At 49.9% G+C, this 288,358-nt stretch overlaps 1 protein-coding gene across 1 annotated transcript; it reads right to left on the bottom strand.

Annotated features, from left to right (window-relative positions):
* Nucleotides 1–51,143: 51,143 nt before the first annotated feature.
* On the bottom strand, nucleotides 51,144–232,924 carry MED27 (mediator complex subunit 27). Its single transcript, XM_084798606.1, has 8 exons — nucleotides 232,585–232,924; nucleotides 229,908–230,052; nucleotides 164,647–164,777; nucleotides 109,281–109,374; nucleotides 78,186–78,293; nucleotides 68,205–68,246; nucleotides 53,019–53,096; nucleotides 51,144–51,522 (listed from the first exon to the last, which is right to left on the bottom strand). The coding sequence occupies exons 1-8, from the start codon at nucleotides 232,785–232,787 to the stop codon at nucleotides 51,388–51,390; spliced, it is 936 nt and encodes a 311-aa protein (XP_084654732.1). The 5' UTR covers nucleotides 232,788–232,924; the 3' UTR covers nucleotides 51,144–51,387.
* Between the last annotated feature and the right edge of the window lie 55,434 nt (nucleotides 232,925–288,358).

The following is a 288,358-nucleotide window of genomic DNA, read 5'->3' as shown; positions in this document are numbered from 1 at the left end:
CAGGCTGGGAAGCTCCAGGAGCGAGGCTGTAGGCTCCCTGGATGTGGGACTTCTAAGCTCCTTCTGTAGGTGTCTGAACTGCATTGTCCATCGCTGTCCCGGTTGCCTAACCAGCCCAGAAACATGCAGGGGTCCAATGTCATACAACCCTTCCCCTGGATTGTGTGTGAATGGACCCTCTCTGGCTTGTGTGCCATAGGAGCTAAGTACAATCCTTCCTCAACTCCTACTAGTTTTTTAAAAATGTATTTATTTATTAGGTATACAGTGTTTTGCCTGCATGTACACCTGAACACCAGAAGAGGGCACCAGATCTCACTATAGGTGATTGTGAGCCACCATGTGGTTGCTGGGAATTGAACTCAGGACCTTTGGAAGAGCAGCCAGTGCTCTTAACCGCTGAGCCATCTCTCCAGCCCATCGACCTCTGCTAGTTTTAAGCAGTGCTTGGGGTAAAACCCGGAGTTCTTCCTGCATGCTAGCACTCTACCACCTGAGCTACCCCCGGGGCCCAGGATCCCTGCCAGGAACCTCAGTCAATGTGCAATAAGCAACAAGGACACCAGCTCAGCCAGCTCCTCCCTCAGTTTCACCAGCCCCTCCAGGGACACCGCACAAGCCTGGCTTCCCAGCGCCAGCTCTTTTACCAAGCTCTGTCAGAATCAGCTCCTTCTCTTTCCTGCCTCCTTGTAGTCCCTCCCACCCCACTTCCCACATGTTTTTCTTGGTGCTGGCGACTAGCCCCAGGACCCTTGGCCCACACTTGGTCCACTCCTGCTCTGAGCTTGGTTTCGATCTCAAACAAACAGCAGTGGGTTCTGCCGGCCTATCCTACAGATGACGAAGCTGCAGTCCACGGAAGTGGAGCAATTTATCTCGGGTCGTGTGGTCTGGAAGTGGCAGAGGGAAGGGTCTTCTCCCCATCCACGTGGAACCTTCTTCTCAGAACTGCCCTTCCCTTGTGCTGAGTACCACAAAGGGTAAGAGTTGGCTGGGATGCAGGCTCTGTGTATGGGGCTGGAGCTCCCTGGGGGAGAAGGGAGGGGGCAGGCTGTGCTCCCCAGACATGGAGCACAGGGAGTCAGGGAGAACCTGCCCACTCCATCTCTGTCCCTATCATCATGTTGCCTGTCACCCATAGCTTCCGAAGATGATGAGTTCACACCTAGTACAGGACCTAGCACAGGGGGAGGGGGACGCTGCAGGGGGTGATGGGGGGGGCGCACTTTACAAAGACTTCCGGAACTACCCTTCCCTACAGTCTGAGTCTGTCTGTGATCATCTATCTGCATGAACGGCTGCCTTTGTTTTAAGGTTGGAGAGGGAGAAGCCAGGATAAGGTGAAGGTGAGGGATAGAGGCCCTTGGGAGAATGCTGCGCCTCAAAGGGGAAGGGAGAAGGAAGCAAAGTCAGCTGATGGCCATTGGAGCTGGCAGTCCTCCCCCCCCCCCCACATACCAGTCACATACCTGCTCCATAGGTAGTACTCAGAAGCCCCTGAGACGGAGGGAGTAGCCGTAGGGAGCCCCCCCCCCCCACCGCAATGCCCCCTGGTAGTTTGTGCAGGGTTGGAGATAAGAGGTTGTGGGAAAGAACTAGGGTGCAGGGGGACACTGACCAAGAAGAGCCCATATGGTGGCTCTGGTGAAAACGGCTCCAGTGCCATGGACAGTGAGGGCCTGCGATCCTGGATCCATGCCCCTCCTAGTCACTGAGGAATGGTCCTGGCTTAAGAAGCCCGTGTCCTCTGATTCTGAAGCTGCAGGAGAGACAAGGAAGGGAAGGGGCTGAGGGAAGGAGGGAGAAGCAGTCCAGTCTCTAGTCGCGAAGGTGAGCGGCCCTTCAGCTAATGAGTGGAGAGACAGCGCTCACAGGAAAGGGCAGCACGGAAAGAAAGGCTGAGATAAAACGTGTTGCAAGCGTGGAGTTAATGGAGCTACTAAGTGGTTCATATTTCCCAGCTAATGAGACCCCTCCCCGGGGGTGGGCAGGAGAGAAAGCACCGGGGCAGAATGACTGAAGGCGCTGGAGCTAATGAAGTCACCGGAGACTTGGAATTCCTTGGGCGAGTCTGACACGCTTTGTGGCGCTGCTATTTTAATTCAGTCTGGGGTTGACCAAAGGAGAGAAAGCCGAGTGTCTGTGAATGTGAGGAGCTTGGGGGACAGGAATGCTAACGAATTCGGGTTGGGGCTGTCACCTCACGCAGACCCAGGACAGAGGCAGGGACCGGGAGGAATGAGATTTCAACGATCCTGGGAGGCAGTGGGCACATTCCAGATGAGGCTCAGCGCCAGACTCCCTGCCCAAACACACGCACACCTGAACTCATCAACTAATATTTATATAACATGGTATGTGTGTGTGGGTCAAAGACCGGTAGGACTCAGCTTCCATGGGGATGAGGCCCAAGCACTCCAGGCCTAAAGCTGCATCTCATCCTGTGAGCATGAAGCTCCCCCACTGCTCACCTCTTGGGACCCATCTGGCATCACTCTCCCCATCCCTGCTGTGCCAGCCTCCTGGGCCCTTTCTTCAGGTTCTCCTTGCTTCGGAGCTTTGCACCTGTTGTCTTCTCTCTGAGAATGCTCTCAGCTGCAAACTGTGAGGCAACCTTTAGGCGTCAGGTCTTTGATCAAATGTCGCTTCCTCCAGGGGCTTCTCCCCGACTCCTCAGACCACAGCAAAGCTTTTTTGACAAAACACTATTTTCTAGGCTTACTGTAACAAATGACCATACACACTGGGTGGCTTAAAACAATAGCAATTTTAGCCGGCGTGATGGCACATGCCTGTAATCCCAGCACTCAGGAGGCCGAGGCAGGTGGATTGCTGTGAGTTCGAGGCCAGCCTGGTCTACAAAGCGAGTCCAGGACAGATGAGGCTATACAGAGAAACCTTGTCTTGAAAAACAAAAACAATAACCATTTTAGATGATTTTATTTTTGTCTATGAGCCTTTTGCCTGTGGGTACATATGTGCACCGTAGAGCATGTCAGATACTCAGAGCTGCAGTTGCACACAGCTGTGAGCTGCCATGTTGGTGCTGGGAACGAATTCCAGATCCTTGGCAAGAACAGCTGGTGCTCTTAACCACTGAACCATCTCTCAAGCCCCAAACAATAGTGATTTATTCTCTTAGTTCTGAAGGTCGAATTTCAGAATCAAATCAAGGTGTTAACAGGCCAATTCAGAGAACTTTTTACGTCCCTTTGCTGGCCTCAGGCTTCTGCAGACCCTGGATTTTGACAGCATCACTCTGTTGCCCCATTCCTCATTTCTGTGTGGCTGTTCCTCTGGTGTGTGTGTGTGTGTGTGTGTGTGTGTGTGTGTGTGTGTGTGTATGTACAAAATATACAATATTGGTCACAAATGAGAAAGGTCAGGAGACACAAGAAGAACTCAAGAAGGAGTTTAAAAAGTTCAGTTCTCCATAGACACTGATGGGCCAGATGGATGGATGGGTGGATGGGTGGATGGGTTGGTGGGTGGGTGGATGGATGGGTGGATGGGTGGATGGGTGGGTGGATGGGTGGGTGGGTGGGTGGATGGGTGGGTGGGTGGGTGGATGGGTGGATGGGTGGGTGGGTGGGTGGATGGGTGGGTGGATGGATGGGTGGATGGGTGGGTGGGTGGGTGGGTGGATGGGTGGATGGGTGGGTAGGTGGGTGGGTGGGTGGGTGGATGGGTGGGTGGGTGGGTAGATGGGTGGGTGGATGGATGGATGGGTGGGTAGATGGGTGGGTGGGTGGGTGGATGGGTGGATGTGTGGATGGGTGGATGGGTGGGTGGATGGGTGGATGGATGAGGCAGCTTTTCTTGTCTGCAGTCACAGATGCTGGCGTGTTATTAGACCCTGCATTTCCCACTCTGCTCCACTCTCCCCAGCCCCCATGTGCAGTTAGATCATTGACATTCACAGAATTCTTCCCAGCATTGATTGCTGAGACAGAGCACCCCTCCCCGAAGCCTCGTCACCTTTCCTGCCCCTCCCCACCCAGGGAGACTCCATCGAGCCTCCTGATTAATTCTCTTCCATGAATGTTCTGATGAAACTGCGTGCTCGTGCCGAGCAACCTCTGTATCTCGGATCATTTCAAAGCCGTTTTGCTCTTTGTGGCTTGTATTCATTAGCTGTTGTAGAGGTCATGAGGTCTGGGCTGGCTCGGTGGGGCCACCTCTGAGCAGGCAGTTTCCCTGGAAGAGAAGTTCTTTCTAGCCTGCTGAGGGTGGAGAAGGTCATGCTGGCCAGACCCGGTGGCTTGGAATCTGTGAGAGGGAGCAGACGCCTGGCAGGAGAAAGGGTTGGTCTCAAAGGAGCAAATATTAGACTGAGCCATATGAGATTTCTGATATGCAGCCTATTGCGCTCCCATGAGAGCGGCAGGCCAGGGGAACAGGACCATCTGAAGTAGACTATACAGAGGGGTTGGGGGAGGAAGAATAGAGCTCTAGATAGAATCCAGGTTGCTACAGGAATGGTCATTGGCTCCTGGAGGGTGATTTGAGGGTGCTTTTATTGAGGGTGGGGAAAGTCGCCAGCATTTGAAGCCTTGGAGCCCAGAAGCCTGGGCTCTAGAAGTTGTCCGGTGCTGGACTGCAGGCCTGGGTGCTTGCTGCTCACCTTTCTGAAGGGATGCAGGGTCATGGTGCTGTCCAGGGTGCTGAATCACTATTGTTGGTGAGACTCAGACACGTGACTCGGGTGCTGTGGGAGACTTACCCTCCTTCTCTCAGGTCTCGGGAGCCCAGGGAAGAAAGTGGCAGAAGACAGGGGTCAGTGTGAAAATAAGCGCTCACCCTCCCCCTAAAAGGCACAACTACTAGCTGACTTTGCTAGGAGGGTTTTAGTTTTCACTATATTGCAGTTGCTAAACTTTTTATTGCCTCTGCGGACACACACTCTTTCCTACTAAGTCTCTGATGCCATCCTAAAGGCAAAGCTCAAATCAGTCCTGGGTCTCCACACCCTGCGTCTAGACTGACTCTCCTTCCTCTGGCCTGTAAGCTCATAGCAGGCCGTGGTACCCCTTCCTTCTCCTCACCTGACCCCTCCAGCCCCTTCCTCACCACGCCCTTACAGGAAGCCTCTCCTTCCTCCGACCTCCTTCTGACCTCAGAGCTAAGTTTAGTAAGCAACAACGCCTTTCACGGCATTCTTTCTCAGCTCTCTCTTTCTCCTTACCAGCTGCATGCTCTCAGGGGACCTGGCTCTTGCTCTCTCCGTCCTTGCAGCAGAGCCAAGGCTGCTGCGTGCAGGAATATCAGTGGCAGCACCATCAGCCACCATGAGTGAGGCGACTGCTGTGCAGGCACTTTTGTGTGTGTGTGTGTGTGTGTGTGTGTGTGTGTGTGTGTGTGTGTGTGTGCTATATCTCACTGGAGATTCCCAGGGAAGGAATCTGCAAAGCTGGTCCTATTGTGTCACCATCATAATAGGAGGCCCAGAGGGATCCAGTTACCTGCCTGAACCATAGGGGCATGAGAACTAGGGTTCAGCCGAAGGTCTGTCTGGCCCCAGAGACCAGCTCTTAGTCACCAGCCACTCCATCTGAGTCATGGCAGTGACCCACAGCTGAAACCCCTTCTGCTTCTCCCGTGGGGTGAAATTGTGCCATCGAGGGACCAGGCTTAGAGAGTGGGGGCAGTCATGAGGTTTTACCAGCAGGGAGCTTTAGAGGGCAACATCATTTTCATGCCCTGAACGACATTCTCATTCCCTAGTAAAGGCACTAATGTTTACAAACACTTAGTGAGCACCACTGCATGCCCTGTACTATGAATTACGTTGAGGACTGGGTCAGGCAGCCACAAGTACAACGCACATCAGCGGGTCAGTCGGTGATGGAAACTTTAAGAGGGAGAATTAGGAAATTATGTCACAGCTAAGCTCCAAGCAGGGGCCCCACCAATAGATGGCACTAGCTTCTATGATTTCTTTTGGAAAGACCCTGGAGTGTTCTGACCACTGAATGGACTCCCTAGAGACAAAGGGACACCCAGAGCTGTGGTGGTGGAACTTTCAGGAGACAGTGAGTCTTAGACACCACTTCTCTGGGTGCTGCTTGGCTCTGGGAGGGTGTCGTCTGACATCATGTGACCCAGAGGCCAGGCTAGGCCATGCATGATTGTGTGCGCCTGTATGCATGTATGCATCAGTGTGTGTGCAAGAGTGTGTGCATGTGTCTATGTGTGAATGCACGGGTGCGTTCATGTGCTTGTATGGTGGATGAGCACACACACGTTTTTATGTGCCTGCATTTCTTTTCAATTAGAAATATATTGGCACTGACAGGGAACAGGAGCAGCAACATGGTGTAATCATAGGGCTACTGAGGCGTGGATGCCTGATGGGGAAATAAGATAAGCGGAAATCAATTCTTTCCTGGATCCGTGCGTGCAGAACTCCAGCCAGGGAGAAAGTGCTGCTTCCTCTGTGCGCCTCTGGAGCAGACTGGGCGGAACACAGCCTCCCTGGACCGCTCAGCTTTTACAGTCTGCAGACTAGGTAACAGAGAAAGCAATGTGCTTGGCAAAGTGTTCTCTCTCTCTCTCTCTCTCTCTCTCTCTCTCTCTCTCTCTCTCTCTCCCTCCCTCCCTCTCTCTCTCATAGACCACACACACACACACACACACACACACACACACACACACACACACGTCTCAGTCCCTGAGATGTGCCCCCAGGCAGTTACTTGGGCTAACCAGGCCTCACCTTAGCCTACACTAAGTAGCAGACTTCGTGTTCTGACACCCTGGCCCCAGTTCTCCAAGCCAACCCACCTTGCATCTTTCCCACAGGCACTGTCACCACATCAGAATACCCAGTAGTTTCTAAAGAACCATTCTCTGCATCCTTTGATGTTGGCCTTGTCTCCCCCAGGTCTTCCAGAGAACAAAGGAATGACTGAGTGGTAACGGGTCCCCTGACGTCTGCCCTGAGTCCAGGCTCCTGTGGCTGGGGAGAAATTTGATTGCTGGTTTACCGCTTTCTCCTCTTTCTCTCTGCAGGAAAGCCCATGCCCGTGGGCTTCCTGAGAGCAAGAAAGGTCTCTTAGTTGCTGCCACTCAAAAGCAGAATTCTTCCACCCACCCAAGCCACACTGGCAACTACTGCGCGTGGATACTATTAGAGTTGAGGGGGATCAAGCAGCCGTCAGATCTTTAAACAAAGGCTTGGCCTGAGCAGAACTCGGGATCTGATAGACCATGCCCTGATTAAAGAGACTTCAGGGCAAATCCAGGTGCTGTAATACCCTGAGCCAAGCGCTTAGCGTCGCATCATCTCCTACGTTCGGTTTTCCCGTCTTTAAGAGGGAGACAACCAGAGTGCAGTGGCCATCTAGTGCTAAAATAACACCCCATAGCAAACAGTTCCTAAATCTTGGTGGCGTGCAACAGCAAACCTTATTTCTCACACATCTGGAGTTGGCTAAGAAGAAGGGTCAGCGTTTGTGCAGCCTTGTAGACTTGTCTGGGGGCTGGCAGGCTCTTGGCAAGGCTAATTCAGGGGTTCTGGACCTACTTAGCATGTCTTTCATCCTCCATCAGACCAGCTCCGTGTGTTCATGGGCGCAAGAGGGAAAGGTCCAAATCCTTCGAGGGATTTTTGTGCTGACATTGTGTCAGCCGAAGGAAGCTTCTTGGAGGATTGCAAAGTGGGACTGGGGGAAACAGCAAAGTTACACAGGAAAGCGTGCAGCGTGCAGAGCTATGGGAAACGCCGGTTTTCTCCTGGGCCTTTCCTCTCAGGGCTGTTGAGGGCTGAGAGGAGAAGGCTGTGAAGTTCTCAGACCCACACTCAGCTCCTAATAACACTGAACAACAGGCCCCCGGTAAATAGAATGGAGATTTGACATAGGACAGGGTCCAGGGAGGTCTTGCTGTTGGATGAGTCGGGTGACTCTAAGGTGAGCTACGCTGGAGATACAGTCTCTTGGTTCTAGGCGCCATCTTATTTCACCTGATGAAGGTTAGTGGTGTCTCGGAAGACCCTGCCTAGAGTCAGTCTCTGTCCACTTTGGTGACCTTCAACTCTCCAGGACCATCATGTCCAGCAACGGCTCCAGGTAATGTGAAAACGTTCTTGCTGTCCAAATGTCACCGTTTGAATGTGAAATATCCTCCTAGGCTCATGTTTTGAGGTCTGGTTTCTCTATACTTAGGCTAGTTTGAAGGAGGTGACGTCCGAGGCTGTTGGGTTTGGCTGGTAGAAGGGTGAGGTCATGGGGCTGGCCCTTTGATGTTTTATTTAGCTTGTATCTTTTCCTTTCTGGTGGGTCATAATGAAGGGACGTCTTCCACATGGCTGTCATTGTGCCTTCACCATCATGAGGAGAACTCAGGATGAACCCAAAGCCCATGTGAACCTTTCTCCCCTTAAGTTGTTTCTGCTCAATGTTTAGTCACATAGAGGAGAAAAGGCTACACAAAGCTTTCCAGGGGTGAGGCAGGGGAGCAGGTGGCTCCTTTCTCCCGAATATAATGGATATTTCCCAGCCTCCATTGTGGCATCCTGAGTTCTGGCCAACAAGATGTAGTAGAAAGGAATTATGCCACTTCCAGGTTGGCATAGGATTGGTGCAGCCCACCCTCTGGCAGTCCCTGTTGTATAGTGTGGTCTACTAAGCAAAATAGCAGCCATCTTCCTCAGGTCTACTACCCATGCTTGCAAGAGAACATCCATAAGCGGGCAGGCTTATTGGCTGCTGACATTCCCTCATAGATGAAGGGGGTTGGGAGGGTCACTGGACTCTCACCTGAGGTTCCGTCAGCTCCTTCCAGGAATTCCTCCCTAACTGTTTATAGCTTTGGTGGTCTAGAGAGACATCTGGGCTGGGGAAGGTTACCTGAGGGGCTTTCTCTACTCTGTTACGAAGAAGCAATCATCATGTGGGCACAGACTTTCTGGTGCAGCTGCTCTGAGCCCCCCCCCATGCTCTGGCCACTAATCCCTTACCCATATTCTGCAAATAAGCCAAATAAACTCATTGGTTCTCCCCCAGGTGAATTTTAGTGGATTTGTACATTGGTTTGTCATGGAGACCTTATGAGGAGGAGTTACCTGTTGTTTAGTCTCCTCAAAGAAGGAATTCTTCCAATAATTCTTTCGTTATCTCTTGTCTGTAGGCAGAGGGTCTGGTGAACACATTCAGGGCTCTGGAGAAGTCAGGAAATTAAAACTCAACAGCTGCACTTGGGCCTCATTTTTGCTTTTGGAAATAAAACTTTATTGGAACATAGTGGTGTTCATTCTTCTTATGGTGTCTATGGCTGCTGATTTTTTCCCCCCACAGTGGTAGAAAAGAGTAGTTGCTGCTGCTACCTAGCTGGCAACGCTTATGGTGGTCCTGTCTGGTACTAATCTGGGGGGGGGGGAGGTATGGGAATTGGGAGAAACCTGGCATGCTGGCTTTCCAGTAGCAGACTCTGAGCAAGACAGACATCCTTCCTGTGTGAAGTCTTTGAGGTGTGGGCTCTGCCTGTTTTTGAGGTCAGCCAGTAGAGCACTAAAGGTCTAGTTCTATGGTGCGCGGGAACATATCAAGGTGCTACTACCAGCTGGGAAGCCAGCTCACCCGGGGATGAGACTTGCCTCCAGGCTGGGGTTCAGGCAGGAGCCAGACTGAAACTGCCTGGTCACTCAGACCCCTGACTTGCAATGCCATCTGGGTGATGCGTCTTGTACAGAGTAGAGGCCTTTATCTCCTCAGAAGATGGCAAAGCAAAAAGATCAGAGAGGAAAGGACGTCCAGGGCAGCCAGCTCTGGTGCCAGCCTGCTGAGCACCACAGCCTCCAGGCTCCTGGGCCCATCGGGCTTGGCAACTTGAGCCCAGAGGCTTGTCAATTACCGGACGGCGCCGTCTACGCGAGGCACTTAGCTCTCTCTCCCCAGCCTCAGGTTACTACCTGTGAAATATGATCAGGATTGCCCAAGTCCTACAGTTGCTGGGATTGCAGGGCCTTCAGCCCCGAGACACACCACTGCCCTCCAAAGCCCTGATGGCCTGGCCCAGCTGCTGGCACCTGGCAGCAACCTACTCGTTGCAGATGGGGATGACCCATCTTTCTCTGGCTTTCTGAAGGCTGTGGCCTAAGCAGGGTTGAGGTGGTGGGTGAGCTTCTGTGTGGAACTGGTCACCACAGCGGGTCAATTGCCAGAGGGGTATAAAGAAGAGCATAGAAAGAGGGCTGTGTCCTTAAGGAGTCTTCACGTCTCTGGGAACCGTTGGCCCAGTGGAACTTTCTGGGGCACTGTGCTGACAGCAGCAGTGAGAAGGCTAGCCACTTCCTCACCTCAGATTGGGTGTGTGTAACGCGTGACTTGCGGGGGGTGGGGACCCTGGGAGTTGGCAGTAGGGGAAGCTGAGCCTTCAGCTCACTCTTTGGGTTACTCGTCAGCCACTTTGAGCTCCATGTGGCTGTTTCTCACCTCAGGCCAGTGGGGTTTCCTTGGAAACCTGGGGCAGTAGGTCTGAGGTTAGACCAGAGGCTGCCAGGGCTGGGATTGTATGTGCCTGCATGGTCCCTGGTTTGCTGGGTGACCTTGGATAAGCTGGTTAACCTCTCTGGGTTTTAGTTGATTCAACTCGTGAGGCATAGAAAGGTCTTGGAAGGTGCTGGCATCCTGTGTGCCATGCCGTATACCACCCAAGGAGCCTAGAGATAGCAAGCAGTTTGCTTTTAATCACACAGCCAGTCGGAACAAACACAAATAAAGCTTAACTGTCAAAAACCTACTGGCTTGGCAGTTTGTAAAAGGAGGGAAGAAACTGCCAGAGAAGGTGTGAAGTCGGAGTTTAAAAAACAAAAGGCTCTGTGGAGCTGATCTCTGAGGAGGGGCGCTGGGGAGCTAGGGTACCTCAGAGTTCTGGGAGAAAACCCAGCCTCCCCAGGACCTTGTAGCCAGGGCTACTCTGGGGCTTCGAATCTTCCCTCTGTTCAGCAATTTCCTCTGAATTGAAACTTTCCCTCTAGAAGGGAAACTCCAGAAGTAAACAACAAATAAGTCCCAGGAAATCCCCGAAATTTAGAAGATGCCAAGGTCCCTCCCCTTCAAGGTTGTATAATCATTAAGGGCAGCCGAGGAAGAGGAGACTGCCTTGTTGAGTTGTGCCTGCCAGTCATGCAGAGAGCTCCAGGGTTCCAGTTCTTATGAGCTGTCTTCCATGGTGGGGTGGGCTGATGCAACTGCCTTTGAGTCATTTCTGCTTCATATGTAACCTCAGTAATTTCATTGGTTTATCAAATCGGGCTTTAGTCTATCCTGTGATCACTGGGGTTGGTTTGTTCACATCTCCCCAGGAATAAAGTCACACAGCACTTCTACCCTGAGATGCTGGCAAACTTGTATTCCTGTCCTATTTTTTGTTTATTTATTTTTTATTTTTTATTTTATTTTTGTCTTGTCTGTAACATAGTAACTAGCTTGCAGAGGCTGTGAGGGAGCATTCTTCATGCCGGTTAAAGTTGAAGCATGCACACAGTCGGTGCTAAATAAATAACCACAGCTGCTGCAGAGTTGGGCTCATCAGAGAAAGCAAGGGCCTTGTTTAGTCTTCTGTGAATATATCCTCTAAGCTTGAGGGGAACATGGGGGCGGGGTAACGAATGACCTTGGGCGGCCCTGTCCCTGAGGAGTGGCAGGTGCTCTGCTGAGAGTGAGAAGTGAGGCCTGCAGACCTCCAGTCTGTGCTTCCCCAGGAGCCACAGAGATCTTGCCTCTTGCTTGGCTGCTCCATCCTCCCTAAGCTCCGTGGAGTTGTGAGGAAGTAGAGGCGCTGGGGAGGGAGGGAGGACGGGAGAGGTCTGGCTTCTCTCTTCTTCCCAGACGTGCCCTGGGGTTCCCAAAGACTGTGAATTCATTAGCTGTTGCAGCTTTGAGAGTTGATTAAAAAGACGATCCCCTCCCCCTCCCCCTCCCCGCCCCCTCTTTTTCCTTTCTCTTTTCCCTTGGTTCTTTCAATTTGCAGCCGGTAGTCCCTGCAGGCACAACCAGTCTAGACGAGCAAGGCTGTGCCTGAGGGATAGAGACCAGAGGTCTCCTCTCTCTCTCTCTCCCTCTCTCTCTCTCTCTCTCTCTCTCTCTCTCTCTCTCTCCTCTTCCTCCTCCTCTTCTCCTTCCTTTTCTACTCCTCCTCTCTTCCCCTCCCTTTCCTTCTCTCTGCTCCCCCTCCCCTTTGCACCCCTCTCTTGCTCAGCCCCAGGCCAGGGTTGGCCACACCTGCTGTGCACAGCGGATGCCTGATTAAGGGCGGGTTTGATTGGCCTCGGCTCTCATTAGCATATAGTTAGCCGTGACCCTCTGCCTGGCCTGCTGCCTGGGCTGACTTGAATGAATCCACTGCTGGTGGGAAGACGAGAGCTCAGGTCGAGAACTCAGCTTGGAGACTGAAGGGGGCTCCTGGGGGAGGGGCCTGTGAACTGGAGAGTAGGCGCGCAGGAGGCCAAACATGCTTTTCCCTCCTTTAGAAGGGGAGCTAAACGCAATGCTTTGTGGGAGCTTGGCCACGCAGAGCAAAACCCAGAAACGCCAGGGATGGATGGAATAGATGCACCTCCCAGAGCCCTGGGGCAGAGGAAGTGTCCAGCCTGGCCACTGGGGGCTAGGAAGTCCTGAGGGTGGTGTGAGAGCCTCTGGGTGGGTCTTCCTCCTGTCTCCTGTGCAGAATGTTTGGACAGGCTGACCTTTAACCGATGGTGATGGTGATGTGTGTGCATGCATGTGTGCACGTGGGCAAGTGTGTGTGTATGTGTGTGTTTAGTTTCTTTGTAGTTGGCTTAAAAAAAAAAGATTAATATATTTATTATTACGTATATAGTATTCTGCCTGCATGTACACCTGCAGGCCAGAAGAGGGCACCAGATCTCATTATAAATGGTGGTGAGCCACCATGCGGTTGCTGGGAATTGAACTCAGGACCTCTGGATGAGCAAGCCGTGCTCTGAACCTCTGAGCCATCTCTCCAGACCTGTAGTTAGCTTTCAAAGACGTGTTTTTAAAGTTATATGTATGTGTGTGTGCACATGACTCCAGGTGCCCTGGAAGGCCAGACACATGTGATTCTCTGCGGTTAGAGTTACAAGCAGTTGAGAGGCACTGGGAACTGAACCTGGGTCTTTGGTAAGAGGAGTATGCACACTCTTAACTGCTGAGCCAACTCTCCAGGACACGGGCACATTCTCTGCAGACACGTAAAAGGGGCAGTTGTCAGCCCCACAGTCACGGGGACCTCTTCTGCTGGTCCATCCCATCACCAGGGGCACCTGTGTTTACGACGTGGACGCTGTGCCAGTGCTGGCTGAGTTAATACAGTTTAGACTCCAGATGATCTAGGGGTCTGTCTGTTTAGGGATTCTGAGCAGAGTGCCTGGCTTTTTTTTTGTGGCGCTGGCCCGGAGCTTTTAGAAGGTAACAGAGGGGAATGAACTGAAGCCCAGAGAAGCCTCTGGCAGGGAGACATTGGTGGAGAAGAGAGAGTGAGCCTGGCAAGGGGTCCTTGGTCAACAAGGAACAGATGCCCCATTGAGCTGGCCAGATTCCACATTCCAAGCCATGGTCTGGGGTCCCTGGGATGTGGAACCTCCTGGGTCATGCCTCTTCAAGCTCACACCCAGGCAGGACTGCAGAGAGGGCCTTGTGAGAGCCACTGGCTTGGTCCAGCCTGTGAGTAAGCAAACAGGAACCCTCTGGAGGTAGTGGGAATTTTGGTTTCTTCAAAAAAAAAAAAACTCACTTATGTGATGTGAGTATGTTCTTTCAGTGCCAGGTGTGGGATATGGGGCTACTTTGGATTGTCCACAGCAGCTGACTATGATTTGCCTAGTGCTCTAGGAGGGGTGTGATTTTTGCCAGCTGAAGACAGTTTACCGTTGGGATTCTGGGGACTCTGCAGAGGGGATATCAATGCCAGAACCCCAAGGGAGGCGCCAGCTGCTGCTTCTGGTCCCTGATGCCACTGTTGGCTGTTTGCTGGATTGCTGGTTGAAGATATCTTGACGACGGAGATCAGATTTGCCCCCAAGGAATTTGACGCCCCTAGTCAGCAGGAAGTAGTCTAAAGAGATCTTCACCCCCTTTCCCCTCTAACCTTCTTTCTTGCCTACCTAATGTTGGGGGTCAGGTTGGGAGGGATTGGGGTGGAGAAGGATGGTAGGCACAGGAACCCAACAAAGTAGACAAAAAGCTACCTGGGCCCCTGCAAGGCCAGACCTCAGGAACAAGGCAGGCCTGCGGGAGATCAGCTCCCATCCCCGGCCTTATGGATCCTCTGGCAAAGCTAGACAGTGCCAGTCAAGGAGGTGAGGCAGGCCCAGCTGGCGGGGCCCGAGAGGCTTCCGGTGAAGTTGCAGCCCTTTGAGACACTGACTAATAAGCTCTCCTTCTCTTTCTAAGCCGAGTGAGTCAGTCACTTCATATAGGATCCCATCTGTCTGTTCCACCCTTGCCAGTCGGTTTCTAGGCCTCTGGCCAATTAAAAAAAAAAAAAAAAACCAAAACTCAACTAGCTTTGTATGAATCTGCTGAACAGCTAGTCCCGGTGAATGTTGTTTTGCCTTTGTGGAAGGAGGCCTCTTGGCTGCCCTTGTAGATCCTGACTTGGGGGGGGGGACCTCAAGTTGTGTGGACAGAGGGGACCAGGATGGGCCCTAAATAATGAACTAAGTAAGTCCCTTCATCATCAGGGGCTGCATGGGACAGCACATGGAGATCTCACTGGATTTGGGTCTGTTTTGAGTTTTGGTACTTGGCACCCTGGAAGAGACTCTAGACTCCGTGCCTGACATAACTGGGGAGGGGAGCAGGGAGTACAGACAGGCTAGCCCATCACCGGGACTGGCCACACACGGGTTTTCAAGTCTCTTTTGTGCCTCTTTTGTGCAGTTGGCCTTGTTAACGCCCAGGGGTTGCCTGAGGCTGAACAAGCTGCTGAGGCCAAGGGCTTGGGCTGGGCACTTGAGGGCTGCTGGTGACAGGTGACACGAACAGTTTCTTTAAGGGCAGGGAGACCTGTCCATGTGGACGGCTAAGGTACAGATACTCCTGGGCAAGGACTGGGTGCTGGGTTTTATGGCAAAAGCCTCGGCTCCAGGGACTTCCACAGGCTCGACTCGGCCACCACCCCAGTACGGTGTGCCAACTAAAGAGGCTAGTGACGGTGAAAACAGAGAGAAGCTGTTTCACCAAGGCGCCCACACTGTGAAGTGCGGTCCATCTTCAGGGCGTTGACATGAGCTTAGCTCCTAATAGAATGAGAGGAAATGGGGAAAGGTGTGCCTGACCCAGCAGCTAAGAGTGCTCGCTAGGTGCTCTTGTGGGGTGGGGCGTGGGGCAGGAGTGAGGGTGGGGTCAGGGGGCGGGACTCAAGTTCAGTTCCCAGCACCCAGATGGGTGGCTCGCAACTGCTTGTAACTCCAGCTCCAGAGGATACGATGTCCTCTTTTGATTGCCGTAGACACGTGCATTCACACGGCATCCACTCAGACACAGAAATGAAGGTAACAGAAGAAATCCTGTGCCTGCCTAGTCAGTCCTGGCCAGGTGTGGGCTATCTTTGTCATTGCCTCAGGTCTGCAGGCTGCCCCCCAAGAAAGTCGTTATTAGCCGGGCAGTGGTGGCGCACGCCTTTAATCCTAGCACTCGGGAGGCAGAGGCAGGCGGGTCGCTGTGAGTTCGAGGCCAGCCTGGTCTACAAATTGAGTCCAGGGCAGACGAGGCTACTCAAAAAAGCCAAAAAAGAAGCCGGGCGGTGGTGGCGCACGCCTTTAATCCCAGCACTCGGGAGGCAGAGGCAGGCGGATCGCTGTGAGTTCGAGGCCAGCCTGGTCTACAAAGTGAGTCCAGGACAGCCAAGGCTACACAGAGAAACCCTGTCTCGAAAAACCAAAAAAAAAAAAAAAAAAAAAAAAAAAAAAAAAAAAAAGAAAAAAAGAAAAAAAGGAATTTTTATTGCCTGAGGGGACAAGTGGTTTGCAGGAGGTGGACACTCCTGTTCCAAGGTGTGTCCTCACCCCGTCGGACAATGGCTGTCATCTGGCACTAGCCTGTCCTATGAAGCTCTGCTATTTCTGGAATCCAAGGTGACTTCCCCATTAGGACAGTGGCTGAAGCCTTTGGGTACCTTATAGGTTCTGGGACAGGACGTTGAAAACTGATCGTAAGATGCCTTGAAGGAGAACGAGAAGTTAGTGGTCTCCTGGTCCTTGACAGGTACTTTGTAAGTGATGCGCAAGTCTGCAGGAATGTGACCCATGTAAGACGGACAGACAGACATGGAGTGAAGGCACAGACAGATTCATCCTGCCTTCATTTACCTGGGTCTATGTGTGGGATCAGTCTTCACAGCAGAAGTCTCTTCTAAGTGCCTTTACAAGTGTGTGGGAGCCCTGTGCCCAGTCTACCATGAGAAAAAGACCTAATGAGAGTGCCAGTTAGAGGTGTCGGGGGCAGCACAGATGAAAGTTGTCCACAGAGGAAGTGGAGACAGGAGCATGTGTCTGGGGACCACTTAGCACATGCAGGTGAACCCTTAGGGGAGCAGCCATCAGCCTGTACGTCCTGCTTTTTTTTTTCAGGCAGAGGCAGATGGATCACTGTGAGTTCGAGGCCAGCCTGGTCTACAAAGTGAGTCTAGGACAGCTGGGCTGTTACTCAGAAAAACCCTGTCTGGAAACACACACACACACACACACACACACCACAAAACCAAACCAAATCAAACCAAAACAAAACAAAAACAAAAAAACAAAACAAACAAAAACAAAACCAACCCCCCCTTTTCCCACCATTGATGTGTGTGTGTGTGTGTGTGTGTGTGTGTGTGTGTGTGTGTACACATATGTGGGGAGCTGGGGTATGAATGTGTGTGGAGGTCAGGGGACAACTTGTGGTAGTAGCTTCTCTCTTTCCACCATGTGGGGCCGGGAGTCATCAGGCTTAGCGATAACTGTCTTAACAGCCGAGCCACCTCAGTGCCCACCCACTCCTCTTCTGGTCCCCTGTGGCCACCATCCATTCCTGGGTCCAGCAGGCCTCACCACACTGCGTAAGAGCCTGGCCTGCTGCCCTACCAGCCCCACCTCAGGTTCCCTCTACCTCCAGCCGCTCTGGCCTTGTTCCCAGAATCTCCTCTGTCTCTTACCCATCACCCTAGGGCCTTTCCTTCCGTCCTTGAGCATTTTACTCCCATCTCTAGCTGCTGACCTTCCTTGTTCCTCTGGCTGGAAAAAGCTATGTGGATTCTGTCAGGCCTGTGTCATCAGCTGTATCTCAGACAGATGACAAGAGTTGTAGAAAGAGAACTCTGGCGCCGAGACCCCAGCTGTGGACTCCCACCTGGCACAGGAGCACCATGGGAAACGCCACTCAGCTCTGGCTAGGGGCTGACCTGGGGCGGGGTGAAGGATTTTCTTTGGCTTCCCCAGAACTGTCCAACGCAGCAGCTGCCCCGAGCTGGCAGGGCGGACGAAGTCCTGTGGGGACCTGGAACGCATTCAGGCCACAGGCTGCAAGGCTCGGCTGGTGGCGGGCTCTGCTCCAGGCGAGTGACCTCTCTGCCTCTGACCCCTCTGGCCATGCTGTGTCCTCAGGACCCCAAACCTTCTCTGTGCCTCCAGGGACTTGGGGCTCCCCCACATCATCTCCCTTCATCAGTATTGATTAGGCCCTTGCCTGGCATCATCAACAGGAGCTGAGTATCCGATTTGAGACCGGATGCTCAGCTTCCCCATTTGTGCGCTGTGCACAGTAGCCCTGACCAGTGGGATCATGGTACCCGGGTCTGAGTGGCCTAACAGTTAAGACATTTACTACTCTTGCAGAGGACCCCACTTCAGGCACATCAGAGAGCTTACAAGCACCTATAATTCCCGCTCCAGGTGACCTGGTGCTTTCACTCATATGCACATACTTACATGCAGAAACACACACACACACTTTACAAAGTAAGTCTTAAAAAAAAAAAGTGGTGTGCCTTTAATTCCAGCACTTGGGAGGCAGAGGCAGGCAGATCACGGTGAGTTTGAGGCCAGCCTACAGAGCAAGTTCAGGATAGCCAAAGCTAACATAGAGAAACCCTGTCTCAAAAATAAATAAATAAATAAATAAAAATAAAAAAATTAAAATTTAAAAAATTTAAAAAAAGAAAAAGAAAAAAGGAAAAAGGTGTCTGGCACTCAGCAGCTATGATGTTGTCAGCTCTCTGTCCCTATCACCTCTGCTCTGGAAGTGCACTTCTTCCTCATTGCAGAAGTGGGTTTCTAGCCCCTCTGACAAACTGATGGTTTAAGATACCCAACAGACACAACCTCTTCAGTCAGAGTGATCTCTCATAAAGAAAGTGGACAATGATGTTGCCAAGGTACTGGGGCACTGGGGGGGGGCAGCCTCTGAGTCTGGAGATGCTCTCACAGAGAGTAAAGGGCTTCAGGCGAAGAACAAGACTGCAGGAGAGAGAAGCTGGAGCAACCGGGATCCTCAAAACGTGCCACAGGAAGTCGCAGCTTCTCCACTGCCAGGCTGTGTGACATTGGCCAAGTCTCTTCACGTCTCTGTCCTTACTGATCTCTGAAGCACAGGCAATGCGTAGGTGATTCTTGTCACTAGAGCCCTTCAGCAGAACCCATCATACCCTGGGCTCATGGAACCACCTCCTCTTGTTCCTGTAAGGATGGGGTTGGTGGTCCATTCAACAAATCCACGACCCTGGAACCCGGCTCCCCAGAAGCATGGCTGAAAAGACTCAGCAGAGGCCTGGGGACAAGCAGCTCCGTCCAGAGGCCCATGGTCCGAGGCCAAGTGACAGGAACAGGCCAGGGAGGCAGAGAGCAGCAGGCAGGGAGTTCTCTGAACACCCAGCAACGCAGAACATCAGGTGGCTGGAATGTTCCAGATGCTGCCTGCAGGAGTGGCGGCGACCCTGGCCAGCCTGCCACTCAGCCAGAGACAGCTTCCGAAGGTCTCGGGAGGGGCGAGGGTACCTGGAAACAGGGGCTCTTGAGGCCAGGCTCCGCAGCTGCTCAGCTTGAGCCTTCTGGTACCCAGCAGGAGGAAGCCTGGGAGGGCAGGGCAAACAGCAGAGAGCCTCTGTCCGCGTGTCTCATATTCTCAGTGCTGTTGGGAGTGTGGAGTGTCAGAAACACTAAGTGAGGGTGGAAGAGACAATAGAGGTGAGTGGGGGGGGGGAGAAGAAAGTGAGAGAGAAGGGAGAGACTATTCATCTCAGAAGAAAAATCACAACATTTGCAGAAAAGAAATGAATAGACTTAGAATGTCTGATATGAAGGGAGGACACAATCTCAGAAAGAAAAAACACAGGTAGGCGTGTGTGTGTGCTATGTATGTGTGGTGCGGTATAGCACACAGCATGACTGCATGTGTGTGGGGGTGTGGTATAGCACACAGCATGACTGCGTGTGTGTGTGGGTGCAGTATAGCACACAGCATGACTGCATGTGTGCGTGAGTGTGGTATAGCACACAGCATGACTACATGTGTGTGTGGGTGCGGTATAGCACACAGCATGACTGCATGTGTGTGGGGGTGTGGTATAGCACACAGCATGACTGCGTGTGTGCGTGGGTGCAGTATAGCACACAGCATGACTGCATGTGTGCGTGAGTGTGGTATAGCACACAGCATGACTACATGTGTGTGTGGGTGCGGTATAGCACACAGCATGACTGCATGTGTGTGAGGGTGCGGTATAGCACACAGCATGACTGCATGTGTGCGTGGGTGCGGTATAGCACACAGCATGACTGCATGTGTGCGTGGGTGCGGTATAGCACACAGCATGACTGCATGTGTGCGTGGGTGCGGTATAGCACACAGCATGACTGCATGTGTGCGAGGGTGCGGTATAGCACACAGCATGACTGCATGTGTGTGTGGGTGCGGTACAGCACACAGCATGACTGCATGTGTGCGAGGGTGCGGTATAGCACACAGCATGACTGCATGTGTGCGTGGGTGCGGTATAGCACACAGCATGACTGCATGTGTGCGTGGGTGCGGTATAGCACACAGAAGGAGACCAAGGGAGGCTTTATACTGGGGCACGAGGAAGGACTGAGCACCAGGTGACAGACACCAGCTAGAGGGTAGAAAGCTACTCTCTTTCTAGATCTAACTCTTCACGGTTTTTTCTTTTGTTGTTGTTTTTTTGTTTTGTTTTTGTTTTTGTTTGTTTTTTTGGGGTGGTGGATAAGTGCACAAAAACATATTCGATAGTGAAAATGTAAAATCCAACGTGAAGGCCCATAGTTTCTCATTGCAAATGGCCACTCTAACTGCATTGGGTTGTGAGGTCTTTCTGTGTGATTTTTTTTTATTTTTTATTTTTGGCAACTTCTTTCCTTTCCTTCCCTTTGTTTGTTTATTAGATACTGGGTGGTGCGGAGGGAGGAAGTGTCTTCTCGATTCCTTCCCTCCATCCCTTCAATTTCAGGTCCCAGAGCTTTGAGTGTGAGCCCCTCGCTCCCACCCCCACCCCGGCTAGAGTCCCGTCCCCCCCCCCCCCCCCCCCCCCGCCATGGTTCTCAGCAGACATGGCTAATCAATCCGGGTGCTCCTTGCCTCTAAACCACCCTCCTGTGCTTTTGGCACCTTCATTAGGAAGCAGAACACAGTAGTATGCAGAGCCGTTGATGACACGATGGCTGGGATGTGGCTTGTGTCCAGACTGCCGCCTGGAAACGGATACATTCTATGAGAGATCTCAGGGAAGAGGCGAAGGGATCTGGACTTGGCTGAGGGAGAGAGGTTATACATGAGCAAGGACAAAGGCCAGGACATGGTAAGCTAGAGTCATGTCCCATCTCCCTGCCCAAGTCTTTATATAGTGTTATCTAAAAGGAACTGTGACTGGGTAAACATATACGTTTGGATCCTAAGGGGTCTCAGTGTCTGCTCCTGACATTTGGAGACCCCTGGAGTCTCTGGCCTGGGCAGACTGTCTTTGAGAATGCCTCATTGTGTGGCTGGTAGCTGGCACCCTAATGGCTTCAGGACAGGGCTGGTCCCCCGAGGAAGCACAGCCCAACACGCCATACTCTTTTTCTCTCCTGTGGCTGGTGTGTGTGTGTCCCTCTGCAGGAACCTTCCTCCTTGCCTTTCCCAGTCAGCCCTCCAGCCTTTCCACGGTGGACTTCTGCTCCCCTGTGAGGCGTGCTCTGGGATAACGCTGCCCCTGTGACAGTGGAGTTGCCCCCATTGCATTCTGGGCGGAGAATCCCTGTGTCTGGATTTGCGGCTCAGTTTATCTTCTCTTGTCTGGATCCCTCACCGACCCTGGACAGGAGTCTCACATAGCCTAGGCTGTCCTTGAACTCTCCGTGTGGGTGAGGTTGACCCCGAACTTACGATCTTATTGCTTCTGCCGCCCACATACTGGGATTACGGGAACGCACCACAAGGCAAGGCTTGACCAAAGGAAGCTTCGATGTTGTGGCTGAGAATCCTGCACCCAAGGTGACTTTCCCTCGCAAATATAGTGCTGGCATCAATTATTCAGTCTGATGAGCACTTCAGAAAGCGCTCAGGGAACGTGGGCCAGGCTCTTTGCTGTTGTTGTCCCCTTCCTGGCCATCAAACCTGCACGTGGCACAGAAACCGAGAGACGGGCATCTGGGTGGGCTGGAGAGCGGAGCACTACAGGATCTGGTGACTCCAGGACCCTTGCAGAGGGTTCTAGGCTCCTCAGAAAGAGCCGTCACTCATCACAGGGCCTTTGATTCCTCCCTGACAGTTGCTGGTGGATTGATTTGGTATTGTGCATAATTCATGAGCTTCCAGCAGCTGGGAATTCTGAGCAGATCCTTGCCACAATATGGGCGAAACTGGGCTAGAGAGGGAGGCAAGGTGTGCAAGTCCTTTGGTTATCCGTGCCCTGTCTTCTTGGTACGTCTTTAGGATGTAGTTTTCAAGAAGGTGTGGGGTGGCGCACTGCTTTAATCCTAGCACTCGGGAGGCAGAGGCAGGTGGGTCTTTGTGGGTTTGAGGCCGGCCTGGTCTACAAAGTGAGTCTAGGACAGCCAGGGGGACACTAGAGAAACCCTGTCTTTAGAAACCAAAAAGGAGGAGGAGGAGGAGGAGGAGGAGGAGGAGGAAGAAGAGGAGGAGGAGGAGAAGTAGCAGCAGCTTGGAGAATATGGCTCATTCTCAGGTGGGTGGGGACACTATCCCGTTATCTCCTTATGTCAGAGCATACCCTCTGGAGGACTGCCAAGGGACCCCTCAGGCTGCCCCAGCACACACAGCTGGCTGGGATCCCTGGAGCAGGTGGATGGCTCTGCAGCCTGCACCCCACTCTCCCCCCATAAGTACAAGGCTATGGGCTGGCCAATGGCATGGTGGGGAAAGTGCTTTCTTTGCAACATGAGGGCCCGAGTTTACATTGCATTCCCAGCACCCATGAACAAGCCAGGCTTAGGGGTAAAACTCTGTAATTCTATTGCTGGGCGTGAGGTGGGGAGGTGGCTCAATGGCCAGCTAGTGACATATCATGAAAGACTTTGTCTCAAAAACCAAAGGCTGGCAAGATGGCTTAGCTTGCCTGATGACCTGCATCCATGCCCAGGAACCAGATGGTGAAAAGAGTTGACTCCCACAAGTTGCCCTCTAACCTGTGCACATGCATTATGGCATACACCTCGCTGTCTGTCTCTGTGTCTCTCATAACATTAAAAAAAAGCCTAAAATAAGATAATCAACTAAGCAAGGTATGTCAATGTCAGCCTCTGGGCTCCTCATACCACAGGCACAGGTGCAAGTATGTGCAGTCAACATGAATGCAACACACACACATGTGTGTGTGCACACACATACATGCATGTACACACATGCACACATGCACGCACGCACATACATGTGCACACATGCACACACACACACAAACACATGTGTGTACACACACATGCGCACGTGCGCACACATGCACGCACATGCACCCACACACATACATGCATGTACACACATGCACGCACACACATATGTGCACGTACACACACATACATGCACACACACATGCACACATGCATGCACATACATACAGGCACACATGTGTACACACATACACGTGCCCGCACACACACATACACATATGTACACACACACCGTTGAGAGCCTCAGAAAAGGTGCTTCGCTTCATGTAAGATCGAGTCCTAGTTTGTCTATCAGAGGCAATAGTCATTTGGGCTGAGGGTCCCCATCTGGCTTGGCTCCCTGGGGCTGAGGGTTGTCTGTCTTGGAGTTTAGCTTTAGGCAGGGCCTTGGAACCAACTGCAGACTCTGGCTACAGCATGGAACAGGATCCATGCTAAACCAAGAAACACAAAGCACATTTGCCAGTGATGTTGTTGACAGGTGCTGCCTTGGTGCCCTGAGATCAGGCTCCCGAGCCCAGCAAACAGCAGAACCACCGAAAGGCATTGCAGCTGCCGTCCCCTCCCCTCTCTCTCCCTCCACTGCTTATTGTTTTTTGTTTGTTTGTTTGTTTTTGATTTTTTTTTACTTCTGCAGTCTTGCTATGCTGCCTAGGCTGGCCTTGAACTCTGGGGCTCAAATGAGCCTTCTGCCTCCAAAGTAACTGGCCCTGGAGGACATGGGACAGCAGCCATCCTACAGACTAAAAGAACGGTACCTGCCCCTAGTGGACACAGGCTTGGGGATCGAGGCAGAACAAAGCGGCCCAGGAGGCCACCACCTGCCTAGGGACATGTGCTGGGGTTGTGTGTGTCTGGGGCTGGGGTGGGGGTGGGGACATTGCCTCCTGAATTTCTGACTGGGTCTTAGCCAGAGGTATTTTTCAAATAATTACGTTATTCCTTTTTTCCCCCATTTCTGTTATGGTTGAGAACATTGATTTTTTTTTCTCTCACAGTATAGATTTTTTTTCAAACTGCAAAAGTAATACATACATCAATGTTTTATTGTTCTTCATACTTTTCTGTATTTAAGATTTTTTTCAATGTTAAAAAAAAGCATATGTGAGCCGGGCAGTAGTGATACACTTCTTAGTCCATCACTCAGAGACAGAGGCAGGCAGATCAGATCACTGAGTTCGAGGCCAGCGTGGTCTACAGAGCAAGTTCCAGGACAGCCAGGGCTACACAGAGAAACCTGTCTCAGAAAAAAATAAGCGTGTGTGTGTCTGTCTGTGTGTGTGTCTGTGTTTCAAGCCTCCTAAAGTGGAAAACAGAGAGGCTGAAAGTGAGGCTGGCGTGATTACCCGGTGCCTGCTGCTCTTGCAGAGGACCAGAGTTCAGCTCCCAGCACCTAAGTCAGGTGGATCACAACTGCCTGTAACTGCCGTTTCAGGAGATCTAATACCGTCTTCTGGCCTCCATGGACAACTGTATGTATATGCACCTCCCACCCCACACAAATGAAAATAAACTTTAAAAAAGGAAGAAAAAAATAGAAAAAAAAAGCCAAAAGGCTGGCATGGTTGTGCATCCCTTGAGTCCTAGCAAACAGAAGGTGGGAACAGAGAAGCAGCAAGTGGGTCTCTGAGAGTTCCAGGCCAGCCTGGGCTACATTGCAAGTTCCAGGCCAGCCTGGGCTATATTGCAAGTTCTAGGCCAGCCTGGGCTACATAGTGAGGCCCTGCCTCAAGCAAAAGAACAACAGCAAAAGACACAAACAAACAAACAAACAAACAAACAAAATCTGCCTCCCCCAGTCCCTGCATTCAAATATCAGCTCATAAGGTCTGTCTTCTAGGACCATGGCAATATGAGCAGGGACCTCCTACCTGAGTCAGCTGGGTTTTCTGTTGTGGTAAAACCATGTAACTTATTTGCTGTTGTTTGTTTGTTGTTATTGAGACAGGGTTTCTCTGTGTAGTCTTGTCTGTCCTGGACTTGATTTGTATGTAGACCAGGCTGGCCTCAAACTCCCAGAGACCTGCCCGCCTCTGCCTCCTGAGTGCTGGGATTAAAGGTGTGCACCACCACACCTGGCCTTATTTGCTTTTTTGAGATGAGAGCTCATGTGGACTAGGCTGGCCTTGAACGCCTGTTTTCCTACCTCTATACCCAAGTGCTGGGATTATAGGTATACACCATCGTACTAAGTGAGAAGCTGCATTTAAACCACATTTCCATGACATTAAGCATATGCACACCACTGTCACCACCTTGGTCTCCAGAACGTTCTCACTTTCCCGTTACTCATTAACCCCACGTCCCATGCCTCAGTCCCTTGGAGAAGCAGAGAGTGGGGTTGGAGACTCTGCAGTGTTTGGCCCTTGGGAATTAACTGAAGGTATCAGCGTGGCAACAGTTGTAAAGTGAGGTAGACAGGCGAGTCCCACAGCCAAGCTGCTCAAGTCGGGGAGAAATGAAAGGGGATTAAAACAGGAGCACACGGGGCTGGAGAGATGGCTCAGAGGTTAAGAGCACTGTTTGTTCTTCCAAAGGTCCTGAGTTCAATTCCCAGCAACCACGTTTGTTCACAACCATCTTCTGTTATGCATTTATACAGTACAAGTACTGTATAAATAATAAATAAATCTTTAAAAACAAGACGAAACAGAAGCACACCATGCTCAGGAACAGGAAGACTGCAGCCTTGTGCGAGATACTCTTCTCCCTAGTTACAATTTAAATCCGGCGCAATCACACTCAAGAGGTTTCCCCCTTTTTATTTGATAAGCTGATTCAGAAATGAAAGGAGAGCCAAAAAAGACCTCAAGGTTGCTGCCACCACACCACCACACTCAGACCTGCTGCCAGGCTAGTGTCACAAGGAAGGCGAACTGACCCACAGAACTGGTAGTAAAATCTAGACACCCTCCCGGCGACCCAGCGGACCACTGGCCCCACTGCCTATGATGGGGTGCCTTGGGGGCAGGTCATCCCTAAACATTCCTCATAGATAAATGCAGCTGACTGTGGAAGGGCTGGAGGGCGTGAAAGCCACAGAGGAAACCGATTAGAAGAAACAGCTCGGAGCAGGTGAAGGTGTCTGAGGTGAGACAGCCAGCGCTAGCCACAGTAGACAAAATGAGCGCGTTGGGGCTGCAGTGAGGATTGTCCGTCAAAAGAGCCCAGAGCACAACACGGCACGGGATGGGAGAGACTGGAGCAGAGTCTCCTGAGGGTCCACGTGGTTCCTCAGAGAGCACCCAGGAAGAAATCCGGGTGGGAGCTGGCCTGGAGAAAGGGATCAAGGAAAAGGTGCATGGCAAGAGAGGGCCCACAGAGAGAGCCACAGAGACCCCGGGGAACCATCCAGGGAGAGAGGGCCCACGGAGAGAGCCACAGAGACCCCGGGGAACCATCCAGGGAGAGAGGGCCCACGGAGAGAGCCACAGAGACCCCGGGGAACCATCTAGAGGGAGAGTGCGCATGGAGAGAGCCACAGAGACCCCGGAGAACTATCCAGGGAGAGTCAGAAAAGGGCATAAGAGTGGGCACAGGGAAGGCTAGCTCTGGGCCAGCCTTAGGGTCTGCCCTCCTGTGTCTGCCAAGACCGTCGCACCGCGAGCTTCAGAAAGCACCTGGGAGCGGTTATAGGAAGGATGGAGGGCCGGTGAAGCTGGCTGCGGTGGTGCGTGTCCGCAATCGCTTCAGCACTGGGCGCTTCTGCCTCTCCAGCAATAAACCAAAACACATCATATGAACTTCTCAACTAATGAACAAAACACTATTTTTTTTTTAGAAGTTAATAAAAGAGATTCATGGAAAGAAATGTTACAACCGGATCACAGGAAAAGCAAAGGTTTCACACGCGGAAAAACAAAACAAAACCACGGTCATAGTTACTGTTGTCAGTGTGGCAGGATCCGGACTCACCTCTGACTCCAGCCTCCAGGCACACCTGTGGGGGGCACATTTATTAGGTTAATTGAAGGAGGGAGATTCACCCTAAAGATGGGGGGGGCAACAATCCAGGACAGGTGTCCCTAGATAGCATAAAAAGGGAAACCGAGACCCCTGGGATGACTCGGTGGGTAAAAGCTGCTTGCTGCAAAGCCTGATGATCTGAGTTCGATTCCTAGGACCCACAAGCTGTCCTCTGACCCTCTACCCATGCGCTATGGAAGGCGTGGGCACGAGTGCTTGCCACTCAAACTGACGACCTGAGTTAGGTTCCCCAGGACCCACGTGGTAGAGAGAACCTACTCTCCAAAGTTGTCTTTTGATCACACACCATGACGTATGCACCCCTTGTGAGACTCCGATCCGGAGAGTCTATTCCGGGAAGCGACTGAATAAGAAACAGGCCAGTTCGATGCAAACGCAAAAGGAAGTTTTATTGGTCCTACGCGATGGGGTCCACCTGCCCCCGAGGGCGATGCAACCACGAGTAACCAGAGCGCTGAGTTCTTATACTTTTTCTTAAAGCCAGATTTGTAACAATCCTATTGACTACTTTACATGACCTTTAATTCTATTGGGTAGTTCTATAACTATGCCTCAGCCCGGAAGTGTTCAGGGTCAGAGGGCATCTTCCTGTTTTTACTGTCTCGGGTGGGGGCGAGTAGGGTAAATTCCTGTTTGTCCAGGCTAGAACTGTCAGTTCTGCAGGGTGGAATTCCTCCGGGCCTGTCCCCTTTTTGACCCTGCTTCAAGACAGAGTTAGGCTGGATCTCTCACCCTCTGCACAATATATGCACACAACTAAATAAATATTTTTTTAAAAATCGAATGCCGCCTAGAACTGGAAAGGGTGAGCAGCCAGCAGGGTCTGAAGAAGGGTTCAGGGACTTGACGCCCTAACGACAGTCCCAGTACCAGTGCAGTCCAGGAGCAGTGGCCCCCACACACATCTCAGATCGATGGCGGGATGAAAAGCGGCCCTCTCCAAGATAGAATGTCACTCACCCTGGAGAAGGAAGGACATGGTGACCTATGCTCCAACACGGGTGAGCCTGTGGACATTCCGCTAAGTGAGAAATTAAAGGTCAAACGTGGACAGATCCATCCAGGCGAGGGGCCTGAGAGAGAGGAGTTCAAACACTGAGAGCAGAGGAGGGGGTGGGGGCTGGGAGGGGGGGGGCGCTGGTGTTTGCGGGGACCGTTGGGGAGGATGGGGTGTCCTGGAGATGGAAAGCAGTGACTGGTACACAGTGATGGCGTTGTGCTTTGTGCCACCCAAACCACACCCCGAAGATGATAAATTTCACGTTATGCGTATTTTGGTATAATTTTTAAAAAAAAATCAAAGAGGTAGTGGAGAAGACTGGTAGAGAGGTCTGAGCAACAGGAGTGCTTGGCTCTGCTCAGCTCCTTAAAGGGCACTCACTGTTCTGCAAGAAGGAGCCCATGAAGGGAGGAGGCTGGCCCCGGCACCACGCTGTCCGCCAGCAGAGTGTGGAGTCCTTCACAGGAAGACAGGGAGGCCAGAGGGCCAGAGAAGTGAGGGACCCAGGCTGAGCGGTTGGAAGCAGTTTTGATGCAAGAGTGCCTTCCTAGAGGGCTTCATTGGCACACAGACTAAAGTGGCTATAATGTTGCTAGACAGCGTTGCCTTAGCGACCTCGGCACATAAACCACCTCTGATTGGTGGGGCTTGGCAGGTGGTCTGGGATTGAACAGAGACAGGCTGTGACCACAGCTATTTCCAAGAGGGCTTTGGGATAGAGTTTCAGTCTCATTCTGTGACTCAGTTTCCCTAAGCCAGAGGAAAGGGCCTCAGCCTGGGGTTTGTGCAGACAGTCACCAAGGCATCGGTGAAGAAGGGGGGGAGGGTCCATGTGTTTTAGGAATCACTGGTGTTGGCTTGGTTAGAGAGATGATTGACGGGAGACTGATGTTGCCGAGAGCCTGGAGGGAGGAGTCAGGAGGGTTCACTGTGGTTGTGGTCTCACATCTGAGGCCTTGGTGATGCTCACAGAACACCATTGCCTCCGACACGACACCCTCTCTGAGGATGTGGCACCTCACCTCTCTCAAGGAGACATAAGCGACGCGTGGCTTCTGGACATGGTGCTGCCTCCTGAGGACAGACTATCCATCACCGAACACCTCAGCCAGCCTGGCCTCCTAAAGGCCACATAATGAGAAGATGCCAATAATATATTTATATTCCTCCCAAGTATCTGCTGAATCGGACTTTACTCTTACCGCCCCTCCCCCACCCCACCCTTCCTCTTCATTAACTGTTGGATGGAGGCTTTTTGGGTCCAATTGCTAGAAGGATTTTTTTTCCCCTTCGTCTTTTAATTTTCTGTTTTGGGTTTAATTAAACCAAGGTATGCATGACCCTGTCGGATCATATCAAAACGGGCCCACTTTGCTGCATGAGGAAAAACACCAGCATAAATTATTGATTCATCTTCATTGAAATTAATCCGCCAATGACTTTCTCCAGCTGGGGCTGGGGCAGGGACCTGGGGCACCCTGAGACATACCAGCACAAACAGCATTTGAAAGTTGCATCTCAGAGTGACATGCGACTGAGTCAAAGACAGCAAGAGGTGTCAGAGACGGGCACATACCCAGATGCCACTTGTGAGGGCTCAGATGCAGCTTCTAAAGTGGCCTGCCTTAAAGTCCCTGAGTCCTGTCCTACCACACAGAGCACTGAGGTTTTAAGAGACGATGGGAGGGAGCAGGAACTTCACGCTGAGCTATTTGAACATTCATTGCAAAAGACAAAGTAACACAGACTCCAAAATTGTCACCCAAAACAGTGTATCCCAGGCTCCAGACTATGGGACAAAGAAGATAACTCCATCCAGGCCAGATCTCTCTGCTGGAACAACACAAGTCTGCACGAATCTCCGAAAATGGTCAACAGAAGGGATGGCCTCTGAGGCATTTTATGAGGCCGGGGTGGCCTTAATGTCCTGGCATGAGCGTTATGGCCAAGGAAGCAAAGGCCACTGGGGGTCCCTGTCCTCATGAAAGCAGATGAGGAGTCCTCAGAGAAGTGCTGGCCACACGCACCCAGAAAGCAGGTGGACGTGCTTCAGGATGGCGAGGCTGGCTGGATGTTCCAAAGCCAGTCAACGAAGCAGGGGAGGAGGGAGCTCACGTGGTTATTGCCACGGATGCAGAATTATCCAATACTACTGGTGAAGAAATGCTCATAGAAAACCAGACAGAGGCGTGGAGGGCGTGGGTCCAAGGGGTTTGAAAGATGAGGTCCTCAATGCATTCTGAGGAGGATTGTGTTCCAGAGCTACCAGAGCTACACAGAGAGTGGCCTGATGGGGAGGAAGCGTGTAATGTAATGTATTAGAAATACCAAAGCTGAGATCATCCAAGATGGTGTCGATCGCACACTGTGTCTGGTCTGCGGAACAGCAGTGACTACACAGCCACCAAAGGACTGTACTGAGAGCTCCAAAACACAGTGCTGGTGTTTACCAGAAAGAAAGAAATCCTGTCATGTGTATGGTCCATGCCCTCCCACCACAGGACCAGGGAACCACGCTCCAGTGAGCCCCCAGTGACCCCAGGCTGCCGCTCCCACCACTGCTTTTCAGGTGCAGGCCAAGGAGATGACGTTCGAGGAGAGGGCACTGAGGTGAGGCCCATGGTGGATAGAACACATGATGGAACCAGAGACTCAGAGGCATGAATCAACAGAGCCACAAGTTCCCCGGGACAGGAAGCTGAGCTGGGATAACATCAATGGTTTCTGTGAGCAACCCAACGAAGACTTTGAGGGGCCTCCACTTGCCACATGCTTGATGGCTCACAAGATCCAGTACACACAGGAGTAGGAGGCCATCCAGGCCTTGACGGTTGGCAACAATCTGGTGAATTGAGCAAGAGCAGGAGAGCTGGCCCTGGGGACACAAGAACAAGAGAGCTGGCCCTGATGACACGGGAGTGGGAGAGTGGGCCCTGCCCTGAGGACAAGGGAGCAGCCCATGATCCAGGTCTCTGAGTGAACCTCACCCCAACATCTACCCCATGTATGACCTGCTGGAGCACATGAAGGGGCTGGACCTGTAGATTCAAATATTAAGACTCTCCTTGACACACAGCAACAACGGGATATCCGACAGCAGTCCCAGTGAGAATCCGGTAATGATAGTGTAGGCCTCCAACCAGACTCATGACTCGTAGCAATGAACATTTGAAAATAAACATATGTGGACAAAAGGCTATACTGTATGATACACTACAGCTTCTGTGACAAGAGTTTTTATTTGTCTGTTTGTTTGATTTTACTCAGGGGAGGAGGAGAGGGATTTTGGTGCATGACATAGACATTCAATAAAAGTAAAAAATAAAATAAAATAAGAGAGAGAGAGAGAGAGAGAGAGAGAGAGAGAGAGAGAGAGAGAGAGAGAGAGAAGAAAAGCAGAGAGAAAGCCAGGAGGTGGCGCATGCCTTTGATCCCAGCACTCGGGAGGCAGAGGCAGGTGGATAGCTGTGAGTTCGAGGCCAGCCTGGTCTACAATGCAAGTCCAGGACAGCCAAGGCTACACAGAGAAACCCTGTCTTGAAAAACAAACAAACCAAAAAAAAAAAAAAAAAAAAAAGACCAGAGAGAGAAGGAGACTTCCTGCCTTGCGAATAGGATTGTGGGACAGCTCACAATGTCCTGTAGCTCCAGCTCTTGGGTGCAGTGCCCTCTTCTGCCCTCCTCTGTCACATACAAGCACAGTGCACACATGGGCATGCACACACACACACACACACACACAGTTATGTTATCTGGAGTTATGTTATGTCCTGTTATCTGGAGTTATATGTGCCTGTGAGCTGCCTGCTATGGATGCTGGAAACCAAACTCAGGTCATCTGTTGAAGCAGTGATGCTCTTAAACACTGAACCATCTCCTCAGCCCCTCCATTTAAAAACAAGCAAGCAAAACAAACAAACAAACAAACAAACAACAACAAAAAAACAAAACCCAGCATAGTTTGTACCCCAGGCTGGCCTTGAACTTGCAATGTAGCTGATGATGACCTTGAACTTCTAGTCCTACATCCACCTCCTGAGCACTGGGATGGAACTCAGGCAAGCACTCAGCTGAGACAACTGCCAGACAATCCTTTTTTTTTTTTTTTAAATGGAAGACACCCTATATGCTGGGAGGGCCTGCTGCAAAGCAGCAGCGTTCATCTAGGGTGCTGTGCTTATGAGATATTTTTATTTCTTCTTTGTGTTATTCTTTATTTCTTGCTTTTGAAAATAGTGAACATGTATTATTTATGCAATAATTTCTCAAAAGAACTTATTAAAAGAACTTTACAGCACATTTTATTGCTTGGGCATTCTCTAGGGAATACCACAGACGGTTTCCGCAACTGACGGCCTCTCATTTGTAAGCCAGGCGAATTGCTTCCAGCCGGCCTAAGCAGAAGATGAAGTCGCCAGGCAGGTGTTGGACTTCTGGGATCTTCAGAGGCCAGAGGTCCCAGCTGTGAGTGTGGAGACAGGAGGAAGGATGCACGACAGAGCTGGGTCAGTGAGGACGCTGGGCCATTGTCACTAGCACTGGTCAGAACTGCTGTCGCCCGGGGCATCATCGCAGCTGGACTTGATCATGCCCCCATGAGTAGGCCAACTGCCACTGCCCTTGCTCCTGTCCACTAGCCTCTGGTGCAGGTCTAGACCATGCTTCTGGGGGACCAGCAGGTCAGGAGTGTATGTTTGCTCTGGACGGCTGTGACAAGGAAGGGAGGCTGTGCCTACAAAGTAAGATCCTGTGTCTAGAATAAAAGCAAAATAAAATCAGAGATGGAGAGTGGTGGTGGAGACACCAGGGCACAGCCCAGTTAGACCAGCCTTTGTCTGCCGGGTCAGTTCTGTGGTCCACGCATTCTTATTGGCTGCTGCCCTGTCTCCAGGGGAAGAAGCAGACGACCCCCTCCAGCTGTCTCATTGGCATCTAAGTCCCCTTTTCTTCAATCTGTGTGTGCATGGTTCTGGTTCTGCCCAGATGACCTGGCAGACCGACCCCCTTGCACTCCTGGCTCCCCAACCTCCTGTCTCAGACTTGCTGCATGAAGTCTGGCTGGGGTGGAACAAGGCTCTTTCCTTCTCTGTGGAGCATCCTGAGAGGCTCAGCAGCCAGTGCGCGGGAAGCTGGAGAGGAGCGGCCACCTCAGGGAAGGGAGAAGGCCCTGGGTCCCTGGCTGTCCCTGCTCGTAGCCATATTTCAGCTTGTGCATGTTTGGCCATGTTCCCAGCTCAGATAGTTTGTTACTTGTTCCTTCTTTGACTTGGTGGACTTCTTTTTATCTTATCTTATCTTATTTATTTATTTATATATTTTTTGAAGACAAGTGTTTCTCTGTGTAGCCTTGGCTGTCTTGGACTCGCTTTGTAGACCAGGCTGGCCTCGAACTCATAGCGATCCGCCTGCCTCTGCCTCCCGAGTGCTGGGACTAAAGGCCTGCGCCACCACAGCCGCCCCTCCTTGGTAGACTTCTTATCCTCAGGGGCAGAGGTATGGCTACTCAGAGCTGGCTCTCACTTTCTGAAGTGGAGACAGGCCTCCTCTCTGGCCCTGAGCTAGTGGCCAGCCTCTGTCTCCCCGTTCAACCCCGCTATCGCCCTCTCCTGGGCTCCGATCACCTATTGATTTTCACACCACCGGATGCAGCAGAAGAGATGAAGGGTGACGCCTGCACCTTTTTTCCTCGCCACAGGAAAATCCACCAGAAATTCCACACAGGACTTATAGAGGAAGCTAACAGCTTCACAGAAGAGGCCCAGCTTTGGGAGGGTGGGGGTGGGGGCGGGTATTTTTAGCTGAAAACTTTTACCAGAAGAAAGGCCTCGCCAGCCCCAAGAAGGATGGGCGTCATTTGGCTGTCATCTTTCGTGCTCCAGGTTCCTCCAAAAGAGGGAGAAAGCCTGAGATGGCTTGAAAAGCCATCCTCTGCCTGCGCCCGCCCACCTGCCGCAGCAGCTCCCGAGCTGTTGGGAACGTGAGAAAGTCATGGATGCCGGCGGATCTGCAGTCTGCCTTCTGCTAGCCCCAGTGTAAAGGACATTTTGCCTCAACAGCTGTCCAGAGAGGGCCAGTGCCACCTCCCATCCCTACTCTAGTCACTTTCACAGGTGCATGGGACCTGTTGGGTCCTGCGTTTCCCTTGGGGTTTTCTTTTGCTTTGTAGCCCAGGCTGGCCTTGAACTCCGTGTCTCCCAAGCTGAACTCTGATCCTCCTGCACTTGGCCCCTGATTGAAGTGATGCAGGTCCACCCAGCTTCCCTTGCTCAGGTCCCACCTGTCCCCCACACTCATTTCAGATGGGACCCCCCCCCAAATCCCCGGGACAGGCCCTGTTTGATGGCTACAGAGCCACACGTTGTTTTTCCACACTCTATAGACTGTTAGTCCATTGGGCTGAGGGACGCATGCAGCTCTGGTGCAGGGTCTCTGTTCTCTACACCGAGGCTTGTGACCTAGGGCACTTATCCAGGGTAAACCTTGCCTTCTCTCTGAGTTAAAGGAAGGTGGTCTCATGTTGAGCATCTTGTGACGTCTGGAAGGGACGATGGCGGTCCACCACGAACAGTCCTGTCCAGCCAGGAAGAGCCAGTGCTGCCCTTTCTGCAGCCTGAGTGAGGCCATGGCCAGGGAATTGGGCCCGGCTCACCCTGGACCCTGAGAAGATCCCCTGCTCTTGGATTTAGGCATCAACCCTGTGTGATCACACAGGTGGCCTGTACCCGGCTCCCTACGGCTCTGAGACAAAGTGGCAATCCTGGGTAGCCGCAGGGGGACAGGCACTGTCCCAGGGACCTTCCCGGGCTGCTCCTGCTCTTATGCTCAGATGTTTTGTTCTTTGTCCGTTTTTGACGTGGTGAGGTTTTTATTTCTCAGGGGCCGGAGGCGAGGGGTCCTCTGCAGACGCCACAGTGTTGAGCGAAGACTGGGTCTGTCTGCTCTGCCTGTCTCTGGGCCCAGGAATAATGCCCCACCCCTCCATCCCAATTTCCCAGTCTCCAGAACCATGACAAACATGAGCTCCCACCCATGTGAACCCCCTGATTGTGTCCTGTGGTGCTGTATAGGTGTAGATACGGCAAAATCACCTGCTTCTTGGGGAGCCGGATCAGCAACCCCACTTCACTCCCCAGGCTCTCAGCACCATGGACAGTGCCTATCACTACACTGCTATTACGCATTCAGCTCAGCCTACCCAGGGGCCAGGCTGGAAGACCAGAAGATGAATTTGCAATTGCGGAAGGGGGTGAGAAACCAGAGGCCGGAGCAGCATGAGATGGGCCCCCAAGTCAGGCATCTACCTCCATGTTTAGCCTTTGGCAGCCCCTGGGACCCATCCATCCACAGCCCGAGGCATGACAGAGAGGGAGGCAGTGGCTTACAGGGGAGGTGACATCATGGTCCCACGTGAGGTTTCTGATGGTCTAACTCACTTTGGAGATATTTCTGGAGCCATTCGCTGTGAGCTGAAATGCCAGCTTCTTGCCTGGTACTCACGCTGATGTCACCATCCATCCAAGTTCATGGGTGGCAGGGTGACGACGCTGCCTGCTTCACACTCCCCCCCCCCATGTACACCCACGTGAATTGAGGCTTGGGGGTGTTGGGAGGAAGGTCAGGATGTCTTCACTATTTGATGGCAGGAAGTGAGGATGGGGAAAGGAAAGGCTAAATGCCCAGTGGGGAGAAGAGCATAAACTGAGTCACGTTCCTGAGAGCGACAGCTTGGGAGGTGACACTGGGGGGCATGGGAGGGTGACTCGTGTGACTTGGCCCTGTGTCTCATTTGACTCACCCTCTCTCCCATTCACTCAGTTGGGAGGCTCAGAAGGCACCCTGCCATGCCAGGGAAGGGGACAGCGGGCACTTTGCTGCCTTTGTCCCATGCCTGACCTGTGCTGTGAGCTGTGAAGGCACTGGCCCTTTGTTCCCAGCCGGCCAGATCCTGGACTTCCACTGATATTACCATGCTGGGTGTTTTAGCGGGCGATTGGCAGGAGGGGTGAGTATATTTTGTGTGGAGGGAGCAGGGCAAGCCATTTGGGGAGAAAAGGCCAACTGTGAGGACGTAAAGTGCGTCCACTGGTTAGCATGAGTGGTAGGCCCCTGCTCTTCCTTATCCAGGGGCTGGGAGGAGGGATTCATGGCTACTGAAGAAAGGAGGAAATTGGAGGAGCAAAGATACAACTTGCGTGCTCGACCACTGTAGCTTCCTGCCTGCTCCCTTTCAGCCCTCTACCTCTGGAGGGAGGTGACACCAAGCTGTGAGGACACTCCAGGAGCCCGGGGTGGGCGGGACAGACAACTCTCTGGTAAGAATCCCAGGCTTCCTGCCAATATCCATGTAGGTGTGTCATTTGAAAGGGGACAGGCTTGGAGTAGCCTGAGTGCTCTGGCAAGTCGTAGTGACTTCCTGAGGGACTCAGAGGCGGACCCATCAGCTCAGCTGTCTGTCCCTGACCTCCAGTGGCACGAGAAGATGTCTAGTTAAACTCCGACAAGTAACAGCTGAGCTTGAGTTCACACTGACCCTTCCAATAACAAAATTGCTAGCAGGTTAATTAAAAAGCAGTGTGGGGCTGGGCAGTGGTGTGTACGCCTTTAATCCCAGCCCTTGGGAGGCAGAGGCAGGTGGATCTCTGTGAGTTCTAGGCCAGCCTGGTCTACAGAGTGAGTTCAAAGACAGCCAAGGCTACACAGAGAAACCCTGTCTTGCCGGGTAGGGGCCGCCGTGGGGAGAAGCCTTGTGGCCTGGGGAGATGGTTCAGGCTTGCTGAGGGAGCCTGATGACCTGAAGTCAAGCCCCAGAGCCCAGGTAAGGAAGCTGGATGGAGTGACCCTGCCTGTCATCCCAGCACTTCTACAGCGAGACGGGGTGAAGGGGTGGAGATGCGAGAATCAGTCAGAAGCTTGATTATGCAGCACGGTGGCTGAAAGAAGAGAGACCCAACCTAAGAATGCCTTCCTGTGACCTCCTGGTGAACCCACAGCCACTGGAGCGAGCGCGCGCACACACACACACACACACACACACACACACACACACACACACGTGCGCGCTCAGAGACACAAACACATATACAGACATATACACACACAGAGACTCAAAGACACACACACAGAGAAACATACACAGACACAAACACACACATACACACAGAGACAAACACACACATAGAGACACACATACACAGACACACACATGCAAAGACACACATACACATACATACAGAGAGACAGAAACATACACATAGACACAGACACACACAGACACATAAAGACACACATACACATATCCATACAGAGACAGAAACATACACATAAACACAAACACACACATACATATACATATACACATACACAACCAATCAATATTCCTTCAAAGACGTGTCAAAGTTTTATTTACACGAAGTGGAGTGGCCTTGTGGGCAAGGCCTGGCTTCCCTGGGACTCATCTCCCGATTGCCAGGCTCAGGCTGCGCACAGGCCGAGATGAAGGAAGAGCCTGTGCAGACAGAACCTGTGCAAGCTGAGGAAGAGAACCCGTAGCCTGCCTGGGGCTGAAATTTAAAGCTGTTGCTCGTGGCTTGATGGCTTAATCAGTGATCGATACTTGTCACGGAGAAGGAGTTACAGGCGAGATGAGTCAAGATAAAAAATGGCACAGAGGGCCAGGGAGCCCTGGGAGGAGAGATGAGAAAGCCACTGCTCTGCTGTCCAGCGCCAGCCCTGGCACAGAACACAAACTTCAAAGCGAAGACAGGAAGCCACGGGCTGGCTGCTGCTTAAAGCACAGGATCACGAAGCCGCTTTCTCGCCATAAGGCAGAGCTATGCTAATTAATTGCCTTTCTTGACTAAAGATGGATGCAATAACCTTTAGCCGTGTGAAACAGCAGCAGCAACCAAACTAATGTGGTCTGGATCCGGGTTGGCAGAATTGAGGTGTTAGTGACTGCGGGGAGCCCCGACACAGTCCTATACCCCAGAATAGAAAGCCACCCAACCAGTAAGCAAGCAAACAAAGAAACCCCCCAGTTAGTTAGCACTCTCCTCAATCCTCCACAAGGTGACCCAGGGAAGCAGAAAGGGAGCCTAGGGTGAAGCAGTTTAGAGCTAACAGCCATTGGGTTCCCTGTGTCCTTGGGATCAAGCTGGCTGTGAGCGGCAAGAACACCAAAGCAGTGGCTTACAGGTGACATCTCAGTTCTGTTTCAAGCATGGAACTTTGGCCTCAAGGTCCAGGATGGCTGCTTAAGCACCAGTCATCACGCCTGCATTTTTGTTAGGGGGGGGGGAAAGGAGGAGAGGGAAAAAAGCTTCCCTCTGGTAACTGCCCCACTAAGGGCACCTCAAAAGTCATACCTCAGTCACTCTTTCTTTCTATAAAGGAGCTGGAATGAGGGGTTTTTATCTCAGGGGTTCTCTGAGAAAGGGAGAATGGAAGTCTGGATCCTGGGAAAGGATGTGGAGTGAGCCTACCTCATCCTATCCTGAGGTTCAAGTACCTCAGCCCAAAGTTGCTAGTTCAAAACCAGACCCTGGCTGTGAGCGTGGTCCTGCGGCAGACAGGAGGCTGACGCCAGGGAGCATGGAAAATGTAATGACACGGGATGTCGGGATGTCGAAAGAGTAAGGATTAGTCATGCAAATTTTGACATTTAAGTCTTGAGGCTGTGCTGGGTAAAGCCAGAAAACTTTTCCAGGCAGCGCAAACTTAACAATGGCTCCTTTGGCTGCCTGTGTTGCCTGCCGTCCCTGAGCTTCCAGTTTTGGGGATCTCATCTGGAGCCTGGGGTCCCAGGAAGAGCCAGCCAGACTCTGAGCAAAGCCAAAGGTCCGTGCTAAGGAAGCCAGGCAAGGGGGCCATGTTAGGGTTGGCCAGGCTGTAAGGGCAAAAAATGCAAAGCAAGGCGGGGCTTAGCTCAGGGCTCCTTAGACCGGTGGCTGGTGACCTCAGGTTGAGACTTCGTTTGGAGCTATGATAAATTTGGCAACAGTAAAAGGCTCCTAAAATAACCAGGAGCAGAAATTAACCAAACCTCAAACATGTTGTGAGTCTGAGGCTTTGCTGGCAGCACTTACCTGGGCTGCATCTCCCAGTGTCGTGTCACCACAGCTGTGGATCAGAACACGAGCGTCCGATTACACCACGCAACACCAAGGAACGCTGCCCCAGTCACCTCAGCTCAGAAGCCGATCTCTTGTATTTACAAGCTGCGCACGTCACTACACAGGCAAAGGTTGTTGCTCTTAGAGAAACATAGTCGTTTAATAAGCAAAAAAAAAAAAAAAAAAAAAAGAAGAAGACTTTCAGCATTTTCCTACCATCGCTCCGTGGCAGGTAAATATCAAATTATTAAGCATTTGAATTATATTGTACTGATGTTCAGTTTTTTTAAATTGCTGTTTGAGTTTCTGACTTCAGCTTCATTTATAAAAATTACTAACTAGGGGTCCTGGAAAGGCGGCTGAGCTGTTGTAGGCACACACTGCTCTTGCAGAGGACGAAAGTTCCAATCCCAGCCCACAGGCAGCTCACAACTGCTGTACCTCCAACTCCAGGGATTCAGTTCCTAGCCTCCTAAGGTACCTGCACCCACATGCCAAAAGCCACGCAAGACGCACACTGATGCACATAATTAGAATTAAAAACTAAAGCCAAAAATCAAGTCATTAAGCTGGGCGTGGTGGCGCATACCTTTAATCCCAGCACTCGGGAGGCAGAGGCAGGTGGATCATTGTGAGTTCGAGGCCAGCCTGGTCTACAAAGCGAGTCCGGGACAGCCAAGGCTACACAGAGAACCCCTGTCTTGAAAAAAAACCAAACCAATCAAACAAACAAACAAACAAACAAACAAACAAAAAACCCAAGTCATTAAATGAATGTTGGTTTGGGATTAGGTCGGGATTTTCAATAATTTCTGCAATGGTCCTAAACAAAGTCTTTTGTACCCTGTGTTTGTGAACAGCAGTGCTCTTAGCACCCACTGTTAAGTAACCCCAGACTTTACTTGAGCCCCACTCCCCCACCCCGCAGATGTGCATGTAAGGCAGGCGTCGTTAGGTGTCTTCCTGTTGCTCTTCCTCTCTTTCTTTGAGACAGGGTCTCTCCGTAAACCCGGAGTTCACTAACACCAGTGAGGCTCAGCCGTTCTGCCTCTGCCTCCCGAGGGCTGGGATCGTAGCTGCACATGGCTGCCCTCAGCTTTTCTATGTGGGTGCAGAGGCTCTGACCTCGTCTTCACGCTTGTGGGGTACGTTACCTATTGAGCCATCTCGAGGCCCTTCCTCCATCCTTTCTCCCTGTTTTCTGTTTGAAACGTGCACACGCAGGACACCGAGCTACTTTTGACTGCTTACCCCCTCCTGCCCGCCGGCGTCTGCTGAAGCGCGCTGTTCAGGCTGTGTCTGCAGATGGAGTCTCACTGTGTGTCTCATCCAGATTAGCCTGCGGCTAATTAGGAATCTGAGGGGGTGGGTGGGGAGGTCGGGGTGAGGTGGGGTGGGGTGGGGTGGGGTGGGGTGGGAGGGTGGGATGGGATGGGGGAGACCTACTGAGTGAGGGGCCCTCCTCACCTCCAGCAGCGGGGCTCCCGGCACCTCTGTGATGACCTGGGCCTCCGGGTGAGCAGGCATTGGCTGGTTGTCTCCATAGTGATGGCCTCAGTTCTTCCTTGCAGGTCATCACAGTCGCTGAGGCCGGGCCACACTCAGAGGGAGAAGAATTGCCACCAAACCCTGGGGTTCTACTAACCTGGTTCTTTCATGACTGAAGCAGTTTGAGGTATCTGAAAGCAGGTGTGCTGGGGCCCACAGGACCCCTGGGAACAGATTAAGGAACCGGAGGAGTCTTGCAGGAGCCACTGGGGAAGACTGAGAGGAAAGGAAACTTGCCTGTGGCTGTGGGAGCTCTGGCCATGTGGTCACCTAAGGCAGAAAAGTAGATCCACCCAGAGAGCCTCATGTTGTCCTGAGACTCTGCAGAGGCTGAGGCGTCTCCAGCTGTCCATGGAGCAGTGGGCGGAGCCTAAGGAGTCTCCAGCTGTCCGTGGAGCAGTGGGCGGAGTCTAAGGAGTCTCCAGCTGTCCATGGAGCAGTGGGCGGAGCCTAAGGAGTCTACAGCTGTCCTTGGAGCAGTGGGCGGAATCTTAGGAGTCTGTGGCTGTCTACAGGGCAGCAGGGGAGGAGGTGTGCCAGAAAGACAGATCTGTGCTTAAAGCTGAGTTAAAAGAGCTGTTAGTACAAAGAAGACATAATTTGCTCGGTTGGAAAACAAACCACTTCTTCCTTCATTCTCAGGCTCTCCAGACGTGTGTGTGTGTGTGTGTGTGTGTGTGTGTGTGTGTGTGTGTGTGTGTGTGTGTGTATGTATGTATGTATGTATGTATGTGTGTGTGTCCTACAGATTAAAAACAGGCCCTTCCACTAACTCCACATTTTATTTGTCTAGGACACAAACCCTATCTATTAAATATTCCTGGCCTTGAGACTGTCCCCTTCTCTGATATTGGGCAGAGTCATGTGGCAGACAGAGTGCTTGTGTCTTTCCAGCACTGAGTTCTGAGACTGCCAGGTAGGGGAGAGAGGTGTTGGCACCCCCTGCTTCTCTGTGGGTCTCAGGCATTCTAAGTGCACTTCATACCAAAAATGGACTCTAACAATCTATTCTTTACACTGTTGATGACATCAGGACATGTCAGGACTGTTGGCAAGAGCTGACTGGGTGCTAGGAGAGGCTGTGGGGCTAAGCTAAGTGGTCCAGGCCAATGCCCTATCTAGTTCTGTCTGAGGAGGCCCTGAGGTGGGGACACTGTTAGAGAGCAGAGGATGGTGTTACCCACCCACAGGGGGCTGAGGAAAATGTCACACCCACACAGGGGGCTGAGGACAGTGTCACCCACATACCCACAGGGGGCTGAGGACAGTGTCACCACACACCCACAGGAGGATGAGGACAGTGTCACCCACACACCCACAGGAGGATGAGGACAGTGTCACCCACACACCCACAGGAGGATGAGGACAGTATTACCCATACACCCACAGGGGGCTGAGGACAGTGTCACCCACACAGAGGGGGCTGAGGGTGGTGTCTCGCACAACGCACTCAGAGTTCTCAGGCTATGGCCAGCAGCTGGCACCGCCTCTTCAGTCAGCTCTTTTCTCTTGCACAGCCTTGCCTGGACAGTGGTTCCAGACGTTCCTAGAGCTGAGAGTGCAGCCACCTCCTGTCAGTGCCAGTGCTTTAGGTTGGACATTTTCTTGAACTTTGCTCATTTGCAAACTGATGGAAAGAAACAGGAAAAGGAGCAGCTCAACTGTGGCCTTTCGGAGTCCTTAGCTGGACCAACTACCCTTCGGAAATGAAAGGCTGGTACAGAGTCAGATATCAAAAGGCCATGGTGAAACAGAGCTGCCTCCAATCAAGGCAAGAGAAGGTGACACAGGTAGCCTAAGGGTGGTGGTGGTCATGAGGATGATGGAGGCTTCTGGAACACGCGTGCTAATGAGAGTCAGTGGCTGAGGTTAGACCGCAGCATCTGAAGAGGGTAAGCTCTGCCCTCTGTGTGACTGCCACCAGCCTCAGGAAAGGACAATGTGGCTTCACCACCTGCACAGACTGGATGTGCACGCCTTCCCTTAAACGGTGACCCGACACCTCAAAAATCATGAGAGGATCTGGCCTTGAACTTCCTCCCTCCATATTCCACGGTTATTGGCATGTGTCACTATTCCTCCTTCATCTTTTTAAGATGTTTTGTTAATTTGTCAGTGTAATTCGACAATAACGCAGGAAAGGGCATCAGAGGAATGCAGTGCTGCTGGGGTTAGTCTGCCGCGTGGTCCCTAGGCCTTCAGAACTAGTTTGTTGCGGGGGAGGAATGAGGAAGAGTTTGGAGCTGTGGCTTGAGCAGCCACCGAGGGCTGTAAGCAGAGCTCAAAGGGGGAGGAAGATGCCAGTGAGGGCTTGAAAGACCCAAATGCTGACGGATGGCGTGTGAACAGTGAAGGCCAAGTTTGTGAGCTCTCAGATGGAAATGAGTCTGCTAGGAATTAGTTTAGATCATTCAGTTACATTCCGGCAAAACACTCGTGTGCGTTTTGTGCATGCCCAGAGACTCTGTGACAGGCGGTTTAAAGATGACGGGACATTAATTTAGTGGAAGATATCCAAGGCAGTCCAACACGTAGGGGGTAATATGCTTTTGTCTTGTTTTGATTTTTTTTTTTTGACACAGGGTTTCTCTGTGTAGCTCTGGGTGTCCTGGACTCACTTTGTAGACCAGGCTGGCCTTGAACTCACAGAGAACTACTTGCCTCTGCCTCCCAAGTGCTGGGATTAAAGGCGTGCGCCACCACACCCCCCACCATGCTCGTAATATGGTTCTTGTTTGCTGCATTTAGCCAGGTTTCTAGGGAGAAGGAGAATAAAAGGCAGAGTGGAAAGGTTTGGAAAACTTGGACCTGCCTGGGAAGTAACTGTGTGTTAAAGGGGTTAAAGGGCATACGGCTACTAATGCTTTCAGGGATTAAAAGAAGCCGAGTGCTTCATAGTGGGGCAGTGGGAAAGACTCCTTCAGGACACCTCAGGGACTGGCTGGGCCATGTCCATCACTGCCATAAGCATGCAAAGGTTTTTAGTGAGATGGAAGACTTTGTTTTGAGCAGAGAGTTTTGGGGTCCCTTCCCCACACAGGGCCCCCCAGGGCCTGGAAGCTGCTTTCTCAGAAGTCACTTTACCATGTGCAGCTTCGCAAAGCACTCATGAGCAGCTGTAGCTGTGGTCCAAGGGTCCTGGGCTCCTCAGAAAGGACATCTCACACTCGGACACACACATATATACACACGCCTACCCATGTGCAGCTAACCACACGCGCACAATACCCATATGCATACACCTGAGCAGATAACACCTGTGAGATAAAGGAACAATGGGGACAGATCAGTGCGTCCCTGGGTCTATGACACAGTGAGATATCCTGACTGTGGCTCGCACACAGGATAAAACTACACCAGCAGAGCTGGCCGGTGGTGGCGCACGCCTTTAATCCCAGCACTCGGGAGGCAGAGGCAGGCGGATCATTGTGAGTTCAAGGCCAGCCTGGTCTACTATGTGAGTCCAGAACAGTCAAAGCTACACAGAGAAACCCTGTCTCGAAACCCCCCCCCTCAAAAAACAAAAAAACTATACCAGCAGACATGTAGGTGTGTGCATGCGTGTGAGCACACACATACACACAGAGTGTGGCACCCCAGGAGACTCTGAGTAGCCTGCTTGCATTGTACTGATTAGAATTTCAATGACCATGGAGAGGCTGACGTACTGCAAGACTCCAGATATCTTGGGAAACGCTGTGCCCTCTCGATAGCTGTGTGTTGCCCTCCCCCGTACCCCACCGAAGAGTGAGTGACCACTGGATAAGTCCTTCGAAATGTACAAACAGGTCTAGTTTCTAGGCAACCAGGGGGTGAGGGTGCTGCCAGGGAGCACCTGAGGCCTGGAGCAGAGGTCCCCCACCCCCGCTTTGTTGAAGTTTCCCTCCTACCTAATATCCCCACCACGGTATTTGGAAAGTGCCTTAAATCTGTGGTTTTCTTCATTCTGTTATAATAATAAAAAGTGGCATCAGACTGTTGCCACATTGGAACATGGAATTTGAGGGAACCCAAATCTGTTCCTGCGACATCACCACTCGAATTTGGCTCAGAATAAAACCCACTCCTTGTCCCCTTTAGGTGGGAGCTGTGGTTTTGTTGCCATGCCAGCCTCCTGGTAATACTGCAGCTGTTATATATATGGGGTCTCTCTGTGCATTTCTTTGCAGCTTCCTGTGACTTATAAATTACTTCAAAAAATTAAATATTTTTTCTAAATGCCATGGGAGACTCACCACACAAATCACAGTCACTAAATGGCAGAGATCCCAAGGGAAAGTGAAGCAAACACAGAGACTCAAGGAGACAGTGTCCCTGACGTCCACCCTATGGGATGGGAAAACACAGGGCTGCCCTTCCAGCTACACATGCTGTGGGGTTAACGCCTGCTATGGGCTATGAGGGGACCCCCAGTATACAAAGCCCGGCCTGGGGTTTAGGGTATCAATGTTGGAAATAAGATAGTAACAAACTCAAGAGAGTAATGTGTGTGTGTGTGCGTGTGTGTGTGTGTGTGTGTGTGTGTGTAGCAGTTTTTAACACACATGTCTTCAGAAAGTGGTACCAGCACAGTGAAATGGGACAAGATCGTTTTAAAGTTATCTGATTTTATGAGATTCCTGTCCACTTCTCATAAAGGTGTCGGGCCCTGTCTACCTTCTCAGAGGCCCCTTTCTCACTGGCTTCGGATGGAGCCTTAGCTGATGAATAAGTGACTTGGGGCTGAGGGCTGCCTGCTTATCTGGGGCTCTGACGAAGTCATACTGAAAATGTGAGTATCTCACAGGCTCTCCAAGTGTTTCTCCCTTTCTGCAGCTGGGAAGGCCTCCTGGCTCAGTTTGAACCACGCACATCAAGGAACTGTGTCCCCAAGTAACTGCCTGGTGCTGCCTGTCCACTGCTGCAGGGCTTCTTAGGGTATGTCATCTTGAGACTCCGTATTCTGACCTTTGCTGAGAGGAGCAGTGGTTTCATAGGACACAGTGTGACTTCCCTGTGTGTGATGTCACTTCCCTTCAACAGGCTTGCAGAGATGCACACCCTGGAGCTCTAGCATTCCCCAGCTAGCAGAACCGAAGGCCTGACCTTCCTTGCTTTGTTTATTCGAATTACCTAATTTCCTCCAAGGGAACATGGGGGGGAGGTCCCTTTTGTAATTAAGGGAGAGCCTCTGACTGGGATGGGCGTGCCAAAGCCCCGAGTCAGCCTGGATGCTTGGTGCAGGCTGCGGGTGCTGCTGGGTTCTCTTGATGCGTTCCCGGGCTGGCTCAACAGCATCTGCTCTCCTACACCCTCTCCTGTCCCACTCAGCCATGTCTCCATCCATCCCAGAAGAAGCAGGCCATTCATGGCTGAAGTCTGAGGCTGTTGAGATGCTCTTGTCCCTGAGCGGCACGCCTTGTCTCCTGGCTGGAGTTCCTCCTTGGCCACTGGTCACCTCAAGGTTGTTGCCAAGGGAGACCTTGGTGTGTCTGTGAACTTGAAAGTTTAGCCCGCTAAGTAATAAGAAGGCATAGAAACTGGGATCTAAATTTTTAAAATCTATTCCTTTCTTTAGCTGTGCATACGTAGCATATGAATACAAGTATGTTCACACCTGCTCATGCACCTGCTCATGCACCTGATCCTGCACTGCTCATGCACCTGCTCATGCACCTACTCATGCACCTGCTCATGCACCTGCTCATGCACCTGCTTGTGCACCTGCGGACTGAGAGGCTGACAGGGGGCGTCTTCCTCTCACTCTCTATTCTCCTCTTCTGCCTGCTCTCTCCATGTCTAAGTTTGTATTTATAACACTTTAAAAAAAAAAGATTTATTTATTTATTTATTTAGTATACAGTGCTCTGCCTGCATATATACCTACAGGCCAGAAGAGGGCATCAGATCACACTATAGATGGTTATGAGCTACCATGTGGTTGCTGGGAATTGAACTCAGGACCTCTGGAAGAGCAGCCAGTGCTCTTAACCTCTGAGCCATCTCTCCAGCCCATGTATAACATTTTACGTGCTGTGTGCTATGCTTATATGTGTGGGCACCCTAATACCACACCATTTCTCCGGAAGTCCAGGGACAGCTTTGTGGAATGACTCTCTCTCTCCATTGGTCCTGTGGGTTCTGGGGATTGAATTCATCAGTAGAGTTGGTGGTAGGAGTCTCCCTCCCACCCCGAGCAGGGTCTCTCTGTGTAGCCTTGGCTGTCCTGGACTCGCTTTGTAGACCAGGCTGGCCTCGAACTCACAGCGATCTGCCTACCTCTGCCTCCCGAGTGCTGGGATTAAAGGCGTGTGCCACCACCCAGTGGTGCCAGGAGTCTTTACTGGCACAGCTATCTCTCCAGTCCTCCTTACATTTCTTGAGATTACATCTCCACAGAATCTGGAGTATACTGCTTTGGGCAGGCTGGCCAGTGAACTCCAGGGATATGCCTGTCTCTGCCATGTTGGTTCGGGTTTAGAGGCATGTGTGTGGCTGTGCTGGTTTTCACGTGGTGTCAGGGGATTGAACTCATGTCCTCAGGCTTGCACGGTAAGCACTTTATCCACTGAGCCATACCCACAGCAAGATCTGGTTTTATTAAGACCAAGTCTCAAGCTGGAGTCCAGGCTGGCCTTGAACTTCTGGTGCTATTCCTTCCTCCACCCCTGGTGCTGGGATTAAAGGTGTGGGCCAGCATGCTTGGCTACAATTTAAGGTTCACTTGACGTATTCTTACCTTTAGTTTACGGGCTGGAGAGGGTAAGATTGTAGACCCTGGGACAGCCCACTGTGCTAGGTACTGAGGCTAATTAGCCACCAGTAGAGGACAGCTAGTGTCTGCTCATCAGGCCATGGGTGAGTGGAAGATCCCCGCTGGCTGCTGTAGCAGTGCTGGCCAAGGTGGGACACGATTGGGTCTAGTCTTTCCTGCCCAGGTTGGGCCCAGGTGAGCTCCGATCATCTTCAGAGCAGTCAGTGGAGACATGAGGCCAGGGCACAGTGGAGAAAGGCCACTTTTCCTTTTCTGTCTCTACCAGACCTGGGTGACACCTCCTGTCAGGTTTGCAGGGGGTCCAGCTCTTGTGAGAATTCTTTCAGCTGAAGATGTCCTTCCTCCACCCAACGGGGTGACCTTAAAAAGGCTCTCAATTTAGCATCAGGCCCACTCTCTGACACTCCAAATGTAACGGCGGCTTCGCGCATTAACACTGAAAGATCACCATTTTGTGGTGTCCATGGTGTTAAGTGTAAAAACATCACTCGATACCAAAAGGCCAATTCCCAATTTAGTTCAGGAGAAAAAAAAATCTGGACAACCTTTTGCAGGCCCGCTTGCTCCACTCTGTCAGTTGCTAATGGATGCCATAACAACTGGGCAGCATGGGGCGAAGGCCTGGTTACCTAGAGGCGGTAACTACCGGCAGGTGGGCTGGACCCCGAGGGGAGGAGGCTCAGACATTATCTGGGCCTTTCGTGTCCCTCACATGTCAGTGTGGGACCCTCCGCTAGGTTCCTCCTCTGTAAAGTGGGGACTCCACACACCTGCCTGGGATAACGGAGCTTGAAAGCATATACAAAAACACTCTGTACAGAAGAGATGTGGAATTAGAAGGTGACAATGCAATCCCAGAAAATAAGTGCCTTGCAAGTCTGGCCAGAGGTCACCCACATGTGAAGGTTCTCATGTGGCCCAGGCTGGCCTCGAACTTATGATCCCCCTGCCTTTACCTCCTGAGTGCTGAGATTATACGTGTGCCACCACACCACCCGGGTCTATGAGGTGCTGGTGCTTCGTGTTATGTTGGGCAAGCACCCCACCAGCTGAGCCGCATCCACAGTCTCAAATCCCATGACACTGAATGTAGCACTCAGGGCAGCATCGTACGCTGGGAACTGACTTCTACCCAACTCAAGGTTGTATGTCAACTTCAGGTTAGTGTTTCTTCTATTTCGACAGCTGACACCCACCCCTTCACACTGATCTCGATGCACCAAGCATGCCAAGATTTCCCCCACTGTGAACTGCATCAAAGGCATCACCTCTCACACTCACAGCCTTCTCAGGACTGAAGGGTGAGAGTCCAGGGATGGGAGCGGCCCACAGGCCCAACTTTGCGGACTCCACTCCTTCTCCCGTAATTAAGGAATGTCAAAAACCAGAACATCAGGTTTGAGATGGTTCAGAGGGCAACGGCGCCTGACCATCGGAGTTTGTTTCCTTAGAACTCAGGCAGCAGGAGCGAACCGATTCCTACAAGCTGTCTTCTGGCCTCATTTGTGGAGCGGCACATGTGCCCCCTACACACATATGTACACACGCACACACAATAAATAAAGTGTGTGAAGAAGGAGAAAAGATAATCAGAATAGCAGGCGCGGCCTGGGGTCCTGCTGTCCAGCCTGTCATGGCCGCGTCATGGCCGCGTCATGGAAGCCACTTACCCATTGTCATAACACCAGCAGAAAGCTGCAGCCCAGGTCCTGGGCCATCTGTTCATGACCTTGTGTGGCCAGCTGACCCTGCTCCTTGGTCACCCTCAGCTTGTGGTATTCTTTAAGGAATACCTCTCTTTAGTGGCCATGGGCGAACCTGCGGAGATGGATTCCTGTCATTTGTCTTAAGGAACGTGTGCCTGAAGATCACAGAGGACACAAGAACACCACTTGGTTCTGCTCAAGGTCGGATACAGGCTCTGCGTGCGAGGTCACCGTTGGAAGCAGGGTGGAGAGGTACAGATCGGATGGGATGGGGGCCAGAGGCAAATGGTTCGAAACCCAAATAGCTTTCTCGCAACGTGTTTCGCTCTCATTGAAATCTTGTCAGTCCTTGGGGATGTTTCCACATTTGCACATCTCTGAAGGTGCTGTCTGCCAGCTGGCAGTCACGAGGCACCCGTCACTCTGCACATGCCCCAACTTGGTCATAGCCAGCTCGCTGCCATCATAGCCTGGCACCTCGGCACGGCACCAGGGACACTTGTCATTAAGTGTCTTTGGAGACGTCTGCAGTCTTGAGGCAGACTTGCTAACCCAGGGTGGCGAGGTTCTTTTAAAGCAATAAACAAGGGTCTGAGGAGACCAAGAGGGTAGGGTAAGTCCATGAAGCTGTGCCGTGGCCTGTGGTGGGCGGGGCAGTGTCTCTGGTAGCGATCTAGCATAGGTGGAACAGTCAGACTGAAGGCAGAAGAAACGGCATCTTTGATCTTTGGTGACCTATGACCCCTTTAGCACACCCTGATTGGCAAGCATGCCTCCCACACCTCCCAAATGTGCAGTGTTTCCCAGAGTAGAGGCCCCCAGAGGCCCATGTCACTGTCACTGGGGCGGCTGGAGAGCAGAGCACTGCTCATCCTGGGAACATGGAGGTAGCAGGGGTGGCCTGAAGGTCTACCAGCTCCCACTTGGCACTGCTGCTGGGTGTGCCCCGTGTGGCATGGCACTGTGGTCATAACCCTCACTCAATGATGGCGCCGAGGCAAGAGTGCTGCCATCTCTTCCAGACAACACAGTTCAGTTCTCAGGAGCCACATGGCAACTCACAACTGTAATTCCAGTCCCAAGGTACATGTGGTGCACAGACATACACTTACGCAAACCACTCACATATATAAGCAAACAAAAACACTGATAAAAGAGAAAGCCTCCCGACTTGTTCCTTCCAATCTGATGGCAGCGGAAAGGGCTGAGTGCTCCAGGACCAGTCAGGAACCGGCCACCCTGCTGCAATGGAAGTCTGAGGTTTTCTGTTCTGTGTGGTGGTGCATGCCTGTAATGCCAGCACTTGGGCAAAGCTGCTTAAGTTTAAAGCCAGCCTGGGCTACCTAGCAAGATGACTCTGCTTCAAAACACAAAACCCAAAGACAACAAGCATAGCACGAGGGAGAGAGGGAGGGGGAGGAAAGGAGAGAGGGAAGGGAGGAAGGAGGAGAGAGGGAGGGGGAGAAGGGAAAGAGGGAGGGGGAGGAGGGAAAGAGGGAGGGGGAGGAAGGGGAGGAGGAAGAAGGGGGAAAGGGAGGGGGAGGAAGGGGAGAGGGAGGGGGAGGAGGGGGAAGAATGGGGAAAGGGAGTGGAAGGAAGGAAGAAAAGGCGTGGATTTCCTTTAGGCAGGGCAGTGTAGTGCAGGGCAGGGCAGGGCAGGGCGAGACCTTCACGAGGAGCACCTTTCACCAAGGCAGGGCTGGGGGTGGCTTTGTTAGGATGGCTGGAGAGGTCCAACCAGCCTGCGCTGGTGAGCACCAACGGGGAAGGGCCTCTCTAGATACCTGTGGTGCTGACTTGGGAGGACCATCCACAGTGCTTCCCTCAGAAGGAGCCCTTCATCTGCCAGAACTGACACAGGACACAGCACTGCCAGCTCTGCTCCCTCCCCAGCTTGCACATCCCCCTGGAAGAAACAGACAGCCAACGCTTTTTTTCCCTCCCTTTTTGAGACTGGCTCAGGCTGGTCTCTCTCAGTGCAGCTGAAGACGACCTTAAACTCCTGATCCCTGTCTTCTCCCAGCCAGGAGTCTAGGCGTGCACCACCATGTGGTACTGGAGCTTCAGGACATATGCTGCTAGCGTGCCCAGCCCAAGGACAACACAAACTGAGACAGGCAGACATCCTGGAAGAAGCAGGACACAGAGCCTTGTCCAGGGTACAAAAGGTTTATTGTTTACAAAAATAACTTACAAAAACCAATCACATAACCAACGCAAGAATAAGGGGCTCATTCCAGCCACAGCTCATGGGGCAGCACCCAGGAGGGGCAGGCCACCCTCCATGACAACGCTGACATGCCGCCGACGGCTGACTGGCCCAGGGAGGCTGGCGACAGACACCTGTGTGGAGAGTGGATCAGGCTGGTGCTGCAGGCTGGCCCCGGGCAGGGCTGGGGTCACTGGCGGCAGGTGTCATGGAAAGCTTCCAGGGTTCGGAAGTCCCTCCATGTTGGGGGAAGGCCGTCTTGCAGAAACTTCCCGCAGCGCTGGCACGGGGCCTGGAACAGCTTTATGTAGCTTCTCAACCAGGTCTGAAAAGAGATAAGACAGGAAGGAGAGAGAGGGACCAGGGAGCCTCCTCAACTGTCCTTCTGAGAAGCCTAGTGGCCCAAGGACAGAGCTTAAGCAGGCTTGGACCCTGGAAGACCCCGGGGCTCTATAGAAAGTTGTCTGACCCCCAAACCTGTCTCCCTGTGACTCAGTCCTGATGTCCCCTGTTCTTCCTGATGGAAATCCCTGCTTCCCAGAGCTGGAGTGTTCCCCAAGGCTAGCTGGCGCCATCGCTGAGTTCCCTGGACGCTGCCTCAATCCTCTGTCCTCTGCTCTGAGCAGCAAGCGCAGGCACAGTTGAGGAGGCAGTGCTGTGAGATTCTGTACCAGGGCAGTGTGCTCTGAGCTAATCTCATTCCAGAGGCTGTCCCTCTCCGTCATGGTGGGGCCTGACACAGCTGGAGCAGCCCCAGTGTCACCAGGTAACATAATAAGTGACAGTCACCCACCCTCGAGGTTGAGAGCCGAGGGCTCCCAGATGTCATGCATAAGGATGAGGCTCAGGTAACTCAATTCTCCATCTCAAGGAGACTCACGGGCACAAAGGCCCAGGAAGCAGAGCCCACAGACACAGGCAGGCAGCCCGAGAGCCAGGCAAGTTACTGGAGGTGTCAGCCAGAGGACGCTTCTCTGAAGAGGCCATTGATACAAGCAGTTCCCGCGGGGCCGACCTGGCCCGTCCACAGCTGGTGTGAGGGTTTGGAGATAGAACAGGAAGGTGGTGGGTAATGGCCTATTCATTTCAAGAGCAAAGGGAACCCTGGCATCAGGCCATGGCAGGTGGAGAGCTGTGCACCACTGAAGATTGTAACTTGCTCACCCCTCATGAGGAAGGACTCTCTGGACTTTGCGGCTGAGCACCCAGCGTCACCCCCACACCATGCAGTTGGTTCTCCTGTGAGGAGAGCCTGCCGATCCTAAGAAGCTGAGCTATGGAGCTCACGTGACAGTGAGCTCCCAAAAAATACCCCTCGCTGTCACTGCTGCTCAGAGCAGCAGGGAGGAAACGTGGCAGCTATGGCAGTGTGGAGATGGAAGGAGTCCCTGGGCAGTGACTTCCAGGAACACCGCCCTCCGAGGTGAGCTAGCTGCAGGGTCATGGAGGCTGTGGCTGGTTTTGTGACCAGCCCTGATGGATGCCCTGATGTCTACACATCTGTTCTCTTGGTGGCTGAAGACCCAGCTCGCCGTGCTGCCCTGGGCCTGCTCTCTCCTGAGCTCTGGCTCTGAGAACTGCAGGAAGACACGGCTAGGGAAGCGCAGAGCTATCCCAGTCACTGCTCCCTGCTCACATCCAGCCACAGGGCTTGGTGAATAGGAGCAGGACAAAATCACCACTCATCAGTGCTGGAAGCTTCTGGAACACCACTTGTGTGGTCACTGCTTGTTCAACCCTGATGGAAGTCCCAGGGCCAACCTGAGCCTGGCTCCTCAGATCTCCCCCTAGCTGGAAGGCTGGAGCCCTGAAGCCACTTACCATGAAGGACCTGACCACAACGTCTGGCATCTGGGGGAGCTGGTAGTGGAGTAGGGCAGTGGTGGCGTGGTCTGTCACCTGAGAGGGAGGACAATTACCATTAGCCAGAAGTGCTGGCTTCACAAGCAACAGCACTGCTTGGGTCCCCTTTGCCCCCGCCTCCCCACATCTAAAATAAAGCTCAAATAGGAAAATTAGTGGAGTCTGGACAGGGGGAGGCATTATAGGCAAGAGGACACAGGCCTGGAGACAAGTAGAGCGTGGAACATTCTGGCAACTAAAAATCTGGATGGGAAGAAGCATGGGAGAGGATGAGCTCAGGTCGGTGGGGAGGGCGGCAGGGTGTGACTGTTGGTCTGATAGTGACTGACAATAAAGGTGCAATGGTCTCATCCGTTTCCATGCACCCCACCCAGGCTCTGCCCTGCGGGCTCTCCTGCAGGTCTGCCCCCACGCCCCGACCTCCTCCCTATCCGGCTTCCTGGCCTTCGCAGCTCTCCTGTGGACGCCCCAGGTCTCCCGACTTCGCAGAAGGGCAGTAGCAAGGCCAGGGGCCAGAGCCTGAGGTGCACAGGAGGCACCAGAGGCACCAGAGGCAAGCATTGTCTCCAGGCCTCGCTCTAGTTACTCACCTTGGGCCTCAATATCTCATAGTCAAACAAAGGGTCAAAGAGCTCGCTGCACATCAGCAGTTGACTAATGCGAGGGTTATGATAAAATTAATGGCTTGACTGTCTTTTTTAGAAACTCTTTTCAAAATGTAAATAAATTTTCTTATTTATGTATGTGGTGTGTGTGTGTGTGTGGTGTGTGTGTGTGTGCTCTTGTGTGTATGTATGTATGTATGTGGTGTGTGTGTGTGTATGTATGTGGTGTGTGTGTTTGTTTGTGTGTATGTGTGTGTGTGTGTGTGGTGTAAGAGCATGTGCCAAAGAGTGGGGGTCAGAGAACAGCCTCTAGGAGCCAGGTCTCTTGTCCCGCCATGGGGCCCTGGAGGCCACACTCAGGCGGTCAGGCTTGGCAGCAGGCGCCTTTACCTGCTGAGCCATCTCGCTGGCAGTGGACATTCTTGTCAATACAGATATAGTTAAGAAACAAAAGAGAACATGCCAGATCAAATCATTAACTTTGAGAACAAGAATCAACACAGGCCCAACGCGCACAGACTTGTCCGTCCGCAGCCTCAGCGGGACGCTGTGACACACTATTGGGCTGCAGGCCCCAAGCAGCAGCGAAGCAAACCATCTGGGGGGCAGCTGGGAGGCCAGGTTTAGATGGGGGGGGGCAGTGAGACCAGCCTCAAGTTTGTAGCACAGCATGAGGCTGCTCTGTAGCCACAAAAGCTGGCCCATGCCCCGGCTTCCAGAGTTTAGGCCCAGATGGAGGAGGTAAAGGAGGCTGTGGCTTCACATGGCAGGAGAGAGGACAGGCTTGCCAGCCAGGTTGCTCCTCCCCGTCCTGCTTCATGTCTCCCTGCCCTTGCTCTCTCCCTGCAGCCTTCCTATCCCCAGGCCTAGAACCACAAGGCACACAGCAGGTGCCAACACAGATCTTAACTAAAGAGAGGAATGTGGAAATGCCCACTCCAGGGACAGGGCACTGTTCTCCCAGAGACATCCATGGTGCCTGTATTGCACATGCCCAAGGAATTCTTTCCCCGGGTGACTTTCAAGATAAACGTTACCCCCTCTCCCCCAGTGCCAGGCCTGCTTTTATTTTAAGCATCCTGACAGACAGCTTTCTAAAATGAGCAGGGCTTTTTTTCCCAAGCAGTAGTAATAACTGTGACATGACGTGGTGACTGCTGTGGAGACAAACGGGCTGTCTTTTTACTTAAAATGCCCACCGGAGCGCTGTTGTCCTCCAGTTTCTCGCGTGACAACTTTCTGGAGATGGGCGCTGTCCACAGCACTGACTCTAGGGGGTCCTTGGGAGAGATCAGACCTGTCTGTTCAGCTGCTGGAGCTGGCCTGATCTGAGGCCTGCCTCAGACTGGTGACCCAAAGGTGACGTGTCCAAGACAGGGTTGCTTGTTTGATACAGTTTTTGTGTTTCTTTCTTCTCAGTTAATACAAATGGCACCATATGAAATTCTGGAAGCCCCAGAAGCAGGGGCATCTTTACAGGTAACCATGTAAGAGGATATGTACCTTACCCCTTATCTCCACAAGCATGTGAGCCTGACCTCCCCACCCCACACATACAGGTGTTGGCCATCAATGGGAGCAGAGAAAGGTGTCTCTGGATGCTCCTATAGCTGGCCTGAGTGACCCATGGTTTCACATTTCCTACTTGGCTCCTGTAGCAGTTGGAATTTGGGACCTCCATTCAAATCTGACAGAACGATCTCTACAAATGGCCTATGCCTCAAACCCAGCCCTTCCTCCCCATGCCTGGTCTGGCTTCCTGAGCTTTACTTGAGCACCTGTTTCTGGGCATGAAGGACTTGGTCCAGGCCTGAAAGCTGATCTTGCAAGTGAGATGTGCGAGAGGCCTGTATACGTCGCTGAGGTGTACAGGCTGGCCAAGAGGAAGGGCCGAGTTAACAGGAAATGACCATCTCCAGATATAGGGGAGCTAGGCACTCTCTGACTCACAGGCAGGGCACCCAATTAGTCTGTCCATCTCTGGCCTGCCAGCTGGCCAGATCTAGCCTTCTTTTCAGAGGGTCCAGTTTAAAGGACTCTCTTTAACCATCAAGTGGTGGCAGGGTTGGCTCTGGCACTTATGTGATCACTCAGGCTTTCATTAGCCCACCGCCAATTTCAGCAACACTTTAAGAGCAGACACAAACCCAGGCGACTTCTGATTCTCCCCACCTCTTGCCCAGCTCCACTCTCAGTTTTCTGAATTCCATGGCTGAACTCCAGCAAGGGGCAAAAGTGGCAGTGAGACACTGGCACGCTCCACCCACGCTTTCTTCCTGGTCTCGACAGTATTCCACTTTCAATGACTTGTTGCTGTTGTTTTACACTCTCAACAACAAGCTGTGTTTTGTTCAGCACTGAAGATGTGGAAAAAATATGCCAGTGCAACAAAAGATGGCTATTAACTAATTTTGTGAGGAGCCAGGTCTGGGCCCATTGTACTGGAAGCTAATGGTGTTTCCCCTGGAGATAAAAGCGGCCCCTCAGAGCAGGAGGCCAGGGAAGAGCACTAATGCTCCTGAGAGAGTGAGGCTCAGCAAGACCGTGCCTGCAGGCTGAAACAAAGCTTGTAAAAAGATCAAAGTGGTTGGGACCTAGGGAAAGGAGGAAGTGAAGTGAAGTGACACAACCTAACAGACAGGGACTAGGCAGGGACCAGGGATGGAGGGAGGGAGGGAGGGAGGGGTACTGGGGGGGTGGAGAGTGACTCACGCCAGACTCAAGATCCAGATACCTCACTGCAGGGAACTAGAGGCCTGGTTGGCTCCGCTGGGTCCCCATCTGGAGAGCCAAGGCAGCAGGCTGGGTTGATGGAAGTTCCCTCTGCCTCAGCTCAAGGCTGTGGAAGTCTTTGAGCACCCAGATGGAGGAGGACCGAGCAGAGGGAGGGAAGAGGCACTTCTCACGAGACCCTGAAGCAGCTGCCAGTCAACACTCTGGAGAGGGGCTGCCAGTCAAAGCAGTCTCCCCAAGTTCCTCTGCCATACTGTGGTACCAAGGGCCCCGAGCGTCCCTCCCAGGCTGGCACTGTTTTAGCCACAGAGAAAGCGGTGCTGTGGTGGCAGGGGCAGTGCGTGTGAGGATCCCCCAGTGCTGCGGGCTCCCTGCTCTGTATGTGGGTCCTGCCCTTCCTGGGAGGATGATCTTGGGCATGGACCCCAAGGGTCAGGAAAGGGACAGCATCTGACCTCACTCAACCCTCACAGCAGTGACAGTAGAGGGATCGTTCCAAGTGCCATTTGCAAGTCAAGGAACCAAGTTACTGGGAACTTGAGGGACTTGCTCAGGTTAAGTGGCTACTGTGCAGCAGGGGAGGGCTTGTCCAGGCCACATCACCTTGAACTGAGAGTCAGGCTCTGACCTACACCCAGCAGGCTCCCACTGCAGGGCTTCTGAGGGGTGCCCAATCCCAGGCCCTCTCCTCTCCTAGGGGGCGCTGGGACAGGCACCCAAACCCTTCATTCCTTGCTGGAGCCTCAGCCAGTTTAGCTGCGAAGCTGGAGGAGCCCCTCCCCCACTGCCCTGGTCAGAGGGACAACTGAACTCACCCCTGCCCATGTCACACAGAGGAGCGGGGTGAGCAGGGCCGCAGGCACATAGTACCCCAGAGAAATACAAAGAATAGAAGGTTGGGGGCCTTGGGGCTGGTGCAGAGGCCAACTGTTCTACTGGGACACACCCCTCCCCCCAGACCAGCTGTCATGGTGACCAGACAATCAAAGAAAAACAAACAATTGCCACAGTGGTGACACAGGAAAGATTTGGAAAAGAGGGGAGGGGGGAAGCTCTGCGGCCATGCACATCCAGTATGTTCCCCTGAAAGGGAAGGGTCTGGAAGGCGAGCAGATGATGAGGGCAATGAGCAGCCAGGGTTAGCAGCAGCCACCTGGCTCGCAGCAGGTGCCCTCGGCCGGCCAGAGCGTGGCTGTGCGCATTCCTCCTGACTTGCCTCTTTTCCACACAGCCCTAGCTTGGGGTGCTTGCTTTCCTCTTCTAGAACAAGAGGCCCTTGAATGTCTGTGACCTTGGGATTGTCCTCTGGGGCTCAGGGACCTCTCAGATTGGAGGCATCACTTGCCAGAACAGCCCCAGCCTTTAGAAGGCATGTTGAGGGGTGCTGCTCAAGAGCTCAGGATGTTAGGGGGCCAGGCCATCAGGGGGCAGGACAGCAGCCCAAGGTGAGCCGGTGTCAGCTTCCAGCAACCTTCCATCCAATGTTCTTTCTACAGCCAGGGCTGCCGGACAGTTTCATTTATCCACAGAGCCAAATGTCCAAGGCCTGTCACTGCCAAGCCAAGGAGCTGGGGCTGTTATGAAAGTATTGCCCCACAAGGTTCCTTAACAGGAAAGGCTAAGTAGCCAAGTAACCACAAGCTGTTTATGAGAAGTCAGTGGGACTAAGACTGTAAGTTGAAGCATGCATCAACTTCCACATGCATGCTGGAAAGGTGGACAGCAATGTGACTTGGGGGAAGGCTGATGGCCCGATCCTACAGGTCCTCAAGTGTAGTCCCCGTCACCCACCAGGGCACTTACTCCCTGCCCTGAAGAGAACCTTTACCTCAGACCCTTCCCAGGGGGTGACTGTAAAGCCCCTTTTAAAAAGAAGGTCTTATTATGTGGCCCCAGCTGGCCTCGAACTTACTGTGTACACTATGCTGTCTTCAGACTTACAAGGATCTGCTCCCCTCGGCCTCGAGTGCCGGGGCTAACGGTGTGCACCACTATGCCAGCTAGCACTGATTTAAAAAACAAAAGACAGAGATGCGAGATGCCAAGAGAGGTGCTATGAGTCTGCCTCACTCCTGTGCCCACCTTGATGTGATGCCACCTTCACAAGGTGCATCTGCTAACTCCTTTCCCCAGCTCTAGGACTCACCAAGGCCTGGAAGTACCCCGAGCTGGCAGCAAGCTGAGTGAGTGCCAGCAATGTGCTCATGCCATCCCCTCCCCCCACAACTGTAGGGAGGGTGAAGCTGCTTTAACATTGTACAAGGGCCAGCCTGGGCAGCTGGGGCTCCCCCAAGGAGTCTAACAACAGCAATCCCAGCCTTGTGAGGAGGAGGCCCCAACAATGCTCAGGAGCAAATTATTTGTGGGCTCTGGAGCCAGATATGGGAGCTTGGCGCGTTAAGGGCTTAAAGAGATGGCAGCCCCTGCTGGCAACCCTGCACCAGCTTTAGGATGCCTACTGAAGGCAGCCTTAGAAGTCTTCACTCTCTGAAGGAGTCACCATTATCTCAAAATTGGAATTCTCTTAAGTCCTGAAAGTGGTGTTGGGGGCCATGGGAGTACTGCAGACAGAAGCTTCTAAAACAGGGATGAAGGCACGGTGGGGCGGAAGCAGGGGATTTGCCACTTATTATGCAGCCCCAGCCTCTAATCGGAGACAGGATTTGTGTGCAGAGGCTCAGCAGGCCTGGGGGCCGAAGAGGAAGTGCGGAGGCCCACAGGGACTGGGGATTACTCAGGCGAGATCGATATTCTGCTTTCTGTGAGGAGGGAGCCATCTGCATGAGCTCTGCAGAGCTTAGCACTGTCACCGGGGCCAGGTCATGCTGGTCTGGGACAAGATCAGCAGAGAGAGGTGGAGACAGACCCAGCTGCCCCATCAGCCCTCAAATCCCCTTGCACACCTTTGGGATCAAGCCCTGCGTTTGAGATGTATGGGCCTGCAGATGCAGTGCTTAACAGTTTCTGGCAGGCACAGGGTGGGGCTTCCAAAAACCAGCATCTGGGTGAGGAGGACTACAGTCACCCTAAAGGGTTTCAGACATGACAGCACTGATGCCTAGCAGAAGCTCTTAATTCCCGGGCCCAGGCACAGACTGGCTACTGCTGGCTTCCATGGTCACTGTGTGCTTATGCACCCTGGCACAGAATGCAGGGTCCTGATCCCTGCTTTGCCTCTTTTCAGCCCACAGCTGACACTGCAGTGACCTGTGAGCCTACCCAACCCATCACAGCTGTCCGCCCCTGTCCGGAATGCTCTCTAGCCTGACAGGTACCTGGTGCTGAGAGACAAGTTCCCTTGTGTCTTTCCACAGCCCTCTGGGTATTTGGGCTTGGCACTGTCCAGGCCTGTGACCAGATGGCCCTGTCTCTAGGCTGCACTCTCTGGGAATGAGGCCACCTGAGCTAAATTTTTGTCCGTGGGCCAGGCTTGCCCATTGGAGAGCAGTGTGTCTCCACACTGGGCACTGCTAACATAGTAGCACCCAGACTATAAGAGATAAGTGGGAAGGCCTCAGGAAGTGGGGGGATGGGAGGAGAGGCCAGGAGCCTGGGACATCAGGAGCAGCACAAGCCTCTTGGAGCCAGGGAACTCTCCAGGGTGCTGACCACTGTGCACTCTCACATAGCAGGGCTGAGGAGAGCCACATGGCGGGTCCTTGACATTTTTTTTTCCTTCAGGATTAAGGAATTGAAGCTCTTCATTAGATGAGAACAATTTAACACTTTCCAGGTGGCAAAATGCCAGGCTGTCGTCGGCTGCCAGCAATGTCTTGGCCTACAGACACCTGAGTTGTTCTGCTTTCCCTTGGTGCCACGTGACTTTCACAGTTGATCCAGTCAGACTACTTCTCCATCAGCAAGAGGCAGTAGCCAGTGTGAAGTCAGGGCCAGCGCATCCACTGCAGGCCACTCGAGGGTGGCATCGCTGGAGGGAGGCGTGCCCTCTTGGGACAGTAGGCACTGCCCCAGGTCCTGGCCTATCAAGCCGCTCATAGATAAAGAGGGAGGAGCGATTTTTGTGTATTTCACATGAAAACTGCCCACTCTTTGCCTGGGAAAGAGATTAACAGTGCAGAGAAGAGGAAGATGGAGCAGGCTTTGGTGGGAGCGGCTGGGCTTGCCGTGCTAGCTGGACCTGCAGCTTAGTTTACAAAATCACCTCCGCTAAAATGAGGGCGCATCCACATAGTTGTAGATCGCAGGCTCTGTGGTCCTTAGCCCCCGTGACAGCTGTGTCAGCAGCACATGCCACACACTTGCCAGGAAACTTGAGCGCCAAACGCCTCACCACTCCAGATCCTCACAATACATATCCACGAGGGAGGTGTGATCTGTTTCACCTTTTTGTAGAGGAAGGAGCTGGACTTAAGAGGACAGATGCTGGGCCTGAGGTCCATAGCACAGCAAGTGCACAGCCCACGCTCTAAACGACAAGGTCCACTGTGAAGAGGAGTCAGGGGTTCTGTGCAAGGGAAACTGGCCAATAGGGAGCAGAGGAGATGGAGGAAGAGGCCACTGGAAACTTTGGAGGCAGAGTAATAGGGACCACATGTACATGGAGATTACTTTACATGTCCTACCTATGATATCAGTTCATTACATCATGCTCTCTCCAGTACAGATGAGCAAACTGAGGAGGCGTGGCCAGGATCTGACTGCCTGCAGATGGCTCAGTGGACCAGTCACTACAGGGAGCAGCCAGGCTTGGGGAAGGGGGACTAGGAATGGGAGGAGCCAGTCTTCCCAGAAGCAGCTGTCAGATCTGATGGCCTGTCCTGTGTCAGGAAGAAGGCAACTATTGAGACCATGAATGGCTGCCCTGTGACCCCTCTAATGGCACTTCTGGGGGACTCAGTGTGCCACAGAGGCCAGTGGGCTGGCCAGGCCTTCCTGGGCCTGGCTGCATGTTAGTATGTGAGCTGTGACCACACTGCTCCCAGCGGGGAGCTTGAAGGAAAAGGGTTCGGGGGTCCACAAGAGGCAAACAAATGAGGAAGCCTGTTCTGGGAACAGACACCCGTGTGTGTGCATCAGCCCTTCTGGGTCTCTCTGGCAGCCAGTTCAGCTCAAACACCTCTTCCTCTTTCCCTTGGCTCCCAGGCCTGGGTGGATGCTCCCACTTAGCTGCCCAATCAGTCTAGACCAGCTGGGGGCTGAGGGCACAGCACCCTCTACAATGACCCTGGACCATCTGCCTCTCTCTCCCCCAACTCAACAGCCTACTCCCAGGCAAACATATCCCTTCCTCCACGTGCCACCAGCAGTAACCAACCTACCTCCATGAAGCTGCTTATCTGTCCTGGTCCTTGTGAAAGCTGTCCCCTCAGGTCTGTCCATTTGGGACACACTTACGAGGCAGCAACAGGGTGCACGGACACAGAAGGAAAACACTACGCTGCGCTCCTCACTATGCTGGCTAAGGGTCCCTCTAAGTGTGGGAGGCTCCCGGGTACAAGGGCTGGGTAGGGAGTGGCCTGGGAAGCTCACCTCACCTCTCCTGGCTTTCAGGAGGGGCGCCCTATCATGGGTCTTGGTTAACTTTTTTTCTCTGACAGACATGTGGAGGAGGTTGGCAGGGGGAACCCTGAGACTACGTAGGGAGCCTTGTGGGTGTTGTGGGGTGCTAGAGCAGGAGCCAGTGCTCAGGGCACACCCACCTCAGCCAATGGGGGAAGGAGGGCTCTTGTCTTCAGGGAGTTTCCTGTGTTGGGACGGTTGGTTACCTTCTGAGGATTTGGAGCTAGCATGGACTACTCAGTCCATGAGGGGCACTATGGGAAGGTGCGGAGTCACGCATGGCATTCGGTGAGCACAGCCTCCTTGCAGAGCTGAGGCCCCTGGGCTGACACAGCCTACCCTCCTGTGAAGTGCCTGACAGACACTCCCTGTCATCTCTGCATAGACATTCCTAGGAAAGGCCCTGTCTTTCGCATCAAAGAATAGCTGGCTGAGTGAACAAAAAGGCTACGAAGACAGTGGCACCCCACCGGGCACCCCACCTGTCCACCGTGGTGTAGGACTTGGTGGGCTGTGCACCACTCTGCTGCCCATAGAGCAATGGCCATGGCTGAGAGCCCACTTCTGAGGCCGCGTGGCTGTTTTGTTCCCTGCCCCCGGGCTCCTCAGAGGCTATCTTTTTCTACCCCACAGCTCTCCCTGTCTGGGGCCTCACCTGTGCTCCCACCTGTCTTTAGCCCCTGCAAGGACTTACTGCAGTGAGCGGCTGCAGACTGGCCCTCGCTCCTCCCAAGCTGCGGGAGGAAAACCCACACTGTTTTGAAATGAGGGGGTTAAAGATCAAAACAGTAAGTGCCCCTGCAGAGTTTAAATGTCAGGAAAATACGAACTTGCTAGAAGCCTTTGCTGGCTCTGTGGTTCTGGCCTTTCAGAGGGTCCCCTCATTCCTAAGTTTCATTCTCTGAATCCACACTGCTGGAAACTCGCTGGCTATAAAAAGCCACTTCGCCCTAGGATGAAGTGCAAGGTGCCTCTGGGGCAGTGCAGTAAATGACAGGCACCTGTTGGCAGTCGTAGCCTCACAGCAAGCTGTCCCCCAAGCAGCCACTGCCTTGCACTTGGGTACGGAGTCTAATGAGAGAGACAGGAAAAGGCTTGCTGACAGTCAGTGTCCACGGACAAAAGGCAGGATGCATTTTACTCCTCAGGACTGGTTTGCTGCAGAGCCACAGCAGCTGTGGCTCTCACGGAGGGACTTGAGCATGGGCCTCCGGACAATGTGACAGTGGCCTGCCCTCCACTGCCCTGGCTCCTGAAGAAAAAAGACCTGGGAAGCTTGCTTTGGCAGTCAGTCCCTTTCCATCCAGAGCAAAAGTGCTCAGGGGCATCTGCCTGCCTAACAGCACCCAGAACATGAGGGGCCCTGAACCAGTTCAGCAGTGCCAGGAAGGGCAGTCCTTGGTGCCATCAGAGCAGTGAGCTGCTCGCAGTGGCCTGTAAGTCTCAGCTCAGAAGTGGGTCTCTTAATGCAGTCTACCCTGAGGTCAAGCTCTTCGGGAAGTGGGTGGCTGCCAGGGCACAGAACCTCCCTGTTAGAGTGAGCCACCCTCCTGACCTGTGGGGACTACTGCTCGGGGCTGAGCTTTTCTCAATAATCTGACATGGAATCCCATGCTGGCTAGTCTATGGGGTAGGCATACTGTGTTTTTCGGACTATAAGACACACCTGACTATAAGATGCACCCAGTTTTTAGAGCAGTAAAACAAGAAAAACTGTAAAAACAGCAATCAGACCACAAGGTGCACCCTAACTCCGCCCCCCCCCCCTTTTGGGGGGAAAAGTGTGTCTTATGGTCCAAAAATATACAGTAAGCAGGCTGACAGGTGCAGAAGAGGCATCTTCACGGTCTCAGTCAGCATTCACTACTAGCAGCATCAACAGGCTCACCCCACACTTAAGTGGGGGACAGGAAACAAAAGTGGGAAAGAGTGGACCCTAAAAAGCAAAGCTCAGAAGGGTGCCAATCAGCTGCCAGCCAGCCCTGTTCTCTGGTGCTCTGAGTCTCAATTGAAGCATCACTCTGAAGGCTGGGCCAGACAGACTAACCTTGTAGGAAGTGGCCTCAGCTCTGCCATCAGCGTGTGTGTGTGTGTGTGTGTGGGGGGGGGGGGGGTACTGACTGTGGGAAGGGAATAAAGTGGAACAGCATAGCCTGCCCTTGGGACAGGAGACCGGATGCACCTTCTTCCTGTCACCAGCCCCTTCTGCAAGCTTGGAGCACAGGCTCCCTGGAGTGACATCACACCACACCCGTTCCATGGGACCTGATTAGTTGAAGCTTTCCTGAGAGGATTAAGCTGGCTTCTGTAGTACATTATTTTCTCAGACATCCCTCCATCTGACAGCATGAGCAGGCTCTGGCAGGCAGTCTTACTTGCCCCTGAGAGGAGCCAGAGACCTCACCATTACCTGCCTTTACTTCTAATGAGAACACTGACACCCTGGCAGTGGTAGTCTTTAACGCAGGGTAGGGCAGCATTGAGGTTAATCATTTCACTACAATAGGGCGAGAGAGAGAGAGGACAAAGAAACCCAAAGGTCTGAGCACACGGAGGATATACTGCTCTAGTTGGGTAAACCACCATCACGTGGATCAGGCTATTCTCACGACTTCAGACATGCCATGTTCAGAGGGAGCCTGGCACGTGCCCATACATCTCTCCAACGGCCCCAAGTCCATTTTGGACTGCCGCAGGGTGTGTCTGTGGGCTCAGACAGAGACTGCATGGCAGGCTGTTTCCAGGGAGGGGTGGGTCAAAACATGGCAGTACAATCTAAACTTGTGCTTCAGAAAATCCCCATTTCACACTCTGCTGGAGTTCCTGATACGCTTCCCACACGCATTCAAAAACAACTCCTGAGGCATGGGACGGTTTTTAAGAAAGCAGGGCACAGGTGGTGCACGCCTGTAATCCCAGCACTTGGGGAGACAGAGGCAGGCGGATCATTGTGAGTTCCAGGCCAGCCTGGAAGGAGGTCCCACTTGCAGAAAGGGTACAGTACTGAAGACTGGGTTCTGGGTTACAAGATGCCAGGCCTCAGGGCTTGAGAAATGCCAAGGGCCATTGTGGAGCCTGGAGAAGAAATTCATTACTGTGCCACATAGGGCAAAAAGGTACGGACCAGGATAAAGGAAAGACAAACACCAGTTTTAACGATGCTGACTCATTTGGCAAAACAAGACAGTGATGATGGACGTTTTCTTTCTTCTTGTCACAGTCACCACAGAGGGGAACTTGTCAAGAACAACATGGAAAATACTAGCGTTTCTAGCTGAGGTGGTGCCTGTGCCAGCTATGCCAACACCCCTAGCTTGGCAGCTTAGCAAGCACGCAGAACCTGCATGGTCCCAGCACTGAAGGCTGGTGTGGCGACTACACGTCCCTGCATTCAGTTCTGGACTGAGGAGCCAGGCTGCATTAGTCATGTTTCTAGGGACAGTGGAGTGAGGGAGCGCTAGCAGCCCCGAGACAATGGTGTTCTCAGTTAACCGATGTCCTTATTTTTGGAATATTTTGAGCTTTATGTGAGACTTGCAAAGGTGGCCCAGACAGGAACAGCCTTGGCCTGGTATAGGCCTGTTATGTGACCAAATACCCAGCAAAGTGGAGAAGGGACTCCTCTGGGACAGTTAGATGGGGTAGTTCCACACGGGGGACAAAGTATGGCAGCAGGGGCTCTCCGGCTGCAGGGGTGTACAGCTGGGACCCCGCACCTCCGCACATCTCCCCAGAATAGAACCATAAACCTCAAGGCTTACCCCTAAGCAGTCCACTTCCACCAGTTAGGCCTGACCTCCCAAGTTTTACAACTTCTGGACAGTTCAAACATAGAACCTTATGGGAAACCATTTACATTCAAACCATAATAATTGGTGACCATATTTAAGTCACCACATTGGGGTACACACTTTGCTTGCTCGCCTAATTCCACCTTAAATGCCAGCGGCTCTTAGACCATTGCTGACATCTTCCAAAGCCCTGGTACCTGTGATGGTTCATTTCCATCAACCTAGCTGGATTTAGAGTTACCATGGAAACATACCCATGTGTGTGCCTGAGGGTTTCCCAAGGTTGACCTGAAAAAGGAGGGTCCACCCTGGATGTGGGCAGTGCCATTCCATCTACTGGGTCGCACACTGAATACAAAGGAGGAAGAGAGCCGGCAACCGGCAACCGGCAACCAGCATCCATCCCTCTGCTTCCTGGATTCTGTCTCCCCGTGATACTTACTCCAGCAGCTCCGGCTGTCCAGGCTGCTGGCTCTTCTACTGTAGCCTCCTTGGTTCAGGGCAGTACACTTCATTCAGGTGAGACAAGGCCATGGCTCCTGAATGCTCCCTAACTCCCTAACAGTGTGCTGCTCAGCCTCAGGCTGTGCTTACAACAGCAAATGGGACTGCTCAGGGTGATGGGGGGCTACCCACCATGCCCTCTGCTGACTTCATCCTGGGCAGGGGCTCCCCTCAGAGAGGTGAAACGTTGGTGAACTAGACAGAGAAGGCTGGCAGACATGTGAAGGCACCAAACTCCAAGGACCTGTTCACTTTTAAATGGCTCACTTTATATTATGCAAAATCTATTTTAATTAAAAAGAAAAAAAAAAAGCCCCTATGCCTCCTGGCACACCTTGGGGACAATTTACTCATAGAAAGAACTTGGGCCACTTCCAGCTCTGAGTGGCTCCTGAGGTATTTCTTACTGAACAGACAACTATATCCAAACTGAGACACTTGCCTGGCCAGGGCTCTTTGTTTGAGATTCCCCACGCACTCCTCTGAGCACTTGCTCTGGAGGCCGTTCCTTCTCTGGGCCCCTGGCACAGCCTCCAACAGCCTGTCTGTCTGTGCTATCTCCCTGCTACTCTTGGGCCCAGCACAGTGCTTGGCAATAAGAAAGGGCACTGAGGAGAATCACTGCTGCCGGCCAGAGCAGAGCACAGGGGACAGGACTGCTGCCTGTCGGGGAGCTGGCCCGAGTGCCCCGGGGTGCAGCCTGAACCTGTATACACCACGGGGGTATGCCACGCCAGAGGCTTCACCCTCTCAGAGCTGCAGAGTTGAATTCTCACATAATTTCTCACTTACATTTCTAAAAATTTATTTATTTATTTATTTTTTACATGTATGAGGGGTTTGCTTGCATGTATGTGTGTGCAGTGCCCTCTGCCCTCAGAGACCAGAAAAAGGGCACCTGACCACCCTGGAACTGGAGTCTCAGATGGTTGTAAGCTGCTATACGGGTGCTGGGAATCGAACTCAAGTCCTCTGGGAGAGCAACAAGCATTCTTAATCGCTGAGCCACCTCTCCAGCCCCGCTTCTCACGATTCTTAGCAGTCCTTTACGTTTCCGCAGGAAGCAGTCACGAGGGCAGGAGGTGGGGTGGAGCAGGTCGGGTTGTGTGCTCTGCTTCTCCATGCACTTGGGCAAGCACACGGGCTGAGAAACTGCATCTCAAGACCAGACAGAGCTTGGAACCACTGGGAAGTGTCTGTGTCAATACAGTCTACACTACAGACAGCAAGTCACCTGTGCGAGTGCACAGTCCTCAGTACAGTCTACACTACAGACGGCAAGTCACCTGTGCGAGTGCACAGTCCTCAGTACAGTCTACACTACAGACGGCAAGTCACCTGTGCGAGTGCACAGTCCTCAGTACAGTCTACACTACAGACGGCAAGTCACCTGTGCGAGTGCACAGTCCTCAGTACAGTCTACACTACAGACGGCAAGTCACCTGTGCGAGTGCACAGTCCTCAGTACAGTCTACACTATAGACGGCAAGTCACCCGTGTGAGTAAACAGTCTTTTGGCCTCTAATACCATCACCACCGTTATCACCTCAGAAACAAAGTGTGTCCACCACTTCAGTGTGTCCTCTGCTATCCCTTTGAGGCCACTCCCCTGCTCCACCCACAGGCAACCACTAAGCTGACTGACATCCCCAGGCTGACTGCTTCCCTATGTCACAGCGAGAAGCTTTGCATGTCACCTGTTTTTCCCACTCCTGTAGCTCCGGGAACAGCAGTAGAGGGTGACCTCGGACTTGTGACCCTTCTGCTTTCCCCTTCCAGGTGCTGGGATGACAGATGTGCCACCATATCCGAGTATGTGGTGCAGGGATGAACCCAGGGCTCTGTACAGGTCTCTATCTAGACCGAGCCATAGCCCCAACCGTTCATTTCCGCTCACTTTCTAAAAAAGCCTCCGAGTTGGGAAAGTCTATACCCAAAGCATTCGTGATTTGCCCACGCGTCCTGAGTGAGAGACAGAGAGGACAGCTTACCTTCTGGAATACTTGATAGTTGGATTTGGACCATATGTCAAGCTGTTGGGGGAGAGAGAGGAGTCAGCATCAGTTTCAGTCAACCCAAAAAAATCAAACAGTGACAGAGCGGGACCGGGCGGCAAAGGCCTGCTATGACCTTCCTAAGCGTCTTCTTTCCCAGCTTCCAGGTGACTTAAGGAATGAAGTCAAGCAATACGGGGGTCATCAACGGCTAGGCTCACAGGAGGAGGCCCCTGCCCACTTTAGAACTGGATTCTTCCTGAGGCTCTAGCATCCTCTGAAGTCTCAAGTCACCCTTATGCTTTTGCCTGGATTGTCCTTCACACAGCCTGCACGTGGCTCCTCTTGGACTTCCTTCAGGCTCAGCGCCACTATCGTTGGGAAGGCCTTCCCTGGTTACCTAGCACGATACAATTCCCAACATCCACTTGCATTACGTGTTGGAAAGTTAAAGCTTCTCTCACACTAAGACTGCCTGGAGCATGTGATGTCTTTGTCTGCTCCAGCCTTGGCCCATCAGCGGGCAGAAGTACGGGGCCTGGCACATCGTGGGCAGCAGTAGGCCACTGCTGGGGAAGAAGAGCCAGCAGACTGTAGCTGAGGGCACTACTCCATGCTAGGCGGTACACCAGACCCTCCAGGCAGTCTCCACAATGACCTTGGCTTTCCAGATAAGAGGGAGTTCAGAGCCATCCCTGACAAGTAAAACTGGAGAAGCCGTCACAGAAGGCAGCCGGCATCACCTGGCTGCTCCAACCCGGCTGGCACTGGCAGCCTCTGGGGAGGTTTCTTTTAAATTTCTTCTTCTCTCATAATTACATCCCTACCATAGTTTTCCCTCCCTCCACTCCTCCCAGTTCCCCACCTCCATCTCCCCTCTCCCCCAGATCCACTCCTCCTGTTTCCCTTCAGAACAGAGTAGGTGTTCCAGAGATAGCAACTGAACGGCGTGTAACAAGTTGCAATAAGGGCTAGAGAGATGGCTCAGAGGCTAAGAGCACTTGCTACTCTTCCAGAGGTCCTGAGTTCAATTTCCAGCAACCACATGGTGGCTCACAATCATCTATAATGTGATCTGATGCCCTTTTCTGGCATGAAGACACAACACTATATACATAATAAGTAAACAAATCTTAAAACAAAAAAACAAAAAAAAAAACCAAACTAGTTGTAATAAGACTAGGCACAAACCCTCATGCCAGGCTGGGTGAGGGAGCCCAGTAGGAGGAAAAGGGTCCCAAGAGCAGCCAACACCACTGTCATGGAGTCTTGCTTTTTAATTTACAAATTCATTGTTCTCCTTCTGGAGTGGGTGGGCCAGCTCCTTGTATTGTTTTTTTTTTCCCCCAGCAGCATTCCTAGTGGGCTCTGGAACTGGCTGGGTTAGGAGGCCCTGAGCTAAGGAGACTAGATTGCAGGAAGGAGGAAGTGTGAGGTTCCCAAATGAGATGTGGGCAGAGCTCAGGGGAGCCAGCCCAGTGCCCCCTACACTGGGGACTCAGCACCTCATACTAACTGAAACCATTTTTGGTTTCCACAGCTTGCACAGTAGCCCATGCCCTCTCACTGTTTCAAGACTTGAGAACAAATTACCCCAAGACAGAGACCGCAGGAGCTGGGCTGCCACTCATGGGTAATGACAGGCGAGGAAGCCCTCTGTGAGTCCCAGAGGTGCTGGGCAGGTGACTTTAATCTAATGAGGTCAGGAGCTGAACAAATCGAAACACCCAGCGAATGGGTCTCCTGGCCCTGCCTGTGGGGTTGACTGGTGGTCAAGGTGGAAGTCTGATCTGCGGCAGCTCAGGCCTGTGTGCTGTCACACTGACCTGCAGCACTAGGGTGCAGGAGAGGTGGCTGCAAGGGGACATGCCTCTGAGCCACAGGAAGTGAGGGCTGCACTTGACCCAGGCACTTCAGAGAGTTCCTGCTGTTCTGAGGAAACATCAAAACATGGCTTCCTGAAAAGCCCTTGGAAATTAGAAGTTGGGTTGCATCAGACATGCGCCCCTTTCTCCCAGCTCCTTCTCACTAGTTTCCTGTTCCGTGTCCGATGCCTGACACTTTCACGTACTGAAGGGCACAGTGAGTGTGCGGGCTGCCTGTGGGTGGCTGGGCTCTGGTTGGGGAGGCCAGAGGGGCCATTCCAGCTCCAGAGCTGGTAGGTAACGTGCACCTTTGGTCACATACTCATTTATGTCACTGGGAAAATGTACCCAGCACCCATGCTATGCACTTCCCGGCTCCCCATGGCCTCCTAACAGCATTGCCCCAGTGCCAAGCTGCCCCTAAGAGGCAACATTAAATTTCAGCTTCTGTCTCCTTTAGACCAATGGATGGGAAGAAGAATGCTTTCTTTTTCCTTGTTTTTCGAGACAGGGTTTCTCTGTGTAGCCTTGGCTGTCCTGGATTCGCTTTGTAGAACAGGCTGGCCTCGAACTCACAGATTTGCCTGCCTCTGCCTCCCGAGTGCTGGGATTACAGGTATGTGCCACTGCACCTGGCTGAATTTGAAATTTCTTCAGATATTAGAGGTTAACAGTATGCAGGGGCACAGTGACAAGAGTAACTCTGACCAAAATAGTTGGCTCTGTGGGAAAAGGTGCCTGCTGCTAAGCCTGATGACCTGAGTTCAACCCCCAGGACCCACATGGCAGAAGGAGAGAGTGGCTCCTGCAATTGCCCTCTGACCTCTGAATGTACATGCACATATGTAAAATAAATACATGTAAGAGAACACTGGCTGTACATTCCCCCACACTGCCTGTTCTGACGGGTGGCAGCGTGGTGTGGGAGAAGTCAGGCTCAGGTGACTTCAGGGCAGCAGTTCAGCCCAGGGTTTAACAAATGCCACCCTTAACGACTGCAGGGAGCACGGGGCGAACGGGCATGACTTTGCATTTCTTCGTTCTCCCTAAACCACGATGCCAGGGATTTGGAATCGATGTTTCAGGAAGAGCAGCATCCGTGTTGGAACTTGGAAGCAACTTCTCTCCCCTCTCATTTCCAGCCGGCAGCTCCCACTGTCGACGCCTGGTGCCTGTTCACACCACACATACCACACTGCAACAAGGATACCAGCCACAAAGACATGGAAGCTGCACACGCTCCAAGCTACAGACTTTACTCAAACAATTATCTTAGGAGACCTCCAATATCTACAAAATCTAAAAAACAAAACAAAATCTTAGAGAGCAAAGATCAGAGGCTTAAGAAGGAGCCTGGCTCCGCAGTCTAATTGTGGGTTCTCGAAACCGGCCCCGCCTATTCATTCACCATGCCTCCTTTAGGGAAAGTTTTAAAGACATCATTCAGAACGCTAGAGGACGATTCTACCACTGGGGACAGCAAAGCCTTGGACACTACCTGGAGCACATGGCTGAGAAGGCAACACTGGGCCCCCTTTTGCTGGGAGCCTGAGGCAGGTGGCTCAGACTTGATCTTCTGCTAGGTTTATGCCAGAGAAAGCTGCTTAAATGCAAGTTCTGGAGTCAATGCCCTGTCTCTCCTTAGGGCCAGGAAGAGCTCAGAAATTCATTTCTGGAAGCCAAGACTGAGCCCAGTGAATATTTATTAGCTCACGCTCATTCGCTGCAAAGGCAAGCATTGTTAACATCTTTGTTTTTGTTTTTGTTTTTTGTTTTTTTGCTAGTGGCAATATTAAAAAAGGGAACCTGGAAGCGGTAAACTTTCAGCTTGGTGAACGAGACAGTACTCTGAACTGGGGTGTCAGGATGAAGGTGAAAGTCCCCTCAGAACACTGGACAATGCTGGGAGGATTTGAAACGGCTGAGTCAGCTCTTTGTGGAGCCAGGTGGATAAAGCTGCAGCACAGAGGCAGCTCAGGGTCCAGGCTGCAGTGTGTTCTGGTGGGAGCAGGGCCTATTTTCAGGGGAGTGAAATGCAGCCCTGCAGATGAGTGGGTGCTCGTGTCTGTTCTCAGGATAAACATCAAGATGTCAAAAATCCTCTAAAAGCATGATCTGATGCCAAAGGGAAGGTCACGCCGTCCTTGCTGATGTCTTCCTTCTGCTGCGGTCAGACTCCTCCCGCCCCAAGCACTGACACCCAAGAATCGCTTCCAATCCCAGATGAGGAAACTGAGGCCCAGAGAGCACCACAGCCAAGCAGTGGGGAGGTTAGGAGCCTGTCTGTGTCCGGAGGCCCAATGGCCTCTCAGCTTGACTTCAGAGGGGGTGCTCCTCAGGGGCCCCCTACAATGTCACTGGCCCAGCTCTCTGGGGGTGCCCCTGCAGAGTTCAGCCTCACAAATCCATGCCAGGCTCTGCTGTGCCAGTCATTGCCGCTAACATTCATTTAGCAGGATGCGAAAGCGCTGGCAGCTTATCAGAAAGTTATCAATTCTTTATTTCATTTCAAAAGGCAGCGTACACACAGAATTTGAAATGATCTACAATGGACACTTCCAAATGAAGCTCCTACGCCTCAGAGGGCCTCAGCCTTTAAAGGGATCGCTGTCTTGCAAGACCCATGGGTGACAGACGTGTCAGTCTGGGTGAAGGATACAACAGGGCCCCAGCAAAGGATTTCTCTGCAGCTGGGCGAGTTTTCAGAGACGTGGAAAACTTCTGTGTGGTCATGTTCTTAAGTCTGCCCACCCTCCCGGAGGAAGGGCGGAAACACGGCTCACCAGGAGTGCACTGCTACAGCTCTATTATTCTTCAACTTTTCACTTCCAATCAGGACATACATTTGTTACTAAAAAATTGCTGAAAGCACAACTTGGGGGCACCCTCTGCATCGGAACCCAGCTGGATCCCCCCCTCCCCTTTCCCAGCTCTCACCCTTCTCCCCAGAAGTAACAAGAGGCCATTTTTCTGAAGGTCGTCTGAACAGTTTCAAAGGCTATAGCAAATCAAAATGTTCCCTGCATCTAATATCAAACGGGGCTGATGCCAACACTTATTAGAGAAATCAGACTCAAGCTTCCCCAGCCCCCTCGACCCAAACACACACACACATCCAACTTTGAAGTGGGAAGAATGCAGGATCAGAAATTACCCTGGAGACAGCTCTGGCTGTCTTTGAAGGCTCCCTTTGATACCGCCATTTCTTCTCCTCTCTTCCGCTCGGAGGCTAAAAGCTGCCTTTTTTATTGATATGGGGTAATTAATGAAGCTATAGCATTAACATAACCTAAATCCCCTAATAAGATAAATTCAACGGAGACACTTCTATTCTTTCCATCTGTTGGCTCAGTCTGACTGATATAAAATCAGGACAATGGCCAGGTGTTCCCACACCCTGCCTGCTAACATGCTGAGTCACGGCCTCACTCCCTGATTACAGTGAAGAGCGGCGGGTAAGTCTGAATGCAGCTTTATTCTTAGACGAGCAAGGCTACTGGCGCTTGATATTAAAAAAAAATAAGCATCATGGGTAAAGAGACAGGGTATCAGGGCAGCGGTTGTTACAGCAAAGAGCAAGGTGACAGTGTGTGGGGATGACAGGATAAACTGGCTGGAAATTGGGGTGGGGTGGGGTGTGTCTGGCCACTGCCACAGCACTGAAGACACTGTGCCGCACCAGCACATGGGGGACCACCACACAGGGGCAAGAGGTTCAGGCCATGGGGGGATTTGAGCCCATCCAGTGCACCCCAGGCTGAGCTCCAGATGACCACAGCAAAATGAGCCCCGAGCCCAGGTGCCAGTTGGGCAAATGCTGGACTGCAGCTTCCCCACAGCAGAACTGCCAGGGACTCTTTCTAGCAGAGTAGGCCTTGAGCTCCAATGGGGTTTTCCAAATCTTCATCGTGTTTTGTGGGGGAATGTGACATAAGTGTGCCCATACCAGGCTCCGCACTCAGAGCTGGACACTTGCAGTGCCTTCTCTTTTGTACAGTACTTGAAAAGCCTGGGACTAATCAAGTGGGAGGAGCTGTTAATCTCAGGAGAGCAGGCCAGCTGATAGCTTCTCTACCAACTTAGGCTGGGCCCTGGCAGTCTTGCTTGCTTTTGCTTTGAGGTCCCTATATGCTGTATAGGCCATGTACACAGGCACAAAAGGGATCAAGAGTCTCCTGCCTGTAAGGAGCATAGTAAAAAAAAAAAATGCCTTTTACACATGTAAACTAGCTTAGTCAGGATTCCCACTACACCTAAGGCTGTACCTGATAACCAGAACCCAGCAATATCACTCACTCAAGATAACCAGGCACAGTCCTGGAACCCCATTACACCCACTGTGCTCTGCCTGCACATCTGGGAGATGTAACCTTGATCTGCCCTGAGGGTCCTGAGCCTGGAATCATTGGCTTCTGTTAGAGACGGGACCTGACCCTCAGCTAAGATACGGCGCACAGGTGAGCAGCCTTGGGGAGACAGGAATAGGATGGCAGTTAGGAATTTAGAGTGTGGCCCTTGTGTGATGACCCTAGGCATAATACAACAGAACTTTTGTTATCCTAACTACGCGTACCTTTTTGCTTGAGACAGTGCCCCACCATGCTCTGAAGCCAGCCATCCTCAAGCCCAGGCCCCTCAAAATGCCCCCTTTCTGCTGTACAGTGAAGAACCAGCATCCTTGAGGAGGGTGTGTGTGGGCTCACTGTGTCCCTTTAGCCTGATTCGTTTATGATTCGAATGCCCGCTGCTTCTTGATTCTTCACTTTCCCACTTCCGCTAAGCATTTCATCTCTCAGGTAGGCTAGCCCATCGGCCTCCCTCTCCCACACACAACAGTGCTTCCAGGCTGTTCCCGGCACTAAGGTCCACTTAGCACACAGGACTGGACTGGTTCACATAAGCAACCCCGACCCTAGGTTCCGGCTTCCCATTCAGTAACATGAGTCTGACAGCAGCTTCTAGGGCAACGCATAGCTAGAACAGGCTGAGGGTCACACCCACTAGGCCAGCTATGTTAGTAGGTGAGGATTGGCAGGAGGGAGGTAGGGAGAAAGGGAGAGGGGAGGGAAGGAGAGGGGAAGGGGGAAAAGGGGGAGAGGGAGATGCAACTCAGAGGAAATATGCAGGGCATTTTAAAGGGTGCAAGTCTGTCAGGTGGAGTAGGAGTGCAAGCACCCAGGGAAAAGCACAACAGGCAACTGTGTGTGATGGCTTGGCTGTTCCCAGTAATACCGAGATGAAGCAGAGAACCCGAGGTATGTGTGCATGGGTGTGTACGATCTGCAGGAGAGAGAGGGCAGGCCAGGCTGCGGGGGAAGGAAGGGGCCTGGATGTGAGTCAGCAAGAGCAGGAAGCAGATCAGCAAAAGCAAGAATGAGGAAGCAGAGGACTGTAGGGGAATCTTAATTCAGAACACGGCTGTTCCGTCAAGAGATCACATCCAAAGACCTTCTAGGTCTGCGTGATCCGGCTGGAATACAAACATGTCTTTAATCCAGGAGACTGAGGCAAACAGATATGAGTTCAAGGTCAGCCTGGTATAGAGCACGTATCAGGTAAAGAAAAGCTTAGGTCCAGGCGTGGTGGTACATGGTTTAATCCCAAACGAAGGTAAAGTTAGTTTGTAGAAGGAAGCACCCATGTTTAAAAGTGATGTCTAATTGAGTGGCAGAAAAAGTGACGAATCAGAGAACATTTGACAGAATAGGATACGCCCAACTCTCATGAGAAGAGAGAGGAAAGGGTAGCTACTTAAGGGGGCAATGCAGAGAGGAGGTAGTTTTACCTGGGATAGGTTGCAGAGAGAGGGAGGGAGGGAGGGAGGGAGGGAGGGTGCGAGGGAAAGAGAGAGAGAGAGAGAGAGAGAGAGAGAGAGAGAGAGAGGAACACCCAAGTGAAGACCAAATGAGCCAGAGAATAAGAAAAAACAAGAAGATTAGAGCAGATTGTTGGAGTTAGTTTGAGGCCAAGCAGAGCAATTCAGAGGCCGAGAGAAAAGCCAGACTGAATAAGTCAGCTGGGAGAGGAGTTTGAGCCAGAACAGCTGAATTGAACCACTCAGCCCAGAGCTCCGTAATAAGAGGAAAGGGTGAGCTTATTAAACAGTAAGTTTCAGAGGCTAAATATTCTAGGCCTAGGTTAGATTGTATGGAGGCTAGACGCTTCCAGGACTAGGCCTAGATTAGCAGACAGGGGCAGTAAGCCCTCTGGTCAACAACTGAAACAGGCAAATAGCTTCTTTTACAAAGAACAGACAGAGGGCTGGGGGTGGGAGGGTGGGTGGGGGGTGGGGAAAGGTAGATGATGTGAGAGGGGTGACAGCCCAGCCCTCAGGGATGGCAGGAAGGAAGGCTTAGGCAGCTGGGTGGTGGGATGGCTAACCAAGACAAGGAAGGGGCAGGAGGAGCCTGAGCTAGGGAGCTGAAGAGTTGAGGCCCAGACAGGAGGGGGTGATTCCTGTGTGGGCAAAGGGAGTAGAGAACCATGGGAAGAGATGGGAAAGAAGAAAAGATGGTGGCAGCTGCTGTGGCAGGCCACCAGAGTGTGCCCCTGGAGGGACACGGTAGAGAATTCCCTGCGTTGAGTGAAGCATAAAGCACTAACTTTCTGAGTGTCCCTGGGGGCAAAGTGTGGGTGTCCTTGCGTGTCACTGAGGACAATTTGGGTTTGGTCTGCAGAACACCACAGGCCAGCAGCACATGCAACTGGCAAAAATCTCCACTCCTGGTCTGCATTTGGAGTGTGGCTCATTTGCATCCTTACTTGGTAACTTTGCATTGTGGTGCCAGTTACAGCCTTTGTGCTCAGTCTCGTAGCCCATGTGCAAGTGAGCAAGGGGTGTTTCATACCAGGTGTGACTATAGCATCTTCAACCTGACGCCTGCAAAGACCCAAGACAAATGAACTTGTACATGCCCACCAGGGCCAGCCTTCCCGGGAGGTCAGGAACTCCCCTTGACCCAAGCAGAACTTAGAATCATATGAAGGCCACGCCCACTGGACTGTCATCCTCACTCTCCACCCTTACCCCAAGGATAGTGTGATTTTTCCAGAAAGTAAAAGGAAATCTCTCAACAATTGAGTTGCTATCAACTGGGAAAGCTCCACAAACCAGACAGAGAACTTGGTAGGACGTAGCAGTGGTCTGGGGAACGTGGGAATGCTGGGTACTTTGCTCAAATGTTAACCTTTAGCACAGCAACCAGGACACCTGTCACAGGCAAAGCCTGTCCACCACCTGCTTTCAACAACTGTCTATTCTCATTATAATGTGGCATTGAGTGGCAGTGGCTATTACCAAACATATTTAAATGTTAACATTTAAAATGAGGAGAGGGGAAGGTCCCAAGGGAGGGTGGGGGGTGTCTCAGGCTGGAGAGTGACAGAGGAGCCTGGGTGGGTCTGTGGGGCAGGTGCTCCTCACGCTTGGGAGCAGACACAAATGAAGGCTGTCAGCTCTCATTAGCGTCATCCGTTGCTTTCCACAGAGCCAGATGGAGGGTGTGCACTCAAGAAACTACAGGACCACGGGAGTGAACTTTCCAGGAAAGCGACCAGCCGGTGAAGCGCCTCCCTCCTCATGCCATCCCACATTGTGTCTGGCTGTGGAGAGTAAGCTTTCTGTGAGGCAAATCACCTGTAGGCAGAAGCTGCCTTCTTCCTGCTGAGGTATTCAGTGCGTAGCTGAGATGTGACTTCCCAAGGGCTGGCTGTGAGAGGCAAGGAAAGGGTGTCATTGGGCTGTGTCAAACTGACTTGGGTCTTCCTCACGGCTTTAAGAAAAGCAAAATGCAGAACCATGGGCTATTGATGTGCTGGTTGGCTTGAAAAAAAAAAATCTATTTCCTCAGAAGATACGTCTAATGAGGCAACTGGGGTCTAAGGTGCTCAATTAGAAATTCAAGTGAGGGCATCGGGCTTGCAGTGAGCAGCAGAGGCTTGCAACAGCAAGTGGACAGAATGGAATGGTTTTTGTCAAGCGTTCATCTTCATGCTGACTAGTCTGTGGATTGCTTCAGGGCTGGTGTGCTGGTTTTGAGTGTCACTCGCCTGGACCTCAGTGCTGGGACAGGATAGCGGAAGAGCCCCTCCCCCCAGCCTCTGGGCCACTTACCTTCCCATCCTCCGTGTACACATTCTCATTATACCCTTTCACGATCGTGCGATCGATGAACAGGCTCCTCATGACGACGATCACTTTCAGCACCTTCCCCAAGGTCACCTGTCAAAACAAGAGCACACACAGGTGAAGGCTCACGCTCACTATGCAAATCACACAGAGCTGGGCAGGGTGGTGGAGGTAGAAACAACCATCACGTATCCGGCCTGACTCCAAGTGAGGCAGCAGAAACCATGGAGGGAAGGCTCGGTCAGTGCTTAACCTTAATGTACTTGACAGGCCCACTCATGGCAGCCTCTTCTGTGACCCTGTTAGCCCACCTCATCCGTCCCCCAGCATAGCTTTGCTGTCGGATAGCTCACTATCTGCTGGATAGGGTACCTGCTCCACCCCTTTCCAGGGCTAGGGTCCTCTGGTTTTGGTTTGATGAGCTTGCTGAGCCCACTGGTGTTGATCTGTGTTCCACGGAATATGGTGCAGAGCACAGAAACAGGCACCGGCACCAGCACCCTTTGGTGGGAGCTGCCTAGTGACAGCTGGTGGAAAAGTGGAGAAACAAAGGGAACCCGAAGTGGCTATGTGTTATCCGGAGTGAAACACGCTCCTGACATGCTTTACTTTCAGAACCAAACACACCATGGGCTAAAAACAAAACAACAAAAGCAAAGCAAAACAAAACAAGCACCAAAAAAACAGAACAAAAAAACCCCCATAAAACACAAATAAAAAAAACCCCAACAAAACAAAAACATCTAAAAAGCTGGGTTTAATGGTGCACATCTTTAATTCCAGCTCCTGGGAGGCAGAGCCAGGTGGATCTCTGTGAGTTTGAGGCCAGTGGGCTATATAGCGAGACCATGTCTCAAAACCCCAACCCTGCACCCCCCCTCCCCCACACACAAAGAGAAACCATCTAAAAAGGCTTCCACAATGCCAGGGGAGAAAGACACTGCTATGTAGGGGCATCAGGCTCTTCTTCACAGGAACTGAAGTAACGCTGCCTTTCCTTAGAAGGCGGTGCCTGAGACGCATGCCTTTTCTGTTCCCGGTGAGACCTTGGAGGCAGGCCCCGGTCAGAGCCCACTGGAGGCCCGTGGTCTTGGATGTTCTGATAAGGCTGGAAATCTCAGATTTGCTCAAAGGGAGCCATGCTGGTCTAAGAAAGCCCCAGCCCACAGAGCAAGCCTGGTTCTTCCAGGCCAACCTGCTGCCAGTGTCTAGAGACACAGCTTTCAAGCCTCCCTTTCTTGTCCCCTGGTTCTCTGAAGCTGTCTGCCTCTCTGATCACTACCCCCAGCCCTACGCTGGAGAGCATCCTGACACCTGGCTCCTTTTACAGGTTCTGGGATGATGTTTGCCTCCGTTTTGTGTGCCTCGTCTGTGCAGAACATCCTGTGCTGCCTCACCTGCCTAAGGCAATCTAGAATTGTATCTGATTTATTTTAGTAAAGAGCTGATGGCCAATGGTGGGCAGAAGGGGGACAGCGGACGTTCTGGGCAGAGAGAGGGATTCCGGGAGAAGATCACAAAGTGGACATTTGCCAGCAGGACAACAGCAAGAAACAGATAGAAGTAAAAAACTAGTCATGGGCTGGAGAGATGGCTCAGTGGTTAAGAGCACTGCCTGCTCTTCCAAAGGACCTGGGTTCAATTCCCAGCACCCACATGGTGGCTCACAACCGTCTGTAACCCCAAGATCTAACACCCCCACACCAACGCACATAAACTAAAATTAAATAAAAAAAAATATATAAAAAGAACTAGTTATGTGGTGGGCCATGGGCTAGGACAGTCAGGCTAAGTTAGATGAGCTAGCTGAGTCTGCCCAAATATAGGCCTAAGCTTTGAAATATTAGTAAGTCTCATGTCTTTATTTAAACCGCCCGTGGGTCGGAGAAAGTCCTGCTACAGGTCAGCAGGGAGATGCCCTGGAGCTGGACTTACTAGCAGTTGTGTGCTGTCCAATGTGGGTGCTGGGAACAACTTCAAGTCCTTTGCAAAAGGCACTCTTAACTGTGAGCCATCTTTCCAGCCTCCCCCGCATCCCAACTTGGTTAAAACAACAACAACAACAACAACAACATTTAGTACAGTAGAGTGTGATAGTGATGGCTTAAATCTCAGTGCTCAGGCTCTGTCTAAAAAATAAAATCAAACTCAAAAAGCCCGACGAAGCCAAGCCCTGGCCACCTACCTCTACCTGGCCACCTCTACCTACTGAGAACCAAGTAACAAAAATGGTATCAGTTCTCTGTAAATATTTTAGTGTGCATCTTTAAAAGACAAATAAAACAGTCAAACTGTGGCAAGCCTCATGTCTAGAAGACAGCAGCTGTCCAACACTAGCAAACATCTGGTGTATTAGCTATCAGATTTCCAACAGTCTCCTAAATGCTACTTTGAAAAGAATAAGAACTTGCTCATGCTATGATCTAAGTGTGAGCTGTGTGTAAGTGATGGCTGATGCCAGTCATCAGCTTATGATGGGGCCCTTCTCTCTCCTGCTCTGCTGGTTGAAGTGGAAGAAGTTATTACCCACAGAGGCTCTGGTCTGTACTCTGAGATGTCCTCCAGGGAGCACTAACAGGTCTTACCCAGTACTTTCCACAGGCGGCCAGATAAGCCTGGGGTCTGGGTTTGGCACAAGCCCTCGGAGGCTGCACTCTCGCATGAGGGACAGCTGCTACTGAGTACACTGCGTTAGTTTATTTACTATTTTTCCGTTTCCACAAGGTTCTGTAAAGTCTGTCGAGGGGGCTCTGGAGTTCATCTAAGCTGGAGAGGCATGGAGTTAGCGCCATTTGCACTTTAGCTTGCTCCTGGTGATGCTCTATCTGAACTGAGTCAGGTCTTGACTCTGCTGCTGGGAAGCTGGGCCTCCTTGTACCTCTGAGTGAGGTACCTCTGTCCAGAGAGACAAGGCTGCCTCTGTTGCAGGACTGGGAGGAGCCCAGCAGACGATGCCCACGGGGACAGCACTATAAAGGGCAGGCGGATGCAGGGCCCAGTAGTGGTTATGGCTCTTCAGCCTACACCGTGTTTGGAGTTTGTTGAGGTACAATGCTTTTAGGCCAGTTAGCAGCAACGACGGAACCAGAACCGCTGCCCAGGTCAGTGAGCCACCACTTGGGGCTGTGGGGACGCTGTGGACCGTGGGTACCCTCCAGGACAAATGAAATGGTGCGTCTGATGAATGAGTGCTAGGAGACAGCACCTGGCAGCCTGCAGGCCCAGGAAGATTCGAACCTGCCCTAAGGCGGATCAGCCGGATCTCACTGACCACGGTGATGTTCTGCTGTCGTCACACAGGCAGTACAGGAAGTATGGCACAGGACAAGTCAGTCTCTCATGGCTGTCTGCTCAGAAATGGAATAAAATGTGGAGGGGCTGGCTGAAAAAAAATTTTTTTAAAGGATGCACTTTGCCATGCTCATCCTTTTGCGTGTGCCTTGGCACTAGCCATCAGTATGGGGCTGGGGTGCACATTCTACAACGTGCTTTCTAGTCCTAGCTTCACTCTGGGGAGCCAGATGCTTCTGTATGTGGAGTGTGCAAGTTTCCAGCTGATCTGGATGCACCAGGATACAGACCTGGGCTTCTGACGGACTAATACAATACACCGCAGATGGACCACGGACGTCTTTCTGCATCCAGCCAAGGCTGCCATAGTCAGAAGCAAGATGCTCACTGACAGGGGCTATGGGTTGATTTCTTGGCAATGGCTATGGGGTGCCACAGATAAAAGCTAATGCCATCTGGTAATGAAGCATGCTTGCTGTTGCCAAGGTAACATTTTCTATACTGAACAACACGGCTCCTGAGAGCTCACTTACCACTTTGTGGCAGTTGGTATGGTGAGTGGAAGTGACACACTGTAAAAACAGTCAAGAGGGATGATGCTTCCTGAGTGAGGCCCAGGGGGCGCTTGGAAAGGTACTGGGTAGCCTCCCTGCTGACCTCCTCATCTCAGGGACAGTGTTAGAGTGCTGGCACTGGCAGCCTTTGGTTGGGTCAACCATACTCCGGGTGGATGGTGCTCTCTCTCAGTGGCTACCTGTCCAAGCCACATTCTCCTGAGAGGATTCCAGCTCACCATGGTCAAGAATGTCTCAGACAGGCGAGAAAGTGTGAGGGAAGGCAAGAAGGGAGGACATACTTGGTTCAGCTCTGTCCCCAACAGACCTGGTGGCTGAAGGGTTATCCTGCTGGCGAGAAGCTCTTGGCAGTGGAGAGCGCCACACACTCAATCTTGCAGGCTGCGCAATGGCTGCGTGTAGGATTTGGGGGGGGGGGTATGCTGAGCACATGCTGAAGAGCCCAGGCCAGATGGCCCCTGACCTAGCACAGTGCACGTGTGTGCTGGAGGGAAAGGGGACAGCTCAGGATTTGCTATTCCAGCAGCTGGCTATATTTCTGAGCCCTGCTTTGGGGAGAGAGTGTCTTATTTCTAAAAAGCCAACTGTTTCTATAAAGCCACCCATGGATGCTATTTTCCCATGCAAATAAGGCTGAAGCCTTAAGGGGCCTGCTGCAACCTAAGAAATGCCGTGGGATGCAGAGGCGGAAAGGCAGGAAGGCACTCACTCACACATGTGTACACACACACACACACACACACACACACACACACACACACACACACACATACACACACACACACGCTCACACATCTTCACTACAGTCCTAAGGAACGTCCTCTGCACTAACCCTGAAGGACTAGAATGAGGTGACAGGTCCTAACAGGTTTATTTACCCTGTGAGATATGCCCCCACTGGCTCCAGACACTGGTTCAGGGACTCAAGTGCCTGCAGAGGCTCTAGTCCCCACCTTTATCACTCCTGTTTATTTATTTTAAGATTTATTTGTATTTGTGGCTGTGTATCTGTATGCCACCTATGTGTGGGTGCCTGTGAAGGCTGGGAGAAGGCATCTTATCCCTTGGAGCTGGAGTTACAGGTTGTGAGCTGCCTGATATGGGTGCTGGGCCTGACTTGGGTCAAGTTCTGTTAACTACGGAGTCATCTCTCAGAACCCCAGCTCTCTCACTGATAAAGGGACAGACTGAGTCCTAGGGAGATGGTAGGAATGGCATGCACCTCAACAGAACTGGCGGCCACCCAGGTGCTACCTGCGTGGGGCACTGATGGAGGAGCACGCTGTATTGAGGGGCCATCTGCTCCAATCAGAAAGGCTCAGGGTGGAGGTAGCTGAGCCCAGGGATGCTCCAAGGACACTCCTCCAAGGAAGGTTCTTAGGTGTGGACCAGAGAGAAGCACCCAGAGCCACCAGGCTTTGTATTGTTTCATGGGGCCTTTAAATAACACACTCACCTCTTTCCCAAGGATAAGGCATGCTTGCACGGCTGCAGTGCGCTCCTCTAATAACCTGTGAGGCAGCCTGGCAGCTGTCTGATTTCCATTTTTAACAGAAGGAAGCTGGGGATTGGAGTCCAAGGTCGCTGTTTTTCTGTGCAAGGCCAGGAGCTACCTCTTGCTGTTTCTCCATAGCTCGCCTAGCCCATGAATCCAAATGCCAGCAACAGTGACCACAGAGCCAGGAGTCACCTGAGCCTCCATCCACCCAGCAATCTTCTCTGGCATTGTACTAAGTAGCTGTAAAACCCTACTCCCTAGGACTCCGGCTTCCCTCACCAACGGCTTTGTGCATACTCCCAACCCTGTGGTAAGACGCTTATAATGTACCTGCTTAGTCTAATTTTAGTGCATTTTAAAGAGCCAGCCTTCTGGGTTCTCCACAGCTGCTGGCTATGTGCAGCCCCACTAGAGTCATGCTGGGCAGAATTGTCCTCTGAAAGGCAGCCTCGGAAGCTGCAGCAGCAAGGGGCCTGAGGATGCAGAGATGCGTGGTGCTGGCAGCTGCCTCTTTCTAGGAAACGGTGGGGCTGGCTGAAGACACGAGCTTCTGAGCCAGGCTGACTCTGAGAGGCCCAAAGCATGAAAAGATGGGGTCAAAACCACGGACTGTGTGTGGTACCTTAGGAGATAGGGGAAGGGGGAGGGGGGTATCTGTGAGGGCAGGGCAGCAAGCCCGTTTCCAAGGGAACATGGGGCTGTGACTAGGAAAGGGCCAGGGCCCACTGAAGACTAGCACAGAAAACCTGAGCCTTCCCACATTTCAGGGTAAGCACAAGAGAAGGCCTCAGAGTGTGCAGAGCCACTGGTGAGGGAAGCCAGAGTCCTAGAGAGTAGGGTCTACACGACTCTGTGCAGCACCAGAGGCCTGATGGGAGGATGACTCTGGTCACTGCTGCTGGCATTTGGATTCAAGGGCTCTACCATGCCCATCATGGTAGAGCCCATGTCATCCATAAAGGGTAAACTGAGGAAGAAAGCCTCAAACTGGGAAGAGACTCCCACCTGGAAATGAGGTTTGGTTTCTCCTCTTGACAAGGGCCACAAAACCCAGGCAGGCGAGACGAGTCTGCCTGACACTGTACACAGCGGTGTCCCCTAGACTCTAGTGCAGAGCCTGGCTCTGCCCTTCTGGCAGTGTCTGGCCAAGTTACTCTCCTTAGAAAATGGCCCCCTTCGTTAGCTGGCCGCCAGGAAGAGGGAACAAGGGTGGCTGTGTGAGTGCTAGGTCACTCCTGCCAGCCCTTTGCTGCAGGGCAAAGCCACCAGTGAACCCTGGCCTCCTCTCCAAGGCGGGGCCTCTGTGGGGACTCGTGGTTGGGGCCCTTAGCTCACTGCATGGTGGCAATTGCTATATTACTGTTGCCTTTATATAATAATTACCAAGCACCCGCCTAATAAGGTTTATTTCTCATTAGGTGGCTTAGTCCATTGATGGGTAAATTGGAGTCATTTGCTAAGGAGCCATCAATGCTAGCAATTTGGGTACTTTAAAATTTACTTAACTCTTGCCTCTCTAGAAAATCCAAAGCTGCCCTGATTGCCGGGGGATTTTATCACCGGAGACCTAGCTCCTTGGCAAATTTGACAGAAAGGTTCATGGGCAGAGTTACAAAACCATTTTCTGTTTTGTATTACAGACATAAAATTCCCCACAATCCTACTTGTCTCCCCCTCAACAACAAAAATACAAAGAAAGAAGAGGATGGGCCATGCTTCCCAGCCAGGGGCTCACTCTCCTTCAGAAGAGGATGGGCCATGCTTCCCAGCCGGGGGCTCACTCTCCTTCAGAAGAGGATGGGCCATGCTTCCCAGCCAGGGGCTCACTCTCCTTCAGGCTTCCTTTGTGGTATTAGGGATGATCAAAGTCAGAGACAGTCTCTACTTTAAGTTTTAGATACATAGATGCAGAGAGCCCTTCCAGAAGGAGTGCGGGATGGACACGGGCTGGCTGATGGAGAAGCAGCCCAATGATTCCTGGCTGTTCTGAAAGCAAGGGGCACTTCGGACAGCCTTGACAGCAATCCTCCAGGGCACATGCTGTGCATCTGAACCTAGCACAGACTATGGCTGCCAAGAAGTCCCTTCTCAAGATCTATGCGGCTGCGGAACCAGCTGGACTGAGTGTAGTCCTGGGATCAAGGGACCACACAGTGGCCTGGCAGAGAAGGATCTGCCCCCTGCACATCCTGGGTAGGCCTGCTAATGTGCCTCTGCAGCAGCTGGACAGGAAAACACGGAGTTGAGGGGAAAGGACAATACTATGAAGAGGCAGGAGAGCCAGGCAGGCAGGTGACACGGCCCACAAGCACCTTGGAATGCAAATGTCTTGCCCTTTGCGTTCCTTCCTCCAGCTACGTGTTGATATGTGTCATGTGCAGGCCAGGCTTTAGCACCTGGGACATAAATGAAGCAGACAGTTAGTGGAGCTGGTGGTCTGGTGGCAGGAAACAGACAGGGAAAAGATAAAAAGCCACTACAGTTCTGAAGGAAACCAACAGAACAGTGGCCGCTTAAAGGGCTTGTTCGGGAAAGGGTGACCCGAGTGAGGCGCTGACACACTAGCGGCTTGCTGGCTCACTCAGATGCTTACTAGGTAATGTGAACAAGGGGTGTCTGCTCCTGGGCTTGGGCATTTTTGGCGGGGAGAGGAGGTGGTGGGGCCAGCAGACAAGAAGGCTAGGGAAATGGGGTTGGCTCAGGTCTCCCTGAAGCTTCCTCAGAGCAAGGTAGCCCAGGCCACAGGCGGGGCAGAGCAAGAGAGGAGCTGGTGCAAAGACTGCAGGCTGGGGAGGCCTGGGTCAGGCAGAGTCTCCGAGGCTCTCATGGGGAGGTTATTTTTGTTCTTTTTCTTTTTCTGAGACAGGGTTTCTCTGTGTAGCCCTGGCTGTCGCGGAACTTGTTTAGTAGACCAGGCTGGCCTTGAACTCACAGAGGTCCACCTGCCTCTGCCTCCCTGAGTGCTAGGATTAAAAGTGCAGGCCACCACGCCCTGCAGGAGTTTATTTCTGAGTGACAAGGGACAGCTTGCAAGGCTAGGTAAAGGAGTGACATGTCTGCTGTGTCCTGTTAGACAACATCTGCTTCCTGGAGGATCGTGAAAACAGAGGAGGAGCCATGACCAGGGAAGACGGCAGCTTCAAACAGCATCAGTGTAGGGATGGGTTGATGGTATGGACCGACATGATTTGGGGCTTGAGCAATGGCTCAGTGGGTGGAGCACTTGCTATGCAAATGTGAGGATTGGAGGGTGCATCTCCCGCACCTTCCCTTTGTAAACACCAACCTGAAATCTCAGCATAATAGAGGGGGGTCCTTGGAGCAAGCTGTCTTGTGAGACTAGCTGACCTGGTGAGCTCGGGAGTGAAATGAGAGACCCTGTCTCCAGACATAAGGCTAAAAGTGACACCAACATTTAGCCTCCACATGTGTGTGAACAAGCACATTTGCGCGTAGACACACACAAAACAGCAACGGCAATACATAGCTGACACTCTTTGCTGTTAGCCTGAGTATGAGGGGAAAAAAGAGGAGTGAGGGGTCTTCCAGGTGCCCAGTTTGAGCCTTGGACAACTGAACGGTCTGGGCAGATGACAAAGGAGAACAAAACAAAACAAAACAAAACAAAACAGGGAAAGGATCACTTCCCCGCACAACCTTTGAGATGTCAAAGAGAAGCCATGCTGAGGGGCAGCTCTTAGCCTGGACCCATGACAAAGTGCTAGAGGCCCACACTGTTCAAAGGCCCCTAACAGGCCCTGTATCCTGGGTGGTCCTGGTGGAGCTGAGGGCTCATTCACCTTAAACCACAAGGACGCTCTTTCCTGATTTAAAGCAGGAGTAGCTGCCATGACGGTGGGGCCAGGTGATCGCGGTCTCCATGTGGACCTGCCAGCGGCGTTAGGATGGCACTACGGTGCCCTCCAGGGTAAAGCTGGTTGTGTTAAATCTCCATTTTTTTTGTGTGTGTCAAAACCATGTTAGGCAATACTTGGCTTTTTAATATTTTGTCTGTAGGATGTATGCCAACGTGACCTTGATGTAGAAAATTTTAATTCAAATCAATACATGGACAAGGTCACTTTAAAATCCAATTAATATGAATGGAAAAATATGCCTCACAGTTGTGTGAGCTGAAAATGGAACAGTTGTATGTTAACAACTACAAAAGGGACAAGAGACATGTCCTCAGCCCCACCTGGGCCCTTTGGGTTGGATAATGCAGCTATCAGTGCCCTTAAATATATGTATTATATGCAGTAATTTAAATAAAAACATTTACTTATGTTTAGGGTAGCCTGAAATTAAGCTGTTTTTTTGCTTGAAGGTAAACATAAAATGTACTGAAAACTGTGAGCTCCTGTAACCTGATTTAAAATAAATTAAACCCAGGACTTCAACTCGCCCAGGACTCCCTGGGGAAATCCAAGTTCTACTCTAGCGCTAACACTGGCACTTTGCATTTATATAGGATGCAGTTCCAGAACTGCGTGCAGTACGCTGGACGCAGGGGGAAACTGAGGCACTGCACTTTAGTTTTTGTTTATTCCTATAAACACCAGGCCATCAGGGCTCTAAGGGTCTCTGTGAGCCACGTGGATTTTAAACCTGGCTCTTGGGTTTTGTTTGTTTGCCGGTGCTGGGCATCACACCGGGTCTTCACACACGCTAGCACTCTGCCACTGAGCACATCCCCAGTCCTGAAGCCTGGGGCGTGGAAGGAGAGTACTTCCTTATTTTTGGTGTTGAGGTTTAAAGCCAGGCCCTAAAGCACAGCCCACCGCTGAGTTCTAGCCCTGGCCCAGGAGGAAACGCATACCAAGAGTTAGAGAAGTGATGGAGTGGGGACCATCACTGGGCTCTGTTGCTCCCATCTGTTCTCTCCTTTCCATTTGGAACCTCAGCTTTTCTACACTTACGTCAGGTGGGGGCAGGACGCTAGTGACTAAGCATCCACCTAAGGAAGACAGAGCTGCATTGAACTCCAAGAACAACTGAAGTTATGTAAGACTGTGAGATGTGATATTAAAGGTGCCAAGGAAACAGCATACGTTTATTTCTCACTTTACTGCACGTTTGGATTTTCTGAAAGGCTGCTAAAGGGCCCAGGGCTGTGCAATGTGAGGAAAGCCCTACCCCTTGCATGGCTTTTCCAGCCCCCGGGAACCTCTGTGGCTTGCAAGGTGGATGTCCCACAGTGCTGGCCTGGTGGTGGAGGCGGGGCACGTGTGGTGTGGGGGCAATGGGTGGCATGGCATGGCTGGCTGAGGTTGCAGCGACTGTGTGAGATGTCTGTCTCTGTCTACAGATTACATTGCTGCAACAAATGAAAAGCAGCCTGCCCTCTGCAGCAAAGGACAAGCTGCTGCCTTGCATAACGCCTGCTCTGCCCGCCCCTCCCTGGCCAGCATCACCCCGCATTCTCCTTCGTGTGAGGATCATCCCCACCAGCAGACTTTCACTGCCCCCGCATCTGCCGCTGGTGTTAATGCTCTTCACACACTCATTACTCTTTAATGATGCCTGTTTGTAAATAGCAAGACGGATGCAATTAAAGCACGGGAGGCTAAATAAACACGCACTCTAATTAGGATCTTTACAAGAGATTTTTTTTTCATGTATAGACTGGAATTTACCTTTCATTAATCTAACTTAATTGCGATAGCACACCAATAAAGAGTCAGCCCAAATTAAGTGCTCTACATGATTTCCCCATCTTAACGCTGAGCCAGGGATCCTTCCTTTGGGTAACGAGCCACAGTCTGTGGGACAGGATCTAACTGGGGAACAGGGGCACGGTGCACTGAAGGAGGGTGGCAGCGAGAAGACGCCTACCGCTACCAGAACTCGCCGCTTCAGATGCTGAGCTGAATGAAGTCTAGGCTACAGGCTCCAAGGCAGGCTTGCCCTCTGGGTACCGACCAGCTTTGCTCACTTCTGTGGTGGCCAGTCTCACTCCTAACACCTGTCAACTTCCCAAGACACAGAGTTGGAGCCACTGACCACTAACTCCTAGGACTATCTGCTTTGCGGCGGGGCTGCAGACAGCCAGGCATGAGAGGAAGCCTGCTACTCTCCTGTTTAACCCTTGACTCTAGCAGGAGTGAAAGGCCATGCACACTGGGCGGCTAACTGGAATCCCATGGTGCATCGTTAGACAGAATCATCTGGCAAAGACCTCAGAGCACACAGCAAATTATTCGTGCAGCAAATGCCAACTGTACCTTCCTAGATACAGGCACGGTGGCAGGGTCAGGAAAGCACTACAGGGAAAATGCCACCCACTCTAGACGACGTGTCATCCTTTCCATATTTTTCTACTCCTTCCCTACTCTTGGCTGGTCACTCACTATCTCCCCATCTCCCCAACCTTGTCACATACAGGAGGCATCAAGAGGCTCAGTCCTGGCTTCTCCCTCAAACTGGCAGTTAAAGAAAACAAACAAACAAAAACCAAAAAACAAAACAGTCCAGAAGAAGGGGGGTAGGGTACAGTTCTGAGCCAAGTACCTTCTGATCCAGGAGGCATTAGATGCTTGAGTTACTAATGTTAAGGCAAGTATTTAGTTAGTAATATACAGAAGCAGTATTAAAGAAGTGTCCAGGCAGAGCCCCTGCGCTAAGACTGGCCCAAGCGAAGTGCTTGCTCTGTAGTCAGAAGGGGCACACCAAGCCTTCTCCCTATGAAGAGTCACTGTGTGCAGGCCACTTCAGAAAAGGCTCTGAAAACAGCTGCAGCTAAGCGAATGGCTTGGCTTAGCTGTTTCACTGGCAAGTGCCTCAGTGTACAATATTCACATGCTGGCTTCCTGAGGAGCAATGCGCTGGGAGACCCACTCTGGGAGTCACCACGGCAGTAGCATCAGGGAAGAAGTCACTTGCCTGTTGAGTGAGTCACGGGTTGCCTGGGTCCCACCAGACTTCACTCACGCCCACCTCGTGCCTTGCCGGTAGAACAGTGTACCCCGTATCTTACTTCAGGGTTGGGGACCCATAACCTTGGCTCCTGGGTAGCTAACTAATGGAGGCTCCAAGGACAGAAGACAGTGTCCTAAGAGACTGTGGATAAAAACCTATCAACTCTCAGATGTCTACTCGCTCCCGGTTCAAGAACTTTCAGAGACTCGCTTTTAGATTCATTTTTATGAGTGCACTCTCAGCCCTGAGAACCCAGCCTTCTCACAGCACCAGCAGTAGCTCTTGCCTAATCGCTCTGGTAGATCGTATATAAAAACAAAACGGGCTAAAAAAAAAAAAAGCCCTCTATGTTAGCAAGCAGATGTCGAGCCCATTTGCAATTAATACGACCCACTTCCATACAATCAGACTGCTTAAAATTCCTGGAACTAGATGTAAAAGCTAAGATGCAAATGTTCTGATTTTAATGAGAATGAATGGAAACTATAAAACCGTCTTTCCCTTTGAGGGTAGGTACGATCTACATGTAAGTCCCAACTGAACACTAAATTTATCAACAAAACAATCACTTGATAAAGCCTGGGTGTAGGGAGAGAGCAGAACTGGGAACATCTCAAGTATTTTCAGAAAGCATTTTCCTCCAAAATTAAATTTTATCAAAACCATCATTCTTTTAAAAAGCTTTAAAAAGCGCAACTCGCTTCACCACATCCCCCTCAGTCCTCTACATGTTCTAGGAGCTTTTGTGTGTCTCTGAATCCATGTAACGTTTTAGGGATAATGGCATAGGGTGACAGAGGAGACCAGGGCTCTGAAGGTCCAAAGAGTTGGCTGCAAGTTTGGGCCACACTGGACACAGCCTTTGATCCATCCTGGAACCTCTTCACTTGACGTTTTCTCATCTGTAAAATGGCGCTGACATCTGTTGAGTGGCTGGCATTACAGGGCCAGATGGTGTTCAGGCTAGTTGATGGTAGGAGCCGTCCGAGGAGACTCCAGGGTGGGGCACACACGGCCTTCATGGGAAGGAAGGGGTGCCGAGCGTTCCCTCCACGATCCTTCAGCTTACCACTTCCTGGAGGATCTGCTATGAGGTCTCTCTGAGACTCCGTCTGCACTCTAGGGCAGTGGGCTGCTTAGAGAACCATATCCTTCACCCTAGTAGTTCTGAGGTGAAGTTGATGCTTTTAACTAGCACTATGGATGAGAGCTGTGGTCAGTGGGGGGGTACTTGCCTAGACTGTGTGAGGTCAGGGCTCTGTTCTTACACTGCATAAACTAAAGAAAACACTGAAAACAAACCAAGCAGCACCCAGGCAATCTGAAGATCCTCTCTGTAGAGCTGGGCTGTGGCCAGCCCTGAGTTCCATCTCTGGCGCTACTAAAATCTAAGTAGGACTCTCCGCACTATGGGCATGGTGCCTGGCATCAGCTGCTGCTGAACTGCACAGCGAATGACCTTTATCCTTGCAGCCCCTGTCTCCGCTGTCCACCCGGAGGCTCCCACCGGCAGCTCCTTCACAAGCAGGCACTGTTCTAAACTTGCAAGTATGACAAGAACAAGACAGAACCGGGTGCTTTCATCCTCTTCTGGGTGGGAGGGGTGATGGGCACGATCAATGTACAGCACCCATATGCCTGAAAATGTCAAAATGAAATACATTCCCGCCTACAATTAGTATCTGCTAATACAACTGAAAATAAAAATGAAGCCTCTTCTCGGGGTGGGCTTCCAGCTGGGGTGTTATGGAAGGGTGTGCTTGATCAAGGGTGAAAGCAGAAAGGCAGGGACCAAAACGCTGGCCCTCCTTGGTCTTTTGTGACCATCATGTGCCCCGTGGAAACTAACCATTCGGAATAATGACAATGAAGAACAAAACCAACATGGTAACACTTCCAAGGCACCATGAGAGGCTTGGACCTTGGTCGCAGGAGCATCAGAAAGATGAGAGCCACACAGACAGCAGGGCACATGTGTTGTCATTCGGCCTGCACTAGGCAGGAGCTCGCTGCAAGTCAGAGCAGGCCAGGCTTGTGTTTTGGGAGGTGCTGGTGTGGGATCCCTCTATAGGAGAGCATACTCTTTCACTTCAGGTACACTTGGAGGGGTACCATGCAGTGCCAGGCACGGTGTGCTGGGTGGAGCCATTGCTACCCTTGCAGAGGTTGTATTCAAGCGCGCAGATATGGACACTACGCTGAGGGACTGGCAACACAGGGAGGGGCAAATCAAGTGGGTTTGCAAGGGCTATCCCTCCTCCCCGGACAGTAGGAGGGCAGATGTCTCTGAGTGGAGAACAGTTCAAAAGTAGCACACCAGCTGCAGGGCAGAAGATTAACATGGCAGAGGCAAGAGTTCAGTAGGAATGAGACTGCAAAAGCCAGGTAAGAAATGGTGGCACTGGCACCGGGGCCATGGTTAGAAGGTGAGCACTTCCATGCAGCGTCTGGCAAGATGTATGGTTTACAAAGGAAGTGCTTCTCAACTGTGTTTAGGATCAGTGTGATGTGGTAAATATGCTCAGAAGCGAGTATGGCGTGGCAAGCTCTTCAGTAGGTACCTAGCAGTCTCCTGCCAGCCCATGCCTACTGCTCATGTTCTGGGTGCACCAGCCCGAGAGGCAGGACTGCCCTCAGCGCCATCTCAGGAAGCACTAAGGGAACACAGCCAGCAAGGAGACACCAGGTGTGTACCCAGAAGGGCCAAGCAAGCACCAGAACCCAGGTGGCCTGGCTCTCCAGTCCCTACCCTGCCCCGGCGTCATTATGATCGTGCTGTGGGTTGCTGACTGCTGACCCAACTACAGATGGCACAATTAGTACAACTACTTCTAAGTGAAGTCCCACACGATATAGCTAAGGAGGCCTCAGGCCATCCTGGTGCAAACTGGTGCTCAGCCTTTAATCCAGCTCTCAACAGCTGGACTACACAAGGCACCTAGATTGAGACCAAGTAAATGGTATCTCACTCTGTGGATCCAATGGGAAGATTAACTGGAAGAAAAGCCACATGTGTAGACTGGGATTAAGGAATAAAGTAAACTGCCAAGGTGCACGGCTTCAAAATAGGCAGAAGATTTAATACGGCCCTGGAAAGTCTCAACCGTTTACGTGCTTGCTCTATGCAGTGTGAATTTGGGCTAATGAGATTCACCCGCTGTGTATAAATCTGAACCAAGACAACCTGATCATCTAAAGATAAGAGCTGCCTGGACTCCCGTGCTAACAGCTCTCCGGCAAAGCTCCACCTTTGGAAGCTCGAGGCATTCTTGCAGCGCATTATAGACTGCAGCGGGTGCTGAGCAACAGGGCTCCATTGGCGAAATACAAACTCTGTGGGTCCAGACTACCTACCGCTCAATACTGTTGTCTTCTAACAAGACCCACAACAATACTTCAGGTTGTTTCTTTGTGGTGTGGAAGGATGTCCCATGAGAACCTTTCTTTGTAAAGGCCCTGGGTTCGGTAGCAAGGGCCATGGAGGTCTAACTACAGATACGGAACACAACAGATGCTCACAGGCAGATCTCAGCCCTTTCCCTTGAGGACCGTCATGAAGGCCGTCATGAAGGCCGTCATGAAGGCCGTGTGTAGTGGTACCTCAGGCTACAGGTACTGCTAAATGATGTTTTAAAGCAACAACTCTTTAAGATCAGCAGGTGCCTCTTTCGTACACAGCACAGTCTATCATGCAGTCTGTAGGAAGGGCTGGAAGAGCGGGGAGGAAGGAGGGGCTACCCAAGCGGAAGGTAGCAGCTCCACTGTAAAGAAAGCATGGTGGCTCTGCCAAGGGCGACGGCGGGGATAGGAGGCCACAGGCAGAGGGTACAGCAGGCACAGAGCACAGAAGCAGGCAGCTACGGAGTTGGCCAAGGAGGAATGCTGGTTGCTGCAATAAATGTGGGAAGCTGGAGTAAAGGATGCTGAAGTGAAGACACTGGCCTGCTTCATGCCAGGAAGAATTGTATCATTCAAGATGGTAATGAGCAACCTCAGAGAACTCTGAGCATGGCTAGGCGGGAGGGAAAAGGGGAGGATGTGAGCTTGACCGCAGTCTGAGGCCAAGCTATCACAGCCACACCTGTATCTCTAAGGAGGCTTTCTCTTGCACCCCACTGGTTCTAGGAGGACAGAGGAGACTGGCCTTAGTCGAAGATGGAGAGCAGTGTCTAGAGAAAGAGACCAGGGGACTAAGGACAAGGCAGAGGCAAGAGACCTGGGGACAGAATCAAACACAGGCAAGACAAGCAGACTGCAGAGGAGATGTCCGAGGAGGCAGAGACAGCTCCTGGGGAGCAGCGCATGCGAGGCACCTGGCTGGTGACAGTTGCTGGAGAGGAGGGGCTGGGCTACCCTTCAGCGCCTGATCAATAAACATTTGTCACAGGACAAGGGGACACACTGGAACAGAATAAGGCCAAATTGGGGGCAGAGTGTAAGATAAGTTATCTGGCTTGAAAACTGGCCCAACATTTACTACAGAATAAATCAAACTAGACAGCCTGAGACAAACACACACACACAGTTAAGGCCGCGAGGGCACTTTTCTGAATGGTCAATGTACAGCTTCACCTTGCTTCAAAAAGACCAGCGCCAGCTGTTTCTGTCACACATCAATCTCACATGCTAGCCACAAACATTTAGAAAGTAATGGCCACCACTATTTCCTTGGTATTGAAATTGCCTTCTCCAATGTTTAAATTCACTGCTCCAGATGCCAGCCCAGGGAGGCAGGCCTGTGGGGAGGTGAGAGCAGCTGTGGGGTGTAAAGGGCATCGTTGGGAATACCCAGGCTGCTGCACAGGCCAGTCTCTGGGGCAAAGGAGACAGTCCAGGCTGCCTACTAGGCCGCCATCAGTTTAGAGGCAGTCTTGAGGGGGTTTAGGATGCACTCAGTTCCCGCTAATCTGCAAATGGATGATACAGGTCCGCAGCACTTCTGTGAAGGGCTCTCTATTACTAAAGAAGTGAGAGATGCAATGGATACTTAGTGAGCAGTTTCGGGGGAAATCAAGAAAAGGCAAAAAGTACTCAAAGAGATTAGAAAACAAAATAGAACAAGAACCACCTATATCTCCGTCTGAATGTCTTTATGCTGCTGGCACCAGCAATGAGACAGAGCCAACATCCTCCACTCACCAGCCCTCACTGCATCTTCCACATGGCTACCAAGTGTGAGCCAGCACCTCACACCACCTGACCCGAAAGCCAAAGCAAGTCACCTAAAGGAAGCGCGAATGTTCAAAGAAATGAACAGGGGGGAGGTGTGTGTGTGTGGGGGAAACAGGAGCTGTTTGAGGAGGCACCAGAATCTCTGGAGAGGTCTTGGCTCCAGAACGTTCCCAAGGAATGAACTACCCTTTCTAAAGAAAGTCCTGTGTTCTCCTGAAAGCCTCACAGGACACAGGTGAAGTCAAGTGAGGGCACTGAGGTCACAACAGCGCTTTCAGAGCAGAAGGGGGGCAGGCAATGCCATGGAACACTTGCACAGAGCATCATTATCCACACAGAAAAGACCCAAAGCCATCGGCTCTAAAACAGTTAAATACAGTATGGTATGGGGCAGCATGGGACCGATTTTAGCTGAGAGACTTCAGAACTACAGAGCCTCCTGAGGCCCCGGTCTCGCAGCTTCACAGATGAGGATGTACTCTGTCCTTGCATGCCTTTTCTTCTTCTTCTTCTTCTTCTTCTTCTTCTTCTTCTTCTTCTTCTTCTTCTTCTTCTTCTTCTTCTTCTTCTTCTTCTTCCTTTCTTTTTCGAGACAGGGTTTCTCTGTGTAGCCTTAACTCTCCTGGACTCGCTTTGCAGACCAGGCTGGCCTTGAACTCACAGTGATCCATCTACCTCTGCCTCCCAAGTGCTGGGATTAAAGGCCTGAGCCACCACACTCGGCCTTGCATGCCTTTCTAACGTTACTTCCCAAATGTTCATGGATAGTATGTGAAATTGACGTGTGGTGGGAACAGCTGGCCTTGGCCTTTCTGAGGCAAGGTGAATGCATGAAGTCATTGTTTTGGAACTTTGCAGTCCCAGGTGTGGCTGGCGAGAGCCTCTTCACCCAATCCCCCTCACCGTTCTCTGGGTATTTCCCTACTTTCTGGCATAGAGGGATAGCCCAGGTTCATCTAGTACTGTCCTCAGCTGCTTACTCAAAGGATTCCTGCTAGTGAGACTGGGGTTTAGAGACCCAGATGTGGCTGAGAAGGGTGCCCCCTGTCCTGAGCAGACAGGGCCAGGGCACTCCTGCGTGCGCTCATGGACACACCAGCACTTCTACTGCTACTGATATTTCTAGTTGCTATGCAACATCAAGCGTTTACTGTGGCCTTTTCTCCACACTGGCAGCTTCCCTCTCTCTCTCTCTCTCTTTATTATTATTATTATTATTATTATTATTATTATTATTATTATTATTATTATTACTATCATTATTATTTTAGCTTCCCTCTCTATAGCAGCTTGGCTCCTATGGTCTCCTATCTCTGTGTGTGCTCCATCCTCCCTACACGGAGCTTCAGACACCCCAATCTCTACCTCTGTGAAGCCAACCACCACCAACACTGTACTATGTATTTAGTTCACAGCTATTATAGCACTCAACCGAAAGTTTGGGTCAAAAGCCCCACATTCAAAGGCTCTAGGGTTACTTTCCTGCCCTTCAGGGAGTGAACACATAATTGGGCTGAAATATTCTTAGTTTTCTTTAATTCCAATTGCATTGTTTTTGGTTAAACACAAGCAAAGAAGATAAACACTGTAGTCAGGATGTGATTCCAGAACCTCCAGAGTCATTGCCTGACACGCATCTGTCTCACTCATGTGCAGCCCTCACACTTGACGCACCTCTCTCAACCACCTCCTAAGCAGACTGCCTCCTGCGTTTCAGGTCTAACCCTCCACATGTATTTCCCCTTAAAACAGACAGGTAATGGATGTCCCTCCTCTCCTTACACAGAGGGGCCGTATGGAAAAAAGCATTTGCTTTTCTTTTTAAATAATGGTACACTCTGGAAGTCACTTTACGCAGGTCAAGGGTCTTTCTCTCATCTTCCAAAGATGAAAACAGAAGTACTGGGGCTCTATTGTGTGGCTGTTTCATGATCTACTCAGCCGTCCTCTGAGTATGCAGGTTATCCTAAGAGTCTACAGCCACAAATACGCTGTAGTGAACAGCTGCACTCCCCTGCTTCCATATTGTTGGAAGGAGCCTTCAGGGTCACCTCTTAGTATGAGCCCTGCTGCTCAAAGGCAAACGCAAACACAGTTTCGCAGACACAGCAGACACTGTGAAGGTCCTTCCTCTAAGTGGCCCACATCACCATCAGCCTCGACAAGAGGCCCGTCCCTTGCCTCGGCAGTGAAATGTAGAAGTGGTGTTTTCAGTTCTACTCTCTGGTAGACAGGAGACAGCCCTCAGTGTAGCTTTAATCTGCATCTCTCTGAGGATGAGGCTGGACACCTTTTCATCTATTTAAATATACTGTGCATGTGTTTAGTGCTTTCCTCATTCTAGATGCCATTTTTAAACTTAGCAAAATGATTTAAGAGACACAGCTCTGCTCCTAGGATGCTTACTACGTATGCACATCCCCCAGCTTGCCAGTGGCTTGCTTTGCTAGGATTCTGTAGCTGTTGCTGATGAAGGTGCTCTCCTTTCTGTGGCTGCAGCCCTGCTGACTAGAGAGCTCACCTGTACCGTTTGCTTGATTTCCACACTAGCTCTCCTGGTTTTTTTTTTTTTTGTGTGTGTGTGTGTTTCAAGACAGGGTCTCTCTGTGTAGCCTTGGCTGTCCTAGACTCATTTTATAGACCAGGCTGGCCTTGACCTCACAGTGATCCGCCTGCCTCTGCCTCCCGAGTGCTGGGATTAGCTCTGGTCGATTTTAATCTTCTAGTCTGGTTGTTTACCCACAGGCCAGGGCCAGATAGTTTGACTCCTAGAGACTTCTCGCTGTGCTTTAAGAACCACAGGCTTTACTCTCCAGGGATCATCCCCTTTCAGTTGTTCCTATTTTACGCACACTTCTTTCTCCCCATGGGCTTCAGTGGCTTCTCTGAAAGTCTGCTAGCATGTGTATTACTCACAGTTATTGACGTGACTGATATGCGTGTTCTCGATTTGATTCCATGGTTAAATATATCACATGCTTAGTGTTTCTGGGTATTCTGCCCAAGTTCCCCCTCTTTTCGCACTCTCATTCCTGTGTGTGGATGCTTTGTGACAATGTACTGTAGACAGTGTGACGACCAGACTGACCTCACCTCTGCAGTCCCTTGCTTCGTCCTGAAAGCTAGGGTTGCATGGACGTGCCATGCCTACTTTCTTTTCTTCACTGCTGGTGATGCTAGGCAAATGCCCTTCCACTAAGCTACACCCCAGCCCGCTGCTTTCTGATTAGGCCTGCAGCTCTCATGCTTGCCTTTGTAGCTCTACATGCTAAAGCCTCCAGAGCCCATCTTCTCAGACATCACTGTAGCCTCTTCCTAACATCTAACCGTAGCCTTGAGTCCCACCGACTGCATACACAAAAGTCAGTACACTCATCTCACCTGCATTTTTATGGACCTCTCACTGTGCTACTGAACTCAACGCTCATGGCTCCCCACTTTCTCATGGCTAGAAAAGCTCAACTTCCAACGGATGCTGCAGGAAGGCTCACGGGTACAAAATCCTGGCGTGCTTAAGTGCGCTCTCTCTCCGGCCTCAATACTTGAAAGGACACATATGTGTCCTTTGAAATTTGTCTTCTTGGCAAATGGCTGTCTTGCTGGTATGTTTTGAATTTTACATGTATGAATGTTTATTTGCACATGTGTATGTGCACCACATGCATACAGGTGCCTGGGGGAGGTCAGAAGAGAGCGCTGGAACTGGAGTTCTGGGCGGGTGCAAGCTGCCCGAGTTAGGTCCAGAGAACTGAACTCAAGTCTTCACAAGAGCAGCCAGCATTCTTAACTGCTGACTCATTCCTTGTGCATATGTGTCTGTGTGAGTACATGCGCTGTGTGTGTGCGTGTGTGTGTGTGTGTGTGTGTGTGTGTGTGTGTGTGTGTGTGTGTGTATGCGCGCACCATGTACAGGTGCTGCAGAGCCGAGAGGTATCCGATCCCCTATAAGAACAGTACATGTTCTTAATTGCTGAGCTACCCCCTCCAGCGCCGTTTGCTGTTTTGAGCCTTGCAGTGTCAGTCTGATGAATTTGGGCTTTTAAGCTGAGTTCTTGCTGGAAGCCCTGAGATGCTGTTTTGTCTTTGAGACACGATGTCTTCTAAACTCTAGATCAGACTCAGTAGCTCTTATTAACTGCTGAGTCCCCAGGGCCTCTGGTCAGTGCTTAGACTCAGGCCGAGGCTTTACTCAGTCTCACATGCTGGTCCATCCCACTGTGCTCTCCCCAGAACTCTGACATGCACATGTGTGACGGCTCATACAGTTTCTTAGCCCGCGCTCCTTCCCAATAATTTTACATGAATATGGTTTTATTTGCACCTCAAGTTCAAACCTAAATTTTCTGTGATAACGATCTCATTTTCCTGAGTATAACCAGTGTTCAGTTCTTTTAAATTTATAACTAAAGGGTTTAAAAAAATTTTTCCCCATCTTATTGAATGCTAGCTGAGGATATGAAAGCCAGTCTGGAGTGTGGCATTCTAGTCGTTTGCTCTGTGGTATCTGTTTTCTTAGAGGCTGGGGAAGGTTTACCCCATCAGTATTTTAGTAAGAAAAATGTAAACATCAAAAAAGTTGAAAGAAGTGCAGAGCAGACATCCCTGTACCTATGAGCAAGGCACTGTCGGGCTTTTATCATGCACACCCACCCATCTGTCAGGACCTGCTGCTCTAACGTGTGCCTTTGATACAGCTGAAAGCTGCATACCCAGCACACACCCTCCCTAGGCTCTTGGGAAGCCCAGCTAAGTAGAATTCAAAAGGTCTTTAAAAACCATTCGGACAAAATTTGTCCATAACTGAAATATGCACTATCATTCTCCATTGTGAAGTGTTCCTCATCCTTCCCCGCCAATGCGCGCCTCTTCCCTCCTGTCAGTAAACACTGCTCTAGAACTTCCCCCAGGTGCAGCACACTGCTTCAGCGGGAGGGCCAGTTGTCACTCTGATGGCATAAACAATGGCTCCCCAGAATTGTATGCCCCCCACTTTTCCTACCAAGAAGCATCTGAGTGCAAGTCCTCTGGCTCCACTTGGGTATGGTTTGTGACTTCACATGCTCATGGTGTCTATACTGTATGGCGGATATGTGAGGAGGCCTGAGTGTGCACAGTCACTTCTAATATTTCTTGTAGACAGCATTTTTTAAGAGTAAAGGAAGAGAGATTGTTTCAAAACAAAATGATTATGATTTTGCTAGCCCATTCTAACAATCTTTCCATTTTTTTTGGTGGCTGATGGGGCATGTTAAAGCAAACTTCATATATCATAACATTTCTGATGTGCATATTTCAGCATCCACTTGTAATGAGACTCTGCCCACACCTAGCAAAGCACCTGACACAACTCTGTGTGGCTGAGTCAGAACTCAGGCAAGGGTTGATCTTTGGCCAGCGGGCTTCAGCCACGCCCCCTCCCGCATTCTACATTCCCCACTCATGTCCTGGCTACAGGATTAACTGGTTGAAGAAACAGTTAATCATCTGGTAGAATGTCCCAAATTCTTGTGTTTTTATTTCACATCAAGGGTTTTAGTCACTGATGAATTTCCAATCATGAGTTCCATTATAACAAACATTTTAGAGTGTCTTTTTTTTGGGGGGGGGTTGTTTCTCTGTTGTAGCCCTGGCTGTCCTGGACTCGCTTTGTACATCAGGCTGGCCTCAAACTTGCAGATCTGCCTGCCTTTGCTTCTTAAAAAAAAGAAGAAGAAGAAAAAAAGGTTTTCCCATATCCTTGGGCTGCAGCCTCATGGTGAGTGCACACACCACAGCACTCAGCTGTTGTGATGTCTGTAATACTTGAACACATTTCTTCTCAAAATAGTGGTTTTCGTCATTTTGGTCTTAGGACCTCTTTCCACTGAAAATGGCTGAGGATCTGTAGAGCTGTTGCATCTATGGGATGGAGCCACCAGAACTTAATGCACCAGGAATGAGAACGGACTCCAGCAGAGGACTCCTCAGGCTGGAGAGCTCAGCATACAGCGACCCCCAGCGTTCAGGAACTTGAAGACCTCCACTGTGGACACATGACTCAGTGAACTGGGAGAGGAGAGGGAGGCCTCGCACCTGCCTCAAAGCAGTTTGATCTCTTGGGTCCTGGGGAGGATGGTTTCTGCAACTTCTTGTCCTCAGATCACAATCTGGGAACTGCTGCCTTAGAAGAATGAAGAGTTTTTGAAACAAACATATTTTTTTTTGGTATCCTTTAAATTTTTTTTATTTTATTAATTTATTCAGATTACATCTAAACTGTTATCCCATCACTTGTATCCTCCGGTTCCTTCCTCCCTCACGCTTTCACCCTATTCCCTTCCCCTAGGTCTAAGACCGAGGGGAGCTCCTCCTCCACTATATGGTCATAGCCTATCAAATTTCCTCTTGGTAGCCTGCTTATTCTTTCTCTGAGTGCCACCAGGCCTCCCCACCAAGGGAAATGGTCAAATATGGGACACCAGAGATCATGTCAGAGTCAGTCCCTGCTCTCTGAATCGTTTAAATGGTCTTTCTGTGGCATAATGTGCAGAGTGCTTGCTATGCAACCAGCGCCTACAGCTCGGTGCAGCAACGTGCGCCTGTAGTCCCAGCACTGGATTCTGAGGGCTTCCTGGCTAGGAATGCTAACTGAAATGGTGAACTCCAGATTCACTGAGAGAATCTGTTTCAAAAAAGAAGGTAGAAGCTGGGCATGGTACTGTGCTCCTTTAATCCCAGCACTTGGGAGGCAGAGGCAGGTAGAGCTCTGTGAGTTCGAGGCCAGCCTGTGCTCCATAGTGGGTTCCAGGCCAGCCAGGGTTGCATAGTAAGACCGTATCTCAGTAATAGAGGAAGACACTCAATGTTACCCCTTATCTCCACAATTGCACACACGTGCATTTCCCACACATTCGGAATATACAGACTCATAAGAGTGGAGAAATAGGAAGCCCACGTTTTCTTATAAGGTTTGTAAAATGGGATCCTAGTGATAGAAGCACTGACAAAGAATTCCCACATCACCTAAGCAGTAACAAAAGGGCTTGACTCAGGTTTTTATCGCTCCAGTAAGCACTGCCGGTGCAGCACAGACTCACAGTGTGAGGTGGCCTCAGGAATGCCTGATGGACAGGTAAAATAAGGCCTAAGCCCAAAGACCTCTAAATCCAGTATTCAGAGTAGCTGATGGGTATAAACTAGTGCAACTGTCTGGCAACCACCTGGGCAACATGGGAAGGTGAGCACCTGTATGCCTGTATGCCTGAGCCAGCCTTCCCAAGCGTCGCCTTGTGAGCACCTGTGTGCCTGAGCCAGCCTTCCCAAGCGTCGCCTTGTGAGCACCTGTGTGCCTGAGCCAGCTTTCCCAAGCGTCGCCTTGTGAGCACCTGTGTGCCTGAGCCAGCCTTCCCAAGCGTCGCCTTGTGGCTGCTCTGGCTTACTACATGAGAGCAGGTGCAACGGTCTCTGGTCTCCACCCACACAGAAGCCTACATAACAGTGTCTTAATACCACCAGGCGTTGCCACACACCTTCTGGGAGGCAGTAATCAGGGCAAGAAACACTGACATAATACACATACAAATAACATTAAACAGTTGAAGCAAAGTTGTCTTTATATATTTAGGAACTGGCCGTGCATGCATGCGCGTAAGTGTCCACGCATGGCTGCGCACATACCACAATGCCACAACAATTAAAGAAGCCATGAATTTGAAAATGAGCAAAGGGTGGGTGATATATTGGAGAGTTTGGAGGGAGGAAGGGAAAGCAGAAATAATGTAATCATATTATAATCTCAAAAACTATTAGAAACAAAACAAGTATATAACCAAACAAATAAATAGTGCCCTAAACCAAGCAAGTTCATGGTGAGAAGTAGGGCAAAGCCAAGAGAGAATGACACTAGGTGGGAGGAAAACAAGGTAACCGTTAGCCCATCAGGATCAAAAACAAGGTAAACTGTTAGCCTATCAGGACCAAAAACAAGGGCCAAGGATGCTTTGAGCACAACGGCTTATAATATAAAAATCCAGAAACAAATCAAATGACCAGTGTTAGATAACATGTAATATCTTCCAAATACACTGACTTAAAAAATGGAGAAATAAAAAACTATAGTTAGCAATATAAAGCCCCTCTCTAGGGGTGATGAGCAAAGGGAGGGGGCAGTTTCCTGTGTGGGATGGGAGAGAGAGTACACTGCTCTGCACACTGTGGGTAGTGTACTTGCACTTAGCTGAGACAGGTTCTATGTTACTAAAGAGTTAAAAACACTAAAATATTATGTATGTGTGTGTGTCTGTGTACCTGAGTGTAGATGCCAGAGGAGACCAGAAGATGGCATTGTAAACCTTAGAGCTGGAGCTAGCAGCTTGTGAGCTCCCCAACGTGGGTGCTAAGGCATGGGACTCTCATTCTTTAAAGAACAGCAAGCACTAAGCATGAAGCAATCTCTCCAGCCCTTTGATATTATTCAATAGGTATTAAGAATCATGCCAAGATCAGCGACAGCACATGCCATCAACTAAAGATTAGGATAAAACCAAATTACAAAACCTTCACAACCTTCCGAGCCCCACCCCAGCCTTGGAGCCAAGCCTGACCCCTGCACCCCAGCTCTCCCCTGCTTCTCTACCCTTCCTGAGGGTCTTGGTTCCCAGCACACTGGCCTCTACCCACAGCACCCCTCCTCTTTCCCACATTCCCAGCGTGCTTCTGCCTCTTAACCTTGTCACTAACCTAGTTCAGGCCCAGTGGCTGGTCTCTGCCTTTCTTGTCAGGTGCTTTAGAGAGAATCTACTGAAGGGCAGGATGGGCTTCTCCAGCAGAGCTTATGTGTCAGTTTGACACCAGGGCAGGGCCATGCCAAACGGCTGGGCTTCCAGGGAATGTTCCTGGTTGTCTGATTTGCTCCCATGTTTCTGTATCACAGGCAATCCTGGAAAGGCTTCTCTTAGACCCACTTGTAGCAGTAGGACTGTGCATCCGGGCAGGCTGTCATCTCCTCAGGAGTTGACATGCTCCTCAAAATGTCCCCCACAGCTCCAGCTACTCTTGGGGCAGGTACATGGGACCTGGTGATGCAGGGCTCTGCCTAGAGCCACCAACTCAAAATTTCTGTGCTGCCTGCAAGGAATGTGCCGTTGTGGGAACTTCCCTGGGAGCAGAGGACCACGCAGGTACTGGAACTCTTGAACGCAGGGAGACCATCAAAGTGGCAGCAGGGGAGCAGTTTAGGTCTTAGTGTTAGAGGGTCTCCCCAGGCCTTGAATAACTAGGGCAGGGTGAGATGGAGCAATGTGCCCAAAGGCTTGAGGAAAGATGTATGGTCCAGGCAGGAGGGCTAATGTGGAGTTCTCGAGAGATGTGTATTCTAACGAGGTTTTAAAAACCAAATTAACATTTAAATAAAGATCACAAACTACCGGGGCATGCTTCAAACATCACAGTGAGAGCTCCATGTTCTCATGTTCTTGTACCTAGTTGATCAGTCAAAAACTGGAGATGATAATGTTTTAAGTGATGAGCGAAGCCAGCAGCTTGTTCCAGTCTGACTCAGTTAAGCTCTTACAATATTTTGACTGTTGGAGGAAAATTAATAATGGGATGTTAGGCGGTAGATTAGCTGAAACTAAATATCAACACAGCTCGATTTATTTTTGGACGGCTGAGCTCATCCCTTCAGAGAACAGAGGCAGCCTTCATTACACCACCAGCTCCTACCTCCCAGGGCGGGCGGCAGGACAGCTCCCAGGGAGCAGAGCTGTGAGCTGCACCCAGGAGGTGGAGAGCTTAGACGGCACAGTGGCTACAGTTTGCAGTATATCGGCCACAGGTGATGCCCTAAGCTTAGCTCACAAAGACACCAGAAGAGACTTCACGAGTCACCAGCTGGCTGGTTTCAGGTCCAAGCCAGTTCAGTCCCTCACAAGGAGCCAGTGGACCAAGGCACAAGAGTGAGATCAGGCAAGCTTTTCTGTCCTTTTGTATTCAGCGTATAGCACTGACTTGCCTCTAGCCTCGTCCTCACTTACATGCACATGCTACCATGGTGATGAAGAAGTTCCCAGTGTGTTCTCCCAGGTCAAATGTCCTGGGTGGATGGTGATGGCTCCTGTTTCTAAGGAGGCTTGAAGCCCTGGTGATTCTAGACTTACAGAGCAGCTTTGGCTTCGGATGAGCCAAACAGACCCCAACTGCTTAAGGCAGAAGCCTCAGAAAGTGTCAACTTGCCCTGTTCCCCCACGCCTTCTACTCAGTGGAGAGGCTGCCAACCAAAGCTGTGGGATCCCAAGTCTCAGACTGCTTGGCAGTGATTGCTTAGAGAGTGAGAACACCAAGATGGGTTCACCTAAAGCTGCCTTTGGTCAATGGACTGCCTGGGTCAGCGACCCTGCTGCTTCCTACGCAGACGCAGATGCCAGCCAAGAACCTTCTCACACAGTGAAGCTGGAGGCTCCTAACTGGAGCCTTAGGCTGGGGCTTAAGACTGCGTGTGTGCGTGCATGGGTGTGGGTGTCAAATAATGCAAAGCTGGAAAGAATCCCAGTGTATCAGAAATGCCATGTAAGCAGCCATGGGATGGACTGTACTGGACAACACTATACATGGTAGAAACAACACACACAGCATGGTGACAACTCTGTGACATAGAGCACACTGGTTTGTAAGGGAGAAGAAGGGCCACTCTCAGGAAGGTGACCTCAGGTGGCAAAGCAGGGTATGGGGAAGAGCACATGCGGGCCCTGCCCTGCTTCTCAATTAAGTGGTGAGCTTTATAGTTACAGATACATCACCCAGATTGTATGTACGTCATTGTATCTATCAAATTACATTTCTTCAAAGAGAAAAGTCACCAGCACAGTGCCTGGTAGTCTGTTAATGCCACCAGCGAGAGTTGCCCATCCTCAGAGAGAGGCCAGCAGCCTAGAAGCTTGGTGACAAGATGGGGACCCCAGTCAGATGGACACAGCTGGCCCACTGGGAAGACAGGAGATGAATGCTGTGCAAGCCACGGGCCCTGTTCTCACTGCTGCTCATTTATCAAGTGCAGGGTTGCTTTCTCAGCCCCTTAGGGAATTGCTTTCTCTCTACTCCTCACATTTGTATAGGGCATCTAAGTCCCAATTTTCACCCCCAACAAGGGTGGGGAGCAACTTCAGGTCAGGCCACCAGGAAGCTCCTTCCAGGCTGACAAGGGTGGGAGGCCGGATGACAGATCCAGGGTACCAGAAGGACACTGTTCCAGTCCATGTTTGGGGCTTCATGGAGCCCCGGTGCTTGTTCTGCTGGGTGGCTCAGCTGCATGTCTGCTTTGTGAGCATCCTGCATCATAGAACAGCCTTGTCTGCCTAAGTGAGTTGGGCAGCCTCTGCCGCCTGCTTTGGGATGAAATGTTGCTTCACTGCCAAAGCTCAGATGTAGTGCAGGCTCTGGCAAGGGAGGAGGACTGCTGGCCTGTCCTATTCCAAGTCCCCAGCTGCCCCTTCCTATCAGTCCTGAGTGCTGTCCAGCATCCTAGAGTCACCTCCACAAAGCCTTTCTCCTCGTGACCCATGCCTCCTGTGGAGGCGCACTGCACACCTTCAAGCTTCCTGCTGAAGTCAGGGAGTGGGTGACTAGCAAAGGTGGTGAGGAGGTAGCAGTAGTTGGTCCTGACCTCCTCACCCCTAAGGTGACAGTCGCCTCCCTCCATCCAGAAGATGGCGTGCTGCACCATCCTCTCAGAGCACTGCAGCCTAAGTTAATGCCATTGCTTAAAAGGAGAAGCCGAACAAAGTAGACGTGGCCAGAGTATAGTCACCCACCTCTACGATAAACAAGCACCACTGACTGCAGCTCTGTGTGCCGCAGTCAGCCGGAGGCATGCAGACCCGAACAGTGCTTGTTGGTTGGGCATGGTATGTGTAATGTGGGTCTTTCCCTTGCATGGAGCCCCAAACTCTTTCATCAGCCTATCGGAACAGAAGTTCCATGAGTAGGTGACTGAGGCCCAAGTTGCCCACTTTGTCAGATGAGAGGAACTCAAGTGTCAGGCCTGCCTCTAATCCTGCTCCACGCCAAGATCTTATCCTCTTCATGAAATGGAAGCTCAATGACCTGGAAATAATGTGAACAAACCTATTTCTCTGAGGAGGCTTTGTTTTTATCTTTATCAACTCTTTGGTCTCTGTCAAGTCTGCCAACAGGGTGTGCGCACTGCTGTGAGGTCTGAGGGAGGCAGGAAATACCTTTCATATAAAGAAAACCACTTTCTTTTCCTTGCAAAAGAACACTGTACTATAACATTTTCTTTCTATTTTAGCCCAAAGATTTTTATAGACAAGGAGAAAAACTACTCAAATGGATTTCAGATATGTGTGTGTGTGTGTGTGTGTGTGTGTGTGTGTGTGTGTGTATGGATGAATATATATGAAACATTGCAACCTTAGGAAGTTCACATCCTTTCCATTCATGGTCAAAGTAAACATGCACAAACAATGAAGGGGCTGGGTGAAGAACGGTCCACCGGGGTGCCTGGTGACCCATAAGGTTATAGGCAGAAAATGCCACAGCAGCGAGAGTTCATGGGCCCAAGGCAGCAAGGCTCCAAGCAGAGCCTTGCTTTCCCGATGCCCACCAGAGGCCATCCCTTGTACAACACACTGCCATAAAACACGTGTCCCAGGAGGGGCTCTTTAGGTGCCGATCACCACAAAGATCGTCGGAAACCTTCTCACAGACACCACATGTACCCAGGCCATAGCACTGGCCAATTTATGAAAGCAAAAACACCCGTGGACTGAAAGGCCAGAACACTCAGCTCAGACAATAGAGTAGGAAGTCATTGGTGACAAAGGTTCAGATGCTTTTGCCTAAAATGTGAGGGTGGTAAATGATTTCACGGCCCACGTAGTCCTAAGGCAACAGCATGTTCGTTCTCTTTAGCAGGGTACCATAGCTAAAAATCACTCAGCACAATCTCTTGGGGGAAATATAAAATGTACCCCAATGGTGGTAGGGAGGCTGTCACAGGACCTGACTTGAGGTCAAAGAGCTTAAGGTGCCTTCTCTCTTGGTAATTCTCACTCAGGGCCGTGACTTGCTCAAAAGCAAGGTTTCAGAATACAGTTTATCTATCCTAAAGCACTGCTTCTCAACCTGTGACCCCTTTGGGGGCGGACCTACCCTTTTACAGGAGCCGCCTAAGACCATCAGGAAACACAGAGATTTACATTTCGATTCATAACAGTAGCAAAACTACAGCTGTGAAGCAGTAACTTATCAAGTAGTAATTTTTTGGTTGGGGGGGGGGGTGGCCACAATATGAGGAACCATTGGGTAGCTGAGTGTGTGCATGTGGGGGCCAGAGGTAGAAGTCAGGTGTCACTTTCCACCTCACTTTTTGGATAAGGTCTGTTGTCGGACCTGGGGCTCACCAACTGAGTCTGGCCACCATACCAGCGTGCTGCAGGACCCCGCTGCCTCTGTCCTCCAAGCACGAGGTTTACAGTCCATGTCACCATATACTCTCAGCTTCGTACAGGGGCCCAGGATTCAGACTCAGGCACTTTACTGATACAGTCATCTCCTCAGCCTCCACAGGCAGCTGAGCTACAAGACAGGCTTTTCCTCCACAGGTCCCCACACACAGGCAGGCAGACTTACCAGAAGCATTGCTGAAGTCCCATTGGGTCTGGATAGGTGAATGGACATTTCTGGAAACATCCTGTCAATGCGGCTGATCACATCATCAACATATCTAGGGGTGGAAGAAGTACATAAGTGTGAACTGGAGTCCTGTCGGAGGCTGGAAATCCATAGGGATGAAGACGTCATCTCATACTTAATACCCAACTTTTAATCAGTGTGATATCTTTTGAAGAAGGCATGATTACAAAACCCCTCCGGAAAATATCTTTTTTTTCCCCATAATCCTTTGCACAAGGTGTGTGTATGTATATATATATGTGTACACACACACACACACACACACACATTGTTTTTATTGTTTTGTTTTGAGGCAGGGTTTCTCTGTGTAGCCTTGGCTGTCCTGGAACTCATTTTGTAGACCAGGCTGGCCTTGAACTCACAAAGATCCACCTACCTGTGCCTCCCCAAGTGCTGGAATTACAGGCGTGCATCACCGTGCTCAGGTTATTTTTATATTTTAAATAAAGGGCCCTGAATTCACTTTAACTTTCAACTGGACTCCACTTAAGCACAGGCCTGTGCTTCAACCATGCCTTCTTTCGTCAGACCTAACAGTTGTGCTTTCAGTTTCCTTAGCTTTCTGTTGGCTTTTATTTGCTCAGCTTTCTATGTTCCTATTACCACTTTATTCCTAAAACCTTTCTTAGTATAGTCAAATACATCAGGTGAGCTAGCAGCCCCATTTCCATCCCTCCACTGGCATGGTGAAGCCTGCATCTCCCAGGGTTTAGTACTCACTGAGACCACTGGCACTAAGCATTTGGTGTGGTGCCGGGTACTTATTAAGCATTCACAGATGACAAGAGCGCTGGCAGTCGGTCCCAAGAGCCCTCCTGCCTCGCAGTGGAGGCTCACTGGGAACATGCCGGCCCACAGCATACACAGAGTTAGCTCTGCTCCCTACACAGGAACCATGGCAGCTCACTATCTAGACATGGCATCATAAAAGGTACCTTCGACTCAGTAGCCAAGACCCAAAACTACCTCTTAAGGGCAGCAAATTAAATTACATGCCCATTACATCAGGGACATGTTAAGGCAAATTTCCTGGGGGAAAGCGGAGACCAGCTCCTTGATCACATGATATAAAATCTCAGTCAGACACCTGGGGCTCACGAGAGGCAGCACGCAGAGGAGCGCCATCTGTTAAAATGAACAGGAGCAGCTCTCAGGACCATCCTGTGGGCTCTCATGCTGAAGGAGGGCAGGAGGAGCTGCAGAAGGCCTGGTAACTATCAACGAGGGCAGTGGGCATGTAGGTGTGAGAAGAGGTTGGTGCTGCTGGGGCGCTCCTGGGGAAGGTGGCCTGATGGTCCTCAAGTAGCCCAGACTCCATGGTGCCACAGCAGCAGCCACCTTCCCCTCTCGAGGACCACCAAGGGGAGCTGAACTTGCTCCAGTCATTTCTTGAAGGTAAGGCCTCACTCTATTAAGCTGTGAGAGCTTTGGAAACCTGGGTGACTATGGGGGGGGTCTTTTGCGATCCCATCGACTCAGCCTCATAGTACCTGACTTCTAAGCACAAACGCTACTGCAGAGGTGAATGGAAGAGAGGAAGGCACTGCCTAGCGTCTACCAGTGGAAGGTGCGTGATAGAGCCATGCCCACTTGGGTGCTGGCAATGCCCATCTTCAGATACTTTTCTTAATCTCTATGGGTGGTTTCAACCCATTTCTTCAGACTCAGCAGAAGCAAACAGCCTCTGTCCTGGGTGAAGGGAGGTCACTGCTAAGTCTATGCTAATGTGAGGGGGCAGCAGCGTCTTTCTGCACAGCCCTCAATCAATAGTCATCATAGCTCTGGAAGAGAGTGCAATGAATATGCACGAGTTCAGCCCAAAGACCATCACAACCTGCTCTACCTGGGACCTTTCACCTTGAAACCTGCAACGCAACCTGCAGATCAGACCCCTTAGCAGGCAGGAAGCCCCACAGCGGGGCTATGTGCCCATCCTGGGCCAACCTCACTCCTGCTTTCCTAGAGTTCCAAACCAGCCACCCGGTCCACATTTCGTTTACAGCATCCAGAGTGAGCAAATAGCAAGCGCCCCTGGTCATTTCTGAACTCTTATCAATAAATAGGGACTTTTATTTGGAAGGGAAGGTGGCGGCAGGAGATAGTTCCTAGGAAAGGCATCTATGGCTGGCACAGGAGAGTTAAGAGGCCCAGGGTGGGTTTTCTGTGGTTTCCTCCCAGCCCACCCGCCTTCCTGTGATCTTAGATAAGGCTCAGCAAATGAAAATTCCATTGAGCAGAAATGAATTCTAAGGAGACTGTTTTTCTTTGCCAGCCTAACATAAAGAAGATGCAGATTCCTTTGTTACAGGTGACATTATGCATTTGCCAAAAAGACACCAAAGAAAGTCAGCTGTACCTTTAGCTAAGGAAAACAGTGTCTAGATTTTAGATGCAGAAATCAAAACACTTCATTGCTAAATAGACCCAGCCTTAGCGATCCAAATGAGCCACTAGGAATTTGACAGAAACCAGGGAGGCTTGCCATGCCAGATTAAAAGTCTGGAGACAAAAATGGCTTTCTTTCTGCGGAGAGTGGGGGCTGGTGGCTGGGGGTGGTCTTTCGCAACGCTTCTAGAATGCTGCCTGCTTTCCAAGGCAGCGGGTGCTGCTCACGTCTGCACGTAGCTCACAAGTGCACCGGCACCCCGCTTCTAGAACAGGGCTAAGGACAGGTAGGAACGGCTTGCTCTCCTCCCACACTGCCACCATATGTCACACTCTGCTTCGTGGCAGAATCAAATTACTTTAATTTTTACCTTTGGAGTGCAGGCAAACAAGCAGCACACCGCAGCGGTGACGAGTTTACACTTGAGCAGACGCGGCCCGCACAGAAAGACATTAATTTGGAGCCAAATTGAGCAGTGAGTCACAATTTGCACATATCTGTCAACCTGTTAACAGGGTAATAACTTGGAAGGATTGCTGTTCCTATTTACACTATAGGAGCCTTTCAAAACTGGAGAAGCTGCTGGGCTCTCCTTGACTCCAACGCGCAGCTCAGTGGCCTAAGAACTCAGCCTGGGAACACAGGCTTCCAGAAGCCACAGGCTTAGATCAAGGTGAGTCTTCACTTCAGTGTTTTCAGGCAGAAAGTTAACTTTTAAGCAACTAGTGTGTCCTGTTTCCTGCCCCATCCCTAACGAAGACCAGGCACTCAGTGGTTTAGGATGTTAGCCTGTGTAGAGTAAAGCAGCAACCCTTTCCAAACCCTCCCCAGGCCTCAGGCGGCTTCCTGGGGTGGGACTGCAAACTCCTGCTCAGTGTCTCTGTGGCAGCAGAAACTGCCCTCCCTACCTCCACTCCTAGACCCAACAACACTCACACCTGGGCCTTGACGTCTTGTTTCTTTAAATGGCCTTCAAAGGAGAACTGAAGAACACTGGGGCTCCAGAAGTCCCCTCACTCAGTGACCCATTGACAGTATCTCCAAGTTAAGTCCATCTTGCAAGACAGTTCTTTTTGTTTGTTTATTTGTTTGTTTGTTTTTTGAGACAGGGTTTCACTGTGTAGCCTTGGCTGTCCTGGACTCACTTTGTAGACCAGGCTGGCCTTGAACTCATAGTGATCCACCTGCCTCTGCCTCCCAAGCGCAAGACAGTTCTTGTCCTATAGGCTGGCCAGTGTCTCCATGCAACCACGCCATGTCAGCTTGGCAGAACACTACTCAGATATTTCTCGCAAACGTCAAAGGCTTTTTGTAAATATTGCTGGGTCTTCCAAATTCCTTCACTGGTGACTTTTAGTTTTCCTTAGGTCACAGAACCCCAGAGAAGGTGCTGAAAACTAAAGCTGATGCCTATATAATACTCTGCAGTTGACGCTCTTACGGTCTATTTGTGTGCCCTGATCTAAGAAGCCCTGTCTAGACCCTTTCAGAATGAAGGGCTCTGGTTTTCTTTGTTACCTTCTGAATGGTATTTTTTTTTCAGGGGGTAGGCCTGCTGCCTGCCTGTGTGTATCTTTGCGTCAGTCACTCGCTCACACAGCCTTGAGATAAGCACAGTTACAGCAGTGTGTGCATCATCTAACAGTTGTGTGGGTCTTAGAATCAGACTTCTACAATGGAGCTGTTAGGGGAGCTTATTTACTTTCTGACACACTAAAAATTGCGCGTATCTACCTTCCAATGTGTTCTGGAACACACACACATTATAAAATGGCAAATACCAAGCTAATGAACATATGCTTTACCTCACATACCACGTTTTCTGTCAGCAGTTTTCAAGAATGTGATAACCTATCATTATAACATTTTTTCAACTTATTCCTGAGACACGCGTCCTTTAGACAACATTTCTCCAAGTTGCTCCCCCATCCAAGCCCTCGGTAACCACCATTTTCCTGTCTTCCTCTATGAATTCAACTCTTTCAGGTTTGACACATGAGTGACACCTTAAACTATTTAATCTGTCTGTGCCTGGCTTATTTCATTTAATACGATGACGTCCATGTTTCTCCAGACTGACAGGGTTTCCTTCTTGTTAAAGTATCAACTGTGCCCACATCATGTTTTCTTTATGTGTTAGTATGTTGATGGGCACTTCTGATGATCCCAGATGTTGACTACTGTAGCTAAGGCTGCAGGGAACATGCGGGTGCAGATGCTGCTTCTTACTGTCTGTGAACAGACACCCAGAAGTGGAACTGCTAAGTCACATGGTGCTTCTGTTTTTAACCTTTGGAGGAAATTCCATATTAGCACGATCCCTCCACCAGTATGCAAGCATCCGTCTCCTCACGCCTCTCAGCACCGATCTCTTGTAACAGCTCCTCTCTCCCTAACCAGGTCCTGTACCTACTTACAGGATCTTAGAGGTGATCTGACTATGGGTGGCCAGCTTTGCAGGCAAAGCTGTACCCACCATGCCTTCTACGGACCTTTGCTTCTGTTTTTGGAACCACTCCTGAGGCAGGGCTCAGCAGGGACTCAAGGCTCAAGTCCTGAGAGGCCAAGGCGATCCTTCCATACAGCTGTTGCTCCCTTCAAGCCTCAGCTGCCACCTCCGTATCCCCAGATGGGCTGACCACAAAGCCCTGGCCATCTTCCTGAGGCTAACTTTCTCAGGAAAGCCTTCCCTGGCCCCATCCTTGTCCCCGTCTATCAGCCAGTCAGTGCACCCCACCTCACACAGCACTGCAGAGTCAGTCACCTCTGCACACATATAAGCATACAATCGGTGAGTGCTATTCCTTTAAAGCCCCACTTCCCTTCAGGACTCTCTAGGGTCATGTGACTGCTCTCTTCTTTGCCTCAGTGCCTGGTGCTCCTTGAGTGGGTAGACAGTGCATTAGAGACTGTCACACGGACCCAGGCGAGGCCATTATACAATGAGATGCACAAGTCTCTGCTGCAGATGAAGAGGCAAGGTGTGGCAGAGGGCACTACATTAGCCGCAGAAAGTCATGCACAATGGCAGCCAGAGCTCATTGCAAAATATACCTCAAAGAAAGGCAGAGAGCCTTTCAAGTCTTGATGCTTAATGTTTGTCCTTAGAACCCCTGCACCTGTTCTTGAGGGAGCTTCATGCCTCTTAGAAGCAAAAGCCTTCTAAAGAAGCACACTGTACCAACGCACTGGTTTTAAAATGCTACTTTTAATGAACTAATTAATTCTGCAAAAACAGTACTACAAAGATGTGCACTATCAAATCGAGACACCACCACCAAAATGATAACAACAGGGAGTGGGGAAGACGTTTCTAAAGATAACACTTCTGCAAAATATTCATTTTCTCCTCTATGTGGTAAGATACATTACAAATGGTTTATTATTAAAGACTCAAAATATTAAACTGGACAGATGGCTTAGCTCTCTAAGCCTGACCCCTCCTCAAAATGGGGAGAAAAAAAAAACCCAACCCACAAACACAACAAACCTGGCCCCAAGCCAATGCTCTCATGTTAGTGCGATGCTTAGCTGCTGCAGCCGGATTTAAATAGCATTTACCCCACACAGTGTGTAAGATCCATGCTGTTCATTTTCTCCGCCCATACACACCCTCAGAGTTAGGGATGAGTGTATTAACAAACGACTTTTCTAGAGAGGATAAGGCAGGACTGACCATGAACAGAGCCATTTGCAAGGTCTGGGAGTGAGTGAAGACTTCCCCTGACACCTGTCCTTACCCAGGAGCCTGGGTGGCCTCTGACAGTGGGTGAACAGATGGGGGCTTGTCTAACGACTCCACAGGAGTGAGGCTGGCTGAAACAACTACCAACCGTTGGTGCTGAAGGAGGAGACTAGAGGCGCAGGTCAAACCTGCTCACATCCACATTTGTAAAATGTCGGCATGGAGGCTAGGCAAGATACCTACCTGGTTGTTTTCTCAACTGTGTGCTGGAAGGCAGGAATGGGTGTACTGAGGCCAAAAACAGCCGCACCTGCTCAGGAGTCGCTGTCTCTCAACATGCTCTTCCCATCCCAACATGACAGCTACTAGCTGACCCTTTCTGAAGATGCTCACAAGCTTAACTGTCTCTTTGTGAAACTCCACACCTACATAGGAGGGTCGGCAAGTCTGAGAAGAGTGGCTTCCTAGGAATGAGAGTGGTCAGGGGAGGGTGACCTTGTTGTCCACTTTGTAGCTCATGAGTGTGCTTCCTTTCCACACTCAGGTGAACACCAGGCAAGCCAAGTACTCACTCCTTCATCTCCAAAAGCTGACCAGCACAGAGAGCCAGCGCACACTGAGGCCTGGCTGCTGTCTGCCCGGTGGCCTCTCAGGTTCCTGAACATCTCATGAGCTACACCGGGCAAATGCCCAGGAAAGGAGACTTTTTACACACTGTATTGGTTAATTTTAATGTCAACTTGACACAAGCTAGAGTCATCTGGGAAGTAAGCAGGGCAGGGCAAAACTCCTGCTTTTCAAGGAAGAAAAAGAGTAGGTCCAGGGGCTTGCCCAAGGTGAGCTTGTGGTTAAGGGGTGAGGTGAACCCAGAGCCCATGAGCAGAGAATTCTTATATACTATAGCGTGTCCCTTAGGTCTGTGAGGACCCTGTAGTAAAGTTAGAGCAACCACTTGACAATTCTGCCCTTCCTGTTCCTTCGGTAAATGTCCATCCAGTGCTAAGTGAACGCAGGGACTTGATAGTGGCCATGGCAGGAAACCGGGTGAACAGTGAGTTCATTACCTCCTCTGTGAACCCTTCGAATGTGTAAGAGAGGAAAGGGAAAGCCCACCCATACAACAAAATCATCCAGGCTCAACTCCCCCAAACACTAACTAACAGCAGCTACCAAGTCACTTGTCACTCATCGCCTTAGGTTGTGGTGAAAGGGTGGTGACTGGATGTGAGTCAGGAGAAGGCCACTCCTGGCCGACCACGGACACCTTCCCGGTTCTAGCAGTGTCCCTTCACAGCCATCACCGTTGAAGGCTGGTCACACGCGCACAGTAGCCTGCTCCGCTCTGGCTCTTTGTGAGCTGGTGGCCAGTTGTGGTGGGTCAGTTTGTTGCCTGCATACACGAGATTTCATTCCTGTGTGGTATTTTACTGCCCTGAGAGGGTGGTGCTCGCAGTGACCACCATCCCTGCACACACACTTGGTTCTGTTGGAGCAGAACCTTAAGCAAATGTGTATTGGTTGTCCCAGTGGGTCAGCACGCTCCAGCAAACTGCAGGACACTCCAGGGGTAACTGCTTTTGTGTGACAGCTTGTTTTATTTTTACTCATCAGACAACTCCTTGAGGAGAGTCCGAGGCTTCCATCTCCAGCCTCTGGGACGTGTCTACACAAAACATGCTCAATAAACACTTGGTTTTATCTAAACTGGAGAGATTTAACCAGACTGGATCAAAGCGAAAGAGATCACAAGAGTGAATCGAGCCTTCTCGTGTTACTGTTTCTTCTACAAGTCAAAGCTCTAGGCCCGAAAGTGTCACCCAACAGCAAGTGCTTCTCAGTGAGCCTGGCCCATCCTGACGGCTGTGGCATGGGCAAAGGGGTTAGGAGGAGGCGGAAGTGGGATGAAGGTGGACAGGCAGAGCCCAGGGAACCCCAACTGCTGCTCCTAAGCTACCTTCTCTGAGGCCCTCATGTGAAACTACTCACCCTTTGCAGCACTTATCACAACCTGTCGCACATCTGGGAAACTGCCTACTTATTGCTGCCTGGGCCACCAGAACAACAGAAGGCCACAGATGGCCAAGTTCACCCTGTCTCTGTTGCTGCAGTAGTCTCTCATCAGATGCTCACAAACAACAGCCTCAGGGATCAGGGGACCCAGGTGCTCAGCCTTCCTCTGGCCTCATCTCAGTCCTCTCTAGCCTTGGCTCTGTGTCTCCCAGATAAGACCATCACCTACCTCACCCAGTCGTGAGGACTGGGAAGAAAGTACCACCTAAGCTTTCAGCTCGGAATCCCAGCTAATGTCAGCAAGCGTCAGTAAGTCTCCTGCAGCCTGAGGACCCTGAAAACAGCTGGAGAGCAGGGCAGTCTTCCTAACACCTCACTCCAGTCCTGTGAGAAGGGAGAACTAAGCACAGTGCTTAGGAGAAAGGGCCGGCGGCTTGCTTAGGCACTTTAGATGCTGAAATGTGAGTTAGCACAAGGTGGGTTAGAGTAAGCAAACCAGTCTGCAGGCCAGATCAGTGCTGGCCATCTTCACTGACCCCTCTGTACTGCACTGTGCTAAGGAGGCGGGCCCACACCAACACCACAGCAACTAGACTTTTGACATCAAGGCCACAGGTCTGAGTGCTAAATCCCACCATCTAGTAGAGGCGTGGCAGCACAGCAAGGACTTAGGGACTGGGGGGCTTTGTGCCAGACTCCATGGCACAGAGGTGGCAGTAGCTGTTTCCTGTTCATTTCCTTGACAATCCCCGCCCACCCATCCTCTTCAGTGGGCTGGGCCCTGACAGTGTTGACTGCACCCACAGGCTCTGCTGCTTTCTACCTTCTGTCTGTGTTTGGCCAAAAGGAGGTACCCTGATGATGATCATGTGCGCCACCCTCCCCCTGCCTTTTGGGTCAACTTGATCCAAGCTAAAGTCACCTGGGAACAGAGAATCCCACCTAAAAAATATTTCAATCAGATTGGCCTGTAGGCAAAACTGTAGGGCATTTCTCTATTAGTGGCTGCTCTGGGGGAGGCCAGCACACTGAGCAAGCCAAGGGGAGCAAGCTAGTAAGCAGAGTTCCTCCATGGCCTCCGCCTCAGTTCCTGCCCTGAGTACCTGGCCAGACTTTCCACAGTGATGGAGTGTGACCTCAGAGCTGTAGGCTGAAAAAAAACCATTTTCTCTTCAGTTTGCTTTGGTCATGGTAAACTCTATGAAGAGGCCTGGACAGGACACGTGGACGCGGGAAAGGCGGTCAGCAGTAGTCCTACCCACCTGTTTTCACACTAGCAACCAGGGGCCAGAGCTGCCAGAAGCCTTCTTCACATAGTGCTCTGTCTGTCCCCTGGTTTCTAGCACCCAGGCCCTCCTTTCCCACAGAGGAAGGACAGCAACGCCTCTGCCCACTGAATACACACAACTCCCTCCTGCCACAAACAAGCTCGTCACCAGTCACTCCAGTCAGATTCCTTCCAGAACAGTGCAACGTTCTTCCTAAGTCAAATGCACAACAGCAAAGCAACACGGAAATCCCACAGGCTAGAGCACGAAATCCACTGACCTAGATACTGAAGGTAACTGAAGGTAACAGCAACGTGCGTGTTCTTGCCTAATAACAAGATGAAACTTTAGAGATTCTGTTCCTTAGTTAAACAACATTCCATTAGCAGGATTTCTCTGGACTATTTAGCTGAGGATGTGGCTTTGCTTAGAAACCTCCATCATTCAAACAGAAGCAGCAGGTGAGAAACAGGCACCAGGTCTGGTCAGGTCTGGTTCTTCACCTTTCTCTCCCCCTAACGCCACCCCTTCAGTACTCAAGTGAGTCTGTGGGGGCCGCCCTTACCCAAGCCCTCAGAGCCCCAACAGGCTCACATATCTGAATAACTAGTCTTCAGGAGGCAGCACTACTTGAGAGAGATTAGGAGGTGCGGCCTTGTTGAAGAAAGTGTGTCATTGGGGTGAGCTTTGGGGTTTCAGAAGTGTAAGCCCGGGTCCAACGGCTCTCTTTCTTCTTGCTGTCTGCAGACCTGGATGTAGGACTCTCTCGGCTCCTTCCCCAGCACCATGTCTGCCTGCGTACTGCACGCTCCCCACCATGATGACGACGCCCTAAGCCTCTGAGACAGTAAGTAAGCCCCAGTGAAATGCTTTCTTTTGTAAGAGCTGCTGTGGTCATGGTGTCTCTTCACAGCAACAGGCTAAGATAATCCACTACAGGAGGAAGATGGCCTCACCAAACTCATGGCTCCCTAAACTTGGAAATCTGTGGCAGTCTTTCAAATCCTTGCATGATTTCTTCTACTGCATGTCAGAAGAGTGGCCATCTATAAACCATGTCCCATGTCTCTCAGCCCTACTTGTGCCCACATTTCCATGGCATCCACTCCAAACGAAAAGAGAAGGCCATCATTTATAAGCTAGTACTTTTAACGATTGACTCAAAAAGAAGGAAAGAGTGACATAATCTAGAACCCAACTTATTTTTTCAAAGATTAGTTTTTATTATTTTAAAATATGTGTAGGTAGGTGTGAGTCTTTGCATGTGGCTGCAGGCAGCCTCAGAGGCCAGAGACACTGGATTCCCCTGGAGCTGAAAGCTCAACTCTGCTGTTCAGATGACTCCAGACCCAAACCCACCTTCTAAAATTGTGGGGTTGCAATCCACTGGCAACTCTAACGGGTTTCTAAATGAACAACAACCAAAAGTCAAGATCAAACGTGCTTGCCCACAGCACGTCACAGGACTTCACTGTGGTCTTGGTTCTGAACATTCAACATGGCACTTCACACTGCATGTGCCCTTGTACCACACACAGCACCAAACTGCCCGAAACACAGTGGGTCAAAGTCAAGACTTTGTATGTTATGAGCTGCATGGTTCACACAAAGCTTTCTGCTATGATAGAAATACATCAGTTTTCTAGTCTGCAGCCACACCACCCTGAATGCACTCAGTCTCGTCTGATCTCAAAAGCTAAGCAGGGTTGGGCCTGGTTAGTAACTGCATGGGAGAAACATAGCAGTTTTCTTACAAAAATGAAGATAGTGTTTTCCCGCTATCACTCCTCAGCGTGTATCAAAACAGCGCAAACCTTTGGACTGCTGTGTGCTAGAGCAAACACTGCTACTCAAGTCGCTGGCTTGATTTCTTAAAAAAGAAAAACAAGCATGAAATGAATTTAGGTGCAGGATCATGATGGAATTCCTAACACATTCTGAAATGGTCCTAAAGAGTCTTCTGCCATTTGTACTATGTATTTACAAGAAGAGGTGCTCTCAGCCTCTCAACATCGATGACTGTAAAACCCAAATCACTGCCCAACTCTGAACAAGGCTGAAGATGCTGTGCACCTGCCCTGGCTCAGCCTCAGTTAAGAGCTCATTCTTCATGTAAAAGAAACAAACACACCCACTGGACTGCCATGCCATTTTTCTTTCATCTCTAGTAAATAATAAAATTATATGTACACTAAAGAACTGCTTTAAAACAAACATGACTTTTTAATCAACAAATGTTTGATGTGCATGCCTATTTTATGTATCTTCTGCTGAGGGTCATGTAAAATTCTCAGGTGAAAAAGAGTCACAAAGCTTAAAAGTAGAGACAGCTTAAGAAGCTGTAATCTAGGAGACAAGACAACCCTAAGTCCTAGGAAGAGACCACAGTCCTCGCAGTGACAGGATGGATGCAGACAACCTACAGGAATCACAGCCTCTCCAAGAACACAAGGTGGACCAGAAGCCCGGTGGGCTAAAAACAAGTCTCAAATTCATGCAGAATCCATCCTTACACCAAAACTGATACTATACACGATTGGAAAAAAAAAAAAATCAGGAATTCCTTCCCAGTTTATTTGAAAATTAAACAGTAGACATCTAGAAGTCCTAGAAGCCAAAGAGAAAATCAAAAAGGAAATTACAAAATAATCTTGGACTAAATGATAATAAAATACATAAAAATGTACGGGATGCAGGTAAAGCCATGGTTAGGGGAAAATTTATAGCTTTCTGATACTTATATAAGCACTGACTAGCTAAAATTTGACTTAAAAGTCAAAAAATGGAAAGCAAGTTAATTTCAGAGAAGCAGAAGAAAATTACAATGTACATAAATCAGCATACTAGCAACCAGGTGAGAAAGAACACAGCCAGGCCCACAGATGCCACTAGCGAGAGTCATTCAGGAAGGAGACAGAATCTACCAGGAACAGGAGCAAACTGGGGACACTGTTCAGAATCCAGGATCACCAAGCATAGCGTTAAGAGGATATTGTGCAACACGTCCACGAAAGGCAGCCTTTGACAGATGGAAGTGACAGGCATGAGAAGGAGAGCAGTGCCCTCTGTCTGGGGCGGGAAGTCCACTAAAGGCCTGCAGAGCCTGTGGATGAGAGGCAAGAAGGCGGGTGGGACTGAGGGCAAGAGTCGGAAGCTGCTGGAGGGAATCGGTCTGCAGCCAGCCACAGACACAGGTGGCTTCTCATTTGCCCACAGACTGTTCCTGCAACTTCCAATGGCGATGGCTTAAAGGCAAATTGGCTATTTAAACAACCCCCCCCAATCTTCTCATGAGGTGGGGGTGAGGAACCCAGCCAGGCTGCAGTCAGTACCGCCCTCCTGAGCCATGCATGGTTTGTGAAGACGTGTAGACTCCCACACAGGCATCGCCCACAGCAGTTTCTGCAGGACAATCTCATAGGACAAACTGAGTTTGGCTTAGGTGCCCACTGACTACAAGAATGACACACACATTTGAATACAGGCAACAGTTCTGACACAGGCAGTCCTCACATTATCACTGAAACAAGATACTGTCCTCAGAAGAGCTCAGCAAAGGTGCAAGGTGGCACATGAGGCATAAAGTTGGGTGTGCAGTTGCTGGGCCTGTGCCTCAGCTCTATTGCTGAGGTAACCACTGGGCCCCAATCTTCACGGGAAGAGAACAGAAGCACAGCAGCATCTATGTCCAGAGGGTGGTTCTGAAGACTGCGTGAGCAAGCTAGAGTGCTGAGCATACACGTACACCCCTTGACACACACCCATGGAATAAGCATCTGATCACCTGGACCCTAAGCAGCAAGGTCCTTTAGTGGCCCTACCCCCATGTTCTCTTCCAGGTCACCTTAGCCTGAACACACAGGGCAGTGCATTCACAGAGAAAAGCTGAGATAAGGGGCAACATCCTGGTTCTCCATACCCACCTCAGGCAAGTCACTTGCTCCTCGTGGTGACAGTCTCCTATTGTTTGGACCAGATGATCTCTATGGCTCATTCTAGCTGTAGCCAACTCAACATGTATTCCCTAAGAGGTTACTATATACAATTACACAGCTTTCAAGAGCTGCCCATCTCTCAATGGTAATTACTGCAGAGAATTCAGTTAACCGGAACTCTCCACTCCCTGACCTTTGGGAGTAAATGGAATCTATCAGCCTTGACAGCCTAAAACCTGTCAGTATTTCTAACAGCAGCAGCATCCCAAGGACAGCTCTAGTAAAAAACACATTGCATTCTGTGATCTCGGTCCATCACTTGAAACTTCTGAAGGACCTGAGCCTACAGGGAGCCAGCAACTGCACCTGTGGGCTAAGGACGAGTGTCAAACAAGAACCCCCAAAAGCAGCTTTTCAATCAAGGGATTTACAGGAGGAGTCTGTCCCCCGAGCTCACAGACCTGCCCTCATGCAGCTGTGTGGACTGCCCTAAGGTGGCCAAGTAGGGTGCTCAGAGTGCACACCCAGCCTGTGAGGCTCTTCGAGTAGGAGGGAGAAACAACCATCCACTCAAATGGCGCCAGCTTTAGAAATGGAAGCTGGGAGAACGAGCGCCAGGTCCTGCCCTCTGAGCCCTCAGATGCCCACAGCCATAACCAGAGGCCTGCTCTGTTCACTGAGGTTATCCATCTCCCAACAGCACCACAGACATGCGAAGGGAGGCACAGGGTGTGTGTGTGTGTGTGTGTGTGTGTGTGTGTGTGTGCGCGCGCCATGGCGCTCTCAAGTCCTTGGGATTGTGAGAGCATGGACAATTACACGTGAGGGATAGTCTCCCGTGATGAAGCAGCAGTGGTGGTGATGTGACTAACAATGAAGGACGGCAACTGGGGTTGAGGAGAGCTCCACCAGTCACACTTTGGGAACACGGTGCGCAGAGCTTCCCTTCCCAGCTGGGCCAGAGAGGCAGGCAGCTCAAACATGCAAACAGGAGGCGCTGAGTGAGGACAGCTCAATGACTTGCTGTGATCTGCAAACCAGTGACAGCAGGACACTCTGAGGTTAAGCTTACGAGAAAACCCCACAGCTCTAAGTGTGGAAGGGTTGCTAGGAGCAGCGATGGGGTTCACAGTCAGCTAATCACATGGTTACTACTGCAAGGGCTGAGGGGACCAGGATGGGAATGTGCCCTGGAGAGGTTCCTTCTACATGAATGCCAGAGCAAGGAGATTAAATTCTTGTTCAATATTGCCGCTAGCCCTTGAGCTCACAGGAATTTGCCCACTACATGCCAGTCAGATGGCTGGCAGGGGATGGCAGGCTCAGATTGGCACAGTGGAGACCTTCAGAGAAGAGGGAGGCAAAAGGGCTGGGTGGTGGCTCCGAACCACACAGTTTCTGTCTGGCTTGCAATGCTCCGGTAGATTCCAGCCCTAATTCAAAGGGCTCTTTTTCTGTGGTCTTCAAAGCGGCTGGCAGATTATGTGCTGTCTAACAATGCAAAACGCTTGCTTATGATTAGTGTGGCGGACTTTTCATCAGTCCCATGAAGGCGCTAAGACCTGCTGACACGATAGCTCTGGGAAACGGCTCTTTCCACATTTCCACAGTAAATAACTGCTGGCCACTGGCCTCTGTATGTCAGGGCTAACGAAGGCAGCAGGGCACATGACAAAGCGGAGTTTTCACTGACCACTGCTGTTTCACTCTGCCGTCCGTTAACAGCAGCGACAACAGGCCAGGGTGAGGCCACTAGGAGCCCACACATGCTGGAAAGATGACAGCATGTGGCCTGTGACCTCTAGTAATTCTTCTCTTTGAAGAAGGTAGCAGGACTTGAGTGAATCACGTTTGGAAACACGCTCCAAGAGTTTGACAGATTTCAGATTATAATAATAGGCCCCAGAAGACTCGCACGAGCCTGGAGCTGGAAGGCAGATACAGCGCTTTCAACCTCAAATCTCTCCCTCTGTGGAGAAGCTGTGATGGCTGCTCTTCACTGTCAGACTGACTGGGTTTGAAATCACTTAGGCTATGTCTGGAAGGGTATTTCCAGAGAGGGTCAAATGTTGGGGGGAGGAGTCATTAGGAATGTGGGACATCATCCCGGGGCTAGGGCCCTGGACTGAATTAAAAAGAGCTGACCCCCAGCATCACTCATCTGTTTCCTGACTGCAGAAGTGATGTGACCAGCTGCCTCACACTGCCACCATGATGGACTGCCCCTTCCTCCCTGAACTTGCTTCTGTCGCATCTGATCACCGAATAAACACCTGATACAAACTGTTGACTACAACATGGGGCTAGCACGCTGGCCTTTTGAGGGAACTTCTTCTGGCAGGGCGTTAGGATGTAAGCACGGAGAAGCTCACAGAGCAGTGCTCTTTCCCAAGAGGCAGGGATTGCAGGCTCTCTCATGCATCCGGAGCGGTCCCATGGTGTCCCCCACACCAGCAGGATGCTCTTACCCGCTTTGCTTTCTCAGCAGTAAACTCTGGCCACTGGTTAAATGTCACTGAAACCATGCTAAAAGGTTTTGGAAAATGTCACTCTAATTTCTTGCACATACTTTGGGGAAACAAGGAGAGTGTTTAAAGTGTGTGCTTGGACACACTCAGGTACATCCAGGTAAGGGGCTAGCTTTAAAATCTTTCTGACAAGCTGTAATTGTGTTCAATGTCCTTTCCTTCTATGTGGGGGAAGATCTGGGTGGAATCCACGTCAAGACAACTTCATCTTGCCTGGATCTCAGGTAAGTAACACTTTTCATGTTGCAGTTATGGGTGACATTTCAGCACGATAGTAAACACAATCGATTCATCTACTTAGTTTTGTAAGAAAAAAAAAAATCCAAATAAGACTACCAAAAGCCAAACATATATTTCTGAAACCTGAGGTACAATGACCAGTAAAATATTGAGGCATAAAGTCCACTCAGCCATCTCTAAGCCATGCATGGCTCCTGTTTGGTCCTACCCAACTGTTTCAAAGTTCATTTTTACAGTGTTCAGGGACAATAGCAACCGTATCATTCACAGGAACCATAGCCGGGCCATTTCTACAGAGAGTAAATGGAATTTTCCAAATAGATTAAGTTTTAGTGTAGAGAACAAAGACCCCCTGAGGTTAGTATTTCTGAAACAAAATGGCTAGAAATTAAGTTCACATAATTTCAAGGGTTATTTTTCAAGTGTGACTGGCTCAAAATGGGAGGCCCACTATCTTAAACATGAAATTGTGTAAGGCCTCCAGAAGCAGCGAGCAGAAACAGAAGATGGGACCCATCAAGATTCCTGCATCACGGGTAAAAGTATTTACTCCGGGATGGTCGTCAGGGGCAGCACTCAATTCCAGCTGCCTCCCTCACCCACCCCTGCCAGAGACTGTGGCTCCTCATTAGCTAAGGGCTCAGACACTCCTGCCAACCAACCACGTATGGGTGTCTTTTTAAAACAAAGACTTCCGTTTATTCCTAACAAGAAAACAATTTAATTTTTGTGTTACCGTTATGAACATCAACTCAAGCTCCATGCTGTATATAGTTGTGTCGTGTGTCATTTCCCTCCCCCACCCCATTACATAAGCATGGACGCCTGGCTGTTGTGAGTATGTGTGCTACATGTTTCCAACCACGTTACCCTGACAACCTGGAGAAAACAGGAGGCTTTGTGAGAGGGGCTTTGACAGTCTGAAAGTCTGCTATCAGGGATGATGGTTAGGCCTGTCAGCATTCCTTTGGAGTGTCACTGTGCTCATCCTGGTTGTGGGTTTAAACATGGGGAGTGAATAACAAGTGCACCCGTGCAGGGTGTGGACTGCTTGTCCTGCACAAGTGCTTCTGCTCTGAGGTGAGGATGGCCGAGAAGTTGTCATAAGGATGCTGTTAGGGTTAAGAACATCAGCTCTGAGAGCTCACGCAGCTGAGTGCTCCAGCCTCAGGTTCTCATGTATAAATGAAGGCTGCAAACAGCTGTATCCAGCTCAGGAGACAGCCAGGACTCAATGGGTTGACCATCCTGAAGTGCTGACAGCAATGCAAGCCAGAGCCGCTACTCAATAAACGCCAGCCCCGGCTAGTGCTGGTGTGAGCCCCATCAGGCCTCACTCAGGGCCGTCGTGCCTGTGTCAACTCCACCAATACCAAGATGGCCACTGAGATTTCACCCAGGAGGGCAAATCACTGTGGCCACATGTCAGACAGGGCCACAAATACAAAAGTGTGCATCCTCAATGGCATGGCGTGAGGGGGTGGGGCACCTTCAATGCTGTGATGTCTGCACCTCGCCAAACTCTCATCTTAAACCTTGAAGCAAGGACGTACCTTTTTTTTTTTTTTTAACAAGATGGTGGTCTGTTTAGAAAGTGAAAAGCATGATGTTGAAGCACAGGGGATCAGACCGGTCTGCTTTGATGGAGTCCTTTCAGACGCAAGGACATACTACCCGCATTTCAAGCTTTCCCTCGGCACTATGCTAATGTACGTTCAACGGTACATCTAAAACCCCGCACCCCTCCCAGCGATTCCGTACCCGGCTCTCTCATTTTCAACTCTTGTTTACACGCCTACATCTTTCTCCACAAAGGCTTTTAGGATGCAGTGTACAGGCTTGTGCACATCTTGTCTGCATCTGACTTCCACTGGTCTGCGTCCTAGAGTTTGGTGGTATTTATTTCCACTCTAGTCAGAAGGTTTAGAAGGTGAAGAAGTTCAGATCCCTCAATATTTTCTTTTGAAAATAAATTATTCATGAAGCTCTTTCCCTTGTTCCCAAATGGTTAGGTTTAAACAATTGCTTAAAGTGCTGTTTTTAACTGAAGAACACATTATTCAAAAGCCTCCAGCCCAGGAAACACTTACTTGCTAACTGGTCATTTTCATCTGATCAATGGCTTCGCCACACTGAAACACACCATAGTGGACTGTGTTTCCAGCATGGGGCCAGTGGCCTTAAATGCCCAGTTCTCATAAACAAAGCAAGCTGGTTAATGGTCACTTTACGGTCCACATATCACCCTGAAAATCTATTACAACCTGGCCTAGTGGTCCTCATCTGAGGTAATCTGGGGTAAAGAGCACAGAGGAAATCTTCCTGTAACAGGTTAACAGATCAATTTATTTATTTCAAATTTGTTCTTTTCAAGTTGAAAAACCACTAAAGACTTTCTAAGCAATCAGCTCAATAACCACAGGGCAGACAGCCATGCTGGGCCTGCTGCTGCCGCCCTGGCCCTCTCTGTCACTGATGCTATGTAAGGCACTGCTGTTGGCTTGCTGGTGGCCCAGTGCCTTTGTCCAGGCACTGATCACAGCCTGATCACAGCCTGGGGTCATGCTTAAAGGCATTGCTTCACTTCTCTAGAAACAAACCTGAAGGTACAACACAGCTCAAACAACCAAAAACAAAGGGCTCCATTAAATGACAGCCCTCAACCACTCTCACTGTTGGTGAGTATTATTTCAAAATCTTCATGAGGATATATCACTAAGGAGTTTGGAGGATGGCTCAGCAGTTAAGAGCACTTGGGGCTCTTGCAGAGGACTTGAGCTCATAACCTCTTGTGACTCCTGCTCCAAGGCCCCTACCCACCCTGTTGGACCCCACAGGCACCTGCACTCACATATGCACATATACACACATATCCAAAACTACAGCAGGTCTTTTAAGGACACACCACCACAGCCCCTGGGTTCTTTCTACACTTTTCTATATGAGACAGCCCTGATGCATAGTTCCCATGCACAGTGGGACAGCAGGTGACCAGTGGGAGTTGGGAATCCCTAATGCCCTTGATGACCATGGTCTAGAGACGACATGCCCTTCGCAATATGCTTCTGACACCTATGACTGAGAATGCTTTTCTGCAATGGCCCCAATTCTCAGGACAGCTTTGGGGTGGCCCATGAGCTTCTGGCGACACAGGCAGCACGGCTAAAGAACTTGATGTGCTCCCTGGTGTAAAGCACCAGCTTAGAAGTCCTTTACTTGGGGCCCTTTCACACCCAACATCTGCAGAAACGGCAGAGAGCTTCAGATGCCTTCTCAGCTGCTTGGAGACCCTAGGTCTAGCAGGTAAGAACATGGGCTGCAGCCACTTGCCAAGCTCACGGCTCTTTGGTGAGAGGGTCTGAATGACCCCTGGGACTAGGGCTAAGTTGTCCACTGCCTTTGTGCCCAGCCTGCTTATCTGTAAAAGATACAACAGCAGCCCCCATGTGGGGCGTGGAGGATGAATGACGTAACAGATGCAAGGAGCTGGGAGCAGACGCAGTGCCCGGGAGACAGGGAGACAGACTGCTTGAGCACTGGCTCGCTGCAGCCATGGCCACCTCCGCTCTGTACTAGCTGCCTGGCATTGGTTAGCTTTCTTCCATCTCAGCTTTCACCTATAATATGGGAATAGGGACCACATAGCGTGGTCAAGTGCCACCGTGAGTGAAGCGCTCTAACGCACGACACGTGCTGGATGGGGTTGCTGTTGCCGTCGGCTCAGCACTTCCTCGCAGGCCTTCACTCCATGTAAGAAGCACTGTGTCTGAATAAACAATACGCTGTAAGCGTATTCAAAACACAAACCCCAGGCCATTCCAATCTGTGGGTGTTAATTCAAAATTTCCAGGAATGCCTGCTCTATTTTCAGAACTGTATTGCTCCAAGAAATCTCTCTCTCAAATGCATCCCCCATGACACCACCGCTGTGAATCAACAACGAGAAATATTCAGTGGCTACTTGCAAATGATTGTAAAATCAAACTGAAGTGTTCAGCTTTTGGCTGCTTCAGCTTGCAGAGCTTCATTTATAGCAGAGCAACAGCTCGGAAAACACTCGTTCTCTCTGTCCTGAGCTTGAGGCTTAGGACTTGTCTTCAGCTAACAGCAACTCAGCCTGGTAAGAATCTAGTGCTCAGAGCCAAGGACCCGAGCTCCCTGGTTTACAATTGGGACGCAACCGAGAGCCACTAAGTGGTAGGCCCAAGCTCAGGAGGGCAGGGAGGAGGAGCAGCCTGGCTTTGTTTCTGGCTCCACATCAACCTTCTTCCCACCTCCTCACAGGCCTCACTAATGTGAATGAACCTAGAGACCACACTATCTCAGGCACCACTCAGTACTGTCTCTAATCATAGTACGTAACAGGTGTACACACACACACACACACACACACACACACACACACACACACACACGGGCAATGTATGCTAGATTTTATCACTGAATGGTATCTGCCCTCTTTGCTGGGAGTAGGTAAGTCAAGACCTTTATGTCTGGAGATATTCACTTCAGCATATATTTTATTAATAATTTAGTATCTTAAATAGAGATTTTCCTTGCATTTTATAATTTAAGTACTTTTGAGAGAAAGATTTTTCTTTTGTTTTCTAAGCACTACAATCATAGTAAAAAGATTCAGAGCTTGTGGGGCGGGTCTCACAGTTTCTGGAATGGCAAGGTGCCCAGGCCAAGGGCTAACCCAGAAGGAGCACGGCGGTCCTGACACGTGACCTGAAGTTCTGGCCAAGAAGCAATGTGGATAATACAGGGAGCTGAAAGGGGGGTGCACACAGGAGGAAGCTACCTTTAATCTGATCAATTTAATATATCTTGGTTCTGAAAATGTCCTAAGGTTCTCCTGGGTACCAAGCAAGTAAAGCAGTGAGAGATGGTAAAGGCTCTAGCAAAGCCAGGCAAGTCCTTGCTAACACAGGACCCAGGACACACAGGGCCAACAGACCCAAAAGCCACCAGAAAATGCTTCCAAAACAGGAGGGTGGCCTCTGAGCCCAGACCCTCTACAAATGCTCCCCTCCTCTGAAGATGTGCTGGGAGCAGGACAGAGGGTCAGCCATCCAGACCAAGACAGTGCAGCAAACAGCTGCTAATGGTCAGTGCCTGAGAACTTCAGGAGTTTGGGGGGCGCTGCCCCAGGGGCCGTGCTGGAGGTGGAACTCCCACACAAGGACAAGGCTGAATCCTGAGACAAAAAAATCAAACAGGATCATAGTTTGCTCCAGTAACCACTGGCCAATAAAAACAAGAACTTCAAACTGGGACTTCAAATTGGGATAAAGGAAATTAAGGAACAACTAACCAATTAAAAAAACCAACCAAAAACCAACCAACTGCTGGGCATGGTGGTGTATGCTTGTAATCCCAGCACTCGGGAGGCAGAGATAGGCAGATGGCTGTGAGTTTCGGGCCAGCCTGGCCTACAAAGTGAGTCCAGGACAGCCGAGGCTACACAGAGAAACCCTGTGTTGAAAAATCAACAAAACAAAAACAACAACAAACCAATAACAACAACTAACCAAAACAAAACAAAACCAAGGGCACAGAGCAGAAGTCCTCAGAAATGGACAGGAGCACGGAAAATGAGAGCTGAGACTCAGAGACAGCGAGAGAAATTAGGATGAGAGAGGGGAAACAGAGAGGAAAATAGAGCCAAGAGATCACAGAAGCAGAGCTGAAGAAACAAGGATAGAGGAGCCAATCAGAGACCACATACACTGAAACACTGTCTGGACCACAGATACCTAGCAAGGAGCCTTTGCAGGAGAGTCAGATACAGCAGGGTCTGAGGAGGCAGCTGGGGAGTTGTCCTATCTTCTGTCAAGCAAGCTAATGGGAATATGATTACAAAAGCAAGCTTTCCTGTTTTGTAGAGACATGTACTCAGATGTGAAATGACAAGACACTGGGGATCTGCTTTAAAACGTGATGGCATCACTAACAAAAAAAGCAAATACGGGAAAGAAACAAAGGGCTGGGAAAAAAACATGGCCAAACAGTGCTAATCTGGGACCTGGGACACTGTCCCTATGGATTCCATTTACCAGTCGGCTTCTATGTCTGTCTAAACTCAGATGATAAAGAGAGTGAGCTAGAAATGGGAGGGAGGGAGGGAGGGAGGGAGGAATGGGAGGAATGGGAGGAAACAAGGGAGAGGATAACCACTGAGATGTAATATGAATAAATTAATAAAATTAAATTAAAAAAAAAGAAAGAGTAAGCTAGGGAAGCATTTGCCACGTGGAAACGGGAGGACACAGCAGGCACGCAGAAAGCCACACAGCATTTGGCCCAGGGAAGGACAGGCAGAGTGCTCCAGGGACAGGCAAAAGCTGGTGGCTGGGGCAAGCTGGGGGAGGGTGGGCCACTCTGGAGGTCCCAGCAGGCCAGTGCAAGGGCTTGGGCAGCTCGAGTGTGATGAAAAGCACTTGGTTGGATGGCTAGTCCCTAGGGACATGACTATGACTTGATGCTTTGGCTGATGTGCATGAGGCAGAAGAAGCTGAGGCCAGGAGGCCAGCATGCAGGGCTGCATGTAACCAGGAGGGCGATTAGGCTGGGCAGCTCAGTGGAGACAGGGAGATACCTGGGCTTCCCAAAGGTGAGGCTACACTGAGGGCCGGTGTGCAAAGGAGACACATTTATTTGGCCATGTCACAATTTAACCTGTCCTTTCCCCCAGAATTAAGAGGGGGAAACTTGGCAGCTCAATGCACTTTTGGCACTCCAAAACGACACTTCAACAGCCTCACCAGGTATAGACCATGGTCAGAGTCAGGTTTGTACCAGAAGAAAGTTTATTCAACACCTCTGTCACTTAAAACAGACAGACATCGATACTAGTTCTAGCAAAGGCATCTCCTAGTCCAGTGGTTCCCAGCCTGTGGGTTGCGACCTTTTGGGGATGCATGGCCCTTTTGTTGGGATCACATATGAGATATCCTGCATATTAGATATTTATATTATGGTTCATAACAGTAGAAAAATTATAGTTATGAAGTAGCAACAAAATAGTTTTATGGTTGGGGAAGAGAAATGGTATTAAATGGTCGCGATGTTAGGAAGGTTGAGAGCCACTGCTGTAGTTGGCTCTGGGCCCTCACACACACGCAGGCTTCAGGGAGGGCATGTTTGAACCAATGAGTATTTTAGATACTTTAGGAAGGATGAGTACTAAAATCTTCCTCCTCTCAATATGGAAGGTGAGATCCACTATTGTATTCCGTCCGATATGGGAGTAACTCAGCTTATTTTTCACAGTCAGCTGTCTGTGAATAGAGCAGGAGGGAGCATGCACATGTGCGAGCATGCACATGCATGGTGCATGTACACATTCGTGTGTGTGTGTGTGTGTGTGTGTGTGTGTGTGTGTGTGTGTAGGTGAGAGGCCCAAGAGTGTCTTCATTGATTGCTCTCTTTGTTATCTTTTAAAAAATATTATTTTTATTTTATGTACATTGGTGTTTTGCCTGCATGTATGTCTGTGTGAGGGTGTCAGATCTTGGAGTTACAGGCAGTTCTGAGCCGCCATGTGGGTGCTGGGAGTCGAACCCCAGTCCTCTAGAAGAGCAGTCTGTGCTCTTAACCACTGAGCCATCTCTTCAGCCCCATCCACTTTATCTTTTGAGGCAACGCGTCTCACTGAACCTGGAACTCTTCATTTCAATAAGGCTGGCCTGACAGCTTCTGTAACCCAAGCTCAGGGTCAGAGACCAGCTTCCATGCCTTCCTTTACATGGGTGCTGTGGCTCTCCCCAGCCCCCTCTTTCTACTGATCCAGGCCACGGCTCATCACCGGATCCGAGAGCGGGAAGAAGGCACCATTGGCATTGCTTTCTTTGCAACCTGGTAAAGACATGATAGAAAGAAGACGGCGATACAGGGAAGCGGTATGATGATGTTCCCCGTGCTAAACAGACACGTTTCATAAAGTCTGGGGAAATGTCAGCTCCCTGGCTTTCAGCCTCCTTGTTTTAAACTAAAAAGTGGCGGGGTGCAGCAGTGGCGCAACTCTATGATGAGGGGCTGGGTAAGCAAAGGCAATCAGGACACAGCCTAGCCTTCTAGTGCTTTCTCACCACAGGGAGGGACTTCTACTCATTCAACTCCTCCTAATTAAAAAGTAATGGGGGGAGTGAAGGATCCCCAAGTCAGGTGAACTGGAATGAACTGGCTTTGGTCTCACTCCAGCCATCCCTCACACACCAGCTCTAACTGCCACAAGGCTGGACTGTGTCAGTTTCTCCACAGCCTCACTATCTGACAGTAAGGGATGTTCTGAAGGTCAGAGGCCGGGACGTGAGGATTTTAAGTCATCTTATTCCTGAGTTGTGGATGGGCTAACTCCCAGGCTCCTGAGCACCAATCCCATAACCAGATGTGAAGAACCAACAATTAGTCCGCAACCCCACCTTCCCCCACACAGGCCCTGCCAGGGAACCAAAGGCAAGCCTGCTGGCAAAGACAGGTGTCTTCAAAATCTCTTTGCTTCCTTGAGAAGCAAAACTGTTGACCAATTTGTTTCCTTATTTGCTTTTAAAACCAGAATCTGTAAATATCAACTGTGTGTAGTGATTATGGAAATAGCTAGCAAAAGACACCCGACCCAGTAACAAGCAAACACGGCAGTGAACCTCCCTGGCTCCATCTTTAACCTACAGTGCTATTGTCTAATCAGAAAGGCCCCAGAACACATCATTATGCCATAAGAAGACTGCAATTAGGAAGAGAAGCCTTCCTCCTTTCTGTTCTCCCAAGCCTGATCACAACAGCCGTGCAAGATTCAGCTCACAGGAGCCGTTTAAACAGGAGACGCACTAATTGGGCTGCTAGTCACAGCTGTACCTCTTTGATGTCAGTCTCAAGGATGAACTTGACCAGATTTCTTTTCTTTTTCTTTATAGTCCTGTTATTCAGCCAGGCCTCAAGGTTAACCCTTCCCTGTTGGTCACCCTAGGACTCAAGATTAACCCTTCATTGTTGGTCATCCAGGCTTCAAGGTTAACCCTTTGGCTGCTGGAGTCTTGTTCAAGAGTTGGTTTTTCTGGAACATTTCTCATGGTATAAATTCCCTGATCACCTTCGGGCCATCCAGGACAGCCAGACAGGCTAAGTGGGGAGAGGCAGCTCTAGCTCCAAGTGCAGCAAGGTCACCCTGGCTTAGTGCCAATGACCCCATCCTTTGGGAGCCACAGAATTTAGGTGCCAGCTGCCATGTGCCATAATGATGTGGCATCAGGCCGTCTTTCTGGGCCTACTTTCCTTCTCTAGATAAGGAAGCCAGTCTGGATGCTTGGCCAAGCAGGGCCTAAACTCCTAGAAAACTAAGGTAAAAGTGGTCAGACTGACCACCCAGCCAGAGCCCCCCCCCAGCTCTGGGGGCATGTGGGCCACCTGAGGAGCTGCTGGTCCCAGAAGTCAGATGCTGGTGTGAGAGCTGTATACCAGCCCATCTCTTCGTGGGGTTTTGGAAGGCAGTGAACACATCCGCTCCCCATAGGGATCAATGCTTCTACCCTGAGTGATAACTACTTTATAACAAATCAGGGGGAAAGTGCACCAGTCATTAATGGAAGGGGCTAGAGCACCAACTCTACTTTGAAAACTGGGACCCAAAAGGCAAGCAGCAAGGACCTCTTCTGCTGTCCTGTCTGGGTGATGCCATGGGGAACCCATGCAGCTGACAAGAGAAAGCTCCTCTTCACAGGAGCAGGGCCATCACATAACTACCCACCTCTCTATGTGCAGACCCAGCTACTGCCACCAGCGAAAGGTCAAACAGCCAGCAATCTTGTGGTCCCTCACAGGGCACAATGCCACTGGAGGGGACCCTAAGAAAGCAGACAAACATGTCACTGCGACTGGCGACATGTCTAGATCTAGCCAATGGCACCACGGAAACAGAGCTAGCAAAATCCAGGTGACAGGAAACAAGCTGGTTCTTAGACAACAACATTTCACAGAAAGATGGGGGCAGGGCTGGAGGAGGGAGGGGGGAACTACACAGAGATCCAGAGGCCAGCCAGTCACAGCTGTGGATTCTATTTGGATGCGATTCAAACTATTAAAAAACCACTGATGACACCTAGAAGACAGCTGGAGACTTGGAACTGACAGGGCAGCTGTTGTGGGCTTGCAGAGCTTGGTTTTCAGCAGAATGACCGCATTACGGTTGTGCTTCATTGAGAGTCTTTGCACCTTACAGACCCTTGTACTTGTGGGCCCCGTGGTGAAACACTCAGGGCTTAGGAACCTCGGTGTTTTAGATTTGCTTCAAAATCACAGAAAAGGCTGGGTGTGGCTGGGTGCACAAGCCCATTATGCTGTCTGTCTACTTTAGTGTACATTCAAGTTTGCCATTAAGGAGGTTTAACAAAGGTAAAGTGATTGCCTTCTCCTGGGTAGTAAGGAGGCGACTTTACCTAGATACAAGACTCTGTGCCATTCTGCACAGGTCTGAGCAAGAGGAGACACAGCACTCTTCAGAAAAACACAGAAGAGGAGCCACTGTCCAGAGGTGCACGTTCTGAATGTGAAGAGCCTTTAGGACAGGAATTCTCTTGGCATCTCTGTATAACTACATCTGTCCTTCCTCCTTACTACAGAAGAGGCCACACAAAGCCCTTATAACATGACAATGAGTCACCAGCCAAGCCTCACACACATGGGGCTGTGGTGTACAGCTCCCTGGTGACTCCTCAGTGCACAAGTGAGTACCACAGAGATCGTCTGAATCACATCCTTGCCTGCATACTTTCCCTGGGCCACGCCTGGGGTTCAGGTGCTCTGTGGGCATTATCTGGCCCTGCTGACACACAGGGCTAGAAGCACTGGACACCCAGTCTAGGTCAAATACGGGATCTGACACCCTCCTCTGCCTCAATTTACAAAACACCACCAGGTCAACCAACGCATTAAAGCACATAGATGCAGGGGTACCTGAGAAATCTGTGATTTTATTTTAAACAGACCCAAGAATTTAAGTCGTACTAGGCATCTTCCTTTCTATGTGAGAAAGACACGAACACCACTATCATTTTATTTTTTCAACTAAGCTGCATCACTCACTTGTCCTTCTTTGAAAGAATCTGAATGTTTCTAGTGAAGACAGAAAACATAGGGGACCCTGGTCACACTGCATCTGCTGACACCGCTGTGCAGAGCCTGTGTACTCAGAGCCCACAGTAGGTACTCAACAAAGAGCCTACTGGATGAAGACATGAAGGGGGCTCTTCAGGGAAGACTTCTCTGCCTTGAAGTGGAGAGCCAGTGCAATATTGCTATGGAGATGTCTGCTCAGTGACAAAGGCACTTGCTGGAACATTCCTTTCCTGGCATGAGAGACGGATAAATGAGACGATGGGTATAGATACAGGCAGGATGGAATCCACCTTTAGGAATCTACAGGCTTTCTCTGGTTCTTAAAACCTTAGCTTAAGTGATTTGCGTAAACTGTCATTTTGTTTTTATTTTAAACATAATATAACCATACAGATTCCTAAGAACTACAGCCTCAAATCTTTACTGTTTCTTTAAATGACTTTTCGTCTGTGAGTTTTCCAAAGTACACACACATCACTAACAAGAACACGGCTCACACTGTGCAAGCGGCTTTTAAGGAGGGAGGTGGGTGGAGGGGAGGGAGGAGAAATTGAGGGCTGGTTGGCTAGAGCAGCAGCTCCAAGCACTGTGCTGCTCTGGAAATGACCCGGCCACCCAGTTCATTAGCTGTCAAATGCTGGGGCAGGCAAAACTGCTCCTCTCGCTCAGAGCACACCTGATTTTGACCCCAAACGGTGGACTCCTGCAATCAGCAGAGGCCTCATGATTAAGAGACTCCAGTGCTGAGGGAAGCTGAAAGGAGCCTGGCAGGCGCCTGCTCAGAGCCGTTTCATGTGCCTGCCCTTAGTCTTTTGTGAAACAAATGGGACCTCAGGGCAAAAAGGTAAGGGGCACAGAGAATCATCTCACTCTTCAGGAACCCCAGGCACAGGACCACTCTCCAATTAGTTCTTAAAAGTAAGCACACGGCAGTCAATCATCTGTGAGCTGTGCTCTCTCTCTCTCTCTCTCTCTCTCTCACACACACACACACACACACACAAAAGTCTTCAAATTTGTTTTAGCTGCTTAATGGAAAGGGGCTGGAACACATTTGCCTGCTTGGTCCCATTTTTTAAAAGGCACGTTAACCTCTTCCCTGCTGCCCAGCTTGGAAGTCAGTACCTTCTGACAGCGCTGGCACAGGCAGCCCGGTGCTCTCTAAGTCCTTGTTAGTGGAAGAAATAGCTCAATGGAGCAGACTAGAAAAAGAAACCCTAGGGGAAGAGATTCAGTCACCCACATTTTCTGACAGAATTTGCACATTTTGAAAGCAAAGATTAGACACTTAAAACAAAAAAGAGAGAGAAATCAGCATAGCTTTCTTTATCCCAACTCAATCTGGATGAGAGTATGGTGTCTCCAGGCAGCAGGGCTCCTAATTGCAAAAAAGAATGGCACCGAAATTGTTACCCAAAATATGAAAGCGACGCAGAGCTGCTGGCTGGGACTCACACTTGTGGCTACATGAGACTTAACTCACACCTTGTATAAACACTTGCTCATTCACAGCACTGTTGTAAGTTTTAAGAGAAACTATTGTTTTCTTGGCTAAATTACAATAACTCTCATCCTCTGATGCTTGTCCTGAGTGATGGCTAAAGATGCTCTCCCTCAAAACAGGCACCAGCCCTTTGGATGGCTGGAATCTGGGCCCCAGTGCCACAGTGAAATTAAAGCACAATTTCTGATAATGAAGAAGTCAAACACACATGAGGCACAGATGAGCTGCGTCCCCGCTCTGGGCTTATTTTAAAAAGCTACCATTTGTGAGCACCAATTCTCGCTGGTGCGACTGCGTTCCCAGGAGAGAACGGCTTGTTAGAGAGAGAGGCAGGGAAGGGCTAAGGATTTACAGTGTGTGTGTGTGTGTGTGTGTGTGTGTGTGTGAGAGAGAGAGAGAGAGAGAGAGAGAGAGAGAGAGAGAGAGAGAGAGAGAGAGAGTGTGCCTGCGCGCCTGTGCTCACGGCCTCCTGCCTCCACAGCAGTAGGATGATTTACCATACTAACACAACAACGACAAACCAGGACGTAAGGAAGGCAACGTGAGGAAGAACAGCAACTTACGGCCAGCTCTGCAAGCCTCAAGTCATCAGGCTGCTGCTGAAGACAGCAGAGAAAGGGAAAGGAGGGCACACTGCCAGGTAGGGGACTGGCACACTTTCTAAGGAAAACCAGGCCTCAGATTGCCAACCCAATTTAACAACTGACCCCATTTCTTTACCACTTGATTTTGAAGTGTTAGAAAAAGAGGGATTCCAATCAGGAGGAAATCACCTGAGGAAAGGCCCACTCCCAAATTCAGAACGCCCACACAAACGGCCAGCACCACAGCTTGCAGACTTCCTGTGTTCGTCCATGTGCTGCTGTCTATTGACTGATGGATCCCAGTAGGAGGTATGCTCTGGTGTCACCTCCTTCCCCTGGCTCTGACATGGTCTTGTGATACCCTGAGGAATAAAGTCTGGTGGCACTGACTTTCCTGAGCAGTGGGAAGGCTCCGCGGCATCTCTTCTGCTCTCCTCAAAGCCTCAGAGCCCCAGAATGCACCCAAGAGGCCAGGCGCTTCTGCTCCTGGGAGCAGTGAGGCCACACTGAGCAGGAAGGGAGCTGTGGCCATAGGAATAAAGAGCTAAGGTAACCAAGTGAGAGGCAAGTCCAGAGGACCAGCTGACCGGCTGGGCCAGAGCAGACTGAGAAGCTCAGTAACTAAGAAAGCTTGTCTTGAAGGACATGGTAAGTGCGTCATCCCTCGCAGTGACATCACAACCACGAGGACGCTACACTGTGTGCTATGCATTTACATAGCCAGGAAGAGAGGGGTGTGGACTTGAACCCAGAGCACATGACCAGAGCTGGTCCTTTAAGTCAAGGACCAGCACACATTCTCTTAAAGGTCTAGAGAGCAAATACTCTGAGCTTTGCTGATCACATGACCTCTGTGGCAAGAGTTGGCCCCTGCATAGTCTCTTTGGATTTACAACTGAATGGATATAGCTATGAGCAAAATGGTATTTAGGAAGCAGAGCCAGTGAGCCTTGCCTTGCCAATCATTGTACTAAGCCAAGGTTTTTCTACTTTCAATGTGTGCATGTGTAGGTCACAGGACCTGGGGGTCAGTCACTGCCTCTTACTCTGAGGCGGAGCTCTTGCTCTCCACTTTGTAAACTAGGCTGGCTGGCCTGCATGCTCTGGGAACGTCTCTGTCTCCCATCTTGCCATAGGAGCACAGGTGTTACAGATGTACAGGTAACTGCCATGCCTGGTGTTATGTGGGGCTCGGGGGATTTGAACCGAGGTTCTCACACTTGGATGACAAGGGCTTCACTTGCTGAGTCAAACCCCAAGCTCTTTCCCCGACTCTAATGTGCGTATTAACCGCCTGATGACTGCTACCATGCAGTCTCATGGGAGCGGTGCAGTGGTCAGGGGCCTGAGCTCTACTAAGTTCCCAGGAGACCTGGCTGCAGGGTTACAGACAGCGGGAGGCCTGTCACTCTGCACTCGCACTCCTATGACACAGGTTCCACTCACCACTGTGACAGAGGCAGAAAAGCATGAAACAAGTTAGCCAGGCCAAGCCAGACCTTCCCAGGAAGCAAGGCTCTTACTGGTTTCCCTTCGTGCCAGTGACTCCCTGGCTGTACTCTGATGCAACGCACTCAGTGCCCTCATCACATCTCCAGAAATTGTACAACATGGATAACAGTGGCCAACTTCAGGCAGGCTTTCCCAGCATGCTCAGCCTTCCTACAGCGGATCCTCTTGGGACAGGCCCAGTGACCCTTGAGGAGAGTCCCCTCTTCTTCCAGCAGTAGTTTCTATTTCAAAGACTGTCCCGGAGACTTGACAGGAGTGGCTGTGACTCGGGTGTGAGACAAATATGAAATACTTGATTGCTGCATTAAACCTGCCCCTTCCTCCATCATTAACAATGAGTATTTTTAGCATCTAAAAGATGTGAACCCCAGACAGATATGTAAATATTTAGCACCATCCTTTCGAAACGGTTAAGCTTTCATTTTCAATCACGCAGAGGTATGCGAATGTCTTCATTAACAGTCTAATTATATCATATATTTTCATCCCGCACAATATTTTGCTTCTATATTTGAAATAATTTAATTCATCTCTGCTAACAAATGTTCTAAATGGACTTTTTAATAATTGAGATTAGCACATATTGTTCACCTCAGAAACAATGTATAAAACAAGAACTCGTTTGCACCACCCCATGGCAGAGCTGCCTGAAAATCAGTCGTGGCTCAAGGTCATTTACAGCCCAAATTCCTCTTGCTCAGCCGATCCGGACAGTCAGTGTCAGAGTAGGGCCAATGGCAGGCTTATAGTCTCAAGAGCACGTCTGAGCTTGGGATGCAAGGCCCCAGCCTACCATAGCAATGCCCCTGTCCTTGGCGTGCCTGTCTGAACCCCTTCCCCGAGAGGCCACACGGCTAGCACCCCATCTGCACCTCCGTCACCACCTCAAGGTATTCTCCCTGGCCTGGCGCTCTGGGCCCTCTCTGCCAGCTCCACTCTCCTCCCAGCATGCTGCATGCTACCCACTGATTATGTGCTTTCTTGGACTGCTGCTGCACTCAAGAGTTCCCACAACAGCTGGTACAGAGCAGGTACCTGCGAGGATTTCTTTCTTTCTTTCTTTGATTATTTTTTTTTAATTTAATTTATTCAGATTACATCTCAATTGTTGTCCCCTCACTTGTATCTTCCTGTTCCCCCCTCCCTCCCTCTTTTAGCCTATTTCCCTTCCCTAGACCTGTGATAGAAGGGGACCTCCTCCCCCACCATACGATCATGGCCTCTCAGGTCTCATCCTGGTAGCCTGCTTCCCCTTCCTCTGAGTGCTACCAGGCCTCCCCACCAAGGGGAAGTACTCAAATAGGGGGCACCATTGTTCACGTCAGAGTCAGTCCTCGCTCTCCCCACCACCGTGGAGAAGGAGCTGTCTGTCCATTGCCTAGATCTGAATAGGGCTGCAGGGATTTCTTACGCCAGCAGTGGTGTGGCAGGCATGTTCCAGGCTCTGGGGCTACAACAGTGAGAATCTTTCAAACAGAACTTGGCCGACTGACAGGACATAAGCTAATGAGTAGGTCAGAGCAAGGAGGAGACCGGGTCTGCAGAGGGCCTTGAGAAGCCCTTCTGACCCGTAGGGATGACAGTTCTGTGGGGGTGCGGGGGAGGGGCAGCTCACTAATGATGGGGACAAGGAGATATCACATAAATCATGCACATGCTTGTTGGAGTCTCTGCCACCCTGGTCTGCCATGGGTTCCTAAAGTAAGTCTTGGTCTCTCGCTTGGCACTTCCTGCCCATCCAGTAGCTGGTAATCTGGCCCAATAGTGGATCTCACTCTCTTGCTGAAGTTTTCCTTGTTGACCACTGACACTGTGTCTGAACTTAGTGGGGTCTCTCTTGGGTCTTCTGCATCAGGAGCACAGGATCTGTCCCTACACCCATCTCCCACGTGTGGTACAAGGCAAAGTCTTATTGGGGATGTCTGCTGCTTTTTCCTTTGCTGGGAAGGAATCCTAGTGTTGTTACTTGGTATCAGACTATGGCCAGTCTTACATCAACACTTAGTGCTCCCTTTGGTTGTGGTTGTCTTGTGGGGAGTCACACTGTATTATCTTTTTAACATCGAGTTTTTTTTTTCTAATTTATACAATATGCTAAAACCTGATTTCTCACTCTGTCTCTGTGTCTCTGTCTCTCTCTGTCTGTATGAGTGTACACATGTGTGTATCTATGTAGAGATGAAGGATTGACATTAGGCCTCTACCTTGATTCCTTTGTATCTTAACTTTTGAGACAAAGTGTTTCGGTGAACTTGGAGCTCACCAATTCAGCCAGGCTGCTGACCAGCCCCTGGGAACTTCCTGTCTTCATCTCCCGACACGGTGAGTGAGTGTGAACCGCTGCACCTGACATTTTATATGGGTGCTGATCCTTGCATACTGAGCCACTCCCAGACCCTAAAGCCTTGATTTCTTGTTAGACACAATCGCTTACTGGTGAGCAAGAGAGAGCTCACTAGCCCTGAGTCTCAGTTGGACAGGCAGTGAGGATGTTCATACCCTCTAATAATGTGACACTGACCAGGATTTGGCCTTGGTTGTGCATTTTGACAGACAATGGTCTTGCTGTTCCCCGCCAGAACCATCAGCTAGAGCACTGTTATATTCCTCGGGCCTCCTGTGGAAATCCCCCTACTGCAGGCAGCCACTAAAGACTGCTCAACTGTGAAGCAGCTTGGATAAGCCCTCTGCTCACTGCACTTTGTGACTTGGTAGTTAGTCTTTTCAAGGAAAATTCATGACCCTTTCCTAGAGGCCATGTATCTCTTTTAAAAGGCACATGATAAAATTGAGCAGAGGCTATAGATGCTCGGGTTGAACTCTGTCCTAAACACTGTACTGCTGCTGGCCTGAAGAGTGTCATGGCCAGGACTCAGGTACCAATTCTATAATCCCCTGGACTACCTGCCCCGCCCTGCCCTCTTATGCCTGACTTATGTGGGTGCATCCCGGCTTTGGTCTTCTTCTTTAGTAACTGGCTGTGAGAAAGGAGAGTCTAAGGCTAGAGTAGAGCCTCCAGGGTGTCTGTGTGTTCAAAAGCTCCTCAGGGCAACATTATTACATGGCAGTGGTGAGGACTGGATGCTGGAGCAAAAGCTAACATTTCAATGAAGGTTTACGGAAATAGGGCAATAAGCTAAAGGACAGAGTGAGTGTGTGCAGAGAGCGGGGTACACCACAGTCACAAGGCTCCTGCCTGTGTCGTGTCCCCAAAGCAGGTGGGGCATCTGCTCAACTAGGAAGCCCAGCCAGGCAGGACCCAGCTCCCTGTAAGGTGGTGTCAGGTACAGGAACTTCACCCTACGCCGGTCCCGTCTTAGGGAAATTGCGGCCTCCTGCCGCTGGGGAGCCAGCCTTCGTGGTATTTCAGAGGCATTCTTATTGCCTTGCAGATGACTCAATTTTCTTCTCCCTCTTGCTTTTCCATTTATACTGTCCCAACTGTCAGGAGGACAATATTTTGACACAATAACAAACAATTAAAATGCTATGAGCCGTCATGATGAAATTGTGAGTGAAATCAGGCCTCTGCTAGACTGGATGCAAGCAGACCTCATTAATCTGGATTCCACTGAGGCAGTGGAAAAGCAGTCAAGTGGGAATTGGGGTGCCAGGGGTTACACCTGGCTACCAGGTGTCACATAGGTAACAGCTCTCCCTCCGGGCTCAGAGTTCCCAGTTATACAAGAACACACTGGAGGAGCTTGAAGAAAAAAGCTGAGATGAACAGAGCTATCCAGGAAGACCTGAGTGGGGCTTGGGATTTGGGGGTTGCAAGTTTTAAACATGAGATAGGAAGAACAGGGGGGCAGAGCAGAAGGACTGCCATGAGTCTGAGTCCAGCCTGGGCTACAAAGTGAGCTCTAGGCTATCCTGGGCCCAGAGTGAGACTCTGCCTCAAACAACAACAAGAAAAATGAGCTAGGGAAAGTATTTCTATAAACACAATAATCAAAAGGTAAAATAAAATCACTTAATGGCTCATGCTATCCCAGCACTCGGGAGGCAGAGGCAGGTGGATCTCTGAGTTCGAGGCCAGCCTGGTCTACAGAGCGAGTTCCAGGACAGCCAGGGCTACACAGAGAGGCCCTGTTTCGAAAAACTTCCAAAAAAAGAATGTTAAATACTGTCGGCCACAGTGGCATACACCCATAGTCCCAATGCACAAGGAGGCTAAGGCAGAAGTTCATGGCTATACAGTGAGTTTAAAATCAGTGTGGGCGACACAGGGAGAGCCATCTCCTAAAGGAGGGTAGGGGAAAAAAGTCAAATTACGAGCCTTTTTTTTTCTTTTATAGGGAAGCAGTCTTTGTCAGCTAAGAATAATTAATACATCAATGTCACCTATACACTAAAGAAGCCATTTACTGCACACCCCCTGAATGAATGCACTCGGAGGTGTTTTATGAACATACTCATTATCTCATTTAAAGTTCACAATGATCGCTATTGTGCGGGCGAAGGCGCCAGGGACTAGAGCTGTGCAAGTGAGGCCGGACAAGACTGAAGATGCAAATTTACAGAGGGATGAGCTCACATATGGAGACTGACTTTGTTCTTGGACGCTTCGAGGCAAAGAAAGGGGTCTGGGTTACCACTGTGCCCACCCCCTCCTTCTCGGATAACAGCAGGCCCTCCCCTGTGACCAGAGCCGTGGCAGCAGGCCCTGTTGCCAGTCAAGTAGATATTACTGGTAAGATATACGTAACAGACTTTGCCATTTTAACCATCTTTTTAAAATGCTTTAAAACACCTACATAGAACCATTACCACTTTTTAAAATGTCCCGTCCCATGGCATGAAGTCCACTCACTTTCTTGTGAGGTGAGACTTGCTATGGTTTCAGTTCTCTGCTATGGAAATGCCCAAACATTCCCACAAGGAGGGACAAGTCACAAAAGACTCCAGCCAGGCAGCGTTAGCAATTACACACACATCGTGACATCCTGCTTCCTTTCTCCTTCCCACTGCATAAATGCTCTTTAACTGAACTGCAAGGAACAGTGAAAATCTGAGACATTGTTACCAAGCCCCCATTCCCCAGTTCAGCAAGATGCAGTTGGTCCTCATAGCAGCCAATAATAGCGACATGAGCATGGCCTTGCACACTGACATGAGCAGGGCCTTGCACACACCTCTGTCGCTGTCTGTCTTCAGCTTGCCACCAAGAAATCCTGATTCAGCCCCCATAGCTGCCTCCACACCCTGGTCTCCTTACAGAACAAGCCCCGCCTCTGATCTTCCTCAGCTGTGACTCCCAGTTGCCCCCCACCCCCCACAACTCCCTCCCACACCCCTATTACAGGAAATCTGCTTCCTCCAAAATCCAGTCCACTCTTGTCTGAAAGGAGTTAGGGTCTTAACAAAATTTTCTCTGCCCATGTGGAGCCCATAGACTAGACAGTGCATCTCCAGCTCCCCAGTCATGCTGGGAAGTGAGCCCTGACGGGACCCTCCTGCAGCTGCTGAGTGGAAACCTCTCCGTGGAGGTTTTCTTTGATCTTGCCTGAGAGTTTTGGCCTGGACTCCTGAGAGCGGGAGGTCGCCTTGCTAAGTGTCCCTGATCCTTGTCACTTCACAGCACACAGCAGGTTCACCTCACAAGTTTGCTGAGCATCCTCTAAGTTTTCCCAAGGGGAGACAGAGGTCAAAGCTGCTGCCTTGTCCTCCCAGATCTATGCCCGTATCCCATAGCGCACTTGGCCATCGATCTCCCTGTCGCCTACAAGAGGGTAGTATCTCACCCTTGACCCCACGCACGGCGGCCGGAAAGCCTGCCTAGCCTAGGAAATGCACGTGCTGTCCAGGTTTAGGGTTTCCACTAATGCAGCAGAGCTGGCCGCCACCCCTCTCCCAGGACTTCCACTCACAATACTCTCACGACAGGCAGTCTATTCAAATCACCAGGAATTGATATTCTCTTACCTGCATCTGAAAACAATCTCGTCCTTCAATTGGATTATAAGTTCTCCATAGTCAAGGGCACATAACTCTATACACTAATCAGACATGGGTGGGAAATCCATAAACACTTGTGGTCAATTCATTAATCAGTGTAATTGGCATTACAGCCGCAGGGTACATTGGGAAACCTGCATGTGAGCTACAGCGGAGCAAAAAAGTCCTTCCTTGCTTTTCAGTCATAAGCCAGAACACAGCAAGAGGAGCCTGTTTTCCCTTCCAAGACAACTATTGACAGTTTCTCCTAACTGCTCCTTGTACCCAAATATCTTGGAAGCAGCCATACAAAACAACAGACGCTTGCTATGTTAAAGTACAGCTGTGCTTCAAAAATGCAGGTGCCACCAGAGACCTAAGTCTGCACCTGTTGAGGGAGACTTACCCTCAGCCATCACCATTCAGAAGTGATATTTTACAGCAGGGCTGTTCCTTGCCTATCCTCAGACCCAGCAGGAACCCCTTAGAGTCTGGGCAGATGCATGCTAATTGCACTGGCTGCTGTGGAGATTCAAAGTGGACTAATTTCTAACCGGCCGTTAGGAACAAGCAGCACACCTTTAAGCAGGCTTCCTACCACACTGCCTGAGCTAGACTCCAGGATGCCAGGTGAGTCTTCGCTTGACTCTGTAAATGATCTGTCCTTGCAACAGCTGCCTCAGGGCACTACACATAACATATGAATCAATACTTTTCAAAAATGAAGACACAACAACAGGTATTTTGAATAAAATGTATACAGTAGCACTTAATTTTCCTTTGAAGGCTCAAGAAGGTATGCGTAGATTTCTCCGTGCCCTGGTGATTCATTAATTATCAGCAACCAAGACATTTACCACACCTGTCTGTCAGGAGAGCGCTTGAAAGTTCGCCTAGGGACCACTGGAAGGCGTTACTTTTAGTTGCATTCTTTGGGAGGAAAACTGTGTGCTCTCTGTACACTGAATAAAGACGATGCAGAGAGAAGACACAGCTTGACCCAAGTGTGCTTACTGTCCACACAAGTAGCCCTTTCTACAGGTTGTGGATGTGAAAAGGATGTGGCAGGCAGATAAATGGGAACCCCAGGTGCAGACTCACAGTCTATCCAGAGGCTGTGCAGTTTGGGCTGCATTTTTGTCCACAATGTATGTACAAAAAAAAAAAAGTTCTAATAAACATTTCAATTCACACTGCACCTCTTTTGGTGCCTGCTTTGAAAGGGGACTGCACTATTCATACAAAAGAAAGCCACTAGAGCCGGATTCCACTGTGGACCCTTCCTCACAGCACCCTGCTGGAACCCCAAGACACTTAGTACCCACAAGACTCATTTGGGACACACTGCTGCCACCAGATATAATAGTTGCCATGACATATGAATAGCTAATACTTAGCGACTGCCACCTGGGACAGGATGTGAGCTGTGTTCCCATTATTGTCACCCTATTTGACAAAGGAAAAGATTAAGGTGAGTAATCGCAAAAAAGCTGGGAAGCGTGCACGCGGATAAACGGGAGCCCCAGGTGCAGACTCACAGCCAATCCAAAAGCTGCGCAGTTTGGGCCCATCTTTCTTCCATCACATAGCCTAAGTCCTAAAAACCAGAGCTGGCGCTCCCCCCCCCCCCCCCACCTCTCTCGCTCCCTTTCTCTCTTCCCAGAGTCTGACCTAAACCCACCAATAAACAGCACTTTCCTGAGTTGCTTTCTGTGGAAAGTTTTTTTCTGTTAGAAGCCCTGCCTGCCACGTTGAAAGATGGAGTTAAACAAGGCACAAACCCTTGTCCTGGGCACGGAGGGGACTGAACCCTGGTGCTCCAGCACTGGAGCAGGCAGCCAAGCATCTCATTCAAGCTCAGAGCCAGCTGCAGAGCCAACTGGAGTTAACATGGATTCCTGGAGACCTGTTGTTGAGGAAGACACATGGGTCCTTACACACCTGACAGTCTGCTCAGCAACCATACGGAAATCCTTTGAGGGGAAGGCCCAGTGGAAACCTCTGCTCTGACCAGCTGCTGCTCCACTCGCAGTCCACATTGTATCAGAGACAACACTGCACCCCAGGGCGATGCTGGGGATCAGTGTCAGCTTGAAGACTCTCAAGGATGCAAAGTGCTGCTCTTGACCTCATCTCTTTTGTTTACTACCTCTGCAGAAACCAGAAGGCTCCTGGAGGAGGCCTGGGGATCACTATGAGCCCACAGGGCAGAGGGCCTCACTGTACACTATGACAGATGAGGAGCACCTTTGTGAGTCACCCCTGAAGGTCGGCAAAACCATTTCAGAGTGAACGCATTTTCTTCCCTTATCCCAGTCAAAAATAGAATCAAGCCAAGTTCATATTCTACAGCATGTACATAGCTTAGAGTTTCTTCTTTGGGGGAGTTCTCCTGCCCTCTGCCACAGTATAAAGGCACCATGGTTGTGCCAGCCCCCTCCCAAGGCTCACACCTATGACTGAGGAGAGCAATCGACATGACCAACTGGAAGAGAAAGAAAAGGCTGAAGTCTGCTCTATAGATGGGTAAGTGAGCACTAGCCAAAACAAATGTCAGCTGGCTTACAGACCCACAGAGTTGGCTTCGAAAATCAACAACAAGGGGGAAATTGCCCTTCAGCGGAGCAGCAAGACAGAGTGTCAAAGGTTAGCTATGGACACGATACATGCTCTCATGGGCTGAGGTGGTCGCACATTTACATCAGTGAGTCGGGACAAGGGCAGAAGTAGACACATGGGGAATGGAAATGGTGGATGAGCCCATGTGTCATCACCACCCCCCAAGGAAAAGGCACTTGGCAACCAGAAGACAAGTGCCAGCCTACTGTCTATCTAGTGCATCTACCCAAGGTGGCCATGGTGACAGAAGAGGGCTGAACAGCAGGAACAGACCCTTCTTGAAGCGATCTGATTCCTGGTGCCAATAAACAACACCTGCCAGCGAGAGACACCGACGCTGAGTGGACAGGATAGGTTGTTCCTCAAGGAGGCCCACAGCTGCTTGGTGAAGCTGATGATCTGACATCGTCTATCCTAGCGGGCAAGCAGTGTACTCTCACAGGAAGGATGTCTGTGATGGCACGACATCACTATGTAAAGATGAGGTACCATGCCCCAAGACACAGAGAGCTCTGGAGGATGCTGTGCCTCTGGGGGAGGAATGCACAGGTCTCAGAGTGAAGGGGAACCAAGAGAAATGTCCTGTATACTCACTCAGAAGAGACTTGGAGCATCCCTTTCCTGGGACTCCAACCTCTGTGATGAGGACACTTGGCCCCTACAGGGGTGAAGGAGATACAGTGTGAGTTTCACTGTGCTATGGCACAGCTGCCTCCTGGGTACTCTGCAATCCCAGTCTGAGAATCAGCGGGAGCACAGGGTGTCACTGTCCTGCTCAACGCTGGCGCTGAGAAGCAGGCAGCAGAATGATGAGAAATGCAGGTGGCATCTAGGCCACCCACATGGTGTCCCTTGCAGACTCACTAATTGTGACTCTAGGCGTCCCGTTTTAGAGGGGCCTGGTGACGGGAGCTCGGGTGTGGCAGGAATGAAGCTCTGGGCCTCCCTGAGCCAGCACTGCAGCTAAGGGTGAGCAGAGCCCGGAATGATGGCCCATCAGCTGACACCGAGCAGCTGAGTGTCAGGGGTAGCAACAGCATTCACTATTGGTGGTGGGAGGTTGTGCAAGCCTGCCACTTCTGGGGGGTGGGACCAGAACTGAAGCCAATAAAGACCAGGATAGGTGAGATTCAGTCATAGAGTCCTGTCCTAGGAAGCCCCTGTGGCCAGCTGTGGGGGCAGTCAGTCAGCTCCTTCAGAGCCTACCCCAGCTACACGTGGGAGCCTCACTGCAGTGTAGCCTTCCTGGAGCCCCTGAGGCAGCCCAGAGTGAGGCAGGATACAGAGGAGCACTTCCTGCCGAGCATCAGGCAGTGACAGCTTCAGACATTTCCCAGGAGGCCAAGGCCCTTTGGATGCAGGCAAACTATTCTCCACTGCCTAGACCTGTCCCTCCCCTTCCTTTCCCAGGCACTGACCCCTAACAAACGCACCACACCCCAGCATCCATGCTTTGTACAGCTAACCAGTGTGCCTGCTGGGATCCTTACACAGAGGTCTGCATCTGGGGACTGTGGACAAAGTGTGAGCTCCAGAGTCAACACATATAGCTAAGGAGAGTGACAGCACTCCTCAGAATGACTCAGGTGCCCTATGCAGCCACATTCATTCTTCCCTCTACGGCTGACTGGCTTTGGCCAGTGAGCTGCCATCTCATTCCTTGGACTCTGCAGCTATAAATCTAGACTCATTTGTAGCACAGAAGTGTCTGTCCACCCAGGCTGATAAAGTACTGCCTCTGCCAAATGGCAGTGTGCACTGGGCAAAGCTCCAGGGCCGCCAGGCATATCTAAACATAAAGCTCTGCAACGAAGGAACCACACCCTTCCACCTGCTAAGACTCAGAAGCCACGGGCTTGAGGCTGGCTTCCCAGCACACGGGGACATGACCTCCAGGAACAGCTAAGCCAAGCCGAGGAGGGATTCAGAGGCCACACAGAAGCCTGGGGGAAAGACAGGGAAAATGTGCTCTAGAGTCTGAATGTGTCTGCCTTTCCTAATCCATCTTACCTGAGAGAACAGGGTGGGAGAAGCAGCAGCAGGGCTATCCTGAATTCTCTGCAGCTGGGGGAGTTTCCTAACCCAGGATGAGGCAGAAGAGAGATGCCCCCTGACTCTTCCAGTCTGGGTTCCATGGTATCCAAATATACTTCCTCAACAATACAGAAGTCCCTTTGGGGTGACGACAGTTCTGCATAGTGTCTACATGTCTGCTGAACAAACTGCATTGAATTAATTGGTCATAGGGGACCTCTAAATTCTAAGTGCTCCTTTGTTAAAAATAAAAATCTGCCCAAAGCCAGTTTGTGTGTGTGTGTGTGTGTGTGTGTGTGTGTGTGTGTGTGTGTGTGAAAACTCATTCCAGCCACATGTGATGTAAAAAGTCAGGTCTATGCACAGCCTGTAGGGGATAAGGCCCATTTTAAACAACAAGAGATTTGGAGGAAGGAGAAATTGTAATTGACAGCTATAGCTTACTTAATGTATTATATAATTTCATTGTTTTTTTTCCCCAACACACCCAAGTCTAAACCCCCTTTCCCACTCCAAATCAACTTCTATTTTGTCATGTGCCGACTGGAGAGAGGAACTTCCTAGAGCCACCATGCTTGGAAATCACGCTCACAGTATTGTTAAAAGTGAAGTCGGTGTCACTGTATGCCCGTGTGGGTTGCAGGGCTACTTTCTTTAGAGTACTGTTGATGCCCATGGTCTCTTCTCCTGACAAGTCCTCAGCTCTACCCAGCACACCGGGAGCTGGAGAGCAGCCATGAGGAGAGTCCTGCAGACAAGAGGTACAGCCCTTCAGAGGTGTACCAGAGCACACTGGGAAAGAGGCCTGGAGACATGTATGCCACAGAAGGAGTCTCTGCAGACTGGGTATAAAAGGAAACCTGGGGAAAAAACAGGGGAAAACCCTGTTCTATGACAAGGGTACCCTCCATAGTTCAAGAGTAAGCTGTTTTCAGTTTGATTTGAGACCCAAGTCTTGTTACAGAAGGTTAAGGGTGAGGTCACTGGGCGAAAGATGAGCCAGGGAAGGGATGAGGTGAGCAGGGGAAGTTTCTGCTTAGCTGGCCTTCGTCTGGATCACAGGGATGCTTTCTCACCTCCACTGCTTGTTTAGCATCCAGCATGGTGGGCAGCAGGTTTTATTCCTTGAATCATAAATGTGAACAAACTGGAGCTTAGTGAATGTCAATTTAAGCCAGGCACAGGGGCCCTCGTAAGCCAGCACTCGGGAGGCAGAGGCAGGAGGCTCACCACAAACGCAAGGCTAGCCTGATCTATACAGTGTGTTCTAGACTAGCCAGCGCTACACAGCAAGACAGGTCTCAATAAAGAGACAAAACTAAAGCAAACCAAAAGAATGGCAAGAATAATGTGAATTTAGACGTCAGTGGTTCAACAGTTATTAAGTAGTCTCACAAAATGAAAAGTAAACCAACAACAACAAACAAACAAACAAACAAAACAAAGCAAATGTGCTAGAAGCCTGTCACCACCGACAGCCACCGCAGACTACAGCTATCACACCCATACAGGAAGGGAGATGGCAAGACCTCAAAGCCAAGGGACAGAGAACACACAGACAAAGCCCCTTGTTGAGACCCTGCACTGTTCGGTTTCTGAAATTCCCAAGGCAGCTGAGGGGATGATGAGCACACAGTAGGCATTCAGCAAATAAGTAACCATAGATTTGCAATTAAGTGTGCTTACATGAGCCCCATGTTAGGCCTCACAGGAAATGCTCACCTACCTTTTGACCAACCCTGGCAGAAGGCCTGACCCTTGCCTGCACTTCATCAAGGAAGTTACCTGGGCTCAGTGTTCAGGGGGCATCACTAGTCACTAGGGAAATGCCTACAAGGAGACCGCACTGCACACCTGCTCACACAGCTGCTGCTATCACCAGAGCACAGGTGAGGGCGTGGAGCACCTGGACTCTCAAATCCTGCTGCTGGGGGACATGAAGCCATACAACGTCTTTGGAAGATAGTTCATCAATTTCTTAAAAAGTTAAACATACATCTCTGTGACTGAGATACTGTCACATCATACTTATATGTGTGTGTGTGTGTATATATATATCACATACAAGATGCTTAAAAGTACAGGGAAAAAACCAGAAGCACATGTTGATACAAAGATGGGTACAGGAAGGGTCAGAATGGCTTTATTCACGGCCGCCAAGCAACCCAAATGTCATTAAGACAAAGGGACAAGCTATGGACTAGTCAATGGAATACTATGAAAAAAAAAAATAGAAAGAAAAGAAAAAAGAAAGAAAGAAAAAGACCCATACATGCAACAATAAGGCTGACTCTCAATGGTTATGTCGAGTACTAAAGACATATTTTTAAAAAGAAGGTGTATGTTATATGACTTAGTCTACATAAAGTTCTAGAAAATACAAACTAATCTACAGGAGGAATGATAAAGCGCATGAGACAGTAGTCTGAGATGGGAAATGATGTTCATTTTCTTGGTTATTGCAAAGTGATACTTACACATGTTCATATATTAATTCACAATTTAAATACATATGACTTATCATAAAATATAGCTATTAAATAATGACTATAAAGAACACATGTCAGATCTAAAATAAACTACATTGTCACATGTATACAAACACACTTAAAAAATCTAAATTGTGTGCTTGTGATTTCATAAATGTCTTAATTCCCAAGTACCCACAGGGCAGCACAGCACGTCTAGTTACACAGCCTAACTACATGAATAGTATACAAGATGGCACAGAAGAATGTAAGCGGGGCCGCCAGCCTCTCTGTAGTCACAAGCTAACGTGAATGAAGAGGTGGTCAGTACTGACCCTGGACACTTCCTGGAAGTGGACTACATGGTGACGTGAGGCTCCGTGTTCTCCTCAGTTGAACCCCAGCGGGCCCCATCACTTCCTCAGTGCGTTCTACAAGCTCTCCTCACACTGAACCCAGGCTCTGACAGCCCTGGAGAACCCCTCCCGTCCCAGTGGAGGCAGCGCTCTGAATCTCAGGTACCAGCAGGAATCCTCCAGGGAGCTATTCCCACTGGACCCCAGGTCTCCCTCGAGAGGGTCGCATGGTTCCAGTGGGCAGCTGTGGTTATCTCTGGCAGGCTGAGCCTCTTTCTTTGGGAGCCAGCTCTGTACTGACCCAGCTGTCTGAGTGCCCAGCAGTGGCGACTGGTCCCTGCCCACTCCTCCCGCTTCTCCATTAACAACACATTTCCACTACCTTCACCACGCCTCCTGATTGAAGGAAAATATCCAATTCTTTCTACACTAGACCCATTTGGAGAGATTTATGTCGCAGCAAGCTAGACGTCAATATGACAGGGGCAGCAAACAGTGCGTCTGGGGTTTGCTGCTGGGAGTTCATCTACTGGCAGGGAGTGCTGGGCTAACTGGTACCTTAAGACCGGCGTCCATTGTGCCCTAAGTGACTCCAGCTGAGGCACAGCCACTGCCCCCTCAGGCCTGGATCGCAGAGCTGACACTGAGCCTGTGAGTTTCAGGACTCTTTGGCAGAAGTGAACAGAAAACCTGGCTCACTGCTTCTCTGTCGCCTATATGCTCTGCAGAGACTTCTGTGACTGCAGCCTAAAGCTTACCTAATGGCCAGTGTGGTGGAGAGAGACACACACCAGGAGGTCACGGGAATTACTCTCATCCCAGGCAGGACAGAAGCATTTCAAAGAGCCTCGCTCACACCCAGCTCTAGTCGGGAACCCTGCTATACAACAGAATTAAACAAATACCTTTTGCTTTCAATTACTTTATCCTGTCTGCTGTTTGAAAGACTGTACTAAGCAAGATTCAACATATAATAAAGCTACAGCTTTGTTTACTGTGATTCAAAATCGATGCAATGCTTTAGAATAAATGGTTTTAGAAATTAAAAAGAAAAGAAAAGAAAGAAAGAAAGTAAAGGGACCCAGGCCTATCTGATGAGCCTTGAGGAACCACCCATTCTTTTCTTCCTTTGCCCTGTAATGGCCAGTGATGTAATGGCCACAGTAGACAGCTGTCTTCCTGGATAAAACCACCTTGTAAAGGAGAAATGCAATTAGAGGGCACAATGGAAGAGCATTTTGAACTGATTCTGCAGGCTGCCCCGCTCCACTCGCGTTTAATGGCTAGGTTCTTTATTACTGTTTTCTAGTCTATGCGACTGCTCTGTGATTCAGTATCTACGGAAGCTTCTCAGTTCTCTCTGTGTCACACACAGTCTGAGACAAAAACAAGACAAGGCACCTTCGAGCAGGGCCACGACCAGAGCTAGTCCCTGAGGGCTACAGGTGCCCATGCTGTCCAGAGCTGGGCACTAAGGCTGCAGGTGTCTGTGAGGTTAGTGATGTAGGATGCGACAGAGCTGTCACTGTAACTCCGATGGTCTCCCTTGCCGTCTCTCACTTGGTTTGGGCACTCCCCTAGGAACATAGCGTTTTACCACAAAGACTTCAGATACAGTCTCCCCATCATCCATGGCTTTGCTGTCTGCTGTTTCATGTAGCAGCAGTCAACCACAGGCTGAAACATCTTCAGATAAGCCATGTGGCATCCCAGAACCCGAATTCCAAGAACCCTTATTCGACTCAGGCCAGCACCCTGGACTAGCCAAAGAGAAGCTAGAAAGGGCTCCCAGTAAGTGAAAATGCAGTTTTGAACTTAATTTAAAAAAATAAAAATATGACTAAGAGCTGTGGCAACAACAGCCTCTGCCTTGAACCTGGGAAGGAAGCACAGGGTGGGAGGGTGTGGGTTAGACTGCATCCACACGGGCTCATATGGAAGGGGCACTGTATTCGTGAGACTCGGGGCTCAGAGTGTGTCCGTTCTCTGTGAACATGTTCTGGGGATAAGGGTGTGAGCGTACACATGAGCGCAGGCGTACAGTGAGCCTGTCAGCCCAGCAGCGCGCATACAGCAAGACGGTCTCAAGACCCTACATGCTGACCACAACACTTGGCAACAGGATGCAGGTGTATTTAAAGTAAGTGTGGCCCATCCATCAAGCTGCCCGCGGCTTGTGAGCACCTCCCGCTGCGCATGCCTTGAGAGGGGGGCTTCATCTCTCCCTTGGTTTGCAAGACTTTTCTGTGCCATGATGTTCCAGGCCTGGCAGTCACACACCTCACCGGCTCTGAGTGAAAAGGACACAAGGAAAGTGGGAGGCCAGATGGGAATGGGGCTGGGGACATCAGGCGTCCTGCCACAGGCCATACCTCTGAGTGTGGGCGACCAGAACCCCCCTGAAACAGGAACAAAGTTCTGCCATTTGTCTCAAGTATTACAGTCCCAACAAGCTACAGATTTTGGTCCGTGGCTATTAGATGAACAGAGCACAGTTCTCTCAGGGGAAGAGAAGTGGCTTTTACAACATATATGCTAATGAATCGCAACGATATAGAGCATTTAAAACAAAATGTCCCTATATTTATTCTCCGCGGACAGATTTTTACATTAATATTTATGAGGGATTCCTCGTTTATTTCTCCCAGAGACTTTTCTCCTGCCCAAAGAGGGGGATAGAAGATAAGTAACATGAACCAATTATCTTTTAAACAGCTACAAAGGACCAGCTTATTCATCTGCAACCTGCCACTTGATTCATCTTCCTAATACACCATTGCCACAGACCAGGCCCTGCTCGCCGGCCCCAGGGACCTGCTCTTCCACAGTGTGCTAAGGCTGGCTTTGGGGCCCTGTCCTCTGTGAAAGGCTCCAGGCCCAACCTTCCCCCTACACCCAGCTCCGTCTGTCCACATGGCATGTGGTTCCCGCCATTTACACATCCAGCCCTTACAGTTAGGGTTCACTACGTGTCCTGGTTACCGTGAACATGTCTAAAAGGGCTTGTAAAGCCGGGCGTGGTGGCGCCCACCTTTAATCCCAGCACTTGGGAGGCAGAGGCAGGTGGATCTCTGTGAGTTTGGGGCTACCCTGGTCTACAAAGTGAGTCCAGGACAGGCAAGGCTACACAGAGAAACCCTGCCTCAAAAAAACAAACCCAACCAAAGCAAACAAACAAAAACAAAAAGGCCTTATAAGTGGTCTTGGGAGGCTAGGAGATGACTCAGTAAAGTAGTTGCCACACAAGTGCGAGGACCCGAGTTCAGTCCCCAGCACCTACAGAAAAAGCTGGGCATGGAGCTTCAAACGTATAATCACATCACTGGGGAGAAAGACACAGGAGGATGCCAAGAGCCAGTTACCCTAGGAGAATAAAGATCACCTCAGGTCCCAGGAAATGGTCCTGACTCAGAAACCAAGGTGGACAGCTCCTGATGTACAATACCAGAGGGTGAACTCTGTGCGCCTGCGCACACACACACACACACACACAGAGAGAGAGAGAGAGAGAGAGAGAGAGAGAGAGAGAGAGAGAGAGAGAGAGAGAGAGACAGAGACAGAGACAGAGACAGAGACAGAGACAGAGACAGAGACAGAGATGTTTTCATCCTTATCAGCCAGGGAAGCGGCCACATATCAGTGCTTGAGGTACTGGGGAGGACCTGGGTGGCAGGGAGAGTGCGCTAGGTGCCATGAAGAAGCCTGGGCTTGAAGCCTTCCTGAATGAGGAGGGAGGGAGCACTCTCTTCTCCACAGGAACCACGGTGCACTTGACCAACTCAGAGACTCTCCCCTCCTCTACCTGCCCAGCTCATGAGTCCTCATGAGTCATAAGCGTAACAATGATAACGGGCTTGTCTCTCCGAAGAGACGCTAAAGAGAAGGAGGCAGAAGGAAGTCTCTTCCACACCCTTTGCCTCAGATGCTTCCCGAGCCTATTTCAGAAGCAGCAGGAGACAGGCAAACAGTGGCAAAGCAGGGAGGAAACCTGCACTTGGGCTGCTGTCAGCCAGTGAGCAAGGCTGGGTGGGGGAAGGCTCTGTCGCCCTAGCCCCTCGGAGGCTGGTTGGCTAGACTGGCCTCAAGGAGCTCTGGAGGCCGGATGTGAGGTATGCAGGAGATTCCTTTCTGTTGCTGGGTTGAGGTGGCCCTTCAGCCACAGTTATAGATAGCAGATGGCTATGGCGGAGTTCTGAGCAATATCTTCACTTCTACATGCGAACTGGCTAAAACGAATAGACTAGAAATTACTCTGTTCCCAAGAGACAGTGGCGGGGCCTGCGGTCCCTGTGAAGGCCACCGTGGCGCTGCCTCAGCACTACTCTTCCCACGCAGGACATCTGACACATGCAAGGACAGGGGTTTTCTTACATGGGTGCCAGGGATCTGAACACAGTTCCTCACGCTCGTATGGCAGCCTTTTGCCCTCTGGGTGTCTCCGCAGCCCACATGAAGGTTTCTGAGGGAGGCTGGTACTCCTAGCCAGCCTTGGAGGAGAAGGGCAGAAGTCGAAGTCCTGAGTCAGAAGCTCAGACGTGACGGGTGTTAATAACTGAGCCTCAGAAGCAACAGTTATTGGAAACTGATCTCCTCCTTATTAATATGGTCCCGCAATGGAGAGAAAAGATCTCTCCATGTTCTAGAATGCAAACAATGTTTTAATCTTTAATTATATTCTCAATTTCAGCTCTTCTGGAGAACTGCAGCCACCTAGGCCTAGGATTATTTCTTTATTACACAGCCTCTCTGTGGTATTTAATGAATATTGTTACTTAATGCTCACCAATGGGGGAGAGAAGGACTTAGGAAATCTTCTGAAGACTTTCCCCAAACTCCGCCAACTTTTATCTGCATGCTGCCCTCCTCTGTGGGACACCAGCACAGGCCAAGCGCTTGCTCTGCCGCAGCCCTCACTCAGGCTGAACCCTGTGCGCTGTGCAAAGCCTCCGACAGAGGGTCTGAGCCAACTACTAGCTGTGGCTTTGCTCGGGTCAAACAGAACCCAGCTCCGAGGACACAAGAGGCAGAGTGCTATTCAAGCCCCTGTTGCCATAATGAATTTAATATAAGTGAAATGACCACATAACCACATTCTGCCCTCAACAAAATAGTCTCAGAAGTGAAAACAACAGCAGCAGCAGCAGCAACAACAACAACAAAAAACCCAAAACATCCAGAGACACCACCACAAGCATGTAAGCTCTCGGGCACCACAGACATGACTTTCCAGCACAGCTGCAAAATGCTGGACTTCATAGTTGCTAAGAGGGACGAAGATGGAAAACAAACCAAACCTCCTTTTTAAAAAAGTCTTAAAATCAGCAGAAGAGAGAGAGTGGCAAGAGGCAGCAGCCACAGGGCGGCCTCCCACACAAGCACCGCCAGTGACCCCGGAAGCCCTCGCCCATTCCTCATTCTCATGAGGACACACAAAACCACTGCCTTGCTCCCGTGACGCCTGGTGTTTGCACACTAAAGAAAAGACAACGTGAGCCTTTGGAGGACAAAGCAACCACATGGAACTGTGAGTGGGTGATCCCGGGAGCCAGACGCACGCATAGTGGTGGCAGGAGCCACGCCTCATTTGATTCAACTCCCAGAGCACTCAGTGGCCTAGAGGAGGCTGTGTGTGTGTGTGTGTGTGTGTGTGTGTGTGTGTGTGTGTGTGTGTGTGTGTGTGTTTCAGTACAGGGCTGAGTATGGTGGCATTTCTCATGCCCCGAGCTGATGGCATTTCTTTCCGAGAACTGCATCACGCATTTGCCATAGTGATGCTATTGCTCAAACACACGCGGTGTGAAGCTAGCTCCCTTGAAGGACTCAGACAATACTGAAACACGCCATGTTGAGGAAGGGTCGCCAGGAGCCTCAAAGGATATCAAGCAACAGCATTCAGCATCAAAGTGGGATGAGTCATTGCCACACACGGCTTGAGTCAATCTCTAAAGCTACACACAGAGAAAATGGGAAACAAGCACTACATCCTGTGCTCCATTTGTGTGACGTTCTAGAGGCAGCAACTGGAGGAAACAGCAGAGACCACACAGGGGTTGCACACAAATGTGGAGACAAGACGTGAGCTCTGAGAGCTGGGCTGTAAAGCAGAGGTGTGAGATGCGGGAGCTGGCAGGGCATCCTGGTTCAGACATAGGGTTCCTACAGCAGATGCTTTTGAACACGTCTACTTTGTTTACTAACAGGAACAGGTCGAGGGAAAGGAAACCCGGAGCTATAGACTGGAAAGGAAGGCAGTGGGGACCAAGTGCAGGGAGGCCCTAAAGGGATGGCACTCGGATTCAGCAGGCGGGATCATGGCATGCAAGAAAATGTGGTGGAAAGATGCTGTTAGCCCTAACTGCATGGGGATAGTGGTAGTATTTTCAAAAAGGACCTTTCAGAGAGCCTAGTTTGCCCTCCAACTGAAATGAGGCCGAGGCATGCTGAGTTAAAGCAGAGAGGGCTCTTTCTTCTCTGGCCACTGAAAGCCAGCTTGTCATTAGCTGCACAGGCCATAGTGTTGTGGACCCTTCAGCCTGACCACATAGATCCAAACTAGCATGCCACGTTAACAGAGAAGCATACCAACCCTGCTGTTGGGAGAGAGCACAACAGAGCCACGTCTGACAGATACTAAATACAGGTCTCTCAGAACATGACTCATAGAGCAATCAAATCAGACAGCCATTCCAGACACTAACCTCAATCCAATTGGGGGAGGACGTGGGTCGGGTCAAAAGTCTGGCAATGTTTCCCCAGCAACAGGGAGACAGCCTCTTTCAAAAGGAACAACATCCCCTTCTGTCAAAGCATCACTGAGGAGGACAGCTCAGGGAGGGAGGGTGCTCAGCAACACGCTATGAACACATTCCATTTTACCTCCTTACAAGCTTCTTGGGGGGAGGTTTGTGAGGGGAGGGGAGTCTTTAATCCCAGCACTCACTCATCCTATGGAACACAGGAGCAACCAAGTCTGCAGGCGACTGTTTAAGCCACTGCTTAACACACGTTGCACAACTGCCCCACATTCCTGTTTACAGTCCCTGCACAGCTCAACAAGGCTGGTACAGAGGTCTAAGAGGAAGCAACCCTGGGAAGCGCTTGGCTGCTTTCTTCACTGGTTAAAGCCCACCCCAGCCTTGGCAACGCTGGACACCTGGCAACGCTGGTAGGAGGGAAAGCTGGTGAAACTTCATGGGGTCTGTAAGCGGGTCTTCCCCAGCATCTGACATGGGGACTGTCCCATCCAGTCCAGGGATGTGTCTATAAACACCTACCCTCTCCTTACAGAGCACAAAAAAACAAAAAAACCCAAAGTCCGATTCCACCCTGGGGAACCACTGAGTCTAACAGCCTTCGGAGTATGGGTGTTGCCAAAGCAGCCATTCCACAGGATAGTCTCACCCCTGTCGGGATGATAACTTCCCTAACACAGCACAGAGGGACCCCTACTTTAGTAAACTCCTACACTCAGTCTATTCAGACACCTCCTCTTACAGTGAGGGCAAGTACAGTTAGGGCAGAATTACATGTCAGTGGCCAGGAGGTGTAGAGGAGCACCCCTAGAACCTCAGGTGAGGGGTCAGTGACCCGATTCCCTTCTTCTAGGAGGGGGTATCAAGTGCCAGCAAGCCTGGTCTTGAGAGTCTCTTGCAAGATGATGACAGTGTTGGCCACCGTGCTCAGAGGCCAGCACTCTACACCAGCACCGTGACCAGAACATGGATCTTGTCTATCGCAGGACTTGGCATATACTCTTATGATGTTCCCATCTCTAGTGTCCTGAAAGCAAAAGCACACTTCAGTCCTTTCTGAAGCTCCTGCTCCATGCATCGACTGTGACACTTGTGGGCCTGAGTAAAAGGACCTGACCGGGACTTGCTCTTATCTGGCCTTCCCTGCAGTGTCTTTCCATTGGCAACTGGGTGCTTTTAAGTCATGTGCATGTGTCCCTTGGCACTTTTCTTTCATAAGAAACAGCTTGTGCCCTCCTGATGAGCTTCATTCGGACCTCGTGACTCATTTCTAATGGGCAGAACAGTGGGCAACAGATACTTGGAGGGCAAGTTGGAAGGGACAACCTCCTTTCGGCTGCTTTTGGAGGCCAGTGCCATACCTGAGGCCACTCAAGAAGCCTGTGATGTGGGAAAGAAGCACAACTTCCTGTCACCAGCCTTCGGCCACTGGCTTCCCTGCTGCTGGACTCTCAGGATGCTTTAACAAGATGCCAACCAGGGTCCACAGTAAGAGAGCTCAGCTGGGGTCACTGCCCGAGTGCATCCTTCCTGGAACAGCTCCTGACCTCAGCTGAACCCTGATGACGACGATGGCGTTAGCCAATTAGTAGCACGTACTGAGAGACTGAGTCAGACCTGCCCAGGCAAGCCACTCTCAGAAGCCTGACCCAGGGGGACAGCACAGGAAATGCCTCGTAGTGCTAGCACTATGTCCAAGGGCGAGTTATCTGACAGCAGTAGGGAACCGTGAGGGTGTTGGGCTCGGGGAAGGGACGGGTAATTAATAGAACAACCTGGTGAACCCTGTCTCATAGGGGGCTCAGGGATTTCCTTAATGACAAGGTAAGTGATGGCGAGTGTGTGTATAATAGAACGGTGTAACTGGGGCTCTGCTGTAGGACATTAACTGTGAACAGGCTATTAACACGCATGGCTGAATGCTTTAGAGAGCACGTCACGCTGCCTCCTCTCATCAGCTACCTCCATAAACACACGAGTGCAGAGAGGAGGAGAACATCTCAATTCCATCCTTTCTGGAAAGTTTTGTTCACAAAAATGATCTCGTGTGTGTGTGTGTGTGTGTGTGTGTGTGTGTGTGTGTGTGTGTTCGCACGTGCGGTGAAAAAAAAAATCCACCAAACCTTATAGGGGCTTCTTTGGGATGGTGTAACATATTTGTTACCTTTGGTTTTTCTTTACACTACATTACACATCCATTACTTGTGGGATGGTATTCCTTTTTAACTTTTAAAAAAATGTTCATAATTCCAGTAGGAATTGTGTGTCCTCTTCCTAGTCACCATCGAACACAGTGGCGGGCTGTGCGGAGTCTGGGCATAGTTCCTGTCTAGGAAGCAGTAGTTCTAGGAAGGGATCCCGGGAGGCTGGGAGCTCTAGAGCTCAAAGGCATGAGCACAGTAGTCGATCCCCGCAGGAAACGGCTCGGTGGACAGGAAATCATTCTGAGGCTATATTCTTAGGGTGCTGCAACCACTACTCACTTTAAAGCACGTCTTTTGAGTGATCTATTATAAATGTACGGCGACAGTTGTGAATACTCCTCTCTCTTTCCCTTTGGCATCAGAACAGTGTCTGTTGATTGCCTCGGTGCTTAAAATAGCTTCTAAGTGTCCTCATAATAGCATGTCACCTGTAAACAGGTTTCAAGCCAATGCAAATTAACAAATGGTGAACAGATGGACCAAGAACTGACTTTTGTCAGGAGAGAGTTAGCAACAAACACTTTTTGGCTTCGGTCTTATGGGACCATTAGAAAGTCTTTCACTTCTTGCCAAACATCTTGCCTCAGTAGACAATCCAAGCAGGGAAAATGACAGATTACAAGGCCCATCAGACTTCGGGGAGCTGCGTGCTGAGATATGCAGAGTCACCGAGTCAACACGATGCAACAACAGAGTAGCACTCTGCAAGAAGCTTTCTGCTTCTCAAGTCAGCTTCTTTTCAACACGGCACATGTATACGCATGCAGCATGCAAACACAGCCGGGAGAGAGCTCACCTTGTCTGGCAGGTGCAGACTGTGAGAGGGCCCACAGAACGTGGAGACAGCTGTGGACAGGTGCCTGCTACTGGAGAGTGCGCAGTGACTCTCCCCAGCCCTCCTCTTTCCTCAAGTGTGTGCCTTAAGCCATCGCCAGTGAGTCCTTGCTTGACCACTTAAGCAGGCCCCTCCTCCCACACGCAATCCTATTTATTCCTAATTGTAACTGGAAACTATGCTTGTAATTCCGGCCTTATGACCTGGAACCCTGCCTGGCACAGTAAGTATTTGCTAACCAGACAAAATCAGTGAGCCTTGAGTGAAGGTGGACATGCATGTCTTCTATGCAAATGATCCTTCGAGCAGCCAACGTAAAGATGCAGCTGGTAGCTGAAGACAGGAGAGAAGAAGACAGTAGAGAAGAGAATGAGGAGGTGAGGAATGTCTGAAGCCCATACACGGTCCCCGGGGGTGTGACCCCCCTCTGAGGAGTGTGCACACTGGGAGACACCCTACCAGCAAGGCCTCTCAGCACACAGCTTGCCAGCCAAGCGGGCGAAGCAACTGAGGTAACAAATATTATAAGGAGTAGAAAAAGAAGGCATCCATGCTTCCTGTTTTTATGCTGACCTAGGGAAACAGCTCAGTGGAAAAGCATGTTCTTAGCATACACAGGCTTGGGTCCAATGCCCAGGGCACACACTTGTGTCCATGTGTGCGCACACATACACACAGAACAAGCACAATTGACAGCATAGGATTTACTTATATAATGTTCAGGAACTGGCAAAACTGTGGTTTTTCTTTTAGAGCATTTGTTTTGAGACAGGATCTTATGCTATAGCCCAAGGCAGCCTTAAACAGAGATTCCCCAAGCGGCATAAAGGCAACTTGGGTGCTAGCTGGGAGCCTGAGGGTTTTGGAATCTGTAGCTACCAGGATGTACACAGGAAAGGAAAGGCACCATGTGGCCTGTGTGCCTATTGTCCTTGCTGGTGAAAAGACCAAGGGTGCATGGGTGACTAGTGGAGCCAGCGGCCAGCCCAGCTCTGACTGAACCCAGCTTAAGCGTGTCCTCTGGGCCTGTGCTTACCAGAATGTACACAGGTCATCTCTACTGGTGTTCTGCCAGCTTCAGAACTGGACTAAGGAAACATTAAGATATGAAGGACCTAAAGCTCCCAGCTGGAAAGTTATACGCCAGGTACATAAAAACTAGGAACTACATCATACCGGTTCCAGAAAAACTTAGGTAGCCAGTCCAGCTAGAGTCTTTTAAAACAGAAAGACACTATTTGGAAGGAAAACAAAACCCTCCTACCAACTCCAAAAGAGAACAAAACAATGTTCACCCGGGTGGAAAGCCCCGCCATAAACCCTTCACTCACTGAGGCGGCAGAACCAGAGTGGTGGGCTGGGCCTTCGGTCTCCTCTTGGCAGACACACCCATCTGGTTTGCAGAGCGCTTCAAGGACTGCTGATTCAAAAGGCCAGACGCTAGACCTGCATGGTACTGCAGCTGCAGAGACAAGAGGGAGAGAACATTCCATGAGCTGGGGACAGCAGGCGTTAAACTATCAATCCCAGGCCAGACTGTCACCTCACACATTTTCTTTCAAAACTGCTGCTAACGTCCTGCTGCAAAAAAATGTATTCCTAAGGTGATAATTAAATGAAAAGAAAAAGAAGCAAAGTTGTTCCTTGCAACAGTAATGCACCAATGAAAAATGGACACAGATGAAAGGGTTAAAGTGTTAAAGGGCTTCAGAGCATCACTGCACTGATTTAGAAACAAAGCAAGACGCACTGTGAGGCACTTACAGAGGTGCTGCTCGGTGCTGTGCATTTCTGAAAACTGGCAGAACTGGGGAGGTGTGGCGGTGGAAATACACCCAGGTCTTTCAAGGGGTGGTCTGAAAGCCTGTGTTGTGTTGCGAAGATGAAGACCTGCACAGTTTCCTCCAGGGACAGAGTTAGTTCCGGGAACTCCTGCTTGTAATAAAAACTACAGAACTGATCCTGGACCGTGTAAGCCAGGACCTCAACTTGGCTGACCACACAGGCTCAAGCACACGAGCTGGAACCTTTCTCTGGAGTCACTTTTCCTATTGGTGACGGTACAAGTGTCAGGATGAGAGCCAGCTCAATCTAACACAGCCCATACAAACAGAGCGAGGCTCTAGAGGGAACGGCAGAGGTGGTGACTTCACTCCTGCTCATGTGCCGCTGACCACTGCAGCGAAGAGGAAGCTGCGTGCACGAGGTGGGCTCGGGGCCAGTACCCTCTGCTTCATTCCTGAACAAGCTGCTGAGCTTCTGAGGTTACTTACCACACACCATTTTACTCCTGGTGGTATTTTGGCTTCTGTGGAGGGGAGAAACAGCACGGCCTCGTTCTAACCCAGACAACTTGGTATAGAAACCCACCTCGCTGGGCGTGGTGGTGCATACCTTTAACCCCAACACTCAGGAGGCAAAGACAGGTGTATCTCTGTGAGTTCGAGGCCAGCCTGGTCTGCAAAGTGAGTCCAGGACAGCCAAGGCTACACAGAGAAACCCTGTCTCAAACAAAACAAAACAAAAAAAAAAGGAAACCCACCTCACTAACTTATAGTTTGTGTAAGGTGTAGTGCATACATGTTGAGTGCACCATTTGATGGTTTAGACCACTGGTTCTCCAACTGGGGGTCGCAATTCCTTTAGGGGGATGAAATGACCCTTTCACAGGGGTTGCCTAGACCATCAGAAAACACAGATATTTATATTATGATTCATAACAGTACAAAATTACAGTTATGAAGTAGCAGCTAAAATAATTTTATGGTTGGGGGTCATCACAACATGTGGAGCTGTATTAAAGGGCCTCAGAGTTTGGAAGGTTGAGAAGCCCTGGTTTAGACAAAGGCACAGAAAATTTCCCGACACTGCAGAAAGCTCCCTGGTGCCCCAACTTCTGCCAACCCAACATCTGGATTAAAAACAGTTTCCCAGTCTCACACACTGCCAAATGAAGCAGAGCTCTGTGACATGTGACAATAGCCTTCCTCTGCTTTTGTAGTTTAGATCCTAAGAATTGCCATCAATCTCTCTATAATAAAATTAGCCTTGACAGTTATCCCAACCCTGAACAGACATAAACAAAACACTCAGATGTGCAAGTGCTAAGCTGAAAATTTGGACTGAGACCGTTGCTAACAACTGACATGCTTCTTCCCCTCCTCTCCAATGAAGCAAGGTCTTTAGAATATATATTTAGAACTAACTAAACATACAAATAGTAACTCATTCTGAATCAATTTCTTCCCAATTGCTTTCCAAGGCGTGGATTTCCTTTGCCGAGTCAGCTGCATTACAGCTTGTGGTAATGAAATGGTGACCACCATATATAAAGGGCTGGGCTCAGATGCAAAGAGCAATAAAGCTCTGAAAAACAAATGGCCCCACCTAAGGCCACTGGGCTGCACACAGAGAAAAAAACAAAGATGATTAAAATGATCTGCTCCTTCCAAGTGGCTGTAAAAGAGAAGCTGGCTACCCCGTGACCCAGTAAGGCAGAAATGGCTGTGTTTGGAGCATCCACACTGCTTCCTAACAGGCAGTTGACTTACCGGGAGGACCTGCTGGGGAGCCCATGGCCACCCAACACAGGACAAAGACAGATAGCCTTCATAATAAAACAGGAGCTCTTCACAGGCTGGAGAAGGGCATGACTTGGCTCTAACAACTCATCTTAGACCAGTGAATTTTGCTCAGATTTGGTTTTCTCCTACAGATTCCTTAAATGGGAAATCAATGGGAGCAAGGGACAGCACAAGTTTGAAAGACAATGTTTCAAAATGTCAGCTGCTCAGGCTTCGATCTTCCCCACCAGAATCTGCAGTGAGAGCAATAAGCACGGGTCTTTCTGGAATGAAGGGAAGACAGCTTGGCAGGGCCCCTCCTGGCCCAAGGAACCCTCTCTGCCTTTGGCTCTCCATCTTCTTTGTCCATGCAAGCTCAGCCGATCCGGCCCTGCTGACGCTTTTCAAGGCAGAGTCCTGCTAACTATGCACAGTGGCAAGGGGATTCTGTCCACCTGGCCCCGTTTGGATCATTTGCTCGAACAAACAAAAACCAATGCAGCAGAGCTGCATGCTGACTGCTATCTGTCTTTTAGGTTCCTACGAAGCTTCCCCATCCTGGTGGCTCTCAGCATGCAGGCAGCTCCACAAGCACATACAGGTGGAGGGACTTTCCTTCACCCAAAACAAAGCCTGCCCTTGCAAGCTGACTCATAACGATTAAGTGACATTTGTTAATCATATATAAGATCCCAGTTTCCAGGAACATGGCTCCAACTGTCAAGATCTATAAGGGGCCATTAAATATTAACTGAACCACCTTTATAATGGGCAAAAAGGTCAAAGTTAATAAAACTGACAGGCAGCTCCTGTCCAACTGGATTTATACATTATTTAAACACCAAACACTTCATTCCAGGGAACACTGTTTAGATCTGAAAAGACTTTTGGAAAAAGTCTCCCCGGCCAACAGTTCGGAAGCAAAAGGAGGTTCAGACCAAATCCACGTGCAACATTAGGAACGGGTTATGCACAAAAACTCTGCTATAAATTTTCAGTTATAGGTTCTGTTATGTTTTCTATAAAAAATATATTTCAATAAACAAACTCCATTCTAATGTCTGCGGCATGGAAGCAGCTTCATCTCAGAAAAGCCACTTGTCCAAGTTCTGATGTGAGGTTTCCATGTAGGATTATTTCTCCACTAACAGGAACATGACAGAGGCAAGAAATGAAACAGCCTGGCCTCAAACCTTTCACATCCTACAACTGTGGGTAAGAAGGCTTAGGCTACACGTGGGGTCTTCCTTCACCATGGAGCTGCCATCCCCATAGACAGCAGCTAGCAGCTCGGTCTGTCCTCTGAGGTTGTGGATGCTCCAGCTAGGACTTCACCATGAGTCGATTTCAGCCTTCTACCTTCCATGAGTTACTATGCTATCTGCGCTCAACCTAAAGCCTCGTCTAATCAATCATATTCACTAATCACCTCTATACCTGGGGAAATTTCAACAACTAACAATGACATGAGAAAAGACCAATCAGAAGTAGTCAAACTTTGACGGCAGCTATTGTAAATAATGCTGAGACTCACTGTCCATGGGAGATGCTCTGAGTATTGTCAGGAGCGGCCCATGAGACTGAAAGCCTGCACAGCATCCTTTTGAGAAAGCGCCCCGGGCTTTGCTCCCAGGAAAGCCTGTGGCTGGACATCCCGCACCCTTCTTTAGAGGAGCCAGGCAAGTACCTGACTCCAGCATGAAGGTGGCAGCGCAGTACCACCTCCCCTAATGCTCACACAGTAGGTGATCTATGAGGAAACAAACACCATTGCCCCCAAAATTATGACCCCGTAGTCCAACCTAGAGAGCTAACAAGTTTATTGGGCTTACAGAGCATAGATGGGGGGTTACTTACAGGAGTGTATGTGACCCCAAAGCAGCTGCACCTTTGAAAACCCTCACTCTGGCAGGGATAATGACAGGCCTAGAGCTGTAGAGGTGGAGTCCGCCTTTCAGTTAACTTTCCGCGCTGTATCTGCGCCCTAGATCATGAGGCCATGTGCAAATAGGGCGGAATTACACACAGCGGGCTGAGATGTGCAAGAGGGAGCAGCTGGAATCCCAGGTGACAGTCCAGTGACTCCCCCCACCCTCTTTCTATTGGACAATGTCAACAGCCACTTGGCACAGTCACAGCAGCTCTGGCGAAATCAAAGACTGTTGCCCTCAGAGGACAGCACTCTTTCACTGGGCAGTCCAGGTCTTACAGAACCTGCTTGAAAGAACCTAGAGCCTGGGGTCAAAGTGCAGTTGGCTTGAGTATGCTCTGAATTGCAAATAGTAGCGCACATTGAACGAAAACCATCTTGAAGAAAATGATGGCGGCGGGATTTGATGCCAAGTTTCTGGCTGAAATTTGAGTATTTAGGAAACTCAGTGAGCCTTTAGGTTAGTCTCAGTTTGCTTGGTGTCCTCCCTACTGCCCTGATGGCTTCTACCTGCTCCAAAGTAAGGAAAATGTTTTTGCAATGGGCCAAGAATGAGAGCGGAGTTCCTTGGTCTGCTCAAGTCCAATGCACTCACTAGGCCAGGGCCCCTGGGTCCAAGGCCGAAGCGATGCTCTATACGCAGCATCTTTCTACACACACTATACGGCTGGGAGCGCACACTAAGAGAATATGCCATTCAGAAACTTCTGAAAATGTAAAGTCAGGTCAGCCATGCTTTGATTTTATTTCCTTCTTAAGGATTCACCCAATCCTTAAACAGGGAGGCCAGCTTTTGGCCTGAAGGGGGGATTTGTTCATTTCACAAATCACTTACCTGCACATTCCTAAGAAGACCACCAGACATATAGGTACTGCAGGTAACCAAGCCCTGTGGACCCAGAACAGGCTGGGACTAAGCTCTCACAGTGGAGTGGCTTAGACAAGAGGCCCCGAGGGCAGGAGGAAGAGATAGAAGAGCCGGGATCCCCACAGGCCGCTGCCCCACCTGTACTCTAGACCTTTTCCAAGCACATAACTCACCATCTTGGGATTTGGACTCAGGAAAGGCATCTCTGTGCTGTTTTTTGTCTGAGAGAACAACTCTTACCCAGGAAACTTCTCTTCAGGGGCCATGTTTGCTGTTGGTTCCTGCATACTGCCAATGCCCAGGACTACTCACTACACACAGGGGCTACTGGTGCATCTGTCAGCAGACGAGCAGAAGGGCCACTGATTGAGACCTGGCCTGGCTTGTACAGTTACTGATCTGGAGAACAGACACTGTTCTTACTGAAGACTTTGGGACCGGATGAGAAAGCAAAGAAGTCCATGCCCTACTCCATGCACATCACTGACCCAACAATATACCAGTAGACAGACAGACAGACAGGCAGGCAGGCAGACAGACAGCTCTTTCCAAGGTAACAGAGAACACACCAAAATCCAGAGGCGTACTCTAAGCACACATTTTATATATTGATACACACACACCTGAGCCAGCTGCCACCTTGCACAGCTGGGATACATGCCTGCAACATGGGTGGACAGAGATAATTTGAGATTTCCATACAGTCATATTCCCCCAAATCATTAAATTCCAAATGGAACTAAAAACCAGGACTATTTCATCACAGCTTTGAGTTGCGGAGACCTCTGGCCCTCATTACTGCAGTAGCTTAGCTTCCTGCTAATGAGACAGTACGGCATCGCTGTGAAGCTAGTCAGCTCCTTCTGAGCCCAGCTCTGGGCAAAGCAGGGAAGCCTGCCTGGCACCGTCTGTGCCAAGGAAAACAACTACAGAAAAACACCATAAATCTAATTGTTCTGCTTGGGTTTCAATATAAATATCAGACAATGGCATTAGCGTTGGTCGCCCTTTTATCTCATAGAACTCCTTTCAAATAGCCGATTATTATTTTTTTAAGCATTGAATTGAGATTTTATAGGTAAATAATCTTTTTACTTGGTCAAAACAACATCAATAAACCATAAGAAGGAGGCCTCCAATTTACTTGCCTGTTTGTTCTCCACTGGGCAGCGGGGATGCAGGCCCTCCAATTACTCTGAAAGCAAGCCCTGAAACAGGGCTGTGCTTCCTGCTCAACTGTGGCACTGCGTGGATGTGCTAACTGCCATTTGGGTTTCTTTCCGACATATTAATGCATGGACCTGCTCTGCTGGTGCTTCCTGGAGTTCACGCCTTTATTAATAGGCCGTTCTCCCCACCTGCTCCTGCGTGCGCCACAGCTGTATACACGCAACCACACTTCAAAATGCCAGTCAGCGAGGGGAGAAATCACTCATGTAGCTGAACACTCAGGAACAAAACAAACCGAACACAGCTAAAACTGAAGGCAGACTCATCGTGAGGGTTATCATTTGTACAGAAAGGAAGGAAGGAGGGAGGGAAAGAGGGAGGGAGGAAAGGAGGGAGGGAAGGAAGGAAGGTAGGCAGGCAAAAAAGGGATGATGAGCAGACCTCTAAAAAAAAAAAAAGATAGGCAAGGGGAGGTAAGATGAACTGTCGTGCTGTCTCCTAAGTGTCAGCAAGCGTCATGCCAGGCTCTCATCACAGGTGCCACACAAGGGTCACAAAGAGCAGCGTGGTTAACCAGCTGATGTTTGTGTCACACTAGTCTGCTGAAGGCCCCACTTCAGTATTTGGAAGTAACGATACTAGATGAGGAATGACATTAGATGAGGTGCCCAAAGTGAGTCCCTGTGAAAGGATGACCACTTGGATGAGAGTATACAAAGAAGGTGGCCGGTGGCACACATGGGAGACCGTCCTCACTGGGCATCCAATCTGCCAGGGCCTTCATCTTGGACTTTGCAGCCTCACTGTAAGAAACATTTGTTGTCTAGGCCACTCACTGTATTATAGTTTATGGTAGCAGCTTGAACTATAATGCCATCTCACTAGTTAAGATGCAGCCAGGAAGTATAAATGGGGCCAAAACAACATGGACAGTGCAATAGCAAGAATATTATACAAGTTTCTGAGGCAGTGACAGAGTGAGATGGTACTCTCCTAACAGCAGTGTGCTGGGCCTGTGTGCCCGTCATCCTCTTGGTGGAGCAGTGTGCTGGGCCTGTGTGCCCATCATCCTCTTGGTGGAGCAGTGTGCTGGGCCTGTGTGCCCATCATCCTCTTGGTGGAGCAGTGTGCTGGGCCTGTGTGCCCATCATCCTCTTGGAGGGGCAGTGTGCTGGGCTTGTGTGCCCGTCATCCTCTTGGTAGGGCAGTGTGCTGGGCCTGTGTGCCCGTCATCCTCTTGGTAGGGCAGTGTGCTGGGCCTGTGTGCCCGTCATCCTCTTGGAGGGGCAGTGTGCTGGGCCTGTGTGCCCGTCATCCTCTTGGAGGGGCAGTGTGCTGGGCCTGTGTGTCCATCATCCTCTTGGTGGGGCAGTGTGCTGGGCCTGTGTGTCCATCATCCTCTTGGAGGGGCAGTGTGCTGGGCCTGTGTGCCCGTCATCCTCTTGGTGGAGCAGTGTGCTGGGCCTGTGTGCCCATCATCCTCTTGGTGGGGCAGTATGCTGGGCCTGTGTGCCCATCATCCTCTTGGTGGGGCAGTGTGCTGGGCCTGTGTGCCCGTCATCCTCTTGGTGGGGCAGTATGCTGGGCCTGTGTGCCCATCATCCTCTTGGTGGGGCAGTGTGCTGGGCTTGTGTGCCCGTGGTCTCCTTGAAGGAAGAAGCCCACCCTGCTTTCCTTAGCAGCTATGCTTATACTTCCCTGAAAGAGCTCCCTATACACCTGACACGTCTGCACACACTAAACCACACCGTGCACTTCACCTTTCTTAGTTATTAACCTACAAGAGCTGCAGCAGGGGACAATGAAGCACCCAGAGTCACCTCTGTGCTGGCAGAATCCGAGAGTGCTAGTTTCTGACCAACAGCCTGCAAAGCAAGGCTAGAATTATGCCCACTGTTCCTTCAACGCGGAAACACTATGGCTATAAAGATTTCTCTGGCTGACAAGACAGTTTGGCCAGTAAAGGTGCCTCCCACGAAGCCTGATGACCTGAGTTCTATCCCTGAAGGCCACATGGTGAAAGGAGAGAAGTGACTCCTGCAACTTGTTCTCTGACTGCTGCACCTACTCACAGGCTCATATGTAAATAAGTAAATAATAAAATAATGATGATGATGATGATGGTGATGATGATGATTCCTCTACGAAAACACAATCTAAGCCTGGCTTCCTACTACAAAAATCCATGCCTGTGAATTTAAGTCCAGTGATATAGCCGTTTCACTGATCTCAAAGTCTCCAGCTAAAGCTAGTGGTAGAGGGGGCAGAGGATCCTTGTGAAGGCCATGCCTGGGTTAGCCTTGACAGGTACCCCATCTTGAACTGACAGATGAAACTTTATTTATTGTCCTCATAACATTCATGGCTGAGGCACGGAGAAGAGAGAAAGGAGGCTTTGCAATCAGGAAACGAGTAAAGTGGGAGCCCTGTGCGCCTCTGCGGCCCAGTCCCTGACACCACAGCCTCCGCACTGGCTAGCTAACAAGTTCTACACACTAGGAGACATGAGCTCAGGAGATTACCAAGCTAATGAAAACAAGAATGTGATTAAATCATTAGAAAGTTCTTCTTTTACAGGTAGTCAGGTAAGGGGCGGCTCCCTCGCAGAGATGAATGAATGCTGCACAGCTGCTGCTGTGGTTAGATTCCACCCAGGAAACTATTAAACTCTCCTTACTTCCAGGTCAGGAAACTCCTGCTTCGGAGCTAAGTTTGATCCAATGCCCCTTCCCCGTTAGCCGGTAGTCTGCTGGGGAGGCAAATGGCTGCCAGCCAGGGACTTGACCTACCTTTTCCCAGGCCCTGTTTACCAGAGGAAGGAGACGTGAAGGGGAGGGCAGGGCGGTGCACAGAAGACACGCATGGGCTCGGGTGCAGCTCGGTGGTGCAGCATGTGCTTACCATGCACGATGCCCTAGATTCAACCACAGCATATGGGGGCAGGAGGAAGAAGATGGGCAAAGGAAGGAGGCATATAACCACCGACTTGCAGGGACCTAACTCTAATGTCAGAACAAGCAGAGAGAGCAGGAGTGGAAGAGAGCTAACGGTCCCTTAGTTTGGAGGCTGCAGGACCTCCAAAGCTGGAAGCACCAAAGCATCGTTTTATTGATCCCTCTGACAAGTGGCATCGTTTCTTCAAGGTAAAGGAATCGTGAGGCACGGCAGCAGATGCACTCCTCCACACTCTGGATGGGGCAGGGAAGACAGAGCATGGCAGTGTGGCCTCATGGGCTGGAGACACAGCCCTAGACAGATGGCTAGCTCCACACTAAGGCTCCTGAGTTTCTCCTCTCCTCAAAGCCCACTGTGAACAGCAATGTTCATCCAGAAGGACCAAAAGTTGTCTTCATGTTGACTGAACCCCTCCCTAAGGTGGATGTCAGAGGGGTTTCTTATTTCAGTTCTGTGGAGAGTGGTGAGGAAGAGGCCAAGAACATCTAAGGACGAAGTCTCAGGGCCAGCAATCTGCAGGGAGCCGAGCTGCTCTCCAAGTCTGCAGAGGGGTCCACTCTTACCCTCAAGCACAGGACCTGGCATCTTTCTGCACAGAGAAAGAGACCAAAGCCATCCAAGGACTGTAGAGGGGTCTAAACTGAGAAATGCCTCATCTCGCTAGCTGATCACTTTTTAACCAAGTACTGACACCCTAACTACAACGGGTAACAAATTGGGGGAATGGAAGAAAGAAAAAGATGCACCTGTTGAGCCGGGCATGGTGGTGCACACCTTTAATCCCAGCACTCGGGAGGCAGAGGCAGGTGGATCGCTGTGAGTTCGAGGCCAGCCTGGTCTACAAAGTGAGTCCAGGATGGCCAAGGCTACACAGAGAAACCCTGTCTTGGAAAAAAAAAGATGCACCTGTTAGCTGCACAGAGAAAGAAGTCCAGCTTAGAATTCTCCTCACACTGTGGAAGGAGACAGCCTGGCGGGCAGATGCCACTTGCCTCATCTCTAGTAACCCTCTCCCTAACAAGAAGAATGCTATGTGGGGGCCTCAGAAACCCTGGAGCATAGAGTGAAAGGCACTTGAGGAGCAGTTGGGAAGGGCCTTCTAATAGACTATCGAGATTGGTTTTTTTTTTAATCTGCACTCAACCTAAATGCCTGGCATGTTAGCTCAGCCTTGATGTGTTAAGCCACCAAGCTAGGATCACAAAACTCTCAGTCGAGCAAGACCAAGGGTGTCCTTCCACACACCCCTCCCACAGGACCACTCTCTTTCTGTGTGTGTGGGACTGTCTTAGGGCTTTCACTGGCTTCAATTTTGGTTTGGTTTGGTGGTGCCAGGGACTAAAGCCAGGACCATGCACACGCTGGGCACGTGAGTACCACCACAATGCATAGTGGACCAAGGCCATGGCTGTCTGTACAGAAAGAACAAGAGGAGGCAGACAGCTGTCAGCCTAGGTGCCAGAACCTTCCCCCACAAAATCCAGGGCTGTGATATTTTTCACCCTTGGAAGCAAAAATAGTCATGGTTTGGAATGGTTTTTGTTCAAAACAAGCAACATATCATACTGAATGTCCTATTGACCAATCGCCATGATCCAGGCGGAGGACGACTTGTAGTCTGAGAATGCAGGGATGTAGTCATCTGTCTGGGTACGTGCCAGCGGCCCTCCACACCTGTGCCTTGTGAGCGCAGGTCCATCAGTCCACTCCCCAAAGCCTCGTCTCTCGGTAGGGTAGTGCTGCTTCTCAACATTGTTCAGCTGCTCTAGAAGAAACCTGGGCCTCACCCTCAGGTCTTCAGAGTCGGTGAGTGGTAAACTGACCAAGTGCTGAGCAAAAGGGCCAACAGCGAGTGTACCTCAACTATGTAAACCGTGCTTGTTCCCGACAGGCTAGGGTTGATGTACCACTACCAACAAGAACAAACCAGTGACTGGAAGGCTTGCTTTGGACACAAGACTTAGAGGACACAGATGAGTTCTGGCCCTTGGGAAGCCAAGTACACAGAACAGCGAGGCTGGGACTGAGGCCAGCCCCTGACGCAAGGGCCGCTCTCTCTCCCGTCTCCTTCCTTGTTTTCCATTTTCCCTCCATTCCCATTGCTTTATTCCTCTCTCCCCTCCACCTTCCTTCTTCTCTCCCTCCCTACTATAGACTGAGTGCAGGACTTGATGCACGCCGGGCAGGCACATACCACTGGGCCACACCCCCAGCCCAAGAGGGGCAGCTTGATGAAGAAATGGTGCTGCCTATTCAAACCAGCCAATCCAATCTGCTGTGAGGAAGCAAGCAGGAGAACCACACAGGAGCAGCAGGCAGGCTGGGAGAGGGGACCCATGAGGGAAGATGAATAACACAGTCAACTACTTTAGCTCTGTATGGAAAGGAGCTGTCCCTGGGCCAGAGCTGAGAAGGAAGAACAGGCCGGTGGAGCTGTGCTACTAGTGTCCTTTCACCCTCAACACCCAAATAGACAGCTGCCTTTCACCTGGGCAGCTTGGCCAGAGCCGGGGCTTGCTCAAACCAGCCCAAAAACCCACCTTGCCTTTCAGAAACATCCATTCTGTTACCATTGTGCATTACAGCATGGGTAACGCACCCAGGCCCCACTGTCTGTGCACAGGGGCCCATGCGGATGTGTATCAACAACATGATGAGAACGGGCTGGTGTGACAGGTGCAGAACACAGAGCTAGACGTGGCAGGGAACCACAAGAAATGTCTCTGCTTTTAGGTCAAAGTCTGCCTCTAGTGCAAACCCCTAAGCGCAGAGCTTTCCCTAGTCTGGAACAGTGGCTAGCCAGACTCTACCACCTTGAGAAGCCTGCTGCGTGAACAAGCATCAGGAGGAGAGGCCAACTGTTGGCCACGGTGAGGTGCCCTGGTGAGGCAGCTCCACATGGTGGGCCTGAAGTGAGGCAGAATGTCGGACTAGCAGGAGCGTGCTGCCTGTTACTTCAAGGCAGCAAGGAAGCCAAGTATGAGAGAGGAAGAGGCAGAGGACAAGCTATATCTTTCCCAGGGATGTCCACAATGATCTACCTCCTCTAACTAGAAGATAGATAGACAGACAGACAGACAGACAGACAGACAGACCACACACACACACACACACACACACACACACACACACCACCCCCCACCCCAGCAATGCCATCATATTATGAATACTATGCAGGATTGATCCACTGATGAATGCAATGGCCTGGTAACCACACCCCAGTACATGAGGCTTTGGGGGTGTGTCACATCCAGAGAATAACAAGGGCTCACTGTGAGCTGGGGACTCATCTAATCTGGTTAATCCAAGGGATCTGCATGGTGACCTTGTAAAGCAGGCACTGTTGTTATCTCTTTGTTGATGATGAGGAAACTGAGGCACAGGCAATGGTAGGGTGAGGTCTGGAATCTGGACAGCCTGGCTCCAGAGCACCTCTTCTGGGGCCACTACAGCCACCCTACCATCAAGACCACTGCACCCTCAGTAAGTGTGCAGCTAGGGGAGAAAGCCAGGACAGAGATGAGATGAGCTTCACGCTGTGCTGAGAACCACCCCAGGGTGTGAGTGAGGTCTTCAAGAAGGGTGGGAGTGGAGGTGGGGGCTGGACCTATTGTCTTCCGCATTACTTGGTTAGGTCAGTTCAGGTTACAAGGAGCAGTCACCCTCAGGCTGCCCAGTTAGTACGAGTTTATCATGAGGGAAGTAGAGACAGCAGGAGAGGCGCCATCCGCCAGGCCTGGAAGATGAAACCACGACTTACCATAAACTAGCACACTGTGCCTGCTGGCACTGGAGTTCAGACCCACGGGCTGCTTTGCCTTGGGCTTCTATTTGCTGTCCCAGAACTCTCCCTGCTGCTGCTGCGGGAGTGTTCTAGCTGGTGTATACACACCTTTCACCCACTCGCTGCCTTCTGCTGTCTCACACCCAGAACAGAGGACAAGAAGCTGCCAGCGCAGAGCCAGGATTCCTTCTCACAACATGAAAATGTATGAAAAGTCCTCAAAGTCAAAAGCTTTCTCATCGATGTAGGCGCAGAACTCGTGTGGCAGCAAAACCTGTCTTGAACTGATATGTCTATTTAAATCTTAATTTATCTCACTTACTGTGAAGAGGCAGGCATTTCTATAGCACAATATCTGATTACAAGGTATTATGCAGGATCCCGCTGGAGAAATTATTGTAATATAGGGCATATCAACATGCTACCTCTCCATAACATAAAATTCTAAGACTCCCAAGCTTTGGATAAGGAGCTGTGAACCTGTGGGGCACAGGTGTGCTACAACAGTACCCCTGCCAGCCCACTTCACTGGCATCAGGACCACCCACAGGGCATTGGCCCCACACACAGATTCCAGGGCCCTGGCTCAAATCTGCATTTCTACGAGAGGCCCAGGAAGTCACATCAACACCAGTGAGCCCACATGGTTCTCAGGCACACCAAAGCCTCAGAACCACCATAGAACAATCTTAGGAAATACGTATGGATTCACTGATTGGTGCAGCATCTCCCCGGAAGCCATCAACATACATGCAACTGGGCTGGGGACATGGCTCAGCTATAAAGGTACTGCTGCCAAGAAATGTGATCCTTGGAACCCGCACAGTGGAAGGAGAGACCTGACTCTCATAAGTTGTCCTCTGACCTCCATACATGTCCTGGAGTGTGCGCACACATGCATACAGCAGAATGAATAAACGCGCTAAGAATTTAGTCTGTGACAGTTTCCCTTGGGCAAATCTCAATGAGCTCTCTTGAGCTGCAGCTCTTCCGAGTCAGCACAAGGATCCAGGGATGCAGAGATGAAGTGACAGGCTTCTAGCATGAAGAGGCATCTACCCTTCTGGTCAGAATCTGCTGCTTCCATGTTGCCTCTGGAGACAAGTGGTGAGTTTTGGGAATTCTGACCCCTTACCCAGTGCTCAGCTACATGTGACTAAGCAAACAGAGTCATGCACTGCAGGAGTGTTCAAATAGTTAAATTTTCAATCTTTATAAAAAAGAAAATCCATCAGACGTGATTGATAAGTGTACTTTTTAAAACTAAAGGTAAAAAAAAAAAGTGAAGATTGGCAACATTTTTCCCCATATAATTTGCTTTCTTTGCCTTTTTCCACAGCACTGCACATAAATCAAAGAAATGTTAAGGAGGCCCATATATCACCAACTGGCATTTCAAAACTATTTACAAAGTCTTTAACAGACACAGGACAGAGTCCAGAAACCAGGACCAGGGAGGCTGAAATCAGGGAGAAAATTAGCTCAAACACTGACAGAGTTAATTAAGTTTACAAATAATTCTCCAACGAGCAAATTATGATATTTAATAAGTCCTGCCTCAGTGCAGCAGGGTTACAAAACACAGAGGGGGTGGGGAGACAGACAAGCCAGCAGGACTTTCCCAAACAAGAATAATGTATATTTGAGCAAGCTGCCTTTCTATCATTAAGCACAGAAATCTGGGAACAAGGCAGGGAAAATGATGTTTTAATAAGGCCTGTGCTAGGCTTGTGAGCTGCATTTTACTTTCCCTTGCAACAGGGGTGGAGGCCCAGCAGGAGCGAGGTGCAAACCAGGCCTCACAGGCCAGTGCCCGTGAGCTGGCCTAGGTGGGGAGAGGCAGGGGCAGAGAAAGGTGGCAGCCATGGCCACATCCCACATAGACAGCGCATCATTCCCCAAGGGCAGGTGACAGATCAAATCGGTGGTTTGAGTGCTGGTTTCCAAAGACACAGACAGGTGTGCAAAGGTCTTCCTTCTTATGGGAGACAGCAGGAGTGACTTGCACCTGCATGTGTGCACTCAAATGGGGGTGGGGGATGGGGGTGAGGGGTGTCAGATGGACACCACAGGGACAAACAGGCACAGGAGTCACACTGCCCCTAGCTCCACACAGCAGAGTGGCTCTAATATTAAGGAAGTCTGCTTTCTATGTAAAGCCCGGCTTCAATGGTGCTGCCAATACCCGCCATGTGCCTCTGTCCTCAACTACTGTAGTCCAGAAGAGTGAACTGGCGGTAGCCAAGGCAGCAGGACAGACTGCTGGGAGATAAGGCTAACCCCTGAGGAAAGGCAGAGGAGAGGGCCTTCCTCCTCTGGGTCTCCAGCTTCATCATCTCAGCTAGGGACCCAGAGACACTACTCTGCTTCATTCCAACAGGCAACGTGAAAGGCCCTGAGGCTCTGCATGAACACACGGGCACGCTGGCATGGAAGCATGCTCCTTAACACACAAAGTCAGGATGGTAAACCTGTGCACAGCACAGAGACACTGTCTCACATGGGAGGCAGCAGCCTCTTGGCCGGATGTGGTGGATAAACATGTTCAGCTGCACTCCTTCCCCAAGTCCCTGAAATAACAGCAAATGAATGAACACAGAGAGCCAATTCAAAGAGCAACAAGAACAGAAACTGAGATGACAGAAAAGTTGGTAGTCAGCTTTCTGTCTCTGTGACAAAATGCCTTATGTGGGAGCATGGTGTCATGGTCCATCACTGGCCGGCTCCATTGCTGATGGTCTGAGGTAAAGACGCAATGGCGTAGTGGTGGGAGTGAATGACAGAGGAGGCAGTTCACCTCAGGGCAGCCATGAAGGGCTGGAAAGAGTGAAAAGGGCTTCCTGGTATTGAAGCTTACACTCAGACAGCCCCGCTCCCACCTGCACACAGAGACTCAGGACTAGGCAGAGTGCTGAGAACAAGTGACAGCGGGGTGCTGAGCTCTAATGGGACATCTCTATCACCCACTTTGATGGCCCAGGGAACACTGCAGAAGAGAGGATAGAAAGACATGGCACACTCAGTGCTGCAAGTGTGAACACACAGCAGTTGTGGCTATCTGCGTGCGTGTCTCTCTCTCTCTCTCTCTCTCTCTCTCTCTCTCTCTCTCTCTCTCTCTCTCTCTCACACACACACACACACACACACACACACACACACACACACAGCGAGCACGCACATCCCTGGGAAGAAAGGGTCAGCAGGAGTGGGAAGGTGTGAGAGAGGGCAATCTGGGTGAATACAATCACAGTGGATTGTATACATGTATGAAATCTTCGAAGAACTAGAGGAGGGGTAGAAAGAGCCTGAGACAAACCAAGCCCTCGGAGGACACGCCAGCCAAGACTCACTCCCTTCATCCGGGTCCCAAATCCTGTTTCTATCATCTTGCCATCGCCTATTCAATCATAAATGTAGCAGATTAATCTGTCAATGAGGTCCAAACCTTCATGAGCTGTTCGCTTCCTAAAGACCTGCCGCTGTACATGGCTGCACTGGGGACCAAGCCATGCACAGGGAGCCCTCAGGGGACAGTCCAGCAGGCAGGAAGCAGATGCATGGCCAACACTTGGCAGAGAGAGAGAAGCTCACTGAAACCCTGCACAGCGTGGAGAGCTGGGGGGGGGGGGGGGGGTGAAAGCCGATGAGGTGAATGGCACACAGACTTCCTGAACACCGAGGTGAGGAAGGCGTCTGAAGGCCACTTCAGGAGAGGCCTACTCCTAATCCACCGTGGAGCCTATTTAACATCTGAGGTGGCCTAGGCAAATTACTCAGAGACGCACAGGCAAGAAGCAAAAGGAAGGAGCTTTTAAAAACGTTAAAAGAATTACCACTGAAAAGTGACCTGGGGAGAGTCAGGCAAGAGACCTGTGCTTCTGGGGAAAGTCTTGCAGTATTATTCTCCTTTTAAACTATGTGCACAGTCGTATTCCTTTGATAAAAACAAAAATGAGACTGGGGAAGAGGACCCAGAGCCACGAAGCAGGCCCTGAGCATGCACACCCACACACACCCCCTACAAAATGAGCTCTATCACCTGGGGACTATTAGTTTACTATAGTAACACTTAATTTTATTTCAAGCTTTACTGCCTCAGCTAAAGGGTTTTACAATAGCAGATGCCTTCCCTCCCACACATCAATTAATTTGCAAATTCACTCAGGTTGTAGAGATAATGAGGCGCTGAGAGCCTTCTCTGGGTGAGGGAGAGCTGGGTGCTCCATCAGCTGTGGGCGGGGTGGGTGCAGCACTGAGCGCCGGGTGCTCAAAGGAACTGGGCACAAGCGAACAGCTCTCCTCGGCGCCACTAGCCCCAGGCCCACCCTGGCTGCAAATAAACATGAAAAATGATGGCAAAGTTCTGGAGACACATGAGATGTCTTCTGTCCCATGGAAAAATGTCAGGTTTGTAGGCTTCTTTTTATAGGTTCATTGTTGGTGTTTATTGAGAAAGCAAACTGTTAGGAGGAAAAGAGGAAAAATGTGGTCTCAGACTTCTTCAGCTTAGGTGAAATTTGGCAAGCTGCTGATCAAGCCCACACATCTGAGGTTTTTTTCCCTTCATTCTGAAAGAGCTGAACCAAAGTAACCAATGCTGTTTCAAAACACAATAGTCACAAGTTATGCCACGTGCCCTGCCAAAGATCTGCCTTTCTTCCTTTTCACTTGGATCTTTTTTTTACCACCTAAATGAGAAGATGGACATAAGACAGGCTTTCCTGCCTCAATGTGCCCGTGCCATCTTATGACACTGCAGGCCTCCCTTTACTACCTGAGCGGTGCCTGGGCTCAGTAGGGAGCGGGCCCCAAAGCACCAGGTCCATCTCCTGGGACCCCAGCCCTTAGGAAGGAGGGCTCTCCTCGCCCTTTCTTCCTCCTGCCTCTGCTGTTCTCTGTCCTAGGACCCTGTGTCAAGCTGCCCTCTCTCCTCCTGAGCAGTGCCAGGCTCTCCACTTCCCTGCCTGCCCTTTCCTACCTGTAGAAAGTTCCTGCCTGTAAGCACTTCAGAAGGCCCCCTGCTTGGAGAATCCACCTTCCCAACAAATTAAATAGGCTCCTACAACAGCCTGCCAGCAAGCAACAACATATTTTCTTCCTCAGAACTAGTTGAGGCCAAAAGTAAAATCTCACTCAAACGTTTTTCACTCCCCACCAGCCCAAGGCTGCGTCACTCGCAGTGTGGTTTGGTCTCCAAAGCCCTGCCTGGTGAGGATGCCTGCCTCGAGCTCTGGGCCATGCAGACAACAATTTTCTTTACACAATTATGAAAGCGATCCGACGTTCCCCTGACATTTTCTGACCCAGCATTGTCTGTAAAGGGCACAGGTTAACAATGTTTAAGGAAAGATCACATACAATATATAAATCATGAAGGTCCCCAAGACACCGTGTGGTCTGGGGCTTTGCCTTCAATGCCACCCCAGCAAGGAGAGAGATGGCTCTTCTTTTCACTTGCTCTCCACACTGGACTCGCAAAGCCATTCAAATGCCAACAAAGACAGTTCGGGATCTACAATCACTTGACATTTTTTTTTCCTAAGGAAATTTAAACCCAAAAAAAGTTGAGTAAATTTAGAGTCTTGTGAAGTACCACCCGCCTCCTCTTCTCCTCCCCTAAAAAGGGCAAGAAAATTCATCATCAAAGGTCGCCCCCTGTGGAATGTCATCAGAGCGTGGTATTTCCACGCATGCATTTGTGTACACAAATCTCCAACTGTGCCAAGCTCTTAGAGGCAGAAACAGGAGCGGGAGACTGGGCAAGGGGACAGCTGCTTTCCCTCGCTGTTTTGTGGCAATTTTTCCTCCACTTTCATCAGTATAACCTAGGTTCCTGGCGTCCACGGTAAGTAACCCTCTGCCTCTACTCGGCACACAGAGAAAAGGAAGATTTTCTTTCCTTGCTCTCCCATCCTAACTCAAGAAGCCAAGGACATTCACACCTGCTGATTAAAAATGCACTATTTTTATTCCAAAAGTTAAGCCACAGCACATTTCCTCCTTTAAAATTTTTATGGCATCCACACTTTCAATTTGAGAGTTTTCATTCATGGTAGGTGAGCCTCTTATGTTCTATATTAAATGCAAGGCATGTGTGATCAGTACTATTAATAATATAACAGTGCCAATCTCAGAAGCGGCACACAGCACCAGCATGCAGCCCCACGTGAACAGACATGAAATCATGAGTGCCACGGCAATCTTTATTAAAAATATGGGAATAGAGGATGCAGCTTACTGCCCTTCCCACCCCAAACTCAAAAGAGGGAGGAATTTTTTTTCTTTCTTCTCCCAAGGTACAGTGTGTCATTAGTTCTCATAAATATAAACAGATCTGAGGCAGAAACAAGTGATTACCTTTATTAGATTCAAGGGGAAAACACAGAAGAGCTTAGGTATTCGTAGACACATCAAAATTGCAAAGTCATCAAAGCACATCGGACACAAGGATTTAAGGTCACCAAGGTTACCTGTGATGGCAGAAAAACTGCTCTTCACCTCGTAGGAACTGTTTTCCTCATAAGCCTCGCCCTTGTCTTTGATGCTACCCCAGTGTTCTTGCCCAAGGACAAAGGGCAACTGGGAAAATGGTATCTAAGATGTGTGCAGGAAGGCACGAGGCCCATCTCACTGCTGGTCGGAAAGAAAACTCAAAGTGGGCATCTGATGGGGAACTGAATCTCAGAATGACAGCTTGGGTTTTCAGACATGTTACATAAAGCCACTTAACTGTACCTCATGTGTCCCCAACAATGTCACCTACTAAACTTAGAAACAGTCCCCAGTTAGCACAGGCAGATTTAAGTAGAGACCCTGTCCGTGCATTGGCTATGGGCCTCTTCTCTCCTGCCAGGCACAAGTCAATCATCTGAAGACTCAAGGGAGGAGGTTGTAACACACAGGCTTCAGTTAGGACATCAAACATCAAATTGTCAGAGTAGGTGCAGTGAGAATTCTGGAATTTTGGTTTCTTTAAAAACACAGAACTATTATAAGAATATGTTTTTGTTTTGATTCCAGGTGTGGGGTATGGAGCAGCTTCTCACCGTCCACAGCAGCTGAGTATGGTTCTGCCAGCTGAAGATAGTTGATTGTGTGACACTTGGAATTCTGGGAACTTTTCAGAGGGTCTATAAATGCCAGAGGCACAACAGATGGGGTTGGGGGTTGGTGGCCATTCAGGGGGGTTGGTTGTAGTTTGTTAGTAGTCATGCTCAAAGAAGAAATTAGATTCAAGGATCTCTCTCTCTATCGCCCCTCTATCCTTCTTTCTCTATCTAGCGATAGGGGGTAAAACTGGGAGAATAAAGGGTGGAAAAAGAAGAACCCACAAAGCAGCAAAGATCGGCTACAGGTAGGAAGTAGGCTCAGTTTGTGCTGAGATGTCAACTATTAAAACAACCTGTGCCGGTGGCCCAGCTCATCCATAGTGTAATACAGTCCCCAGAGCATGTGCGCATGTGCACATACAGTTACACAGTCACCTCAGAGGAGAAGTATATGAACAGAAATGGTTCATGGAGACCACTGGCTTAGCACAGCAGATACCCTCAGAGGTGCAATAGTGATGCTGGCGGCCTGGGATAACCGACAGCTGTCTAATTGATGTAAGACTTGCTCAATAGGATGGAATTCATGAGTGCTACTGCAAGCCTAGCTGACTACCTATGGCCAGTGAGACCAGGGAGCACAGGAGAACCTATTCCTGCCACTTCCCTAAATCAGTATGAATTCCAACTGCATTCTAAGTACTAACACCAACAATCCATCGAAGAAGCTTGTCTTGGCAACAGATGGAGAATGTTATAGAAAGCCACGACTGGTCAAGAAGCAGAGAACAACTGGCCATGCGCGCCCAGCTCTAGCTGACACATCTACAGCGTAACACACACACCTAAAGCTCAGGAAGGACTGCGGAAGAGAAGAGAGTAGAAAGATTTTAAGAACCAGAGGACTAGGACATGTGCTGTGACTCTGTCTTCTGTAGAGGACATAGAACGTCACTGTGAAATCTTAACAATATAGTTGCCTAAACAAGACCTGCGCGATGACACTACCAATGAACATGCCAACAAGGGTGGGGGAATCTCACAAGGCCCAACCCCTATGTGAAGTGCTACAGGCAATCAATGGACTGCCAGCGGAGGGATAAACTCTCTAATTTGTATCCAATCCTAAGTGGTCAGCCCTAAAAACATACATACGAACAATACCAAATGAACTCAGTTGTATTTATATATCCATATGTGTGTGTACATGTAGCCATAATAATTAAAAGAGAATAATAGAGATCGTACATGAAAGTAAAAAGAGGACTTGGAGGTAGAGAAGAGAGAGAGAGGTAAGAGGGGATTAAAGATGACCAAACTGTATAATAGACATGTGTGAAATATCATAATGAAACCCATTGCTTTGTATAATTAATAAATGCTAATTTTTAAAAGGAAAAAAGACTACTATCTACCTAATTTGTGAATCAGTCACCCACAACTGAACTCAAGTATAATAATGCCTTCACAATGCAATCCAGGGGAAGGTGTCCCACAATCCCATTTTACCCATACAGAAGAGGCCAAGAGAAGTTGTCACTTGCTCAAAGTCACACCCCGGATACCAATCTCACAACACTTAGATCAGTAGTTCTCAATTTGTAGGTCACAATGCCCTTCAGGGTCAAATACCAGATACCCTGCAGATCAGATATTTACCTGACAATTCAAAACAGCAGCAAAATTAGAGTTATGAATAGCAACAAAATGCTTTTATGGTTGGGGGTCGTCACATATGAGGAACTGTATTAGAGGGTCACAGCATTAGGAAGGTTGAGAACCACTCATTACAGATGTGAATTGCTGCCAATTGGACTTTTCACTCATCCAGTGATGAATCAACACATACTTAATTTCACGTAAAATTCTTAGAATGTCACTTGTAAATGCATGCTTTGTGTCTAGCATCTTAACACCTGGCCCTGCTCTGAGGTCAGTGCTGAGAATAAGATCTGAAGACAAGCAGTACTCCCACGCATGGTGAGCACATTCCAGACTGGGGAAAGGACAGCCAGGAAACAAAAGGAGTAAGGAGATCATGGAGCTGGTAGCAAGGAGCACAGAGAAAATATGTCAGGGACACCAATGGGAGGGGGCACAAGGCAACCACTGCAATATGGAGGGGTTCCTGCAGGGGTGCCAGTGAGAGAAGATCAATGGAACAAGGACAGAGGGGGAGGTGCGGAGGAGATACAGGGCAATCCATCATACCTGCAACATACCTCAATGGCAAAACCTCCCCCAAACCCTGCAGTACAAACCCTCACTGGGGCATCTGCTCATTATCCCAGCCCGATGCTCTTCCTTTAGACCCTGCTGAGGTGAATGGGCCTAATGGGTCACAAGCATGGAGCTCTGCCTTTTCCAGTTCAGTTTACAAAGCCATCGGGCGACAGGAACGCCCCCTTGCACGTTTCCCACTACACACAGGCCCCTCACTGAGTTATATATAGAAGGACAATTATGTGTGCTTAGGGTCATCCATTAGCCCAAGAACCTAAGGAGCAGACTGTGAAGAGCATGGGGTGAAGAAAAACAAGCCTCTGTGGACAGGCAACATCCGAAAGGGCAAAGGGAAATGGCCACCGTACAGAAAATGCAGTGGCCCTTGGCTCAAAATCCTTCCCCTGAATGTACCTGGGTCTAGGCAACCGCTTTCATAGCAGTATCGTCAATGTGCACGTATGCAAGCATGACAAGCAGGAGCTAGCCTCAACTCCCTCCACGGAAAACTGATCGTGGTATGCCCAAGGGTGGACCCTGAGCAGCTGCTGGAACAGGAGCCAGCTGGCCTAAGGGTGTGGCCTGGCTCACTTGCCTTGTATGCCCAAGGCCTAGGACTTGATTACTAGCACAGCAAAGTGAAAGAAACCCCGCCCCCCACACTCCCCCCCACCCCCCCCCACCCCCCCACCCCCCCACCCCCGCCCTGAACAAGAATCAGTAGGGGAAGGATAGAATTCTGGCCATTCCAGAAAGCATGCTTGGTAACACAGCTGGAGATAAGAGCAGCTTTGTTCTCCAGCAGCACAGGGAACCGGAAGACAAAGGCCGCAACAGGAGGCAGAGGGGCGCAGGTGCAAGGCCACAGAGCTTCGCACGATCTGCTGCGGACATTCCCCCCCCCCCCCCCCCGCCCCCGGAAGCTGGAAACAGAACCAAAATAAGAAATGTAAGAAAAGATGGCAGGCCCTCACGAGCTCCCAGCACGCGGCAGGGCTAGCGCTGGAACTCAGCTCAGCAGGGGAGTGGCAGAGTCCCTGGGCAATGACAAGGCCAAAGCTTCAGTGACTTGAGTCAGACCAATTATTATCACTGGATCAGCCACTGAGGCAGCAAAGCCAGCTCTACTGTGGGCCCCACAACAGGCTCTCTTCCTGCCACCCTCCCAGATGCCCAGCCTAGCCTCCTTGAGCTGACATTCTAAGTGACAACTACAGATTCCTCAAAAGAACAAGACTAAGCCGCATTTATGTGGGGGATTGTTTAAAGAAGAAAAACAGACATTTTGGAAACATCAGAAAAGAGAGAGCTGAAAAACAAAAATATTCTTTGGCTAACGCTTAATAAATAGGAATGTCAAAATCTCCCTAAGCGGGTGGATACACTCAAAAGACAGATCTTTTGGATGGTGTGTGGCTGCTGGTTAAGTGTCTTGGCAATCGGGATTCTGCTAATACCAGCATGCCTGACTTTCGAAGAAAGCGCACCGTGAGAAGGTTAGCCCCCTCCTTCCACCCAGGCACTCTTAGGCAGGTAGGTACCTTTCTCGGTTCCAGCTCCTCGTGTGCACAACGGAAATCACACTGTGCAAACATCTTACAGGGCTGTCTGTGCAAAGCCACCTTTCACTCTAGATCCAGGGACTCAACGCTCAGTGCCACTGTGAACCTCATGGAGCTCCAGTCTCATTAAACAGATCGCTCCAAAACCAAAAATTGACGGCCTCTATGAGAGATGCAGCCCGGGAAAGGCACGGTGCTCGAAGTACCCGCCGTAAATCCACGGCAGACAGAGGGAGTGGCACGTGAAGGAAGAAAGGCAGCATGATGCCTGTGTGCCAGGGGAAGAGGAAGAGGGCAAAGGTGAGCCAGTGAGCTCAGGGAGACAAGAGATGGTGTGGCAGGAGCACGGCCTACATTTACTCTACCATGGAGCAGGTGGAACTGGAGCTGCACAGCAAACGAACAGGGAAATATGTGGAATCTTTATCTATGAACTTCCAGCAGCAGGATTACTACACACTGGGGCTTTCTCCAACAGCTCTGCTCTGGAGTCCCTGTTGGAGGAAGGCATGAAAGGGAACGGCAGCACGAGGTCTCAAGACACCTGGGTGCTAGTTTGTTCAGCCCCAATTACCGCCAACAATGCTCCCTAAGTAAGAAGAAGCAAAGCCTCTGCGATGGTGGTTCTAACAGTTGAAAGACTAGTTACTGGCATACAAAACAAAAAGCCACTGAAATTCTTGGAGCGGTTGGCAATTCATATTTCAAAATCTAAAGCTTGGATGGTAAAGGGAGCAGATGGCTGTGCAATATGCAAACAAATCCACAGCAACAATGGGCTCGGGCTTTGGTGGCATCCAGGAGAGTGGAGCTGCCATGCTGGCACAGGGAAATGACAACGGCATGGCAGAGTCCCCAGGAAACATCACCAAATGAAGATGGGCAAAACATGTGGGGCTTTCGGCAGTGGGACGGAAGTGGGGCGCATCTTCCGAGTGTGCTCGGGCGGACACAGCTCAAGTTCCCTTCCCAGAAACAGCACTACCATGACACCTGCCTCCTCAACACCAGCTAGATCCTGCCTGCCCCAGGAAGCCCACATCCTGGGGTGGGGGAAGGTGCTGAGTGACGCATCAACACCACTAGATGCAAAGAATCGACAGAAGTCACAGTTGGGAGGATATGACATTTCATCTAGTACAAGCTGATATTTTACTTTAAAATTCTAAAAGACCCAGAGAGAAAGTGGCTCTTTCAAGGCTATAACTCATCCATCCATCCATCCATCCATCCCACGAACGTTAATGGGCCACTTGCTACACGTGCCAGCTATTTCTCTAAACACACAGAACATAACAGTCAAAGAGACAAGGAGCATCTCCAGGAATGGAGCACAGACCCAAAGCTCCATTTTTAAGGGAGAAAAAGATGTGACACAGAAAGATGAAGCATGTTATGGCTTTCACGGCAGCGGGGGTGGGGGGATGGCAGGGAGGCATGGGGGGGGACTACAATGCTAAACTTCGTGGTGCACACTGAGAAGATGAAGGAAAAATGAGGAGCTAAACATGTGGGCTATGTGTGGAGAGAACAGTCTACCCAGAGGCCCAGGATGGCCAGGGAGCAGAGATGGATGCCAATCAGCACAGACTGATGTCAGAGCAGAGAGCACAGAGTTCAGGGGTGATCACGGAGGGCTTTGCTCAAGCAAGATGGGAGGTGCTGCAGAGTTGGAAGTAGACGGGAGACAGGAATTACTGACCTTGCTGAAGGACACTCTGCCTGCTGTCCAACAAGCACTAGAACAGGGAGAGCAGTGAGCCCGTGGCAGGGTCAGGACAAGAACACTGAGGTCAACCTGTTTAGTATAGCCTTTGAATGCAATTAAATAGCACTATTTGGGCCCTCGGCCTTCAATTTGACTTCTAAGTGACCAAGGAATGCCATTTGCCAAAACAAGTCCTGTGAGAACGTGGGGAAGAACCTTCCAGGTCTCAATGCCAAAGAGCAGAGCAAGGTCAGCACACAAATGCTCTAACTTTAGCCTCCTCTAGCCTGCCATTTTCCAGGTGAGCGCTGTGTCAGGGGCTGTGCTGAAGTGGGGAGCTTAAGGTAGCAAGGGAGGTGCTGGGGCTGAGCTGCTGTATGTTTTACATTTCCTCGTCTCTAAGTGGGGGGTGTGGAGCTAACAGAGCATGTCCTCCACACTGTCATCCTACAGAGCAGTTTCAGCCTCCACGACATAGCAAGGACTTGGTAAGTATCAGCACTATCTACTGGCTGAAGCCATGGAGCTCAGTGTCCACTCCTGCTATCCGTGCCCACACCATGCTACCTGTGCCCACCCATCCTACCTGTGTCCACACCATCCTACCTGTGTTCACTCATCCCACCCATGTCTACACCATCCTACCTGTGTCTGCACCATCCTACCCTGAGCCCACAGCATCCTACCGCACAGAGGGCAGGAAGTACCGACTGGACTATCTGGTGGCAAAGGCTTCTGTGGACCCAATACGTACTTAAGGAAAGGAGAGTTACTTCAAGCAAGTGCGCATAGAGAATGGACACGCCATGCCCCAACAAGGAGTGGACCAAAAACAGGAGGCAGATGTGCCCTGCTCACTGACCCCTCCCTGTGCAGATGCCCTGCCACGCACTGCTGGCCCTAGGAAAGGACATTCATGACTAGGTTCCTGCCTCTCTGGCCTATCACTAAAGAGGACACACCCTTCGCCTCTCTGACCCAGGGCCCTCCCTTGTAACATAGTATCTCTGTGGCTTTTTCTCTAGCTCTAAAATTGCAAGGCTCCATTTCTTGTTTGTTTTGTTTTATAAGACCATGGGAGGATGAGGAGCATCGATTTTAAAAGGCCATTTTGATAGAGAACACACACAAGGTCCCCTTCACACAACGATATAAAATCTCAACCTACCACACCTACATCACACACTTACACACTGCTTTTTGAAACGTCAGGCAGACTGATGGCCAGTGAGCCTCGTCCAGTCTGCTCAGGATCCCTCCTAGCGCAGGGGCCAAACACCAGACAAGGCCCTGGCCTCTCAAGCCACAGTGAGCTTCAAGTCTCCTCCCAGTGGTGAGGAAATGAATTATGAAAAGATGAAAACACAAATGCCTGCACTGCACTTTTGCTGTCTTTCTCTGTGAAAGAACCATTTAAACCAAACTAGATGGAGACCTGGTGGCCGGTTCCTTCTGCACAGGGGCCTGTGGAGCCACCCAGACTAAGTGGTGGGCTGGAGGAGCTTGCCCCAGAAGACAGCGCAGGAGGAGAGCCTGTCCATACAAATGTCAGGAGAAAGTTCCAGAAATAGGGCTTTGATCCAAACATCAGGCAAAGTGTGGGACAGAAAACAAATATGAAGGGAGTATATTTGCATTTGGCCGGGAGTGGACAGTGGAGCTGACACCAGGCACACCTGTCAGCCTGTCAGGCTGGAATCTGCCTCTCGGACACCACTGTCTCAATAAGAAACACTAAAGGGACAGAGTTATTACAGAGCATTACAGGCAGTCCGCTTCCCCTGCCAGCACACCCCACATGTGTGGCTCCCGCTTCCTGCCCATGCACAGACTTTCCTGGAGAGGCTGCACAACTATTTCCCTTGTCCCTTGAGCTGCTATTCTCAGGCCACAAATACTGCAGTCAAGTGGGGGCATCCATGCCTGGCTCCCAAGAGCTAAGCTACATCCCCTACAAGACTAAAAGAGGCGACAGAGGCAGGCGAAGAGAGCCTCTGCCTGGCTGCCCCCTTGGTCCTCAGAATCTGGCTGCTTGCAAAGAGAATGCAGGAGCAGCCAAAAGAAGGCAGGAGAAGGTCAGGCCAAGAGCTAGGCCCCGAGCTATTCCTGCCACGGTTTGCCTGTGCGCCCAGGGTTCACGCTTGGCCGTGAGTGTGGCGCTGCTGGAGGCTGTGGGATGGCCCTGGAGCACTGGTGGGGCTGCCTGTGGCAGCAAGCTGGGTTCCAAGAGGGAGTAATGAAAGAACAAGCCTGGTCACACCATGATCTCTCTCCTCCACACAGGCCCCTGCCACTGTGGTGCCATCAACCATCAGGAGGTGCTGTCCCTGAGGGCCCTTCCCACAGCTAGGCTCTGCTGTTGAGAAGTAACAAACCTCAGGCATTTCAGGCAGCCTAGCACATCCTTTCAGCCCAGCCCTGCAAGCACAACCCCACGCACTGTGTCCACATGAATTACCCATGCTTTACCAAAGGATGTGGGTGCAAAAGCAAGAGGTTCTTTTTAAATGTTTAAATAGTCAAATACTCAGTGTAGCTTCAAAAGTTGTTCTTTAGGACCCAAGTCCAAATGAGGGCTGTGAGGCAAACAAGGAAATGGGGGTGTCGGTGTGGCGAGTCTGAAGCAATTATAAGCAGACACAGTCGCCGGCCGGCCTGTGGTGGCAGCTGCCACTGACTTTCTTCTCCTCAAGAATGCAAATGATTAAGATGGATTAAATACCTACTTTGCTTAAATACTCTTGATAATGAGTTTCTTTCCTTCTTTTAAGGGTGTTTGATGTTGGCAGTTGATGGATCTTGAGTTAAATTGTTTTAATTCAAAACAGCACCATCTGTTGTCAGGATCTGCCGGCACTGCAGAGAACTGGGGAGGTGACAAGTACGTGATCTGGAGCTGAGGGGAGATGGGCAGGTGGCAGGGCGAAAAGAGCATGGGGAGGGGACGTCCCAGCCTGGCCACTGAGTGGTGCACATAGTCACAAGACCTGGGACTCAGTTTCTCCTTCCAAAATGAGGATGCTGACTGCAGATTGACAGCAACAGTGACAATGGCAGTTATTATTGGCAGTTATGAATACATATCGTGTACCAGGCTCTGAGATTAGGACTCTAGAGAAACATCTCATTGTCTCTTTTTGCCTTGTTGAAATGCATGATGGGAAGAAGAGCAGGGCTCAAGGAAATGTAGTCACTTGCTCTAGGTCACCTCAAACAGGATCTGTATGACTCCAGGGTGCACCCAGATGACCAAGCTCTAGACAGCCCAAGGCTCTCTGGAACTGGAGTCCTGTATCTCTGCCCCTCCGAAATCCAGTGCAGCAGCTGCAACCTACCTTCCTTGAGTCTTCACTGGAGTAGCTGCCAAGCTGAGCTCTGGGCATTTCAGGGCTGGTACCCTAGGCCAGGGTGGGCTCCTTGGCACTAGGTATTACTGGGATGGGACCTTTTTTACTGTGCTCCACTTAGAATCCATCTGTACCCCCCAAAGCTCACCTGAGTTGTAAAACTTTCCAAAACTTGTGGCAGAAGATCCACAACACTGCAGCTTGTGAGAGGCCAGCTGTCTTGGGAGACAAGATGACTCACGAGGACCCACGGCGTGGTTCGCCATGCACTCGTTATACTCATAAGTCAGGGAGGCCCACACACAGATCTTCTGTAGACCCCAGGATTTTAGCCTTCAGGAGCAATGTAAGCTTTCTGGTGACAGCCACAGAGTCAAAGGAAACCTTAGCAAAGAAAACAATGCTTCCAAAGAAGTGGCTTTCCTCTTTAGGAATGGTCACGGTCTGAATTGGGTCTGAGGGTCACGGGAAACACCTACCACCCACAGGAGGAGAAGCACCTTGAAATATGGCTGCCAATGTCGCAGTTCTCCTTATTGCCAGACTCAGGTGCCTCAGCCTTCAGCAAAAGGGACTGGGACTGAAGGGATGACTTAGGAGTTAAGAGCACTGGCTTCTTTTACAGAGGAGTGTTCACTGCCCAGCACCTATGCATGTGCAGTTCACAGCCTTCTGCAACTCCAGTTCCCGGGGATGTGAGACCCTCTTGTGGCCTCCATGGGCACCACGCAGGCATGTGGTGTGGAGATATGCATCCAGGCCAGCACTCATATACAATATCAAAACAAAAGTCAATCTTAAAAAGAATACAGATGTCCACCCTCTAGAATTAACAAGCTCAAACTCCAGACTGTGTCTGATAGAGGGAGTTGTAACAAGAAGGTTCCAGTGACAATCAGAGGCAGAAAGGGATCTTCCTCAGAAAGAAGTAGATGTGGTCACTTTGTTGACTCATATTTCTCACATATAATATAGAGTTCTCTATACAAATCTCTCATTTTAAAAAATCATTATTGGGAAACTGGCAGAACCCGGGGAGTCAGGTAACAACTAAAGGGTCCAGACCCACGCAGCAATTCACTATCCAAAAGAAACCCGAACCTAGAACCATCCGGCCCACTGGCCAAACCCATCTGGTATCCCCAGCGCCTCTAATGTGGTAACCCCTCAAACTCCCAATTTCTCCAGGAATTCCTTTGGTAACCTCAGAGATAAGGTCCAGGAGGCAGCGGAAGCCAGCCGCTCAGGGTTCAGGATGCTAGAAAGAGTTCATCAGCTGCTTAGTCATTCTCATCCGGGCCCCATATCATGTTGAGATTGGAACTAATCAAACAACGAGCTACATTTCTAACCCTAGCAGCTGTAAATGAGGCCAGCCTAAGCTCACCCCGGGGGACCCCCATGGGAAGGGTGCTTGTTTAATGTCACCAAGATAGCCCCTAGAGAATTCCCCCCAAGAAAGGTAATCCCAGGAATGGTGATTGAATTTATTTCCAGGCTCCAGAGACCACCTGGCTTGCTTAAACAAGTGTGCAACTTCTGAATTTTTACACTGGAGGTCTTACTCCTTTGCGTCCTTGTGCATGTTATAATGCAGGTGTTGCTCTCTAATGGAGAAGAGGGCAGGGCCCACTGGAGTCTAGACCCTGGGCTTCCCCATGTGTAGTGAGCCATCCCATTCTCACTCCCTTGTTGGGGGAGGGGGGGCACTGCAGGTTCTGCTGCAGTAGAAACGCCAGCCAGAGTTCTGGGAGATAAACACTTTAAGGAACTCAGTGCTCACGTACACATAGACCTGGGCCATCTAGAAAAGTCTGGCTCCATTTGGGCTCCTTAGCCGAGGTTGTTCTCCAGAATTGAAGAGGACTGGACCTTCTCTTTAGGGGACAAGGAGGTCTCTGTATGACACTGGGAGAAACTTGTTGCTTCTGTACCAAGCAGTCAGGGTTAACTAGAGAAAGTTCAGCCATGGTCAGAAATAACCTTCAGGAGGCATCAAGAATCTAAGACCAATCTTGTTCTCCTGGTCCCTTGGAGACTAATGCCTTGGCTGGGCCATTAACCCCTTTGCTCCCTGCTCCCACTATAGGACCCTGCATGTTCAACTGCCTACTTAGCTACATAAAACAGAGAACAAATTCTGTTAAAGTACTAGTGCTAAGGAGACGATATAACTCTCTGCCCCCAAATGAGTCCACGATCTGACTTATGCCCACAGAACAAGTGGGAACTATCACAGGGCCCCAGACCTGCAGAGCTGATGGCATGATGGAAGAAGTAGCACTCAGGCCTTGGCACCCGGCACATAGGCAGCAGCATTGTCCACAAGAACAAAGACCTAAGTCATCAAAGTCCATGTTCTGGGAACGTCCCTACATGCACTGCTTTTTGGTTTCTGTAGTTCTGCTTCTGGTTAACTATTCTTGCTAACTGAAGTGTGTCAACCCAGGATGTAGTATTTGTGCTTAAATGCTCACCCTGAGAAAGGCTCAGGCTGTACTCAGGCCCCTAGCACCCAGTGTAGTCATCTGCTGGCTAGTCTGAACCCACATCTGAGCGGTCTTCTTTGGTGAATACCTCACAACAAAGAAGTAAGGAAGGAAGAAACCTAGTATTGACCTCTGGCCTCCACACATACCCACACCTACAAAATAATAATAATAACAATATGCAATAGATTTTGTTTTATTACATTTATTCAGCACACAAGTGTGTGTGTGTGCTTTCATGCATGCGTGTATAGAGTTTTGTGCCATGGAGCATATGTGTGAAGATCAGTGGATTTTTGGGGGCGGGGGGTTCGAGACAGGGTTTCTCTGTGTAGCCCTGGATGTCTTAGACTCACTTTGTAGACCAGGCTGGCCTTGAACTCATGAAGATCCGCCTACCTCTGCCTCCCGAGTGCTGGGATTACAGGCGTTCACCACCATGCTGAGCAGTGGACATTTTGAGGGAGTTGGTTCATTCCTTCTCCCATGTGGGTCCCAGGGATCGAATGCAGGTCATCAGGCTCGGGAGGGAGCAAGCGCCTTTACATTCAGACACATCTTGTTGACCCAAAAATACAATCAATTTTAAAAGGAATTCCACTGGACCTTAGCACAATTTATGATTCCAGGAAAGACACCAGCCTGAAGAAGCCAACAGTCTACAACCCAGTGTGGGGTAGAGGCATGAACGTCCACAGGAATGATAATAAACCACAGATCGGAAGACAGGACAGACCCTGCGCCTGAGATGTGCAAAAGAAGCCACAAATGCCATCTTCCTCGCAGCTCGCTATGAATAAGAGCACACTGGCATGTGACACTTTGGAACATGAGTGGAACTCACCGACAATCGATCCCAGAGGCCCAATCTTTTGACCGAGACAACATTGTCATCTACAAAGTTCATGCTTAAGAACCAGACAATTGAATTTGTTTTTTTAATCTTACACACACACACACACACACACATACACACACACACGCTTGTGGTGTTTTAAGTAAGTCTATACTTTTGTACTGGGCTTCATTTAGCATCCTTGGCCTCGCATGCCTCTGGGCCACAGGTCAGGTCCACCGGGCAATGTCAAATGGCAGAATTATCCCTTCTCAGAGTTGCTATGCTCTCCAAGATGTCTGTGATGAACTTGACACTTTGATAATCAACGGGTTATTTTTACAGTGGTTTATGAAATAACTAAAAGAAGAAATTAAGAAAACAAAGGAAAGCAGGAAGAGAGGTGGGAGAGAAGCACACACGGTCAAATTTGAAGGAAACGCCACTCTTTGGTTGGAAGCAGCAGGGTCTGATGCAGGGCACTGGTCTCTTAGGTTTGGTTTCTCCTGGTCAAAGATTACAAGGCTGTCTGCATCACAGAGATGCTTTTAGCTCCTCTCTGATTGTTTGTTGGTTTATAAATGCACCACAAGCCCTTCCCGCTCTCCTTAGGCAGGGTCTTGCGTGGCCCAGACTGGCCCTAAACACACAATGTAGGCAAGGGTTGCAGTGAATGAATTTCTTCTCCTTTCTTCCACCTTACAACCACTAGGGCCACAGGAATCGGCTCCCGGCCCAGACACAAGTGCTCCTTCTAAAGCATTCTTCACTGGTCTCTCTCACACCCACTACTTTCCAGTGGTCCAGAAGCAAACAAAAGCTACCAAGGACAGGACAAGGGAAGGGGTAGACTGTTCAACAGCCTGTCCTGAGCGGCCACAGAAACAGAAGGGGAGGGTGCTGTGGGTGTGGCCTGGCCCTCCTCAGCCAGGATGGCAGGCTTTCTGCCCACTGCAGGACTCTGGGTCCACAGTTAACTTTGTTCTTATAAGCACAGCAGTTGCACCTGCTGCCCTCAAACCTGAAGGGCAACCCTGAGCTTGCTAACACAGTCAGAAACAGCGCATGCTCCCCAGCAAAGTTCATAGCTGGGAAGTTTCCTTGTGGAACCCATATCTTTTTTGCTGGTAGGTCAGTTTCATTTAATGAGAAGCTTGACATTAAGAGACAAAATTAAAATTCACTTAAGTCCATAAGAACACGGAAAAGACAAGAAGCACTCTAACCTGAAGTGCTCCCTCACACTGTACACCTAAAATGCTTCTTCGTATTTGAGAGTTCAGAGTGTGCGATCAAACCACAGGGAAAGTGGCAAGAAAGCAACTGTAAATGTCTCCTGTCTACTTCTAGGATTAAGAGAAAGAAAACAGAACGGACCGATAAACCCCACTAATAAAAACTGAAACCTCGTGGATGTTTGTGGGAAAAAGAAAATATCCCACATCTAAAGCAGTCAACAAATTATGAAGATATACAGGAAATAAGAGCCTAATATTAAGTTTTCAGGAAAACAATGACAATATTTATGCTCCGTGTGCCAAGAGATATGCTTGAGGCACCCTGCAGCAAATCTATAACAGAAAATATAGCAGGCAGCCCATCTATCAATAGCAGAAAAACAGACCTATGTGATCCATGACTGCCTATCAGATGTGAGGCATACATGTAGGCTGATGAATACATGATGTATTAGAAAATCAAAGAAGGGCTTATGGCCAGCAGGAGCCTGTACGCGTGCGTGCGTGCGTGCGTGCGTGCGTGTGTGTGTGTGTGTGTGTGTGAATTTGTTTTTTTAATTTTACACACACACACACACACACACACACACACACACACACACACACACGCTCCCTTTGAGCCTTTTCTTCTCTCTACTCTCCCATGGCCCAGCCCCAAAGCAATGGCAGCAGCAAAGGGAGCCCCAAAAAGCCCCTCAAGGAGCCGTACGTTTTGGAAGGAAGGAGCTGTGCGTGAAAGAACACCCCACCCCGAGCTCTGCCTCTGTGCTCTCTGGGTCTTTCCCACTCAACGAACAAGTCAGAAAGCCTCAAGGATGGGAAACCACAGAAAAGAAGGCCCTGGTGCAGTGACAGCTGGGAGGACTGCCACTCGTGTCTCTGAAGTCCCTGACACAGAGTAAGTAACACTCAGGGCCAGCGGGTGTGAAGTAACGAATGGAGCCGATCAAATGTGACAGACCCAGAATTGCTAACACAAGTTTTAGGAAGAGGACCACTTGTGAGGAAGTTAACTTACCAGCATCTGAGCATCTCATAAAGCCACACTAATCAGGACCTGCAGGACCTGCATGAGGTCAGGGAAGGAGCTGTACGGAAGGAGGCAGCGGACCTGGAAATGCGCTCTTACAGCCACACCCAGGGGACCCTGACAACAGTCACATCACTAAGGAAGCAATGCAGCACAGCTGGGCAGTCTCACAGCTGTGGTCTCACCCCACACAAAAAATACAACTCAAAGTAAGTCACAGATCTAAATGCTGAATACTATGAGACTTTCAGAAGAGACAGTAAGACTTTTGTGGACCAGGATACAGAGGTTCCCTGGCTAGGACACAGAAAGGAAAGGCACAGAATCCATCCAACAGACTCAAACCAAACACCCTTTAACCTGTGTATGTGTGGTCAGTGCAGAGCTATGGAAAATAAAAGGGAACCATCAGCAACCTAGACGAACTCAAAAAAGCAGCTGGCTGGACTGTCAGGTGAGGCTGCACTCACAGGCTGGATGGTCAGCTGAGGCTGCACTCACAGGCTGGATGGTCAGGTGAGGCTGCACTCACAGGCTGGATGGTCAGCTGAGGCTGCACTCACAGGCTGGATGGTCAGGTGAGGCTGCACTCACAGGCTGGATGGTCAGGTGAGGCTGCACTCACAGGCTGGACGGTCAGGTGAGGCTGCACTCACAGGCTGGACGGTCAGGTGAGGCTGCACTCACAGGCTGGATGGTCAGGTGAGGCTGCACTCACAGGCTGGATGGTCAGGTGAGGCTGCACTCACAGGCTGGATGGTCAGGTGAGGCTGCACTCACAGGCTGGATGGTCAGGTGAGGCATGGCTGCACTCATGGGACACCCTTAAACACACCGTAGTCTGAAAAACACCACAGCTTTGGGAATTACAAATGATGGATTTTTTGGAGACAGAACTCTCTGGATATTGGTGGAGTTCAGTGCATGAATCTACATGAGTCCGTATAGACATATAAAATGTAGACATATAGACAGAAAAGCCAGCTTTTTAAATGGAGTTTCCTTAAATCCTTCCCTGGGTGATGCTGTGGTGTTAGTATCAGTGATGAGGTGCCGTGAGGTGAGCATGGGTGTGCTGGCAGGTGGCAGACCTGAGTGCTCTAAATGCCTCTGTCATGACAAACACCACAATGCTTGTCGGACAGAAGGGACCGAGCCCCGTTACCATGTACTGCCTTCCCACCGCCAACCCTTCCTTTCAGAACATTCTGTGGTTTTTCTTCGTTTCACTTCTAACTGTGTCTTGTGGGGCTCTGTACATGTGAACACGGTGCCTGTGGGGGCAGCAACTGCTGTATCCCCTGGAGCTGGCGTGATAGGCAGCAGTTGTGAGCCACCTGACGCAGGTGCTGGGAATGGACCCTAGCACACACCTTTAGCCACTGAGTGGCCTCTCCAGCCCCTGTTTTGTTGCTGGTTGGTTGGTTAGTTTTGAGAAAGAGTCTCACTAGACTTTGAGAGTGACAAGAGTACCCAACAGAGGGAGGTGTGTGCAAGGCCACAGATGACAGGCAACATAGCTCACATGGGCTGGGCAAGAATGCTTGAAAATCTTAAACACCTGAGTACATGTTTGCAAACACATAACACGCACGCATACACGCACGTATGCACACACCTCTTGATCTAGCTGACAGCTTTGCAATGAGTTAGGTAGTAATCCGGGATCTTATAAAAAGCTTGTTTTAATCCTGGGAGAGAGAAAAAAACACTTGGACCAGTACTTGCTCTGGGGCTGGGTCCTTAGGCAGTCCTAAACAAGGTGCTGATCCCATCCGTCTTATAGCAGTGGCCAGTGAAATTTCCAACAGGGAAATAAAATGGGAAATCCTGGCACGTGTCCTGAATGGAGTACTGAACGATTTTTAAATGTCTAATTTTCTAATGCCATGCAACACTGTCATATACACCATGCAAAAATTTTAAAGTCCAGTAGAAAATGAGGCAAGGGCATTTTCATGGTGTATGAATAACGCACAAAACAAACTCAGCACAAATATATTTCCCTAGAAAACGGGCTGTAGAAAATCAGACAACACAAACCTTAGTTAAGTGGCAAGATTAGTGATGACCTTTTTTTCTTCTTTATACTTTTCCAGTTGGGATAATGAGCACAGACCTCTTTGAAAACTATAATCACCCACAACACACACACACACACACACAAATACTAAATTTTTTTCCTAAAGTCTTACAAACATTCTCAACATTCAATTTCAGGACATGAAATAATATTACAGATTTTTCCAGCCCAACTTTTCCCCTCAAGAACAGGGGATGCCTCTTGGGTGGACGGGGCTTGTTTTGTGGAGGAACCATGGTAGCCCTTGTTTCTGGCCCTCCAGTCAACCACCATGACAAAAAAGAAAAAAAAAAGCAAGTATTCCTGCAGCTGATGGGCAATAAATAATGTGAAATTATTCAGAACTATTCAAATCAAACCATTCCTCCTTATTAGGGAGAAGTTAATAGAACACATTTGCAATAGTGTCATTTTAACGCAGCCCGGTCACTGTGGACAGTTACGGAACGCCAGGCTGTCACACAGAACGGAGCTAATAACCAAACTGTTCTTTTGACTCCTCGGAACTTAAAGGTCCCCACCCTCCCGAACTGTCAAGGAGGCCTCTCACTCTCCATCTGTTCTACAGCACTGTGCTTAACACGAAGGGCCAGCAGTGCAGCCCTGTGCCCCTGTCAATTGCTTCATCAACTGTTTGGAGGAGCTGGCCCACACAGCGGCCGCTGTCTGTCCTTCCTCCGGCATCTGTGTCGCAGGCGTGGGGAGCAGGACTTTGACAGCCTGTTGGGATGTCAGCCCGTTTACTTTACAATTTCCACGGCCACTGTCCGTTCTTCCTTCAGCATCCCAGTCACAGGCAGCGAGCAGAGCTTTGACAGCCCGCTGGGGTATCAGCCCATTTACATTAGGATTTCCAGAAGTGAACCCTACCGCTCCTAAACCACAGCCAACTGGCTGTGACTAATTTTCAGGATAAAAATGCACACGGGGTTTTTGCCCTTTAAGCACAGGCCTACCTGCTTGGTGAATTGGAGATGTGCTGTTAAAGGCAAATATCAGCAGAGGATAGCACAAAGTCAACTGCAGAAAGAACCCAGGCACTCTGGAATCTTCTCCAGTCTGCCTGCAGGGTGATTAAGTACGACCTTTAAGAGTAATGGATCAATGCTAGTGCAGCAGCCTTGCGCGTGACGCAGGTGTGTACTGTGTAGACAGAGGAGCCTACTATGGCAGCTGTGTAGACAGAGGGCCCAACCACCTCATCATGCAGGAAAAGTTCCTGAGATTTATCTCCATTGATTTTACTTGCAAGAAAAACACATCAGCAAACTGCAGCCTCAGCAGGACACTAAAGGTCGGACTTGGCTTCTTGAGGGATGAACTTGATATCAATAGTTATTAGGACACATTCATACAAGATACACCAGAGAGACGGAGAGAAGATGCTGGTAATCCCACTTAATCCTGGCGCGGCCCTAAACCAGGCTCTGCAGACTGTGGGAAAATCAAGGAGAAGCCTTGCCACTCAGGAGATGAGATTCTGTGCGCATGTGCTTGTACGTGGGGCCAACAGGGAAGCAACGGCAGCATGGTAACCCCAAGCCCTGGAGTGGGAGGAGGTGGGGGATGGGCAACAGGCAAGGAGGGGGAAGCCTGGCATAGCCGAGGCTCACCTGCTCCCATGGGTCCAAGGGACGAGTGGGGGTCTAGGCTTAATATGTAGCCGAGTCCTGGATGGGCCCTCGCAAGACAGCATCACTGAGGGGCCAGGAACGCTTGGACCTAGGCAGGGCCTTACGAGAAGAACAGAGGGCTGAGAAGAGAATGCCTCAAAGCAAGCCCTCTGCAGCTGCATCTCTGACCCACCAGAGATGAATAAGATGCCCCTGGTACCTCACTTCATCCTGAGCACTCACTCAGTTCTCAGAAAATCCAGAAGACTGAGAGAAAACCGTGCCAAAGAGAGCTGGAAGGGACTGAAGGAAAACAAAAAGGTGAGCTCGCTTCTGAAGGGGGGAGGGGCTGTCTACATTCTAATAAAGTTACTGTTTCTTAATGCAAACGTTAGAGGAGTGAGGGAAAGGGTGGTTTTGAGTCTAAGAGGCATGATATGGCAAGAAGGACACTTGAAAATACAAACTGTGGTCCCTGGACAGAGATGAGAACATCTGAACTGGACAGGCTCCTCCGTGTGGGGTGTCAGGCAGATGGGACAATCAGAGTGCTCTTCTCAGAGGGGCAGGAAGAAGGCTCCAGCCACCAATAGCAACGAGCCACCTGGGTTTGGCTGAAAGTACCCACTGAACAAAGCCACTTTGTGGGATACAGAGTCAGGACCTAACACATTGACAGGGACAAGGACAGTGGGAGCAGGTATAAAATGGACACAACACATCTCTAACAGAAAAACACCAACAGCGATAAGCCCAGTAAAAGGGCTTAAGAAGACCCCAAAGCCAGACTTCTTGCTCTTTGCTGTCCAGACAGCTGCTAACTGGCCCCTCTGCTCCCTACCAGGCCTGTGCCCACCCCTATCTAAAGAGCCCTACCCAGTCTCTCTACTTCTAGTCTGTAGGCTTATATCCTTGAAATGCACATCACTGCTTACTGTTGGTTCTGCACCATTGTCTCCCCCAGCTGAGGGGAGCTTCAGGACACCAAGCCTTTGGCTTCCATTCCTTCCACACCACCATCTGAGCATTGAGTTGGTACTTGGGCATAAATAAAGGATGACTGTAATGCCTGGGTGGTGGCCTGAAGCTCTATTTCACCAGCCATTCCTTAGGCAAGAAACCCCAGGCTCAGCACACACCACAAACTCTCTCTCTCTCTCTCTCTCTCTCTCTCTCTCTCTCTCTCACACACACACACACACACACACACACACACACCATGCACATACAACAGGTGCTGCAGATGCTATCATCAATCTTTGCAACAGAAGTGTCAAAGCATGGTGGCTTTTGTAATCAATTATGAGGCCCTTCACAAGTAACATGTTCCCGATAACACAAGCCTGTCAATGACTTACTAATAAATTAGATCAGATTCAAGGTTACCCTAATCACAGCCCCCGCCACTCATCTGCATCTAGGTAAGCTTTGCAGAGTGGGGGAAGAAAGCAGAGAAGCACAGGTGGCTGGCAAGTGGCTCTCTGGAAGGATGACTCAGAAGCCAGCACACTTTGTTCTAGAGTGGAACCTCGCTGGCGAGAAGAGTCAGGACTCCTCCACTGGAGGGTCTGCTTTTCTTTTGCATCTTGCCACTGCAGCCTTGCAAAGGCCTGTGCCACCCTCTGCTCCCATCCAAGCTGTGGCAGCAGCGCACAGAACTCACTGAAGGGAGCTGACTTGGGTCGGATTCCCAGCTCTGGGGACAGGAGAGGGGATATGTATAGTTAAGTGAAAAGGGAGGTTAGTACTGCCTACATGGTCAAGGGGTCCTTCCAGTCTTCAGGCCTGTGTTCTCTAATTCAGCAACTACAACCTATGCATGGCTACATAAGTGAAATGGAAATTTTAGCTCCTTGGTAGCAATGGCCACATCTCAAGAGCTCCCAGGCCCCACATGAGCCACGTTGGATGATGGTCTCAGAAAACTAACTTACACTATTTGGCAGCAATGCAGTGTGTATGTTTTGAAGCCTAGACTCTACGATAAATCTGAATAAACCTTTGTAGAAGTCACATTTCAAAGGTCAAAACACACACACACACACACACACACACACACACACACACACAGAGAGAGAGAGAGAGAGAGAGAGAGAGAGAGAGGAAATGGCTCCATAATAAAGCCCAGGTAAGCACAGGTAGAGCAGCTGCTCCCGCATTCCAGGTGGGTCCAGCCCACTCTTCCTGAGCTGGTGAGCTCAGCACCTATCAGCTGAACCAAAGAAGGCAGTAGGGTGTAAAGGCACCGCTTTCTTAAAATAAGCTCCACAGAGCTAAATGTAGTATTCTAGAAGAGGCAGCCAGGCATCATGGGGGAAGTGTTTCCCTCCCAAGGCCGGGAGAGAGACCTAATAAAGGCTTACCTTATCAAACCTTCCTCGACCCTCCCTATATTTCAGTCTGGGAGATACTACATTTTACATGAGGAAACACAGAGACTGAGACGTTAAACAACAAACCCGACTCACACAGCTAGTAAACAGCAGAAGCAGGCTATGGACCCAACAGCCTAGATCCAGAGGCAGGCTTGTAGTTCCAAAGCTGCCCCCTGCCCCTCGCTGCTCTGCCTCACATGCTCTTCTCCTCCAAGGAGAAGGAGAAATGACCAAGTCTCGTTAGCTGACAAAGCGTGTGAAATACAGCAGGGTCTGCCAGACAGCTCCTGGGTGATGCCCAGACATGCTGCTTTTCACTTTAGTATATATGCATAATCTATTAGCAAATACATATACATATGTTTATATAATTAATACCTGGCAATATTTCCTTTTGAAAACAAATATAATCAGAAAGCTAATTTTAAAAGATATCAAGTAATCAAAAAGAAAGATATGGGAATAAAGCAAAAAATCAAGAAGGGAGCTCATGAATGTCCTTTCTTGGACTGTTCAGGAATCTAGTTGGGGAATGTAAGTCTTTGCTCTAAATGCCCTTCCCACTGGAACATTCTCCCATCATCTCCCCGACCCTCCACATACAGACAATCTTGGGAGGCCAGCCCTTCTCTTGTCTTCTTTTCTTTTGGGTACACACAGTATTAGCTCCCCCATAAGGCTCTACAGAGCCCTTCCATTGACTTTCAGCCCTGCAGCACTGGGCTTGCATTCCTCTCACTGTCCTGGACGTTCTATGACAGGCCTGGTTCTCCAGATTCCAGCAAGCAGCTCTGTGCACAATGGCCCAAATGACCATGCCACTGCCCCCCCCAAACATTCTTAGGGAACACTTCAGCCAAAGAATGGGAAGAAGCACAAAACAGGTATACAGATATAGATTAGATATAGATAGATATAGATACAGATAGAGATTGCTAGAGATAGATACACACACATATATATGTATATATATACACACATGCATGTGTATGTGTACATATACATATACATGTGTGTATATTCTATGTGCAAAAGCTATATACATATACATATATATATATATATATATATATATATATATATATATATTTGTGTGTGTGTGCAAATTGTGCCCACCATGTAGGCATGTAGAGGCCAGAGACTGACATGAGGGTATCTTCCTCAGTTCCTTTTCCACCTTGTTTTTAGACAGCATCATCACTCACTCAGCCCAGGACTCATCTGCTAGGGATATAAACATATGCATTTTATACAGATGCTGGCAATCTGAACCCAGGTCCTCATGTTCACAAGGCAAGCACATGGCCCACTGCGGCATCTCCCCAGACCTACCCACATAGTCCTTAAAACAAAAGACCGGAGCAGGAATCATCCACCAAGCTACAAGAACTGGGAATGCTTTTCACTTTCACGGTCGTTGGGTTTTACCGCCAGTCTACAGACCTAAATGGCGATAGTTTTCCTAAGTCCTCCACAATATGCCCAGCCTCCTGTGAGCACTTTATAAACAAAATACAGTAATTAACCTTGGGACCATTGGAAACCACATGTACAAACAGACTAAATTAATATTTACAAGATCAAACAGGATAGCAGAGACGATTAGATCAAGGATTTAGATGTGGGTCAACTCATACTGCCAACCACAAATGAAATCTGCTATTAAGATGCCTCAGACTCACTAAAGCACTGATAAGCTGCTTCCAAGACAGAGAGAGCATTAGGAAGGGGAACGCCATTTGGACTGCTATCAGCACAGGAGACGCCCACTACCATCCCCTTGCTGGAGCCAACACAGTGGCCTAAGGCCATTAAATCTGCAGATAATGCAAACCCTCCTGTTAGTCAAAGCCCAGTGCGGCCCACTCATACTGAATCATGGTGATGAAAATAGCAGTGTTTACTGAGCCCTCACTATGTTCCAAGTGCCCTCCAACAATCTCAGGAAGCCGAGGAGTGGTTAGCCCCATTTTTCAGAGAAAGAAGCAGAAAGAGGGAAGTCACGTGGACCACAACATCCAGGAAGGGACCGGCAAAGGCCGAGACTGAGCCTAACATCAGAATCCGTGTGTGGATCAAGAAACATGTCTGTGCTGTGCTCCAAATCTGTACTCTCCTCTCAGGTATGACTGACAGCGTTCCCCACAGTCCCACCACAATAATGAGGGCCTATTGTTTTCTTCACGTTTTTTGGTAAGGTGACCTCATTAGAGAGGACAAGTGCGGCAGTTTTCACACCTTGTTACTAGGTCTCTAACAGACACTGCTCAGGTTAAGATGCAAAGATAAATCTTTCTGCATCTGCATGGATCCCCGGCTGGTACTGTCCTAACAGGAAAATGGAAGACTAGAGCTCTAAAACTAAAGGTTGGCACCTGGCTAATAATTAGGTTACAGTCAATCTCCTGTTCCAACAAGGAATGACAGCGCTGCGTCAGATGACCACCGATCCTCTTAATAAAACAAGAATCCTTCACTGGGCCCATAGTGCTCAACTAAGCCAAGTTGGCCTCATAAGCACACAGCCACCTCAGTCCACCACTCTAGACAGAGACACCAACAGAGACACAGTGAAGACAAGGGACCAAGAGGGACAGGAGGCACAGGAGGCACAGGACCCACAGAGGAGGTGCCACTAGAAGGCAACTACATGGCCTGCCCTTCAGTTCCATAAGCCCAAAAAAATGTAACCTTTCCTAAAAGAACCTAGACATAAGGAAGAGCGATTTCAGCCTGCACATCTAATGTAATCTTAAGCCAGCGCAGTCACACAGGATCAAAGGGCTGGGGCAGGCCTGGGGCACGGGAGAGCAGGTACACACAGTCCAGGCCTCCTTGAAAGTACTATCTGTCTTCCCTACCCCTCTGCATCCTCATCTGGCAAACCAACAGGGACTGCCACGCCCCGGGGACTTGATGCCTAAGTCCCTAGGGAACACAGGTAAGACACAAGAGTGGGAAACTCGCCCAACTGTGAGCATTTACTTCCCTGGAAACTTGGGCACCGGAGTCACCACAAGCAAAGGTGTGAAAGTGCCAGTGAGCCTGCAGGAGGGACCATAGCTGGCACCGAGACCACACCCACGCTTGTACGGTATTCAGTCATTTTCTTACACCTGTAGTGGGCTTCCTCCTGCCTGAAATAACCAGGAGTAACTTAGATAGGTCCTCATTCAGCCTTATTTATGCTTGGATAACTATAAGCCAATGAGAAGGCTGGACTGTGTTTCCTAGAAACCAAATCAGCAAGTGGCCGGCAAATTAATGCAGGACCAGGGCTTTTCCAGCAGGTGGTCCCAAGTCCACAGACTTTCCAAGTTTCTTTCCTCAGAGACTCAAATTGTCACCTCCCCCTTTTCTCAGCTCTTCCTTGATACCAATGGAGACTGGGCTCAAGATGAGTGTGATAAGCACAGTAGAATGTGCCCTTTGAGAAAAAAGCAGTAGTGACAAACTTTTCCTCCCTCCCTCCCCCCCCCCCTTTCTCTCTCTGTGTGTCTGTGTGTGTCTGCGTGTGTCTGTGTGTATGTCTGTGTCTGTGTGTGTGTGTGTGTGTGTGTGTGTGCGCGCGCGCGCACGCGCGCGCAGAGGGTCAGAAAAGGAAGTAAGGAGTCAGATCTCCCAAGGCTGGAGTTAGCCTCTAACTCCTCTTGGTATGAGTGCTGGGAACTGAACTTGGGTCTTCTGACTAAAAACAAGTGCTCTTGAATGCCGAGCCATCTCTCAAGTCCCAACAATATTTTTTAATATCAGGAATTCAAAGTCTTATACAAAAATGTTAAAAGGAAAAACCTTCTATTAAACCAAGTGAAAACACACTGAAAATGTTCATTTCAAAGTCAGACATGAAAACATGGCAACAAGCAGTGTGGGGGGCACTGGGCTCCCTCTTCCTACCTCACAAAAGCAAGGCTTGTTGCTCCTTTTATCTGTACTCTGGGGGTTCACATGAAGGTCATTGAAGAAAAACAGCAAAAGCATCCACATCGTCACAGCTTCAGTGAAACTGCCTGAAAAGCTAAGCCTGCATAGTGAGCCCCCATCAATAAGTCACAATTCACTCTTCCTAAAGCTTGACATCGCAAGGTCTCCCGCCATCATGGGGGCTGAGGATTATCTGACAGTGCATCGCAACAGCACAGAAAAGAACACCTTACATACAATCAGCAGTAACGGTCAATAAAACAAGGCCAACTTTGTGAATGCACCCCACACACGAGCTGCTCACACCCCCTCCCCATGCTCACAAAGAACCAGGAACCTGCTCCAGCCCCATTCGGAGTATCCCACTTAACTCAAAGACCGAAGCAACAGCAGCCAGCTACAAAACCTTACTGCTGAGAGAAAATGGAACTGAACTCACAGGCAAAGATTAAAGAGCCCGTTCTCTGCCAGGGTGACTCGACAAACGGGATCAGAATCCAAACCAGTGCTTTGCCTTTCTCAAAAGCTTTTAACTCGAACTAGAGTATTCACTGCGGAGAGTCTGGGAAGTCAGGGAGGACGGCAGGCTAGGAAACACTCTCACAAAGAAGTCAGTAAAGAGCCGAGGACCAGCATGGGGCTCAGAAAGGGAAACAGCTTCCAGTTTAAACAGTAATTTGTGCATAATTATCCTTGCAGGTTGATACAAGATAGATTAAATAAATTAATCAAAGTACAAATTGTGCTGGCAAGCTCCAGTGCCCAGCGTCTCCTAAGGCCAATCTGCCAAGGGCTCCGAGGCCACTGGTGTCTCAGTCACCAAATCAGAGCTGACAACTGATAGGCCGAGGAGATGCAATACCTCCGGAATCCAAAAGGCACTCTGAGGGGCAGGCCCAGGGAGGGCTCTGTGCTGGGCTGTGACAATGGAAGCCTTAAATGTGAGATCCATTACAGCCTGCACACCCACAGCCATTTGCACATGATAGATGGGAATACATCCTTGGGACAGCAGCCGCTGACATCCATCGCCAAACCTAGCTGGGGCACCCTGCCCGCTGTACGGTGGGACACATGCCTTCCCACACTCTGCCTCCTCACTCCTACTGGGATACAACAAGTCAACGTTGCTAGCATGGACACTCAGGACCACACTAAGACCTAAGTGCTCATCTTTACCAGCGTTAGCTCCTGGAATCGTCACAAGACCCTGACACAGTCAGACCCATGACGCCCCTACTTAAAGACCTGGAAACAGCAGGCCGCACAGCCTGCCCAGGTCATGTGTTGAACTTGATGGTCTTGCCAGGCTGCCTGAGGAACTGGACAGGAAGTCCGTTTTCAAGGTAGAAAAGCATTAACAGAAGCAGTTAAAATGTTGATTTCCACTTTTTTGGACAAGAGTTGATTAGTGTTAAGTGTATTATGGTAGGAGGAGGAGGTCAGACTGCAGCAGGCAGCAGGATCTTGAGGATCATTTCCAGCTCAGGAAGGTCTTTCTCTGATACCAGCCAGGAGGACACATGGGGAAAGTCACTGCACAGTGCCTGGGGCGCTGACCCATGCCCAAGGCAATGGCCGCGCTTCTGTAGCCCCTTCAGGAGGCCATGCTTTCTGCTCCCACAGAGCCTTCACTCACTCTACCATTCGTGTACTGCTCAAGACCCCATTTCCAGCATTTTGAAGCATTCCTTCTTTTTTCCCAGAGAAAAGTGTCCTGAAATGTCACCTTTCCAGATAGCTGTTGATACCGTTGATCTTCATCAACCGCCTTTCTGACAGACAAGCCGTTCCTGTAGTGTTAAGGGGTATTTTAAAGAAAAACAAATAGTGGGTGCAAAGCAGCCTGAGTGAAGTCTGAGGGACACAGGAAGAGCCTCAAGTCTGGAAGTCAGTTCTCTAGTAGAGACAGGAAGCCAGGGCCAAAAAGACCACATCATCTCACTGCAGCTCACATCTGTTGTCCCTTAGGCTACAGCAGGGTCTCAGCCAGCCCAGTTAGAACCAGAAGGGCTGCACTGAAGGAGCAGGAAGCATGTCTACACTTACAGATTTAGTGTGTAAGAGTTTCTTTTATACTTATGCTGATAGCAGTTTGCAAATTAAGTTGATTTGTCACACTCAGTGTGTACGTCCCTATGAAAGGCAAAAGGCAACTTTGGCTGCCATTCCTCAGGTACCACTTACTTTGTTTTTTTAAGATGGGATCTCTCACTAACATGGGACTCACCAAGTACACCAGGCTGGCTGGCCAGCGATGTACCACCACTCTTGGATATTTTTCCCCCAGAGACAGGGTCTCTTTGTATAGCCCTGGCTGTCCTGATCTTGCTTTGTATACCATGTTGGCCTTGAACTCACAGAGATCCTCCTGCCTCTGCTTCCCTAACTGCTGGGATTAAAGGTGTGTGCCACCACGCCTGGCTATGCTTGGCTTTTTTTGAAAAAGGGTTCTGGGGGAATCAGGTTGAGGCCCTCATGCCTGTGGATCAACCCTTGATTGACTGACCTGGTCTATTGTAGCTCTAAGTTCCACTGATGTGGTCTGCACAGCCTGCAGTTAGAGCCTAACATGCTAAACACTGTGCAGTGTGCTCTCAGCCCCTGGCGTGTCAGCCACTCTCCATTGACCCTAACTTAATCATAAACTCTGGGACCAAAATAGCCCTGAGGTGGAGACTGTCCTGAGCCCCAGTTGTATACCAGGAGACAGGAAGTTGTCCAAGGTTACAAACCAGTGAAGAAGTAGACTGTGAACCCAGGCAGCCTGGCCCCAAGGCCAATGCTTTAGTCTCTCAGGTTTGAAAAGTTGATGAGCAGGCCCACGCTTCCCAGCTGCGCAGTGCCTGGAGGTGTTTCTCTAACTTTCACTTTATCCTTATCCTGTCCTTTTCCTGTCTGCCTCAAAAGAATCAAGACAATTTGCCTTCTATTTGTATCCCTAAACTACTTAAGATAAAATGAAAAGTAAAACTCAATATGCATTCTCCTTTAGCAAGCCTCCCCCTGAGTAGAATGCAGAAACTGAAGACAGGCCTCCTGCGCCTATGTCAGAGAACCCAACCCACCAGCTCCCCATCTCTGAATCTCAAAACTTGTGGGTATGATAATGTTACTTTCCTAGCTGGAGTTGTCCTTGTTGGTTTGTTTTCTTCTAAAGAACCTTGGTGGACACTGGAAATACAAGTGCAAACAGGATGGCCCGGTCCCCGGACCTGGTCCAGGACCTAGCGTTCAACCATGTTGAGTCATAACGACAGCATCATGGAAAGAGCGGTGACAGAAGCTTACAGGGGTTCTCTCACCCCAGCTATGGGGTCAGACTCTCCCAGTGTATGACTCCACACACACACAGAAGAGGAACCATGAGTCAAGCAAAACAGAGGTGGAGGCCAGTGAAGCAGAGCATGGGACATCAAGGTGCTTATGGGTACCTCAGGGTGACCAGATGCCAAGCTGGGCACTGCTGAGCCAGCCCCGGACTGTCAAAAACAGGAGGTCCTTAGCCAATCTTAGCAGAGCTGTGTGGCCAAACCTGTGTTCTGAAAGGCCACTCTGGTGCTGTGTGGGGCAGACAGGAAAGTCGGCGAGGCTGTACACACTGCTGGTAAGTGGCAATGGTCCACTCGGGGCAGCAATGTTTCCTGTGCCATCCGAGGCTCTCAGGAAAGCACCCTGCAGGCCACGGCAAACTGCAGGTGCTCTCAATGTTCCTCTAGGACCAAATCCAAGGGGAGATTAACCAAAGATGCTTCTGTTTCCCAGAGACACACCCAAGGCTTTGACTGTTCCTGGAAAGCAAGACACACCTACTATGGTTAAGTGACCAGGAAAGACACTTCTCAGTTTGAAGAGGTCGGAACAGGAAAGGCAACTTCTCCCACAAGACATCCAGCTAGGAAATTACTACATTCTGGCTTCATCGGCAGAGGTGTCTGAGTACAATGCTACGGCCAAGGATCCCTGGGAACCGCCAGCGGGATAATGTGGTTATGCTGTCTGAGGATGTGAAAACACATTACAGCCTCAATGTCTGAGTGCACTCGAACAAGTAGAATCAACACAGCTGCTCTGTTTAAGCAAGGACGGAGAGCGGCGGCCGCCACAACCCGCTGCGCTGGTTTGCATGTTCCCCGTAAGTCTCAGACATTTTAACAGCACCTGGTACCCAGCTGGTGGCTGTTTGAGGAGGACTAGGAGATGTGGCCTTGCTAGAAGTATGTCATGGGGGCAGGCTTTAGAGTTGCAGAAGACATTGCAAATTAGCCCTCCCGGTTTCCTGTCTGCAATTCTAGATGTGGGATCTCAGCTGCTGCTCCAGGTGCCTGCTGCCATGGACTTCACACCTCCACGCTGGACCATAATCCTTTGGAAGCCCCAAACAAACCTTTTCCTCTTTAATTTGCCTTGGTCCTGGCGTTTTATCACAACGACAGAAAAGTAACAAAGACCCCGACCTGAGCCTAAGGGTCGTCTAAGGAATATGGCACAGGAAGGGAGCTCAGGGCAGTGAAAGAAAACTAGACCTACAACGTGTCTGTCCAGTGTTAAGTGCATTCCCTCCTGAAAAAGAAGTGTCGTCAGACCTACTCTGTGTATGAAGACAGTGAAACTCTCCCAGTGGTTTGAACAAGAAAACCCACTCCCTGCTTGTCACACCAAATCCTTCCATGGTGGCCTCACTGCTTCCCGGTCTCTGGAGAGTCTGGGAGTCTAGTTCCTTTGGATGCACAGGTGCTCCCAGCTCATCACTGAAGATGTGGATGGCAGACTGGCTTGCACGGACACATTCAGGTCAGGGAAACATGAAATCATAAATGGGAAGGCAGGGCGGAGGAGATGGCTCAGTCAGTGAAGGGCTTGCCTTGCAAGCATGGGACTGTTTCACCCTAGAATTCACATTGTAAAAGCCAGGAGTGGTGGCATACTGGTAATCCCAGTGCTCGGGAGGATTCCTGGGGCTTACTGGTCAGCCAGTGGGAGAACCTGACTAAAAAAGAGGACAGTGGGGGGCTGGAGACATGGCTCAGTGGTTAAGAGCACTGGTTGCTCTTCCAGAGGTCCTAAATTCAATTCCCAGCACCCACATGGCAGCTGACAACACTACCTCCAGTCCCAGGGGATTCAGTGCCTCCTCCTAACCTCCACAAGCACCAGGCGTCCAAGTGATATAGACACATGTGCAGGCAAAACTCCCATACATATAAAGTAGTTAAAAAGTAGAGACTGCCTGAGAACAACACCCAAGGTTGTTCTCTGGCCTCCACAGAGGGGCACACGTATACACATACAAGAACACACACACACACACACAGAAATAGTGAGGCAAACAAACTTCCATGACTGGATGACTGGATGGAGAGCCAGGTGGGCAGTCAGGCAAATAGAGACCCCAGGTGGGATGCTGAAGTGGGACAGAAAGGCAATGTATGCATGAGCAAAATTACCCTTCAGGACTCCCAGCATCTGAAGGAGAACCAAACAGACGCAGATGAAAACACAGTCATCCCCACGACAGCTCAGCTTTCCACAGTCTCAGTTATCCACAGTCAGTTGTAGTCTGGAAATGTTAAATAGAAAATTCTAGAAATAAGTCCTAAGATTTAAATTGGTAAAATGGTTGTGGTGGTGTGAGTGAGAACGGTGTTTAAATATGTGGTCCCCAGTTGGTGGAACTATATGGGGAGGATTAGGAGGTGTGACCTTGCTGGAGGAGGTGTCATTGGGTGTGGGCATTGAGGTTTCCAAAGACTCCCATGATTCCCAGTGTGTTCTGTCTGCTTCCTTCCTGAAGATCACGATGTAAGCTGTCAGGTGTTTCTGCCTCTATGCCTTTGTTCTGCCATCAGTGACTTTAACCCTCTACAACCATAAGTCGAATTAAATGCGTCCTTTCATACATTGCCGAGGTCATGGTGCTTTGTTCCAGCAATAGAAACATAACCAAGACAGAACTGCAGTAAAACCTTAGCCACTCCACTCAGGATGGGAATCATCCCTTTGACCCAGTGTCCTCGTTGTCTATGCTACCTGCTGGGGAACAGCTCAGCAGCTCTCTTGACTGCAGGGTGACTGTTGTACTATTACTTGGTAACAGAGCAAAGCATAGGGTCAGTGGTGCTGACAATTCAGACCTGCCAAAGAAAAGCTGTAAAGGCTTCACGTAACAGGGCAAAAGCTCTTGGGTTAACAAGGAGAAAGAGAGAAAAAAGCATAAGCTGAAGTTTCTCAGATCTACTACAAAGAACGAATCTCCCGCCTATGACTTTACAAAGGAGCCAGAACTCCACACCAGCATGGCTATGTCACCTCCAAGTACAAGAAAGGCAGCCACAGGCAATGCGAGCACTTCCTCAGGGTGGCACGGGAATTCCACTGTAGGACTCAGTTCCACTAGGCTCTTGGAAGGCCTCCCATGCAGACGTGGGCTACTGTGCAGGGAAGGAGAAGTGCGCAGCACTGTCTGCTGTGGTGTCACCGGCCTGTGTCGTGGAAATGGGGAAAGTTATGACAAAAGCAGACCGACTGGGCCAGGCTTAAGGCTGACAGTGCACAGAAGCTGGTATGTGTGATGGTTTCCCTCACTGTCAGTTTGACCAGACTCACCTAGTATCTGTGAGGGCCTTTCTAGAGACTCATTCAGAATGTGGGGGGCAGCACCCCATAGGCTGGGGTCCTGACTGAATAAAACAGAGACAGGCTGAGCAGGATGTCCACCTCTCCCCACTTCCAGGCTGCAGCTACTTGTGAGCAACTCTCTCATCAGTGTGCTGCCCTCTCCACTGTGGTGGATTAGACCCGAACTGGGAGTCGGCTAAACTTGCCCTGCAGTTGTCTCTGTCAGGTGTTTGGTTGCAGAGATGAAAAGCCACCGTAACAGTGTCCTAAAGTTGATCGTGTGACTGTCTCTCCCTCTGGACACAGATGTAAAAGGTATATTGAGACCCGGGCGTCGTGGCGCATGCCTTTAATCCCAGCACTCGGGAGGCAGAGGCAGGCGGATCGATATGAGTTAGAGGCCATCCTGGTCTACAAAGCGAGTCCAGGACAGCCAAGGCTACACAGAGAAACCTTGTCTCAAAAAACCAAAAGAAGAAGAAGGAGAAGGAGAAGAAGATATTCAGTACTCTCTTGAAACCAATGAGAAGCCCTTAAAACAAGCACAGCTTTGGGCTGGAACAGGGTAAGGGCAAACTAGTCATATGGCAAGGGCCAATTAAGCAGCACAAGGGACGCTCGCTAGAGATCTGTGTCTATATTATGCAGGGGCAGAAGACAAATGCAGTGAGCTGTAAGAACAAGATGACAGGTAAGAGACCCAGACAGCAAGACAAAGCCACCTTTGTGCTCAACCCTGTCCGGCTTTCCTGTGAGTTATGTCCTTCTGTGACCATAGGGAACAGTGTGCAGATCCACTTAAGGCTCCTGGTAAAGAAAGGGTGTGAGGAGAGACTGGCAGTGGGGCCACACTCATGGCTAAAACCAGGGGCTTTGGGCACTGCACTCTGCTGGGCTAGAGAGCGGAGCCCCAGCAGGGAATGTATTGCCTTCACTCACCGGGTCTAGAACAGCACCTGCACGGCAGGTGCCGGCACGGTAGTGCTCAGCATGTCTGCAGTGGGCAGGTAGGGTGTGTCCTAGTAAAGAGTGTTCTGCCCTCAATTAGGAAATGAACAGGACTCAGGGCTTGCCGTGCAGCCACCTTCCCACAGACACTCAGAACACAGGCTAGCCTGCACACTCTCGCCATACCTATACTAACAGGACTGAGCTCAGAACCCTCCAGGTGGCTGGGGGTGGCAGCCACCGACAGATGAGCAATTCCTGAGAAGCCTACTGACTGAAGGAGCATGATGTCACTCTCTAACCTAGAACACACAGGCAGCTCGTCAACTCAGAATGCTGGGATTCTTGTTGAAAAGGAAGACAAGAGGGCTTGGCACAGCCAGTCACGGGTGCCCGGGTGGGGGTTGGCCTGGTTGCTGCCCAAATGAGCGGACACACGTACCCCAAAATGTTTGTAACCTTGCCCAAAAACTTATTCCTGTTTGACCAATAAAAAGCCAGCACACCTAGGCAGGGCAAATGGGATAGGGCATGCTAAGGTTCGCAGGCCTGTGTGGCAGGGCGGTTCTTGGGAAGGGAAGCAATCAGAGACCAGAAGAGGATCTTGAGAAGGGGAAAAGAGAGGAAGAGGAGAAGGAAGGAGGCTGCCATGAGTTAGGTGGAGGAGAAACACATGGCCAACGTGGATGGAGGCTTTGGCCCAAATGAAAAACTTTAGCAAGTATTTGGGATTATAGATGGGAGGAAGCTCGGTAGAAATTATTAGAAGCAGATGGCATGGGATTGGGGCAGGGAGATAAAGAGGTAGTTTAGTAGATTAATAGCTGCCCTGCCCCAAGTGAACCAAGGCTATTTTAAAATACAACAGGTGTCCGTGTTCTTATTGATTGATAGTGGGTTAGAAAATACCGCTGTAGTAATTAGCATAATAATAAGCATTTATTAGGCCATGCTTCTAAAATAACTGCAACAGTGCCCCCTCTCAGTCGGGAGGTTAGCTGAAGCACTGGACAGTCCCCTTCTCTTTCATTAGAGTACCAGCACAAAGGTCAGTTACTTGCTAAAACCCTCAACCTGCAGTATCTGCAGTCACTGCAAGAGAAGGCGTGGCTGGGGCCTGTGGCTGGCTATCAAAGGATCACACTGTCACTGTCACTGTCACTGCTGATGCCCTCCACTTCACCGTGTATCTGGACCACTGCTCCCACCTCATCAACAGGGAAAAGGTCTCAGCAGTGGAGGAACGACTCAACTCTTGAGTCTGGCGCATTCCTTTCTAGCCTCACTAAAAGGGGGCTAGCCACATGGCCAAGGCAAGTTACTCTCTGCAAGATGAGGTACAGTGACCTACCAGATTGCTGAGCCCTTGAGGTCTCATGTTCACCCGAAGAGACACAGCCTCTGAGTTTTCTTGAGAATACAGCAGGGTAAGGCTCAGTCACCAGATACTAGGTGTCCAAAGGTGACCCACAGTTCCAACCCTGGAGAAAAGGGGACACAACTGGATATTCCTTGATACAGTGTCGTCAGCGCAGCCACATGAAGGCCAAAGAACAATGACAGATAAGCCTATCTCTGCTTGGCCTTTATAAGAGGAGTGTGGTGTGTGTGTGTGTGTGTGTGTGTGTGTGTGTGTGTGTGTGTGTGTATACACATGAGCCACAGGCATCCCGGGCAGCACAGCACAGTCATGGCTCCAGCTTCCTTAGAGGGTAACAAACAATGCTGGACATCTGAGAAAGCACCTCCAGTTCACAGGGCTGGAATGACTGGCTACACAACCAAGTTTAAGGATGGGGGGGGGGGGGACAACATAAGTGATGGTTTGCCACACCCTGCTAGTCAGGCCAAGAGATCAGGAAGTTCCACAAGAAGAAGGCTAACCTAGCACTGGCCAGCAGAAACTGACCCCAGCAGCAAGCCTTCCAAGCCCTGGGAACTGCAGTGAGCTGCAGCTCCTAAACAAATGAGTGACTGCGGCAAGGGCACGCCCACATTTGGGAGAAAGGCCCATGTAAGTGCCAGAGCCAAAGGACAGTGCAGTGAGCAGGAGGTAAACCAGATGTGCTTCACCTCCCCGATCTGACAGAATCCTGGCGCCAGCCTGGAGGAGCCTACAGGAGCCCACAGAGCAGGGGATGGCCATGGGAGAGGTGCAGAGGGGCTTGCTCCCACTTCCGCACCTCCTCTAATCCTCTAATGAGCACAAGGAAGTCTGTAATAGGTCAAGGTGAGGGAAAGACGTAGTCTAAAAGGAGGTGGAGGTGGGGGGAGGCTTAAGTTGAGCTTGGTTTAAACACACAGAGATGGAGCCAACAGCAGTAGCTGCTTTGAAATGACACCATGAGCCCTGCCCTGAGGTGAAGACGCGGGAAATCTGCACAAAGGACCTGGTCCTGCGTCCACTGTGAGTGCAGTGCCCTAAGGCCCTCGGGCTTCAGGAACTGCGCAAAGCAGGACCAGGCTTTGTCTTGTGGGGCAAACAGGTGGTTAAGCCAGCAGAGTGGGGTAGAAGCTACAATGGGGACTGGAGGGGGCCATCTAACTGGATTCACAGCAGGCTGTCAGAGAAGAGGCACAGCAGGACGAGAGCCCTAAGTGACTGAGACTTTTCCACAGAAAGAAATGAGCCGGTGAGATGGAAGAACATGTGCAAATGCCCTTGGGAGACTGCAATTCATTTTATGAGATCAAATTGGCAAAAGAGGAGCAGACGAGCGGGAAGCCAGAGCTGGACACTGAAGAAAGCATACGCTAAAGGACACCATGTCTGGCCTTGCTTTAAAACACTCCACTCCTGCTGGGGGGGGGGGGGGGAGGTGCATGCGCTCAGAAGGCAAAGGCCCTGGCGGGGATGAAACAAGGCTGTAAAGTGTTCTGAATGATCAGTTAGGTATACAGAATATTCTAGTTTGCTTTTCTGCTGCTGTGCTAACCACCAACTAAAAGCAGCTTGGGAAGGGTAGAGAAACCAGAGCAAGAACTCAGGGCAGGAGCCACAGAGAAAGGCTGCTTCCCGCTTGCTCCCTCTGGCCTGCTCAACTACTTTTCTTTTTTGTTTGGTTTTTTTCAAGACGGGGTTTCTCTATGTAGCCCTGGCTGTCCTGGAACTCGCTTTGTAGACCAGGCTGGCCTCAAACTCAGAGATCCACCTGCCTCTGCCTTCCAAGCGCTGGGATTAAAGGCGTGAGCCACCTGACTAGGAATGGTACCACCCACAGTGGGCTAGGCATTCCTACATCAATTATTAATGGGGGGGAAAAAGCTCCACAGACCAATGTGATAAAGGCAACTAACTTTCTTTCTTCCTTCCTTTCTTTCTATTTTCTTTTGTGGTTTTTTGAGACAGGGTTTCTCTGTGTAGCCTTGGCTGTCCTGGACTCTTTGTAGACCAGGCTGACCTTGAACTCACAGAGATCCACCTGCCTCTGCCCCCTGCGCATTGGTATTATAGGCATGTGCCACAGTGCCCACCAGGTGGCAATTTTCAATTAAAGTTCCCTCTTCCCTTCCAGGTATGTGAAGTTGTCAACTGAAAGCTGGCAATGACAGGAGTTATGTAATTCTTATTTCTGTGTATATTTGAAGTGTCCTGTAATCAAACCTTTTGCTTTATTTCTGCAGGCTGGAGAGAAGATAGGAAGGACAGAGAAGCGTATCAGGGAAGCAGTGTGTGCCAGGCCACACCAACAGGCCCACCGGGAGACCACAAAGGAAGTCCACTCAGCCTGTGCCACACACCCAAGTCACCACCACAGCCATTTCACAGAAACTGAAGCTGGGTAAGACTCAGCTTCATGCACACTGTTGCTAGAATAGTCTGCATCCCAGTGAGGGGGCTGGACCCGTGCCCACGAGGGATGGGGGTCACTGGAAGAGTGACAGATAGCATGCCTGGAGGTCACTGGAAAGGAGACAGCCCTGACAAGGCTGGCATGACCCTGAGTAGCAGCAGCCTGAGGAGAGGGTGGACAGCAAGAGATGAAGAGGCCAAAAGAGCTGGTGGCCCTTGGAAACTTTGGCCAGCAGTCAGAGGTGACACCACGGCCTGGGCACGAGGCTAGATCCTAGATCCCGCCATGAGCAGCAGCACTGGCAGGGGGCAAGCCCTTCCATCTGGACTGCTTGTCTGTGAGACTTCTGCATGCCAAAGGACAAGTGTCTTCCTTGTGGGCACTGAAACAGACAGGCGGGATCTCAGGGGAGGGCTTGGCTGGGGACAGGTAGGTGTGGTGGGTGGGTGATGAGTGCACTGCAGAGCTAATGAGATGGCCCAGAGAGAGCCCAGCGACCAGAAGCGGCACTAATTCCATGGCCCTTCTCCAGCCTGCCCACTAGGAAGACACAAGATAACACGAGACAGCCCTCACTCCCCACAGAATGCAATGCAGGCTTCCTTCCCACCCACTGCACCCTGGCTGAGGACAAATGACAGACAGGTCTGGAAGATAATATGCCCTTTCTGAGGCTCTGGTATAATCCTCAAAAGGTTCTGGACTACACATAAGCCACACACACCTAACCCGTCCAGAAAAGGCTGGCAGAACTGGGGGTGCAACTCAGGGCAGAGTGCTTGTGCAGCATGCCTAAGGCCCCAGATTCCATCCCCAGCACTGTAAAAACAAAGGTGTGGGCTGGGGTACGTAGAAGAAAGCCCCAGGCCTGTTGCAAGGCTGCAGCTGACAAGGATAGGCCAGTTGAATCACAGAAACCAGGAGTCACAAAAGTGACTCCAGCGACAATAAGGTGACCATTTTCACAAACTACAACTAATCAGAACATTAAGATGCGGGGCTGGCCTGAAGCCTGGGGCAGGAAACCATTTACATTGTGGGGCATCACCTGATTCTTATTAGCATTTATACGGGCACTGCTGAGAGCTGCGAGCCAAGGCACCAAAAAAGCTTCAGGAGGTAATTTTCCACTGAGCCCTCAGGGCTGCCTTGCTTTGCCACAGTCAGGTGCATGGAGCATGGATGGCAGCTCCAACTGCTTCAGAAGCTTCCGAACAAGAGAAGAGCAGGAGAGACCCTCTCCGGACCCCAGGAGGCTCTTCTTCCCTACCCACAGGCAGGCATCAATAACGCCACTGGACCTTTCCAGGCCAGAGCAGGAAGGACCTTCTGAATACATCCAACCCAACCCTTTAGTCAGCCAAGGGAAGACCAACCATCAGCATCAGATCACGGAAAAGCCGTGTGACTGCTCATGGCAGCCACCATCGGTGAATTACTCTTACCCAGGTGACAGTTCTGAACCAGCAGCTGCTTAGTAGGGCATGAGACTCACCTGGTCATAAACGCCAGTGATAAACTGGGCATAACCCAATAACTCCTTCCGAATCAGCCCTTGCATTCAAACCTGTTCCTAAAACAATAGGCAGACCCGCGACATGCCCTGCAGCAGAGGACCATGGGAGCAGTTGCAATTCTAAACTCTGTGACAGACGTCTTAGTGAATCTCCAGGTGAGATGAATCCTCTATGGTTTGGACACTCGGTCTGCTGAGCTCAGTGGGCCCTCCTCTGTCACAGACCTCACTCCACCCTGTGGCTTCTTCTGAGGATGCTCTCCTTGCTGGTATGCTTCACAAGCCCCAATCCTTTGCCAAACTCCCAAGCCTTCACTCCACACCCCAGGTTTTACCAGGAAAGAACTGACCCTCATACTAACTTGCACTCATGTGTGAAGGTTTGCTATCCTTGCTAAGGCTCTTGGGAGAACTTCTGCAGACAATACCAGTGTCAACGGTGGGTGGGAGGCCTGGTGACAGAGGGGAGCACTGACAGGGAGGTCAGAGCATCCTGGGAGTCACTCCTTATCCTGTTTGTGAATGTGGTATCACCAGCCCTACTTTGCCGCTCAGGCCTCCCAGTCACCTCTCTGAAACATGCCCAACTTATCGAACTAAAGAGAGAAACAGGAAGGTTAGTCTCATGCCCTCAGGTAACGGGATGGGATTTGAGCACGCCAAAGTGCTCGGGACCTGGAGCCGTGCTGCTGCACACCACAGATGCAGGTGCACACTGCCATGTGCTGACCGCAGCCACCGCTCATTCGATGCTCACCATGTGTCAGCTAGCTAGAGACAGGTCGTGTTTTTATTTTGCCAGCTGAAGATGAAAGGCAGCGCCTTTCACATGCTGAAACAGACAATCTACTAGCGAGCTACGTCAGCAGCCAAGGAAGACATTCTACAGACAACACTTCTACTTCACCAACACTAGGGACAAACCCTAGCTCGGCCTCATTTCACTCAGGACACCCCCACTCGGGAAGAAGCTCCTCCCTTAGCCAAGGCACTGGCTGCATCTAGAAGCTGCATGTAGAACCTGAATCCAGGCCTGCAGAGGTCCAAGTCTCAGGAGAGTGGAGCACCAGCAGGCTGCTCTGCTGTCACGCTGCTCAGGAAACGGGGAGGTGCCAGGTCTGGGGCTAACAAGAGCAGTCGGTAGCAGCCACTCTGCCAACAGGTTGGCTGTGTGAGAGTAGGCACTGTGAGCACCAGGTGTGGGAGAAAGCACCTGTTAGAAGGATACCTGGCACCTGTCTCACAGCAGCAGCAGGTCCCACAGTAACAAATACTTACGTCTGTCTTTCCCGTTGTCACCTGTATGAGCTTGTGCCCTTAAACACGTGTCTAATATGCACAGAAAATGGTCAGAGCCAGGCCTGGTGGCAAGACAGACACTAGAAAAAAAATTACTGCTAGGTAGTGGTGGGAAGATGGCTCAGTCAATAAAGTGCCAGCCATTCAAGCACAGGAGCTGTTGTACCATCCCTGTCGTGGTTAACCTAAGTATCAATTGGCACAGCTTAGAGTCATCTAAACGGAGAGTCTCACCGAGGAATCCTCAGACCTGGTTTATGGGTAGGTCTGTAGGGGATTGTCTTGATTGTCAATTGATGTAGGAGTCTTGGGATCACAAAGGTTTTTGCACCCACAGATCAACAGGGAAACCAGGAATGTGAATCATTCAAGGTTGTCTCCTCAAAGGAAGAAATTTATCTGTTTTCTACCCAGAAAGCTGGGAGTGGATGTTGCTAATGACCTGATGAGCTTTGCTGTCTGTAGAGCCAGACCAGACCCAAAGCAAAGACCACACCAGATCCAAGGTCCTTGAGCCATCTTCATGGTCACATGGACTTTGAGCTGAGTTTAGATGTAATTATGCCTCCTTGTGCCCAGCCACTGTATTATACCAGGAAGCTTTTTTCATATTGTACTGTGTAAATGCGCTTACAATAAACTGCCTGGTGTCAGACTCTCTAGAAGTTTGAACCAGCATCGACTAATCAGGCTGAACCAAGTTTTCCTTCTTGCATCTTGTGGTCTGTTGGCCTTTGATGCTTGTAGCAACTGCCACATAGGAAGGCCCAGTCTACTGTGCATGGTACCAGCCCTAGGGAGGTGACCATATAAGGAAGCTGGCTGAGTACAAGCCAGGCTGAGAGCCAGCCAGCCAGCAGCATCCTCCATGCTTCCTGCCGTACTTGGCTGGCTGTGAAGTGAGTTCCTTGGTCAGAGGTACTGCTGTATGGAACAAGCAGGCCTGGCTTCAAGTTCCTGCCTCTACTTTCCTCAGGGATGGCGGTGACTGGAGTGGGAAGCAGAATACAGCCTTTCCTGCCCTTTGCTGCTTCTGGTTTGTGTTCTATCAGAGCAACAGATCCAAGCTCCAGGCTCAGTGAGAGACCCCAACTCAAAACACAAGGAGGAGAGCAACTGAATAAGACCCCTAGTGTCAGCCTCTGGCCCCCACAGTGTGTATGCGCGCGCGCACACACACACACACACACACACACACACACCACAAGAAACTATTGAGAATTCACCAAGTGGGCCCCTGGAGGCTGGTGGCATTGACCCCGTTCTTCCCAGGCAGCCTCTGCAATGCTGTCAAAGCAGCAGCTGCCACAGAAAACCTGCATCAGTTTCCACAGCTCAAACCAGCCTGATTCAGTTCCTAGGGGCTTCCACCAAACTGGCCCCTCCAAAGCACTGGCCACTAAGAAGGGCATCCTGGGTGACAACGCTCAAAGATGAAACTGCTAAGCTCAGCCTCAAAGAGCTTCCCGTCGCCTACCAACTGACCTCTGCCTGACCTTCCCAAATTAGTCTCCTGGAAGGCAGTGTGGGCCCCCACAGGCCCTAGATTGTTCTAACAATGCAACTGGACTTCTCGGAAGTGGCTGAAAGAGGGGCTGGTGACTTTCATATCAACACAAAAGGCTTTTGTTTACCCTTTCATTCCTTCAGAGGTGGTTTCGAGGTGTTTCCCGTAGGCTGTGCTAAGCAAGCACTCAACCGCAGAGCTGCACCCTGACTCCTTCACTGGGCACGTTTGTATTGCATCTTTGCTCTGCCTGTCCACCAGCCTCCTTGCAAGGTTCTGGGACAGGCTGCAAAGAACAAAATGGACATGGTGCCTCCCCTTAAAACAAGACAGAGGTCCTACAGGAAAGGCTCACTGTTGGGCTACAAAACAACCCGAGACCTGCCTGTTCCAGAAAGCAAAACCAGAAAGCACACTTTCAAAGCTGGATGTCAAGCTGGCATGGTGACCCAACGCTCAGGAGATGGAGCCAGGGTGATGGAGGCAGTAGGACCACACATTCAAGGCCAGCCTGAACTGGAGGCCACCCTGGGCCCCATGAGACCCTGTCTCAAACACGCACACACACACACAAGATGGAGGATGAGCATCTCAAAGCCATGGAGTAACTTGTGTTGGGGGAGGCAGGGATTTCTTTTATTTTATTCTTAGATAAGGTCTCACCACATATCCCCGGTTAGCCTTGAGCTCATTATATAGACCAGACATGCCTAGAACTCATAGAGACCAGCTTATCTCTGCCTCTCAAATACTGGGATTAAAGGCATGCACCACCACACAACCTAAAATTTTTCTTTTAAAAATAAAATGTTAAGCCAGGTATTGTAGCACACACCTTTAATCCCAGCACTTTGGAGGCAGAGGCTAGCCTGGTCTACAAAGTTCCAGGACAGCTAGGGCCATTACACCAAGAAACCCTGTTTGAAAAACAAAAATAAAGTTAAAGATGTTAGAAAAGTAAGAAGAGGAGAGAAGGAGGGAAAGAGGGAGGGAAGGAGGGAGGGCAGGAGAGAGAGAGAAAGGGACAGCATCTTGCTCTGCTGGCTGTGCCCACCTCAGAGTTGCAGTCTGTGTTACAGCATCACCAAGGAAAGGCAAAATCAAGGTGGGCTCTTCCAGGAAGATGCAGTAATTCTCTAGCTCTTGTCTGTGAATCTGCAAATCCAACCAAATCCTAATGGAAAATAGTCATCTTAAACTGCACACCTACAGACTCTTTTTCCTTGTCATTATGGCCTGGGCGATACAGTACAACAGCCATTCACATGGCAAACGCATCATGCTGGATATTACATCACCCAGCAATGGGTGACACACAGGGGAGAAGGTGGATGTGGTGGAACATGCTTACATCCCAGCCTCTCAGGAGGCTGAGGGAGAAGGATTAGCTGGTGGGGTGCCTGGGCAACAGCAAGATTCCATCTACAAAAGCACAGGGGGAAAGGGGGAGGAGGGGAGAAGGTGGTGCATTTTGTTATATGCAAGGAAATCATCATCTTATGGGAGGGACCTGGGCAGCTGCGGCCCTCCTAACTTCAGGCACAGGAGATCCTGGGATCAAACCCCCACTGGAACCACAGAGGGCTTTACACAAACCAGCCCTCTGCCACAAACAAGTGAAAACCATCGATTTCTGAAATTAAAAGCCTGGTGACAGGAGGCTAATTCTCAGAAAGGGACCTTTGGGGTAAGTTCAGTCTCCCTCATGTCTGAGCACAGCAAGTGACATTAAGTCTACACTGACTACTTTGCAGCAGGGACAGCGTTGATGCCAATTATTTTCTGCCCAAACTGAGAGAGCCTGTCACCCTTCTGCAGAACAATTATCTGTAGGTGCATCAGTGTTAAGAGTGCAGCTCTTTCCCCGAATCAGCATGAGGAAGTGCTGCCCACAGCGATTTGACACCATCTCATTAGCTTAGGCTTTGAATGCGTGGCTCTAACAATTATGCCAACTGCCATGTAATTAATACTCCAACTGACTTTACAAAAATTAGGAAAACTCCCCCAAAGAAAATAAGTAGTCATTAGACACGCACAAGACCTTTCAATGGCCAACAGCACAGAGCCCAGCACATAATGGGTAGTGTCAAAGTCTTTCCCCATGTCCTTCCAGTCTCAGCATGGGCGCAGAAAGCTGACAGCGGCAAGATAGCCAACTCCCCATCACACATAACTGCGTACGCTGTTTAAATTCCTTGGATAAAATGATGAATGGTGACTGTTTTAGCAATTAAAGTCTCTTTTCATTTACAGAAGCAAGAAAAACACATAATTAATGGTTGGCCTCTTGCACGTCAACAGCTGGAAATGAGAAGACTGGCGTCTTCCTTGAGGCCACTTCTTCGGTTTATTGAAGAAATCTACATAAGTACCCTCACCCTGGCTTTCATCTTCTCTTTCTGGGTTTATGGCTCTCATGATCCTGTCTTTCCCTGAGTCAAGTGTAGAAGAAATAAGTAACAGCCACATGAGACGTCAAGTCCTGCTACAGAAGTAAGATCTCCTGCACTCTGCTCTGAAGGGCCTGGCAGTAGCTGCCTAGCCACAGAACATCTGTATGATTCTGAGCCAATCCACAAACAGCCTTACCAGGGAAGAAAGCAACAGTTGATTAGTAATGTCTACCCTGGAAAGAGCAAACGTTTGAAGATCCACATACCACGTATTTGTCTTACCTGCCTTTTGATAAACCATGGGAATGCATGCAGACTGAATGGGTTAAAAATAAAAGTGTGAACAAACTGTCACATGATGTGGTTAAAGGGGAGAAATGTTTTCTAAAGTTGAAAACTTAAGCAAAACTGGGCCATCAAGTTTCAGAAAACAAATGAAACAAACGCTCAAACTGTAGTCCAGCTAGGATCTCTGAAAAGGTCAGTTCACTGGGCTCAATTTGCTTGGCTCTAACACAAGAGGCTGAATTCTTGGCTGGTGACACAGGGGACTGGTGACAGAACACTGTGGCTTTAGAAGCACGTCATCTCACGTCAGGGGCATGCCTAAAACCTCCGCAGCTCCCCAACACTGGCTATAGGACATACAAATATAATTTTTCTATGACAAACTTCCATGAGTATTTTAGCCTGTAGCATCTCTGAGATAAGAGTTCCAAACACATACTTATCTTCCTTAATACAATTTCTTTCTGTCCTTGGGACAAAGGCAAGAGCCAGGATTGTTTGTTCCAAGGCAACCAATGCTGATTTCCTTCCATTAGGAGAGTGGCTTTGTTCAACTGTGAATTCCCATCACTTCAATGTAAGGCCAGTCACTTCCCTTTACAGTCTCTGTCACCAGCCTACTAAAAAGCTCTCACCACTCAGGCTTCTTTACCCAAGTGACACAGCAACAGGACTTCCTCATCCAAACACAGGATGCTCTGGGAGTCTAGTCCAAACCGAGTCCAGCCATGCATCTGCTGACCAGCTTCCACCCACTCACCAGGCACACCCTCAGGAAAACCAGGAAACTTCCACAGGGCAGTCTAGAACGCTGGGGGCCATGGCCTCAGCAACTGCAGCAGGCACCTGCCACTGCTCTCTGCCTGGCCCCTTCTGCTCTAGTTGGGCACGTTTAAGCCCGAGTTGCTGCCTCCCACCAGGCTTCGTCCTCAGCATGACGATGATCTGTTAAGAGGTGGAACCTAATAAGAGACCCTTCGGTCAATGGGGACACGTCCTCAGAAGTGACTGGGGGACACAGACCTCTCTGACCTCCTGTCTGACCATGAGATCTGTCCCTCGTGCATGTCACCCACTGCTACAATACTACTTGCCGTGAAGTTCTCACAGTATCAAGCCAATGCAGCACCTGGGCCTGGCATCTCCAAAACCAAGTCCTAAATAAACCTCTCTTCTTTATAAAGCTGGTCTCCCTCGGGCGCTTCATTACAGTAGCAAAACAGACTAATACAGTCTTCTTCTAGGAAATGGCTTTCTCCAATACCAAGGAGAATCACTCCAGTGGGGCACCCTGAGACTCCCACACATGGATCCTGTTAGCCCTCTCCAAGGTCACCTACCACACCGGGGCTGACACAGTCATGGGAGCACTCTAGGCAAAAGGACGCACAAGCCTACAGCTGTGAGACTCTACCTCCTCCCACCAGGACAGTCTCACAGCAACAAGAGTGAACAAGCCCGAGAAGCGCCTGGCTGACAGGCACAGCATGCACACACTGACCCTCATGAGCTCAGCTGTGAACCAGGGCGCTCCCTGACCACTGTATTGGCCATCTCTAGCTCCAGGGTGGGTTTTACACCTGGCACCACAGAGTTTTGGGGAAAAGGTCCTGAAGGCCAAATCAATTTATTCAGATCCAAGCCCTTTTGGTCCCCAGGGACAACTAAAATAAGCCCACCACAGATATACAAAGGAAAAAAAATTACACACCAGAAAAACTATCAAGTCTCATCTGTCACCAAGCCCAAAGAAGGAGAGGACGAGAGGGAGAGGGCAAACGGTCTGGAGGAGCATGGCAGCGCACAATCAAAAACAAGCCTCAGGAGCCACTGAGAAAGGCTTCTAGAGCTATTCCTTAAGTACGTGCCAGTTTCCCGCCAGCAGGAAAACGCACAACACACAGTGCACAGACGAAAGGAACTCACAGGTAAACAAACTGCTTCCAGGTCTGTGTGCCCAATGCTTCCTGTTATTTTACACTATTGCTCAGCTCTCCTTTTCCAGCTTTCCTGAGGACCACGCCTTGGACTCGCCCACTCTACGACGCCATGAAAGTCACACTCTGTAGCGTGTGGGCTTAGGAGAAATTGGAGCATAATCTTATCCATAAAACTTTCCAGTTATTCTTCCACCATGACAGAGAAAGTACAACACAAGACCATAAACAGTATGTGTGGCCAAGCCTTTCCATCCCTATCTTTAACCCTGTAGGAGTCAGGACCTCCTGGTAATCTAAGGGAAGCTAGAATAGACGCGCCTTTCTCAAGCAAAACTGCACACACCATCGCACCCTGCATGTGACACGCCACACCACCCCGCACGCAATCTCCAGGGTGAGTACGCCTCATCTAGGATTTCATACCACTTACAGCCAACCCTAAAATTCCAACTCTACAGCCCATGCAGACGGAAGAGAAAGCTTGCTCTCGTGTTCTGCGTTTCTGGGAAAAACACTGGACTTCGCTCCATCACCCCGTACCTTGTTGGACCATTTGTACGCCTGCAGAAGTTGGCTGTAGAGTGGAGTTTTGTCCTGCACGGGATCCAGGCTCAGCAGTCCGCTGTTGTGAAGAGGGTGGTTCTCGGACGGCTTGCCTACCAGGTTGCTCAGACGTTCCAGTTCACTAAAAGCAAAGAGAGAAGCTGTATAAACCAGAGTCCACTTCAGTCCATCAGGCTGAAGGCTTCTGATGCTATCCGATGTCTCTTAAGAGGTTCAAACAGCTGGGTGGTGGTGGCACACGCCTTTAATCCCAGCACTCGGGAGACAGAGGCAGGTGGATCCCTGTGAGTTCCAGGCCAGCCTGGCCTACAATGCGAGTCCAGGACAGCCAAGGCTACACAGAGAAACCCTGTCTCAAAAAAACAAAAAGACTCGGGGCAAAGAAAAGAATGCCTGACTGCACGTTCTAATCTCAAACACTCCTGTCAAAACCAGGCATGGTGGCCCACACCTTTAACCCCTGCTCTGGGGAGGCAGATGCAGGTGGATCACTGTGAATCTGAGGTCTAATAGGAAATTTCATGCCAACCAGGGCTACACAGGAAGACGAATAAAACAAATATGGCTGTCTCCTACTACACCACAGGGAAAACTAACCTAAGGGCACAAAGAAGTGGTAAGTTTCCTAAGAATTAGGATTGAACAATCCAATTCATCCACAGCAGGAGGAGACGTTCTGGGATCTTGCAGCGTGCTGTAACACTGCCTCTCGTTCAGGGTTTTCAGACCCACGTGCAGATCACTCCGTTTGGCAGAGCAGCAAGTACCTGAATAAATCCTGATTATTTATCATTTCACATTGGGATAGGTTTGTGCACGGTGCTTCACAGATGGCAATGCTTTAGCAAAACAAAGAGATAAAATAAACAAATGGAATGGGGAGACACCATGGAGGGGGCTGTGTCAAACAAACACACTTCAGTCTAGCAGGAAAACCAGGGAGAAGCTTGGGGAAGTGAGGCAACAGTGAAACCACACACTCCAGGAGCAGAATCTGAGGAGCCAGACCCCAGCTGCCAACAGGACTCTATGAACCACTCCCATGATGCACTCAGTCTACCTTCTTCTTGGCATTTAATAAGTTAACATAGTATCAGCATTGCTGAGGTTTCAACAGTGAAAAAGTGCTATAACAGCCCACTAGAAAGCCAGAGAAGAGGAGCCAGGCGTGGTGGCATACACGTTTAATCCCAGCACTCGGGAAGCAGAGGCAAGCGGATCGCTGTGAGTTCGAGGCCAGCTTGGTCTACAAAGAGAATTCCCGGACTGCGATCAATACACAGAAAAACTATGTCTTGAGGGGGGGAAAGCTGGTAGGGGGTGGGGATGGGATCAGTGGAAGTTGGGGGGAGGGTGCATGTCCCCCTCAAGCTGACACTGCAACTAAAAATGTATACATGTGTAATTTAAGGAGGGCAGTGGAATCTGGAAAAGGAAGGTACACAATATTTCACTACCACCTCCTCCCCCATCCTACTAGACTAAACTGAGGGGGGGGTACCCTAACCTGTTCAGCGACTAGCTCACCAAATGCTGCTCCTGTTCAGGTCAATTTCAGAAATAAAAGGCCAAGGTTCTTAAAGTCTAACCTTCTAAGACAGGAAGAGAATACAAATTCAGGCAAACAAGAAGCCCTACTAAGCTGGGTGTGGTGGTGCACGCCTTTAATCCCAGCACTGGTGAGGCATAGACAGGGCCATCTCTGAGTTTGAGGTCGTCCTGGTCTACAAACAGAGTTCCGGGACAGACGAGAAACCCTGTCTCAAAACACAAACAAAGAAAGTGCCTTCTAGGTACCAGGCATCTGACAACCGTCCTCTCAGCTACTTCTTAAAACAGTAATGAAGTAAAAGAAGGGTTCTTGTAAGAACAAAAGGGAAATTTGTAATCCCCAGGACCACGTATTAAGAATTATTAGGGGTCAAACTGCATGTATATGCCTTACCCATTGTAGTGAACTGAGTGAGTCCTCTGAAACTGTGAACCTACATAAATCCTTCCTCTTTAAAAAAGAAAGAAAGAAAGAAAGAAAGAAAGAAAGAAAGAAAGAAGCAACAACAACGTTGGAAGATCAGCATGAGGAATTAGCCTAGCTAACAAATGTGAGATTAGGTCTCTGTTGAGAAAGAGCTGAACAAATGGTGCGGTGGTCAAGTGCAGGGTTGAACAGGTGGGTTCCAAAGGGAAACGGGAAGGCAAGAGGTAGTGTCTGAGAGTGAGGTGAGGCAGATCTGGTGAATTCCGGGCTGTGAGGACGGGAACTGGACCTCATCAGTTCGAGGGGGACGCAACTGGGCCTGGGACAGAGTTAATGGGTCGCCTGGTCAGATGTGATGGCGCCCAAGGTAAGAAAGCTGGTAAGATGGGCGAAATGGAAGTTCTTAGAACAGCCAGTTTCCTCATCAGAATACGAACACTACGACGGGACCGAGGATCACAGAAGTCAACTAAGACGAAACGGCCAACAGAACGAACGCTCGGTAACGGGACGGGGACCGGGTGTCCCTGGGGGATTGACAGGAGGGGACGAGCGAAAGTGACAGCGGACTGAGGACAGAGGAGAGCAGCCCGTGACTGGAAAGACTGGCGCGGGATCCCGGCGGGATAGGTGTCAGGAGGGTCCTCGACCCCGACCCTTTCAGCCAGTACCTACTTGAGGTCCCGGTTGACACAATGCAGGTTGTCCTGGAAGTGCGCGATGAAGGCCTTCTCGCGGCCCTCCAGCGTCTCCTTGTTGCGCATGCCATCCTTAAGGCAGTCGAACACCCTGCTCACGCTGGAGCGCAGCGCCTGGATGGCACTGATGGCCTGAGAAAAGGCCTCCAGGTTCACCCCGACGCTCAGTACGTCCGCCATGTTGCAGCCGCCACAGCCGGCTTTCGGGAGCCCGCACAGTCGGAGCGGCGAGCGGCGCTTTCTGATGGCGTCATCGTAGGTGGCCTTGGGATTTGTAGTTTCCGGCGTGGCGGGCTCTCGAGGGAGCTCCAGAACACACCTTGCAAAACAGCGCCAGTCTCACTAAATGAGAGGGCTGGACAGGAGGCGTGGTATCCATCTGGGGAAGTCCGGTTGCCCTCGCCTTTTGCTTGACGGTGAATGACAACGAAATATAAAAGTTCACTGCGCATCTCAAAAATCTGGACAGTCACACAGGAAAGAATTTCTCAGAACAACAAAAGTGTACCCCAGAGTACACGAATAAAATGAGTCCATAGTCATAAGTGAAGGGGAGGAACTCTCTTACCCAAAGTAAAATGTCAACACATAAATGAAGACGAAGTGATATCGGGAAACTTGGCAGCCTGAAGAACTTATTCAGGTATGAATCAACTGATTTTTTTTTTTAACCCAGCAAGATATTCTAGATAGTCTCAAAGTGGTTTTACCCTAAGAAACTTAATAATAAGGAGAAAACATAGTTGAGCTACATGAGACCCTGTATCCAAAAAGTAAAGTAACAACAACAATAATAATAATAGAAATAAAATAATGGCATACCCCCAAAAGAACTGAAAGCAGGGTCTAGATGAGATGTTTGTATTTCTATAGTCATAGCAACCGCATAAACAATAGTCACGTGTAGAAGAAGACAGGTGCCCACCAATGTTTAAGCAAAATGTGATTGTGTATGACAGAAATGTATATAAGTGTGAGAGCAAAGCAGGAACAATATACCTTGCAGGTTAAGAGTTCGGGTTGTAGTGAAGACATTTAAGAATATGTTCCTGTTTGTCCTGTGCAGGTTAAGATTTTTTGTTTGTAATTAAAGAATAAATTCCTGCTGGGCGTGGTGGTGCACGCCTTTAATTCCAGCACTCTGGAGGCAGAGGCAGGCAAATTGCTGTGATGTCGAGGCCAGCCTGGTCTACAAAGTGAGTTCAGGAGAGTCAAGGCTACACAGAGAGACCCTGTCTTGAAAAACCAAAAAAAAAAAAAAAAAGAATAGTTAAAGAATAATTTCCTGTTTGTTAAGTACTTGAAAGTTAAGGTTTCTATTTGTAGTTAACAATAAGTTCCTAGGGCTGCAGAGATGGCTCAGAGGTTAAGAGCGCTGACTGCTCTACCAGAGGTCCTGAGTTCAATTCCCAGCAACCACGTGGATCTCCATGAGTTCAAGGCCAGCCTGGTCTACAAAGCAAGTCAGGACAGCTAAGGCTACACAGAGAAACCCTGTCTCAAAACAAACAAACAAGAAGGAAAGAAAGAAAGAAAGAAAGAAAAGAAAAGAAAAGAGCTGGGTGCTGATAGTGCAGTCCTTTAATCCCAGCACTGGGTGTGAGTTCGAGGCCAGCCTGTTTTTTAGATCGAACGAACACTGCGAAGTATGTTTCTCAACCTACGCTAAACTTACGACCCCATTCACAGGATGAACACCCCTACCCTTGTTCCTTCCCTTTCACTGTCTCTTTCTAACAATGTGTAACAGCCCCTGGGAACATCTAATCTCTCCTGTAAAAAGGACCTCCAGGGACTACGCTCTCAAATCCCACCTTAGAGTGAGACAGCTGGCTGGCCAGTCTCAGGTGCTCGCCCCACAAAACCAGCTTGCTTTAACTGGACAATCGTGGACGCGGCCTTTTCTCCTCAAGAGTCTTGGGCTCGTTACCTTTCTGCTGAAGGAAGGAGGAAAATTTTGACACATGCTAATCAGATGATATCTGAGAAATATCCACAGCTGCATTAATCACGTTACAGGTGAGACACCTGTCATGCCAGTGCTCGAGAGGAAGTGGAGAGGCAAGGCCTTCAAAGTCCGTGTAGGCTACAGCATGAGTACTGTCCAAAAAAAAAAAAAAAGAGAGAGAGATGTTTGGGGGCTGAAAAGATGGCTTCATGGTTAAGTGCACTGGCTGCTCTTGCAGAAGGGCGTGCGTTGGGTACCCACATGCAGCTCACAGTCAGCTTTGACTCCACTCCCAAGGGATGTGTTGCCCTCCTCTGGCCTTCAAGGTCACAGCACTCATGTGGTGTGTGAACATACACGTAAGCAAAATACCTGTACATCTAAAATAATATACGGCGGGGGGGGGGGGGGGGACACATTTGGCCAGTGAAAACTTCACAGGTTAAACCAGAACAGTAAAAGCTATATGAAGTAAAATTGTCACCAAAAGACAAATATCATAAGATTCTGTTTCTGTGGAGTATGGAAGCCGTCAAAGCCACATAGAGAGAAAGTGAAACTGCAGCTTTCTGGGGCTGGTTTCCAGTGAAGCCCACACATCTTAAAAAAAAAAAAGATACCTAGCAGACACGTAGAAAGAAGAGAAAGTTTGGGGTGTAAGCATAATATTATCTAAATCTGGCACTGCAGTCTAAGGCATCTTGCTTGTTTTTCTGCCCTGCTACTATGGACAGGTTCTGTCCTGAGAGGAGCCAAGCGCGCATCACGTGGAATAGAGAAGATGGATGAGTAAGAGGAAGTTCACGATGTGGCCTTCGTTCTTTGTGTTAGTAGGGGAGAAGAGCCCTTCCGGGGTTCCTCGCGGCAACTAAAAGAACCAGTTGTAGCTGGAGGTGGAGCTCAGTGGGAGATGCCTGTTGACATAGGGGAGGCTCTGGATTCAGTCTGCAGTCCCAGAATGCAACAGCTACGGTGGGGAAGCCGGAGGGATGAGCATCTGGCCTACTGACTCGGGGACATGAAAGAAAATGGACTTGGAAACGTCTCGGTGGGTGGAGGACGGGGACGCTTATGCATCAGTGTAAATGGTTCTACAGCACTGTAAATAGACCGAATGCCACAGAAGCAGACCTGTAAGATAAAAATAAGGAAGTCAGGGGCTGGAGAGATGGCTCAGTAGCTAAGGGCACTTGTTGGTCTTGCAAAGGACCTGGCCTTGGTTCCTGGCACCCACTCAGTGGCTCACAACCTGCTGTGACTCCAGTTCCACGACATCTGATTTCCTTGAGCATCCAGCACACCGTGATGCCCACACATATATGCTAGCAAAACACACATAAAAAAATGTTTAACATAAGCCGAGTATGTCGGTACACGCCTATAGTCCCAGCACTCAGGAGGCAGAGGCAGGTGGATCTCTGTGAGTTCGAGGCCAGCTTGGTCTACAAAGAGAGTTCCAGGACAGCTAGGGTTGCTACACAGAGAAACCCTGTCTCAAAAGACCAAAAAACAAAAAAAACAAAAAAAAACCCACTAGTTAACTAGTTATCCTCTGAACTACACACACTTACATAACACACAGTAAGAATAGTGTGTTAATAATAATAATAATAATAATAATAATAATAATAATAATAATAATAATAAATATAGTTTAAATGGGGGAAAATAGGCTAGACTTCTCAGACAACAGCTTGCTGGAGGGGTCAAGATCAGCATAGCACAGAACACACTGAGTACTTCCTAGTACCATGGACTGAGGAGAGACAATGAGACGTGGGTTCTGTTCCTGCTCTCCCCAGCCCAGAACGCAGACCCGGAGAACTCAAACTGAAAGCCAACCTCAAACTGAAAGACAAGCAACAGGAAAACTGACCTGCTGGAGTTTTCAAAAGAATACTAGCTGGGTGTGGTGGCGCACACCTCTAATCCCAGCACTCAGGAGGCTGAGACAGGCAGATGGCTGTGAGTTCGAGGCCAGCCTGGATTACAAAGCGAGTCCAGGACTCGCCAAGGCTACACAGAGAAACCTTGTCTCAAAAAACCAACAACAACAACAACAAAAAAGAAAGAAAGAAAAAGAAAGAAAGATAGATACAAGTATACACACATAAAATAAAAAACAGCTTTTTTGTTTTGTTTTGGTGTTTTGGGTTTTTTTGTTTTGTTTTGTTTTGTTTTTTGTTTTCGAGACAAGGTTTCTCTGTTAGCTTTGGCTATCCTGGACTTGCTTTATAGACCAGGCTGTCCTCCAACTCACGGCAAGCCACCTGCCTCTGCCTCCCAAGTGCTCGGATTAAAGGCGTGCGCCACCACTGCCAGGCTGAAACAACTTCTTAAAAGATAAATTCTGCACAAAAATCTGGTTCCCGGTGTTACTTTGCCTGAGACAAGCAACACTGAACTGCCATTTAAATGAATTCCCAGTGCCACATGAAGGAAGAGCATTCTACTGACCTGGGTTCCTACAGTAGTTTTCGTTTCCTGGCATCAACCTCACCTCCACAGTGCTGCTAATTATAGCTTTCCTTAAGGTTGGAGAGTGAGTTGTGAGGACATCAGCTAGAGAGATGGCTCAGTGGGTAAGAGTGCTTGCCGTGCAGCCATGAGGGCCCGAGTTCGAATCCCCGGTGCCCACGTGAAAACCCAGGCACAGACACACAAGCCTCTACCCCCCAGGGCTATTAGGCTGTGGGGTTGGAGATCAGAATGACTGAGACTTGGTGGCTGCCAGCCTACCAGCAGACTCATAGGTGCACACCTGGACACATACTCATTTACATGCACCACACATATGCTTAGGCCACATACGCTTAAAAGCAGGAGGATTGTTGTGAGTTAGAAGAAGAAGAAGAAGAAGAAGAAGAAGAAGAAGAAGAAGAAGAAGAAGAAGAAGAAGAAGAAGAAGAAGAAGAAGAAGAAGAAGAAAGGCATGGTGGTGCACACCTTTAATCCCAGCACTTAGGAGGCAGAGGCAGGTGGATCACTGTGAGTTCAAGACCAGCCTGGTCTACAAAGCAAGTACAAGATAGCCAAAGCTACACAGAGAAATCCTGTCTTGAAAAACCAAAAACAAATAAATAAATAAAATAATAATAGTAATAATAATTTCAATCCATAGAGTTTTACCTCAGTTATCTCTCCTTTCTAACCTCTGATTATTTTGTGAGCTGCTTGTTGTTTGTTGGTTTGTTTGAGACACGATCTCACTATGACCCTGTCTGGCATTGAATTCACAGAGATCTGCCTGCCTCTGCCTCCCAAGTGCTGGGATTGAGTTGTTACTAGAAAACCAAGTTTTGTAAAAATAGCCATGAGCTTTAATAACTATCTATGCAGGTAAACATTTTTAGACCTGGGAAACTGAGGCAGATGGATCACCTTATGAGGCCAGCCTGGATTAGAATGCGAAACCTTGTCTCAAAAAAGAAATAACACTTGGTATATAACAAACACACTGAAAACCATATCTAGTAGGAAAAGGTGCCTGCAACTCCGTCACAGGGAGATTCTTTATAAAGAATCATGCAAGGGTTAGCAGTGGGTCTGTTTGGTCTCCAGGTTTCTAATGGCATGACTCTCTGGCTACAACATTGTCAATTAACTGTGTCCCACGATTCTCTATTTGGAGTAGATTTTTCATCAACTTTGGTATGTGGATTTTATGGTGTTTGTTCCTGTTTTACAAAAGAAAAAAGAAAGGAAAGTATCTGAGTCCCTTGGCTTGTGCGGGTTTGGCAAGAGTAAATTCTAGTTTTGTGTACTTATCTTTTTGTGGTCCCTGGAAGGTTAGAAGACATGGCGAGGCATAGTGGCTCCATCCCATAATCCCCTGGGCAGGGTGGGAGGCTCTGGCAAAAGAATTCAATGCTGGCCTGGACTATACACAGAGTTCCAGGGCCATGGAGCAAGACCAACCCTGATCAAAACACAAAGAGATAGGAGGCAGAGACGGGTTTAATCTCTGTGAGTTCAAGTCCAGCGTGGTCTAGATAGCAAATTCCAGGACAGACAGGACTACATAGAGAGACCCAGTCTCAAAACAGACAAACAAATGGACAAACAACAAAAACGGGAAGAGAAGAGGAAGGGGAGAGGAGGAGGAGAAGGTATCCCAAACTGTGCTCCTTATCCCTAGGAGGAGGGAAAAGGTACCAGGATTCCCCACCCCCCCCACCACCCGCTCTCATCCATATCCACCCATCTGTGCCATCTGCAGGGGGGTTTGTGGCCGCTAGAAAGCCTAAGCATGGTCTGCTGCTTAAAAATCTTCTGCAACCACCATTGCCAACGCCTTGGATGCAGAGGCTGAGGTCTGCACGTGCAAGCTATGAACGAAGGCAGTGCTGTATGCCTGTCTGCTGTTTTGGCTCCTCTTTCCAAATGGCTCCATGTCTCTTGTGCTTGGAGTCATCTCTTCCTCTTGTTCGGCCCTTCCCCCCCACCCCCCCCAGCTCCCCCAACACCTTCCTTTGTCTCCTTCTGTGATTCGGTAGTTTCCACCCTGATTGGAGCAATAAAGTACAAATAGACTTTGCTCCTGCTGTCATTAGTTTTCTGAATTTCTCCATGGTTCCCCCTCTTCTGGGAAAGTGAGAAATTGATCAGTGAAAATACACATTTCCCCTGAACCTAGTAAGGAGTCTTTTATCACGTCAACAGAAAACTTTTCATTTCAGAAAGAAATGGACAGGGGTTCTCTGAGGCGTTGTAAATTCTCGAGGATGTTGGCGTGTACGTGCCCGCATCTGTGTGTGTTGGCAGGATATAAATAATTTTAAAGGAGTTCATTTGGAGCAATATCATATTTTAATTATTATGATCTTCTGTTTGGGTAAAAGGCAGCACCCCACTGCTAACATCTTCCAAAATGAGCAAGCCATTAGCTGGATGCTACAAGCTCGGGAGTATGAAGAACAAGCAATCAGAATTATAGTTGTCAGTATTTAATTAAAATACGCTTGCGGCTCCCTTCATATTCTGAGAGCATGCCGTTGAAGCGTTCAGAAAAGACATCCTCATCAATTAATAATTATTAAGGACACCCTAGAAGCAACGCTATGCATGGGACATTTGGGCAGAATGTCACCAGAAAGGCTTCACTAGACCTGCCCTGGACTAACCACAATGACACGGAGCCACCTGTCGTAATCATAAAACATAGTGCTTAAGACACGTGGGTTGGGCTGAGGACTAAGTGGAGGCAGATCACAGAGTCCTGGGGACACAGTACACATTTGTGTTAGGCATTCAGCATGTATGCACACAGACTGTATGCGGCACTTTGCAGCAGCCTGGAGGTGGGGGCAATGGCCTGGGATGAGCCAACAGACAGAATAGGCATATCTGAGGTAGTTTATACATTCCTTTGTGTTTGCCTGGTTAAAGTGCTTAGCACCAGGCCTATTACAGTCCATCTAAAGTGAAGATGTGCTGCCATGCTTGGCATTACAAAGTCTTATTCTATTTTTAAGTGTGTGTGTGTGTGTGTGTGTGTGTGTGTGTGTGTGTGTGTGTGTGTGTGCAGGTAACTGGGAAGGCCAAAAGAGGACATTGGATCCCCTAGATGTCTGCTAAGCCCTCTTTTTTCCTTGACTTAATAGATCCCACCTGCTACCATATTCCATGACGTCAACTCTGGGGAAGAATTCACCTAAGGAAGTCTGTCTTTTGTGTGTGCATGTGTGTGCTTGTGTCTCTCTGTGTGGACATATGTTGTGGGTGCTCATGCAGCACCCATGTGGAGCTCCACCCATGCTCTCCTGCTTTCGGCCCACCATGACTCTGATTTGATGCTGAAGACCACAGGACAGCAAGAGCAATGATCAAACTGACACCAGCGGCAGAGAGGCCCCTGGAACTGAGCCTAGGCAGACCCTTCCACCCCTAGCCCTTCCAACCTCTGGTCTTGCTCTTTAAAAAGATTTCTTTTGTTATTTTTTTACATATGTGTATGTGTGCCCGTGTGGGTATATGCCACATGTCTATGGGCACTGGTGGGAGCCAGCTGAGGGTGGCAGATCTGCATAGACCTGGAGTTACTAGTGGGCTGTGAGTCACTGGATGTGGGGCTGGGAAACATACTTGGGTCCTCTGGCAGAGCAGTGCTCACTCTTGTCACTGCATCTCCAACCGGCAAACACGTGGTCTTGCGTCTAGAAGACAAAGAAGGAGGGGCAGGGGGATGGGTCAGTCATGAAAGCACAAGCATGAGTACCTGAGTTGAGATCCCCAGCTAGGCTGGGGTGAGTCTACACATCCACAGAACTGGTGGAGGAGGTGACAACACAGATCAGTCCCCTGGAGCTCACTGGCCAGGCAGCACAGCCAATCAGGGAGCACCAGGTTCAGTGATGGACCATGTCTCACAAACTAAGATGGAGAGCAATAAAGGAAAACAGCCTGTGTCAGTGCCTGGCTTCCACACGTCTTTAGCCCCAGCACTCAGGAGGCAGAGGCAAGTGGATCTCTGTGAGTTCAAGGTCAGCCTGGTTTACTTAGGGAGTTACAGGCCAGCCTGGGCCACCTAATGTGAAACTGTTTCAAATAAATAAAAACATCTTTTTATTTTTAAGAAGAGGAAAAATAAACACTGATCCTCTGCTGTGCTGCCAAATTTGTTCACTAACAACCACCTAAGAAAGAGGCTCAATCAGAGGGGTCAAGGACACCATGAGAATATGACCCACAGAGTCAACTAAGCAGGGCTCCCAGGGGCTCCCAGGGGCTCCCAGAGACTGAAGCAACAATCAGGGAGCCTGTTTGGGCCTAAGCAAGGACCTCTGAATACATATTATGGTTGTGTAGCTTGGAATTCTTGTGGACCTCCCAACAGTGAGAGTGGAAGTCTCTGACTCTTTTGCCTGTGTTTAAGACCCTTTTCCTCCTCCCAGCCTTGATATGGGGGTTTGTGGCTAGTTTCACTGTAACTTGATATCCCTGGGAGTCCTGCTCTTTTTTTGTTGTTGTTGTTTTATTTTGTTTGTTTGTTTGTTTGTTTTTTAAAAGGAAACAGAAGAGTCCATGGGGGAAGAGGGCAAGTAGGGTGAGAAGCTGGGAGGAGTGAGGGGGGGAACTGTGGTTGCGATGTAGTAAATGAAAGAAATTTTAGGGAGGGGAGAAAGAGAAACAAACAAATAAACAAACAAAGATGCTCAGTGAGGGTTCAAATGGAATATGCCTCCCTGTGTAGCAAGAAGTACATGAGGTGTGTATTAGGCTCTCTAGAGGAATAAAACTGATAGAATATATATTCTATATATAAATATATTTATATATGTGTTGTCTATAATATATACTGTGTATATCAGAAAATGGATAATTTATATATGGGAATTTATTAGAACTGTTTACAGGCTGTGCTCCAGTTAGTCCAACAATGGCTGTTCACCATGGAAAGTCCAAGAATCCAGCAGTTGTTCAGTCCATGAGGCTGGACGTCTCAGCGGGTCTTCAGTATACGCCAGAATCCTGAAGCAGTAGGCGCCAATGCCAGTGGGGGAATGGACTTGCCAGGGAGAGTCAGAGCAAACAGGCAAAGAGAGCCAGCTTCTTTCTTCTATAACCTTATGTAGGCTGTCAGGAGAAGGTGTGGCCCAAATTAAAGGTGTATCTCCCACATCAAAGATCTGGATTAGAAGTAGGTTTAATGGTTAATTAAGGAAAAAAAATTCCCTGCTGGGCAGTGATGGTGCACGCCTTTAATCCCAGCACTTGGGAGGCAGAGGCAGGTAGTTCAAGGCCAGCCTGGTCTACGAAGCAAGTTCCAAGACAGCCAAGGCTATACAGAGAAACCCTGACTCTGGAAAAAAAAAAACAAACAAGCAAACAAATCCCTCACAGGTGTGCCCAGCCAGTTGGGTTTTTGTTAATTCCAGCTGTAGTCAAGTGACGACCAAGAACAGCCACCACAACTGCAAGTGCAAGGTAAAACCCGTGCATATTGAATTTTAGAGTAGCTACAGAGGACAGCCAGAACACCCCAGCCATTGGAGGCTGAGCCCCATCTGATAAGATTAGGGATTTAGTAGGTGATGTGGGGAGCAGCAGGAAGGGAGGACTTGCAGACCCAAAGCAGGTCTGGGTAGCGAGAAGCTTCATGGTGTGCAGAGCTTGTACCAAAATGCCATAAAGGCCTTCGCCTGCATTTGTGTTTGTCAGGTTTTCATGGCTATGACAAAACGCCTGAGGAAACCAATTTAAGAAGAAAAAAGATGTATTTGGACTCATCATGGTTTTAGATGTTTCTATCATTGCTGCCCTAGCTCTGTTGCTTTAGGACATGGCGAGGCCACATTGAAGATGGTGTTTTAGCTACTTTTCAATTGATGTGTTAAGACACCATGACCAAGGCAACTTAGAAAGCATTAATTTGGAGACTAACTATTCCATAAGGCTAGAGTCCATGACCATCATGGCAAGGGACACGGCAGCAGGTGGGCAGGCGTGCTCCTGGAGCACCAGCTGAGAGCTTCCATCTGATCCACAGGCAAGAAGCAAAGAGCAAGAGGGCTGACTGGGAATGGTGTGGGCTTTTGAAGCCTCAAAGCCTACCCTCAGTGACACACCTCCTCCAACAAGGCCACACCTCCTAATCCTCCCCAAATAGTTCCACCAAGTGGAGGCCAAGCATTGGAATATATGAGGCTGTGAAAGCCATGCTCACCCAAAACATTATAAGTGGAGAAAGTATGATAGACCAAAGGAGGCAAAAGAGAAAGTGAGAGGCTGAGTCTGTTATCCCCTCTTGAGCACATCCTCAATGACCCAACTTCCTCCCACTAGGCTCCACCTATTAAAGGGCCCACCACCTCCCACTGGCACCACAGGCAGGGAGCCCAGCCTTTACCACATGGAGACTTTCCCCATGTAGACTAAAGCAGAACATTACAAACCAAGGTAGTGAGTGTCATACGGGCCCCGATGTCATGTAGGGGCGTGAGGTAAGCACAGTAGGTGATTTGATTTGCATTTCAGAAAGTCTCCTTGCTATAGAGCAAATAGGTTAAGGGATCCGAGTTTAGAAGCAGAGAGATCAGCGAATCTTGGAGACCCACACACAGAGTGGCCAACAGAGGACCGTGGGTGAGTAGGGCGTTCCCATCACAGGAAGCCAAGAGGCGTTTTAAATATCAGAGTAAATTATTGATCAACCATTTGGACACTCACTTAATCAATCTCTGGGCATGTTGTGAGGGGCCTCCACTCTCTCCCACATCCATCTGTAATTAAGCACAATGCATCTTAGGAACAGACCCTTTTACCAACACATTAAATCAGGTCAAAGCAGAGTAGGATGCAAGTTCTTTGCTCAGCCTATTTGAGGGTGGAACTGCTCTCTGATTCTACTACTAAGTTCTGTGGTGATCCTCTGTAACCTAGAGAGGCCATGGAACGCCCACAGCAGACACGTCTAACCCTGGAGCCCTCAGCAGAATCTGGGGTCAGAGAGCAGATGCCTGGGTCCCAGGCTTCAGGGGAGACCAAGGTACATGAAGTGATGACAGGCCTGAATCTTTTCTTTTTAAAGATTTGTGCATTTTTATTTTACGTACATGAGTGTTTTGCATGCACATATGTCTGTGCAATACATATGTAGAGTGCCCACGAAGGCCAGAGAAGGGCCTCGGATCCCTGGGAATTGGAGTTACAGACAGTCGTGAGCCACCATGTGGGTGCTGGGAGCCAAACCCGGTCCTCTGCAAGAGCAACCAGCTCTCTTAACCACTGAGCCGTGTCTCCAGTCTCAGCCCTGGGATCTCATTTCAGAAGGCCAACTCCCTTATTAGCAGCCAGACCGCCCCCACACACACTCCTGATAAGACAAGGAAAGACTGGTGAGCAGCCTTGAAGTTGGGGCACACACACCCACTTCTGCTGCTTTGTTTTTTTTTTTCCTAATTAGAAAATAAATCATTACCCTGAAATCCTGGCAACTATAGAAAATGCTTACATAAGGAGATAAAGTTGCACACAATTATACCACTGAACATTTTGGAAATTCATACATACACAGTCCGTCACGAAATGGAAACCACGGTATTTTCAAACTTCTGTTTCCCATAATATAAGTTAATACCTTTGCCTGCCATAAACACTCTTCTAGGACATAATTTTAATGGCCCCCAAAGAGTCAAATCAATGGCTTTGCGGCATAGCTTGAATGGTTGTTGGCAGCCAAGGTTTCCCCTAAACTGTACAACTGTGGACATCTGAGTGTTGCATAGACACGGCCCATGGAGTTGGTATGTCACCATTTGACCAAGCAAATGTTTTTTCCTAAATAGGGACAACGGCAAACCACAGGAGCCTGGTGCCACCAGTGTGTGCATGTGCGTGTGTGCACATGTGTGTGTGTGTGTATGTGTAGTGTGTGGTGTGAGTGTGTGCGTCTGTATAAGTGTGTGAACATGTGTGGTGTGTAAGTGTGTGGGATGTGTGTGAGTGTGTGTATGTATGTATAGTGTGAGTGTGTGTGAGTGTGTCTGCACATGTGTGTACAGTGTGTGGTATAAGTGTGTGGACATGTGTGGTGTGTGTGTGTGAGTGTGAGTGTGCACGCATATGGAGGCCAGAGGACATCTCAGATATTGTACATCAGGAATCACTCATCTTACTTTCTTTTTAATGTTTTCATTACCTGCGTTAATTTATGAGATGTGTGCCATGTGCTCAGGAGGCCAGAGGACAACTTTCAGGAGTCTGTTCTCTCCTTCTACCTTGTGGGTCCTGGGAACCAAACTCAGACAACCAGGCTTGGTGGCAAATACCCTCACCTTGTTAGTCCTCTCCTTATTTTATGAGACAGGGTCTTTCACTGGCCTGGATGGAGCACATCAAGTAGGATAAACTGGCTGGCTAGTGAGCTCCAGGAATCCTCCTGCCTCTATTTCCCCAGTCCTGGAATTACAAGAGTGTAATTCCTGTTGTTTTTTTTAATATGATATCTTTATTAGTTCTTATTTTCGACTTTATACAACCGAGAGTCACTTGAGAAGAGGGAGCCTCGACTGAAGGAATGCCCAGATCAGAATGCTCTGTGACTGTACCTGTGTGTGTGTGTGGGGGGGGGGGGGGGTGTCCGGATTGCTGAGTGCTGTAGGAGGGCCCAGCCCACTGCGGGCAGTGCCACCCCTAGGCAAGTGGTTCTGATTTGTACAGGAAAGTAAATTGAGCACAAGCCCGGGGAACAAGCCAGTAGGTAGCGTCTCTCCTTGGTTTCAGCTCCCGTTCCTGCTCAGGATCTGCCAGGGCATCCCTCAGGGATGGACTAGAAGCCGAAAGATGAAGCAAAGCCCTCTTTCCCAAGTTGCTTTCGGTCCTGATGCTTATCACAGCAACAAAAAGCAAACTGGGACATATAGGTTCCAGGGCTCAAACTCACGCTTGCCGGACAAGCATCTTACCAACCTGGACCTCTTCCCAGTTCCACCAACCCATTCCCCAGCAGCAGCACATAAGAACACAGACTTCCTGCTCAGACCCCACTCTGTCAATTGCACAGGGATTCCCAATGCAGAAATGTGCGTGGCTGCCCCCAACAGAAAGGCCACAGGTGGATAAGGGGAGGCCAGCTCACTGCTCTTCCTAAGCGGCTGAGGGTGTGTGCTAGCCACTTTGCGATTGCTGTGGTGAGGTACCGTAACCAAAGCAACTCATAGAAGAGTTCATCTGGGCTTATAGTTCGTGAGGGGTAGAGCCTGTGACGCAGGGGGAGGCAGCAGGCTGCAGACACTGTGCTGCAACCGAGCGATTGAGTGATCGGCTCGGCTCTCAAACCTCAAGCGGGAAGCAGAGGTGAATGGCTCCAAGGATTCAGACCCTCAACCCCACCCCCAGTAACATACTTCCTGCAGTGAGGACACCTCCTTAAACCTCCCCAAATGTCAGACCAAGCAATTAAGTGCCAGAGCCCGAGGGACACAGGGACACGTGCTCATTCAAACCACCACAGGGGGCATCCATCTCGAGGGACTGATGCAGTCAGTGGCCAGTCCGTCCTACCACCCTGAGCCCTCATCCTTGTTCTCATTTAAACGTCACCTTCTGTCACTTCCACGGTCACAGGATCACTGAACCTGGCCACACATTAGAAATAAAGAGGATAAAGGAGGGGCAGAGCCATCTCTGTCTACAAAGTTTTCTTTCTTCTCCGGCTTCTGAAAGTACTGCCAATAACTATAACAGAGGCACAGACATAACCTGGGCACGTCCTGATTGTCCCGTTTGGCAAGTAATGCCCCTCACACCCACCAGGATGGCTGTGTCTGTAATCCCAGCATTCGAGGAGGCAGAGGCAGGCGGATCGCTGTGAGTTCGAGGCCAGCCTGGTCTACAAAGGAGTCCAAGACAGTCAAGGCCACGCAGAGAAACCCTGTCTCAGAAAAACAAAAACAAGTAACAAATAACAACAATGATAATAACAATCAAATAAAGTCATCTGGCTGGGAAGATGGCTCAATTGGTAAAGGGCTTGCCATGCAACCACCAAAGGCCTGAGTTTGACCCCCAAAACCGACATTTAAAAAGCTATTTGGAGCTAGAAATGATGGCACGCCTTTAATTCCAGCACTCAGAAGGCAGAGGCAAAAAGATCTCTATAAGGCTAGCCAGGGCTATATAACAAGTAGTAAGCCAGCCAAGAACATTGACTGTGAGGCCCTCACACACACACACACACACACACACACACACACACACACACACGTGCTGGATAGTGATGGTGCATGCCTTTAATAATTCCAGTACTCAGGAGACAGAGGCAGGTGGATCTCTAAGTTCAAGGTCAGCTTGTTCTAATGAATGATTTCTAGGACATCCAGAGCTACACAGAGAAACCCTGTCTCACCCGACCCCCTCCCCACCCCCACTCCAAAAAAGCTATGCAGCTGATGAGATGGCTCACTGGGTAAAAGCGCTTGCTGCCTAGCCTGGTAGAAGGAGAAAAATAACTCCTACAAGTTGTCCTCTGATCTCCACATGTATTCAATGGCAGTTGTGCACCCACATACATACATACATACGTACGTACGTACGTACGTAGGTGCGTACACACACATGTGCGCATGCGCGCGGAAATCCAGCCTGAGGAGAAACTGGATTGGATGATCACGAAGAGAAAGGAAGGAAAGGCATCCTAGAACACGTGAGGGCCCTGTGAACAAGGAAACAAGACAGTCACCAAAGGCAGATTTCACGCACGTGAGGGACCTGCGGTAGCCATATCCATAGAGACGCAAAACAGAACGGAGGCTGCCAGGACTGGTTCTCAGTGAGGCCCCACTGGGAACACACGGCGCACAGGCTGTGGGACAGGAGCAGGCTTGACATTTAAACAAAACTAACGAAATACTGGCCGATTCTGGCTTCACAAAAGTTCTCAAGGCACCTAGAAGTCAGTTCTTAGTGATAGAAAGTACAGTGGGGGATTCCGGGGCCCAGAGAAGGGAGGAACGGCGTGCGAGCAGAGATTCAAGTCGGCTAGGTTAAAGGGCTCTGGAAGCGGGTGGTGGCGATGGGTACTCAATAGCGCGTATGTGCGGAATCTCAGGCTGGGGATGCTTAGTGAGAGAGGGTTTTCAGGCAGGCTCAAGGCCCTGGCTTTAGGCCTTAGCGTCACCCCTCCTCACAGAAACCAGGAAACAATTCTTTCTTCTTCTCTGGCAAGCCACCAGTGCTGCTTCGGACATCTCAGTGCACTAGAGAAGCACCTGGTTTTCCTAGCCTGGGCTAACAGAAGGTCTAAAGAATGCCCACTGACACCACCAAGTAGTCTCAAAGTAGAAAGGGATCCTGGGCTGTGAGGCGGTCGAAATGTAGAGATGGCTTCATTCATTTCGTAGGGTGAAAGAGTTAGAAGGTTGCCTGGCAGCCAGCGCTGTGATCCAGCACATTCGGGGAAACTCATTTGTCCTGCCGAAGGGCTCACCTTCCCTGACTTTAGCTGGGCCGGACGTAGATAAAAAATGTGTTTTCTTAGGTATTACTTTTTCTTACTAATACATGATTTGCTTCCGTAGGATGCCCTCTATTAAGCCTGCAGGAACACCCCTGGGGTTTCTGAGTTGTGCTTTGCGCGTGCGTGTGTGACAGCTCAGACAGCTTGTAGCATTGCTTAGCACACTGTTCTGCTGTTTCAGACACGCAGCAATGTGCATCTGTACTTTGATCCTTTTCATATCTAAAAGAAGTAAATGCATCACACATTTGTTGTCCCATACAACAATCAAGGGGCATTTAGGCTGTTTCCAATCTGGGGATGACTATCACGAAAAAGATGCTGTGATGGTTTGTGTACAGTGCTTGGGTGGATTTTTTTTTCTCATTCTTTTGGATATTTATCTCAAAGCAGGACTGCTGAGTCATATGGTAGCTCTTGAGATGGCTGAGAAATTGCCAAAGTGGTTTCCACAGTGACTGACACTCCCACCAGCAAGGATAAGGATGCTTTCTTCCTGCTTGCAACACGTCGTACTGTATGCTCCTTGATTCTAGGCATCCTAGGGACTGGGAACCAAAGTCCCTCTGCGGGCTTTGGTTTGTGTCTCTGAAGACAGGATCCTCAGTACCCCCGGAAGCTTACTGACTGTTTGGAGGCCTGTCTCTTTAAAATCCTGTGTTGCACTGACTCAGGGCAGTAAGACAATGATTGTGTGTGTGTTTGGGGGGGTGGGATTGAGTGAGAATGTCCCTCATAGGATCTGACATTTGCACACTTGGCCTTGAGGCTCGGGAGGCGTGGCCTTGCTGGAGGAAGTGTGTCACTGGGGGGTGGGGGTGGGATTGAGGTTTCAAACCCTTGTGCCACTTTCAGTTTATTCTCTGCTTCCTGCTTGAGGTTTGAGGCGCGAGTCCTCAGCTACTGCTCCAGCCACTCAGCCTGCAGCCCTTTGCTTCCACTCCACATCACGGACTCCAAACTTCTGGAACCAGGTGCCCAACTAAGCCCTTTGGATGGGAACCTGACCTTTCTAGTGTAATGGCGTGCTGGCTAGAGCTCCAGGAAGGTTGGCGATGACGCAGAGCTCACAGGATCTGGTGATCTCTAGGGCGCTAACACATCAGGTGCCATCCAGCACTCATAGAGAAGATGACAAAGCCGTGCCAGCCGGTGCCCACTTGAGTCTGCAATCCTAGCACTCAGGAGGCCAATGCAGGAGGGTGTCAAGTTCAAGGCCAGCTTGGGTGAGACCTTGCCACAGGGGGGAAAAAATCACATCCATTTGGAACTCGTAGAGGATAAGTTGCCTTGGCCATGATGTTTCATCACAGCAATAGCAAAGTAGCTAATACACACTCCAACCGCGGATGCAAGACCAACTAGATAAATAGTCTAATTAAGAAGCATGGGAGGTGAAGGCTGGAGAGATGGCTCAGCGTTTTAAGAGTGCCTCACTGGGGCTGGAGAGATGGCTCAGCGCTTAAGGGCACTGGCAGTTCTTCCAGAGGTCCTGAGTTCAATTCCCAGCAACCACATGGTGGCTCACAACCATCCATGATGTGATCTGATGCCCTCTTCTGGCCTGCAGGTGTATATACAGACAGAGCACTGTGTACATAATAATAAATAAATAAATCTTAAAAAAAAAAAAAAAAGAATGCCTCGCTGCTCTTGCAGAAGAACAGGGTTCAAGTCCCAGAACCCCGTCAGGTGGCTCACGGTAGCCTATAGTGCCAGCTCTAAGGGGTTCAACACCTTCTGGTCTCCAAGAACACACACACGCCCACATCCTCCAAAAATGAAGGAATATTTTTTTAACGGACAAAAGGCTGTATGGGATGTGTGGCTCAATCAGTAAAATGCTTTCCTTGAAGGAATGAAGACCCGAGTTTCATCCCCAAGACTCATTTAAAAAAATGGTGGTGCAGGTAGAAGATACCGTCAACTGGCATGAGAAGCTCAGAAACAGCTCATGAGAGAAACCACAATCCGACAAATGCAATCTCCTCAAGTCTGTCTGCAGCACATTCTTAGGCTGTGTAAATGGGCCCTTGAACATGCATACAATGTGCATGAAGTCATCAGATACCCAATGTCAGGCATGATGTGGGCCCAGAGGATGCATCATGCAGTAAAGTCATCTCTTCACAAAGCCCCGAGTCTCCTGAGGAAAGACAGGTCATCTGAGAATGGGTGCTTCTGTGATGTGCCCGGTAGTGAGGTGGGTTAAGGGGAGAGGAAGGCAGAAAAATGCATAGAATGACCAGGAGGGTGTGTTTTGAAATTTTTTAATGTGCATTTAAATTTGTGTTTATTTGCTACTGTTACTTGTGCGTGCACAGCCATATGCCATGGCATACGATGTGGCAGGGGGAAGACAGTTGTGCCGTCAGTTTTCTCCTTCCGTCTTTACGTGGATGCTGGTGATGGAAGCCAGCTCATCAGGCTTGGCAGCAAGAGGTTTGCCCTCTGAGGCATCACATAAACCTCCTGATCTTGTTATGCTTTGCTTTCAAGACAGGGTTTCTCTGTGTAGCCTTGGCTGTCCTGGACTCGCTTTGTAGACCAAGCAGGCCTTGAACTCACATTGATCCCTCTGCCTCCCGAGTGCTGGGATTACAGGCGTGCACCGCCATGCCCGTGCTCAGATGATCTCTTAATGACTGTTTTCATAGGTGGTTCTGGTAAGATCTTTGCGGTGTCCCTGGTGTAAAGCTATGAGGCCATTGATGAGAAGGGCATTCCAATTAGAGAGGACAGCGAGAATAAAGCCTTAAAGAACAGTGCAGAAAGCCAGTGTTGGGCTGGGCGGTGGTGGTGCACACCTGTAATCCCAGCACTTGGGAGGCAGAGGCAGGCAGATCTCTGTGAGTTCGAGGCCAGCCTGGTCTACAGAGCGAGTCTAGGACAGCCAAGACTACACAGAGAAACAGTGTCTCAAAAAAAAAAAAAAAAAAAAGAAGAAGAAGAAAAGAAAGAAAGAAAGAAAGTGTTGTGAACCCTGAAGTGAAGGCAAGAGGAAGACAAGAGCTTCGGTCCCATTACAGAGTCAGACCTCACGGAAGCTACCAGATCAGCATCTACTAGAGTGGAATAACCTTGGAACTCCACCTCCTCAACGTGTTTATGCAATCCGGTATTGCTGTCAGACCCGGGGCAAGCTGGTTTGTGGCCTTGTTTATTCCCTTGAGTGGAAGAGGAACAGCTGACTGGAGTGGGTGGGCTGAAGTTTGTCATGTGAGGTAGTGTGTAAGGCCTCCAGGGCACTCCCTCCGGGAGCCTCTCCACTAACTAGACTCCACTTTCCAGCCAAGCCTGGTCGTCGTCTTCTTCTTCTTCTTCTTCTTCTTCTTCTTCTTCTTCTTCTTCTTCTTCTTCTTCTTCTTCTTCTTCCTCTTCTTCTTCTTTTCTTCTTCTTTTTCTTCTTCTTCTTCTTCTTCTTCTTCTTTTCTTCTTCTTCTTCTTCTTCTTCTTCTTCTTTTTAACTTTTTTAAAAAATTTTATGTGTGTTGGTGGGAGGGTGTCAGATCTTGGAGTTACAGACAATTGTGAGCTGCCACGTGGGTGCTGGGAATTGAACCTGGGTCCTCTGGAAGAGCAGACAGTGCTCTTAACCACTGAGCCATCTCTCCAGCACCCCCCCCCCCAAGCCTGGTCTTCTGAGAGGGCACCCAGAGAGGAAGCATAGAAGGGTTGGGAACGAAGCCAAGTCAACAGACTACTGGATGAGTAGTCCAGCTTTATGGGGGTTCAGACAGGTCTCCTGTTGCCATAGTTGGTTTTTTAATACCATGGTTCCTACAGTGTGCCTGCCCAAGCTCTCAGAGTTCCATCCTCAGTGGGGCTGAAGACACATAGTTTGGAAGAGAGATGATGGGCTGGAAGAAAGTCAGGCTGTTGACCTCTGGCCCTCCCCACCCCCATGTCAATCAGGGAGGTGTGACCTTAGGCATCTGTTGGGAAGAAGGCCCCAGCCTGGTATTGTGAAGGACTTCCTACAGTCAGAAGGGAAGCAGGCTCCCCAGGAGTGACGTTATTCAGGAGGAGATCACAGGAACATTTATCAGGGATCCCCTGGTGGACAACCCAGGATACCCTTGGGCAGGGCTAAGTTCCCCAATTGTGTCTGCGCTGTCTTCCTTCTAGGTCAGAATCAGACCGCTCCGCTGAGAAGCTGCAGAACAAGTTGAAGGTCACTTACAGTACACCCGGAGTCTTTCCTCGAGTCTCGAGCTGCGGAGGGGTTTTAATTAAGCTTTCCCCTCTGGGTACAACCAGCTTGTTTTTGGTGAGTGCAATATGCCGTCCCAGAATATGTCAAACTTCATTTGCAAAATATCAGACTGCTGTTCCCCCCCACTCCAGAGCCAATCTGCAGAGTAATGCGTTCAATAACTTTGCTCTTTTTTGCTCCCAAAGATAGGTCTCTTTCTGGAGTCAATAGCGCAATAAATACGGAATCTGGTGCAAAAAGCCAATGGAAAGAAAAGATATTGTTATTTAAAGGCCAAATAACGGCTTAAAATTAGAGTCGCGAATGCTTTGAAAAACACCAGACTTCCCAGATGGCTTGGAGATAATTCACTTTGCACCGGGTCCACTCGCACGCTAAAAAAAAAATCCTTTTGACTCCGTTTCTCCCCAGATTGAAAGTTGGTGCCTGCGTTAAACATATGTGCTTCTCTCTTTAAATTTAGCTCTGAGTCATGTTGTATTACATTAGGAATCCAGCAGGCAGGCACTTGGAAAATGTACATCCATGCATTTATTTTTAAAATGATACAAAAATAAAAATATATATGTTTAAATATATTAGGCAGTATTTTTGCCCAATTTCAAAATGGTTGCTCTTCAGAACAGATTAGATAAAACAATAATAAGATGATGACACTCAATTCTGGACCACAGCCCATTCCCGAGAATCCTGGAGTGACTTGGCAGCTCCCATGGCTCCTAGCCCTCTGCATAGCTAAGTGCGGGTTTCGTCACTGAAGCCTCCGCCTACACTGGGGACCAGGCAGCTCCCTTAACAGCTGCAGGGTGGCCTAATTAAGATGCTCCTGCCTCCAGAGTGGCAGGTCTCTGGGCAGAAGTCAGCAAAGGGTGGGAACAGTCAGGTGGGCAGAAGCCAGAGGAAGACAGTCTGGAGGGACAATTATGGCTTAGTGGCTGTCGTAATGTTTTATGCTTCTGTATCCGAATACCCAAGGATGGGGACTTTATGAAGGACGGAGATTCATTGGTCAGAGTTCTGGAGTGGGGAGAGTGCAAGGTCAAAGGCCCAGCATATGATGAAGGGCCTCTCCCTATGACACCCTTGGTGGAAACCAGAAGTGCCAGTGTATGTGTGTGTATGTTCTTTTATGAATACAGGTGCGTGAGTGTGTGTGTGCAACTGTGCATCTGTGAGTGTGAGGGGGAAAACAGAGAGAGAGAGAGAGAGAGAGAGAGAGAGAGAGAGAGAGAGAGAGAAATAAGAGCGAGCCCAGGTAGTATGGAGCTGAGTTTGCTTCTTTTATGTGTGTATGTGTTTATGGGTGTATTAAGCCTGTGTATAGAGGTCAGAGTTCAAGACCAGGTGTCTTCTTCAGTCACCTTCCACCTTTTTTTTTTTTTTTTTTTAAAGACAGGGTCTCTCTATGTAGTGCAGCCCTGGCTGTCCTAGAACTTACTATGTAGACCAGGCTGGCCTCGAACTCAGAGATCCACCTGCCTCTGCCTGTCCCTCACTCCACCTTCCTAGTGCTGGAATTACAGGGACCTACCGCCATGCCTGTGGGATTCGAATTCAGTTCTTCACGCTTCTCCAGCAAGCACTTTACTGACCAAACCATCTCCCCAGAACCAAACTTTTATACTAATCCATTCCTTTGATAACATTACTAATCACTTCAAAGGACCACACCTCCCAACGCTGATGTACTGGGGACTGAGGTTGCACTATGCAGACTTTGAGGGACATGCTCTGGCTGTAGAGGGGATGAACATGCGGGCTTTAGGTCAGTCAAGTCAGACAACGAGGCTGTCTGGGAACTTAGAAACTGACAGGGTCGTGCTTGTGTCTCACTTCTGGGAAATGGCTGATGACTCCCATGACCTAATGTGACTACTACCCATATGCCAGACCCATATGCCAGACACCCACCACACCATGCCCTGGAGGGTGGAGACACGAAGAAATGATACAGGTCCAGTTAGTTGATAAGAATGACCACGCTGAGGGGACTGTTTGTAAAGCAGAGCCACCAGCATCCAAAGGCTCGGGACAGCCACACCCGAGACACCGAGGAGCACCAGCCACTTAGTGGGTGCTTGTTGGTTCCTGCCTGTGTTTTCAGTGGCTGCTGTCACAAATGGCTGCAAACTTAGTAACTTTAAATAACACACATTTATTATCTTCAACTTCTGGGAGTCCTGAGTCTGAAAATGAGTCTCACTGGGCTTGAATTCAGCAAGATGTTGGCAGGGCTGTGTTCCTTTTGGAGGCTCGAGGAGAGAATCTATCCCCCTGCCTCTTCCAGTTTCTATTTTGTGTGTGTATGTATGCATGTGTGGGTGTGGGTGTGGGTGTGTATGTGGGTACGGGTGTGTGCTTGTGTGTGTGTGTGCATGTGGGAATGTAGGCTTAGGTTGACATCAGCTGTCTTCATCAACTGCTTTCCACCTTATTTTCTCACTGAGCTTGGATCTTGCCCAATTTTGCTAGACTGGTTGATTACCAAGTCCTGGGGATGCTCCTGTCTCCACCTCCTCCATGCCGGGATTACAGCATGCATCGCCATGCCTCGCTTTTTATATAGGGGCTGGCCTTCCAAATTCAGGTCCTTGGACTTGCAAGTACTTGAGCAACTAAGCCGTCTCCCAGTCTCCTTTCCCAGCCTCTAAAGGCCACCTCCACTTCATGGCTTCCTCCCTCTAAGTCAGGTCTCTCAGCATCGTTGCCCTGATCTTCCAAACGTTAACACCCCTGCTCTGTGCTTAAAAGGGTCTTCATGATTCCCCTGAGGAAGAAACAATCCATGATAGTCTCTCATCTCAAGACCCTTCACACGATCTTTCCACCTAATCTATACCCAGACAAGCAACACACTCAGCAGGTCTAAGGGGCTCTGTTCACACAGCTCAGGAGTTCGGTAGCCAAAACTAGGAGCTCCCATCAAAGGGCAGACAAAAAGAGTGAAAGAAAGTACCCAAAAAGATGTACATGGCCATCCAGCCGTAGGGCATGTACCTCAGGGTTTAGAGAGCCTTCAGTGTGCCCAGGGCTGGAGCGCAGCAAAGGCTTCCAAAGAAAGGTTGGGAAAGATGACACAAAAAACACAAGGACCTGAGTTCGAGTCTCTGTACCCATGTTAAAAAAAAGTCTGTAATCTCAGAACTGCACAAGTGGAGACAAGAGGACCTCTGGGTTTCACTGGACAGCCAGCCTTGTCAAATTTAATCAATACACTCAGGGATCAGTGAGAAAAAGATGCAGAAGGATGTGTCCCCATAATACCAGCACTCAGTAGGCAGAGGCAGGCAGACAGATCCCTGTGAGTTCCAGGCCAGCCTGGTCTACACTGTGAGACCCCTTCATCAAAAGCAAAATAAAAACAATAAGCAAAAATAAGGTGGAAACTAAGGCAGATCCCCAAGGTTGACCTCTGATCTCCTACACACACACACACACACACACACACACACACAAACACACACACACACACACATGCACACAAGTACACACATGTGTATACACACACTAAAGCTTTTCAAGAAAGAACGTCACATATAAACTATCCTAGACCAGGCCTGGAGTTTCCAGCCTCATTACTGGCCACTAGACAACATGGTGAGAATCTTCATAGTTCCCACGGAAAACAGCATCTCTAGCCATTGTTGGCAATGCTTCCCAGGTGCCATTTCTGAAACCCTTGGAGGAGGCACTACATGCAAATGAGAGCGGGAATAAGAAGTGGAAAGCTGAGACTCCAGGAAGTAAACTGTAACATTACAGAAGCGAGCAGTGGCTGCCCCTCAGGTGTGTGTGTGGCAGGCCAGCCACAGCAGCCAGGCCTGCCTGGGCCGAGGTCGGAGCACACAGAGAAAAAAACACAACAGTAGCTGGGCAGTGGTGGCACACGCCTTTAATCCCAGCACTCGGGAGGCAGAGGCAGGTGGATCGCTGTGAGTTCGAGGTCAGCCTGATCTACAAAGCGAGTCCAGGACAGCCAAGGCTACACAGAGAGACCCTGTCTTGAAAAACCAAAACCAAAACCAAACCAAAACAAAACAGTAGGCTTCCTGGCTGTGTCATACCCCAGTAAGAACTTAAACTATGGCGTAACACACATCAAAAACTGAAGAACTCTGACACAAGTAAATTCTACCCAAAAATGCAGTTTCAGGCTTCCATGAGTAGAGGGGGTCACTTGTAGCTCAGTTGGTAAAATGCTGCATGAGGCCCCAAATTCAACTTCCAGAACCCACATAAAAAGCCAAGCATGGCAGCCCACTCTCGTAATCCCAGAGCTGGGGAGTAGACAGATGGATTCCTAGAGCTTATAGGCCAGCAAGGTGGAGGGAGCAGAGACGGGGCTCTGTGGTTAAGACTAGTTGCTGCTCTTCCATAGGACCCAGGTTTGATTCCCAGCACCCACCTTAGACAGCTGGCAACATCCTGGGGGCTCTAATATTTTAGCCTCTACAAACACCTGCACACATGTGATGCACATGCACACACACACACACACACACACACACACACACACAAAGATAGATATACAGTAGATAGATAGATAGATAGATAGATAGATAGGAATCTTGTTTTTAAAGTGGGTGGCTGGCTCCCGAAGGACAGAACCAAGGTTATCCCTTGACCTCCATGTGCACATACACACATGTGCACCTGCATATGTACATACACATACACATGAGCTCATGCACTAATGACACATACATAAATTATAAAGATAGCAAACATTGGCTAGTGACCTAGCTACCATCTGTGATATTGGGAGGGTTAGGAAGGGCCAAGTTAGTGTTGGGGGGGGGGGAGACCCTGCAGAAGGCCATGAATTAGGATGGCGCATAAAGCTGACAAATGGAGGAGATAAACTTGGAGAATTGCACGTGTAGCCTCTGAAAGAAGGGATCGGGTGGTGAGCAGAGTATGGCACACCCGCTCTCTAGGTCTGATTTACTCTTTTGAGGACCGTGAAAGTCCGAGTTCTGTTAGAAATGTTTAAAATTATCAGTGCAGAGTGGGGGAAGGGTGCTAGTGTCCTCCTGAGGGAGGAGGCGGGTGATGAGCAGCCCGGTGAGACAACCCCTCTGTCTGCGGGCAGGCTCTCTCTGACTTCGGCCTCATTATGTCACAAGAAGGATGTGATCTCTCTGAAGGACATCGAAACTGTGAGAGGTCCTTTGAGGCCATGCAGCCCTCCACCTGCCCCGGTGGCTGCCGCTATAAGAGCAAGCAGGGTGGCAGACAGGGCCTGGGATAGCAGCAGGCACCTGTCACTGCTCAGAGTCCTCCCAGCAGGCCTGGTGGCCCTGGTGGAGGGGTCATCACAGGAAACAAAGCTCCGGGGCAGACCCGAGTGGGAAAGGGGCGGAGACACCGCTCTGCAGGTGGGGTAGAGTGCATGATGCCCCACCAGAAATAAGGATACAGGTCGGCTTGCTGCATGAGCCTGAGATGCTCTGTCTTCTGAGGCACTTAGATCGCCACTCCAGTTGCTGACTCTGAAAAGACCTCAGGAGAAGAGGGAAGCCCCATAAATTATGACTTGGAGAACACAGGGAACATCAACAGCGAGGCACGGCACAAACTCCTGAGACGTTAACTCCCACCTCTATATCTGTACCCCGTAGACATTTCACCCCACAGGGCTTCAAGATCCCTAGAATTGGGAAGGATTTCAATAAGGTCCCCCAGGAAACTCAGGATTCATGGTCCAGACCCTCAGAGCTCATCACTTCTACAAAGAGAGGTGGTGAAGAGTTAAAACAGCAGTCACGGGCCAGGCATGGTGGCACATGCCTTCAATCCCAGCACTTGGGAGGCAGAGGCAGGTGGATCGCTGTGAGTTCGAGGCCAGCCTGGTCTACAAAGTGAATCCAGGACAGCCAAGGCTACAGAGAAACCCTGTCTGGAAAAAACCAACCAAACAAACAAAAACAACAACAACAACAACAACAAAATCAGCAGTCACTTGTGGGTCCCAGGACATAGGTCAGTAGGTAAATGTGCTTCCCTTGTGAAGCAGCCTGGGGTTCCACTACGGCATGCACTGGGTGTGATTGTGCATGTCTATAACCCCAGCACTCAGAAGGCAGGTCCAGATAGACCAAGGTCATCCTCGGTTACACAGAAAGTAAGAGACCAGCCTGGGCTGTACGGGAGAGTGTGCTAACTTCTAAACAAAGTGTCAGGTGGCCTCACACGGTCCACCCCCCATCCCTCTTTCAAAGGGTGGTGGTCGTCAAGTCATGGCTGCTCTTCTCTAGTAAAAGGCTGCCTAGAGATGAGTCAGAACACTAGGAGCTGGAGGGCAAGAGAGGACCTCTGTCCTGCGCTGTCTTCCTCCCCTGCCACTTGTTTAGAGGAGCATGTCTATCCTTGTGTGTGTGTGTGTGTGTGTGTGTGTGTGTGAGAGAGAGAGAGAGAGAGAGAGAGAGAGAGAGAGAGAGAGAGAGAGAGAGAGAGAGAGAGAGAGAGACAGCACATACGAGTCAGAGAACAGCCTTCAAGAGTTGGCTCTCTCCACCATGTGAGTCCCCGGGATTGGACTCAAGTTGTCAGGACTTGGCGATAAGTTCCTTACCCACTGAGCCTCCCTACCAGCCCAAGGAGGACAATGCTTAAAGGAAAGCCTTTGAGGGACAGACTTGAGGCCAGGAAGGAGCAGATTAGTCCCCACATTCTCAGCAGAATGAACCTAACCAATCCTGACGAAAACATGACAGATATGTGCATGCGCATGCACCTAGGTGGACTCAAGCTCATGAGCGCATGAAAGTGCATGTGTGTATCCACATGGGAAAGTGCAGATTAAACAAACAGAACAGGCATGCCCATGAGAAAACACCACCGTTCATGGGAAATGACCCAGAAGTTACACCTTTTCACAACTGCACCTGCTTTCTAGAAAGATCACATGCTCCTGGGTTCCACGGAACAAAATTTTGAAAACACCCAGCCAAGCATCAGAGTCCCTGAGGGTGTGGACATCCCCTGGACCAGAGTGCAGTGTGTTTAGTGAGACTATGAATCTTTGCTATTTCCATCCCCCAGCCTTTCACCTAACCTGCAGCCTGAAATGCTAACAGGGTGGACCCGTCCTGTCCTTTGGTCCTGCCCCAAGCGGTGCCACCAGTTGTCGGCGCCGCACTGACCAGACTTCTCGAGATCTTTACTCAGGATTAAGCTCAGTGGGAATGGCCCCGAAGAAGGGAAGGGCCAAGCTTAAGTACAACTCAAGGGCCAATCAGCTCATGCCAGGTGTCACCTCCTCATAGGTCCGCGTCAGAACAGGACTGCTCGTCATCAGATCACCAGTTACCCTTGCACAGCCTTTTGCCAGATGAGGGCTTGTTTATCTTAGAGAGCGCTTGGCGTCGGGATGGCGGAAACCTGCGCCTTGTTAAGGCGCGGCACCTCGCAGCTCTCCACAACCAGTGACTTCCAGTGTTCACTCAGTGCATCTTTGGGTTTGTTGTTGTTTAAGATGTATCTTTATTTTTAAATTTTATTTTCTGGGTGGTATTTGAACATGAACACATTGCCTTCAGAGGCCAAGGGCATGGGCCTCCTGGAGCTTGAGGTGCAGGCAGTTCTGAGCTCTTGCTGGATATGGGTGCTGGAAACCAAGCTCGGGTCTTTGCAAGAGCCGTACCCGCTCTTAGCCGCTGAGCCATCTCTCCAGCCCCCACATCTTTTTTTTTTTCAACTGATTTTCATACATGAGGAAGAATCTTGGAAAATGGGGTTTTAGGTGACCCAATTCTCCTGATTCTTTTGTGATTCCTTGGGTTTTTCTTCACTTTAAAAAAAAAAAAAGCTTGCACATTTTTATGCCTCACCATCCTGACTGAGAACCACAGTGTTCCTCAGCCTCATTCTTCAGCCATTTGTCCAGTCTAAATGATACCTGAGCTAAGCAGAGGCTGAACACAAACGCTTCAACGGAAGTCCCTTCAGCATCTGAGAGGTGGAGCGCGGGCCCTGCTCACATCAGGGTTTCTCACACTGTCTAGGTGTTTCGGGAGCGTCAGGTGGGGAAGGCAGTCTCGGGAGCATCCTCCCCCGCCCACGTTGCCGAGCCCACTGGCTCTGCAAACCCTGCCCGGGTGAGTCACTAACCCATCTCTCTTCCTTGATTCATCCATCTGTCCAACATCTATTCAATTAAGCAGCGGCTCTGAGTCAGGAACTGAGCTAGATGCTCGGATACAGTGGTGATGGAGACAGATGTCGCCTCTGCCCTAGTGGAGCTGACAGTCTTAACTTCGTAAATGACTACTTCCTGCCAGGCTGCCATGTATGGTCACACAGGCTCACACAACACAGGCTGCTGGCCAATAGGGCAAGTGGGCGCTGAAACCCACTCGTTGCTCCATTTGTCAAGTGTCTCGGTGCATATGTCTTGCTATGTAACAAAATACCTGAGGCTGAGTCGTTTATAAACAACAAAAACAAAACAAAACAAAAAACCCGGGGTTTTTTGGGTTTGGTTTTTCAGGGGCCTGGGGCCTGAGGAGCTCAGTGAGATGCCTGAATTTTGTGTTGTCTGAGAGGGCTGCTTCCAAGATGACACCATCATCCAGAAGGGAAGGAAACTGTGCCCTCACAGGTGGAAGGTGGAAAGCTGAGCATGCAGCCTCTCTCACTAAGGCCTCAATCACACTCTTGGAGGAGATGTCTCCTGGCCCAATCAACTCTTAAAGGGCCCACCTCTTAATATCACTGCACTGGCAACACCTGAGCATTGGAGCGGGGTGGGGGGCGGCTATGGTCAAATCATGGTACTAAGTCAGAAAACATGGCGGCAAGGGTTCTTGTGGTACCTTAACAAAGCCGCATCCACAGGGGCTCACGTTGGATCCATGTTGCTGTCTAGTCCCGATGCACCTGAGACTGAGACTGTGCCCTGCCCCCACCCCCCAGTTACAGCTCAGTAAGGGGCTGCTCAATGGATGACTAAACTCTTACACCAATAATAGTAACTGTCGCAGGCAGTGGGCCCCACTTTCCCTAAGGCGTTAAAATTAGAATCTGTGGGAGGTGGGGATAGAAAAGAGTTAAGAAAAGCTCCCAGAGACTCTGACACCTCCCCCAAGGGGGCAACCCTCCTTCCCATTTAGAAACCCACACTCCAGAGGGAACTCCAAAAGGCTTCTTGCCTCTCTTCCGAGGGCACACGATGCTCTCTTGTGCCTCACATCAGTCCTTAGAGGTGTAAAGTGAGGCAAGGGCAGCCAGGGAGCTTGGGCCAGAACTCTTCCTGGGACATCTGCTTTGGAGGCCACACCCACACCGGCCAAACCAATTCCCTGGACTGAATGTTCATGTACTTTGATGAGCTGGCAGTCCCTGGATCAGGATTCAGACGCTGCCAACCTTGCAGCTTGCTGCCTGTCTCAGTGCCACCATGCCCTGCCCAGCATAGAACTCCTGGCACTAAACTTCTCTGCCTCACCTGCTCCACCCTCTCGGGCAAACGGAGCTGCCCAGGTGGGCCTCATCTTTAGCGTGGTCTCTCTGTGGACATCCCTGTGTTGACTGTCACAAGGAACCAAGTGTTTCCCTCCATCGTTGAGAAGAGTGAGGCTCCTTTTTATTTTGACAATTTCCTCATGCTTGCGATGAGCACGGCTGTCAAGAGGAAAACCTCAAAGCATTTGGGGCAAATAGAGAAAATGTAGAAACACAGCAATGTGTTACATCAGATTAATGAGTCCTGTGGCCATCAAAGAGCGGTGAGTGCCTGAGCCTGGTACCCAGCTCTGTGCCTGAGGCCTGGCATGGGCCACAAAGAGGGAGCATGCCAGATGCATCCCAGCATGGGATGGAGGGAAGCTCACATCCATAAGGGATTTTTGAGGAAGGGCGGGGTGGGCAGCCACAGCTTGGGCACGTGACTTGCTACCCAGCCTGTTGAGCTAAGCCCACGTGGTGGAAGATGACTCCTATCAGTTGACCTCTGATCTCTGTGTGCATACTCTGGAACAAACACATCCATCCCATTCACCCTTCTACATTAATGAATGGCTGACTGACTGACTGACTGACTGAATGAATGAATGAATGAATGAAGTAAAAATTGCATTTAATAAGAACTAGGAATTGGATAGATAGCAGAAATAGTATGAACAGTAAACACGGCATCTCCCCAATTCCATAACCCACCACATACTGGGTTTCCTTTTTTGTCTTAAAGGGATATTTTTCCTTGATTATAAGAACTATATTTATCTACTAAAAATAGAAAGTAAAACACACAAGTATGTGAAAAGAATAAAAAATGTACCCAATTCTACTCTTGCGTGGATAAGCTATTCATACTTAGCTCATTCATGTAACTCAGGGATGACGTGCCAGCACAGGCTGAGATTCCTGTGCACTTTCATCCTGAGGATGTGCCTGGCACTCTGCATGCAGGGTGAGCTCACTAAAGCTGCCTCTTAAGAAGAAACCTGGCCAGGCATGGTGGCACATGCCTTTAGTCCCAGTACTTGGGAGGCAGAAGCAGGCAGATTGCTGTGAGTTCACGGCCAGCCTGGTCTACAAAGTGAGTCCAGGACAGGCAAGGCTACACAGAGAAACCCTGTCTCAGAGAAGGAGAAGGAGGAGGAGGAGGGGGGGGGGAGAAGAAGAAGAAGAAGAAGAAGAAGAAGAAGAAGAAGAAGAAGAAGAAGAAGAAGAAGAAGAAGAAGAAGAAGAAGAAGAAGCCTGATTGTAGCTTCCACATTCGGAACATCACCGTCCTGACCTTTAAGGCTCAGAGTGGAATTTGCTTTCTGTGCTGGAGGGTACTTCAACATGTGTGGCATGACATCCGGCTGGTCAGAAAGCCCCAAATGTTCTAACAACAAAGCGTATTTCTAATCTGATCACCTCTCACCACCTGCTGTGACACCTCTCTGGTCTATGTCGTGATGTCCTCCCATCCAGAATGATACCGTCTTTCTCTCTGGCCTCCTCACTTCCTGATTTTGTCTCTGATACATTTTTCCTGCAGAAGGCCCAGAGATCTTTTTTTTTTTAAGATTTATTGTTTTGTTATTTTTAATTGCATGAGTGTGAGGGGGTGTGCATGTATGAATGCAGATGCCCAAGAGCAGGAGAGTCAACTAGGTTTTTTGTTTTGTCTTGTTTTGCTTTGGTTGAGACAGAGTCTTTCTACAGAGAACCCTGGCTGTCATGGAACTCACTATGTAGACCAGGTTGATCTCAAACTCACAAAGATCCACCTGCCTCTGCCTCCTGAGTACGGGCATTAAAGGTACACACCACGACATCCAGCCTGAGTCATCTAGGTTGTGTGTGTGTGTGTGTGTGTGTGTGTGTGTGTGTGTGTGTGTGTGTGTGTGTTTTAAAGAGTTATTTATTTATGTATATGAGCACTCTATTTGCATGCATGCTGCATGACAGAAGACATCAGACAGCATCAGATCACATTATAGATGGTTGTGAGCCACCATGTGGTTGCTGGGAATTGAACTCAGGATCTCTGAACAAGCAGCCAGTGCTCTTAACCTCTGAGTCATGTCTCCAGAGCCCAGAGTCAGATAGTTTTAAACAACACTTTTCCCCCTCTGTTTCTGGGTGTCTGTTTTCCACACCATGTTCAACCCAAGGGGCTGAAAAGCTCTTGAAGCACACAGACTGTACACTTTTAAATGCTTCATTTTTGTCTACAGTAATCATATAAATAGGATCATGCAATACAAATGGCGCCAGAGGGATGAAAGTGGATGCTAATAAGCTTCATGTATTTGCCTTCCTCCTGTGAGTGCAGGTAGCATTACCTTAGCAGTAACTCCCTGCTCCTAGCTGGCCACGGACATTCAGCACCATGGACAGCGACCAGTGTGCCAGCAGAGCGAAATGGCTGTCTCAGTACCTGCTTTCTGAAAAAAAAAGAAAAAAAAAAGTGAAAAGAAACACCCTCATGCCAGGCAAGGTAGCACAGGCCTTTAATCCCAGCACTCAGGAGGAAGAGGCAGGTGGATCACTGTGAGTTTGAGGCCAGCCTGGTCTACAAAGCGAGTTCAGAACAACCAAGGTTACACGGAGAAACCCTGTCTCAAAAAAAAACAAAAACAAACAAATAAAACTCCACCATGGAGGCTGGGGAGATGGTTTCCCAGAAGTGTGAAGACCTGAGTCTGGTCCCCAGCATCTATGTAAAGGCCACATTCTGTAGTCTGCATGTGTCATCTCAGCACTCCCAGGAGAAGATAAGAGACAATGTACCATGGCATGTATGCGTGCACACACACACACACACACACACACACACACACACACACACACACACGCCTACCTTAAAGAGCCACTGTGTAACTACAGTGGAGATACCAGATATGGGCCAGCAAGATGGTTCGGTGGATAAAATGTCCTTGCCGCACAAGCCTGACCCTCAAACTTTGACCTCTGAGATGCATATAAGGGTGGAAGGCAAGAACCAAATCCACAAAGTTGTTCTCTGACCTTCACATGTGCATCATGGCATGTGTGCCAACACTCATCAAACATACCTACACACATTAATATAAAATCAAAAATAAAGAAGAAGCTGGAGAAGAGGGGTGCAGATGATTAAGAACCCACAGGAGTCTAGACTTTATCCCCAGAGGTGTGGGAAGGGAACTGTGGCTCCAGAATTATTTTTTTTTTCAGTGTCTTCTACTGTGCTGATGCCAATACACTGCAGGATGTTTTTAAATCTTGTTTTGTTTTGTTTTGTTTTGTTTGTTGTTGTTGTTGTTTGTTTTTCACAACAGGGTTTCTTTGTGTAGCCTTGGCTGTCCTGGAACTCACTTTGTAGACCAGGCTGGCCAATAGGGCAAGTGGGCGCTGAAACCCACTCACAGCAATCAATCAGCCTCTGCCTCCCGAGTGCTGGGATTAAAGGCGTCCACCACCATGCCTGGCTTGAGTTTTTATTTTAATTAAATGTTGATGCTTGTGTATGGGCATTTGCACAAGAGTGTGGGTACTCGTGGAGGCCAGAAGAGGGTGTTGGATCCCTTGGAGCTGGAGTTAAAGAAGGTTGTGAGTTTCTTGGCATGAATGCTGAGAACTGACCTGAAGCACTCTTAGCTGTGGAGCCATCTCTCCAGACTCCAGGATATTTTTCTTTTACTTCCCAGCAAGTAATATCTCACATGATACAAAACCAAAAGCAACCAATGAAAAGACTATTTTCCCCTGAAATGATCAACCAGTGTTATTCATTTCATATCCATACATCCAGGGTTATATCTGCCTAAGAATCTAATATATGCATATATGTATGTCTGGATATAAAACTTACATATAGATATTTCCCAAACTTTATTGCTAAAAATAACAAATGCATATTTCATCCAGCATCTAGCTTTTTAAATTGATATCAATATATCAAGGGGGTTCTTCCACAATGACTGTGCCCTTGGGACCCTTGGTCTTGTGCATGCTAGGCAAGTGAGTTACACTCCCAACCCCCCAAATGGTTATACACTTTGGATTAGTACTGGAGACATCTCATCTGTCCCAAAACTGTGTCCTGCTATTATTTCATTATCATTTTCTTTTGTATGTTTTTACGTGTGTGTGTATGTGTGTGTGTGTGTGTGTGTGTGTGTGTGCGTGCGCGCGCGCGCAGGTGTATGTAAGTGTGTGGTTGCATTGTGGATGTGTGTGCATGTGCATGCAGAATCCAGAGGACAACATCAAGTGTCAGGAGACGTCTAGTTCTTTTTCTTTGAGACAAGGTCTCTCACTAGGGCCTGGCGCTCACCAGGTAGGCTAGGCTGCTGACCAGGTTCCCTGGGGATCCCTGTCTCTGCTTCTCCATCCATCACTAGGACTACAAATCCATGCTACCACATTTGGCTTTCTAAAAAGATTTACTTAATTTGTGTGTATGACGCTGAGTGTGTGTCTGTGTGTGTCATGTTTATGAACATGAGTACATGCCAAAGGAGTTCAGAATAAAGCATTGGTTCCCTTGGACATGGAGTTACAGGAGCTTCTGAACCACTTGATGTGGCTGCAGGAAAGCAAACTCTGGTCCTCTGCAAGAACAGTAAGTCCTCTCTACTGCTGAGCCGCCTCTCCAGCACCCACTCTTGACGTGGGTTCTGTGAATCGAACTCGGGTCCTCATGCTTGCAAACAAGCACTTTGTGGACTGAGCATTGCCTCACATCTCATTATCTTCTCTTATAAGGTGTGGCCTTGCATTTGGCCTCAGTCTCTGGGGTGGCCTCTTCTAAACTGTGTCTCATAGTCGCCGTTTTACATCTTTCTCTCTTCACCTGTATCAATAGTCTCCAGACAGAGCCAGTACGACAGCTGCAGATAGATGGGGAGGGAATTGAGGGGCAGCTGGCAGGCATGATTGTAAAGGCTGGGGAGACTCTCATTAGCCATTGCAAGCTGGTGAGCCCAGGACCCCAGGAGTACGGCCAGTCCAGAAGGAAGGACTGGGTGCAATGTGCATCCTGAGGCTGATGGCGTGAGAATCCGACACTCAAAGCTTTGCGTTCTGACTCTCAGGACAAAAAAAAGTGGGGGGCAGGGGCTCAGCTACACTGATGAGAGAGCAAAGGGTCCTTTTGTTCTATGGAGACCTCCAGCTGATTGGCTGACACCCAGCAACAGTGAGGGTGACTGGCCCCACTCAGCTTAGTAACCCACGCCAGGGTTCCTGGAGGCGCCGTCACGCTCAATGCTCAGAGGGTTTCCAGGTGATCCTTACTTCGATCCTGTTGATAACTGATACAGACCATCACCAGACCTCATCCTCAGGTAATTCAGAAACGTTCGGAAAACGAAGCTCACTGGCCGTCTTACTGTAGACCTCCCCCCGCCCCCCCACCCAGCCCAAAGTGAACTCGGGAAGTCTCGCATTCCTCAGTGGAGTAAAGGGAAGGCTCTTCCCCCGCCCCCCCCCATGCTGACCCTTGGACACCCTCTCCCCTCCCAGCCTCTTGGAAGGGATTTGCTGCTATTGGGGCAAGTGCTGCTCGGGCCAGCCTTGCTCCCTTGTGTGGAGCCCTGTGGAACCTGACCAGCTCCTGCTTCCGACTCTGTCTCTGTGCTTTGTGGTGGCCAATACTCTTCTTTTAATGGCTCCTCTCTAGACAAGTTAGAGTACAGTCAGTTAGGTGGTCAGCCCAGAGGCTAGACCCTGATCTTCTTCATTAGATCTGAGTGTTCCCCGGGTCAGCAAGGCACGCACAAGCTGTTTCTCTGAGTGAACAATTGTCTATGTTTATGACATCTGTATTCATTTTTTTCTTTTTCAATTTTCATGTGTGTGTGTTATAAATGCATGGGTATGCATATTTGAGTGTATGGGGGCACATGTGTGTAGGTGGTTACGTGTGCACATGTGTGTGTGCATACGGAAGCCCAAGGTTGATGACGGAAATCATTTTCTTTTTTTTTTAATTATTTTTTTAAAATATTTTTATTTAATTTTAATTTATGTGTGTTGGTGTGAGGGTGTCAGATCTTGGAGTTACAGACAGTTGTGAGCTGCCATGTGGGTGCCAGGAATTGAGCCCAGGTCCTTTACAAAGAGCAGGCAGTGCTCTTAACCAATGAGCCATCTCTCCAGCCCCCGGGAAATCATTTTCAATCACTTTCCCACCTTGTTCATTGAGGCAGGGTTATCAGTCAAATCCAGAGCTCATCGATGTATCTAGGCTCACCAGCTGGCTTGCTGAGGATCCTCCTGCATTTAAATCGTTGCTGGGATCTGAACTTCAGTCCTCACACTTTGCAAGGCAAGCATTGTGAGCACTGAGCAGCCTCTCAGACCAAGTGCTAGCTCTTGACAGAACTGCATTTTAAGAGAGCCTCTGGTCCAAGCTTGAATCATTTACTCCACTCCCTAATAGCTGATTATACGGCAGAAGGCTTTGAACTCCAACTCCATTGCTGTGTCTCTTGCCCTGCAGCCTTCTGCCCCGCCCCTCCAGGTTTGGTTGGGTAGCTTGTTTCTTTGGCCAGCAATCTCCTCTCTCTGGAATAACTGCAAAGTCTGTCAAGGCAGAAGCTTTGTTTTCTTCTTTGCATGTTTTATATCAACCCCCCACAGTGCCAGGCACACTAGTGCTGATTAATTATTTTTTAAATAACTCGAGGGGAAAGGACAGGAATTTATAACCTCTCTCTCTCTCTCTCTCTCTCTCTCTCTCTCTCTCTCTCTCTCTCTCTTCCTCTCCCTCTCTCTCTCTCTTTCTCTCCCCACCTGTCAAGCAAAAAGGAAACTCAACACATTGCTCTGTGTCTGCCAATATATAATTTTGCCTGATATTCCTGTGTTTGGATTGTCTTGACACATCTTGAACTTGAGCTCTTTTGGCTTTATCTGGGAAATGATGCCTTAAAGTATTGTTCAATGGCAGCCCTGCAAGGCAGTGTGCTCATGGGGTGGGGGCTGAGGGTGGGTGGAGGGCATGTATGCTCTGGGCCTGCCTCTATACCTTCCTACACCCCTGCTTGCAGAAGATACCCAGGGAGCGCTGGAGGTGGCAGACATAATATCCAAGCACCTAATCAAGTGGTCACAGAAGAGCAGACTATAAAGGCCGGGCATCTTCGGAGATCACAGACTCTTAATCTCCTCACCTTACTCAATGAAGAGGAAGCTGCAAAGTGAGCTTGGCTTTCTCATAGTCCATATAGTTCTGGGAGTGGAGCCCCCAGCATGTTGTCCTTGCCTGGCTCTGTCCATGACATCATCTCCTGTGTAAAATAGGGTAAGGAGTCAGCTTCTGAGACTCCCATGAGCATGCATGCAGAGCTCTTCGTGTGGTCCCATGTTGTTCAGGGTGTAGCAGTGACTATGGCTAAGCTGTCTTGGAAGAGTAGGGCTAATTTCCCTGCAGGACTGATGTCTACCTGTGTTACATACTTCTTAGGGTCCAGCAAGCATCTGGTGATGGTGACACATGACTTTCTTATATAACTTTCTTCTAATGGCCCAAGAAAACAGGCCTGGTATCCTTGTTAAAGACGAAAACAGCCTGCATCACTGGTTACATGAGACTTGAAATGCCCCTGCCTCAACTTACCCCCTCTTGGCACACAGAATTTGGCCAGAGAAGGAAGACACAGAAAGCTTTGATTGATGGATTCATTAGGGCTTGGAAAGGGGCATCTGGTCCTCGGAGCCAAGGGCTGTTATTTAAAGAGCACTGATGGAAGAGAGGAGTTAGGTATTCAAATCGCCCTCGGAGGACCAGCACGTCAGCCAGTCATCGTGGGGCATTTAGAGAGCTAATTCCTTGCTTCAGTATTTAAGGCCTCCCAAAAAGCAACATCCATCTTCTAGGAAGAAAAAAAATGTTCTTGTGTCTTCCTGCTATCCAGAGATTATTTAGTGCTCTGATATTGACACCGCTTCTGTAGGAAGATTTAAAGACGAAAACGCACTGTGTTCGAGCCCTGGTCATTTTTCATCGTCACTTAGTGACAGAAGAGCCTGGATTCAACCACAGCAGATTTGTCTTTGTGATATTGATTATGGGCATGCATGCACAGCTGATCCCAAATCCTTGGCTCCCTGTACCAGGAGCCTCAGAGAAGTCAGGATGAGAGGGGGCTGGGGGGAACCCTACCTCTAGATCGCTACTCCACCAGAGAATCTGGGTGACCTACTGCCAGGACCAGGCGGGCCAGAGATGGCTGCCCATTAACAACTCCACCATTTGATAGCCTGGCCCGCTGTCTAATCATGGTGGAAAGCCCCCTGAGGTGTGAGACCCAAAAGGGCTCAGAGCCATTGCATCCTAGGCTGGCTTATTAAAAATTGCCAAGCTGGAGTCTCTGGCTTCTTTGAAGTTCGTGTCTCTTTTGGAAAAGCGTGTGGATCAGCATCTTCCAGGCCCTGATGGAGAGGCTGGAGCACCACAGCTTCTGCTCTCCCTTATGACCTCGGCGGGGGGGGGGGGGGGGGGGAAGGGGAGGGGGGATGTCTGCTGGAGGCACCTGTGCTGTGGACACTCTCCGAGCTTCTTTATTCCCCCAAAAAAATACTGGGGAGGGAAAGAGGAAATGCGAGAAAAGAAAGGGGGTGCTACAGGAAGTCGAATTAGGGCACAGTGGTTGTTACTCTGCATTTCACAGATGAGACTGAACCTAAAGAAAGAGCCAGGGCTTGTCCCCAAACCACCCAGTTCATCCTGCTTAACCACTTCCCTTCATCTGCTCCCCAATGGCGAGCTTATCCTGGGTCACTTCCTTCAAAGGCAGCTCCAGACAGAAGGTTTTCCCTGTTAGCGGGGGTGGGGGTGGGGTGGGGTAGGAGAGTTCTTTCTAGACCCTGGAGCTCCTGTGGGTAACATGCGACAGTTGGTGGGGCCTGGCAAGACATCTCAGTGGGTAAAGACACTTGCTGCGCAAGTCTAGAGATTGGAGTTCAATCCCCCAGAGCCTGTGTGAAGGTGGCGAGGAAGAATCTCTCCATAGAGCTGCCCTCTGACTTCCATATGTGGCCCATGGCACACGCACATGCATTCACACACGCATACAGAGAGAGAGACAGAGAAACAGAGAGAGAGAGACAGAGAGAGAGAGAGACAGAGAGAGACAATGATGGAGAGAGAGAGATGAAAAGAGAGAGGGAGACAGACAGACAAATAGACAGAGAAAAACAGAGAGACAGTGAGGGAGAGACAGATAATTCTCTGCTGGGCTGGACCAGCTGGGTGCCCATTGGAAGCACAGCTCTTAGCAAAATGGCTGCAGCGGATTTCAACACAAACTTAGGGTCCCAGTTCTCCATCCTCCCATGTCAAGCTATCATCTGCTGGTGAGCAGTGTGCTCCCAAGGGCTCTGCCCCTAACAAGAGCCATGAGAAGAGCTTTAAGAACCTTGGGTCCTGTGGAAGACAGAGCTCCAGCTCCCACATCTGGGTTTCTGACATCTGGGCTGCAGGTGCTGAGAATTCATAAGAAGACCATCTCTCACTGTCAGACGGCTTTCCTCAATATTTAGTCTATATCCACTATTCCGAAATCCCATCAATCACTTCTCCTCATGCCCGCTAAGCCATCTCCCTCCCCTGCCCACAGCTCTACCCTTTTCAACGCCAGCCTACCCTTTCCACATGATGCCATTTTGACACTTCAAAGACAGCCAGGAGACAGTCTCACTCCCCGTCCTGCCTCAGCCATAGACACGTGACTGTTGGAAGAGAGGTGAGGCCTTAGAAACTGTGCGAAATTCTTTCTTCTAATCTGACAAATAGAGAATACAAGACCCAGAGAGGACACGGTCTCCTCAAGGTCTCAACATTTCAGAAGAGTTTGGCCTTGTAGAAATGAATATAAAATTAAACAGATGTTAATGTGTCTTCGAGTGCTGGTGGTAAGCTAACGCCTACAAGGCTGAGAAGCCAGCTTAGACAGTAAAATACTTTCAGACCTGAGTTTGATATCCAGAAGACACATAGGGGAAAATAAACAGACAGGCACAAGGCTCTCACTTGTAGCGGAGATGTGCAGATCCCTGGGCTTGTTAGCCAGCCAACCTGACCTACATGGTGCATATCAGGCCAGGGAGAGACCCTGTCTCAACAACAACAACAAATGGACAGACAGACAGACAGACAGATCCTAGAGAGCAACACCCTCGGCTTTCTTCTGCCCTCCACCCACATGTACACACACACACAAAATAATGTGTATTACTGACTGTGATGGTCACTTGTCCTTGCAGTGTCCTTGCTATCCATGAGTTGACCGAGGCCCAGAGACCTTAAGGGCCTTCTCCACAGACACACACCAAGCTACAGGCAGAGCTGGGTTTCCAGTCAACGCCTTCTAAACTTAAAGTCCATCACTTCTGTCTGGATATTTGCAATCAGAAGTCAACAGTGACAACAAATCACCAAACATCAAATTCTAAAAGTGAGAGCAAAGGGAAAGTCTCTTTAAGAACCAGATTGTACAGTCCTGGTACCAGAGATGAAAGGCACAGAAGTCTCCTGGGCATCCCAGGACAGAGATGTCAGGGACTCTTGATACTCACACCTCTGATGGAGAGGATACACGGTAGATGCTTTTGAATGACAGAGGTAGGGAAAAATGACTTCATCAAAGGGAAGACTGAACTGGGCATTGGTGGCGCACGCCTTTAATCCCGGCACTCAGGAGGCAGAGGCAGGCAGATCTCTGAGTTCAAGACCAGCCTGGTCTACAGAGTGAATTCTAGGATATCCAGGGCCATACAGAGAGACCCTGTCTTGGGAAAAAGAAGGAGGAGGAGGAGGAGGAGAAGGAGGAGGAGAAGAAGAAGAAGAAAGCATATAGAAAGCATTCTAGTACATGTTTCTCTGCTAGCATAAAGGAGACAGCAGGGGTACCAGTTTGACCTTAGACCAGAAGTCTGCCCTGATTTATCCAGAATCATCTGGTAGAACCACAGGAAAGTGGGGTAAACACTCAGGATCACCCCTTCCCTGCTTGCAGTTGGTATCCAGCCACCTCTCCCTACACTTCAGCCAGGACTGTCCCCAAGTCTTTCTCAGAGAGGCAGAGAGGTTGGGTTGAGGCCTGGGTTCCCTGTCCCCTCCAGCTCAGCCATCCCATGAATACACCCTGCTCTCTTGTAAAACTGGTGGCTTCAGGGATTGACATATCGCACGCCAGTGTCCTGCTACTTGAGAGATAAGCAGCTAACCCAGGGTTACTGGCCAGCCAGCCAGCCACCTCACTGAATTAGACTTGAGATCCTAGGTGGCCATCGCTCTGGGACTTGCCACCTGGAGACACTGTTCTGGTGTCAAGTACATCCAAACAGGGTAGGATTCTTCCTCCCTTGCTCTTCCAAACTACATTTTTATTTATTTATTGTGTGCAGGCTTGCATTGGTGCACGCGTGGAGGTCAAGAGGACAGCTTTCAGGAGTCAGTTCTTTCCTGCCACATATAGGCTTGGCAGCGAGTGCCTCCTCCCCCTCCCCAGCCTCCTCCCCCTCTCCCCAGCCCCCTCCCCCTCTCCCAGCCCCCTCCCCCTCTCCCAGTCCCCTCCCCCCTCCCCAGCCCCCTCCCCCTCTCCCCAGCCCCCTCCCCCTCTCCCCAGCCCCCTCCCCCTCTCCCCAGCCCCCTTCTTACTTTTCTGACCCTCATTGTTCTCTGTCCCATTAATTTGAATGAGCCTTGCCCTGCTGACCTCTTGTTGTTGTTGATAGGGGGAGTGTTGATGTTGCTTGTTTTGAGGTAGGGTTTCATGTATCCTGGCTAGCTTTGAACTCCCTATGTAGCCAAGGATGACTTTGAATTGCCGGCCTCCACTGGGATTACAGGCGTGTGCCCAAGAAATGCAGTGCTGGGAACTAAGCCTAGGGCTTCACTTATTTAGGCAAGCTCTCTGCCCACTGAGCTACATCCAAGTCCCGATGCTGCTCTTTTAACCAGAGCCCATGTTTTTGGACATGCAAGCATCCAAGGAGTATCTTCCCAGTAGAGTGTCTGATTGCAACACTATTGTCTTGATTCCATGGAGGAGGTGGCCCCGGAGACCCATTGAAGTATCCTCAAGAGTGTAAATGCCAGGACAGGGGACCTGTCAAGCCAGATGCCTGCAACGAAGAAGATCCTCAAAAAAATCTGCTCCAGGGCTGGAGAGATGGCTCAGTGGTTAAGAGCACTGGCTGCTCTTCCAGAGGACCTGGGTTCAATTCCCAGCAACCACATGGAAACTCACAACTGCCTGACACCCTCTGACACCCTCACACAGACATACTTAAGAATAAATAAATCATTTTTTAAAAAACTGCTTCAGCCTTTCTTCAGAGCAACAATGGTGCTGACATCTCCAAGCAAGGCTGAGTGCAGTGCCCTACCCTAAGGGGTGCAGCCCAACACCTGCTTTCCTGCTTTCTGGAGCCCATTTCTAAAACCCCGCTGTTTCCCTCACTGGATCCAGAAAACAGAGTGCCTGTCAGTCAGCCTGACTGGCCTGCATCCCAGAGCTCGCCGGGGGCCATCTTGTTCTGGCCCTGCTGCCCTCCCCGGGGATAAAGATTCCAGGAACTGGGCATCCAGCCTCCAAGAGGTCAGGATGACTTTGAAAAGGTATTCCCAAGCATTTTCCCCCATTTTTTTCAGGCAAGGGGTCCAGGGCTCTAGAGACCCAGGTGGCCCAGGGTGGTGTCTCTGGGGTATCCCAGCAGGGCAGAGGTAGAGGTAGGCTCCCACCATGGGAATGCTTGCTCCTCCACAAGCTTGGCCATTTTCCATGGAACCTCAGGCTAAGCTCACTCCTGTCCAAGCCTCTTTCAGCATTATTTCTGCATTGTTCTTTCTCTGGGGAATATCCTGTTTTAGACTTTCCTCCCAATTGAATTTGTCTTCCTCCCTGTGAGCCAAATCTTATTTTGTTATTTTTCCATCGATGTCTTTTGCCCCCTTTGAGGCGTCTGCTTCGCTCTCCTGCCGTCTTGGTGACAGCAACACCTTCCAATTAAGAATCGTATGCAAATTTCATTAGGGTGCTGTTGGCTCCATCTTTCTGATCATTATTAAAGATGTTAAATGAGACACGAACAAACATTGGCTGGTCACCGCTTCAGCAGGGCTTTTCTCTGTCACCTGTCGTGTGTGTGTGTGTGTGTGTGTGTGTGTGTGTGTGTGTGGTGTGTGTGTTCCACTTACCAAGGAAGTTCTTTTTCATCCTGGGGTGAATTCATTTTGCAAGGAAAGCTGCACAACACATTACGGCAAATGTTTTAACAAGACCTATTCTTTTCACTATCCCCCGATCCTCCTGTATGTGTGGACTCAGCAGAAGAGAGAACAAGTGGACTTGCTTGCTTTCCATGGGAACTGGAGGCGGGTTCGTGGTCTCCAGGACACCAGCTGAGTTTCCTTGAGTATTGATATCTCTGTATTCCTTGGTTGACCAATCAAGAGCATGTGCTTAATATCTGTGTGTGCAGACTTTCTCTCTTCTGCGAAGAGATGTCAAGGTGGGAAAAAAACATGGTTGTGATAATTCACTGTCTGTTGTAACAAAGCACTCAAGGCTGGAAACATTAAAAAAAAAAAAGTTATAGTAAGCTAACAGCTTTGGAGACTGTATGACCATTCTCTGGCAGCTCCGTTGATGTGGCCTCTGGTGGAAGCCATGGCAAAGGCATCATGGTGGCAATATGGATGACAGAGATCGTTCGTGAGATGGGAAGTTAGGAAGTGAACAAACAATTCAAGAGACAGGCTCGCTCTTGGCAGCAGCTTACTCTGGTGAGCTGGGGTCCTAGAGCTCCCTCATCTGTTCCGAGGACAACGCCTCCAACGACTCAATGACTTCCCATCTCTTTGCGGCCCCACCACCTCACCCCTGCCCCACATGAACTCTCGGAGATGGCACACAAGCCACAGCTGAGGCCCATGCTGTCAAGAGCCTCACAGCCCAGCTTAGTGGAAGGAATATTCCTGCCCACAGGCTCGGGGCACACAGACAGGGAGAAAACTCAGGTTCTGTGGAAAGCAATGCAAAACCAGGGACAAGCCACACACTAAAACACTCGAGCATGTTTTAAGATTTTTGGTTGGTTGGTCTTTATTTGTGTGTGTGAGAGGATGCGCACATGAGTGCAGGTGCTCTCCGAGGCCAGAAGAGGGCGTCAGGTCTTCTGGAGTAGGAGTTACATGAGGTTGTAAACCTCAGGCAGATACGGGGAACTGAACTCAGGTCTTCTGCAATAGTGCTGAATGCTCTAACTACTGAGCCATCTCTCCAGCTCCCATAAGCGTGATTTGAAACGTGCTTTATACTATGGTGTCTCCAGCCACTGCTTACCTAGTGTGGACATTGGCAGCATTTGTTATTCTTTCGTCTATCATTCCTCCTTTTCCCCTCCCTCCTTTTCGGTTGTATCATTATTTGTTTTAATTGTTTTTGTTTTTTGAGGCAGGGTTTCTCTGTGTATCCCTGGCTGCCCTGGAACTCACTCTATAGACCAGACTGGTCTCAAACTCACAGAAATCCACCTGCCTCTGGCCTCCCTAAATGCTGGGATTATAGGCATGGGCCACTGTGTCTGGCTTCTTTCAAATGTTTATTACTTTTTTTAAAACTTATTTTGTGTCTGTGTGTGCATCGTGTGTGGGCACACATGCCATGGCACACGTGTAGAGGACATAAGACAACTTCTCTTCTACTACTATGTAGGGCCCAGGGATCAAACTCAGCTTGCTGGACTTGGCAGTGAGCGCCTTTATCCACTGGGCCATCTTACTGGCCCCACTACTTCACAATGTACCTCTGACCAATTAAAGGCTTTCATTTTTTAAAGTAATATTTATATTAATTCTTTATAGCATATGATTTCTTTTTTAAAGATTTATTTATTTATTATTTAGTGTATGAGTGCTCGCTCTATCTGCATGTACACCTGCAGGCCAGAAGAGGGCATCAGATCACATTATAGATGGTTGTGAGCCACCATGTGGTTGCTGGGAATTGAACTCAGGACCTCTGGAAGAGCAGAAAGTGCTCTTAACCTCTGAGTCATCTCTCCAGCCCCCTTTTATATTAATTCTTTGAGAATTTCATGCATTATATTTTGCTTCCTCCAAGTCTCAGTTCCTCTCCACCTCCCTACCCATCAACTTGATGCCTTTCCCTCCTTCTCTCTCTCTCTCTCTCTCTCTCTCTCTCTCTCTCTCTCTCCCTCTCCCTCTCTCTCTTTCTTTGAGACAGGGTTTCTCTGTGTAACAACCTTGGCTGTGCTGTACTTGCTTTGTAGACCAGGCTGGCCTCGAACTCACAGAGGTCTGGCTGCCTCTGCCTCCCGAATACTGGAATATTAAAGGCGTGCACCCCCCACACCCGCCCCCACCTCCTTCTCTTAAAACACCCATTGAGTCTAGTTTGTGTGGGTTAACTGCTCCTACCAGGGCCCAGGGCTTGCCCTGGAGTGTGGTTCACGTGACATGTGTCACACCGCTCTGGGCTTGAGCTGGCACAGGTCTCGTTGTCACAACTGCCATGAGATGCTACGTACTCTTGTGCCATTGTATCTGGAAAAGACGGTTTCCTTGGGTCACCTGCCACCCCTGGCTCTTACAATCCCTGCTTCTAAGAAGATTCCTGAGCTTTGAGGGGAGGGGTGTGATGCAGCACCCCATTTAGGGTGAAATGCTCCAAAGTCTCTATTCTCTTTTTATTGACCAGTTCTTTCTCTGTTGATTGGGCTTTCCTTGAAAAAAAAATTACCGCATCTGATATACTTTTAAAATTCCTTATGATAATGTCCATCCGCTGGCCCTCGTTTAACTTTTTTGCCTAACTGTGCCTTCCCTCAGGCAAAATAAAAAGAAGTCTTTTTACAGTTAGTTACTTCAGGCCCCAGATAGGAACATTATATTTGGAAGTCTGTACCTACAATACAGCCTTTTAAAATGTCATCTATGTGTTGAGAGCTCTTAAGTCGCCTTTCCTGAGAATTATAAATGAAGACTGTTCCAGGAAATATTTGTTATATAAAATGTGAATATAAGGCGATCTGCATCTGAAATGTGAAGTCTTAGGGTTGGAGGGGCAGCTCGGAGCTTATGAGTATAAACCGGATCCATCCAGATCTTCACCCCAACACAGGGGCCTCAGCGAGAAGAGCCTGACATATTTGACAGATGTGTCTCCCCTTCAATTTGCAGAGAAACCCATTTTGAGATTCCTGTAAACAACATGCCGTCCTTGCACAGATAAACAGCATTGCCCTGCTTAGTAAGCGCTTAGCATGCGCTCGCACACAGGTGCAAAATAGCTGTTGCCTGACTCGTATGCTACCCCTGGGAGGCTGGAAAGAGAGGAGAGAGGGCTAGGAAGAGCAAGAAAGGAAAGGGGAGGAGGAGAAGAAAACAAAAGGGAAAGACCAGAAAGAAGAGGGGTCAGGGTCTCAGGGAGAGCCCCACCGTGGGGACCCCGAGGGAAGCAGAGGTAGCTGATGTCTGTGGAGCTGCAACGTGTCCTAAGCAATTTGTTTGGTTGGTTTTTTGAGATACAATTTCAGCGTGTTGCCAAGGGTGACCTTGAATTCCTGGGCCAAAGTTATTCTCCTGTCTCTTGAGCAGCTGAGAAATGTGTGTCTCAGTCTCTCTGTCTCTGTCTCTGTCTCTCTGTCTCTGTCTCTGTCTCTCTGTGTGTGTGCGTGTGCGTGTGCGCGCGCACCTGTGGAGGACAACATTAGGTGTCCTCCTGCCAATGTTGGACAGGGTCTCTCCATGGCCTCTATGAGCTCACCAGTTAGGCTAGACTGACTGGCTAGTGAACCCCGGGGAGTCACTCTCCGCCTCCACCGCAGTGATGTGGTCACAAGCACACAGCACAGGTGGTAGGGATAGACCCCAGGCTGAGGCTTGCAGGGTAAGCACCGTGCCAACTAAAGTGGTAGCCTCCTTGCCCAGCTGAGGCCTTTTTTTAGCATCTAAATCTATGGGATCCCTGCAGTAGAAAGGGAGGCAGGGCCAGTAAAGAGCCATTCAGCTGAGAGGAAATCGCTCAGGCATTATCAGACTGAATGAGTGGGCCCCTGCAGGCCCCTGACATTGTTGAGGGCCAGGGTCTTAGCTTTCCGAGTCCGAGTTCTCTGGCCCTGGGATGATGGTTTGGTACACACATGAAGCCCAATGACACGGGTTTCCCAGCACATACCTGGCCCGGAAGTTGGGTCCACCCATGGTCAAGGCTGAGCTCTGTTTGCAAGCCACAGACAGACTGTTCACTCTGCCTCTCTGACAGCAGATCTTTGCATTGAGGGTTGCCAGGGGTGGGGGGTGGGGGGAAGGATCTATCCAATCAATTGCCTCTTGTAATAGGTTGATTGGGGGATAATAAACCCTTCGACTAAGCAGAAAAAACGGAACAGGCTGATCTGTGAGAGCTTTCCTCGCTGCCGGCTTCCAAGCTTTGGCGGAGTGAAGTTGAGACCAGCTCTGTCCCTTCCTGGGATATGTGTGATGTGCCGTCATCATTTTACATTTCCAGCCTCGGCTTTAGCCTTTATAATTTTCCCAAAATACCAAGTAGGTTAGACAAGCCCTCCAGGGCCCTTGGACTAGCAGGGCTGGATTTGCTGATAGGGCATCTGTTTACCCACAGGGATCCAGGTGAGGGGAGTCGCTTCCTAGCCCTCCCTGCCTACCCTTGCCTCAGGGCTCCTCTTGCAAAACCCAAAGAGAGGCAGGACAAGACAGAGCTACCCCCCCAGCCCCTCAGCACCGGCTTGAGGTTCCTGGAAGGGAAAGTGGCCAATCAAAGAAAGAGTTGGTCCTGTCACTAGGGGAGGGAGGCGAGGGCCTACCAGCATCATGTCAGGGTCAGCGAGCTTAATTCCTCTGCTTGTTGTGTTTGGAGACAAGGTCCCCTGTCATCCTGGCTGGCCTGGAACTTGTTGTGGGGTCAAGGATGATCCCGACCTTTGGATCTTTCTGCCTCCATCTCCCTGTGCTGTCACATTGTGCTGTAGTGTGTGTCAACCCCAGGGCTTCGGGCACGTTTGACAAGCACCCACTGAGCCACATCCTCAGCCCTTAATTCTGTGCTCTCACGGAGGCTTTTTAGCCTCACAGCAGTCTTGGGCATCCATTTCCGGTTCCTGGTGAAATAAGGTCACAAGACAGCTATCTGCACCCAGCAGTGGTTCACTGTCCCCTCGCCTGTCCATCCCCCGCCCCCACTCCCTCCATGGCCCACCCTGAACCCCTCTCTGCCCCCAGCGTTCTCTACCATGCGGTTCCCAGAGACACAAGGAGGCTTACCCAACTCCATTAGAAACCCATTACTTAGAGCGGTCATCCTTACTTCCTCCCAGGCCCCTCACCTCCCACCACGAACAGCCCCCCTCAGGAAGCGGAGTGTTAGGTTTCCTGAGGGGAATGAGGTCCCTCTGTGACCATCCAGTGACTGCACACAGCTGAGGCCCATGCGGGAAGGAGGCATCTTGGGCGCCTTGCTGTTCAGATGTTCCTGGTCACCTGTTTGGGCAGGGCTCTCCGTCCTGGCAGGGCAGAAGGGAAGAGAGGCGGAGGCCTTGGGAGCCAGCACCTCCGTCAGAGCGCTCCACTATCGGATCGATCGCCAGCAATCGATGCCTTCTTTTCAATCAGCAAGGCTCACATTTCACCTTCTCTCCAAGAGCCCCTGAAATAAACCCTACCAGCAGCTAGGAGTCCCTCCCCCATTACTGCTGGAATTGGCTCAAAGCTAACTTAAGTTTGTTTCCAAATAGGGGCATCCTTGCTGCTGCTGCTGCTGCTGCTGCTACAGACTGCTGGTATTGAAATGTGGAAGCCATGTCTTCTTTTTTGAGTTTTTTGTTTGTTTTTTGTTTTTTGAGATAGGGACTCACTATGCATCTCTGGCTGTGCTGGAACTCCACATGTGACCAAGCTGGCCTCGAACTCACAAAGCTCTGCCTGCTTCTGATTTTTAAGTGCTGGGAATAAAGGGGTGCCCCACTACGCTCAGCACTTGCATGTATTATATATGCAGTTATTTACATATTGGTGTGTGTGAATGTGTGTACGAAGGGCGCAGAGGTTAACACCAGGGCGCCTTTCCTCAATTCTTCTCCACCTTTCCCTCCCCCATTGGTTTAATTACATTTTATTTATTTATTTTCTATGTGTACACATGACAGCCTGTAGGAGTTGGTTCTCCCCTCCATAGTGTCCCGGGGATTGAACCTAGAGCCTCAGGCTTGGTCACAAGGGCCTTTTCTTACCAGCTGAGCCATCTCACCAGTCCCTTTGCTTTATTATTTATTTTACTTATTTATTGAGACAGGGTTTCTCCACTGAACCTGAAGTTCTCCATTTTAGCTAAACTAAGCTAAACTGGGCTTAGTGAAGCCCAGGCTGGCCTCTCCCAGCAGGGGTTACAGGTGCCTGCCTCTCTGGCCCTGAATTCTGAGGTTCCAAAGCTGAGTCAGCATGTTTGGCCAGCAGGCACTTCACCCACTAAGCCGCCTTCCCAACCCAGAGCGGTGTCTTCACCATGAATAAGAGCAGTGACGGTGACCCATCCACTGCTCCCAAGGAGCCCCAGAGTGACCCCCACTCCTCCTCTGGCCAAAGCCCCCTGAGAGCTGATCCCAGTTTCTCCAATTACACTGCTGGTTTATTAATAATTTAGCCTAGATCGAGGTTGTCTCTGCTGGCGAATGGCTTTGGGGCTTCGGGTTATTGAAGTACTAATGCTGTCCATTTATCAGTCCTTGCTGATGGAGTGTCAGAAGTTTCTGGAAGTTGCAAGAGACATCGAGCCCTCCTAAGAGGGGTATTTCATTGATGGGAATCTGCAGGAGGAAATCCAGGTGTGCTGGGCCCTGGCCCTGGCCCTCAACGGAGGACTTCGAAAAACCTCCTGGGACTGAGGACAGGGCGGGGCAGCACAGCAAACTTAGTGGTTTAAATTTTAAATGTGGCACACGACACCTCCCTGTGAAGTCTCCCCATGCGTTCCATGTCTGTCTGCCAATGCATGGGCTACGCAGGAGTACATGTGGACTCCCCATGAAGTTCCACACTCACACCGCTCAACCACAAGCCAAGAACAGCTCCCTTCCTCCTTTCCAACCTTCGAGCTGCTCAAGGGAAATTGCGTTGGGAGCTTCTGCTGCCTCCCTCACACCCGATCATCTTCCTGGAGCCCCACGCCCCCCAGGCTCCAGTGAGAACTGAGCACTGGCAGTATTGGAGGGGGGCAGGCTGTTACACTTATTTTTATATTTTATATTTGTGGCCAGTTGTATGCATCTTCCATTTACCGTGGTGATGCATGCTTTCCTTTGAAAGAACATACGGTCAGGTTAAACATCTTATGACTTGCACTAAAAATATCAAGTCGGGGTCTGTGGTGAATGGATACAGTGCTAGATGCAGAGGCGACCATGGAATTCTGGGAGCTCAAGAAATCTGAGTGTGCTCTGTGGTGCTCAGGGTAATTGGGCTGGGAGGGTCTTGTGCGTTTCCGCTTTAGAGCAGCCTGAGTAAATAAGAACAGCCGAAGTGTCCGGCATTGCTAGCCACCAGGGAGGGGCACATCAAAATCCCCTGAAATAACCTCAGTCCCTCGGCGGGGGTGGGGTGGGTGAGATGGGAAAATCAGAGTTCAAAGGTCATCCTCAGAGACACAGCAGAGTTTAAGGCCAACCTGGGCTACCTGAGACCCCATCTCAGAAACAGAACAACCCGAAAGTTCCAAAGCAAAAGCTATGAGATCCCATCGCGATGGCAGAGCCTGGTTGTCAACTTGACTGGAGTCGGCAAAAAGGCTAGCTGCTGAGCACTCCCGCTTCTTCATCAGAGTTGGTATGGCAGGAAGCCCACCTGAACCGATCGGAGGAGGGGGGGACATCTGGTGACAACCCAGATAGCTGGGGAAAGAAGGGGGCTTTGCTCTTGCCTGCTGGCCCTCTCTCAGTCGCCTGCCCTGCCGCTGCTGCCACCACCGATCCCTTCGCTGGCATCAGGGCCCAGCCTCCCAGTGTGGACTGACCGTAGCAGCTTGTGGGAGAATTCTCACCAAATTGAGATCCCGAAGCCTCCAGCTCTATTTACTGAGTGGCTACCGGGTCCTCAGCCTTCCCCGTGTGAGACAACTGCTGTCGGACTCCCAGTACCATTTCACATAAACCAGTCTAGGAAATGTCCTTCTGATGTGTATTCGTTTGCTCTGCACTGTTCCTCCGCAGAACGCTAATAGGCCGGTTCACACCCATTAGGGCCCTAGGAATCAACAATGTTTACAATGCCAAGCACTGTCGAGAAGGTGGAGAAATGGCATGGTGGCCGAGCTTTGCTCTTGCCAATTGAGGGAAGAGGGACCCTCAGTTGAGGAACTGCCTCCATCAGTTTGGCCTGTGGGGGTGTAAGTGGGGTATTTTCTTGATTGTTAACTGATAGAGGAGTCCACCGAGCGGCATACCATGCCTAGGCAAATGGGCCAGGGCTGTATGAGAAGGACGGCTGAAGGCGAGCCTGAAGGCAGGCTGACCAGCGTTCCTCCTTGGATTCGGCTCCAAGCTCCTGCCTTGAGCTCCTGCTCTGACTTCCCTCAGTGATGGGCTATAACCTGTAAGATGAAATAAGTCCATAATTGCTCACATTGTTTCTGGCCATGGTGTTTATCACATTAATGGAAAGCAAACTAGGGCAAACAGGGACCTGCATGCTCTCTGACGAGGATGCAAAATGGCGTGGCCGCTTTGCAGAACAGTCCAGCGGCTCCCCACAAAGAGAAAACATGGTTATCATTTGTGACTGCAATGCCATGCCCATGAGAAACGAAGGCAAAAAAAAAAATTGCACAAGGTGTGTTCACAGCCTAAGCATCCATCAACAGCTAAGGGATGAAGAGAACACAGTGTCTATCTGCACGAGAGGATATTAAAACGGGATAAAGGAGAAAACCATGGTACCACACAGATACACTTGAACCTCTGTGCTAAGTGAACCCAGCCTGAGTCCCCAGGTGCCTGAGTCTGACTCCATGAAATGTCAAGAGCAAGCAAAGCTATAGAGACAGAAAGCAGATTGATGGTTGGGGGTGGGGGAGCAGGGGGTTGGCACTGGGCTATGACGGAATGGGACGCCTGGGGTTGACTGGGAGAGGTGGCTGGCTAAGGGGAGTGGGGTTTCATTTTAGGATAATGAAATTGTTCTAAATTGATTGTGCTGATGGCTGAGCAACCCTGGGAATATGATAAAAGCCATTGACTAGTGCTATTGAAGTGGATGGATTGGAGAGTGTGTGAATTATGGCTCAATAAGACTGGGGAAAGAGCTCTGACTAACTTAGTGATTGTTTGTATGGTTTAGAAAGGTTTGGAAGATGCTGTCATTTTGGAGCTTATTAAATCTGGGGGCTGCTGTTTGCTGGTTGGGCTCTGTTCTGGGTGTGGGTCAGCTCCCATGGCTAGCCTGGTTATATCCAGGCCTTTTCCAGCTGTTGATTCTTGGACTCAGGAGCGGCCACCTCAGTACTCCAAAGCCATGTGGACTCATTGGGTCTGAATATAACAGAAGCATGTCCAGTCAGGGAGAGTGGGATGGAAGGAGAACAGCTCATGCAGGCAGAGCAGCAGGGGTCGGGGGAGGGCATGGCTCATGGACCAGGAACAGCAGGCGGCTGAGTCTGGGGTAATGGGGGTGACCTCAAGAACTAGGGGCACCCATCTCATGCTGTGACCTCAAGAGGGACTCACTGGCCAGCTACCAATCAAGGGCTTGAATTTTAAATTCTCCCAGAATGGTCATTCTTACCACATCTTCTTGGTGTCCATATAAGAAAATGGGAGCTGGGCGTGGTGGCGCATGCCTGTAATCCCAGCACTCGGGGAGGCAGAGGCAGGTGGAGCTTTGTGAGTTCAAGGCCAGCCTGGTCTACAGAGTGAGTCCAGGACAGCCAACGGTACATAGAGGAACTCTGTCTTGAAAAACAAACAAACAAAAAGAAAGAAAGAACAAAAGAAAGAAAGAAAACCAGATCTGGATTAGTCACTTGTCTTGTTTCTATGACAAAACACCTAACAAAGGTGACTAAAACAAGGAAGGGGGTGAGCTGGCCATGGTGGTGCACACCTTTAATCCCAGCACTCGGGAGGCAGAGGTAGGTTGATCGCTGTGAGTTCAAAGCCAGCCTGGTCTACAAACTGAGTTCAGGACAGCCAAGGCTACACAGAGAAACCCTGTCTCAAAAAAAAAAAAAAAAAAAAAAACCAAACAGACAAAAAACAGGATTTCTTGGGCTCACAGTTTGAGGGGTACTTCCTTCCATCCTAGGAAGGAATGGATGGCATCAGTAGAGTGAGGTGACTGGCCACGTCACATCTGCAGCCGGGAAACAGGGAGAAGTGGATGCTGGTGTTCAACTCACTTTGGTCCTTTTATTCAACCCAGGACCGCAGCCTGCAGGATGGTGCTGCTCATGGGTCAGGTGGGTTTCCTTCCTGCCTCAGCTAACCTGCCCTACACAACCCCTCACAGGTGTGCCTGTAGGCTATCTCCTAGGCAACACGAGGGCTTGCCTCACAGATGTCACCCATCTTCCCACAGACCACGTCACACAGTGCTGACCCACGGGCCAGTGTAGTCGCTCTGGAAGGAAAGTGCTGGGCGGAGGAGGTTGGAAAACTACTATGGAAACTAACTTGACTGTCAACATAATGAGATTTGGGATCACCCTGGCAACAAACCTCTGAGAATGTGTGTGGGGGCTTCCCGGATTGGGGTAATTGAAGTAGGAAAGTCCAACATGAATGTGGGTAGCACTAGGCAACGGGCTGGGGTCCCAGGCTGAATGGAGAGAGGCAAGCAAGCTGAGTGTCAGCACCCATCTCTTCCTCTCCGCTTCCTCGCTGCAGCCATGACGTGACCAGCTGCCTCTTTGCTTTCCTGCCAAGATGGAGCGTAACCCTCCTTAAATTGTGAGGCAAAATAAGCCTCTTTCGGGTACATTCTCACAGAGATGAGATAAGGAAATTCGCACAGCCAGATGAGTCTGGCTGTCTCATTAGGGCCTTCCAGTCAAAATAATAAATGGTTGGTGCTCACTGGTCTGTTACAGTGTGCCTGGCTCTGTGACTCGGGCAGTGGAGGACTAATTTCAGCAACGCTTCACAGTGACCCATGAAGTAAGTATCGGCCCCATTTTACAGATGAGGAAACTGTGACTCAGAGGAGCTAAAGAGCCCCAATAATCACTAATGGATATTTGGTGAGTCCCTTGTGAGTGGTTGTTCCAGTTTCCTTTCAGTTGCTGTGATAAAACACTCTGGCCAAAAGCAGTGAGGAGAAAGGTTTTTTTTTTAATCTCATAATCCCAGGTTGCAGCCCATCGCTGTGGGGCAGGCCAGGCAGGGATTTGAAGCAGCTAGCAACATCGCAGGCAAAGTCAGCAGCAGAGCAGATAAATTAATGCACGCACAGCCCTCCACTCACCTTGCCCACCTTATGCAGGACCCAAACCCTGAGGCGGCGTCACTCACAGCAGGCTGGTCATCACACACCAGTTAAGACAATTCCCCAAAGGATTTGTGGGAAAGAAAATGCCCAAGGCCTGATCTGTGCAGTCCCTCACTGAGACCCTCTTCCTGGGTGATCCTACGTTGTGTCAAACTGACAATTAAAACTAAACATTACCGCGGTTTAAACAAAACACAGACGCTTTCTTTACTTTTTCTCCTCAACATCACAAAGTACCTGACAGAAGCAAGTTAAGGGGAGGAGAGGTCTCCTTGGACTCTGGGTTTCAGAAATCGCCTGTTGCATCATGGGCAGTAAGGTAGCTGGGGCTCCACCAGTGGAGGCAGGAGCTTGCACAGAGGCGTGGGACGTCTCAGCGTATCTGGGAAAATGGAGCCAGCTATCATCCTCCGAGGTCTACCGACAATGGCCCACCTCCACCAGGGAGGCCTTCTGGCTGGAAGGTTCTGCAGCACCCCCACCCCACCCCAAAACCATGCCCCAGCTGAGGCCAAGTATTCAAACACACATGCCTGTTGTGGGGAGCAGGGCACGTCACATTCAAACTGACATACTGGACATATTAATTGTAGGTGTTATTTCCTATAGGTGGGTGACAAGGACAACAGTGACAGGCACTGTGTGCTGGGGCCAGGCGCCAAATGCTCTGTGTGCATCCTCTTGGGGAGTCCTGATGAAAGAGCTGTAGGTGGATTTGGTGTTGTTTTCTGTGTGATACGAGGGGGAATCTAATTTTAATGCCATCCTCAACAATTATTATTCCTCTTAGGGCTGGGGATGTGGCTCAGTTGGTAGAGTTTGCCTCCCATGCATGAAGTCCTAGGTTCGATCCCCAATACTGCGTAGAGGCAGGTATGGTTATGCATGGGTGTAATCCAGCAGTCTAAAAACACAGGCAGGAAGATCAAAAGTTCAGAGTCAGCCTTGGCTACGTACTGAGTTCTTAGCCAGCTTGGGCTACTTGAGACCCTGCACATAAAAAAGCTGGTCTCTGCCTGATGTGTATGAAAAAACACATGCATCTCTGTTCTGTGTCTGGGTCCCTCCTGTCTGACCTGTTTGTCTAATAGAACACCAGTGCTGCATGGTTACCGCAGCTTTGTATGATATTTAATGTAAATGAAGGCCTTGCTTCCAGCCTGGAACAAGGAAAGTGAGCCGGGGGATCACTTAGTTTGTCTCTCAAAGGCCTCCAATTGCCTGTCAATCACAGAGGTATTTAGGGGTGTTTATCCTGGGAAATGGAAGAGGTCGCTCTGGTGCCATGACTGCAGCTGACCCTGAATGAGTCTGGGGGCCTTCCTGGGTCTCTGTTTCCTTGGTTGGAAACGTGCAGATCACTGAGAGGAGCCAAGGCAATGGTGGAGAGCGGGCATCGAGAAAGCCAGTACGCATGTCAGTCAGTGGCCGTTCTCCCTCTCCTTCATCCACAGCTAGTCACTGAATTTGCAAGGTGCCAAACACAGGTCTGGGCACCTAAACAGACAGTCAGCACCAGACGTAGTGTGTGTTCTGTCGGATGGTAAGTGTGGCAGAAGGGGTGTGTAGGAGGGAAAGGGCAGAGAGGTCAGCGCAGAGAGGAGAGGGCAAATCAGCGCCTACAGAGCCACAGTGGAAATCACTGTGACAGGCCAGGCCCTGGATAGCCACCCAAGCTACTGAG

Source organism: Acomys minous (genome assembly GCF_964271855.1).
Source record: "Acomys minous genome assembly, chromosome: 10".
In the NCBI taxonomy this organism is placed as follows: Eukaryota; Metazoa; Chordata; class Mammalia; order Rodentia; family Muridae; genus Acomys; species Acomys minous.
This window is presented reverse-complemented; position numbering and strand designations above follow the sequence as displayed.

Bases quoted from the DNA above. Each gene is read 5' to 3' on its own strand.
- MED27 (XM_084798606.1), bottom strand. From the start codon at position 232,787: ATGGCGGACGTACTGAGCGTCGGGGTGAACCTGGAGGCCTTTTCTCAG. The intron at 53,097-68,204 runs GTAAGCTGTCCT...CCTCCCTCTCAG, and splicing joins ACTATCAAGTATTCCAGAAG to GTGACAGACCACGCCACCAC. The intron at 51,523-53,018 runs GTAAGTGGCTTC...ATCTCTTTTCAG, and splicing joins TTGTGGTCAGGTCCTTCATG to ACCTGGTTGAGAAGCTACAT.